General features: G+C 42.6%; 1 protein-coding gene and 3 long non-coding RNA genes across 8 annotated transcripts; all 4 read right to left on the reverse strand.

The window, feature by feature from the left end:
* Positions 1–341: 341 nt before the first annotated feature.
* LOC140701238 (uncharacterized) lies at positions 342–166,506 on the reverse strand. 4 transcript variants are annotated; one of them, XM_072976661.1, is made up of 7 exons: positions 166,268–166,506; positions 158,850–159,009; positions 155,500–155,780; positions 112,491–112,614; positions 87,813–88,150; positions 87,379–87,518; positions 87,070–87,217 (listed from the first exon to the last, which is right to left on the reverse strand). In XM_072976661.1, exons 3-7 carry the CDS (start codon positions 155,748–155,750, stop codon positions 87,213–87,215), a joined length of 858 nt encoding a protein of 285 aa, XP_072832762.1. In that variant the 5' UTR covers positions 155,751–155,780; positions 158,850–159,009; positions 166,268–166,506; the 3' UTR covers positions 87,070–87,212. The 4 variants fall into 4 exon arrangements, 1 of the variants encoding a protein (XP_072832762.1); XR_012080201.1 differs by lacking the exons at positions 87,070–87,217; positions 87,379–87,518; positions 87,813–88,150; ... (2 more) ...; positions 158,850–159,009; positions 166,268–166,506 and adding exons at positions 342–558; positions 1,088–1,148; positions 3,033–3,178; positions 58,156–58,379; XR_012080202.1 differs by lacking the exons at positions 87,070–87,217; positions 87,379–87,518; positions 87,813–88,150; ... (2 more) ...; positions 158,850–159,009; positions 166,268–166,506 and adding exons at positions 342–558; positions 1,088–1,148; positions 3,033–3,178; positions 3,270–3,318.
* On the reverse strand, positions 29,976–32,567 carry LOC140701247 (uncharacterized). The gene is made up of 3 exons (XR_012080232.1): positions 32,422–32,567; positions 31,487–31,536; positions 29,976–30,205 (listed from the first exon to the last, which is right to left on the reverse strand). It is a non-coding gene; the product is annotated as an uncharacterized lncRNA (long non-coding RNA).
* LOC140701243 (uncharacterized) lies at positions 40,077–41,897 on the reverse strand. Its single transcript, XR_012080228.1, has 3 exons — positions 41,692–41,897; positions 41,099–41,153; positions 40,077–40,335 (listed from the first exon to the last, which is right to left on the reverse strand). It is a non-coding gene; the product is annotated as an uncharacterized lncRNA (long non-coding RNA).
* Positions 118,174–125,260, reverse strand: LOC140701242 (uncharacterized). Of its 2 annotated transcripts, XR_012080227.1 has the most exons (5): positions 125,108–125,260; positions 124,448–124,571; positions 119,559–119,652; positions 119,159–119,279; positions 118,174–118,447 (listed from the first exon to the last, which is right to left on the reverse strand). It is a non-coding gene; the product is annotated as an uncharacterized lncRNA (long non-coding RNA). The 2 variants fall into 2 exon arrangements; XR_012080226.1 differs by lacking the exons at positions 124,448–124,571; positions 125,108–125,260 and having other exon boundaries at positions 119,559–119,819.
* Positions 166,507–288,358: the final 121,852 nt, after the last annotated feature.

The raw sequence follows: 288,358 nt of genomic DNA on the forward strand, positions 1-288,358 counted from the left end.
CACAGAATGCTATAATGGTCATTAAAAATCATGCCAGCAGAGATAGAATACTGTAAAAAAAATTGTAATAAGCCGAATGGAAAATGGAGGTCTCCATACAGTAAACAGGCACACAGTGCTCGCTGGTTTTTATGACAGAGTTAATACACACTGATGAAAAGAACAGAAAATAGATTTTAAAGTGTTAATTATTATCTCTGAATACTGGGAACAGGATAGACCCTTTTGACCCTTTTTTCAGACTTTTATATTTAATACACATTATTTTTCATCTGAAAAATGCATTTTTAGATGTCTAGTACCACACATTGGAAAAAATACATGAGTACTTACAGAAACAAATAACTAGGAGACACCGCAACACCATCACACAGTGCAGAATGGGTGATCCTGAATAACACCACGCAGTTACATAAGGACCCAAAAAGTGAAAGCACCCGCTGTAACAGGGTGCGGCCCCCTTCTATTTGTCAGTTGTGCCTTCAGGGCTGAGGCAGTTCTGAGCACGGCCAGTGTCAGTGCTGGTGTCTGGATGGATGCCACTGGAGGTGAAGGCACCTGCAAGCCGAGAGAAAGAACAGAAATCATCCTCTGCTTTTTCTGTCTTGTTCCTTTTTCACTTTTAAAGAGAGGCGGAAATAAGATAAACTGAATCTTCCCTACTGAAATTTCAGTATTGAGACAGTTTTATATTGTTCACAACTTATATTCTGCCTATAACTGTCTTTTCAACAAACCATTATATTTATTAAATGTTAATTAACTCAGTTAATTAACTACCTGTTGAAACCTATTAAAGAACATAACATGCACTACGTGAAAGCACCACACCTGCAGTGACTAGCACAGCTGTCTTGACGACAGTGTAGTCAGCCCCCACCATCCCGTGGCCCTGAGCTCCTGATGCTGGGAAGAGAGCACGCTGCCGCCTCAGGCGGAGAAATATGGTAAAAGCATTTTCTGAAATCTACAGCACTGACAAAACATAACTGATTAATCCCAGGCTCCTTTGAGGCTGTCATTTTCCGTTTCTGGCCAACACAAGTCAATGAGCAGAACCACCCCATTCCCGAGTCATGGGACTCACGTGGGCAGCAGTTTTGGAGAAATTTCCAGGTATAGAATGTAAACCAACTATACATAAAACTCTGAAAAAGAAAAGATGCAATAATCTGATTTTGGAAGACACTCAATATATTCTCCTAAGCCTTAGTAGTTGGAAAGGCTGGGCTTCTCCTAAGCCACTTATTTATTTCACAGACATTGAGCATCTCCCACAAACCCTGCTTCCCTGTGTGTTGGGAGCCTCAGGCACATTGATGCTGTCTATCTTATAAGTCACAAGGCAGAGGCGTGTGTCTCACGCCTGCAAATCTCACACAGGCTCAACTCTGAGCTTCACTGTCTGATATTGGCCCCATTTTCTCACCTGTTTATTTGGTATCTGTTCTTCTGTAAGCTGCCTGAAATGCTTCTTGAAACAAGTCAGAAGAATGAGTGGGTAGAGAAATGGACAGATGGACAGGTGAGAGATGGGCAGACAAACAGGGAGACTCCAAGAGAAGGGGAGCAAACAAAATTTCCTATGCAAAACCCTCTTCTAGTCAAGGAAGAAAACCATCACGAAGAAGTGTGAAGAGGCAGGTGGCTTAGGACTGTTTCCTGGATTCCATCAAAAGTCACACCACGTGATGAGAGGGTAGAAGTATAAATAATAAAAGAAAAAAAGCATGCATGTTTGAAAAATATATCTACATTATGTACTTTCTAAAGAATAGATTTATATCAGCAAGGCTCAATAACACAATCTTTGGGTATTTACAGAAGTGAGAATCCCATCTCCAATCCGCAAGACATCCCTTCGGAGCACTGAGAGTCTACAAGGTGCGATCATAAAGCCGTCACCGCAAAAGCTGTGCTATCCTGCACTTACGAGGAATGAGCAGGTGTGCTCGGGCTGCACACTCGCATCATTTACACCCCACAGCACCTCTACGGGGTAGGGAGGCCTAGCGAGCCCCGTCTCTGCAGGACAGAAAATCAGTCTTGGAGAGGCTAAGCCGATCTACCAGTTCTCCATCTCACAATACTTGTCACTCCAGAGCAGGACTCGAACTCGGACCCACGTTTGTAACCACAGTACTACCGTACTTTATGTGCTTTTTGTGTGTATAATACATTTGTTTCTGGCATGAAAGGGTATTTAATAAATGATTGGTTGTCTTGTCTATCTCATTATCTCACAATCTTTATATTTTTGAATTGTACACTTCCCCTGGAGAAATGAACGGAAAGAGCAGTGGTCAGAATGAGGTGGGGCTCCATTCTTTATCTGTTACCTCATCTCATCCAAGTCCCCAAACATGGAGAAGGAGCAAAGGTTTTCTTCATCATTTAAAGAGAGGGCTCCAGTGATGGTGACTTACTCAACTCCAAAACCGAGTCTGGGGGAAGGGCACATGCAGCAACGAGAACAGTATCAACTGTAGGAAAGCGAAAAGAGCTCAGGGGATGGTCAATGGGTCAGCCTGATTTAATTTCAATCGATAATACAATAACACACTCTAAAAATACTAGCATGCAACGGATTTGATCTTTCTTGGCATCTAGCAAGTTTCCACAGCCCACATGTAACATTATCATGAACTAGTGAAAGGATGAGTCCACAGACAAGAAAAATCAATGCCACAGGCAGGCTGAAACCCAGGCTGGAAGAAAGGAAGGGAAAGGGCATAGTTAAGAAGAGGGGAAAGTCTGGGAAAAAGACATCATCACAAGGACTCTCAAGCATCATCCAGCAATCATATAATCATTCTTTCAAGAGAGAGTTACTTAGGTCCTATTTTGTGCGAGATTTTACAAAGAGCAGAGAGACCCCAGCGTCCATGGTGGCAGCAATTTGCGGGGCTATATTACAATTCAAATCCCGGTAACTTGCAACTTGTACTCAGTATAAAGGGAAAAAATAAAGTAAAATAATACTATGTAAACTCTACACATTGCTGAAAAAAAATTAAAGAAGACCTAAATACCTGGACACACAACGCAGATTCCTGGATCAGATTACAACATTCCTGGGATGGCAATGGTCCCCAGAGCGATGCAAACATACAACGTGGTCTCGATCACAATCCCAGTGGGCTCCTCTGCAGAAACTGACTAGCTGCTGCTACAATTCCTATGGGAATTTGAGGGTCTCAGTAACCAAAACGTACTTGAAATAGAAGAACAACGTGAGAGGACTTGTAATTCTCAATTTCAAACCTTACAGCTGTATCTCCAAGTGAGATTAGAGGCCATTTTTAAGTTATTATTTTGTTTATCCTTATTTTCTAAATTCTGTACAATGAATATACCTGTTAGAATAAGAAAAATAAAAAGTAAGGTATCTTTTAAAACTTGCACACCGATTCATTTATTGGGAAAAAATTATTTTAACTCTAAAGAAGTAAACAAATATCTAGTGAAAAAGGACTACTTAAAAACAAGTGTGCATTTACAATTTTCATAAATTCAAAACTGAAAAGCACAAACACATCAAGTTTCTTGGGAGACTCGTGAAAAATATTAATAATTATTTTCAAAAATTCTAATTGAAAAATGAAAACTCAAGAAAGGGAAATTCGTGATTGATAGGCAACTGCGAACACGTGGAGAGCAAAGGCCTTGAAATCACTGTTCCTTTAACTCTGCTACTAGCTCAATAGGAGAGGAAATTCCTCACTGAGGGGACAGTGGAATCCCATGCATAAGATAGGATACACAGTACAAACTGCAGTAGTATCGGGAGTGAATATGTTAGAAGAATTCTGAAGTTACAACATTGCTGAAAAACTATAAAAACACTGACAGACAGATTAAAACACACAGTCATACATATTATATAGAAACATGAACTCTGCTCCCATGTTGCATAGAAATACAAACATATTTGTTCATTTATGGGCACTGATTACTTTATCCCAGGTAGAATATTTCAACTAAAACAAATAATCAATATTATACTCCTATTGTCAAATGTACTTGATAAGTTACTCTGCTATGTAACCATATGTGTCTAAGATAGATCTAAAATTAGTGAAAAAGAGCTTTGTATGGTTTCTTGAATTCTTCTCAAAATTCCAAGCTTAATTTTAAAATAGATCTGAGCAGTATTTCTATATTATCTTTTCCCTTGTGAAATGAACAACACAGTCTTTTTTCAAAATTCTGTCCTTACAATCATTCACGAGCACAGTATCCTCACAAAACTGCTGGACAGCAGAGCACTATCCAGACACTGTGACCAAATAAATGAAACAGAAGGAAGACAGTGACCCTATTCTGGAGGGCTTATAGTCTGTGTCAACACTGGGGTTTTTACTTGATTGGTTTGATTGGGTAGCAAAATAAAATCAATCAAGTACTTTCTTCTTTGAGCATTCTATAAGTCATGACTGTTTTTAGTGTCATTAGCAGGAAAGACTTAAGCATGACTTGGTTAGGTCAACTAGCAACAATCATCACTGGAGAGTGAGTAATAAAGAAGTTAACTGATAGCAATGCTTCTGCCTACATGAGACCTAAAATAAATCTACACTGACATCCGAAAGGAAAATAAGGAGATGAGGTCCCCAATGAGAAAACAAACTAACAAGAAATCAAAAAAGGAAAGATGTATTCATTAACGATTCCAGGCAGTAGTGGAGCATGGTGGTGAAGATCACAGATTCTGGGGACAAACATGAGGGTCTGAACTCCCACAGCACTGGGTAGCTGTGACACTGATATTTCAGGGAAATTTTCTGCATCTCAGTCTCCTATCCATAGACTGGGGACAACAACCGTACCCATCTCCTAGAATGTTCCTACAAATTTAGATATTTTATACATAAAAGTTTAAATAAAATACTTCAGATTTTAAATAATACCCCAAAAGCAGAAGGAACAAAGAAAACAGAGATAAATTGGAGTTCATCAAAATTTAAAATTTGCTTCAAAGGGAACCATACAGAAAGTGAAAAAACAACACACTGGAGAAAATTTTTTCAGATCATTTATCTAACAAGGAATTTGTATCTCCAAATGAAGAAAAAACAACCCTACAACTCAACAATAAAAAGGCAACTCAATTAAAAGGTTAATAAAGTATCTGAGAAGGTATTTTTCAAGAAAAATATAGAAATGTCAAATAAGCACAATGAAATGATGTTCAATAGCATTAGCTGTAAGCGAAATCAAGTCAAAACCACTAGGAGAAACAACTTCACACTCACAACAATAGGTTATAATAAAAAAAAAAGGGTAACAAGCACTAATGAGGACACAGAGGAAGCGGAGCGCACAGCCATTGCTGGTGGGGACGTAACACAGCGTGGCCACTTTGGAAAACAGCCTGGCAGGGCCTCAGAGACTTGAACATTTGGTTTCTGTCTGACCCAGCAATTCTGCTCTCTGGGCACACACGTAAGAGAACTAAAAACAAATATCCACATAAATAATACCACATGAGTGTTCACGGCGACATTACTCATCACAGACAAAAAGCAGAAACAACCCAAATGCCTATCACCTGGTGAATGGGTAAACAGAGGGGCCCAGCCATACAGTGGAAAGTTATTCAGCAATAGCAAAGAATAGAATAGTGACTCAGGCCACAACATGGACAAACATTGAAAACGTTACTGAGTGTGAAAGAAGTCAGTCACAATAGACGGTTCCACTTATATGAAGTGACTCGATTTACATGAAATGTCCAGCACAGGCAAATCCACAGATAGAAAAGTGGCTCCTTAGGGCTGGGGGAGGATGGGGAAGATGGGAATGTCTGCTTATGCATACGGGGCTTCCTGTTGGGGGGATGAAATTGTTCTAAGATAGACTGCGATGCACAATTCTGGGCATAGAGTAAAAACCGCTGTACATTTTAATGGGTGAATTGTATTAAAACTGTTAAGAACAAAAGCACCTCGGGCCAGTACCTTCCATTGTAAATGCAAATTGCTAACTTTTATTAGAGGAAAAAGAAACTGCCCTCAGCATGAAAGCAGGAGATTAGCAAATGTGAGTTAACCGAAATTGGACAAGAGCATTTCACTTGAAAGAGTTGCTGAGTGTACACGAAATATTCAGAAATAGGAAAATCACCTTGACATCACAAAGAACATTCTGCTTCAAATGCAGATCAAGAATTCGGCAAGCCCAGCTGCCGGAAATGACCAGAGAAGAATCCTGGTTCATAAAACTAGCACCAGAGCCAACAAGGAATTGGTGGTGAGGAAAGTAGGTGGCGAATATCTGGAACAGTTTGCTGCAAATAATTTCTCCACCGAAAATATAAAAATAAAATGAAAGTGATGAAATGGTCTGTTGACATCACGTGAATGGGCTTCCTTCGGTGCTCGACTGTTCTGTAACCCAGATTGAGAGATTCAGGAGAATCAGCATGGCTCCTGGGGGTCCCCAAAGGACTGCCCACCAGCACGCTGACCACCATCACATCTACCAGGGTTGAATTGCAGGGAAGAGACCAAGTTCTGAAAGGTACAGGAAATGTTGACAAGGGAAGAAAAGGCTGAGTTCAGTCCTGGGACAGAGGCCCGCTGAGCAGAGGCCAGAAGGCTGCAGGTGAACTGCTGTAGCCCTGGGGCAGGAAGGGATCACGGGGGAGCATATCTCAATTCTCTTCTCTCTCTCCCTCCAGTAGGAGAGCTAAAGCCTGCATCCTCCTCACCGGGAACTGTGGGTTCTGGCTGGCGGAAGTCTTACAGACACGGAATGATTATTCAAGACTCTGTGGAAAAAGTCAAGAAATCGAGAGGGAGTAGGGAGCCATCTCCATGAGCCTCTCAAATGTTCCCATATTTATTGTGTATAATCAAAGGGAAAATTCGTTAACAGTTGTGAGAGAGTAAGGAGGAAATTCGGGAAAGACAGTATGAGGCAGAGATTGTAGAATACACAATGAGTACAAAGGATTAGTGTATCTTTAGGGAAGTCATGGGGTGAGGGGAACAAGATACATTTTTTATATGTTCATTACAAAGCAGACCACCAGACAAGCCAGGTCCTTGTTTTGGGGATTATAGACTATCTAACAGCACACAAGCCCAGCGTTTATAGCTGAGGGTCTCGGTCCTTTGCAACCAGCAGAGTGCTATCTAAAACCTCAACTACACAAGCAAAGCATTGTCTCTGCTTTTTAAGGCAACGAGACTGGAGTGAGGATGCACCGGCACTTGCTTACAAAGCAGTATCAAAGCATATTTTTTCTTCTTAAAGTTCAGAGGCGACTGGGCTGTGTTATAAATTGTTAACCCAATCATGGGCTCCCACATGGAACCATTATGGAGGACACCCTAGGATGACAAATCCTGGATGTGGGTCTTTTCCTGCCATCTTCAGCCACTCTAGCAGGGTCTAGGCACATCCGAGAATAACGATCCTACGGAACCACCCACTCTCTTAACTCCTGGTGCTTGAAACTTAATTTTAGCTCTACACAACTTAACGTAGAAAAGTTTCAGAAATAAAAGATATAATATTCCTTTTATATCTCATCATATTACTGATTTTTCTGATTGCTCTATGCTGCTTCTACTTGGTAAAACACCTCATTCTGCAGGTGAATTCAGTAATTCCCATTGTGCATTTCTAGCCAGTTTGGGCTCGCTAACTTCTATTGGTCAAATATCGATACACTTAATTGATTTCTTTGTTTATCAATTTCAGCCAGGTGGAGAGGGATTGTCACTCGTTTCCTCAGCTCAACCTCAACTCTTTTCTCATCAACTCAGGCCTCCTGAAAACAAAACAAAGTATTTGTTTCCCTTCTACTCTTTCCACAAACCCAACAGGAAACATCAGCCTGGAGAAAGAATTCAACACAAATGTTAAAACAAAAATCTATAAACCTGAAGCAACTCCATCTCCGAATCATGATACACAATGACATGAGAATAATTGTGTCAGCCACAAAGCATGAGGGAGCCTGACTACTGATTCCTATTCTTCAAAGGAAGGAAGGAAGGTTTTCGTATTTTTTATTATCATTCTTGGTCATTGTTTCTGATTATGCCAAAAAATAGTTTATGAAATAATTATGCACTGCAATAACAGATTTTTAATGTATCAATTTTAGAAGGCATTCAGAGGGAATAGGAAAACCCACCTCTGTAAAACATGCAAAATTTCTTCCCCTGTTAAGAACACGAATACAAATTGCAACAGAGAATTCAAATTCTTGTGGAGAGGAACAAAAGCCACAGAATCAAAGCAAAGTAATTACAATGAGTAAATTTAAAATTCACTGAACAAACATGCTCAATGCATACAAATAATTTCAAAGGCACACTGCAAACCATTCACTTAATGATCTGCAGGCTAGAGGAAGAATTTCCCTCTTTAACAGACAACAGAAATCATTAGGGTGCCCCACCAAACCTGGAGCAGAGAACAATCAGGTTTTTAACAGTTCTGATAAATCAGCATGTTCTAAAGATCAAAATCCAGAAATTTTAAACATTCATTCAAACCACAATGAACCAAGCACTTAAAGAAAAAAAAAACACAAAGAAACTAAGCACAGAGATCATTTAGATAGATCAATGAGAATTTCTTGTACCGCTGGAAGAAAGAACAGGCTATAACCTTTTACTTGAAAAATAAAACTTCTTTTAAAGATAAATGCTAAAACACATTTCATCATTCATGTTGCCTTTAAAAATCTGAGGTACTTGTATCTGATCAGAAAAGCAATTCTGAGTAATAGTATGTTACAATTCAGTGCCAGTTTGCTTTAGAAGAAAAGAGAAAAATTACTGTTTCTCATTCTGCACAAAGTTTAAAGTACCTCCCTGCCTCTATCTCCTCCCATTTCCTAAACTCAATCTCCCTAAACTTTCTGAAACAAGTATGAGAAAGTCTTATTCCCAATATGCCAAATGACAAAAGAATATCAATTTATTTGTGTAAATATATGCCTACACCTTGAAATGGAGGCGAAAGTTATCAGAAGTCTATATGGAACTTCTTTCTACCTTCCTGAAATCACACACACAAACGTTCACACAGACACAGACACATACCCCCTGGGTTACTGGGCACTTCACAAGCTTAGTACTTACCACTTGTAGAAGATAACTTTGTAGTTAATTTAAAATACAAATCTGTAAGCTTTTGAAAGTCTTCATCATCTGCTAAACCATCTAAATATCAAAGAGACCCAATTAGCCTTCTCTGTAGAATGTAATTCCCTATGATGGCAAAACAGACCTTAAGAATTACTGGATTAAAGATTCATGTTTATCACTACCTATGATCGTTTTTAAGCACATTAACAGATTCAGAAATGTATGTCTCATCAACAATTATTCCTATAGAAATAGCATATGTGTTCAATTGTCTATAAAGTGACTAGTTCCCATGATGGTGTTTAAGAGCTATTTTGTGTATAGCAATATTTATATTCAAGTGCAGAAAAGGAGGGTGTGTATTACTCAGTTGTAGAGCACCGGATTAGCATGCACAATGTCCTGGCTTCAGTCCCCAGTACCTCCAAAATATAAATAAACTAAGTGCATATTTAAAAATAAGTATAAACACAGGGAAATATACACAAAATGTTATGATATATCACAGAGAAAAAATGTGACAATGAGTGTGTATATGTCCATGAATGACTGAAAAATTGTGCTGAACACTGGAATTTGACCCAACACTGTAAAATGATTATAAATCAATAAAAATGTTAAAAAAATAAAAATAAAAATAAATAAATAAAGTTGCAAAACAAAAAAAAAATAAGAATAAAGTTATAAAAAAAATGCAGACTAAAAACCACTGCAACCTAGGTGCTACAATTATACTAAAAAAACAAGTGTTTCTATCAAATATTCACTATATGCCAATCACAGAGACAACCACAAGTCACACCTGGAGCATCACGTGTGATTCTCAACAACCTTACTAAGTAGACACGGATGAGAAACCCGGCTCTGCGGATGAGGAGACGGAGCTCGGAGGAGCCGGGGACGCTGACCGTCCTGCTCCGTGTGACACCGCGTCAGCCCAGGGCAAGCACTGACAGTGCTGCACTGAGGGGACACCCAGCTGCATGGACACTTGGGGTACTGGGGAGCTCCAGAAAACACTAAAAATTTTTCAGTGAAAAACCAGCTAAAATATATAACACTGTGCCGCATCCCTTAAACAGGGAACGTGAATGAGACCTTTTTGATGCCTCCGTGTCCTTTCTGTCATCATCAGTTACTTGCCCTCACAGCGCGACCAGTGAGGATCTGGATCCCATATGAAGTGCACTCAGATGGCAGAGCTTTTAAAGCTGTTTTATGAAGTTTGTAAGACTCTGTCTATGCTTCACAGTGGCGGTCATCCATCACTTCTCACCAGTGTGGATGTACCACCTGAAATCATTCCTTTCTGCTTTTTAAAATCCCTTCATCTACTCCAGACTTTTCAACAGCAAAGAAGCAGCTCAACCACAGACACTGGATAGCTTTTCACCAAATGGACTCGAACAGCCCATCTGACTACCTGGAAGCCCTTGTCTTCTATTAAACCCACTTCCAGGTACTTCATCATTTTCTGATTGGTGGACTCGGCCTCTGACTGGCCTACTCAGAGAGCTCCCAACCTCACATCCAGGGGTGGGAGAGGACCCTGCTGTTGGGGGTTATCAGTGAGGAAGGTGGACATCCTTCAGCCACGTCTGCACGGGTAGAAGTGCCACAGCGTGCTCAGAAATTATACCGTCATCACCCCTGGGCTCCCATGGACTGGTTTCACATTAACCAAACTCATGAGACACTGATGCAAGAAAACCAGAAACTTAACTTTTTAATGTAACAGAAGACGTGAATCTATGAACCAGACTGAAATATCAGAGTTCAACCATGAGTACATTTTCTCCTCCACGGCCCAATCACGGGCAGGCAGTCACATGGCAAGCATGGACAGAAACGGAGCAGGAAAGGTTTCTAGATTAACTCAATGGACTAAATTTCTATTATACGAACAGATCTACTGCCCAGAAGTCAAATAACGCCAATCACGGTGCACTCTCCGTGGACAGTGGCAAGACATGACAATGAGCACCCGTGTAACTCTCCTTTCCCTGTCCTTTATTGGCTAACTGATGCACAGAGGTACAAAGATTCAGGGATGCTGATAACGCTAAACACCCAAAGCCCATCTCTGGGAGCATCAAAACCAGACAGCCAGGGTTTAAATACCAGCTCTGCCAATTACTAGTTCTGTGATTTTGCCAACTTACTTACCCTCTGTGTGCCTCAATTTCCACACTGTAAAACTGGGATAATAATCAAACCTTCCTTACTCGCTTGTTGAGAAGATTGAAGGATTCATTTCTGTAAGACACTCAGAAAAGAATGTAGCACATTTTGGGTGTTCAACTAATGTCAACTTAATATCAAAGTGATTTACAAGTCTCCCCTCTAATCATCTTATGTGTTTCCTGGCTAGCCTAAGTCCCAAAGAACATCCTTATTTCTCCTTTTATAAACTCTTGGGGAGCACCCTTATGATCCATCCAACCACCTGTTTAAACTGAGGGAGGGGATGCCTCCTAAACACTCCTCTGGGCCATGGAGTGTGCTTCTCCCTTCACACCCCTGGCCCCTGGCCCACAGTTAGCACTCATCACACTAACAGAGTGAGGTGTGAGTCCGGGGAGACAAGTGGGGCATGTGAAACCCTTCCTTTCACTCCAGTGTTGGTCACCATTGGGAAGCACCTGGGATGCTCAGCTTCATGGCAGGAAAGCCCTATGCATGAAGGGGCATGTCTTCTCAAGGGAAGGCTCGCTGTGGCCCAGAGCTTCATGGGACAGGGTGAGTCTCTACTTCTGGGACACAGTATCATGACACGCATTTTCTCACAGCCTTGAAGTTCATGGAGAACGTGGCTTCATCATTAACAAAGAAGTCATTTATCGCCTGTCTACTCTTTTGTGTCATCTCTCAGTTGGCTGCTGGAGACAACATGTGTATAATTATTGGATCTCCTTAAGCCCCAAAATATATGAAGTAACAAATAATTCTGTGGCTTAACATTGGTTCAGGGTGACTGTGTAACAGTTTTTACTCTGCTGATGCTAAATTATGGGTATAGGAACTATGGAACCTCCTCAAATATCTTTCATCATAAAAACAGCTCTTCTTATTTTCCTGTATATTCCTGTCTTCACCACAAAGAGCAGATACTATAAATTCCTGATGTAGGATGAGGCTGCCGCCACAAACTGACTCAGCTTGAAATTAATATCCAAGATGAAGCAGCGGATACACGTAAATATTCACGATTGTCAAGTCTGCTCACGGGTCTGGGCCCTTCACTGCCTGAACGGGGGTGAAATCCCCACCCGTGTCTGGGAGAGATACACGGCTCTTCCCGGGGTCACCCAGGCTTCACGGGCTATTTCCCCCCACAGACTGGCTTCAACGATTAAAAGCTCTCAAGGTATTTACACCATGCAAAACTAAAAGACATTTCTGCAGATGGAGCACTTCTCAGACTTAAATCTTTTTTTGCCTACAATCACCCAGGGGGAAAAAAGAAACATGACTCTGCAAAGTCTCTGACCCTCACCACTCACAGGAGTAGAACGGCCACAGCAGAAGATGGCTCTTCACATTGCAGGATGAGAACAAAATAAAGACGCCCCAACAGGCACTCCCAGAGACAGCGCTCAGCAGTCTTCTGCACAATCACGGTTGTGCAGCCCTCATCACCTTCTATTTCCAGAACACTTCACCAGCCCAAAAGAATCCCCCTATCACTAGCATTCACTCCCTAATCCCCCTCCACTCAGCCCCTTCCAACCATCACCTGCTCTCTGCCTCTGCATGTGCCTATTCTGGGCATTTCAGATCACTGAAATCAACAATTTGTGACCGTTTGTGTCTGCTTCCTTTCAAGTAACAAGCTGTTATCAAGGCTTGTACATTTTGAAGTGGTATCAGCATCTCTTTCTTTTTTTTTTTTTGAAAACTTTAAAGATTATTAGAAGGTGGTAAGTACTATCAAAAAGAGTAGAGTGGAGCATAAGTGATTGGGTTTCAAACGGAAAAGTGTGGGTTGAATAGTCAGGGTGGACTTCCAAAAACAGGTGGCCTTTTTCATTTTCCTCTTTTTTTTTTTCTTTTTAATTCATTCTTACGTGTGAATAATGTTCCACTACATGGAGATACTACATTCTGTTCATCCATTCAGCAGCTATTTATGGACGAGGTCCAGAAAAATGAGTGTAAGAGGTGACTAGCATGGATGGCATTTAAGCAAAAGCAAAATGTGCTTTCAAAAAAAGCCAACAAACAGAGGCACAAGGAAATTCAGTGCGTTTCTGAGCAAAGTGCTTGCTTGCTTCGGCAGGACTACCATGCAGGACTGTGGCGGATATTGGCAGGAGTCATGGTGTGGGAGTCACCTGAGAAGACACCCTACTGCAAGTAGCTCAGCCAATTCTCCTCCCTCATCCTGTATTGTTAGAGCAATGTTTCTAGGTTACTCTTATTTCAAGTAATAGCACTTTAACTGCATATCTGATCATCTCCATCAGACCACCTTAACTCCAAGCCACAGAAAATCATTCACTGACCGGAGCAGCTCCAGGACATAATGGTGACGGATTAGGGAGTCCTGTAGCATTCCAGCCTGCAGGCACAAACCCCACATGTGCCCTGGTGATGTCCAGAAAATAAAATGCATGGAAATATCTCACTGTTTGTACACGACACCTGCCCTCAAATTGCCCCAAAATCATGCTGGCAAAGCACTACTCAACCCTCTCACTACAAAAAAAAAAAAAAGCTAAGAAGGCAAATTTAGGCTCTTCCATTGAAAACCAGCAACCATCACTGCCAGTATCTGAGCTGGAATGCTCCTGACTTCGAAAACCACTGCGCAGTTACTTTTCAAGCATGAAACTCATAGATGTATTCCATGTAGATGATATTGCAGTAGGATTTTTGTTTTCAAAATTTCCACTTGCAACATTAGCACAAGAAAGTTTATGTTTAGGCTTTAAAAAAAATCAATTATCCTCCACTTTCTTAATTTTGAACTTATTATTATTTTATCAATTGGGCTATGCTACGTATTATAAACCATTTGATTTCTGAAAACAAGACCTTTATGACCTCACTATTTCAGAGAAAACATTAACGATTCTTTGAGAGGTGGGGCCTGGGGCGCCCACTAACAGCTCTTTAAATACTGACAAGGATGTGCTATTAAGTAATGCAAAGGCTCTAACTCCACATTAGCTCAGAAAGCAAAGAAACTACACCAAAGACTTCCTTAAATATTTTATATACTCCTATTCTTTTGAATATTAAATTTCTTAAAAGATATGATTTTTTTGAAAAAGAAAACAGCTGTATTAAATTTCCTCTCACCAAGAAAGCAATCTTTATGAAGAAAAACACCCCTATGTAAATCGAAATGCCAGGACGTTTCTATCTAAGTGAACATCCAGATCTGAACACAAACCTAAATCCAATCAGATCTCACTCGAAGGAGCTCAACAAAGTCCTGGGCAACTCTGGAAATTAGCTCTTTTGTTCCAAATGTTGGCTGAGCTAAGATCATCACACTAGGCAGGGAAGGAGAGAAGAGGACAGTCCAGCTGGCGGCCACCATCCGTTTTCTTCCAGGCACTAAGTGCCTCTAGGGCGGCCCGCTAACAAGCCCCCCATAAGAAAAGCCGGCATCCACACTGCCCCTGCCGTCCTCAAGAAGCCCCGATGCCCATATTCCAGCCTGTGAATGGTCTTCTAATGATCCCCCATTTGGTGGCACCCACCGCCTCTTCGCCGCTACACAAACACACAGAGCCACGGCAGCCTTCCCAAATCACAAATTTGATTACATCAACCCCCACTTCAAATGCTTCAGAGGCTCCCTGTTAGAGTTCTAGCCCCACCCCAGACCCTGCTCACCCAACCTCACCTAAGTACACAGGTCCTCAGTGACCTCAGGGGCCCCCTGACCTGCTCCTACTTCCCACTTGCTCCAGTCTCATTTTGACTGTTTCCCAAGGAAGCCTTCCCTCCCTCCAAACTCCACAATTTGTTCCTCTCTTCCTAGAACATTCTAGGCTAAGTCAACTTCTGACAATGCTAAGCTCTCAAGAAGCAAATACATTTAGCTTACTAATGTGGCTACACTCTGTCTCCCCTAGACTCACAGAAGTGCACGTGTAATGAATAAATGAATGACGGGTTGGGTCTCAAAGGGACAGACATACATGCTCTCTCCTGTCCCGACCCATCTGTCTGTAGAATATCAGAAGCAAAACCAGAAGTTCCTTTCCTGAGGGTCACTTCTGTTGACACCCTTCACTGCTTACTGTGTCAGTACTAGTAAAACTCAACTTATTCCAAAGCCCTACATCCTGGACTCTCTCCAGTGTCCTCCCCAGCAGGGGCTCCCTCCACCCTGAACCACATAGGGCACTCTCCCCGGGTCCCCACGCCAAAAGCTTCCAGGCCTCTGCCCGGGCTGCACCTGCGACCTGAGCCACATTCTTGACTCCTTCTCCTGGCTGACTCTTACTCTGTCCTCACAAATGAATGTAGAGCCCATTTCTTCCAGGAAGTCCTCTCTGATAATGTCCTTTATGTCTTGTCTGGCCTCTATCTATAGCAGCAGTACATGGTGACCAACTGGGTGTTTGCCCGCTCCTTTGAGACCACGAACCCTTGGGGACCACGTGGGAAGGAGTGAGAGATTACAAGACGGTTGAGGGAAGCAAAAAGCAGAAATCACAGTCCAAGTCCCAAATTCAAGGATACTTTCTCATAAAAAAGTATAAACTATTTCACACGTGTGCAATTTGGCTATTATTTTTGTGGCTTGTGGACAGCAAAAACTTGGTGTTCTAGTCCAAAACCCAGGTTACATGCAAAGAAATGTATATATTCATATCCAAAGGAAACCAGAGCTGCTCAACAACAGTTTGCAGTTAGAACTGAAAGGAATTTTGATAAAGGCAATCTCTCTCTCTCTCTCCTTTCTTTTCTGGAATCATATAATTTTAGAAGTATTTGCGTGACTAACAGATGGCTACAGCCCGTGATTCTGCACTGGAGTGTTTGGGGCTGAGGAAGACCAGATTACATTCACTCTGTAAGTGCAATCACACCAACACACTGATAGGTGCCGTGGTCGTGCAGCTGATGTTCCAAAGCAGGCAACCTTATTCGGTAAGAGAACTCTAAATAGAAAGGAAGAAATGCAATGTCCTATACTGAATTTCATTTGCTATATGCTGATAGTATATCTTGACTAATGAAACCCAAAAATAAATTGTCAAGTCGGGTTTCTTCATCTGACCGTTTTATGCTAACATTTGATATTAAACCCTCACTCCATATGGAAAGCTCAGGCCTACGCTGCAGCACGGTTACATCACGTGGAAGAAAGCCGACCAAGGGAGAATTGGAGAGTTCCCTGTAAAAGCTGCGAAGTGTGGTTTTGAACCTATACATCATTTGCAACCACATAATCGACAATGGAGTTAGACGTTACCTTTTTGGGGCGAAAAGCACTGCATGCTTCAGAACCATCAAAGAACGCTGAGCTTTGTGAAACAGTCCTGAGGCACTTAAATCATACTTTTTCTGAAAGGCTCCTAATCTGACCCACTTCACCATTCCAAGTATAAGAGGGAAGTACTGGAAACAGTAGAGAGAACATGACCTTGAAGTCTGACAAGGTCCTGCTTGAATCCTGCTACAGAATTTACCAATCGCTAAGCAGACCAATTCCTTAACCCCTCTGAGAAGGCTTCCCAATCTGCAAAAGGGTGCTGCCACCGCCCACCTGGGAGTCATGGATGTGAATGAAATACGCAAGTAGGGCGGCCGACTGGTACCTGACACGGGGCCTGGCTAGTTTCCCTCCTCTGCCCTTCTCCCCCTTTAAACTTGCACTGATCCCCCTGGTAAGGATCAAGCCCCCGGAACAGACTGCCCCTATCTTCTGTGTATCCCTGGATACATGCCTTACCCTTAGGAGGCCAGAAAAACAACTGCCTCCTCCCAAGTCACTAACAATATTCTTGAGAGTCTGGGTATTTTTAACTCTAGTTTTCAAGGAGACTATTCCAGAACTTTCCAAGCACCATTCTCCAGGTTGGCTCCCCTCCCAGTGCCCATCCTTCTCACCTCAGATCCTCTGTCTGACTGCCTTCTGTTCATGGGAAAGCAAGTCCGGTAGGGTGGGGACTCCCTAGGCCTCCCTCCCTCCCTCACAGGTGACTGTGACTACCTTCTCCCCACTCCAACTCCAGCTTCTGAGGATTCTAACCTCCCGTATCCTGCAGCCTCTACATCTTCCCAAGACGCACAAGTGGCCACGACCCTCCCTTCAGATTTCTTTCTGGCTGGCCCTGCCGACCCCCAGGCCCCTTAAGGATAAATGGCATTGCTCTGAAAATGGCAAACGCCGCTGACTGACACACCAAAGCTACATGGTCTGGGCTTTCCTCCAACCCAGGCACAGCCCTGCCCCCCCCTCAGCCTCAGTCTGCAGCCCTCGAGAAGATCTAATTCACATGCAAGGCTGTGAACACCAGCTAAGAATGACGACTCCCAACGTGTATCTCTAGTCCGGCTCCTTCACTTGAGCCCCAGTCTCATAGAGCCGAGTGCCTCTTTGAAGTCCTAACTTGGATGAAAAATGGCATCTTAAAAATGCCTCATGTCCACCATTTACTCTGGAATTTGATTCCTGGCAGGTACCTCTCAGACTCTTCATTTTAGTTACAGCCCCAGCACCCACCTAGATGTCTGAGGTCACATTCAATTTCCCCTGTTCCCTACCCCCGTCCCTGCCCTGGAATCAGTCCTGTTATTTCCGACAATAAGCCCATCTCAAGTGTGGTTCTGCAGGGACCATGGCCAGAACCCCACAAGCTCACAGCATGGTGCACTGAATAACAGTCCTCCGTAGGGTGCTCCCTGAAGGGGGAGGCATCTCCTGCCGCTGGTCACCTCAGAAGGCATGGATTCTCACACAGGAGGCCCAGGAGAAGGGACTCAAGGTTTTCCCGTGGTCTGAGCTTTGAAGGGCCCGAGGTCTGGGGGAGCTCCTAGTTAGCAGACACACTTGCCAGTGAGCAGATGAGGATGGGGGAACCCAGGCAAGGCTGTCCTCACTCCAACTCCTGGGCTCTCGGGAGCCACGGGAAAGGCCTGTGTCCAGGGTACAGCCCGGCCATCACAGATCCCAGCCTGCAATTGCCAACCCGGACAGCCTAGACTCCATCTACTTGAGACACTTATTTCTGTTCTGTTCCCCACCCAGAATGTGATGGACTCATTCAGATATTCTGACCTGTCTTAAGAGAGACAAATTCAGTGAAAAATGAAGTGTCCACATTTGGACCAGAGCATGAAAGGAGAAACAAGGCCTCATGTTCAGCATGATGGTGGTGGCCAAACCCTTTCACCGGGTGAGATGAACTATGGTGAGGGTGAGAATCCAAGGTCCTAGGTCTGCCAAATCATCTTCCTTCACTGTTGTCTGGGGTGTTGGAGACTGACTAACACAAACTAACGACACCGCTATCAGTGGTGGACGTCAGCTGCAACAGAAACGGATTCAGCTCTTTACTGCCAGCATGGGTTAAAAGTAAATGCCGGGGCAGGGAGGTCTGCACGGCTGCTGGGGCAAACCACAGACCCAGCTCTGAATGCCCACTGACTGGAACAGAGAGGAAGCTACGGCCCTTTAAGCTGTCCCTGTGTCCAACAGATCCAGGTGAGCCAGCTACTTAGGAGAAGGCCATGTATTCCTGATACTCAGAAAAACCAGCCTCGTAAAGGGAACAAATAGTGGCATGGATTTTAGAACCTATTCTGCCCCTTTATGTAGGCAAAGTAAAGTAAATGGCACGGGGAAGTTGAATGCAAAAAAAAAAAAAATTAAAGAACCAAACGGTGACTGCTTCCTCCAACAGCATCCCCTGCAGCTGCTCACTCCCGAGACGGCCACTTCCTCACCAGTGACCGCCGGCCAGGAAGCGAAGTCACGCACTTCACACAGAGACAGCCAGGAATAGCGGGCCGAGCACGTTTCTGTAAAAGCAAGAATCGAGCAAGATGCTGCAGAATTTGACTTAACAAGTTTAAATACTCCATGAAAAGAATACCTCAGCAGCCGCCTAAATCAATTCGCATCTCACTTTTTCAAAACAATCAAATTTAATAAGGACGCATTTGTCACAATATAAAAGTAGGACCAAACAGGTTCCTCAAAGCAAGGATTTTAACAGGTATCAAACACCAGTGGGTAATGTGCTAACAAAGTAAATATTCCAAAATATTAGAAAATAAAAAATTACTAGGATAATACATGGATCAAGACAGCTGTTAAGTTTTTGCTTTTAAAAGCGATTGAGACAGCACGGATGGTAATCTGTCTATTTCCAATGCAGGGTGTGCACAGCCCACATTTCCAGATGCAACAACATGCTCACTGGGCAGTACAAGTGAAAAAGGAATAAAGAAAAAGGAAAAGAGGAACAAGAGAAAATTAGAAACACACAAGAACAAAAATGATTTTGACAGCATGTACAAGAATTTACGTGAGTCTGTGAGGCCAGGAACACGGGGATGGTGAGACTCAACCACACCTCCTGCTCCAGGGAAAGCAGGGGCCTGAGGGGAGCGGCGCTGCCCGTGGACCCCAACGTGTTCAGCGCCCCTAACCAAAATTCCACCTACAAGAGTCTAGGCAGATTTTGAGCTACAATTATGTTCGCATTTCAGTCTGGACCGTTTTACTCACTTCCACCAAGAGTAGCAGGAGAGAATTAGGCTCTGCTCCTGCAACATATCATTGTTTAAAAAATTAATGACTGTGGAATACTAAAAGCAACAATGGGGTAAAAGTGACTGGAGGAGAATGTGCTTGACCCGAGCTCACTGGCCGCATTACCTCACAGACGTTCAGATGCTGGCTGAGCTCTTATGGTACCAGAACAGACAGACCCAAGAGGAGGGAGGTTTAATGCGCTGCTGTATTTTGATGCCGGGAGCCATGCCTGGTACACGAGGTTCTGGGTAATCAATGGTGACAGTGCCAATCACTGTGGGCTAAGTACACATCCGGCTAATCCGCCAAGTCCCAAGGGCAGACTTCAAAAGACAAAAACAAGGTGGCATTCTCTGGTGGGTCTGCAGACTCAGAGACAAGCATTTGTTGAGCAAAAATGTCACCAGTGCCTCCTATGACAACAGAGGAGGCACTGGCGTGGGGGCTGGAGCAGGGTTCCAGGCTTCCACTGCTCACTCACCAGTCTGTCCAGGGGGAGAAGGTGGTCCCTGCTTACGTTGCACCGATGCACCTACCTTGACTAATGCCTGGGGCCTCAGCAGGAGTTGACAGGTGAGGGGAACGGAGCCAGACTCTGTGTACCACGGTGCTGGCAGCTATGCCCTCAGCAGTGCCCAGGCTCCTAAACATGCTAGCTCATCCCCAAGAAGCAGATGGGGAGTGCGGGCATGTAGATCACAGGGCCCTGAGAGGACAAGTACAGATCATGGCCACGACATGCCTCTCCCCTTCCTTAAGCCATTGAGGTATTACTGGGAGGAACAGAAAATTCATCCAGAACCCGCTAGGTTGTCTCTCGCAGGTGGAACTCGTGTCCCCTGTGCTTCTCACTCACAGGGCTGGTCTAGACATTCTTTTTTATCAATTCTCTAGCATCTTCTCCTCCAACTTATCAACAACCAGAAAGTAGGATCTGATCTTAGGTAAGTTCAAGAATCACACAGCACTTCCTTCACGGCGGTCCCAGCAGCATGTGCCAGGTTCTGCGACAGTTACCTGTGGGACCACCATGAGCCCTCTCCAGACTCAAGGACAGAGGCCGTAGGACGGGGGGACACAGCTTCCCTCACTCTCCCCAGCAAATGTGTCCATGTCTCGGCAAAGACATCTCACCCTCTTCTGCCCGAGGTAAAACACGATAGATACACCGGGAAACAGAGCAGAAGGTGGAGGGGTAGGCAGCCCAGAAGAGCTCGTCTGTATTTCCGAGGCAAAGTGGGGCCTTTGACTTAATCACAGGGACAAACTGAGAATGAACATTTCCCTGCTCTGTCCCAAACACCGTGATACGCCTTTCCCTGCATAAGGAGTTCATTCGGAAGTCCCTGGCAGTGTTTCTGATGTCCTAACTTGACATGGTGGCTGTCGGGCAGGAAGAGAGGCCTTGAGCCGAACAGGTGCTGGTCCTGGGAGGCAGGAGACACCGGCTCCAGCCCCAGCTCAACCAGCGCCTCGTTCCGCCTCTCGGGGTTCAGCATCTCATCTATAAGCAAAGGGATGAGACTGTCCCAGGGTAGGCTGCCCAACAGAAATGAAATGAGAGCCATGTAAAGAAAGTTTCCCAGTTGCCACGTTTAAAATGGTAAACAAAGTAACAAACCAACAAACAAAAACCAATACTAGAAACTGATTTTAAGAACAGATCTTACTTAATCTACTGTATGTTAAATACTATCATTTTGACATGTAATCAATATAGGAAGTAAAGAGATATTTTATATACTTTTACTAGACAAGCCTCAGCGTCTGATGTGCATTTGACCTACAGCACATCTCAGCTCAGTCCAGCCTCCTACCCAGTGCTCCTAGCATCCGTGGATTTGGCTACTTTATTGGACAGCAACTCCAGAGTTCTCACCATGGTCCTGGCTGTAAAGCGGGAGTAAGTGTCCACACTAACCCTAAAAGGATCTCTCTGAAACAAAGGCGGATTCACTTTGAAATGTCTGTAAACCGGCGGGCTGCACCTCCCTCCCCCCTTGGCTACAAGACAGACTTCTTCCTTGCTGATCCCTTTCTGGATGTATGGAAGCAATCCGGCACACAGCCAGGGTGGACTGTCCTCCAGGTAAACTTTCCTGCTCTCTGTGTCCAGTCTCATGAATTCCTCCTTCTCAAACGGGATGCAGAGGGGGATCTTGTCCCTAGATTTCTTGGGGCCACCAGCCAGCCACTTGGACTTGAGCAAGATGAAGAGTGACTCAGTGAATTTCTCGATCCTCTTCTCCACCACCCTGCAGTCCTCGTAGTTTGAAGGCAAAGTCGTTACGTGGCTGCTCGACTACCTCCACATGCAGTACAAAGACAAAAAGCTGAGTCAATATCGAGGTGCCATACAGCTCCTCTGCACGTGGAGCTTCTCGAAGGCCTTGGCAGAGAGACAGTCGGTAATGGTGACAAGGCCCACAACATTGCGGTGGGTCTGGAAGATGCTCCACCCAATATCGGGCACATAGTGGTGCCTGTAGTGGATTCAGAGTGTCCACTGGGAGCCAAATGGGCTGATATGGCTCACCAAGGTGAGTAGCTGATAGATGCAAAAGAAATTCTCCTCTGACATGATCTCTAAGTATTGGACCACAATGGGACGAGTCTGGTGGTCCTCAGCACACTGCACGTAGTCAGGGATGCTCATGTTGCAGGCCCTGCCGAGAGGGGAGAGGAGATCGAGGTACATAATCTGCTGTGTGCTAAGGGCCCATCTGGGTTGCTGTGACCTGGTGTGTACCAGCCAGAAGGCAAGGGAAGCCAAAGCAAATCCAACGATACAGTTTGTTCTCAGAGTCTGCACATGGCTACTATAGCTCGGATCACATTACCCAGCTTTTGGTCTAGGCTTCCTGCCTCTGCAGAGAAGGGTCACTTCTTATTTTATATTTTCAAGCACCTAGCAAGGCCCTGATGCAAAGTCACTGCTCAAAAATGCTGAATAAAGAAATGAACAAAGGAAATGCTTTCCCCAACCCCCTTCAGCAGAATATAAAGAAAAGGACCACAGTAGGATCAAAAGATGTGGATTTCTATCCAATTTATTTGAACTCCTAAGCTTCATAATAATGGATAAGAAAACTTGCCTTGGGGAAGAGTGTACAGTTCAGTGGTAGAGCACATGCTTAGCATGTACGACGTCCTGGGTTCAAACCCCGCTACCTCATTAAAAAAAAAATGACACAAATAAATACACCTAATTACCCAGCTGAAAAAGTATTTTTTAATTCAAAACTCAAAAAAAACCTTGCAATTGACACAACATTGTAAACTTGACTATACTTCAATTAAAAAAAATCCTTGCCTTACAAGAATATATCTGGATTACGGATGTTTGAAAATGTAATATGCCTAGGGTACCACCTGCATAAAAGTAGGTGACTGTACAAATGTTCTATCCCTCATTAATGAGATATAATTCCTTTGGGTGGGTTATAACCTCTCAGAGCTAATTTTCTCAGATTAAAAATATAAATATTACCAGATTCTCAGTACTGCTGAAGAATCAGATAACCCTAAGAAAGCATCTGACCCACAGAGATTACTCAATAAATGTTTGTTGAATGAATGAATAAACAATCAAAGTGAATGCTGCTCCCTGCCACAAACCATCATAATGGTACTGCCTGGAATTCCCAAGCCCATGTACACCCGACTCTGCACTAACAATGTGGGTGACCTGGGCAGGCCTGTGTTCTTCTCTAAGCCCCAGTTTAATCATGAATAGAAATAAGGGCAATAACACAAACCCCAAATTGTTAGTGAGCCAGTAATGAATTGTACCCCAACACTGCAAGATGGAACCATTAAGAAACCTGGGCAAAGGGTCCATATGCCCTCTCCATATAATCTCTTACTACCACATGGGAATCTACATTACATCTCAAAATAAGAAGTCTAATATTTTAAAGAGGTCATTGAGGTTAGGTGAGCTCACTGTCTCAAATAAGGAACACACTGTACAAATAGGACAATGCCCAGCCCATGAGATACACTCAGTTAACATTCCCACTGAACCCACTAGTCCCTCCAACTTCAGAGCAAGAGGATGGGTCCTCGTGGCAACAGGCCACAGCACCTGAATCTAACAAAGCTAATGGTGTCCACTTCCAAGAGCCCCTGTCATCAACCTTGTTCTAATTTTCTATTTGTAATTTTTTACTTTTCATTAAATTGAAACTCCCAATTGCATAGAATTCTTACCAGATATCATGATGGCAGCCCTTCAAAGCCTGACCACAGAGATCATGATGGCAGCCCTTCTTGGTGAAACAATAAAATGAAAAGTCATTTCCACAAGACCTCTGTGTAAATCTACTAGGAAACTTCATCCTGGACTGAGGAAGAGGACTGGGGAGTAGCGGGTAAACTGGGGTACGGAGAACTATGGGCCACCTGTCCCACGATGGACTTTAGACTCACCCTCACCCTCCAGGAACTTCAAAATACACACAGACAGAGTGCTATGGACAAGAATTTTTTTTTAATCAAATTCCTGAATCCCTAGCAGATCTTGTTTCTACCGAGACACAAATGTCTTATGTGTATAATGTTTCACAGAAGCCTTAAAATATTATCACCCCAACTTGACCCATCAAGAAACTGAGGTAGAGAAGTTTATCACATTCTACAAGATTAGAGAGGGGCCACGTCAGACACCGTATTTAAATCCAAGTCCCTGCTCCAGTGCTCTCACTAAAAAGTGTCACATACTGCCCCTTTCCTGCCCTCTCCCTGCAATCAATCTCTGAAGAGACTTTTCTGTGTCACCTGGAATCAAAATCACATCAATTTTTCACAAAGATCTATGTAACTCCTTAGAGGACTTATCAAAATCTAAAGGTTTGGGTTGAGAGGAGAGATTTGCAATTTCTGTTTCTCAAAGGAAACATGGCTTTAAAAGAAACTGAAAAGTACTTATCTAGTCTAAGCCCTCATTGTGCAGAGAAAGAAACGGAGGCTTAGAGGAGAAGATGAAACGGTGTTATTAACAAATATTGCCTCAGCGCAGCACCAAGCCAGTCCTGGGCCCTTCTGGGGGAGGATCTGGAAGGCCCAGGAGAATGAGTGTTAGAAAATAGAAAGAGAAGAAGCATATAAGGCCCCGTCTCTACACCACCATACCATGAATTTCCACCAAATTACCCAGTATGGGTGCAGCCAATATTAAGGTTGTCTAAACAGGTTATTGAAACCTGGAATTCTCAACCATAGTGGAAATTCCAGCATTTACTGTGCTTTTTTCCCAGTCCAACCATCAATTCAGTGGACACTCTGTACCAGGGACTACACGAGCCCTGGGGTTCTCACAAATAAAGATCTCTATTACCACGTGTGCAAGCCACATAAAGGCTGCCAGAAGAAAAGCGCCCACAGATAAGATGGAATTACTGAAACCTAAAGCATCCAAAGGGCATATGTTACTAGGAAAAATGGTGCTCCTAGAAATGGACTCATGGACATAGAAAGCAAACTGTGTTTAGCAGGCAGGAAAGGGGGGATTAACAGATACAAATTGGTAAATATAAAATAAATGACAAGGACCTGCTATATAACACAGGGAAATATATTCAATTTCTTGTAATGAGTTATACTAAGAACAATCTAAAACATATGTATACACATATGCATATGTTTATAACTGAATCTCTGCTCTACACCTGAAACTAACATTGTAAATTGACTACACTTAAATAAAAAATAATTTAAAAAATAAGTAAAAATAAAAGCAACGCCGTTAAGAAAAAATAAAAGAACACTCTAATCCCCTTAGCTGTAGGTGGTGAAGAATTCTGGTTGCAAGCACCAAGTCCATTGGATCACTCCAGCCCTGGCTGTCACTCTTTCTGAACATCAGGGAGTCACTTGCTTCACTGAGGTTTCTTTTCTCTTCTGTGAAAGGATACAGTTGCAACTAACGATGTATAGAATCTCATCATTCACAAGTACAAAAAATAGTGAAGACTTCCCATGGGCCAGGCACTGGACAGATGAAAAGATAGGGTCCCAGATATATTCATGGGTAGAAGAAGTTTATGCCATAAAGACATTAAATCTTCCTGTTTTGATAGACAGATTCTTTGCAATTCTGATTAGAATTCCTTCAAGGTTTTTCTTGGAATGTAACAAGTGAATTTATGGTCAGAAATAGCCAAGAAATTTCTTTAGAACCACCACTGGGGAGGGGTGGTTGGGTCATTCATTTCCACTAGTCTTTCTGAAGTGATAAAAACGTTCTGGAATAATAATGGTTGCACCACTGTGAATATGCTAAAAGCTGCTGAATTGTACCATTTAAATGGAAGGACTTCATGGTGTGTGAACTATATCACAATAACGCTGTTACATGAAAAAATATTTCTTGACAAATATTTTTCTGTTTATACCACGAGTGTGTCCCACAATTTAAGAAAAGCAAAAAACCAAAACAAACCAAACTGTGCCAGGAGCTTTTTAGGACTTCAATATCCCTGGGTCTCCAAGGCCTCTGGTGGTGCTGTTCCTGTTAACACACACTAGCTGGGCTGGGCTAGTTAGGGACTGTAACTATCTTTTTAAAATCGACGATCACTCCTTTCATCCTGGTAGAGGGAAGGAAGGAGGATGTCTCAGCCTCATACCTTCAGCTCATTTTTAACAGAACCAAGCCCTGCTTTCACCACTGTAATCCCTCTCACTATAAAAACACGTGACATCAACAAGCACCACCATCATAACTCCTGAAAGTGTTCAAAGTACTTACATGCAGCAGAAATACTGAGGGAGGAGACAGAAGCTCCCTCAGCACTGAGGCTCCCTTTTCCCAACTCCAACTGGAGAAGCAGGGCGTTACAGCCTGAGGCTCTCAGCCCAGGGAGCAGTGCCCACGCCACTGAGCTGGTCCTCCAGGAGCGGGAAAGGGAGAGAAGGGCAGCCCCGGGTGGGAGGGAAAGAGGGGGGGACGCGGGCTGCAGGCCCGCTCAGAGGCCAGCCCGAGACCCAGCCACAGCCGCCCTCCCCGTCCGGGTCCGCAGTCCCCGCCCGCCCAGACACAGCCCTCCCAGCGGCGTGAATAGGCCAGCGGCCAAGGAGAGGAAGCCAGGGAGGAGAGGACTAGCGGGCGGGAGAGGTGAAGGGGACGCCAGCCGCGGACTGAGGGGATCCCGGCTGGGTGAGAGGTGGCAGGTGCACACCTGGCCCTGGACAGCTGTGGCCGGGGCGCCGGGGCAGGTGGCGCTGTGAGAGGGGCTGGCCTGGGCAATTCAGCTGAACACAAGCTGACTGGCGCCCTGGGGGACTGTGACAGGCTGACCGCCCTCCCGCAGCCGCCTGATCCCTTTCCCGGGAGACCCCACCTTGCACTTCCACAGTCAGAGGCCCCAGCCCCAGGCAGGAACCAAAGGCCTAATGGGCCACAGAGTTGAGAAGCCTTTGGGCCCGATCCCCGGCTCTGATATGGAGCTTCCAACCAGCGGACCACCTGGCACTACTGCGCATGCGCAGGAGGGCCAGGGATCCTCTCTGAGTTCTGTGAGAGAAGGTGGGACAGCGAGGGAGGTAGAAGATGGGAGCAGGTGCAGCAGAGGGGAAAAGTGGAGGGATACAGATGGACAGGATGAGCAGAGAGTAGGGAGGGATATGGAGAGGGGAGGGTGGTAGCGGTGTTGGAGAGAAAAAGCTTAAACTCTGGGGCACCCAGAGGTGGCAGACCTGCCTCGGTACCATTCTGTAACCCTTCAAGTCCCGCAGCTCAAGTTTTACCTCCCTCATCCAGCCCTCCAACCGATGCTTCTGCAGAAGCCCTATGGGGATCACACCCATTGCCCCCACGCGGACCTGGGTTTTCTCTTGCTCTGAGAACCAAGCACCCGCAGGTGTTGTCGCTCAGAACTACCTTGGGAAAGGTACATAATCCCCTTTTACACGCTGGGAAACAGGCAGGCAGGATCACTGCCTTAGCTCCACTTTCCCAGGTGTTGGGCTGGCGGGGAGCGGGATGATACAAGATCAGAGCCCCAGACAGAGCAGACTGCCTGAATGTTGGTGCATAGTCCCCATATCTCCTTGGTAAACCATACCCAACCCTAGTGGAAACATCAAGGGCTCACGGTTGTTCCCTGGGTGTGGGAGAGCTGTCCTCATGTGAAGGAAAAGTCCAGCTGGGCTAACAAGCTAAGTCACAAATCTAAGTGTGGTAAGTGTCGGTTTACTGATCTAAATTCTGCTGGGCTATCTCATATATCTGAAGTTTAGTGTCAGTTTATTGGGCTAACAACCTTACTCGTAATTCCAAGCACAACAGGTGTCAGTAATGTGATCTATTACAAATTGATAAGCTCCAGTGTACTGATTCCTTGCTTTTTGTTCTTTGAGCCTTATTGGCTAATTCCCCCTTACTTGTAATTAAGCCTTTAAAACCTCATGTGCACGTCTTGGAGGTGCTCAGAACTTCGGAGCAGGAGCCCCTCTGAGCCCACCGGCATAATATTTCTGAGTACACCAACAACCCGATTGGTGCTTTTCTTGGCTGGCCTGTTTCCATAACACTCAGCTCCAGTGCCCAGCTTTCTAAGTAGATAGGAGTGTTACCAAGTCGAAATTCTTTCTCCTCAGTGCAGGACAGGACAATAAATTGGGAGACCAGATGTTGGGGCATGGAATAGCAGGTTTCTGTAGACCTAGATGGCAAACTAATGTCCTGGAAAACCATCTCCCCAAGTCACAATTCAGGCTCCTTTCCTATGTGCTTGGTTGTTGCAAACTTCTTAGTGTAGGAATTCCTTCTTGTTAGAATCCTTTCTTCTTGCAGCTATCTGCGTGGGTCAGATCCCTGCAATCCTCCAACAAAACAAAAGTTATTTTCTATTATGCAATTTGCTATCTTTTAATGAATGAAAAAGTGTTAAATATCCTTAAAGGTCAGAGCCTTCAGAATAGGATCTCCTGTTTATTTCAGGCTCTAGGCAACATTGTTTTACAAGCCAGATGAAGCCTAGGAAACAGAGCATAGGGTTAAATTCAAAGGAACAGATCTAATATGAGTCAGATTTGTTCTGTTCTATTACCCGGCCAGAAGCCACTTGAGGATTTAAATCCCTTTAAGTTAAAAATAACTAAAATTTTAAAGGAATTTACATACATATGTGGGAATGTGCAAAGCATATCTGGAAAAGCACCCAATGGATAGTAAACAGTGGCATCTCCAGAGAGGGCTGAAAGAACAGAGGATGAGGGAAATCTTCTTTCACTTGTGTATTTTTGTGCTCTGAGTTTTTTTTTTAACCATTTGCTTGTATTTCTTTTTCAGTTAAAAAAAATGTGTAATGGAGCAAATGAGTAACTAGCTTAGCAAATAGAGCAGCCATGAAATCACTGAGTCATCACGTTTGATTTAAGCCAGAAAGCATTTATTGACTCTCTCCAATGTGCTCAGTCCTGTTTTAAGACTTCTTTTAATATTATTATTATTACTACTACTACTACTACTACTAATATCACAAATACTATTATTACTATTATTTTATGAAATAATAACACTGTTTACCTCACCCCTGCCCATGGCTGGTGGAAAATCAACTGAGTTTTTATTGAGTTGTTTTCCAAGGAGTAGAGATGAGTTTATAAACAGAACACATCTTCAGGGTAAAATAGGCAGAGTGCTTTTCCAGCAAGCCAGACAGCTATGAAGGGTTTTCAACAGAGGCGCCCAGAAGCTGAGAGAGAAAGCCTCCAGGACACTACAAAAAGCTGACCAAACTGTCTTCTCCATGGCACTACTGAAATAGGAAAGAACAAATCTGACTCCATATTTGATCTGTACCTTTGACTTTAACAAAGCCAAGTTAATATGCTCCGGTCCTTTCATGGGTTATGATGTCACTTAGGAGATGGACAGGTCAACAAGGAACCACTCTGCCGTGGTTACGGAGCCGGGGAAAGGGATGGGCTGCAAGATGTTTGACGCAGCGGCAACTGTACCCGTGCTTCTACGCAGGTATCCAAAATCGCCTCGACAATGTGTCAAACACTTGTGCCCACGTCGTCATCAACAGACATGTATTAAAGACAAATGGAAACATATAAAAGGCCAATACCCTTGATGGGTACACCGTCCAAAGAGCAAAGTCTCAGTTTGACAACTGGCCATCTCGATTCCCTGGGATTCATTCTTGAAGAACCTTAAAAACCACTCCTCTGTCCTCAAGAAGTGCTGCATATTTGTCCTATCTTTGGCTCAGGGATGGAGCACGTTCAAGTGAACTTTAATGTCTGCACAGATTTGACAGTCTTTCTCCAGGTTCACTTGTCCATTCCAAAGAGGCCTGAGCTAAGTCCATCCTCCGTATGATCTATTCCCTCCAGGGACAGCTCATTGAGCCTGCAATTAAAAGCCAAGTGAACAAGACTGTCCTCAGCTAAAATGTTCACCCACCCTTCACTGATTTCTTAATCTCCTCTCCTGGCTAATTGCAACAGACTAACACCTCCCTCCACCAAGATACCCAACTATGTCATTTTGTCCCCCCAAAGAGAAAGTAAGGTCCATAAAAGAGGAGACAACTACATAGTCACCTCTGAATTCCAAGCATATAGTAATGTCAATAAATAGAACTCAGATTATTGATAGTTTCCTTTAAAACCTTTCTGGTTATTTGAATGAGACCTTGGAAGAGAGGTGTTTGCTGTCCAGTATCTTGATCCACAAGACTCTGGAGGCCTTTTTCAGAATGGCTGTTCACTGATTCATTCAAAACACAACTTATCAATCAAGGAGTGGCTGTGCTTTTCTGCGAGGAGGTTGTGGTCACTCTAATGCCAGAACAGCTTTAAACTATATCCTTACTTTGGATTTGTTATTTTTCCCTACTTCCAACAAAATTGACTTTCCTTACTTTCTTGCCTTGAGGAATTTTTTTTCCTCTTTCACCCTTTAGTAAACCAAGATTCTCAGGATTGGCTAGGCCCATAATATGATCACCCATCCAACTCCTATTTTGAGAGGCCTGGGGCTCATCTCCTCCCCTCCTGTCAAGGCAACTGAAAATAAGTTCAGGAGCCAAGCAGCACCCCACGGCTTCTAACGCTCACGTATCTCCCAGAATCCCTGCTTTCTCGTTTGTCTTGGCTTCTGAGAATTTCCCCTCACTTTCTTGACAATTAGTTGTGCAGCTTGAAAGATGAGGAAGGAAGGTTTTATTTGTTAATCAGCATTTTAAAGCACTTGTCTAATGAAGGTTTCTAAGAGTTTCTAGAACCCTCCATTGCCGAGACAGAAACCACACTAGACATTTTCTAAATTTAGCACTCATGTGCATTTTTTCTTTGCTTTTGTTTTCTTAACTGCTAACAGACATTATTTAATTAAAAAAAAATAAGGCCCCAAAAAGGATATAACACTGAAGGGGCAAACAAAATTAAAGGGCAAAGACAGAAAAATGATAACTACTCTACAAAGTTAATATAATACATACACTATGTATCAGATCAGAAATTCTCAGTAACAGCTAATTGAAACATGACCATGAGGTAAATTTACTCTCCTGTCAGGACATGGCCAACAGAAAATACAATTAAACCAACACACTAATATCCTAATTCTGGCAAGGTACAGAACGCTACAAGCTAAATGTGTCTACTTCTTGAAATGAGGGAGACTCACCAGCTCTTCTCTGTGGAGCCTGAGCCCACGGGAGGACGGTGAAGTGAGCTCTGTAAGTACCCAATTAGCAAAGTGAGTGATGAATAAATAGACGTGAGCTTTGATGACAGAGATGATACTACTCTTCATTTGTCCTTTAAAGTATGACTTCACTTTCAGTGATCAATACTTCGGCGTCTTCAGGATTTGAGATTTTAGGAAAATGCACAGCCTGGGCCAAGACCTCCTATTTAAGCTCGTGACACTGCATGTAGATGTTTCAAGGGCACCTCCAACTCCACCTGCAAAGAGCTGTCTTCACGGTGCCCCTCCCATAGCCGTCCTGCCCAGGGCCTCTGGTAGGGGGGTAAGGTCTCCCTGCGTTTACCAACTCAGGCCCATCACTCACAGATGCGAATGGACCCCTCCTTCAAGGACCAGATATCCTCAGTCACCGAGTCCCACCACCCTAAACTGACCTACCAGATACTCACTGGCACTCACTCAGCACTGAATCTGTGCTGGAGACCATGCTGCATACTGCACAGTGTATCTCACTGGATCTCCACAACACTCCTGGGAATTGGGTACATCACTGCTTCAATTGACTAGATAAACTGTTTCAATTCCTTGCGTGTGTCATTCAAACTGACACGGCTAATAAGCCATAAGCCTGGGCCTGAAAACCACTTGAAAATTGAACACTGCTACACCTCGCAGTCACCCTACACTGACTCATCACATCACCTCCTGCCAAGCCTTCTAAATGTTTCCAAGCATTCTACAAGACAAATGTGAACTACGAGAGCACCCTACTCTCCTACTTAAAATCTGTCAATGATGGTCCACTGCCCTTAGGAGAAAGCCCCACCGGGCTTGAGCACAGCCTAAGGCCCCAGCATCCACGTTCCCTGCGCGGCCGCGTCACCTCACCCACCACGCAGCCCTACACATACCGTGTCCAGGACAGGGATGCTGACTCCGCACAACCCAGGGCTTGTCTCACTCGAACAATGATCACTTTCTTCAGTGTTCATCTTCTTCATTGCTGACTCTCACAAAAATGTTTTCTCATGATGAATCAATATCTTTTTCCTTACAAATTCTCATCATTGATAATGAGCTCCCCCCAAAAGAGAGAAGACATAATTCTCAGTCTCCTTATTTGTAAAGTGAGAATAACAAGGAAATATGAGAGGTTTTAAGAGAAATAATATTCATGTGAGGCTGAGGGACAATTCCATCATACAGTAAGCACTCAATATGTACTTACTTAATATTAATAAGAATATATTGCATTCCAGCAACCTTCAATCAATGTTTTATGACATTGTCTAACAGACTACTGACAAACTGTTGGACGAGCCCCTTAGAGCAGATCACCACAAGCATACTGGGAGAGGTAAGCGCTGATTCAGTTACAGCTGCAGCCACCCAGCACTACGGGGCGGGGGCAGTTTGCTCAAACTCTTACATGTTGCTTGAGCATTTAGTTCTCGTTATTGAATAAAGACAGGTGTTCTTTAGTCAAATCTCCTGAAACATAAATCTTCAAAGATTGATGCAAATTAGGTTTCAAGTACAACACTCTCACTAGAATTTATTTGAAAATTATAGTCTTAGCTACTCCGCACATCAAAAGGGCATAATCTTAATGTATCTGACTAAATACACTGAAAGGGTTGTTTAAAAGAAATTAAGAAGAAGCCATTCTGAATAAGCTCTCAGTATCATCTGCACAAAGCCCCACCCATGGGTCTCTTTTCTCACTTCCACATAGGTGTTTTCAAGTAGCTTACCTTGGGTCTTGGTTTCTTATAACACGGGGCGGGGAATAGTTGTGGATAGATTTATGTAGCAAATATATACCTAGGGTATTTGCTGTGAAGGAATTCTAGAAATAAGAAGATTGATATATAGTCCCACCCATAAGAAACTCAGCCTTTCCATTTACAACAGCATTAAGAATAAAGTGAGAGATACATTTAACAAAAATTTACAAGATTTGTACATTGAACTTTTTGAAGTATCACCAAAATAAATTTTAAAAGATCTACATATATAGAAGACATTCCATTTTCATGGAATGATTGACAATATTATTAAAAATGTTAAGACTCCTCAAAGTGATCTATATATTCAGTGGAATCCCTATCAAAATTCCAGCTAACTTCATTGCAAAAATTGAAAAACTGAACCCAAAATTCATATGGACGTGCAAGGGGCCCAGGACAGCAAAAACAACCTTGAAAAAGAAGAGTAAAGTTGGAGGACTCACTTTAAAGTGTACTAAAATGCTATAGTACTAAGTCAGTATGATACTGGCATAAGTTTGGATAAATAAATTAAAGAGACACAATAAAAACCCACGGGGAAAACTTACATTTACAGACAGTTTTCCACTAGGGGGCCAAAAACACTCCATTGAAAGAATAGTCTATTCAACAAATGGTTCAGGGACAGCTGGGTGTCTGCAGGCAAAAGAATCAATCTGGAATCTGAACACCCATATTTTATATAACAAATAAAATTAATTCAAAATAGATCACAGACAGAAATGTAAAAATTAAACCTATACACTTTCTAAAAGAAAACACAGTATAAATCTTTGTGGGCCTAGGATAGGCTTTTGTTTCATAGATACAAAACCAAGAGCAAAAATGATAGAAGAAAAAAGCAGATAAACTGGACTTCATCAAAATTAAAACCTTTTTCTTACAAAGGACATCATCAAGAAAGTGAAATGAGAGGGAAAATGGGTATCTCAAGTTAGAGAGTGCATGCTTAACAAGAAAAATAAAATAAATCATTACATAACTACCTCCCCTGTAAAGAAATTGTTTTAATGTTAAAAAAAATATAGTGAAAGGACAATGTGCAGAATAGATGAAAAATTTTGCAAAGCATTTATCTAATAAAAGAGTAGTATCCAGGATATATAACGAATGCTTTCAACTGAACAATACAAGGAAATAGGCCCAATTTTTAAATTTACCACGAATTCAAATAGATATACAAATGGCCAATAAGCATATGAAAAGATGCTCAGCATCAGTAGGGAAATCAAAAACAAAATGAGATCTCATTTTACACCCACTAGGATGGTTATAACCAAAACATGGACAATAACAAATGTCATTCAGGAGGCAGAGTAACCTCTTATGCGGCCAGGGGAAAGGGACAATGGTGCAGCTTCTTTGGAGAAGTCTGTTATTTCCTCAAAAGCTTAGAGTTATATGGCTCAGCAATTCCACTCCTATATGTAGAGTCATCCCTCAATACCCTTGGGTGGTTGGTTTCAGGAACCCCACACCCTGGATACCATAATCCAAGGATGTTCGAGTCCCTTTACAATCAGCCATCTGGATCCATGTAGTGGAAACTACAGATATGGCGGGCCAAATGTACAGCCAACAGAATGAAAACATATTCTCATAAAAAATTTCACATCAATATTCATAGCAGTATCATTTAGAGTAGCCAAAAGTTACTAACAATATCCACCCATCAATGAACGGATAAACAAAATTATCAAGAATAGGCCCACAAACTTTTGGTCATTGAAACTTTGACAAAGGAGGCCAGAGCATAGAATGGAGTAAAGACAGCCTCTTCAGCAAATGGTGTAGGGAAAACTGAACAGCTGAATGTAAATCATTGAAGTTAGACTACTTCCTCACAGCATACACAAAAATGAATTCAAAATGTGTTAAAGACTTAAACATGTAGACAAGACAGTATAAACCTCTTAGAAACAACCATAGGCAAAACATCTGACATACATCTCAGCAATGTTTTCCTAGAGCAGTCTACTCAAGCAATAGAAAAACAACCAAAAATATACAAGAGGGATCTAATTAAACTTACAAACTTTTACACAGCTAATAAAACAGTAAGCAAAACAAAAAGACAACCAACCTATGGAATGGGAGAAAATATTTGCAATAAATGAAACTGCTAGGGGCTTAATTCCCAGAATATGTAAACAGCTTTTACACTTAATAAGAAAAACTAACAAACAATTCAATTCAAAAATTTGCGGAAGTCCTAAAGCAACATTTCTCCAATGAAGACGTACAAGTGGCCAGTAGGCACATGAAAAATGTTCAATATCACTATCAGAGAAATGCAAATCAAAACTGCAATCAAGTGTCACCTCTCACCAGTCAGAATAGCCATCTTTCAGAAGTTCACTGACAATAAATACTGGAGAGTCTCTGGAGAATTGGAAACACACCTACACTGTGGTGGGAATTCAGTTTGGTGGAGCCATTGTGGAAAACTGTATAGATGTTCCTCTAAAGACAAAATATTGACCTCCCATATGAACCAGCAATTCCACTCCTGGGCATATATCCAGAAGGAACCCTAATTCAAAAAGACACCTACACCCCAATCTTCACAGCAGCACTATTTACAATAGCAAGACATGGAAACAACCGAAATGTCCACTGACAGATGGCTGGATAAAGAGGTTGTAGCATATTTGTCCAATAGACTACTATTCAGCCATAAAATAATAATAAAATAATGCCATTTGTAGCAACATCAATGGACCTGGAGAATGTCATTCTAAGTGAAGTAAGCCAGAAAGAGAAAGGAAAATACCATATGAGATTGCTCACATGTGGAATCTAAAAAAAAAAGAAAGAAAGAAAAAAAAAACTTATCTACAGAACAGAAACAGACACAGAGACTTAGAAACCAAACTATGGTAACCAGTGGGGAGAGGGTGTGGGAAGGAATAAATTGGGAGTTCAAGATTTGCAGATACTGAGTATGTAAAGAATAAACAGCAAGTTTATACTGTATAGCACATGAGAATATATTTAATATCTTATAGTAACATGTTTAAAAAGAGTATGAAAATGACTACAGGTATGTTCCTATTTAACTGAAATGTTGTGCAGTACACAAGAAACTGACACAACATTATAAACTATCAAGACTTCAATGAAAATATTTTTAAATAGACCAAAAACGAAAAAAAAAATGGAAAATGATGTTATCAAACAAAAAGAATTAAAGTACTGATTCAGGCTACAATATGGATGAACCTTGAAACTTTATGCTAAAATAAGCCAGACACAGAAAGCCAAATAGTGCCCTTTAAAGTGAACTGTATCTAAGCATTTATTTTACTACTCCTGTAAATTTTCCAGAGTTTTGAAATCTATCAATATCAAAATAAAATGTATTATACATTAAAAACTTATAACGCTTCCTCACAGGAGGGCTTTTATTATTAAATGCAGAAACGCATATAAAGCTCTTGGAAAAATACTTTGCACCTCCACACAAAATCACTGCTGTCACTGCCACTCAGAGGGTGGTGCCAGCACTGATGAGAGCTGCCTCCACTCGCTCCCGTGCAGACAGTTGTGAAGGCGTGAGCTCTGACAGGCAGGATGAGCGTGAACCTGGGTCAGACACAGCCACGTCCCAGGCTCTGCGTTACCCAACTTTCTTATACAAACTGCAACATGTAATGTAAACACGCTAGATGGATGTATTTTACAACACAGGGAATACAGACAATGTTTTACAGTAACTATAAATGGAGCATCTATTGTACACCTGAAACTAATATCATATTTTAAATCAGCTATATTTTTATAAAAAATTAAAAAATATTTTTAAAATGCTATCACTTTAATATTCAATTCAGTTTTTAAGTAACTACTAAACAGCTCAGAATGTATAAAAGCATTTAATTGTGCTGTTTGTTTACATATTTATTTACATTCAGCCTCTTGCTAAAAGAGAATTTAAACAATTCTTTTATAAACAGCTTAAGAACCATAACAACAAAAAGGCAAAACTGAGAGTGAAGAGAAAATGGATATTCAATACTTAAATGAAACCAGGGGGAGATAAACTCATAAAAATGGATTCCATGAAGTCAGGGCAAGTGTTAAAGGCTGACTAGAAATTCAGCTGTAGGATTCTTGGCAGCTAAATCAAAAAGAAAAGATGATGGAGCGGCTGGTAGAGCGTGTGCTTAGCGTGCACGGGATCCTGGGTTTAAGCCCCAGGGCTTCCACTAACAGATAAATACATCTAATTACCTGCCCCCCAAAAGAGCCCCAAAGAAAAGAAAAAGAGAAATTTCTTTCCCAAAGAACCCTGATATTAAATTTGGATTAAATATTTAAAAAAAGAAAAAAGAAAATTACAAAAGATAAGTCACACTGTGAAGGAAAACCCCAGCTGGGCTAACAAGCTAAGTCACAAATCTAAGTGTGATAAGTGTCGGTTTAGTGATGTAAGTTTTGCTGGGCTACCTGGTAAATCTGAAGTTTAGTGTCAGTTTACTGGGCTAATAAGCTAACCCGAAAATCCAAGGTCAACATTTGTCACTAACGTGATCTGTTCCAAGTTGATAAGCTTCAGTGTACTGATACCTTGCTTTTTGTTGTTTGAGCCTTATTGGCTAATAGACCCATACTTGTAATTAACCCTATAAAACCTCATGTGCACATCTTGGAGGTGCTCAGAGCTTTGGAAAAGAAACCCTTCTGAGCCTGCCAGCGTAATAAATCTCAGTACTCCAACCCTCTGTGTGATTCTTGTTTCTTGGCTGGCCTGTTGTTTCCATAACAACACAAGCGATAATGCCCGTGAGATAAATCTGGGGAGGCTGCTGGCAGATCCCCATGTCTCACGTGAGAAAATCTGAAACATCCTTCTCACCACTCAGAGTCATCATAAGCCCACCCCACACTTCCCGCCGTTAAATGCAGGAGCACAGTTAGGGCCCAGCCTTTACTGTCTTTGTGTCATCACAGTGATACAGGATGGAAGGGGGAAGAGCACAGCCATTCAAGGAAGGCCGCTGCCATTGACATCAAAATGGTGAAGGATTCAACCCCCAAAAGGCCTTGAGGCACAGGATGAAGAGATTTAACTTCTAGCAGATCTTGAGATTCAGTAAACACCCATTGTAATAGTAACGTGGTGAATAACATGCCCCAGGCAATATGGCAGTCCCATGGCTAGCCACAAAAGATCAAAGGGTGGGATATGGCCAACTCCCTGGGAATCCCAGCCCCTTGCCTTTAGGCTGGTCCTTCTACTTATTAGCATATGAAACCACCAAGCCCAAGAAAACAAGCAACACAGCGCCACCTCGCGGTCACCACTCTCTCTCCCTCTTTGGAGAAGGCCCACACTCTGTCTGTGGAGTGTGTACCTACTTCTAATTTGTGCATCAAACCCCCACACCTCGTGATGTTTCTCTTCCATTTCAATGTATCTCTCTGAATATATATACCTTTACTCAACACTGGCTTGCTCTTGAATTCTTTACTGCATGAAGTCAAAGAACAAAATCTGGTGGGGCACATTCCAGGGGCTAAACGAAAGGGTGGGGCACAGCCCTTCTCATGCCCAACGCTTTTTATTCTTGTATCAACAGGACTGGGCTGTGAAGCGAGGTCTGAGTCCCCAGCTAAGGGACAGAACCAGCCTCCAGGGCTCCAATTTGTGGACAGCCTCTCGCCAGCTTGGGCCTTGGGGTCTGCGAGGATCTCTGTGTTTCTCTGTTGTGCTGACTCCCCAGCCAGACAGCGTAATCCTAGGCCTATCCCCACAAAACCCCTGTCTCCAAAATACAAGCACATCATGTCACAATCCTCTTGTTCAACCAGGAAATGTTCAGCCCACTTTTTTCTCCCCAATAAAGTACCCAACTGTCCTCGCTCCCATCACATCACTTCTTTATTTGTGAGAACTCTGCACTCGCCACACCCCATCCTGAACACAGGTGTCTTGTTGGCTGTGACTGAGATGTTTCTTTCTCAAACAGCCTGCGTCCTTTCACTTTCCCCTTGTTACCTTAAAAAAGCCTTTCCTGAGTCACCCACCCCTCTGATTATGAACTCACAATGTGCTGAGGTTGCAGTCACTGTGCATACATCCCAGTTTTGGTTAGGTTTCCATCGCAAGATCTTCATTAAGGAGCTGCATCAAGAAGTTTAAAGAGGCTATTCTTACAACTGAGTGGAGGAGACTGCAAAAAATCTAAATGGCTTTGAAGAGAGAGTTAACCAGGGACAGAGATGTCGCGGGTCCTAGTCAAAAGTGTCATGAGGAAAAATGTTCTCCCAAGGCTCAGAGTGGCTTCTGAACACGGAGTCAGCAGGGAGGAGGTGACAGGCAGTGATTAGGGTGGGTGATACAGGGTACGCTCCCCCAGCCGGGAAAGAATAGGATTTTTTCTAGTTTTCCAAACAATTTCTTACTGCCTTTTTTCCCTTATTACCACATACCATTTCCTACGAATTAAGCATATCAATGTAAGTCATTTGGGGCACTTGGGAGAAGCTACACGATGCCATTCACAGGGCTGGGGCATGACAGCCACACCAGTCTAGATTGAAAGAACAGTTGCGGTATTTGCAAGGTAATCACGGGCATGCAGCAAACTCCCCAGGTTCAATGACCTCATCTCAAAGCTGGGGTCAATAAAACTACCAAGCAAAGTGCGTGATGATTATGGCCGATGTTTACTAGGTAAGTGCCCGTGAAAGCTGCCGCTTAATGGGGAATGAGTACGATCAATAAGGCCCTGTCTACCTACCCACACGCGCCCTGCCTTCCTACCTTGCTGCAACAGCAGAGCTTGTTTAGCTGAGATGAACGCACCCAGACCAGCCCAGAAGGGAAAGCTCCCAGCTCTGCACGGCGAGACGTGTTCCTTTCCTTCTCAGGGCTGATCACAGTTTGCTGTCGTCTGTTTTTATGTTTATCCCTTTTGTAACTGCCTCTCCTCCGGAGTTTTTGCTCAAGCAGCACAGGGCCAGGTGTGTCTTGCGGCCTGCCGGATATTCTGGGCAGGGAAACAGCCAACTCCATATCTGGCTCTGGTGCTGAACGGAGAGAGCAGAAGGCCCAGGGGCCCATGCTGAACCGAGGCCCCTGCACCCAAAATTATGGTCTGACTTTGGGCAAATTACACAGTCTTCTTTACCCTGAGATTCCTCATCTGTCCATGAAAATAACTGCCCATGTCACACAGAGTTACAAGCATTAAAGGAAATCAGCAAATTCACAACCTAGCCAAGGGGCTACAAGTGCGTCCTCAACAGACAAATGCTGCCTTTACGGCTCTGACACACGCTAAGCGGGGCGGCCCCACACAGTGAACACTGCTAAGTGCCAGTGTGTAAAATGCTTCATGTGTGCTATGATACTCTTTAGATCTTACAACAATCCCAGGATGAAATGAATATTATCATGCCAATTTCACAGATTCACCAACAGGTTAAGAGAGTATGCATTCTATTCCAAGGCCCTATGTTGAAGAAATGGCGATTTAAACCGGAATCTGGGCCCAGGCCTTGGCTCCATCTCTCTCCCATCCACCTGACCACTTGCCTATGAATTCCACCTGTCCATTATACAAGTTTGCAGACCGCCATCTCTTAAATGCAATGTGTGCCACCATTTGTCAATGTTGTTTAATTACCATAAAATGTTCTCAGAAACCACTACAGTAAAGGAAGGTGGACTTAAGGAATTCTGCATTGCGTTCTCCTGTAATGTGCAGAATCCCTTCCCTACACCTCCAAATCCAAGTATATGCTTCCTCCATGTTTATGTTTGCACACGGCTTATTAAAGCAGAAGGTACCTGCAGTAATTCCATCTCGGTTGCTTTCCAAGTTTGCAGATTATCCATAATCGGTCTGTGAACGAAAATACTACAATGTGAATGAGAATACTGCAACCATATCAGTAAACAAAGAATACTGATACCAAGTCATTAAAGGCTGCCGCCACCCCCCAGCAAGGACAGGCCTGGAGCCCAGCCACAGCAGCAAATCACAATGGTGCCCTCTGAGCAGACTCAGAATAAGAAAGGACAGGCTACTGGCCTGAGATAGCTAGGTGCTTGTCTAAAAAATGAATTCAGTGAGTCCTAATATTTGCTTCCTCCCATTCATACAAAATCACTAAATTCGTGAACTTGAGACACCTGGCTTTCTTTAGATAACAAGTAATCTTTTATTGTTCCAACAACCTGGTCTTTGTTGTAAAGCTCCTATGTATCCTAGCTCTTCCTCAACCTCTTGGGAGCAGTCCCTCAGAGATTTCTGAAAGGCTGTCATCCCGGCTCGAGTCCTCCCACCAAATAAAACAAAACTCTTAACTTTTAAGCTGCACATGTATTTCAGTCAACAGTTTTGGACACCATGAAGGGACCCACAGCAGATTTCTCTCCACCTGAACTCTCCAAGTAACCGAAGCCTTGCTACCAGCACTGGCCCTTTGTGCCCATCCGCCTCCTCGGGGAGTCCAGATGAATTTTGCTGAGTCTCTCCTGGTTCTCAGATCTCACATATTGGTTGATGATCCTAAGTTTTATCTGGCGGTGTATCCAGGTGCGTGGCCCTCCAGTTGAAAGAAACTGAGGTGAATTACCCACCCAGTGGAGACATACTGGGTGGGGCCTGTTTGAAAGATAACAGGAAATACCCACCTTGAGGATATGTCCAAAGTGGGGCTGGTGGAAACATATGAGGGAAATACTCACCCAGTGGAGACATCCCGAGTGGGTCCAAGTTGAAAGACACTGGGTTCAGGACTGAGTGGTTAGGTAAGTGGCTGGTCTAATATTTTCCTCAATTTGGTTACCTCCATTGAATTTTTCAGGATAAAAGTAAAACTCTTATGAGGAAATTTTCAACTCAAAAATTCGGACCATCCTCCTGGCTGGTAACAGCATTTTCGGGTGACAGAGAATCTTCCAGGAGTGGTAGAGACAAAGGCTTCATGCCACAGAGTTGTCCCTGTGGGAAATCTTACTAGCAAATTTATTGTGAGAACCCGAACTTACAATGGGGAATAGAACTTTCAAAAAAAATAAAGAACAAAAAAGAAAAGAAAAAGAAATGACAGATTCCCAGTCTCCAACTACTACCCCAGCCAGATTTATGTACATACAAAACTTACAACATTAATCGGGAATAAGAAAAAAAAAAAAAACTCACTCTGAAAATAACCAGGCCTGATAAAAATATTTTTTGGAATTCTGAAATTATAAAAACAAAATCCCCTTTAGGGGGAACTTGGATTTCTCTTCCTGTGTCCTTGAAATGTAAATGTTTTATCTTTCTCTGGGTGTTTTAAGTGTGTGTATGTAAGTATATATATGTTTAGTTTAGTTTTTAAAGGAAACCTTGGACTCTGTTGTACAAAGTTTCAAGTATTGTGTACATATGGTGGCCACACAAATAAATTGGGATTCTAAGCAATTCTTTGATTGTACCAATTTTCAGATATTTTGCCATCTTAAACTTTGCTGCATCAGCCTGGACCACGAAGGCTTTAAGCTTTTGGAGAGTAAACCTTTGAATTTTATTTAGGCAACACCCCGACTCTCATGTGGAAGGGCCTCTTCATCTTATTGGTTTAAAATCACTATATATATATATATAAATTGATGGCCATATGATGGATTTTTTAATTTGGAAAAACTTTTTAATTGGTGAAAGTTTAAAGAGATCTCATTATAAACAGCTGTTTTATTGGTACCTATTAAAATAAAGTTTAAATGCAGAAAAATATATCTAATGGTTAACCTAAGAACTCAGATAAAAAAATATAACTGGTTTGAAAAGCTACATTTGTGTTTTTCCTTTCTGATAAATGTTTCTATAGATGCTAATAAAAACTTAGAATAATTAATGTTAATTAGGTTGAATAACTGGAAAAATGATTGTAAAAATGTCGAAAAAACAGATAAGTAGCTTATCCCAAAACGATAAATATTTTTATATGGTTATTTTGAATGAGATAAATAAAATGGACATTTTTGGATTTACATACAGGGTTTTGATACTACACTACGTAAAGTTAAAAAAAAAAGGGCCAAAGAGATCACCTACTCCCCCCCAAGATTAAAGTTCAAACAAGTCTGTTTTATTTACCACAGTTAAAAATATATTTATATGTAGACTGAAATACTTGATCAATGATTGGGACAACAGACCAATAAATGAAATTAAAAATCGAGAAGGGCCTAAGCTCTTTGGCTGAAACTTGGGCATCCTAGAGACTTCTATAAAATTATATACAATGCAAACACACAAAAAAAAGGTTTCTGGCACTCCTTCTAGAAAAAAGAATTATTGATTAAACTTAATAAATATAAAAATTAAAGGTATAAGATTTAATAAAATTGAGATAAAAGTTTGTGAAATTGGTATATTTAAATGGTCTTTATATAAACCTTTTGCTTATGTTGTCGGATAGATATGTTTCAGAGGAAAAACGCTTCCCCTTCTTGGTATTATAAGGCTGGGCACATATCTGTCCCTCTGAAAATATTAATTGAACAAATTAAAGGAAACCACTATAGTTACATGAGCCATCCAATATAACGTAAAACTAAAAACTAATTTGAGTGGCTAATAAAAAAATATAGGTTTACCCTGGGTTTAACTTATAACTCAAGGAAAAGAGACCTTAATAAATGCCTTATGCAAGCTTTGGAAGACATAATAAAGAAAACCTTAAAGTTTTATTACATGGAATTCTTTGTTTACAGCTCTTCTCACTGATACAAAAATGCCAATTAAGGAGGTAAAATTGGGTCTGGGTGACAGAGCAGTTCTCTGGGGACATGGAAGAGAGTGTCTTTGTCTTGAAGATCAGAAATATAAATACAACAAACAGTGACCTAGGACTGAGCTTAATTAGCTCAACGAAATAAAACTTGAGGCCAAGAAATTTTTGGCATTTTAGAACTCAGAACTCTGACGGGTCCTTCAGACTTTGTGAAGAAATCTTAACTATCTGTTTCATAAATAGTAAGCCTTAGTGATTTGAGCAAGCAAATTCAGCTTACTCCAACTATTATTATAAATATCTTTTAAGTAAGTTTTTAAGTGAATCTATGAGATCTCTAGCTTTTGTCTGTTCATAAGCCTGCATACAGATTATAGAAGTGAGATATTTCTACTGCTAAAAAAAAAATTCAAAGTCAAAGAGCTCTGCTTAATTGACGTAAAAATATACGAGCTTAAAAATTAAGTATTTTTATAATAAAAACTTAACAAATTGACTTTCAGCATCATGTGAATTGGAAAATATTCAATATTAAGATAATATTTGATATTGTTTAGTTTAAGTATGTTCTAATTAATATAGACATCTTTAAAGTCATCAATATTATGTATAATACCTTTACTGTACCTAGGTTTAATGAAAGTCAAATAAGATCCTGTTATATCTGTTGCAGATTTGTCAAAAAAAAATAACAGTAATGTGCTGTGGTAAAATTTTAAGTAAATTAAATGCAAATGAGATGAGAGCTTTGGGTAAATATTTAAAATATATTTTTAAAATGTATGCTTAAAATAATGTCTAAATGTTTGTTATCTTTAAATTCTAGAGTTGTGCTAAATTAAGTTAAATGACAAGATTTTATTAAATATCTATGCCATTGTCAGATAAAATAAGATTGAAATATGAATTACTTAACATTTAACTTCCTCTTACAGTGAAACTAAAGGTGTTTAGAAATATTAATCAATGGTTGGTGCCACACAGAAATGGTCTCTATTAGTAAGGGAATGATCTCAGTATCCTAGGAAAGTAATATAAATGTGTAAAGGAAGATGTAAGAATGGAATTATACTTTGTTAATGAAAAATAGTGACTTTCCCCTGAAGCTGGTTACTTCTGAATGGAAGACAAAATAAGGGACACACTAATATAAGTATAGAAATCTGTGGAAGGCTTGTGGAAAAGGAACCCCGAGGAAAGTTTTGTACGTGGTCAGAATTGGCTAAGTTTAGAATCAAATTGGGCAACGCAAATGAATCTTAGAAGTAAGCTGGTACAAGATTAGATTTGGTTTTCTCTCTGTTAAGAGGAAAAAATTTTCTTAAAATATTAATCCACCTTCAGTAACAGATTGTAAAACTTCTTATACCACTTAGCTGACCTGTTCTGCCTTTACTTTGACATATTTTCTTGTTAATGAATTAGTACTACTTTACAGTGATCTATATGTTTATCTGACCAAGTGTTCTGAAATCTTTCAAAAAGCTCCCCAAATATAAAATTATAATTAATTACATTAAAATTAATTTAATTAATTAAAATTCTTTTAATCTCTAGTTAAGTTTGGGATGCTACAGAAGGCCCCTGAAACATCCCAAAGAGAGATTTTTAACTATAAGGTTTCATTTGGCATTTTAAATAACATGGAATTGTCAAATGAATCATAAAACTTCTAAGGTTATATTGAATGAGAAATATTATTAATATAGGTATTGTAGAAATTATATGGACTCCCTAAAATTCTGGTTTATCTGAAATGTTACCAGTGATAATTATGGGTATAGTGAACAGGTTTCTTTATTGATTATAGTGTAACGGTGTTTAACCATGCTTTTAAATATTTTGTCATTTATAGACAGTTAATTGTTTTCTTCTGATGGTTTTGCAAAATGCTTTCTCTTCAAGGAGATTTACTGATTTCTAATAAATTTCAAACTACAGCACTGAACTAAACTGGGTAAGACATTTTAAAGTTCTAATGAAAACTCTCATTAAAAGAATTAGTTACATGGGACTGATTAACCTGTTGAATATGGTTATAATTTTTGATATTGTTTGAAATACTACTGGCTTTTAACCTGTTTCCCAGACATAAAGAATCTCTTCTCCTTAAGCTAGTTACGGTTCACAGCAATTTGATAAATTATACCTATGTAATCACACTTGGAACAGTTATCTTTTCTCTCTATCTGATCCCTCAAGAGACTAAAACACTTAGGTCCCCAGTGGCTTTATCAAATTAGGGAGATCATCTCCTAACAGATATAGGAGTATAAAGGTATTTTAAGGATTTTAAAGAGAAAAGAATTTACCGAAATCTGTAAGGCAAAAATCCATGAAAAGCCTTGACGTGGCTTTCTTGGTCTTAGAAAACCTTATTAACATTTTACCCTGAGACTCCGTATTAAAACTTCCAACACAGTCAATTTAAAAAGCCTATATGATCAAATAATCAGATTTAACTTGTAAAGAAAGTAATCTTGATTTGGCTATATTTGAGAAAACTGAGGGTAACTTTAGAGAGAAAAAATTATATTTTAGTGGATATTAAATTCTAGTTTTGTTAATTGAGGTCCATATTTACTAAGACACTTCCCAGATCATTCCTTGCTGTTATGTCACTTTACTGTACAGTTTAATTGAATTATGAAAAGAATACTCTAGTTTTGTTTCTGAAGCTCAGTAATCTATCCTTGGGTAAAGTTCCAATGCCCCATGACCTGCAGCCAGGGGATTATACATACTGCAACAGGCATGACTTAAAGAACTGTCTCCAACCTGAATGGAAAGACCCTTTTTCAGGTACTCTTAACTAGACCATACAAACCAAAGCTGAAGGAAACAGAGTCTCGGATTCATTTCCTATCTGAAACATCCCCTGCAGTGCACTGGCCTATAGAGCGCTGCTCACCTTAAAACAATGCCCAAATGGAGAAAAAGCTTCCAGACCAGGATGAGAAGAAGACGACATCTGAGCCAGACAGCTGACCCAAGACACCGGACCAGGCCTGTATAAAAATTACTTTGATAATTTCTCCAACCTTTGATTATGAACTACTCCACTTGTTAAGTTTATGATAAATTACCTATGTCTAGTACTTCTGTGTTACCTTGGTGGGTTTCCCTACTCCAAGGCTCTAACTAGATAGCCCTCAGAAACGTTATTCTAAAAAGAAATTATAGTTCTGTTTAGGCCACTGTTGATCTTACAAGGTGGGAGATTTCACCTGGCCAATTAATACCTGCCCTGACCCTGACCATAATTATGAACTTTCTCTTAGGATCAAACTCAGAAACACAAGCAAAATTTTGACCCAAAAATACAACTTCTCGACTATTAAATTCTTACTCATGACTTTATTAACGTTACTAGCTTTATTACTTATATCCTGTCTATTTTATAAAATTGTTGTCTGTTACATTTCCCAATGTGTAACTAGGCCCACAAGATTGATGATGGCTAAACATCTTGAAGAAACAGATGAAATTTATAACCCTGAATAAAATAAATATAATAGTGTGATTCTAGGTATGGAAATGAGCAAAGAAGGTTAAACACTTCCTGGATCATAATAGACTAGTAAGACAGGTGATCCAGAGAACTTTTAGTATCAACAGGGCCTGATAAAAAAACTAACACCTTGAATGGCATCTCAGAAGATTCTTCACCTGAACTAGGAATGAGCCATCCTAGCACCGTGGGACAAAATTGGTCATGAAATGTCTCTCAAAATATTGGTCGAATTTAGGACCAAGGGGGAACACTGTGAATGAAAATACTACAATGTGCATGAAAATACTGCAACCATGTCAGTAAACAAAGAATGCTGTATCCAAGTCAAAAGCGGCTGCTGCCAACCCCCAGCGAGTACATGCCTGCAGCCCGGCCTGTCAACCACTCACAGTGGTGCCCTCTGAGCAGACTCAGAGCAAGAAAGGACAGGATACTGGCCCTAGATAGCCAGGTGCTTGCCAAAGGAATGAATTCAATGACCCAAATGTTTGCTTCCCACCATACATAGAAAAGCAATAAATACTTGAACTTGAGATATCTGGTTTTCTTTAGATAACAAGCAATATTTTATTGTTCCAATTACCTGGTCTTTGTTGTAAAGATTCTATATATCCTAGCTCCTCCCCTACCTCTTGGGAGCAGTTCCTCAGAGTGATCTGAGATGCTGTCATCCCGGCTCGAGTCCTCCAGCCAAATAAATCAAAGCCCTTAACATTTAGGCTGAACGTTTATTTCAATGACGTTCCAGAATAGACACAACTCATCAATTCTGTAATGGAACACACTGAATCAGGAACCAAAAGCGTGTTTTAGTCCGGAAAATCTCCAGGTTCCTGTTTCTTCCTGTCATTATACAATCCCTCCAGAACTCATTACTTTGCTCTCTGCTCCTCTGGCAACCAAACTCAGAGAAGAGTCAACTCAGCAGAGCACCATGCTGGGGAGAACACCCCGCAGAAGCACTGCAGGCTGCCTTCCCTCCCGCATGCTCTGCTGATCCTTGGTGTCCTCCGTGGAGACCAGGCCAACAGAGCTGTTCCCAACAGCTGCAAAGTCGCACACGTTAAATAAATCATTTTATTTTATATGATATTATACGTATATACCCATCTCTGAAAACAGCTTTGCCAGAAGCCCAAATCTTCAACAATAATCTGCAAAGGCAAATCAGGTCCCCAAGGGAAAACATGTCTTAAGTCGATGCAAAGGCCTCCAAAGTCCTCTCCAAGAATATAAACCAAACTGCCTGCAGGTCTGCAGCTGCAGGCGGTTACATGTCTGCTTTTAAAGCAACCCCTTCCTGCCCTCGGGTGCTACAATGCCCTTTTATGCCCTCCCATCGCAGGGCAAGAGCAGCCGCTGCAGAACCTTGCAGGGCAGCACTGGCAGGACTGGACAAAGGGGATCAGAGCTAAACTAAGCATTCTGATGACACGAGCTTGTCACTGTGTCACTTTACAGATGTAGATATATAGAGAGAGAGGTGGGGTGATAATGCTCAAAGTCACACAGCTAATAAGTGACAAAGTATATAACTCTGCTCCTCCCTCCTGTGTGACGCCCAACTGGGACACCCACAGGGTTCTCTCGTGGCTGCCTGAACAGTCTTTTCCTATCACTCATGACACACCACAGTATCTGAACTTAGCATGCTTTTGCAGCATCTTTTCCCTCCAGTTTCTCAGGAACAAGGCTGTTCGGGCCTGTATGAATTCCGGCTTCCTGAAATCTCCATGCTCAGGCTGGTCTTGCCTGTGCATCTGGCATGCTACTCAGAGGCTTTTCCTCCCCTGCAGGAGGACGTTTCTAATCTTCACAGGGACACAACCTCAGGGGAGCTCTCCTCTCGCCCTCAGCACGGCAGGTGTCCCAGACCTCATCCCGAGCAGCCCCATTAGGACGGTGTCTGCCCAGCTCTGCTAGTCAGAACAGCAGCCTCAATGCCAGGGATTATGCCCAGGTCACACTGCAAACCTACTGCCCGCCTCACAGCCCCCAGCCAGCAGGTCACCTGGAAGTCACAGCAAGTGCCCCACCCAATCCAGAAGTCTCTTCTTTTGCCAGCACCACTGATGACTGGTTTCCAACCTTTGGTCAGTTTCGCACAAAACAGCACCTTCTACAGTGAAGCGGGTGGTTTTTCTTCTGCGCCTCATCCTTATTGGAAACGTAAAGGGAAACCAAAAGGCCTTTTCTCAACCCTTTTCTGATGAAACCCTCCCACCCACAATACTCATATGCTCAAGAGCTTTGGATCCACATGATTTTCTTTCCCTTATGCTAAGTGGCTCAAAAAACTGAGGGATTCTTTCTCCTTTGAGGGTATTAGCACTCAGTTTCTCGGCTTTAATCTGTTTTTGTCTCTCTCTTCAGTGACCCTAGCAGTTGCCACCTCTTACTCCCTTCAGCAGCCTCCCTCCCAACATCTAGTCCAGGAAATCAGCTGTGATGAGGGGCCCGGGGGCATTCACAGAAGATGCAACTAAGGCAGAGAGAGGCTACATAATTTGCCTAAGAAATCACCTTGAACCACCAACAGAGTGTGTCACGTCCCTCTGTTTAACTCTTATGCTAAGCAAGTTAACTTTTTGTAGATTATGTTTATAAACAGATGAGGTATGAAAATACATACAAGGGCACACATCAACTCTAAGATATTCATTAACTCCACTATTTTGTTTCTATTTATTTTATTTCTATTAAAAAATTAAGAACCCCTGCAGTCAATATAGCAAAATGTTACTGGGTTTTAAATCCAGAATATAGAGGGGTTGTGTCATTACTTATTCTTATATGTATATTCACAAGACAAAATGATTTGAAAGTCTCTCTCCCCACCCCCTACTCACTACTGGCTCTCACCAGAGCTCCCAGACCACACATCTAAGAGCCTTTCACTTTACCAACAGCTGAACTCATCAGTTTTCCCCCAGAACTCCCTCTGCAGCTTTCCCTCCTCAGAACACAGCAGGACCATTATTTAACTCATTAATCCACCCAGAAACCTGGGCCTTACTCCATCCTACCTTCACAGAAAGCATTGACCCTTTCCTCTTTACCATCTAAACATGCCTTCAATATGTTCGCTTTTACCCACTGACCGTCCCACCGCTCAAGTGGAAGCCAACAACACTGCCCACCTGGACTCATGAGTCTCCCAAGTGGCCCCACAGCCACTCTCCCCTACTTGAGACAAATGGGATTGTGTCACTCCCACGCTTTTTGGACTCTTTTCAGACCCTCTGTTCTTAGAAGAAACTTCAATTTCTTTACCTGGTGAAGGTCTTTGCCATGAAACTATCAGCTCAGGAAGGGCAGGACATGCCCTCGTTCCTCGGCCCCACCATCTGGCAGAGCATCAGCTTGGGAGGATTGAGTTCTTAGCAAACTAATTCACTTATCCATACAAATCCATGGTACATTAGAAAGATTTTAGATGTTGAGCTCGACTATTAACTTGGGGATTTTGCACTGGCAACCTGCAAGTATATATTCTAATCATTGTGTCTTCTTAAAACCACACCCAGATAAAAGGAGTATTTGTGGAATGTCTTCGGAGTAAAAGGGACTGTACTTTTACAGATTTTATGTTTTATACTATGAACAACCCGGACAGGGTCACAAATGGAACCGCCTCACAAGTGACAGAAGACAGGTGAGACGCATATAGCAAAAGGTCACAAAGATGGTAAGAGCAAAGTTGTTTCTCCAACCCCCGAAAAAATTCCTCCAAGAACTGAAAACTAAGAATATTGAAAGTAAAATGCTATCATATAAAGAAAGAAAATAAATAATCCTCTTCATCAGGGTTTCTAGATCTGACTGCAGACTTATTAGCAGGCCATACAGAATCCTAGCACAGAAAAATCAGATGGACTAGTGGTAAGTTCCAGGAAAACGGCAGTAATTCCTCCACTTGAAAGAGGACACACACTCACTTGTTGAAGGTGATTGTAAACCACATTCTGCAGAAATTCAGAAGATTCAGGCACCGCTTCTAGATGGTGATGACACGGAAGGATGGCTTGGATGCATGCTTCTAACTGAGTCACCGGCATTCTTACACTGCAGGGGGAAATGGAGGCCCTCAGCCAAGAGCAAAGATGTTCCTGTCATGTATCCCAGGCCGTGCCTCGGGGACTCAGTGTCCTGTAGCAGGCCGTCCCCAGGCGAGGACCCGCAGCGTGGCCCAAGCAAGCAGGAGGGGCACTGTGCTTGAGAAATCCCATCCCCCATGGGGGCAAGAGGGGCTGGTGGGGTTGTGTGAACCTATAAATGCTCATAGAAATACACCTGCATACATTCAAGTGATAAAATTAAAAGTAGCAGGCTATTTAACAAAATTTCAATTGTCAGTGTTAATTTTACCATTCCATTCCGCTTGTCCCCTGCACACTGAGACAGGCTTAGGCTCTCTCACACCTGCAGCTCTGATGCAATAGTTGTGAATTTATTTTACTTTGCTGTAAGTGTCTTCGCTCCCAGTGTCACTGTGACTGTCGTCTCTTAACACAGTCAGGTATCTTCCTGGATCTCTCCCTGAGTTCCTTGCTCCTGCTTCTCAGATCCTGAGATAAAGAACAGGTGAAGGCACATGACTGGAAAAGTCAATGTGGACTTGACCAAAGTCCTCAGTGACCCCCTAGGTGAGTGCTGCCCACCCCTTACCTTCGATTCTCAAGGTTCTGCCCAGAGTGACATCCAGACAGGAGAGAGTCCTGGGCCCTATTAAAAGCTGTGTGGCTTGGGTGCAGGGAAAGCAGCAGGAGCTGGTTCCGTAGCCGGTCCCATCCACACCTCTGCTCCTCTCTCTCCCGAGGCCCCGCTGCCAAGCCCCCAGGCTCCCTGAGCTTCTGTCCTCTACTCTACTTCAAGCCCATTTCCTCTTCCTTTATTCCCTGATTATCCCCAACTGGAGTGATTTTTCTATCATAGAATCTGAAAAAATTTCCTGCAGCTGAAAAAGAGATGCCAGAGGTCAACGCCCATATGGTGGTTCCTGAAGAGAGCCCCTGGTTAGGGAGACCCTCACCAACACTCACGGGGCATCAGGCATGTTGCAGGGTCGACCACCCCAATAAGAGTTTGCTGTGACCCCAAGGCACGCACAGCATCCCTGCTCACTAAAATATAGTTGTAGTCCTTTATTAAGAAGCAAAAATAAAAAAATTGCTCATGTTTCTTAGTAAAATTATTTATGAGGGAGAAAAAGAAATTGTAATAGAAAGAACAAATTTCACTCCATGTTAGATGTGTTCGTTTGGCTTTAATCCTGTACCTTGTTTTCTAGGCTCAGACTTGCTGTTTCTGCACCTTTTGTAAAAGAAAGTTGCCTTTAGCCTGAAATATCCAGGAGGGCCTATTCTCCCGGCTCTGATCTTTAAGAATATTTGCTCTTCTACACTTATGTATAGATGGCAAGTTGTAAAATAGTGAATAACCTTTCTTTTTTTTGGAGGTTATACGGGGGCACCATAATTTGACCCACATGGACAGCTGCAGGAACAAAGGTTTTCAAGGACAAACAATTCATACAACAAGAAGATTGCAACAACCAGCCACATCCCTGCCCCTTTTTGGTATAAAAGGAGACTGAATTCTGCCCTGGGGATGAGAGTTCTACTGGATAACAATATGCCATTTCCTGGGCCTGCCAGCTTTTCAAATAAAGTCTCTTTCCCTTACTCCAACATCTCATCTCCCGATTTATTGGCCTGTCATGCAGTAAGCAGAACGAGTTTGGACTTGGTAACAAATTGACTGCCTTAGAGGTAGTATGTCTCCACTGTTTCCTCATTTCCAGTATGTCACAATCTATCAATTTTATATGCTTTTTAACAACACGAACAAAAAACCTATTATAAGGAATTGATTCCACAGAAATAAAATTATTTCTTCTCCTTCAAAACTTTTTTCTATTTTAGTTTGTTTTGCTTATTGAAAAGAAAATAAATTCAAATCATTTTATATCACGTATTTTTATAGCTAGATATTGTAAATACTACAAAGATATTTAAATTGCAATAAAAATTGTTCATATATTAGTATAAAGATATATACACAATCAATGCAGATTAGGAAAGGAGTAGATATTTACTAAAAATCCACTGCACATCCAGTCTTTTACAAGCATATCCTGGAATATAAGCTCTATTATCCAGGGGCCCCCCACCCCCATTCACACTGCCGTGTCCCTTAGTAATCAACTACCAAGGCACCAGCATAGAACCATGCGATCGCTATTTTAGGTGTAAATGAGGGAATTAGCTCATTCAATTCTAAAACAGAAACCTTAAAATAAATACTGAACTTATTTACAGATAAACAAATTTGGACACAAAAAAGTACAGTTTCTCCCCAAATTCACAAAGATAATAACTGGTAAAGGCAAGATTTGAACTCATCTGTCTTGAATATAAAGCTAAGGTGGAAATCCCCTTCGACTGTGGAGGAACAGCAGCACAACCTGTCACCCTATCTTTGTTCGGATCTGGCTTTAGACAGCCTGAGACAGCACCCCATTCCTATGGAACTCGAGGGCAAACAATAACAATAAGGATTTTATATTCAGTAGTTTCTTAGGTCTCAATTATATAAAGTGTCAGCAGGTCAGCAGAAAACTCTGGGAAATATGAGTGGGTCCAGAGCTTTTTGCTGATAAGAAACTCAATCTATCAGGACAGAGTGACCTTCCCATGAGAGGCCTCATGTACATAAACTAAAGGCAGCTGAGTAATGAAAACTAGCAAGAACATGGAACTCAAGCAAGAAGGATCCCTACCATTCCCTGCCCAGTTGCCTCTTCACCCTTGTGGACAAGATGGCAGAAGGTCCAGGTTCTTGTCCAAGTTACAACATCATGGATTCTCACCCATAATATATTACGACTCTATTCTGTCTTAAGTCCTTTCCAACTAAAATATGATGACACCAATATCTCAGCAGAATGTCTATGTCTCCACTTTCTCTCTTCTATTAGGAGACTATATCTATGGCTACAAAGCAGAAATTCAATTAAAAACACCATGCACGAAGCCTGGTGAACGTCTGTGTAAGAGACACTTTTCTCACGCTCAGTGAGTGAAAACTCAGAAAAAGTGGTCCTTCTCCCTCTGCAAGTGGGAGGGAGGCTGATTGTGTGTGTGTGTGTGTGCACGCGTGTGTTTGTAAATCAAATACAATGTATTCTGGGATGTGCACAGATTTTCTTTATGTTACTATCATTTCATGAGGATGAGCCAACCTCTAAATTAATTTGAATCTAGTATTCTGAGAGAGTCTCAGGCTCTTTTGGTGGAGGATGGGAAAGGGGAAAGGAAAGGAGGAAAGAAGTAAATGAAGCAAAGTTGTAAGAATACTGCTAGGGAAAGGCAAGTCATTAATTTTGTTCCTACTTGCATCACACACAAATTAGGGACTGGCTTTCCCCCATGTCTTGTCAAGCACTGATTTGCAGAAGAACAGCCGACAGCCCATTTCTCACTGAGCTTGTGACTGTACGTGGCATCTTATAGACACTAATTATTTAACCTGACCAAACAATCTAGCAGCAGGCTGTAATTCTCCTATTTTGAGAGATAAGAAAACAGGAAGTGAAAGAGGGTATATAGCTTGACAAAAGTCAGAGGACAAGTAAACTAAAGAGGATGAATTCAAACTCAGATCTGAATGCAGAGTCTGATCTTCCCACTCCCAGGGCTGGAAAATCCTTAACACACAGGGTCCCCAGCTCCTCTGCATTGTTCCTGGCACCAAGCATTTCCCATGGTGATATTCTCCAGTTCTCAGACACAGCGCTCTGTGCAGCCAATAACCTCCATTCGACCTTGATCATCTACCTGCCATGCCCACCAGACTTCACCAGGCAGGAAAGCTGGCTTTCAACTGCATACAAAGCCACCCCTGGTTTATCCTGGACTCTTCAGCGGCTTTTCCAGCGTAAAGGCAGCCATGAAAGTGCTCACAGTTTGTACATGAGCCACACTACCTCTCTCCATCTGTCTCCTCATCTATACTACTTTGCTATGACCATTTTGAGAATCTTGGAAACAAATTTTTAAAAACAGAAAAGAAAGGATTCTGTAACTAGTACTTAATACTTACAATTTTAAATGAGAAGTTACAAAGTGAGTATTTACAAACCGAATCTTCCTTCCTAGGTGTCAGTTTTAACAGTTAAAAAATATAATAGCAAAAAATTCTCACTTAAAAAATTAACAAAATCATCAACAATAATCTGGAATAAACTCAAAAACAATGCCCATGTTGTACATGGAGAAAGTACAGGACTGTACTGTGGGGTAAAGTAAGAGGTGTGAAAGTAGAGACATCAACATTTTGTATGGAGGAAAGCAGTTTTGAAAAAATGTACGTTCTCCTAAATATAATTCAAAATTACTAAAAAATCCCATGACAACACTTCTTTTTTTTTTAACTTGAAAAATTATATTAGAATTCTTCAGGAATAATAAAGTCATAATACTAGCCAAGAAAATATTGGATGGTAAAGAGAATCAAAAAAAATCGCACTGTCAGATATTAAATATATTTTTACAATATGTAAGATATAGTGCTAGAGTAAGAAAGTAAGATTGACAGAAATAAACCATGAGCTCAAAAAGAGACTCTAGTGTACATAAGTATTCTTTACAGGTGGGATTTCAAGTTAAAAAGCAAAGTATGAATTCAATAATTGTCTTGGAACAATCAGAGAATCCCCTGGAAAGAACAAATTCTATTCCAGTCATAATGACCGCAAGAAAAATTACAGAAAGTGATGTGAATATTAGAAAGTACTTATAACAGCGAATATAATTCTTTGCTCATATTAATTCAACTTCTCCTCACTATAACAAGTACCATTATCATCTCCATCTTAGAGATTAAAAAAACCTACAGAAGAAATTTATACCATTATAAGAAAGTATTTCTAAGAATAATATCAAGGATAAAACCCAAAAAGAAGACATTTACTATCTTAAGATTATTTTGGGCCACAACAAAAATGAACCTACTGAACAAAATGAAAGGCAAAAAATGACAAGGTAAAGCTCTCTGATACATCTTGATGAAGACAAGGGGTTAATGTTCATAATATACATAGAGCTGTCACAAAGCAACAAGAAGCTCCCTCACTTAAATGTGTTCAACGGACAAAAGAGATCATTCACTTTTTAAAAGTCGGATGGCTAATGAGTGAAAAATGCTCAATACCTCACTGGTCATCAAGTGTAAATTAAAACAATGAAAAAGTACTTTTGCTCATCATATTGGCACATATTTTTAAAAGATATTCTAGCTAGTGTCCATGTTTGAGAGAACAAACTGTGAGCGATCTTCTGGAGGACGACATGTCAATGGATATGTAAACTCTGAAAAACGTGTGTACACACAGGCTGAACTCCACTTTTAGGAATCGTTTCATTTAGAAAAAATCAGTTCAAAAAGATGTACTCATCAGAGCATTTACACAGCACTGTTTAAAATGGTGAGAAGAAAAGCTGAAGTGAAATCATGTCCAGCGATAGAGAATTGGTTACATAAGTTATTCTACATCTTTTCATTCCCCAAAGGAGAAGGAATTTCTAGATTCACTTGAAAGGAGCCTGTGATTTATGTAGTTGTCACATCCAAGGACTAAATTTCCAGAAACCTTAACTAGAGAAATACTTATACAAGATCACAGGAATGTTTGTATAAGAAGGATTCCAGTCAAACACCCTTTCTGACAGTGGAAGATGGAGAAAACTTAAGTGTCTACCATCAAGACAATGATGCGGTAAATCACGGCGAGCTGTGGGCACTAAAGTTCCAGCGTTTCGGCGTGGTCCAAGGCCTTGTCCACAGTACTCTCCCACGAAAGGTGTCCTTACACAAGAGACCAAACCTGCACATCAGGAAAACCCTCTACTCTATCTGAAAGGACCGGGTGAGTCTAGAGGGGGAAGAAGTCAATGATATATACCTGAGTGAATAAACCGAGCTGCAGAAAACATATAGTATGGCCTTATTTTTCAATAAAGCATATATACACTCACATATACATAGATTTCTCATATTCGTGATGTATGTGTATATATATATGACATAGGCATAAAGGTCATGAAATACATACTCCACATTGTCAGCAGTTTTTACTCTCTGGAAATAAGGGGAAGGGAAGTAGGGGACTTTCGGTACCACCACAGTTCTCTTTTCAGAATTTCAGTTAAGTATACTTGGAGTTTAAAAGTTTATTTAAGTCCAAAGTAAAATGGACGATGCCTCCACAAGACAGAATGCTATACTGGTCATTAAAAATCATGCCAGTGGAGATAGAATATTGTAGAAAAATGTGTAATAAGCCGAATGGAAAATGGAGGTCTCCATAGAGTAAACAGGCACACAGTGCTCGCTGGTTTTTATGACAGAGGTAATACACACTGATGAAAAGAACAGAAAATAGATTTTAAAGTGTCAATTATTATCTCTGAGTACTGGGAACAAGATAGACACTTTTGACACTTTTTTCAGACTTTTATATTAAATACACACTATTTTTCACCTGAAAAAAGCATTTTTTGATGTCTAGTACCACACATTGGAAAAAACACACGAGTACTTACATAAACAAATAACTAGGAGACACCGCAGCACCGTCACGCAGTGTAGAAAGGGCGATCCTGAATAACACCACGCAGTTACATAAGGACCCACAAAGTGAGAGCACCCCCTGTAACAGGGCGCCCCCCCTTCTATTTGTCAGTTGTGTCTTCAGGGCTGAGGCAATTCTGAGCACGGCCAGTGTCAGTGCTGGTGTCTGGATGGATGCCACTGGAGGTGAAGGCACCTGCAAGCCGAGAGGAAGAACAGAAATCATCCTCTGCTTTTTCTGTCTTGTTTCTTTGTTACTTTTAAAGAGAGGCGTAAATAAGATAAACTGAATCTTCCCTACTGAAATTTCAGTAATGAAACCGTTTTTAAAGTGTTCACAACTTATATTCTGCCTATGACTGTCTTTTCAAAAAAGCATCTTATTTATTAAATGTTAATTAACTCAGTTAATTAACTACTTGTTGAAACCAATTAAAGAACATGAAATGCACTACGTGAAAGCACCAAGCCTGCAGTGACTAGCTCAGCTGTCTTGACGTCAGTGCAGTCAAACCCCACCATCCCGTGGCCCTGAGCTTCTGATGCTGGTAAGAGAGCACGCTGCTGCCTCAGATGGAGAGAAACGGTGAAAGCATTTTCTGAAATCTACAGCACTGAAAAAACATAACTGATAAATCCCAGGCTCCTTTGAGGCTGTCATTTTCCGTTTCTGGCCAACACCCGTTAATGAGCAGAACCACCCCATTCCCGAGTCATGGGACTCACGTGGGCAGAAGTTTTGGAGAAATTTCCAGGTATAGAATGTAAACCAACTATACATAAGACTCTGAAAAAGAAAAGATGCAATACTTTGATTTTGGAAGACACTAAAATATTCTCCTAATCCTTAGTATTTGGAAAGGCTGGGCTTCTACTAAGCCACTTATTTATTTCACAGCCAATGAGCATCTTCCACAAACCCTGTTTCCCTGTGTCTGCTGGGAACTTCAGGCACATTGATGCTGTCTATCTTATAAGTCACAAGGCAGAGGCGTGTGTCTCACGCCTGCAACTCTCACACAGGCTCAACTCCTAGCCTCACTGTATGAACTTGGCCCCATTTTCTCACCTGTTTATTTGGTATCTGTTCTTCTGTAAGCTGCCTGAAATGCTTCTTGGAACAAGTCAGAAGAATGAGTGGGTAGAGAAATGGACAGATGGACAGGTGAGAGATGGGCAGACAAACAGAGAGTCTCCAAGAGAAGGGGAGCAATCAAAATTACCTATGCAAAACCCTCTTCTAGTCAGGGAATGAAACCACCACGGAGAAGTGTGAAGAGGCAGGTAGCTTAGGACTGTTTCCTGGATTCCATGAAAAGTCACACCAAGAGATGAGAGGGTAGAACTATAAATAATAAAAGAAAAAAAGCATGCATGTTTGAAAAATATATCTACATTATGTACTTTCTAAAGAATAGAGTCAAATCAGCAAGGCCCAATAACACAGTCCTTGGGTATTTACAGAAGTGAGAATCCCATCTCCAATTCGCAAGGCATCCCTTCGGAGCACTGAGAATCTACACGGTGTGGTCATAAAGCCATCACCGCAAAAGCTATGCTATCCTGCACTTACGAGGAAAGAGCAGCTGTGCTCGGTCTGCCTACACGCGTCTTTTACAGCCCTCAGCACCTCTACGGGGGAGGGACGCCTAGCGAGCCCCATCTCTGCAGGACAGAAAACAAGTCCAGGAGAGGCTAAGCCGACCCACCAATTCTCCATCTCACAGGACTTGTCACTCCAGACCCGGACTCGAACTCGGACCCACGTTTGTAACCACAGTACTACCGTATTTTATGTGCTGTTTGTGTGTATAATACATTTGTTTCTGGCATGAAAGGGTATTTAATAAATGATCGGTTGTCTTGTCTATCTCATTAGCTCACAATCTTTATATTTTTGTATTGTACTCTTCCCCTGGAGAAAGGAACGGAAAGAGCGGGGGTCAGAATGAGGTGGGGCTCCATTCTTTATCTGTTACCTCATCTCATCCAAGTCCCCAAACAGGGAGAAAGAGCAAGTGTTCTCTTCATCATTTAAAGAGAGGGCTCCAGTGATGGTGACTTACTCAACTCCAAAACCAAGTCTGGGGGAAGGGCACATGCAGCAACGAGAGCAGTATCACCTGTAGGAAGGCAAAAAGAGCTCAGGGGATGGCTCAATGGGTCAGCCTGATTTAATTTCAGTCGATAAAACAATAACACACTCTAAAAATATTAGCATACAATGGATTTGCTCTTTCTTGACATCTAGCAAGTTTCCACATCTCACATGTAACATTATCATGAACTAGTGAAAGGAAGAGTCCACAGACAAGGAAAATCAATGCCACAGGCAGGCTGAAACCCAGGCTGGAGGAAAGGAAGAGAAAGGGCATAGTTAAGAAGAGTGGAAATTCTGGGAAAAATACATCATCATAAGGACTCTCAAGCATCATCCAGCAATCATATAATCATTCTTTCAAGAGAGAGTTACTTAGGTCCTATTTTGTGCAGCATTGTACAGTGGGCGAAGCAAGAGCACAGCGTCCGGTGGCAGCAAGTTGCGGAGCTCCAATACACTTCTGATCCCGGTACCTTGCACACTTGTCCTCAGTATAAAGGCAAAAAATATAGTAAAATAATCCAATGTAAACTCTATGCAATGCTGAAAAAAAATTAAAGAAGACCTAAATACCTGGACAGACACACCACGCACATTCCTGGATCAAATGACAGCATTCTTGGTATGGCAGTGCTCCCCAGAGCGATCCATATATTCAACGTGGACTCGATCACAATCCCAGCGGGTTGCTCTGCAGAAACTGACTATCTGCTCCTACAATTCATATGGGAATTCGAGGATCTCAGTAACCAAACCGTAGTTGAAATAGTAGAACAATTTGAGAGGACTTGTAATTCTCAATTTCAAACCTTACAACTGTATCTCCAGGTGAGATTAGAGGCCATTTTTAAGTTATAATTGTGTTTATCCTTATTTTCTAAATTCTGTACAATGAATATACCTGTTAGAATAAGAAATATAAAAAGTAAGGTATTTTTTAAAACATGCAAACCGATTCATTCATTGGGAAATAAATATTTTGACTATAAAGATGAAAACAAATATCTAGTGAAAAAGGACTATTTAAAAACAAGAGTGCATTTACATTTTTCGTAAATTGGAACCTGAAATGCACAAACACATCAAGTTTCTAGGGAGAGTGTTGCAACATATTAATTGTTATTTCCAAAATTCTAATTGAACAATGAAAACTCAAGAAAGGGAAAATCTTGATTGACAGCCAACTGCAAACACATGGAGATCAAAGGCCTAGAAATCATAGTTCCTTTAACTCTGCTACTAACTCAATAGGAGAGAAAATTCCTCACAGAGGGGACAGTGGAATCCCATGCATAAGACAGGATACACACTACAAACTGCACTAGAATTTGGGGTGGTTTCCTTAGAAGAATTCTAAAGTTACAACATTGCTGAAAAACTATAAAAACACTGACAGACAGATTAAAACACACAGTCATATATATTATATAGAAAGATATGAAGTCTGCTCCCATGTTGCATAGAAATACGAACATATTTGTTCATTTATGGGCACTGATTACTTTATCCCAGGTAGAATATTTCAACTAAAATAGATAATCAATAATACACTCCTCTTGTCAAGGCTAGTTGATAAGTTACTCTGCTATGTAAGCATAATGTGTCTAAGATAGATTTAAAATTAGTGAAAAAGATTTTTGTATGGTTTCTTGAACCCTTCTCAAAACACCAAGCTTAATTTTAAAATAAATCTGAGCAGTATTTCTATATGATCTTTTCCCTCGTGAAACGAACAACACAGTCTGTTGTCAAAATTCTTTCCTTACAATGATTCACGAGCACCATATCCTCACAAAACTGCTGGACAGCAAGGCACTATCCAGACACTGTGACAAAAGAAATGAAACACAAGGAAGACAGTGACCCTATTCTGCAGGGCTAATAATCTGTTCCAACACCGGGTTTTTATTTGATTGGTTTGATTGGTTAGAAAAATAAAATCACTCAAGTACATTCTTCTTTGAGCATTATGTAAATCATGACTCTCTTTTTAGTGTCATGAGCAGGAAAGACTTGAGCATGAATTGATTAGATCAACTAGGCACAATCATCACTGGAGCCTGAGTAATAAATAAGTACATGAGACCTAAAATAAACCTACACAGATCTCTACAAGGAAAATGAAGAGGTGAGTTCCCCAATGAGAAAACAAACAATCAAGAAATCAAAAAAGGAAAACTTTTTCATTAACGATTCCAGGCAGTAGTGGAGCATGGTGGTGAAGATCACAAATGCTGGGGACAAACATGAGGGTCTGAAATCCCACAGCACTGGGTAGCTGTGACACTGATATTTCAGTGAAATTTTCTGCAACTCAGTCTCCTATCCATAGACTGTGGACAACCACAGCACCCATCTCCTAGAACGGTCTTAAGAATTAAGTTATTTTTTATATAAAAGTTTAAATAAAATACCTCAGATTTTAAATATTACCCCAAAAGCTCAAGGAACAAAGAAAACAGTGATAAATTGGAGTTCATCAAATGTTAAAAATTTGCTTCAAAGGACACCATCCAGAAAGTGAAAAAACAACAGAGAGGAGAAAATTTTTTCAAATTATTTATCTGATTAAGTATTCAGATAAAATAAAAGAAAAAACTCCTACAACTCAACAAGAAAAAGAGAACTCAATTAAAATGTGAATAAAGTATCTGAAAATGTATTTTTCAAAGAAAATATACAAATGGCCAATAAGCACAATCAAACGATGTTCAATATCATTAGCTGTAAAAGAAATCAAGTCAAAACCACTAGGAGAAACCGCTTGACACTCACTACAATAGGTTATAATAAAAAAATGTGTAACAAGCACTAATGAAGACACAGAGGAAGCGGAGCGCGCAGCCCTTACTGGTGAGGATGTAACACAGCGTGGCCACTTTAACAAACAGCCTGGCAGGTCCTCAGAGAGTTGAACATTTGGTTTATGAATGACCCAGCATTTCTGCTCTCTGGTCACACAAGTAAGAGAACTGAAAACAAATGTCCACATAAAAACTCCTACAGGAGTATTCACGGTGCCATTACTCTTCACACCCAAAAAGCAGAAACAACACAAATGACTATCACCTGATGAATGGGTAAACAGTGGGGCCCGGATATACAGTAGAATATAATTCAGCAATAGCAAAGCATAGAGTACTGACCCAGGCCACAACCTGGAAAAACATTGAAAAAGTTACTCAGTGTGAAAGAAGTCAGTCACAATAGACAGTTCCATTTACATGAAATAACTTGTTTTACATGAAATGTCCAGCACAGGCAAATCCACAGAGAGAGAACAGTGGCTGCCTGGGGCTGGGGGAGGATGAGGAAGATGGGAATGACTGCTTGTGCATACAGGGCTTCCTGTTGGGGGATGAAAATATTCTAAGATTGACTGCGATGCACAATTCTGGGCATTGAGTAAAAACCGCTGTACATTTTAATGGGTGAATTGTATTAAAACTGTTAAGGACAAAAGCACCTAGGGCCAGAACCTTCAAATAGTAAATGCAAATTGCTAACTTTTATTACAGGAAGAAGAAACTGCCCTCAGCATGAAAGCAGGAGATCGGCAAATGTGGGTTAACAGAATTGGACAAGAGCATTTCACTTGAAAGAGTTGCTGAGTGTACACGAAATATTCAGAAATAGGAAAATCAGCTTGACATCACGAAGAAGCATTCTGCTTCAAATGCAGATCAAGGATTCGGCAAGCCCAGCTGCTAGAAATAACCAGAGAAGAAACCTGGTTCTTAAAACAAGCACCAGAGCCAACAAGGAAATGGTGGTGAGGAAAGCAGGCAGCCAAAAATCTGGAACAGCTTGCTACAAATAATTTCTCCATTGAAAATTCAAAAATAAAATGAAAGTGATGCAATGCTGAGCTGGCCTCAAGTTAAAGGGCTTCCTCTGTTGCTCGACAGTTCTGTAACCCCGAATATGAGACTCAGGAGAATCAGCATGGCTCCTGGCAGTCCCCAAGTGACTGCCCACCAGCACGCTTACCACCATCACATCTGCCAGGGTTGTATTGCACAGAAGAGACCAACTTCTAAAAGGCACAGGAAATGTTGACAAGGGAAGAAAAGGCTGCTGTCAGTCCTGGGACAGAGGCCCTGTGAGCAGAGGCCAGAAGGCTGCAGGTGAACTGGAGTAGACCTGGGGCAGGAAGGGACCACGGAAGAGCAGATCTCAATTTTCTACTCTCTCTCCCTCGGGTAGGAGAGATAAAGCCTGCATCCTTCTCACCTGGAACTGTGGGTTCTGGCTGGCAGAAGTCTTACGTACAGGGAATGAATACTCAAGACTCTGTGGAAAAAGTCAAGAAAGCGAGAGGGCGTAGGGACCCAACTCCACGATTCTCTCAAATGCTCTCACATTTATTGTGTATAATCAAAGGAAAACGTCATTAACAGTTGTGTGATAGTAAGCAGGAACTTGGGGAAAGAAGGATGAGACAGAGATTGTAGAATCCACCATGAGTACAAAGGCTTAGTGTATCTTTAGGGAAGTCATGGGGTGAGGGGAATAAGATACATTCTTTAGACATGTGAATTACAAAGCAGACCACCAGACCAGCTAGGTCCTTGTTTGGGGGATAATAGAGTATCTAACTGCACACAAGCCCAGCCCTTATAGCTGAGGGCCTGGGTCATTGCTTTGCGATGAGCAGAGTGCTATCTAAAACCTCATCTATGCAAGCAAAGCATTATCTCTGCTTTTTAAGGCAAGGAGACAGGAGTGAGTATGCACAGGGCCCTGCTTGCAAAGCAGTTACTAAGTATATGTTTTCTTCTTAAATTTGACGGGCGGCTGGGGTCTGTTAAAATTTGTTAACCCAATCATGGGCTCCCACATGGAACCATTATGGAGGACAACCTAGGGTGACAAATCCTGGCTCTGGGTCTTTTCCTGCCAGCTTCAGCCACTCTAGCAGAGTCTAGGCACATTCCTGAATAATGATCATACAGAACCACCCACACTGTTAACTCCTGGTGCTTGAAACTTAATTTTAGCTCTACACAACTTAACGTAGAAAAGTTTCAGAAATAAAAGATATTATATTTATTTTATATCTCATCATAGGACTGATTTTTCTGATTGCTCTAAGCTGCTTCTTCTTGGTAAAGCACCTAATTCTGCAGGTGAATTCAGTACTTTCTTTGGGCATAACTAGCCAGTTTGGGCTCGCTAACTTCTATTGGTCAAATACCGATACACTTAATTGATTTCATTGTTAATCAATTTCAGCTGGGAGCAGATGGAGTGTCACTCTGTTCCTCAGCCCACCCTCAACTCTTTATCATCAGCAACTCAGGCCTCCGGAAACCAAAAAAAGCTTTTGTTTCCCTTCTACAGTTTCAACAAACCCAACAGGATACATAAGCCTGGAGAAAGAATTCAAAACAAATGTTAAAACAAAAATCAATAAACCTGAAGCAACTCCATCTCCGAATCATGATACACAATGACATGAGATTAAGTGTGTCAGGCACAAAGCATGGGTGAGCCTGACCACCTGATTTCTATTCTTCAAAGGAAGGAAAATTTTCCTATTTTTTATTATCACTCTGTCATTGTTTCTGATTAAGCCAAAAACTAGTTTATGAAATAATTAAGCATTGAAATAACAGATTTTTGTTGTATCAATTACAGAAGGCATTCAGAGGTGTTAGGAAAAACCACCTCTGTAAAAAATGTCTTCCACTGTGAAGAACACGTATACAAAATGCAACAGAGAATTCAAGCTCTTGTGGAGAGGAGTAAAAGCCACAGAAACAAAGCAAAGTCATTACTATGAGTCAACTCAAAATTCACTGGACAATCATGTTCAATGCATTCAATGAAATTTAAAGGCATACTGCAAACCATACACTTAATGATCTGCAGGCTAGAGGAAGAATTTCTCTCTTTAACAGACAAGATTAATCAACAGGGTGCCCCACCAAACAAGGACCAAAGAACAATCAGGTTTTTAACAGTTCTGATATATCAGCATTTTCTAAAGATCAAAATCCAGAAATTTTAAACATTCATTCACACCACAATGAAACAAGCACTTAAAAAAAAAACCCAAAGAAAATAAGCACGTAGAACATGTACATAGATCAATGAGAATTTCTTGTGGCGCTGGAAGAAACAGGCTATAGTCTTTTGCTTGAGAAATAAAACTACTTTTAAAGATAAATGCTAAAACACATTTCATCATTCATGTTGCCTTGAAAAATCTGAGGCACTTGTATCTGATTAGAAAAGCAATTCTGAGTAATAGTGTGTTACAATTCAGTGCCAGTTTGCTTTAGAAGAAAAGAGAAAAGAAAAGCTACTGTTTCTCATATCCTGCACAAAGTGTGAAGTGTCTCCCTGCCTCTTTCTCCTCCCGTTTTCTAAGCTCATGCTTCCCAACCCTTCTGAAACAACTATGAGAACCTCTTATTCCCGCCAATATGCCAAATGACAAAAGAAAATCAATTTATTTGTGTAAGTATATGCTTATACCTTGAACTGGAAGAGAAAGATATCAGAAGTCTATATGGAACTTATTTCTACATTCCTGAAATCACACACACAAACGTTCACACAGACACAGACACAGACACATACCCCCTGGATTACTGGGAAATTCACAAGGTTATTATTTCCATCTTCTAGAAGATAACTTTGTAGTTAGTTTAAAATACAAAACTGTCAGCTTTGGAAAGCCTTGATCACCTGCTAAACCATCCAAATATCAAAGAGACCCAATTAGCCTTCTCGGTAGAATGTAATTTCCCATGATGGCAAAACATACCCTAAGAAGTACTGGATCCAAGTCTCGTGTTTATCACTAGCTATGATCGTTTTTAAGCACATTAACAGATTCAGAAACGTATGTCTCAACAGCATTTATTCTTATTGAAATAGTATACGTGTTCAATTGCCTATACAGAGACCAGGTCCCATGATGGAGTTTAAGAGCTATTTTGTGTATTGCAATATTTATTTTTAAGTGCAGACAAGGAGGGTGGGTATTAGTCAGTGGTAGAGCACCTGCATAGCATGCACAATGTCCTTGCTTCAGTCCCCAGTACCTCAAAAAAAAAATAAAATAAGGGCATATTTAAAAATGAGTAAAGTTATTAAAAAATGCAGACTAAAAACCACTGCAATCTAGGAGACACAATTACAATAAAAAAACAAGAGTTTCTATCAATTATTGGCTATTTGCCAGTCACAGAGACAACCAGAAATCACACGATGATTCTCAGCAACCCTACTAAGTAGACACGGATGAGAAACCAGGCTCTGCGGATGAGGAGACGGAGCTCAGAGGAGCTGGGGACGCTGACCGTCCTGCTTCCCGTGACACCACATCAGCCCAGGGCAAGCGCTGATGAAGCTGCAATGAGGGGACACCCAGCTGCATGGAACCTTGGGGCACTGGGGAGTCCCAGAAAACACTAAAAACTGTTCAGTGAAAAACCAGCTCAAATATAATACACTGTGCCACATTCTTTAAACAGGGAACATGACTGAGAACTTTTTGATGCCTCCGTGTCCTTTCTGCCATCGTCAGTTACTTGCCCTCACAGCGTGACCAGTGATGAACTGGACCCCATATGAAGTGCACTCAGATGGCAGAGCATTTGAAGCTGTTTTATGAAGTTTGTAAGACTCTGTGCCTCACACAGGCGGTCATCCATCACTTCTCACCGGTGTGGACGTACCACCTGAAATCACTCCTTTCTGCTTTTTAAAATCCCTTCATCTACTCCAGACTTTTCAACAGCAAAGAAGCAGCTAAACCACAGACAGTGGACAGCTTTTCACCAAATTTCTTGAACAGCCCATCGGACTACCTGGAAGCCCTTTACTTTTATTAAACCCACTTCCAGGTACTTCATCATTTTCTGATTGGTGGACTTGGCCTCTGACTGAGCTACTCAGAGAGCTCCCAGCCTCACATCCGTGAGAGGACCCTGCTGTTGGGAGAAATCAGTGAGAAAGGCGTACATCCCCCAGTCAGGTCTGCACAGCTAGAAGTGCCACAACGTGCTAAAAATTTATACCGTCATAACCCCTGGGCTCCCATGGACTGGTTTCACATTAACCAAACTCATGAGACACTGATACAAGAAACCAGAAATTTAACTTTTTAATGTAACAGAAGACGTGAAACTATGAACCAGACTACAATATCAGAGTTCAACCATGAGTATATGTTCTCCTCCACGGCACAATCACGGGCAGGCAGTCACATGGCAAGTGTGGACAGAAGCAGAGCAGGAAGGATTTCTAGATTAATTCAATGGACTAAATTTCTGTTATACCAACAGATCTGCTGCCTGGAAAACAATTAATGCTAATCACGGTGCACTCTTCGTGGACAGTTGCCGAGACACGACTGTGAGCACCTGTGTAACTCTCCTTTCCCTGTCCTTTCTGGGCTAATTGAGGCACAGACGTACAGAAATCGAGAGATGCCGATACATCTAAACACCCAAAGCCCATTCTGGGAGCCACAATACCATACAGCCAGGGTTAAAATACTTGCTCTGCCACTTACTGGTTCTGTGACCTTGGCCAACTTACCCTCTGTGTGCCTCAATTTCCACACTGTAAAACTGGGATAACAATCAAACCTTCCTTACTCGCTTGTTGAGAAGATTGAAGGATTCATTTCTGTAAAACGCTCAGAAAAGAATGTAGCACATTTTTGGTGCTCAACAAATGTCAAATTAATATTACAGTGGTTTACAAGTCTCCTTCCTAATCATCTTCTGTGTTTCCTGGCTAGACTAATACCAAAAGGAAATTTTTATTTCTCCTTTTATAAACTCTTGGGGTGCACCCTTCTGTTCCATCCCACCACCTGTTTAAACTGATGGAAGGGATACCTCCTCCCCACTCCTCTGGGCCATGCAGAGTGCTACTCTCTTCACAGCCCTGACCCCTGGCCCACAGCTAGCCCTCCTCACATTAACAGATTGAGTTGTGATTCCAGGGAGACAAGCAGGGCATGTGAAACCCTTCCTTTCCCTCCAGTGTTGGCCACCCTAGGGAAGCACCCTGGATGCTCAGCTCCATGGCAGAACAGCCCTGTGCATGATGGGGCAGATTCTCTCAAGGGAAGGCTTGTTGTGGCCCAGAGATACCTGGGACAGGGTGAGTCTCTACTTCTGGGACACAGTATCATGACACTCATTTACCCACAGCCCTGAAGTTCATGGAGAACGTGGCTTCATCAGTAACAAAGAAGACATTTAACGCCTGCCTACTCTTTTGTGTCACCTCTCAGTTGGCTGCTGGAGACAACATGTGTATAAGTATTGGTTCCCCTTAGGCCCCAACATATATGAAGTAACAAAAATTTCTGTGGCTTAACGTTGGTCCAGGGCGACTGTGTAACAGTTCTGACTCTGCTGATGCTAAATTATGGGTGTAGGAATTATGGAACCTCCTCAAATATCTTTCATCATAAAATCAGCTTTTCTTATTTTCTTGTTTCTTTGTAATTACCAAAGACTATAAAATGATGGCTTCACACAAAACAGCAGCTAAAGTTTATGAGTTCTCTTGACGTACCCACTGTGTTAAACACGTTACATAATTACTAATTCTCACAATTCTACAAAGCAGATATGAGCGTCCCCTTCTCACAGACGAGGGGAAAACTCAGAACGAGCTGACTCAGGATCATGTGGTTCAGTGGCAGCACGTGCAGGCAAACCCAAGTCAAGAAACTACACCCCTTCATATATGTACCAAATCAACTGCCACCAATTAACACACAGCGGCGGGGTCAATACTCAGGGAACTCAACACACTTTTCAGCTTTATGGTGCTCCAGAGGCAGCTTCTAGCTGTTTTATAAAATCCCGGCTCACTGGTTTCTAACACTAGAAGAAAAGGCTGATTTTGCCATTGTTTGCACAGCAAGTCTGAAATGTTCACAGCGAGATAACAGAATAAAACTATGATATAAGCAGAAAAATTTTTCCAGGTAGAAAGACATAATGGACATTGTGCTATTCTGAAGCATTAAGCAAAGAAATCAAAATAAAATCACATTGTTTAAGCCTTATTTTACAAACAGAAAAATTAAGACTGTAAAAAGTTGCAACAGCGCCACCTATGGCTAAAAAGACCTTCCAGGTTGCCGGGAAACATGCAACACAAAAATTGACTGTAGGATGAGAAACGAGAATCAGATAACTAGAAGCTTATGTAGCATATACTGCACTTTGCTTCGGGGGAATGGACGGGTATTCAGTATTTAATCTGATATTGCTAATACTCCTAAATATAAACAAAAGACATAGGCTCATGAAAATTCATCTTAGAAGTGGAAAGATTCCAGTCCAGCCACTTCATTTTACACGAGGGGAGACTGAGACCTGAGATCTGTCCTCCTGGCAATCAGCAGCAAAGCTCTCCTAGGTCTCATGTCTTGCACTGTAGTAAAAACCAACAGAACTGTACTACACCTATATTCATAAAAGTCACGTCTGTATTTTTCCAACAGTAGGTAATCTAAGTATCTTGCAAAATAGTTCTCAAAGAGCCAGGAAATGATACAAGTTTGTTGAAATACAAAAACATTTATTTACATATTAAAACAGCATGAGCTTTATTCTCTCTATTAAAAAAGTGACATGTCAAATCAAAATTTTGAAATTTTAAAACCTGAAAAGAGTGCAGAAAAAAATCAAAATATTCTTTAATCACAAAAGAGAGAAGCTTATTCCCTGAAAATAATCAATGTGGATTTTTCTAAACTTAATGGTTCTGGTCAGAATCCGGAGAAATTAAATGTCTGATGGATGGTTACACGGCAACATGAATTCTGAGCTGTAACAATACACATTCTGTGTAAATAATCTTCAAGGTCGTCTGCTTAAGGCAATTTAAGTAGTCCCTGTCTCACTAGAATGACACAGATTTCAATAAAGCTTCATACTGCACTTAAAAAAACTGAATCCTAGTTACTTTAAGCCATATTAATGTATATCATATATATACATATTGAATATGCATCAGAAATAAGCTACCCTTTTTAGTATTCAGAGTTGATACTTCTAAACTATCAGTCACTGTGACAGCACATTTTTATTAAGCACCTATACGGTGCTTTGTATACAAGGCGTCCAGCTCTCACAGTCAGACAAGGTAAACCATATTACTCAAATTTCACAAATGACGAAATATACTTAAGCCAGGTAAACAACTAAGATATTCATCATCAGGAAAGAAAAGAGTAAGGATTTTACTTACAATACTCACTGACAAAGTTTTCTTTCATACTAAGACTATATAAAACAAATTCAGTGTTTGGAAATTTTTCAGTAAATAAATACCACTGGAAAAAAAAAGTAACATCATTAGCAACAGTTGGACTTTCAAAGACCACTTCTCTCTTGCACAATAGTTATTTTAAATGTTTTGTTTTTAGTTCTCACAAAGCACTAAATTAAAAAAATATTACCTTTAAAGTCATTACCTGAGAATAAAACATTTGTGAAAATGTACAATTTTAATTTATGTCACTCTGCCTCACATTCTCACTGGTGTCTCTCCTTTGAAGACCTCATCAGGCTGAGATAGCTAAAATCGGTCATTTATGGACTCACAGGAGTTCGGGAAAACACTCAACAGGAGGCTGATTAGAGGAGCAATTGAGAATTCATCCTGTGCAGCCTGGATTCCAGCATCGAGCTAGCCACCGCCAGCTGCGTGTGATTTGGGGCAAGCTGACCCATCTCTCAATCCCTCAGCTACAAAAAAGGAGACACTGATACCTACAATCAAACACCTGCTATGAAGTAAAATATGAGCAAAGCATTTTAGCCTCAGTTAGGCGTCCACTCACAGCGAGTTTGGTCATTATGATGATGAGGATGGCAGTTAATAAATTAAGCTCGACCAAACAGGAGATATCACCTTAAAGGAGAAACATTCTAAGTCCATGAGAATTTCCTTTTGGATGGATTGCAGAATATTCTATAGATTTTTTTTTTTAATAAAACAAATTTTGTCCATTAATTGTAGATTTACAGGTTCATGGACAAGTCTCCAGAAAAAGAATTAGAGGCCTCTATCCTCTGAAAACTAAGATGTAAATTTAAAAAAAAATCAGGGAAGAGATTATACCTCATTTGGGAGAGTATGTGCTTAGCATGCATGAGGCCCTCAGTTCAGTCCCCAGTAACTCCATCTAAAAACTTTGTTTTTTAAGAAATAGAGAATTAAAGCAAAAAGATGGAGGAATAGGGAATTTTTTAGAGACTCATCTCAGATTTAAGATGGGGAAGAAACCATCCAATTCTCAGAAGAAATCTTGAGGACTATGTAAACTGGATCTGAGATGTCTAGTCTTTTAACATTATTCATGAAATCATATTACCAAGTCTTAAAACTACCTGATAACCCACAGTGGTGATACTGATCATAACAGCTACCATCACGTATTGAGCTCCGGCTAGGACTGCTCTGTTCTGACATCTCTGCCCCTGAGGCCTCACCAGGCGGAGAGCACTAAATTCGGTCATTTATGAGCATCTCGTGTAAGTCCTCAATTTGTGCTTCTCACTCTCCCCTCACCAGCTCCTCTGAGGGAAGCACTGTTATCATCTTCCCCACCCACAGATAAGGCCACTGAGGCACAGAGACTAAACCTGTTCCAGGCCACATTGGCATTAAAGGACGTCTGTATTTCTGCTGTTTTGCTTTTCACAAAGGAATCTGATATATCAATTCAAGGCAGACTGTTAAATAATCAAGTCTGTCAGGTCTTCACCTCAAAGAGCAGATACTATAAATTCCTGATGTAGGATGAGGCTGCCGCCACAAACTGACTCAGCTTGAAATTAATATCCAAGATGAAGCAGCGGATACACGTAAATATTCACGATTGTCAACTCTGCTCACGGGTCTGGGCCCTTCACTGCCTGAAAGGGGGTGAAATCCCCACCCGTGTCTGGGAGGGAAGCCCGGCTCTTCCCGGGCTCACCCAGGCTTCATGGGCTATTTACCCCCACAGACTAGCCTCAACGGTTAAAAGCTCTCAAGATTTTTACACCAGGCAAAACTGAAAGACATTTCTGCAGATGGAGCACTTTCTCAGGCTTAAATTTTTTTGCCTACACTCAGCCAGAGGGAGAAAAGGAACAGAACTCTACAAAGTCTCTGACCCTCACCACTCACAGGAGTAGAATGACCACAGCAGAAGATGGCACTTCACATTGCAGGATGAGAACAAAATAAAGATGCCCCAACAACAGGCACTCCCAGACACAGCGCTCAGCAGTCTTCTGCACAATCACGGTTGTGCAGCCCTCATCACCTTCTATTTCCAGAACACTTCATCAGCCCAAAAGAATCCCCCTATCACTAGCATTCACTCCTTAATCCCCCTCCACTCAGCCCCTTCCAACCATCACCTGCTCTCTGCCTCTGCATGTGCCTATTCTGGGCATTTCAGATCACTGAAATCAACAATTTGTGACCGTTTGTGTCTGCTTCCTTTCAAGTAACAAGCTGTTATCAAGGCTTGTATATTTTGAAGTGGTATCAGCATCTCTTTCTTTTTTTTTTTGGAAACGTTAAAGATTATTAGAAGGTGGTATGTACTATCAAAAAGAGTAGAGTGGAGCATAAGTGATTGGGTTTCAAACGGAAAAGTGTGGGTTGAACAGTCAGGGTGGAATTCCCAAAACAGGTGGCTTTTTCATTCTCCTCTTTTTTTTTTCTTTTTTACTCACTCTTAAGTGTGAATAATGTTCCACTACATGGAGATACTACATTCTGTTCATCCATTCAGCAGCTATTTATGGACGAGGTCCAGAAAAATGAGTGTAAGAGGTGACTAGCATGGATGGCATTTAAGCAAAAGGCAAAATGTGCTTTCAAAAAAAAGCCAACAAACAGAGGCACAAGGAAATTCAGGGCGTTTCTGAGCAAAGTGCTTGCTTGCTTCGGCAGGACTACCGTGCAGGGCTGGGGCGGATATTGGCAGGAATCACGGTGAGGGAGTCAACTGAGAAGACACCCCACCGCAAGCAGCTCAGCCAATCCTCCTCCCTCATCCTGTATTGTTAGAGCAATGTGTCTAGGTTACTCTTATTTCAATTAATAGCAATTTAACTGCACATCTGATCATCTCCATCAGACCACATTACCTCCAAGTCACAGAAAATCATTCACTGACTGGAGCAGCACCAGGACATAACGGTGATGGATCAGGGAGTCCTACAGCATTCCAGCCTGCAGGCACAAACCCCACATGTGCCCTGGTGATGTCCAGAAAATAAAATGCATGGAAATATCTCACTGCTGGTACACGACATCTGACCTCAAATTGCCCGAAAATCATGCTGGCAAAGCACTACTCAACCTTCTCAGTACAAAAAAAAAAAAAGCTAAGAAGGCAAATTTAGGCTCTTCCATTGAAAACCAGCAGCCACCACTGCCAGTATTTCAGCTGGAATGCTCCTGACTTTGAAAACCACTGCGCAGTTACTTTTCAAACGTGAAACTCATATATATATATACCACGTAGATGATATTGCAGTAGGATTTTTCTTTTCAAAATTTCCAGTTGCAAGATTAGCACAAGAAAGTTTATGTTTAGGCTTTAAAAAAAATCAATTATCCTCCACTTTCTTAATTATGAACTTATTATTATTTTATAAATGGAGCTATGGTGCGTATTTAAAACCTTTTGATTTCTGAAAACAAGACCTTTATGACCTCACTATTTCAGAGCAAACTTTAACGATTCTGAGAGGTGGGGCCTGGGGCGCTCACTAACAGCGCTTTAAATACTGGCAAGGATGTGCTATTAAGTAATGCAATGGCTCTAACTCCACATTAGCTCAGAAAGCAAAGAAACCACACCAATGTCTTCCTTAAATATTTTTATATTCCTATTCTTTTGAATATTAAAGTTCTTAAAATATATGATTTTTTTTTGAAAAAGACAACAGCTGTATTAATTTTCCTCTCACCAAGAAAGCAGTCTTTATCAGGAATAAAAACCCCTATGGAAATCGAAATGACAGGACTTTTCTAGCTAAGTGAACATCCAGATGTGAACACAAACCTAAATCCTACCAGATCTCACTCGAAGGAGCTCAACAAAGGCCTGGGCAACCCGGGAGATTAGCTCTTTTGTTCCAAATGTTGGCTGAGCTAAGATCATCACACTAGGCATGGAAGGAGAGAAGAGGAATGTCCACCTGGCGGCCTCCATCAGTTTTCTTCCAGCCACAAGGTGGCTCTAGGGCAGCCCTGCTAACAAGCCCCACATAAGGAAAGCCGGCATCCACACTGCCCCTGCCATCCCGAAGTAGCCCTGATGCCCATATTCCAGCCTGTGAATGGTCTTCTAATGATCCCCCAGTTGGTGGCACCCTCCCCCTCTTCCCCGCTACACACAGATAAACAGAGCCACGACAGCCTTCCCAAAGCACAAATTTGATTACATCAACCCCACTTCAAACACTTCAGAGGCTCCCTGGTAGAGTTCTAGCCCCACCCCAGACCCTTCTTGCCCAGTCTCATCTCAGTACATAGGTCCCCAGTGACCTCAGGAGCCCCCTGACCTGCTCCTGCTTCCCACTTGCCTCCAGGCTCATTTTGACTGTTTCCCAAGGAAGCCTTCCCTCCCTCCAACCTCCACAATTTGTTCCTCTCTTCCTAAAACATTCTAGGCTAAGTCAACTTCTGACAATGCTAAGTTCTCAAGAAGCAAATACATTTTGCTTACTAATGTGGCTACACTCTGTCTCCCCTAGACTCACTGAAGTGCACGTGTTATGAATAAATGAATGACGGGTTGGGTCTCAAAGGGACCGACATACCTGCTCTCGCCCGTCCCGACCCTTTTGTCTGTAGTATATCAGAAGCAAAACCAGAAGTACCTTTCCTGAGGGTCACTTTCTGTTGACACCCTTCACTGCCTACTGTGTCAGTTCTAGTAAAACTCAACTTCTTCCAAAGCCCTACACCACGGACTCTCTCCAGTGTCCTCCCCAGCAGGGGCTCCCTCCACCCTGGACCGCACAGGGCACTCTCCCCGGGTCCCCACGCCAAAAGCTTCCAGGCCTCTGCCCGGGCTGCACCTGCGACCTGAGCCACATTCTTGACTCCTTCTCCTGGCTGACTCTTACTCTGTCCTCACAACTGAATGTAGAGCCCATTTCTTCCAGGAAGTCCTCTCTGATAATGTCCTTTATGTCTTGTCTGGCCTCTATCTATAGCAGCAGTACATGGTGACCAACTGGGTGTTTGCCTGCTCCTTTGAGTCCACGAACCCTTGGGGGCCACGTGGGAAGGAGTGAGAGATTGCAAGACGGGTGGGGGAAGCAAAAAGCAAAAATCACAGCCCAAGTCCCAAATTCAAGGATACTTTCTCAGAAAAAAGTATAAACTATTTCACACGGGTCCAATTTGGCTACTATTTTTGTGGCTTGTGGACAGCAAAAACTTGGTGTTCTAGTCCAAAACCCAGGTTACATGCAAAGAAATGTATATATTCATATCCAAAGGAAACCAGAGCTGCTCAACAACAGTTTGCAGTTAGAACTGAAAGGAAATTTGATAAAATCAATCTCTCTCTCTCTCTTCTTCCTTTTCTAGCATCATATAATTTTAGAAGTATTTGCGTGACTAACAGATGGCTACAGCCCGTGATTCTGCACTGAAGTGTTTGGGTCTGAGGAAGCCCAGATTACATTCACTCTGTAAATGCAATCACACCAACACACTGATAGGTGCCGTGAGTGGTGCAGCTGATGTTCCAAAGCAGGCAACATTATTCTGTAAGAGAACTCTAAATAGAAAGGAAGAAATGCAATGTCCTGTACTCAATTTCATTTGTAATATGGGCCATTAACTGATAGTATATCTTGACAAATGAAACCCAAAAATAAATTGTCAACGTCGATTTTCTTCATCTGACTGTTTTATGCTAACATCGGATATTAAACCCTCACTCCATACGGAAAGCTCAGGCCTATGCTGCAGCACAGTTACATCCCGTGGAAGAAAGCCGACCAAGGGAGAATTGGAGAGTTTCCCTTCAGAAGCTGCGAAGTGTGGTTTTGAACCTGTCCATCATTTGCAACCACGACATCGACAAAGGAGTTAGACGTTACCTCTGTGGGGCGAAAATCACTGCGTGCTTCAGAACCATCAAACAACGCTGAGCTTTGTAAAACAGTCCTGAGGCGCTTAAATCATACTTTTTCTGAAAGGCTCCAAAACTGACCCACTTCACCATTCCAGGTATAACAGGGAAGTACTGGAAACAGTAGAGAGAACATGCCCTTGAAGTCTGACAAGGCCCTGCTTGAATCCTGCTACAGCATTTACTAGCCGCTAAATGGACCAATTCCTTAACCCCTCTGAGAAGGCTTCCCAAACCGCAAAAGGGGGCTGCCACCGCCCACCTGGGAGGCATGGATGTGAATGCAACACGCAAGTAGGGCGGCCGACTGGTACCTGACACGGGGCCTGGCTAGTTTCCCTCCTCTGCCCTTCTCCCCCTTTAAACTTGCACTGTTCCCCCGGTAACGATCAAGCCCCTGAAACAGACTACCCGTATCTTCTGTGTATCCCTGGATACATGCCTTACCCTTAGGAGGCCAGAAAAACAACTGCCTCCTCCCAAGTCACTAACAATGTTCTTAAGAGTCTGGGTATTTTTAACTCTATTTTTCAGGGAGACTATTCCAGAACTTTCCAAGCACCATTCTCCAGGTTGGCTCCCCTCCCAGTGCCCATCCCTTCTCACCTCAGATCCTCTGTCTAACTGCCTTCTGTTCATGGGAAAACCAGTCCAGTAGGGTGGGGCTCCCAAGGCCTCCCTCCCTCCCTCACAGGTGATTGTGACAAACTTCTCCCCACTCCTCACTCCAACTCTAGCTTCTGAGGAGTCGACCCTCCCGGACCCTGCAGACTCTGCACCTTCCCAAGACGCACACGTGGCCACGACCCTCCCTTCAGATTTCTTCCTGGCTGGTCCTGCCCAGCCCCCGGCCCCATAAGGATAACTGGCATTGCTTTGACAATGGCAAACGCCACTGACTGACACACCAAAGCTGCATGGTCTGGGCTTTCCTCCAATCCAGACACAGCCCTGCCCCACCTCAGCCTCAGTCTGCAACCCTCAAGATGATCTAATTCAGATGCAAGGCTGTGAACAGTAGCTAAGAGTGTATCTCTAGTATGGCTCCTTCACCTGAGCCCCAGGCTCATCGACCCGAGTGCCTCTTTGAAGTCCTAACTTGGATGACAAATGGCATCTTAAAAATGCCTCATGTCCACCATTTACTCTGGAATTCCATTCCTGGCAGGTATCTCCCAGACTCCCCATTTTAGTAACAGCCCCAGCACCCACCGAGGTGTCTGAGGTCACATTCAATTTCCACTGTTCCCTCCCCCCAGCCCTGCCCTGGAATCAGTCCTGTTATTTCCGTCAATAAGCCCATCTCAAGTGTAGTTCTGCAGGGACCATGGCCGGAAACACACAAACTCACAGCATGGTGCACTAACAGTCCTCCGTAGGGTGCTCCCTGGAGGGGGAGGCATCTCCTGCCGCTGTTCACCTCAGAAGGCACTGGATTCTCACACAGGAGGCCCAGGAGGAGGGACTCAAGGTTCTCCCGTGGTCTGAGCTTTGAAGGGCCCGAGGTCTGGGGGAGCTCCTAATTAGCAGACACACTTGCCAATGAGCAGATGAGGATGAGGGAACCCATGCAAGGCTGTTATCACTTCAACTCATGGGCTCTCAGGGGCCACGGGAAAGGCCTGTGTCCAAGGTACAGCCCGGCCTTCACAGATCCCAGCCTGCATTTGCCAACCTGGACAGCCTAGACTCCATCTACTTGTGACACTTACTTCTGTTCTGTTCCCCACCCAGAATGTGATGGACTCATTCAGATATTCTGGCTTGTCTCAAGCGAGACAAATTCAGTGAAAAATGAAGTGTCCACATTTGGACCAGAGCATGAAAGGAGAAACAAGGCCTCATGGTCAGCATGATGGTGGTGACCAAACAATTCCGCCAGGTGAGATGAACCAGGGTAGGGGTGAGAATCCAAGGTCCTAGGTCGGCCAAATCATCTTCTTTCACGGTTGTCTGGGGTGTTGGGGACTGACTAACACAAACTAACGACACGGCCGTCAGTGGTGGACGTCAGCTGCAACAGAAACGGATTCAGCTCTTTACTGCCAACATGGGTTAAAAGTAAAGGCCGAGGCAGGGAGGTCTGCACGGCTGCTGAGGCAAACCACAGACCCAGCTCTGAATGCCCACTGGCTGGAGCAGAGAGGAAGCTACGGCCCTTTTAGCAGTCCCTGTGTCCAACAGATCCAGGTGAGCTAGCTACTTAGGAGAAGGCCATGTTGTCCTGATACTGAGAAAAACCAGCCTCGTAAAGGGAACAAAATAGTGGCATGGATTTTAGACCCAATTCTGCCCCTTTATGAAGGCAAAGTAATGTAAATGGCACGGGGAAGTTGAATGCAAAAAAAAAAATATTAAAGAACCAAACGTTGACCGCTTCCTCCAACAGCGTCCCCTGCAGCTGTCACCTCCGTGGCGGCCACTTCCTCACCAGTGACCGCCGGCCAGGAAGCGCCGTCACGCACGTCACACAGCGACAGCCAGGAACCGCGTGCCGAGCACGTTTGTGTAAAAGCAGGAATCGAGCAAAATGCTGCAGAATTAGACCTTACAAGTTTAAATACTCCATGAAAAGAATCCCTCAGCAGCCGCCTAAATCAAATCGCATCTTACTTCTACAAAACAATCAAACAAATTTAATAAGAGCGCATTTGTCACCAAATAAAAGGACAACCAAACATGTTCCTCAAAAGCAAGGATTTCAACAGGTATCAAACACCAGTGGGTGATGAGCTAACAAAGAAAATATTCCAAAAAATTAGAAAATTAAAAAATGACTAAGATAATAGATGGATCAAAACAGCTGTTAAGTTGTTGCTTTTTAAAGCAATGGAGACGTACGGAGGGCAATCTGGCTATTTCCAATGCAGGGTGTGCACAGCCCACATTTTCAGAAGCAACAACATGCTCACTGGGCAGTACAAGTGAAAAAGGAATAAAGAAAAAGGAAAAGAGGAACAAGAGAAAATTAGAAACACACAAGAACAAAAATGATTTTGACTGCATGTACAAGAATTTACGTGAGTGTGTGAGGTCAGGGATGCGGGGATGGTGAGACCCACCCTCACCTCCTGCTCCAGGGAAAGCAGGGGCCTGAGGGGAGCGGCGCTGCCAAGGGACCACAACGTGTTCAGCGCCCCTAACCAAAATTCCACCTACAAGCGTCGAGGCAGCTTTTGAGCTACAAATTGTGGTCGCATTTCATTCTGGACAGATTTAGTCACTGCCACCAAGAGTAGCAGGAGAGAATGAGGCTCTGCTCCTGCACCAAGGCATTGTTTAAAAAATTAATGACTGTGGAATAGTAAAAGCAACAATGGAGTAGAAGTGACTGGAGGAGAATGTGCTTGACCCTCGCTCACTGGCCGCGTTATCTCACTGACGTTCAGATGCTGGCTGAGCCCTTATGGTACCAGAACAGACAGACCCACAAGGAGGGAAGATTAATGCGCTGAACCACTGTGGGCTAAGTACACATCCGGCTACTACGCTAAGTCCCAAGGGCAGACTTCAAAAGGCAAAAACAAGCTGGCATTCTCTGGTGGGTCTGCAGACTCAGAGACAAGCATTTGTTGAGCAAAAATGTCACCAGTGCCTCCTATGGCAAAAGAAGTGGCACTGGCGTGGGGTCTGGGGCAGGGCTCCAGGCTTCCACTGCTCACTCACCAGTCTGTCCAGGGGGAGAAGAAGGTCCCTGCTTAGGTTTCGCTGATGAACCTACCTTGACTAATGTCTGGGGCCTCAGCAGGAGTTGACAGATGAGGTGAACGGAGCCAGACTCTGTGTAGCACGGTGCTGGCAGCTATGCCCTCAGCAGTGCCCAGGCTCCTAAACATGTCAGCTCATCTCCAAGAAGTAGATGGGGATTGCGGGCATGTAGATCATAGGGCCCTGTGAGGACAAGTACAGATCATGGCCACGACATGCCTCTCCTCTTCCTTAAGCCATAGAGGTATGTCCTGGGAGGAACAGAATATTCATCCAGAGCCTGCTAGGAGGGCTCTCGCAGGTGGGACTCGGGTCCCCCGTGCTTTTCACTCACAGGGCTGGTCTAGACATTCTATTTATCAATTCTCTAGCATCTTCTCCTCCAACTTACCAACAACCAGAAAGTAGGATCTGATCTTACGTAAGTTCAAGAATCACAGAGCACCTCCTCCAAAGTGGGCCTGGTAGCACATGCCAGGTCCTCCGACCGTCACCTGTGGGACCACCATGAGCCCTCTCCAGACCCAAGGACAGAGGCCGTAGACTGGGGGGACACAGCTTCCCTCACTCACCCCAGAAAAGGGGGACCACGTCTCGGCAAAGGCATCTCACCCTCTTCTGCCCGAGGGACAGCACGATAGATACACCGGGAAACAGAGCAGAAGGTGGGGGGGAAGGCAGCCCAGAAGAGCTCGTCTGTACTTCGGAGGCAAAGTGGGGCCTTTGACTTAATCACAGGGACAAACTGAGAATGAATATTTCCCTGCTCTGTCCCAAACACCGTGATACGCCTTTCCCTGCATAAGGAGTTCATTCAGAAGTCCCTGACGGTGTTTCTGATGTCCTAACATGGCATGGTGGCTGTCGGGCAGGAAGAGACTGCCTGAGCTGAAAAGGTGCTGGGCCTGGGAGGCAGGTGATAGCGGATCCAGCAGCAGCTCAACCAGCGCCTCGTTTTGCCTCTCGGGGTTCAGCATCTCATCTAAAAGCAAAGGGATGAGCATGTCCCAGGACAGGCTGCCCAACAGAAATGAAATGAGAGCCATGTAAAGAAAGTTTCCCAGTTGCCACGTTTAAAATTTTAAACAAAGGAACAAACCAATAAACAAAAAACAAATACTAGAATGTGATTTTAAGAACAGATTTTACTTTATCTACTGTATGTTCAATACTATCATTTTGACATGTAATCAATATAGGAAGTAAAGAGATAGTTTATGTACTTTTACTAGACAAGCCTCAGCGTCTGATATGCATTTGACCTACAGCACATCTCAGCTCAGTCCAGCCTCCTCCCCAGTGCTCCTAGCATCAGTGGCTTTGGCTACTTTCTTGGACAGCAACTCCAGGGTTCCCACCATGGTCCTGGCTGTAAAGCGGGAGTAAGTGTCCACACTAACCCTAAAAGGATCTCTCTGAAACAAAGGCAGATTCTCTTTGAAATGTCTGTAAAGCGGCGGGCTGCACCTCCCCTTCCCTTGGCTACAAGACAGACTTCTTCCTTGCTGATCCCTTTCTGGATGTAGGGAAGCAATCCGGCACACAGCCAGGGTGGACTGTCCTCCAGGTAAACTTACCTGCTCTCTGTGTCCAGTCTCATGAATTCCTCCTTCTCAAACGGGATGCAGAGGAGGGGGATCTTGTCCCCAGAATTCTTGGGGCCACCATCCAGCCACTTGGACTTGAGCAAGATGAAGAGTGAGTCAGTGAAGTCCTCGATCCTCTTCTCCACCACCCTGCAGTCCTCTTAGTTTGAAGGCAACGTCGGTGCGTGGCTGCTCGGCTACCTCCCCATGCTGCACAAAGACAAAAAGCTAAGAGTCATTAAACGAGGTGCCATACAGCTCCTCTGCACGTGGAGCTTCTCGAAGGCCTTGGCAGAGAGACAGTCGGTAATGGTGACAAGGCCCACGACCTTGCGGAGGGTCTGGAAGATGCTCCACCCATTGTCGGGCACATAGTGGTGCCTGTAGTGGATACAGTGTGTCCACTGTGAGCCGCATGGGCTGATATGGCTCACCAAGGTGAGTAGCTGATAGATGCAAAGAAATTCTCCTCTGAGATGATCTCTATGGATTGGACCACAACGGGACGAGTCTGGTGGTCCTCAGCACACTGCACGTAGTCAGGGATGCTCATGTTGCAGGCCCTGCCGAGAGGGGAGAGGAGATCGTGGTACATACTCTGCTGTGTGCTACGGGCCCATCTGGGTTGCGGTGACCTGGTGTGTACCAGCCAGAATGCAAAGGAAGCCAAAGCAAATCCAACGGTACAGTTTGTCCTCAGAGTCTGCACATGGCCACTGTAGCTCGGATCACATTACCCAGCTTTTGGTCTAGGCTTCCTGCCTCTGCAGAGAAGGGTCACTTCTTATTTTATATTTCCAAGCACCTAGCAAGGCCCTGATGCAAAGTCACTGCTCAAAAATGCTGAATAAAAAATGAACAAAGGAAATGCTTTCCCCAACCCCCTTCAGCAGAATATAAAGAAAAGGACCACAGTAGGATCAAAAGATGTGGATTTCTATCCAATTTATTTGAACTCCTAAGCTTCATAATAATGGATAAGAAAACTTGCCTTGGGGAAGAGTGTACAGTTCAGTGGTAGAGCACATGCTTAGCATGTACGACATCCTGGGTTCAAACCCCAGTACCTCATTTTAAAAATGAAACAAATAAATACACCTAATTACCCAGCTGAAAATGTATTTTTTAATTCAAAAGTCTAAAAACACCTTGCAATTGACACAACATTGTAAACTTGACTATACTTCATTTAAAAAAAAAATCTTTGCCTTACAAGAATATATCTGGATTACGGATGTTTTCAAATGTAAAATGCCTAGGGTACCACCTGCATAAAAGGAGGTGACTGTACAAATGTTCTATCCCTCCTTTATGAGATATACTTCCTTTGGGTGGGTTATAAACTCTCAGAGCTAATTTTCTCAGATTAAAAATATAAATATTACCAGATTCTCAGTACTGCTGAAGAATCAGATAACCCTAAGAAAGCATCTGACACACAGAGATTACTCAATAAATGTTTGTTGAATGAATGAATAAACAGTCAAAGTGAATGCTGCTCCCTGCCACAAGCCATCATAATGGTACTGCCTGGAAATCCCAAGCCCACGTTCACCCGACTCTGCACTAACAATGTGGGATACCTGGGCAGGCCTGTGTGCTTCTCTAAGCCCCAGTTTAATCATGAATAGAAATAAGGGCAATAACACAAACCTCAAATTGTTAGTGAGTCAGTAATTAATTGTACCCCAACACTGCAAGATGGAACCATTAAGAAAACTGGGCAAAGTGTCCACATGCCCTCTCCATATAATCTTTTACTACCACATGGGAATCTACATTACATCTCAAAATAAGAAGTCTAATATTTTAAAGAGGTCATTGAGGTTAGGTGAGCTCACTGTCTCAAATAAGGAACACACAGTACAAATAGGACAATGCCCAGCCCATGAGATACACTCAGTTAAAATTCCCACTGAACCCACTAGTCCCTCCAACTTCAGAGCAAGAGGATGGGTCCTCGTGGCAACAGGCCGCAGCACCTGAAGCTAACAAAGCTAATGGTGTCCACTTAAAAGAGCCCCTGTCACCACCCTTGTTCTAATTTTCTATTTGTAATCTTTTTCTATGCATTAAATTGAAACTCCCAATTGCATAGAATTCTTACCAGATATCATGATGGCAGCCCTTCAAAACCTGACCACAGAGATCATGATGGCAGCCCTTCTTGGTGAAACAATAAAATGAAGAGCCATTTCCACAAGACCTCTGTGTAAATCTACTAGGGAACTTCATCCTGGACTGAGGAAGAGGACTGGGGAGTAGCGGGTAAACTGGGGCACAGAGAAATAGGGGCCACCTGTCCCACGATGGACTTTAGACTCACCCTCACCCTCCAGGAACTTCAAAATACACACAGACAGAGTGCTATGGACAAGAATTTTTTTTACACAAATCCCTGAATCCCTAGCAGATCTTGTTTCTACCGAGACACAAATGTCTTATGTGTATAATGTTTCACAGAAGCCTTAAAATATTATCACCCCAACTTGACCCATCAAGAAACTGAGGTAGAGAAGTTTATCACATTCTACAAGATTAGAGAGAGGCCACGTCAGACACCGTATTTAAATCCAAGTCCCTGCTCCAGTGCTCACACTAGAAAATGTCACATACTGCCTCTTTCCTGCCCTCTCCCTGCAATAAATCCCTGAAGAGTCATTTCTGTGTCACCTGGAATCAAACTCACATCAATTTTTCACAAAGAGCTATGTAACTCCTTAGAGGATTTATCAAAATCTAAAGGGTTGGGTTGATAGGAGAAATTTGCATTTTCTGTTTCTCAAAGGAAACATGGCTTTAAAAGAAACTGAAAAGTACTTATCTAGTCTAAGCCCTCATTGTGCAGAGAAAGAAACGGAGGCTCAGAGGAGAAGAGGAAAGGGCGTTATTAAGAAATATTGCCTCAGCGCGGCACCAAGCCAGCCCTGGGCCCTTCTGGGGGAGGATCTGGAAGGCCCAGGAGAATGAGTGTTAGAAAATAGAAAGAGAAGAAGCATATAAGGCCCCGTCTCTACACCACCATACCATGAATTTCCACCAATTACCCAGTATGTGTGCAGCCAATATTAAGGTTGTCTGAACAGGTTATTGAAACCTGGAATTCTCAACCATAGTGGAAATTCCAGCATTTACTGTGCTTTTTTCCCAGTTCAACCATCAATTCAGTGGGCACTCTGTACCAGGGACTACACGAGGCCTGGAGTTCTCCCAATTACAGATCTCTATTACCACGTGTGCAAAGCACATAAAGGCCAGCAGAAGAAAAGTGCCCACAGATAAGATGGAATTACTGAAACCGAAAGCAGCCAAAGAGCATATATTACTAGGAAAAACGGTGCTCCTAGAAATGGACTCATGGACATAGAAAGCAAACTGTGTTTAGCAGGCAGGAAAGGGGGGATTAACAGATACAAATTAGTAAATATAAAATAAATGACAAGGACCTGCTATATAACACAGGGAACTATATTCAATTTCTTGTAATGAGTTATACTAAAAACAATCTAAAACATATGTATATACATATGCATATGTTTATAACTGAATCTCTGCTCTACACCTGAAACTAACATTGTAAATTGACTACACTTAAATAAAAAATAATTTAAAAAATAAGTAAAAATAAAAGCAACGCCGTTAAGAAAAAATAAAAGAACACTCTAATCCCCTTAGCTGTATGTGGTGGAGAATTCTGGTTGCAAGCACCAAGTCCACTGGATCACTCCAGCACTGGCTGTCACTCTTTCTGACCATCAGAGAGTCCCTTGCTTCACTGAGGTTACTTTTCTCTTCTGTGAAAGAAAGGCTACAGCTGCAACTAACGATGTATAGAATCTCATCATTCACAAGCCCAACAAGTAGTGAGGACTTCCCATGGGCCCGGCTCTGGACAGAGGAAAAGATAGAGTCCGAGATATATTCATGGGTAGAAGAAGTTTATGCCTTAAAGACATTAATTCTTCCTGTTTTGATAGACAGATTCATTGCAATTCTGATTAGAATTCCTACCAGATTTTTCTTGGAATGTAACAAGTGAATTTATGGTCAAGAATAGCCAAGAAATTTCTTTAGAACCACCACTGGGGAGGGGTGGATAGGTCATTAATTTCCACTGCTCTTTCTGAAGTGATAAAAACGTTCTGGAATAATAATGGTTGCACAACTGTGAATATGCTAAAAGCTGCTGAATTTTACCATTTAAATGGATGGACTTCATGGTGTGTGAACTATATCACAATAACGCTGTTATATGAAAAAATATTTCTTGAGAAATATTTTTCTTTTTATACCACTACTCTGTCCCACAATTTAAGAAAAACAAGAAACCAATACAAACCAAACTCTGCCAGGAGCTCTTTAGGACTGCAATATCCCTGGGTCTCCAAGGCCTCTGGTGGTGCTGTTCCTGTTAACACACACTAGCTGGGCTGGGCAAGTTAGGGACTGTAACGATCTTTTAAAAATCGACGGTCACACGTTTCACCCTTGGAGAGGGAAGGAAGGAGGATATTACAGCTTAATGCCTTCAGCTCATTTTTAACAGAACCAAACCCTGCTTGCACCACTGTAATCCCTCTCACTATAAAAACACGTGACATCAACAAACATCGCCATCATAACACCTGAAAGTGTTCAAGGTACTTACCTGCGGCAGAAACACTGAGGGAGGAGACAGAAGCTTGCTCAGCACTCATGCTCCGTTTTCCCGACTCCACCAGGTGAAGCTGGGCGATACAGCCAGAGGCTCTCAGCCCGGGGAGCAGCACACACGCCACTGAGCTGGTCCTGAGGGAGGGTGAAAGGGAAAGGAGGGCAGCCCCTGGGGGGAGGGAAAGCGGGGGGGGGACGCGGGTTGCAGCCCCGCTCGGAGGCCAGCCCCAGCCCCACCATAAGCAGCCCGCTCCCGTCCGGGTCCGTAGACCACGCCAGCCCGGGACACAGCCCGCCCATTGGTGGGGACGGGCAGGCGGCCAAGGAGAGGAAGCCCGGGAGGAGAGGACTCGCGGGCGGGAGAGGGGAAGGGGACGCCAGCCTTGGACTGAGGGGATCCCGGCTGGGTGAGAGGTGGCAGGTGCACACCTGGACCTGGACAGCTGTGCCAGGGGCGCCGGGGCAGGTGGTGCTGTCACAGGGGTCTGGCCGGAGCAATTCAGCTGAACACGGGCTGACTGGCGCCCTTGGGGGCTGTGAAAGGCGGACCACCCTCCCGCAGCCGCCTGACCCCTTTCCCGGGAGCCCCCCACCTTGCACTTCCACAGCCAGAAGCCCCGGCCGCAGGCAGGAACCAAAGGCCTACCGGGCGACAGAGTTGAGAAGCATTTGGGGCCAATCCCCGGCTCGGACATGGAGCTTTCAACCAGCGGACCACCTGGCACTGACTGCGCATGCGCAGGAGGGCCATCGATCCTCTCTGGGTTCTGCAAGAGAAGGTGGGACAGCGAGGGAGGGAGAAGATGGGAGCGGGTGGAGAGGAGGGGAAAAGTGGAGGGATACAGATGGACAGGAAGAGCAGAGAAGGGATGGATCTGGATAGGGGAGTGTCGTAGCGGAGTTGGAGAGATAAAGCTTTACCTCTGGGGCACCCCGAGACGGCAGACCTGCCTCTGTACCATTCTGTAACCATTGAAGTCCCGCAGCTCATGTTTTACCTCCCTGATCCAGCCCTCTATCAGATGCTTCTGCAGAAACCCTATGGGGATAACACCCGTTGCCCCCAAGCGGAGCTGGGTTTTCTGTTGCTCTGAGAACCAAGCACCCGCAGGTGTTGTCGCTCAGAACTTCCTTGGGAAGAGTACATATTCCACTTTTACACGCTGGGGAACAGGCAGGAAGGATCTCTGCCTTAGCTCCACTGTCCCAGGTGTTGGGCTGGCAGGGAGCGGTGTGGTACAAGATCAGAGCTCCAGACAGAGCAGACTGCCTGAGTGTTGGTGCATAGTCCCCATCCCTCCTGGGTAAACCATACCTCATCCTAGTGGAAACATCAAGGGCTCACAGTAGTTCCCTGGGTGTGGGAGAGCTGTCCTCATGTGAAGGAAAAGTCCAGCTGGGCTAACAAGCTAAGTCACAAATCTAAGTGTGATTAGTGTCGGTTTAATGATCTGAATTCTGCTGGGCTATCTCATATATCTGAAGTTTAGTGTCAGTTTATTGGGCTAACAACCTAACTCGCAATTCCTTGCTCAACAAGTGTCAGTAACGTGATCTATTACAAATTTATAAGCTCCAGTGTACTGATTCCTTGCTTTTTGTTCTTTGAACTTTATTGGCTAATACCCCCTTACTTGTATTTAAGCCTTTAAAACCTCATGTGCACGTCTTGAAGGTGCTCAGAATTTCGGAGCAGGAGCCCCTCTGAGCCCACCGGCATAATAATTCTGAGTACTCCATCACTCAGATTGGTGCTTGTTTCTTGGCTGGCCTGTTTCCATAACACTCAGCTCCAGTGCCCAGCTTTCTAGGTAGATAGGAGTGTTACCAAGTACAAATTCATTCTCTTCAGTGCAGGACAGGCCAATAAGTTTGGAAACAAGATGTTGGGGCATGGATTTGCAAGTTTCTGTAGACCTAGTTGGCAAACTAATGTCCTGGAAAACCATCTCCCCAAGTCACAATTCAGGCTCCTTTCCTACGTGCTTGGTTGTTACAAACTTCTTAGTGTAAAAATTCCTTATTGTTAGAATCATTTCTTCTTGCAGCTATCTGCGTGGGTCAGATCCCTGTAAACCTCCAACAAAAGAAACGTTATTGTCTATTCTGCAATTTGCTATCTTTAAATGAATGAAAAAGTGTTAAATATCCTTAAAGGTCAGAGCCTTCAGAATAAGCTCTCCTGTGTATTTCAGGCTCTAGGCAACGATTTTTTACAAGCAAGATGAAGCCTAGGAGACAGAGCATATGGTTAAAGTCAAAGGAACAGATCTAATATGGAGTCAGATTTTTTCTGTTCTATTAACCGGGCAGAAGCCACTTGAGGATTTAAATCTCTTTAAGTTAAAAATAACTAAAATTTTAAAGGAATTTACATACATAGGTGGGAATGTGCAAAGCATATCTGGAGAAGCACCCAAAGGATAGTAAACAGTGGCATCTCCAGACAGGGCTGAAAGAACAGAGGATGAGGGAAAACTTCTTTCAATTGTGTATTCTTGTGCTCTATATGAGTTTATTTTTTTTAACCATTTGCTTGCATTTCTTTTTCAGTTAAAAATTGTGTAATGGAGCAAAGGAGTAACTAGCTTAGCAAATACAGCAGCCATGGAATCACTAAGTCATCACTTTTGATTTAAGCCAGAAAGCATTTATTGACTCTCTCCAATGTGCTCAGTCCTGTTTTAAGACTTCTTTTATTATTATTATTATTATTATTATTATTATTATTATTATTTCTAGTACTATTACTATTACTATTATTTTATGAAATAATAACATGGTATACCTCACCCCTGCCCATGGCTGGTGGAAAACCAACTGAGTTTTTATTGAGTTGTTTTCCAAGGAGTAGAGATAAGTTTATAAACAGAACACATCTTCAGGGCAAAACAGGCAGTGTGCTTTACCAGCAGGCCAGACAGCAATGAAGGGTTTTCAACAGAGGCGCCCAGAAGCTGAGAGAGAAAGCCTCCAGGACACTACAAAAAGCTGACCAAACTGCCTTCTCCATGGCACTACTGAAATAGGAAAGAACAAATCTGACTCCATATTTGATCTGTTCCTTTGACTTTAACAAAGCCAAGTTAATATGCTCCGGTCTTTTCATGTGTTATGATGTCACAGAGGAAACGGACAGGTCAACAAGGAACCACTCTGCCGTGGTTACGGAGCCGGGGAAAGGGATGGGCTGCAAGATGTATGAAGCAGCCGCATCTGTGCCCGTGCTTCTAGGCAGGTATCCAAAATCGCCTCGACAAGGTGTCAAACATTTGTGCCCACGTCCTCGTCAACAGACATGTATTAAAGACAAATGGAAACATATAAAAGGCCAATACCCTTGCTGGGTACACCGTCCAAAGTGCAAAGTCTCAGTTTGACAACTGGCCATCTCAGATCCCTGGGATTCATTCTTGGAGAACCTTAAAAACCACTTTTCTGTCTTCAAGAACTGCTGCATATTTGTCCTATCTTTGGCTCAGTGATGCAGCACGTTCAAGTGAACTTTAATGTCTGCACAGATTTGACTGTCTTTCTCCAGGTTCATTTGTCCATTCCAATGAGGCCTGAGCTAAGTTCATCCTCTGTGAGATCTATTCCCTCCAGGGACAGCTCATTGAGCCTGCAATTAAAAGCCAAGTGAACAAGACTGTCCTCAGCTAAAAAGTTCACCCACCCTTCAGTGTTTCTTAATCTCCTCTCCTGACTAATTGCAACAGACTAACACCTCCCTCACCAAGATAACCAACTATGTCATTTTGTCTCCCCAAAGAGAAAGTAAGGTCCATAAAAGAGGAGACAACTACATAGTCACCTCTGAATTCGTAGCATATAGAAATGTCAATAAATAGAACTATGATTATGGCTTCTTTCCTTTAAAACCTTTCAGGTTATTTGAATGAGACCTTGGAAGAGAGGTGTTTGCTGTCCAGTATCTTGATCCACAAGACTCTGGAGGCCTTTTTCGGAACGGCTGTTCACTGATTCATTCAAAACACAACTTATCAATCAAGGAGTAGCTGTGGTTTTCTGCCAGGAGTTTGTGGTCACTCTCATGCCAGAACAGCTTCAAACTATATCCTTACTTTGGATTTGTTATTTTTCCCCTCTTCCAACAAAATTGACTTTCCTTACTTTCTTGTCTTGAGGAATTTTTTTTTTCCTATTTCACCCTTTAGTAAACCAAGATCCTCAGGATGGGCTTGGCCCATAATATGAACCCCCATCCAACTCCTAGTGTGAGAGGCCTGGGGCTCACATCTTGCCCTCCTGTCAAGGCAACTGAAAATCCGTTCAGGAGCGAACTAGCACCCGAGGGATTCTAAGGCTCGCATATCTCCCAGAAACCCTGCTTTCTCATTTTTCTTGGCTTCTGAGAATTTCCCCTCACTTTCTTGACAATTAGTTGTGCAGCTTGAAAGATGAGGAAGGAAGGTTTTATTTCTTAATCAGCATTTTAAGGAACTTGTGTAATGAAACTTTTCACGAGTTTCTAGAACCCTCCATTGCCAAGATAGAAAACACACTAGACATTTTCTAAATTTAGCTCTCATGTGCATTTTTTCTTTGCTTTTGTTTTCTTAACTGTTAACAGACATTTTTTAATTAAAAAAATATAAGGCCCCAAAAAGGATAGAACACTGAAGGGGCAAACAAAATTAAAGGGCAAAGACAGAAAAATGATAACTACTCTAAAAATTTAATATAATACATACACTATGTATCAGATCAGCACTTCTCAGTAACAGCTAATTGAAACATGACCATGAGGTAAAATTACTCTCCTGTCAGGACATGGCCAACAGAAAAAACAATTAAACCAACAAACTAATATCCTAAGTCTGGCAAGGTACAGAAGGCTACAAGCTAAATGTGTCTTCTTCTGGAAAAGAGGGAGATACACCGGCTCTTTTCTGTGGAGCCTGAGCCCACGGGAGGACGGTGAAGTGAGCTCTGTAAGTACCCAATTAGCAAAGTGAGTGATGAATAAATAGACGTGAGCTTTGATGACAGAGCTGATACTAATATTCATTTGTCCTGTAAAGTATGACTTCCGTTCAGTGATCAATACTTCGGAATCCTCAGGAGTTGACATTATGGGAAAATGCACAGCCTGGGCCCAGACCTCCTCTTTCAGCTCGTGACACTGCACTTAGATGTCACAAGGACACCTCCAACTCCACCTGCAAAGAGCTGACTTCATGGTGCTCCTCCCATAGCCGTCCTGCCCAGGGCCTCTGGTAGGGGGGTAAGGTCTCCATGCCTCTCCCAACTCAGGCCCATCACTCACAGATGTGAATGGACCCCTTCTTCAGGGCCCAGATATCCTCAGTCACCGAGTCCCACCACCCACACCTGAGCTACCAGATACTCACTGACACTCACTCAGCACTGACTCTGTGCTGGGGACCACGCTGCACACTGCAAACGTTATCTCACTGGATCTCCACAACAGTCCTGGGAATTGGGTACATCACTGCTCCAATTGATTAGATAAATTGTTTCACTTCCTTGCGTGCGTCATTCAAACTGACAGGGCTACTGAGCCACAAGCCTGGGCCTGAAAACAACTTGAAACTTGAACACTGCTACACCTCGCAGCCACCCTACTCTGACTCATCACATCACCTCCTGCCAAGCCTTCTAAATGTTTCTAAGCATTCTACAAGACAAAAGTGAACTACGAGATCACCCCACTCTCCTACTTAAAATCTGTCAATGATGGTCCACTGCCCTTAGGAGAAAGCCCCACCGGGCCTGAGCAAAGCCCAACGGCCCAGCATCCGCGTTCCCTGCGCGGCCGCGCCGCCTCACCCACTACGCAGCTCTACACGTGCCTTGTCTAGGACAGGGATGCTGACTCCGCACAACCCAGGGCTTGTCTCACTAAAACAATGATCATCTTCTTCAGTGTTCATCTTCTTCTTTGCTGACCCTCAGAAAAATGTTTTCTCATGATGAATCAATATCTTTTTCCTTATAACTTCCCATCATTGATAATGAGCTCCCCCCAAAAGAGAGAAGACCTAATTGTCAGTCTCCTTATCTGTAAAGTGAGAATAACAAGGAAATATGTGAGGTTTTATGAGAAATAATATTCATGTGAGGCTGAGGGACAATTCCATCATACAATAAGCACTCAATATGTGCTTAATTAATATTAATAAGAATATATTGCATCTAGCAACCTTCAATCAATGTTTTATGACATTGTCCAACAGACTACTGACAAACATTTGGACGATCCTCTTTGAGCAGATCAGCAGAAGCGTACTGGGAGAAGTAAGCGCTGACTCCAGTTGCAGCTGCAGCCACCCAGCACTATGGGGCGGGGGCAGTTTGCTCAAGCTCTTACATGTTGCTTGAGCATTTAGTTGTCGTTATTGATTAAAGACAGGTGTTCTTTAGTCAAAGCTCCTGAAACTTAAATCTTCAATGATTGATGCAAATTAGGTTTCAAGAACAATACTCTCACTAGAAATTATTTGAAAATCATAGTCTTAGCTACTCCGCACATCAAAAGGGCATGTTCTTAATGTATCTGACTAAATACACCGAAAGGGTTGTTTAAAAGAATTTACGATGAAGCCATCCTGAATAAGCTCCAGTATCATCTGCACAAAGCCCCACCCAAGGGTCTCATTTCACATTTCCACATAGGTGTTCAGGTAGCTTAACTTGGGTCTTGGTTTCTTATAACACGGGGCGGGGAATAGTTGTGGATAGATTTATGTAGCAAATATATACCTAGGGTATTTGCTGTGAAGGAATTCTAGAAATAAGAAGATTGATATATAGTCCCACCCATAAGAAACTCAGCATTTCCAATTACAGCAGCATTAAAAATAAAATGAGAGATACATTTAACAAAAATTTACAAGATTTGTACATCGAAATATTTGAAGTATCACCAAAATAAATTTTAAAAGATCTACATATATGGAAGACATCCCATTTTCATGGAATGATAGACAATATTATTAAAAATGTTAAGACTCCTCAAAATGATCTACATATACAGTGGAATCCCTAGCAAAATTCCAGCTGACTTCTTTGCAAAAATTGAAAAACTGATCCCAAAATTCATATGGACGTGCAAGGGGCCCAGGATAGCCAAAACAAGCTTGCAAAAGAAGAGTAAAGTTGGAGGACTCACTTTGAAGGGTACTAAAATTCTATAGTAATATGTCACTATGATACTGGCATAAGTTTGGATAAATAAATCTATGAGACACAATAAAAACCCAAGGGGAAAAACTTACACTTACAGACAGTTTTCCACAAGGGGGCCAAAAACACCCCATTGAAAGAATAGTCTATTCAACAAATGGTGCAGGGACAGCTGGGTATCTGCAGGCAAAAGAATCAATCTGGAATCTGAACACCCATATTTTATATAACAAATAAAAATTAAAACAAAATAGATCACAGACAGAAATGTAAAAATTAAACCTATAAACTTTCTAAAAGAAGACACAGTATAAATCTTTGTGGTCCTAGGATAGGCTTTGGTTTCCTGGATGCAATACCAAGAGCACAATTGATAGAAGAAAAAAGCAGATAAACTGGACTTCATCAAAATTAAAAGCTTTTTCTTACAAAGGATATCATCAAGAAAGTGAAATGACGGGGGAAAAGGGTGTCTCAAGTCAGAGAGTGCGTGCTTAGCAAGAAAAATAAAATAAATCATTACATCTAACTACATCCCCTGTAAAGAAATTGTTTTAATGTTTAAAAATATATAGTGAAAGACAATGTGCAGAATGGAAGAAAAATTTTGCAAAGCATGTATCTAATAAGAGAGTAGCATCCAGGATATATAATGAATGCTTACAAATGAACAATACAATAAAATAGACCCAATTTTTAAATTTACCACGAATTTAGATACATATACAAATGGCCAATAAGCATATGAAAAGATGCTCAGCATCACTAGCCAAATCAAAATCAAAATGAGATCTCATTTTACACCCAATAGGATGGTTATAACCAAAACATGGACAATAACAAATGTCATTCAGGAGGCAGAGAAACCTCATATGCGGCCAGGGGAAAGGGACAATGGTGCAGCTTCTTTGGAGAAGTCTGGTATTTCCTCAAAAGCTTAGAGTTATATGGCTCAGCAATTCCACTCCTATATGTAGAGTCATCCCTCAATACCCTTGGGTGGTTGGTTTCAGGAACCCCACACCCTGGATACCATAATCCAAGGATGTTCGAGTCCCTTTACAATCAGCCATCTGGATCCATGTAGTGGAAACTACAGATATGGCAGGCCAAATGTACAGCCAAGAGAATGAAAACATATTCTCATAAAAAATTTCACATCAATATTCATAGCAGTATCATTCAGAGTAGCCAAAAGTTACTAACAATATCCATCCATCAATGAACGGATAAACAAATTTACCAAGAATAGGCCCACAAACTTTTGGTCATTGAAACTTTGACAAAGGAGGTGAGAACATACAATGGAGTAAAGACAGCCTCTTCAGCAAATGGTGTAGGGAAAACTGAACAGCTGCATGTAAATCATTGAAGTTAGACTACTCCCTCACAGCATACACAAAAATGAATTCAAAATGTGTTAAAGAATTAAACATGTAGACAAGACACTATAAACCTCTTAGAAACAACCATAGGCAAAACATCTGACATATATCTCAGCAATGATTTCCTAGAGCAGTCTACTCAAGCAATAGAAAAACAACCAAAAATATACAAGAGGGATCTAATTAAACTTACAAACTTTTACACAGCTAAGAAAACCGTAAGCAAAACAAAAAGACAACCAACCTATGGAATGGGACAAAATATTTGCAATAAATGAAACGGCTAGGGGCTTAATTCCCAGAATATGTAAACCGCTTTTACACTTAATAAGAAAGAATAACAAACAATTCAATTCAAAAATTAGCAGAAGTCCTAAAGAAACATTTCTCCAATGAAGACGCACAAATGGCCAGTAGGCACATGAAAAAATGTTCAATATCATTATCAGAGAAATGCAAATCAAAACTGCTATCAAGTATCACCTCTCACCAGTCAGAATAGCCATCATTCAGAAGTTCACAGACAATAAATACTGGAGAGGCTGCGGAGAATTGGGAACCCTCCTACACTGTGGTGGGAATGCAGTTTGGTGGAGCCATTGTGGAAAAATGTATAGAGGTTCATCAAAAGACAAAACCTTGACCTCCCAGGTGACCCAGCAATCCCACTCCTGGGCATATATCCAGAAGGAACCCTAATTCAAAAAGACACCTACGCCCCAATCTTCACAGCAGCACTATTTACAATAGCAAGACATGGAAACAACCGAAATGTCCACTGACAGATGGCTGGATAAAGAGGTTGTAGCATATTTGTCCAATAGACTACTATTCAGCCATAAAATAATAATAAAATAATGCCATTTGCAGCAACATCAATGGACATGGAGAATGTCATTCTAAGTGAAGTAAGCCAGAAAGAGAAAGGAAAATACCATATGAGATTGCTCACATGTGGAATCTAAAAAAAAAAAAAAAAAAAGAAACAAAAAGATAAATTTATCTACAGAACAGAAACAGACACAGAGTCACAGAAACCAAACTATGTTTACCAGAGGGGGGAGGGTGTGGGAAGGAATAAATTGGGAGTTCAAGATTTGCAGATACTGAGTATGTAAAGAATAAACAGCAAGTTTATACTGTATAGCACAGGGGAATATATTTAATATCTTAAAATAACTTATGTTTAAAAACAGTATGAAAATGAATGCAGGTATGTTCCTATTTAACTGAAGTGTTGTGCTGTAGACAAGCAACTGACACAACATTATAAACTGACTAGACTTCAATGAAAATATTTTTAAATAGACTAAAACCAAAAAAAATGGAAAAGGATATTATCAAACAAAAAGAATAAAGTACTGATGCAGGGTACAATATGGATGAACCTTGAAATTTTATGCTAAAATAAGCCAGACACAAAAAGCCAAATAGTGCCCTTTAAGGTGAACTGTATCTAAGCGTTTACTGTACTACTCCTGTAAATTTTCCGGAGATTTGAAATCTATCAATATCTAAATAAATTGTATTATGCATTAAAAATTTAAACGCTTCCTCACAGGAGGGCTTTAATTATTAAATTCAGAAACGCATATAAAGCTCTTGGAACAACAATTTGCAAGTCCACACACAGTCACTGCTGTCACTGCCACTCAGAGGGTGGTGCCAGCGCTGATGAGAGCTGCCTCCACTGGCTCCCCTGCAGAAAGGAGTGAAGGCCTGAGCTCTGACAGGCAGGGTGAGCGTGAACCTGAGTCAGACACAGCCACGTCCCAGACTCTGCGTTACCCAACTTTCTTAAACAAACTGCAACATGTAATGTAAACACGCTAGAGGGATGTATCTTACAACACAGGGAATACAGACAATGTTTTACAGTAACTATAAATGGAGCATTTTTGTACACCTGAAACTAATATCATATTTTAAATCAGCTATATCTCTATAAAAAATTAAAAAATATTTTTAAAATGTTATCACTTTAATATTCAATTCGGTTTTTATGTAACTACTAAACAGCTTAGAATATATAAAAGCATTTATTTGTGCTGTTTGTTTACATATTTATTTACATTCAGACTCTTGCTAAAAGAGAATTTAAACATTTTTTTAAACACAGCTTAACAACCATAACAACAAAAATGCAAAACGGAGAGTGAAGAGAAAATGGACATTCAATACTTAAGTGAAACCAGGGGGAGATAAACTCGTAAAAATGGATTCCATGAAGTCAGGGCAAGTGTTAAAGGCCGACTAGAAATTCAGCTGTAAGATTCTTGGCAGCTAAAGCAAAAAGATGATGGGGCGGGTGGTAGAGCGTGTGCTTAGCATGCACGGGGTCCTGGGTTCAAGCCCCAGGGCCTCCACTAACAGATAAATACATCTAATTACCTGCCCCCCAAAAGAGCCCCAAAGAAAAGATAAAGAGAAATTTCTTTCCCAAAAAACTCTGATATTAAATTTGGATTAAATACTTAAATAAAAGATAAAAAGAAAAAAAAAAAGATAAGTGACACTGTGAAGGAAAACCCCAGCTCGGCTAACAAGCTAAGTCACAAATCTAAGTGTGATAAGTGTCGGTTTACTGATCTAAGTTTTGCTGGGCTACCTGGTAAATCTGAAGTTTAGTGTCAGTTTACTGGGCTAATAAGCTAACACGTAAATCCAAGGACAACAATTGTCAGTAACGGGATCTGTTCCAAATTGATAAGCTTAAGTGTACTGATTCCTTGCTTTTTGTTGTTTGAGCCTTATTGGCTAATAACCCCATACTTGTAATTAACCCTATAAAACCTCATGTGCACGTCTTGGAGGTGCTCAGAGCTTTGGAAAAGAAGCCCCTCTGAGCGCGCCAGCGTAATAAATCTCAGTACTCCAACCCTCTGAGTTATTCTTGTTTCTTGGCTGGCCTGTTGTTTCCATAACAACACAAGCGGTAATGCCCATGAGATAAATCTGCGGAGGCTGCTGTCAGGTCCCCATGTCTCACGTAGGAAAATCTGAAACATCTTTCTCACCAATCAGAGTCATCATAAGCCCACCCCACACCTCCCGCCGTTAAATGCAGGAGCACAGGTAGAGCCCGACCTTTGCTGTCTTTGTGTCATCACAGTGAGACAGGATGGAAGGGGAAGAGCACAGCCATTCAAGGAAGGCCACAGCAATTAACATCAAAATGTTAAAGGATTCAAACCCCAATAGGCCTTGAGGCTCAGGATGAAGAGATTTAACTTCTAGCAGATCTTGAGATTCAGTAAACATCCATTGTAATAGTAACGTGGTGAATAACATGCCCCAGGCACATGGCAGTCCCAATGATAGCCACAAAAGGTCAAAGGGTGGGAAATTGCCAACTCCCTGGGAATCCCAGCCCCTTGCCCTAGGGCTGGTCCTTCTACTTATTAGCATATGAAACCACCAAGCCCAAGAAAACAAGCAACACAGCGCCACCTCGCGGTCATCACTCTCTCTCCCTCTTTGGGGAAGGCCCAAAATCTGTGGAGTGTGTACCTACTTCTAATATGAGCATCAAACCCCCACACATCTTGACGTTTCTCTTGCATTTCAATGTATCTCTCTGAATAAATCTACCTTTACTCAACACTGGCTTGCTCTTGAATTCTTTACTGCATGAAGTTAAGGAACAAAATCTGGTGGGGCACATCCCAGGGGCTCAACGAAAGCCTGGGACACACCCCATCTCATGCCCAACGTTTTTTATTCTTGTATCAACAGGACTGGGCTGTGAAGGGAGGTCTGAGGCCACAGCTAAGGGACAGGATCAGCCTCCAGGGCTCCAGTTGGTGGGCAGTCTCTCCCCCAGCATGGGTCTTGGGGTCTGCCCAGTTCTCTGTGTTTCTCTGTTGTGCTGACTCCCCAGCCATACAGCGTACTCCTAGGCCTGTCCCCACAAAACCCCTGTCTCCAAAATACAAGCACATCTTGTCACAATCCTCTTGTTCAACAAGGAAATGTACAGCCCACTTTTTTTCCTCCCCAATAAAGTACCCAACTGTCCTCGCTCCCATCACACCACTCTTTTCTTAGTGAGAACTCTGCACTCGCCACACCCCATCCTGAACACAGGTGCCTTGCTGGCTGTGACCGAGATGTTTCTTTCTCACACAGCCTGCGTCCTTTCACTTTCCCCTTGTTACTTTAAAAAAGCCTTTCCTGAGTCACTCACCCCTCTGATTCTGAACTAACAAAGTGCTGAGTTTGCAGTCACTATGTGCATAACTCCCAGGTTTTGGCTATGTTTCCTTCGCAAGATCTTCATTACGGAGCTGCATCAAGAAGTTTAAAGAGGCTATTCTTACATCTGAGTGGAGGAGCCTGCAAAAAATTTAAATGGCTTTGAAGAGAGAGTTAACCAGGGACAGAGATGTCGCGGGTCCTAGTCAAAAGTGTCATGAGGCAAAATGTTCTCCCAAGGCTCAGAGTGGCTTCTGAACACGGAGTCGGCAGGGAGGAGGTGACAGGCAGTGAGTAGGGTGAATGATACAGGTTACGCTCCCCCAGCTGGGGAAGAATAGGTTTTTTCCAGTTTTCCAAACAATTTCTTACCACCTTTTTCTATTATTGTCACATACCATTTCCAACGAATTAAGCATATCAATGTCAGTCATTTGGGCCACTTGGGAGAAGCTACACGATGCCATTCACAGGGCTGGGGCATGACAGCCACACCAGTCTAGATTGAAAGAACAGTTGGGGTATTTGCAAGGTAATCACGGGCATGCAGCAAACTCCCCAGCTTCAATGACCTCATCTCAAAGCTGGGGCAAATAAAACTACCAAGCAAAGTGCGTGATGATTATGGCCCACATCTGTTTACTAGGTAAGTGCCTGTGAAAGCTGCCGCTTAATGGGGAATGAGTACGATCAATGAGGCCCTGTCTACCTGGCCACAGGCGCCCTGCCTTCCTGCCTTGGTGCAGCAGCAGAACTTGTTTAGCTGAGATGAACACCCCCAGAGCAGCCCCGACGGGAAAGCTCCCAGCTCTGCACGGCGAGACGTGTTCCTTTCCTTCTCAGAGCTGATCACAATTTGCTGTCGTCTGTTTTTATGTTTATCCCTTTTGTAACTGTCTCTCCTCGGAGTTTTTGCTCAAGCAGCACAGGGCCAGATGTGTTTGCGGCCTGCCGGATACCCTGGGCAGGGAAACAGCCGACTCCATATCTGGCTCTGGTGCTGAACAGAGAGGGGAGAAGGCCCAGGGGCCCATGCTGAACCGAGGCCACTGAACCCAAAATTATGGTCTGATTTTGGGCAAATTATACAGTCTTTTTACCATGAGATTCCTCATCTGTCCATGAAAATAACTGTCCATGGCACATAGAGTTACAAGGATTAAAGGAAATCACCAAATTCATAACCTAGCCAAGGGGCTACAAGTGCATCCTCAACAGATAAATGCTGCCTTTACGGCTCTGACACATGCTAAGCGGGGCGGCCCCACACAGTGAACGCTGCTAACTGTCAGTGGGTTAAGTGCTTCATGTGTGCTATAATACTCTTTAGATCTTACAACAATCCCAGGAAGAAACGAATATTTTCATGCCCATTTCACAGATTCACCAACAGGTTAAGAGAGTTTGCATTCTATTCCAAGGCCCTGTGGTGAAGAAATGGCGATTTAAACCGGAATTTGGGCCCAGGCCTTGGCTCCATCTCTCTCCCATCCACCTGACCACTTGCCTATGAATTCCACCTGTCCAATATACAAGTTTGCAGCCAGCCAGCTCTTAAATGCAATGTGTGCCACCGTTTGTCAATGTTGGTTAAATATCATAAACTGTTCTCAGAAACCACTACAGTAAAGAAAGCTGGACTTAAGGAATTCTGCATTGCGTTCTCCTGTAATGTGCAGAAACCCTTCCCTACACCTCCAAATCCAAGTGTATGCTTCCTCCATGTTTATGTTTGCACACGGCTTATTAAAGCAGAAGGTACCTGCAGTAATTCCATCTCAGTTGCTTTCCAAGGTTGCAGATTATCCATAATCAGTCTGTGAACGAAAATACTACAATGTGAATGAGAATACTGCAACCATGACAGTAAACAAAGAATACTGAAACCAAGTCATTAAAGGCTGCCACCACCCCCCAGCTAGGACAGGCCTGCAGCCCAGCTGCTACAGCAACTCACAATGGTGTCATCTGAGCAGACTCAGAATAAGAAAGGACAGGCTACTGGCCCGAGATAGCTAGGTGCTTGTCTAAAAAATGAATTCAGTGAGTCCAAATATATGCTTCCTCTCATACATACAAAAGTACTAAATCCTTGAACTTGAGATACCTGGCTTTCTTTAGATAACAAGCAATCTTTTATTGTTCCAACAACCTGGTCTTTGTTGTAAAGCTCCTATATATCCTAGCTCTTCCTCAACCTCTTGGGAACAGTCCCTCATAGAGTTCTGTGTGACTGTCTGCTCAGCTCGAGTCCTCCCGCCAAATAAAACATAACTCTTAACTTTTAGACTGCACATGTATTTCAGTCAACAGTTTTGGACACCATGAAGCACCACAGCAGATTTCTCTCCACCTGAACTCTCCGAGTAACCGGAGCCTTGGTACCAGCAGTGGCCCTTTGTGCCCATCCGCCTCCTCGGGGAGTCCAGATGAATTTGGGTGAGTCTCTCCTGGTTCTCGGATCTCACACATTGGTTGATGATCCTAAGTTTTATCTGGCGGTGTATCCAGGTACGTGGCCCTCCAGTTGAAAGAAACTGAGGTGAATTACCCACCCAGTGGAGACATACTGGGTGGGGCCTGGTTGAAAGGTAATAGGAAATACCCACCTTGAGGATATGTCCAAAGGGGGGCTGGTGGAAACATATGAGGAAAATATTCATCCAGTGGAGACATCCCGAGTGAGTCCAAGTTGAAAGACACTGGGTTCAGGACTGAGTGGTTAGGTAAGAGTCTGGTCTAATATTTTCCTCAATTTGGTTACCTCCATTGAATTTTTCAGGATAAAAGTAAAACTCTTATGAGGAAACTTTCAACTCCAAAATTCGGAACATCCTCCTGGCTGGTGACAGCTTTCTCGGGTGACAGAGAGTCTTCCAGGAGTGGTAGAGACAAAGGCTTCATGCCACAGAGTTGTCCCTGTGGGAAATCTTACTAGCAAATTTATTTTGAGAACCCGACCTTACAATGGGGAATAGAACTTTCAAAAAAAAATAAAGAACAGAAACGAAAAGAAAAGAAAAAGAAATGACAGATTGCCAGTCTCCAACTATTACCCCAGCCAGGTTTATGTACATACAAAACTTACAACATTAATTGGGAATAAGGAAAAAAAAAACTTACTCTGAAAATAACTAACCAGGACTGATAAAAGCATTTTTTGGAATTCTGAACTTATAAAAACAAAATCCCCTTTAGGGGGAACTTGGATTTCTCTTCCTGTGTCCTTGAAATGTAAATGTTTTATCTTTCTCTGTGTGTTTTAAGTGTGTGTATGTATGTATATGTATGTTTAGTTTATTTTTTAAAGGAAACCTTGGACTCCGCCATACAAAAGTTTCAAGTATTGTGTACATATGGTGGCCACGCAAATAAATTGGGATTCTAAGCAATTCTTTGATTGTACCAATTTTCAGATATTTTGTCATCTTAAACTTTGTTGCATCAGCTTGGACCACAAAGTCTTTTAGCTTTTGGAGAGTAAACCTTTGAATTTCATTTAGGCAACACCCCGACTCTCATGTGGAAGGGCCTCTTCATCTTATTGGTTTAAAATCACTATATATATATATATATATATATATATATATATATATATATATATTTGTATAAATATATATATTTAATATATATATATATTTAATATATATATAAATATATATATATTAATATATATATATATTATATATATATAATATATATATAATATATATAAATATATATATATATATATATTTGTATATAATTTGATGGCCATATGATGGATTTTTTAATTTGGAAAAACATTTTAATTGGTGAAAGTTTAAAGAGATCTCATTATAAACAGCTGTTTTATTGGTATCTATTAAAATCAAGTTTAAATATAGAAAAATATATCTAATGGTTAACCTAAGAACTTAGTTAAAAAAATAAAACTGGTTTGAAAAGCTACATTTGTGTTTTTCCTTCCCGATAAATGTTTCTAGATATGTTAATAAAAATTTAGGATAATTAATGTTAATTATGTTGAATAACTGGAAAAATGATTGTAAAAATGTCGAAAAAAATAAGTGGCTTATCCCAAAAGGATAAATATTTTTATATGGTTATTTTGAATCAAATAAATAAAATGAACATTTTTGGATTTACAAACAAGGTTTTGATACTACACAACGTAAAGTTAAAAAAAAAAGGGCCAAAGAGATCACCTACTCCCCCCCAAGATTAAAGTTCAAACAAGTCCATTTTATTTACCACAGTTTAAAATATATGTATATATAGACTGAAATACTTGATCAATAATTGGGATAACAGACCAATTAATGAAATTAAAAACTGAGAAGTGCCTAAGCTCTTTGGCTGAAACTTGGGCATCCTAGAGACTTCTATAAAATTATATACAATGCACAAAAAAAAAAAAAAAAAGGTTTCTTGCACTCCTTCTAGAAATAAGAATTATTGATTAAACTTAATAAATATAAAAATTAAAGGTATAAGATTTAATAAAATTGAGATAAAAGTTTGTGAAATTGGTATATTTAAATGGTCTTTATACAAAACTTTTGCTTATGTTGTGGGATACATATGTTTCAGAGGAAAAACGCTTCCCCTTCTTGGTATTATAAGGCTGGGCACATATCTGTCCCTCTGAAAATATTAATTGAACAAATTAAAATAAACCAATATAGTTACATAAGCCTTCCAATATAATGTAAAACTAAAAACTAATTTAAGTGGCTAATAAAAAAATACAGGTTTACCCTGCGTTTAACTTATAACACAAGGAAAAGGGACCTTACTAAATGCATTATGCAAGTTTTGGAAGACATAATTAAGTAAACCTTAAAGTTTTAAAACATGGAATTCTTTGTTTACAGCTCTTCTCACTGATACAAAAATGCCAATTAAGGAGGTAAAATTGGGTCTGGGTGACAGAGCAGTTATCTGGGGACCTGGAAGTCAGTGTCTTTGTCTTGCAGATCAGAAATATAAATACAACAAACAGTGACCTAGAACTGAGCCTAAATAGCTCAACGAAATAAAACTTAAGGCCAAGAAATTTTTGGCATATTAGAACTCAGAACTCTGACGGGTCCTTCAGACTTTGTGAAGAAATTTTAACTGTCTGTTTCATAAATAGTAAGCCTTAGTGATTTGAGCAAGCAAATTCAGCTTACTCCAACTATTATTATACCTATCTTATAAGTAAGTTTTAAAGTGAAGCTATGAGATCTCTAGCTTTTGTCTGTTCATAAGCCTGTGTACACATTATAGAAGTGAGATATTTCTACTGCTAAAGAAAAAAAATCAAAGTCAAAGAGCTCTGCTTAATTGACATAAAAATATAAGAGCTTAAACATTAAGAATTTTTATAATAAAAACTGAACAAATTGACTTTCAGCGTCATGTGAATTGGAAAATATTCAATATTAAGATAATATTTGATATTGTTTAGTTTAAGTATGTTCTAATTAATATAGACATCTTTAAAGTCATCAATATTATGTATAATACCTTTACTGTACCTAGGTTTAATGAAAGTCAAATAAGATCCTGTTATATCTGTTGCAGATTTGTCAAAAAAAAATAAAAGTAATGTGCTGTGGTAACATTTTAAGTAAATTAAATGCAAATGAGATGAGAGCTTTGGGTAAATATTTAAAATATATTTTTAAAATGTATGCTTAAGATAATCTCTAAATGTTTGGTATCTTTAGATTCTAGTGTTGTGCTAAATTAAGTTAAATTACAAGATTTTATTAAATAGCTATGCCATTTTCAGATAAAATAACATTGAAATACGAATTACTTAACATTTAACTTCCTCTTACAGTGAAACTAAAGGTGTATAGAAATATTAATATATGATTGGTGCCACACGGAAATAGTCTCTATTAGTAAGGGAATGATCTCAGTATCTTAGGAAAGTAATATAAATATGTAAAGGAAGATATAAGAATGGAATTATATTTTGTTAATGAAAAATAGTGACTTTCTCCTGAACCTGGTTACTTCTGAATGGAAGAAAAATAAGGGACACACTAATATTAACTATAGAAAGCTGTGGAAGGCTTGTGGAAAAGGAACCCCGAGGAAAGAGTTTTGTACATGGTCAGAATTGGCTAAGTTTAGAAACAAATTGGGCAACGTAAATGAATCTTAGAAGTAAGCTGGTACAAGATTAGAATTGATTTTCTCTCTGTTAAGAGGAAAAAATTTTCTTAAAATGTTAATCCACCTTCAGTAACAGATTGTAAAACTTCTTATACCACTTAGCTGATCTGTTCTGCCTTTACATTTGACGTATTTTCTTGTTAATGAATTAGTACTACTTTACAGTGATCTATATGTTTATCTGACCAAGTGTTCTGAAATCTTTCAAAAAGCTCCCCAAATATAAAATTCTAATTAATTAAATAAAAATTAATTTAATTAATTAAAATTCTTTTAATCTCCAGTTAAGTTTGGGATGCTACAGAAGGCCCCTGAAATATCCCAAAGAGAGATTTTAAACTATAAATTTTCATTTGGCATTTTAAATAACATGGAATTGTCAAATGAATCATAAAACTTCTAAGGTTATATTGAATGAGACAATATTATTAATATAGATATTGTAGAAATTATATGGACTCCCTAAAATTCTGGTATATCTGAAATGTTACCAGTGATAATTATGGGTATAGTGAACATGTTTCTTTATTGATTATAGTGTAATGGTGTTTAACCATGCTTTTAAATCTTTTGTCATTTATAGACAGTTAATTGTTTTCTTCTGATGGTTTTGCAAAATGCTTTCTCTTCAAGGAGATTTACTGATTTCTAATAAATTTCACACTATAGCAGTGAACTAAACTGGGTAAGACATTTTAAAGTTCTAATGAAAACTCTCATTAAAAGAATTAGTTACATGGGACTGATTAACCTGTTGAATATGGTTATAATTTTTGATATTGTTTGAAATACTACTGGCTTTTAACCTGTTTCCCAGACATAAAGAATCTCTTCTCCTTAAGCTAGTTACGGTTCACAGCAATTTGATAAATTATACCTATGTAATCACACTTGGAACAGTTATCTTTTCTCTCTATCTGATCCCTCAAGAGACTAAAACACTTAGGTCCCCAGTGGCTTTATCAAATTAGGGAGATCATCTCCTAACAGATATAGGAGTATAAAGGTATTTTAAGGATTTTAAAGAGAAAAGAATTTACCTAAATCTGTAAGGCAGAAACCCATGAAAAGCCTTGACGTGGCTTTCTTGGCCTTAGCAAACCTTAACATTCTACCCTGAGACTCCGTATTAAAACTTCCAACACAGCCAATTTAAAAAAGCCTATATGATCAAATAATCAGACTTAACTTGGAAAAACTTAATCTTGATTTGGCTATATTTGAGAAAACTGAGGGTAACTTAAGAGAGAAAAAAATTATATTTTAGTGGATATTAAATTCTAGTTTTGTTAATTGAGGTCCATATTTACTAAGACACTTCCCAGATCATTCCTTGCTGTTATGTCACATTACTGTACAGTTTAATTGAATTATGAAAAGGATACTCTAGGTTTGTTCTGAAGCTCAGTAATCTATCCTTGGGTAAAGTTCCAATGCCTCATGACCTGCAGCCAGGGGATTATACATACTGCAACAGGCATGACTTAAAGAACTGTCTCCAACCTGAATGGAAGGATCCTTTTTCAGGTACTCTTAACTAGACCATACAAACCAAAGCTGAAGGAAACGGAGTCTTGGATTCATTTCCTATCAGAAACATCCCCTGCAGTGCACTGGCCTATCGAGCGCTGCTCACCTTAAAACAATGCCCAAATGGAGAAAAAGCTACCAGACCAGGATGAGAAGAAGACGTCATCTGAGCTAGACAGCTGACCCAAGACACCGGACCAGGACTGTATACCAACTACTTTGATAATTTATCCAACCTTTGATTATGAACTACTCCACTTGTTAAGTTTATGATAAATTACCTATGTCTAGTACTTCTGTGTTACCTTGGTGGGTTTCCCTACTCCAAGGCTCTAACTAGATAGCCCTCAGAAACGTTATTCTAAAAAGAAATTATAGTTCTGTTTAGGCCACTGTTGATCTTACAAAGTGGGAGATTTCACCTGGCCAATTAATACCTGCTCTGACCCTGACCATAAATATGAACTTTCTCATAGGAGCAAACTCAGAAACACAAGCAAAATTTTAACCCAAAAATACAACTTCTCGACTATTAAATTCTTACTCGTGACTTTATTAACATTACTAGCTGTATTATTTATATTCTGTCTATTTTATAAAATTGTTGTCTGTTACATTTCCCAATGTGTAACTAGGCCCACAAGATTGATGATGGCTAAACATCTTGAAGAAACAGATGAAATTTATAACCCTGAATAAAATAAATATAATAGTGTGATTCTAGGTATGGAAATGAGCAAAGAAGGGTTAACACTTTCTGGATCATAATAGACTAGTAAGACAGGTGATCCAGATAACTTTTAGTATCAACAGGGCCTGATAAAAAAACTAACACCTTGAATCGCAACTCAGAAGATTCTTCACCTGAACTAGGAATGAGCCATCCTAGCACCGTGGGACAAAATTGGTCATGAAATGTCTCTCAAAATATTGGTCGAATTTAGGACCAAACGGGAGCACTGTGAATGAAAATACTACAATGTGCATGAAAATACTGCATCCATGACAGTAAACAAAGAATGCTGAATCCAAGTCATCAGCGGCTGCTGCCAACCCCCAGCGAGTACATGCCTGCAGCCCGGCCTGTCAGCCACTCACAGTGGTGCCATCTGAGCAGACTCAGAGTAAGAAAGGACAGGATACTGGCCCTAGATAGCCAGGTGCTTGCCAAAAGAATGAATTCAATGACCCAGATGTTTGCTTCTCACCATACATAGAAAAGCAGTAAATACTTGAACTTGAGATATCTGGTTTTCTTTAGATAACAAGCAATATTTTATTGTTCCAATTACCTGGTCCTTGTTGTATGCTTCTATATATCCTAGCTCCTCCCCTACCTCTTGGGAGCAGTCCCTCAGAGTGATCTGAGAGGCTGTCATCCCGGCTCGAGTCCTCCAGCCAAATAAAAAAAGCCCTTAACATTTAGGCTGAACGTTTATTTCAATGACGTTCCAGAATAGACACAACTCATCAATTCTGAAATGGAACACACTGAATCAGGAACCAAAAGCGTGTTTTAGTCCGGAAAATCTCCAGGTTCCTATTTCTTCCTGTCATTATACAATCCCTCCAGAACTCATTAATTTGCTGTCTGCTCCTCTGGCAACCAAACTCATAGAAGACTCAACTCAGCAGAGCGCCCTGCTGGGGAGAACACCCCACAGAAGCACTGCAGGCTGCCTGCCCTCCTGCACGCTCTGCTCACCCTTGGTGTCCACCGTGGAGACCAGGCCAACAGAGCTGTTCCTAACAGCTACAAAGTCAGACACGTTAAATAAATCATTTTATTTTATATGATATTTTACGTATATACACATCTCTGAAAACAGCTTTGCAGAAGCTCAAATCTTCAACATCAATCCCCAAAGGCAAATCCGGTCCCCAAGGGGAAACAAGACTTAAGACGACGCTAAGGCCTCCAAAGTCCTCTCAAGGACCGTCAACCAAACTGCCTGCAGGTCTGCAGCTGCAGGCGGTTACATGTCTGCTTTTAAAGCAACCCCTTCCTGCCCTCGGGTATTACAATGTCCCTCTAAGCCCTCCCGTCTCAGGGTAAAAGCAGCCGTTGCAGAACCTTGCAGGGAAGCACTGACAGGACTGGACAAAGAGGATCAGAGCTAAGCTAATACTTCTGATGACACGACCTTGTCACTGTGTCACTTTACAGATGAATATATATAGAGAGAGATGTGGGGTGATATTGCTCAAAGTCACACAGCTAATAAGTGGCAAAGTCTATAACTCTGTTCTTCCCTTTGGCGTGACACCCCAGCTGGGACGCCCACAGGGTTCTCTCATGCCTGCCTGAACAGTCCTCTCCTGTCACTCATAACCCACCACAGGGTCTGACCCTAGCCTGCCTTTTCAGCATCTATTCCCTCCAGTCTCTCAGGAACAAGGCCGTTTGGGCCACTGTATGACTTCCGGCTCCCGGAAACCTCTTTGCTCAGGCTGGTCTTGCCTGTGCATCCGGCCCGCTGCTCAGAGGCTCTTCCTCCCCTGCAGGTGTAGGTTTCCAATCTCCGCAGGGACACCCCCTCAGGGGAGCCCTCTTCTCGCTCTCAGCACGACAGGTGTCCCAGGCCACATCCCGAGCTGCCCCATTAGGACAGTGTGCGCCCAGATCTGTTAATCAGACCAGCAGCATCAGAGCCAGGGATTATGCCCGGGCCACCCTGCAAAACTACTGCCCGCCTCACAGCCCCCAGCCAGCAGGTCACCTGGAAGTCACAGCAAGTGCCCCACCCAATCCAGAAGCCTCTTCATTTGCCAGCATCGCTGATGACTGGTTTCCAAACTTTGGTCAGTTTTGCACAAAACAGCACCTTCAACTGTGAAGCAGAGGGTTTCGCTTCTGCTCCCCATCCTTACTGGTTATGTCAAGGAAAACAAAGAGGCCTTTTCTCAACACTTTTATAAAGACACCCTCCCACCCACAATACTCATATGCTCAAGAGCTTTGGATCCACGTGATTTTTTTTCTCTTATGATAAGCGGCTCAAAACACTGCAGGATTCCTTCTATTTAGATGGTATTTGTACTCAGTTTATTGGCTTTAATCTGTTTTTGTCTCTCTTTTCAATATCCCTAGCAGTTGCCACCTCTTAATCCCTTCAGCAGCCTCCCTCCCAACATCTACTCTAGGAAATCAGCTGTGATGAAGGGCCCTGGGGCAGTCACAGATGATGCAACTAAGGCAAAGAGAGGGTCCATAATTTGCCCGAGAAGATCAGCTTCAACCCCCAACAATGTGTGTCACGTCCCTGTGTTTAACTCTTATGCTAAGCAAGATAACTTTTCGTAGATTATGGTTATAAACAGATGAGGTATAAAAATACATACAAGGACACATATCTACTCTAAGATGCTCACTAACTCCACTATTTTGTTTCTACTTATTTCTATTAAAAAATATTAAGAGCCTCTGCAGTCAGTATAGCAAAATGTTACTGGGCTTTAAATCCAGAATATAGAGGTGTTAATTGTGTCCTTACTCATACTTATTTGTATGTTCACAAGACAGAATTATTTGAAAGTCCCTCTCACCTCCCCCTATTCACTACTGGCTCTCACCTGAGCTCCCAGACCACACATCTAACAACCTTTCACTTTACCCACAGCTGAACTCATCAGTTTTCCGCAGAACTCCCTCTGCAGCTTTCCCTCCTCAGAGCACAGAAGGACCATCATTTAACTCATTAATCCACCCAGAAACCTGGGCCTTACTCCATCCTGCATTCACAGACAGCCTTCATCCTTTCCTTTTTACCATCTAAACATGCCTTCAATATGTTCGCTTTTAAACACTGACCGTCCCACCGCTCAAGTGGAAGCCACCAACACTGCCCACCTGGACTCATGAGTCTCCTAAGTGGCCCCACAGCCGCTCTCCCTTACTTGAGACAAATGGGACTGTGTCACTCCCGCGCTTTTTGGACTCTTTTCAGACCCACTCTTCTTAGAAGAAACTCCAAGTTCTTCACCAGGTGAAAGTCTTTGCCATGAAATTGTCACCTCAGGGAGGGCAGGACCCGCCCTCTCCCCTCGGCCCCGCCCTCTGGCAGAGCATCAGCTTGGGAGGACCTGCTGAGCTACACCAGCCTGTATTCTAAACCTGGTCTGAGTTCTTAGCAAACTGCTTCACTTATCCATACAATTCCAAGGTAAATTAGAAAGATTTTAGATGTTGAGCTAGACTATTGATTTTGGGATTTTGCACTAGCAACCTGCAAGGACATATTCTAAAGATTCTGTCTTCTTAAAACCACACCCAGGTTAAAGGAGTATTTGTGGAATGTCTTCGGAGGAAAAGGGACTGTACTTTTACAGGCTTTATGTTTTATAACATGAACAACCCGGACAGGGTCACAAATGGAACCGCCTCACAAGTGACAGAAGACAGGTGAGAGGCACAAAGCAACAGGTCGCAAAGTTGACTCTCCAGCCCCCCCAAAAAATTCCTGAAACAACCAAAAATTCTGAATTTTAAAAGTAAAAGAGTATCATATAGAGAAATGAAATAAATAATGCTCTTCATCAGGGTTTCAAGATCTCACTCCAGAGTTTTTAGCAGGCCATACTGAATCCTAGCACAGAAAAATCAAATGGACTTGTAGTGAGAAAGTTCCAGGAAAACTGCAGTAATTCCTCCACTTGTGTAAAGACATACACTCACCTGCTGAAGGTGAATGTAGACCGCATTCTGGATAAATTCTGAAGCTTCCAGTCTCCGCTTCTGGATGCCAAGGACATGGACAGCTTGGAAGCATGCTTCTAACTCAGTCACCGGCATTTTTACACTGCAGGGGAAACAGAGGCACCCAGTCAAGGGCAGAGATGTTCCTGTCGTGTCTCACAGGCCGTGCCTCGGGGATTCAGTGCCCTGCAGCAGCCCGGCCCCAGGCAAGGACCAGCAGCGTTTTCCACCCAAGCAGGAGGGGCACTGTGCTTGAGAAAGCCCTTCTCCGATGGGGGCAAGAGGGGCTGGTGGGGTTGAGTGAACCTATAAATGCCCACAGAAATATGCCTGCATTCATTCAAGTGATGCAAACAACTGTAGCAGGCTATTTAACAAAATTTCAACTGTCAGTGGAAATTTTGCCATTCCTTTCCGCATGTCCACTGCACTCTGAGACAGGCTTAGGCTCTCTTACACCTGCAGCTCTGTGCAATAGTTGTGAAGTCATTTTACTTTACAGATACCACGGTTCTGCCCAGGGTGATATCCAGCCCAGAGAGGTGGCCCAGGCCAATTTAAAGCTATGTGGCTTGGGCGCGGGGACAATTACAGGAGCTGGTTCTGGAGCCAGGCCCCTCCCCACCTCTGCTACCCTCTCTCCCGAGGCCCCGCTGCCAAGCACTCAGGCTCCATGAACTTATGTCCTACTCTTCTACTCTACTCCAAACCCTTTTCCTTTTCTTTTTTTCCCTAATTATTCCCAGCTGGAGTGATTTTTCAATCTCAATATCTGAAAAAAATTCCTGCAGCCGAAAAAGAGGTCTCCAGAGGTCAATGCCCATATGCTGGTTCCTGAAGAGAGCCCCTGGCTACAGGGACCCTCACCAACACTCACGGGGCATCAGAGATGTTGCAGGGTCGGCCACCCCCAACAAGAGTTTGCTGTCACCCCAATGCCTGCACAGCATCCCTGCTCACAAAATATAGTTGGTCCACTTATCGGTTATTAAGAAGCAAAAATACAAAATTGCTCATGTTTCTTACTAAAATTATCTATGAAGCTGGAGAGGGAATTGTAATAAAATATAACTGTTTTTACCCTATGTTAGATCTGTTCCTTTGGGTTTAAACCTGTGCCCTGTTTCCTAGGCTCAGACTTGGTAGCTCTGCACCATTTGAAAAAGAAAGTTGCCTTTAGCCTGAAATCTACAGGAAAGCCTATTCTCCTGGCCCTGATCTTTAAAAATGTTAGCTCATCTGCACTTCTGTAGAGATGGCAAGTTGCATACTAGAGAATAGCCTTTGTTTTTTTGGAGGTTTTACAGGGGTACCATGATTTGATCCACATGGACAGCTGCAAGAACAGCGGATTCAAAGGACAAACAATTCATAAAGCAAGAAGTATGCAACAACCAACCACAACCCCGCCCCTTTTTAGTATAAAAGGAGACTGAATTCTTACTTGGGGAAGATAGTTCTCCAGGACATCAGTGTGCCGTCTTCTGGGTCTGCCAGCGTTGCAAGTGAAGTCACTATTCCTTGCTCCAACACCTCATCTCCCGGTTTATTGGCCTGTCATGCGGCTAGCAGAACGAGTTTGGACTCGGTAACAAAATGACTGCATTGGAGGTAGTATGTCTCCCATGTTTCCTTGTTTCCAATATGTAACATGTACATCATTTATGATCTAGTGCAAATAATTCATCAAAGACAACCACAAAAAGAAACTATACTCACCTAGCTATCAACATTCAAGTCACAACCTGTCAATTTTATATGCTGTTGAACAACACAATGGAAAAACTTAACATAGGGAGTTGATTCCACGGAAATAAAATTATTTCTACTCCTTCAATACTTTTTCTTTTCTTTTCTATTTTATTTTGTTTTGCTTATTGAAAGGAAAATAAAAGTCAAGTCATTTTATTTCACGTATTTTTGTTATAGCTACATTCTTTAAATACTACAAAGAGATTTAAATTGCAAAAAAATTTTTCATATATTAGTATAAAGATATATACACAATCAATGGGGATTAGGAAAGGAATGGACATTTACTAAAAATCCACTGCAATCCTGTCTTTTACAAGCATATCCTGGAATATAAGCTGTATGATCCAGGGGCCCCACCCCCATTCTCACTGTTGTGTCCCTTAGTAATCAACTACTAAGGCACCAGCATAGAACCATGTGATCAGTATTTTAGGAATAAATTAGGGAATTAGCTCATTCAATTCTAAAACAAAAACCCTAAAATAAATACTGAACTTATTTACAGATAAAGAAAATTGGAACCAAAAAAGTAGTTATTTCCCCAAGGTCACAAAGCTAATAACTGATAAAGACAAGATTTGAACTCATCTGCCTGATTCTAAAAACTAAGGTGGAAATCCCATTTGACTGGGGAGGGTCCAGCAGCACAGCCTATCACCCTATCTTTGTTCAGATCTAGCCTTAGACAGCCTGAGACAGCACCCCATTCCTATTGAACTTGAGGGCAAATGATAACAATAAGGATTTTATATCTAGTAGTTTGTTAGATCTCATTTATATAAAGTGTCAGCAGGTCAGCAGAGAAACTCTGGAAAATATGAGTGGGTCCAGAGCTTTCTGCTGATTAGTAACTCAGTCTCTCAGGACATAGTGACCTTCCCATGAGAGGCCTCATGGACATAAACTAAAGGCAGCTGAGCAATGAAAACTAACAAGAACCTGGAACTCAAGCAAGAAGGTTCCCTGCCATCCCCCACCCAGTTGCCTCTTCACCCGCGTGGACACGATGGCAGGAGACCCAGGTTCTTGTCCAAGGTACATCATCATGGATTCTCATCCATAAAAATTTATGACTCTATGCTGTCTTATGTCCATTAAAACTCAAATATGATAACACCAATATCTCAGCAGACTATCTATGTCTCCACTTCCTGTCTTCTAATAGGAGAATATTTTTATGGATAAAAAGCAGAAATCCAATTTAAAAAACCATGCATGAAGCCAGGTGAAATTCTGCTTAAGAGACTGCTCTCACGCTCAGTAAATGAAAACTCAGTAAAAGTGGTGCTTCTCCCTCAGCAAATGGGAGGTAGCCTGATGTGTGTGTGTGTGTGCACGTGTGTGTGTGTAAATCAAATACAATGAATTCTGGGATGTGTACAGTTTTTTTTTAAGTCACTGTCATTTCATGGGAATGAGCCAACATTTAAATAATTTGAATCTAGTGTTCTGAGAGAGTCTCAGGCTCTTGGTGGAGGAGGTGAAAGGGGAGAGTGAAGGAGAAAAGAGGTACATGAAGCAAAGAAGTAAGAATACTGCCAGGGAAAGGCAAGACGTTAGTTTTGTTCTTCCTTGCACCACATACAATTTAGGGACTCGCTTTCCGCTGATGACTTATCGAGCATTGAGTTGCAGGAGAAGAGGGGACAGCTCATTGCTCACTGAGCTTGTGACTGTATGTGGCATCTTATAGACACAAATCATTTACCCTGATCAAACACTCTAGCAGCAGGCTGTAATTCTCCTGTTTTGAGAGACAACAAAGCAGGAGTTCAAACAGGTTGCATAACTTGACAAAAGTCAGAGGTCCAGTAAATTAAAGAGGATTAATTCAAACTCACATCTGAATGCAGAGTCTGATCTTCCCACTCCCAGGACTGGAAAATCCTTAACACAGGCTCCCCAGCTCCCCTGCTTTGTTCCTGGCACCAAGCATTTCCCAAGGCAATGGTCACCATTTCTCACAGACACAGCGCTCTGTGCAGCAAATGACCTTGATCAGACCTTGATCATCTACCTGCCACGCCCACCAGGCTTCACCATACAGGTAGGAAAGCTGGCTTTCAAGTGCATACAAAGCCATTCCTTGTCTAACCTGGGCTCTTCTGTGGTTTCTCTAGCCTAAAGGCAGCCATGACACTGCTCACAGTTTGTACATGAGCCACACTACCTCTCTCCATCTGACTCCCCACCTATACTACTTAGCTATGACCATTTTGAGAATCTTTGACACAAATTTTTAAAAACAAAAAAGAAAGGATTCTGGAACAACTACTTAATACTTACAATTTTAAATGACAAATTACAAAGTGAGTATTTACAAACCGAATCTTCCTTTCTAAATTTCAGTTTTAAGCGTTTAAAAATATAATAGCAAAAAATTTTCACTTACAAAATTGACAAAAACAGAAACAATAATCTGGAATAAGTTAAAAAATAATGCCCATGTTCTAAATGGAGAAACTTCAGGACTGTACTGAGGGGTAACGTAAGAGGTGAGAATGTAGAGACATAAACAAATTGCATGGAGGAAAGCAGTTTTGTAAAGATGCAAGTTCTCATCAGAATAATTCAAAACTTACTAAAAAATCCCATGACAACTCCAATCTGATTTTTTTTAACTTGAACAAAATATTTTGGAATTCTTCAGGAATAATAAAATCATAATACTAGACAAGAAAATTTGGGATGGAAGAAAAGAATCAAAAAAAATTCAGACTGCCAATTATTAAATAAATTTTTACAATATGTAAGTTATGGTGCTGGAGTAAGAAAGACAGATTGACAGAAGGGAACCATGAGCTCAAAAAGAGACTCTAGTGTATATAAGTATTTTGTAAAGGTGGGATTTCAAATCAAAGAGAAAAGTATGACTTCAATAATTGTCCTGAGACAATCTGAGAATCACCTGGAAAGAATAAATACTATTCCTCTCATAAGGACCACAAGATAAATTACAGACAGTGATGTAAATATTAAAAAGTACTAATAACAGCAAATACAACACTTTGCTCTTATTAACTCAACTTACCCTTACATTAACAAGCACTATTATCATCTCCATCTTAGAGATTAAAAAAAACCTACAGAGGAGATTTAGTCCAGTATAAGAAATTATTTTTAAGAATAATGTCAAAGATAAAACCCATAAGGAATACATTTATTATCATAAGAATATTTTGAGACACTACCAAAATAAAAATCCTCCTAAACAAAATGAAAGGCAAGAAATGACAAGAAAAAGCTCTGTGATACATGTTGTTGAAGACAAGAAGTTAATGTTCATAACATACAAAGAGCTTCACAAAGCAACAAGAAGCTCCCCCACTTAAATGTGTGCAAAGGATAAAAGGAATCATTCATTTTAAAAAAGTCAAATGGCTGATGAGTGAAAAATGCTCAATACCTCACTGGTCATCAAATGCAAACTAAAACAATGAAAAAGCACTTTTGCTCATCATATTGGCAAATATTTTTAAAAGATATTCTAGCTAGTGTCCATCTGTGGGAGAAGAAACCATGAGCGACATTTTCAGAGGACGACATGTCAATGGATATGTAAACTCTGAAAAACGTACGTACACACTGACTCAACACCACTTCTACGAATCGTTTCCTTTAGGAAAAAACAAATTTAGTCCAAAAAGATGTACCCATCAGGGCATTTACACAGCACTGTTTACAATGGTGGGAAGAAAAACTGAAGTGAAATCATATCCAGCAATAGAGAATTCGTTACATAAGTAACTGTGCATCTTTTCATTCCCCTATGGAAGGAATTTCTAGAGTCACTTGAAAGGAGTCTGTGATGAATGTAAATGTCACATCCAGGGACTGAATTTCCAGAAGCCTTAACTAAAGGAATACTCATAAAAGATCACAGGAATGTCTGTACAAGAAGGATGCCAGTCAAATATCCTTTCTGACAGTGGAAAACGGAGAAAACTTAACTGTCCACCATCAAGACAATGATGCGGTAAATCACAACGAGCTGCGAGCAATGAGGGAGCCGGCGTTTTGCCGTGGTCCAGGGCCTTGTCCACAGCATTCTCTCACCAAAGGTGTGCGTGGGAAAGAGACCACACCCGCAAATCAGGAGACCCCTCCACTCTATCTGAAAGGACCGGGTGAGTCTGGAGTGGGAGGACGTCTATGATATACACCTGAGTGATTAAAGCGAGCTGCAGAAAAACATATAGTATGGTCTCATTTTTAAATAAAGCATATATACACACACGTATACATGGAATTCTCATATGTGTGTATATATGTATGTCATAGGCATAAAGGTCATGAAATATATATACCAAATTTTCAACAGCTTTTAATCTTCGGAAATAAGGGGAAGGGAGGTAGGGCCTTCCTGTACCACCACAGTTCTCTTTTCAGTATTTCAGTTAAGTATACTTGGAATTTAAAAGTTTATTTAAGTCCGAAGTAAAATGGACGATGCCTCCACAAGACAGAATGCTATACTGGTCATCAAAAATCATCCCAGAGGAGATAGAATATTGTAGAAAAACATATAAAAAGCCGAATGGAAAATGGAGGTGTCCACACAGTAAACAGTCACAGAGTGCTCTCTGGTTTTTTATGACAGAGGTGATACACACTGACGAAAATATACGTTAACGTGTTAATTATTATCTTTGAATAGCGGGACAAGGAAAGCCTCTTTTGCCCACTTTTTCAGACTTATTATTTTAAATGCACATTCTTTTTCATCTGAAAAAAAGCATTTTTAGGTGTGTAGTACTACGCATTGGAGAATAATACAAGAATACTTAGAGAAACAAGTAACTAGGAGATAAGGCAGCAGCATCACAAAATGTAGGACGGGCGATCCTGATTAACACCATGCAGTTACATAAGGACCCACAAATTGAGAGCACCTGCTGTAACAGGGCATGATCCCCTTCTATTTGTCAGCAGTGTCTTCAGGCCTGAGGCAGTTCTGAGCACGGCCAGTGTCAGTGCTGGTGTCTGGATTGATGCTACTGGGGGTGAGGGCACCTGCAAGCCGAGAGGAAGAACAGAAATCATCCTCTGCCTTTTCTGTCTTGTTTCTTTGTTACTTTAAAAGAGAGGCATATATAAGATAAACTGTGTATCTACCCAAATGAAATTTCAGTAATGAAACCGTTTTTAAAGACTTCACAGCTTATATTCTGCCTATAACTGTCTTTTCAACAAAGCATCATATTTATTAAATGTTAATTAACTCAGTTAATTAACTCCCTGTTGAAACATTCTAGTAAAGAACATGAAATGCAGTATGTAAAAGAACCACACCTGCAGTGACTAGCTCAGCTGTCTTGACGGCAGTGCAGTCAACCCCCACCATCTTGTGGCCCTGAGCTCCTGATGCTGGTAAGACATCACGCTGCTGCCTCAGATGGAGAGAAATGGTGAAAGCATTTCTTGAACCCTACAGCACTGACAAAACATAACTGACAAATCCCAGGCTCCTTTGAGGCTCTCATTTTCTGTTTCTGGCCAACCCCCGTCAATGAGCAGAACCACCGAATTCCCGAGCCATGGGACTCACGTGGGAAGGAGTTTTGGAGAAATTTCCAGGTATAGAATGTAACCAACTATACATAGAACTCTGAAAAAAGAAAAGATGCCATACTCTGATTTTGGAAGACACTCAAAATATTCTCCTGAGCCTTAGTAGCTGGAAAGGCTGAGCTTCTCCTAAGCCACTTATTTATTTCACAGCCAGTAAGCATCTCCCACAAACCCTGCTTCCCTGTGTCTGCTGGGAGCTTGAAGCACACTGCTGCTGTCGATCTTATAAGTCACAGGGCAGAGGCGTGTGTCTCACGCCTGCAACCCTCACACAGGCTCGCCTCCTAGCCTCACTGTCTGAACTTGGCTCCATTTTCTCACCTGTTTATTTAGTATCTGTTCTTCTGTAAGCTGCCTGAAATGCGTTTTGGAACATGTCAGAAGAATCAGTGGGTTGAGAAATGGACAGATTGAGAGGTGAGAGATGGGCAGACAGAGAGAGAGACTCCAAGAAAAGGGGAAAAAATAAAATTTCCTATGCAAAACCCTCTTCTAATCAGGGAAGGAAACCACCACGGAAAAGTGTGAAGAGGCAGGTAGCTTAGGACTGTTTCCTGGATTCCATGAAAAGTAACACCAAGAGATGAGAGGGTAGAACTTTAAATAGTAAAAGAAAAAAAGTATGCATGCTTGAAAAATATATCTACAATATGTACTTTCTAAAGAATAGACTCAAATCAGCAAGGCCCAATAACACTATACTTGGGTATTTACAGAAGTGAGAATCCCATCTCCAAACCACAAGGCATCCCTTCGGAACACTGACAGTCTACATGGGGCGGTCATAAAGCCGTCACTGCAAAAGCTATGCTACCCTGCACTTACGAGGAACGAGCAGCTGTGCTCAGGCTGCCCACACGCGTCACTTACACCCCACAGCACCTCTACGGGGGGGGACGCCTAGCGAGCCCCGTCTCTGCAGGACAGAAAATCAGTTCTGGAGAGGCTAAGCCAACCTACCAGTTCTCCATCACACAGGACTTGTCACTCCAGAGCAGGAATCGAACTCGGTCCCACGAATGTAACCATGGTACTACCGTGCTTTGTGTGCTGTTTGTGTGTATAATACATTTGTTTCTATCATGAAAGGGTATTTAATAAATGATCGGTTGTCTTGTCTGTCTCATTAGCTTACAATTAATCTTTATACTGTTGAATAGTACTCTTTTCCCGTGAAGAAATGAACGGAAAGAGCGGAGGTCAGAATGAGGTGGGGCTCCATTCTTTATCTGGGATCTCATCTCATCGAAGTCCCCAAACAGGGAGAAGGAGCAAATGTTCTCTTTATCTTTTAAAGAGAGGGCTCCAGTGATGGTGACTTATTCAATTCCAAAACCAAAGCTGGGGAAAGGGCACATGCAGCAATTAGAGCAGTATCAGCTGTAGGAAGGCGAAAAGAGCTCACGGGAGGGCTCAGGGGGCAGCCTCATTTAATTTCAATCGATAAAACAATAACACACTCTAAAAATATTAGCATACAATGGATTTGCTCTTTCTTGACATCTAGCAAGTTTCCACAGCCCACATGTAACATTATCGTGAACTAGTGAAAGGAAGAGTCCACAAACAGGGAAAATCAATGCCACAGGCAGGCTGAAACCCAGGCTGGAGTTTAGGAAGGGAAAGGGCATAGTTAAGGACTGAGGAAAGGCTGGGGGAAAGAATCATCACAATGACTCTCAAGCATCATCCAACAATCATATAATCATTCATTCAAGAGAGAGTTACTGAGGTCGTATTCTGTGCAAGATTGTACAGCGGGCGAAGCAAGAGTGCAGCATCCATGGTGGCAGCAAGTTGCGGGGCTCAAATACATTTCTGATCCCGGTAACTTGCACACTTGTCCTCAGTATAAAGGCAAAGATAAAAAAAGTAAAATAGTACTCTGTAAACTCAAAGCATTGTTGAAAAAAAAGTTAAGAAGACCTAAATACAAGGACAGACACTCCACACACATTCCTCTATCAAAAGACAGTGCTCTTGGAATGGCAGTGCTTCCCAGAGCGATTCGTATATTCAACGTGGTCTCGATCACAATCCCAGCGGGCTCCTCTGCAGAAACTGACTACCTGCTGCTACAATTCATTTGGAAATTCGAGGATCTCAGTAAACAAAACGTACTTGAAAAAGAACAATTTGAGAGGACTTGTAATTCTCAATTTCAAACCTTACAACTGTACCTCCAGGTGAGATTAGAGGCCATTGTGAAGTTATTACTGTGTTTATCCTTATTTACTAAATTCTCTACAATGAATATTACTGTTACAATAAGAAAAATAAAAAATAAGTTATCCTTTAAAACATGCACACAGATTCATTCATTGGGAAAACATTATTTTATCAATAAAGAGATAAACAAATATCTAGTGAAAAAGGACAACTTAAAAACAAGAGTGCATTTGCATTTTTCATAAATTGAAAACTGAAAAGCACTAAGACGTCAAGTTTCTAGGGAGACCAATGCAACATATTAATAGTTATTTTCAGAAATCCTAATATAACAATGAAAACTCAGGAAAGGGAAAATCGTGACTGACAGCCAACTGCAAACACATGGAGAGCAAAGGCCTAGAAATCACAGTTCCTTTAACTCTGCTACTAACACAATAGGAGAGAAATTCCTCACTGAGGGGACAGTGGAATCCCATGCATAAGACAGGATACACAGTACAAACTGCACTAGAATCGGGGGTGATTTTCTTAGAAGAATTCTAAAGTTACAAAATTGCTGAAAAACTATTAAAACACTGACAGAAAGATTAAAACACACAGTCATATATATTATATAGAAACATATGAAGTCTGCTCCCATGTTGCATAGAAATACAAACATATTTGTTCATTTATAGGCACTGATTACTTTATCCCAGGTAGAATATTTCAATTAAAACAAATAATCAATATTACACTCCTCTTGTCAAATCTACTTGATAAGTTACTCTGCTATGTAAACATAATGTGTCTAAGATAGATCTAAAATTAGTGAAAAAAATCTTTTTATGGTTTCTTGAACTATTCTCAAAATTCAAAGCTTAATTTTAAAACAGATCTGAGAAGTAATTCTATACTACCTTTTCCCTCATGAAATAAACAACAGTCTATTGTCAAAATTCTGTCCTTAAAATGATTCACGAGCACCGTATCCTCACAAAACTGCTGGACAGCAAGGCACTATCCAGACACTGTGACCCAACAAATGAAACACAAGGAAGACAGTGACCCTATTCTGGAGGGCTTATAGTCTGTGTCAACACTGGGGTTTTTATTTGATTGATTCGATTGGGTAGCAAAATAAAATCAGTCAAGTACTTTCTTCTTTGAGCATTCTATAAGTCATGACTCTGCTGTTAGTGTCATGAGCAGGAAAGACTTAAGCATGACTTGATTAGGTCAACTAGTAACAATCATCACTGGAGAGTGAGTAATAAAGAAGTTAACTGATAGCAATGCTTCTCCATATATGAGACCTAAAATAAATCTACACTGATATCCAAAAGTAAAATGAGGAGATGAGGTCCCCAATGAGAAAAAAATCTAACAAGAAATCAAAAAAGTAAAGACTTTTTCTTTAACGATTCCTGGAAAGAGTGGAGCATAGTGGTGAAGAGCTCAGATGCTAGGGGAAAATATGAGGGTCTGAATTCCCACAGCACTGGGAAGCTTTGACACTGATATGTCAGTGAAATTCTCTGCATCTCAGTCTCCGATGCATAGACTGGGGACAACAACAGTACCCATCTCCTAGAACGGTCTAAGAATTAAGTTATTTTAAATATACAAGTTTAAATAAAATACATCAGATATTTAATATTACCCCAAAAGCACAAGGAAAAATGAAAACAGAGATAAATTGGAGTTCATTAAAATTTAAAACTTTGCTTCAAAAGACACCATCCAGAAAGTGAAAAAACAACACTCAGGAGAAAATTTTTTCAAATCATTTATCTGATTAGGAATTTGTGTATCAAAAATAAAATTCCACAGCTCAACAATAAAAAGACAACTCAATTAAAAAATGAATAAAGGATCTGAAAATATATTTTTCAAGGAAAATATACAAATGGCCAATAAGCACAATGAAACGATGTTGAATAACATTAGCTCTAAAGGAAATCAAGTCAAAACAACTAGGAGAAACCGCTTCACACTCACTACAATAGATTATAATCAAAAAAAGATTAACAAGCATTAATGAGGACACAGAGGAAGTGGAGCTCGCAGCCCTTGCTCGTGAGAACATAACACAGCGTGGCCTCTTTGGAAAACATCCTGGCATGTCCTCAGAGAATTGAATATTTGGTTTCTGAATGATCCAGCAATTCTGCTTCCTGGGCACAGAAGTAAGAGAACTGAAAACAAATATTCACATAAAAACTCCTACAGAAATTTTCACCATTACTTTTCTCCATTACTTTTCAGAGCCAAAAAACAGAAACAACCCAAATGTCTATCACGTGATGAATGGGTAAACAGAGGGGCCCAGCCATACAGTGGAATATTATTCAGCAATAGCGAAGCATAGAGTACTGACCCAGGGCCACAAGGTGGACAAATATTGAAAACGTTACTCAGTGTGAAAGAAGTCAGTCAAAATAGACGGTTCCACTTACATGAAGTGACTCGATTTGCATGAAATGTTCAGCACACGCAAATCCACAGAGACAGAAGAGTGGCTCCCTGGGGCTTGGGGAGAATGGGGAAGTTGATAATGTCTGCTTATGCGTACTGGGTTTCCTGTTGGGGGGATGAAAATGTTCTAAGATTGACTGGGATGCACATTTCTGGGCATAGAGTAAAATCCACTGTACATTTTAATGGGTGATTTGTATTAAAACTGTTAAGAACAAAAGCACCTTGGGCTAGTACCTTCCATAGTAAATGCAAATTGCTAACATTTATTACAGGAAGAAGAAACTGCCCTCAGCATGAAAGCAGGAGATCAGCAAATATTAGTTAACTGAAATTGGACAAGAGCATTTCACTTGAAACTGTTACTGAGTGTACACGAAATATTCAGACATGACAAGGAAAATCAGTTTGACATCACGAAGAAGCATTCTGCTTCAAATGCAATTCAAGGATTCGGCAAGCCCAGCTGCTACAAATGACCAGAGAAGAAACCTGGTTCTTAAAACAAGCACCAGAGCCAACAAGGAAATGGTGGTGAGGAAAGCAGGCGGCCTAAAATCTGGAACAGTGTGCTACAAATAATTTCTCCACTGAAAATTCAAAAATAAAATGAAAGTGATGTAATGCTGTGTTGAACTCACGTGAATGGCCTTCCTGCAGTGCTTGACAGTTCTGTAACCCCGAATGACTCAGGAGAATCAGCATGGCTCCTGGGATTCCCCAAGTAACTGCCCACAAGCACACTGACCACCATCATATCTGCCAGGGTTGAATTGCAGAGAAGAGACCAACCTCTGAAAGGCACAGGGAATGTTGACAAGGGAATAAAAGGCTGCAGTCAATCCTGGGACAGAGGCCCTGTGAGCAGAGGCCAAAAGGCTGCAGGTGAACTGGAGTGGCCCTGGGGCAGGAAGGGACCACAGGGAAGCATATCTCAATTATCTACTCTCTCTCCCTCGGGTAGGAGGGATAAAGCCTGCATCCTTCTCACCTGGAACTGTGGGTTCTGGCTGGTGGAAGTCTTACCGACAAGGAATGAATTACTCAAGACTGCGGAAAAAGGAAAGAAAGCGAGAGGGATTAGGGAGCCAACTCCACGAGTCTCTCAAATGCTCCCATATTTATTGTGTATAATCAAAGGAAAAAGTCATTAACAGTTGTGAGATAGTAGGCAGGAACTTGGGGAAAGAAGGGATGAGACAGAGATTGTAGACTCCACGATGAGTACTAAGGCTTAGTTTACCTTTAGGGAAGTCATAGGGTGAGGGGAACAAGATACATTTTTTAGACATGTTTATTACAAAGCAGACCATCAGACCAGCCTGGTCCCTGTTTTGGGGATAATAGACTATCTAACACCACGCAGGCCCGGCGTTTATAGCTGAGGGCCTGGGTCATTGCTGTGCAATAAGCAGAGTGCTATCTATACCCTCAAATATGTAAGCAAGGCATTGTCTCTCCTTTTTATGGCAAGGAGACAGAAGTGAGGATGCACAGGTGCTTGCTTTAAAGCAGTTACTAAGCACATTTTTTCTTCTTAAAGTTGACAGTCGGCTGGGATGTGTTACAATTTGTTAACCCAATCATGGGCTCCCACATGGAACCATTATGGAGGACATCCTAGGATGACAAATCCTGGCTCTGGGTCTTTTCCTGCCAGCTTCGGCCACTCCAGCAGGGTCTAGACACATCCCTGAATAACGATCCCACAGAACCACCTAAACTCTTAACTCCTGGTGCTTGAAAATTAATTTTAGCTCTACACAACTTTCCGTAGAAAAGTTTCAGAAATAAAAGATATTGTATTCTTTTTATATCTCATCATAAGACTGATTTTTCTGATTGCTCTAAGCTGCTTCTACATGGAAAAGCACCTAATTCTGCAGGTGAATTCAGTACTTTCCTTTGGGCATAACTAGACAGTCTGGGCTGTCTGACTTCTATTAGTCAAATACCGATACACTTAATTGATTTCTTTGTTCATCAATTTCAGCCTGGAGGTGAGGGTCTGTCACTATTTTCCTCAGCCCACCCTCTACTCTTTTCTCATCAACATCTCAGGCCTCCTGAAAACAAAACAAAGCATTTGTTTCCCTTCATCTACACTTTCCACAAAGGCAACAGGAATCATCATGCCTAGAGAATGAATTCAACACAAATGTTACAACAAAAATCTATAAACCTGAAGCAACTCCATCTCCAAATCATGATACACAATGACATGAGAGTAAGTGTGTCAGGTACAAAGCACGTGTGAGCCTGAACACCTCATTTCTATTCTTCAAAGGAAGGAAGGTTTTCATATTTTTTCTTATCATTCTTTGTCATTGTTTCTGATTAAGCCAAAAATTTTTTTATGAAATAATTAAGCACTGCAATAACAGATTTTCGCTGTATCAATTACAGAAGGAATTCAGAGGGGATAGGAAAACCCACCTCTGTAAAATATGCAAAATTCCTTCCCCTGTTAAGAACACGAATACAAAATTCAACAGAGAATTCAAATTCTTGTGGAGAGGACAAAAGCCACAGAATCAAAGCAAAGTCATTATTATGACTCAATCCAAAATTCACTGGACAAACATGCTCAATGCATTCAAATAATTTTTAAGGCACACTGCAAACCATTCACTTAATTATCTACAGGCTAGAGGAAGAATTTCCCTCTATAACAGACAACATAAATCAATAGGTTGCCCCACCAAACAAGGAACAAACATCAGGTTTTTAGCAGTTCTGATAAATCAGCAAGTTTTAAAGATCAAAATCCAGAAATTTTAAACATTCATTCACACCAGAATGAATCAAGCACTTTAAAAAAAAATAACCCAAAGAAACTAAACACATTGATCACGTACCTGGATCAATGAGAAATTCTTGTACAGCTGGAACAAAAAAAAAAACAGGCTATAGCCTTTTACTTGAAAAATAAAGCTACTTTTAAAGATAACTGCTAAAACACATTTCATCATTCATGTTGCCTTGAAAAATCTGAGGAACTTGTCTCTGATCAGAAAAGCAATTCTGAGTATTAGTATTTTACAATTCAGTGCCAGTTTGCTTTAGAAGAAAAAAGAAAAGCTACTGTTTCTCATCTTGCACAAAGTTTAAAGAACCTCCCTGCCTCTATCTCCTCTCATTTTCTAAGCTCATGCTCCCCAACCCTTCTGAAACAATTATGAGAACCTCTTATTCCCACCAATATGCCAAATCACAAAAGAGTATCAATTTATTTGTGTAAATATATATTTACACCTTGAACTGGAGGAGAAAGGTTTCAGAAGGCTATATGGAACTTATTGCTACATTCCTGAAATCACACACATACACGTTCACAGAGACACAGACATATACAAACTGAATTACTGGGCACTTCACAAGCTAAGGACTTACAACTTCTAGAAGATAACTTTGTAGTTAGTTTAAAATACAAAACGGTCAGCTTTTGAAAGCCTTGAACATTGCAAAATCATCCAAATATCAATGAGATCCAATTAGCCTTCTCTGTAGAATATAATTCCCCATGATGGCAAAGCAGACACTAAGAAGTAGTGGATCCAAGACTCGTGTTTTTCACTAGCTATGATCGTTTTAAAACACGTTAACAGATTTAGAAAGGTATGTCCCTACGACATTTATTCGTATTGAGATGGCATATGTATTCAATTGTCTATGCAGAAAATAGGACCCATGATGGTGTTTAAGAAATATTTTGTGTATTGAAATATTTATTTTAAAGTGCAGACAAGGAGGGTGGGTATTACTCCGTTGTAGAGCACCTGTTGAGCATGCATATGTTCCTGGCTTCAATCCCCAGTACCTTCATGAAAATAAATAAATACAAGTGTTTATTTAAAAATAAGAATAAATTTATATAAAAAAATAAATGCAGACTAAAAACCACTGCAATCTAGGAGCCACAATTATAATAAAAAACAAGTGTTTCTATCAAATATTGACTAAATGCCAATCACAGAGACAACCACAAATCACACCTGACAAGCATCACGTGTGATTCTCAGCAACCCTACTAAGTAGACACGGATGAGAAACCAGGCTCTGCGGATGAGGAGACGGAGCTCAGAGGAGCTGGGGACGCTGACCGTCCTGCTTCCCGTGACACCACATCAGCCCAGGGAAAGCGCTGACAGAGATGCACTGAGGGGACACCCAGCTGCATGGAACCTTGGGGGATTGGGGAGTCCTAGAAAATACTCTAAAGTGTTCAGTGAAAAACCAGCTCAAATATATTACACTGTGCTCCATCCTCTAAACACGGAACATGACTGAGACCTTTTTGATGCCTCCGTGTCCTTTCTGCCATCATCAGTTACGTGCCCTCTCAGCACGACCAGTCATGAACTGGACCCCGTACGAAGTGCACCCCATATGCAGAGCTTTTAAAGCTGTTTTATGAAGTTTGTAAGACTCCGTCTATTCCTCACAAAGGCGGTCATCCAGCACTAGTCACCGGTGCAGATGTACCACCTGAAATCACACCTTTCTGCTTTTTAAAATCCCTTCATGTAATACAGAGTTTTAAACAGCAAAGAAGCAGCTCAACCACAGACAGTGGACAGCTTTTCACCAAACGGACTCGAACAGCCCATCGGAATACCTGGAAGCCCTTTTCTTCTATTAAACCCACTTCCAGGTACTTCATCTGATTGGTGGACTCGGCCTCTGACTGACCTACTCAGAGAGATCCCATCCTCACATCCGGGGGTGGGAGAGGACCCTGCTGCTGGGAGAAATCAGTGAGGAAGGTGGACATCGTCCAGCCACATCTGCACGGGTAGAAATGCCACATGCTCAGAAATTATACCGTCAGCACCCCTGGGCTCCCATGGACTGGTTTCACATTAACTAAACTTATGACACACTGATGCAAGAAAACCAGAAATTCAATTTATTAATGTAACAGGAGATGTGAAACTACAAAAGAGATTGAAATATCAGAGTTCAACCATGAGTACAGATTCTCCTCCATGGCCCAATCTCGGGCAGGCAGTCACATGGCAAGCTTGGACAGAAGCAGAGCAGGAAGAGTTTCTAGATTAACTCAATGGACTAAATTTCTGTTATAAGAACAGATCTACTGCCTGGAAAACAATTAACGCCAATCACGGGGCACACTTCATGGGCAATGGCTGAGACACGACTGTGAGCCCCTGTATAACTCCCCTTTCCCTGTCCTTTCTGGTCTAACTGATGCAGAGGTACAGAGATCCAGGGATGCAGATACCTCTAAACTCCCAAAGCTCATCCCTGGGAGCCTGGAAACCAGATAGCCAGGGTTTAAACCCCAGCTCTGCCACTTACTAGCTCTGTTACCTTGGCCAAATTACTTACCCTCTGTGTGCCTCAATTTCCACACTGTAAACCTGGGATAACAATCAAATCTTTCTTACTCACTTGTTGTGAAGATTGAAGGATTCACTTCTGTAAAACTCTCAGAAAAGAATGTAGCATATTTTTGGTGCCCAACAAATGTCAATTTAATAAGAAAGTGATTTACAAGTCTCCCATCTAATCATCTTCTGTGTTTCATGGCTAGTCTGAGTCCCAAAGGAAATCCTTATTTCCCCTCTTATAAACTCTTGAGGAGCACCCTTCTCTTTCTAGCCACCACCTGTTTAAACTGAGGGAGGGGATCCCTCCTCCCCACTCCTCTGGTCCATGGGAGACTGCTTCTCCCTTCACACCCCTGACCACTGGCCCACAGCTAGCCCTCCTCACACTAACAGATTGAGGTGTGAGTCCGGGGAGACAAGCAGGGCATATGAAACCTTTCCTTTCCCTCCAGTGTTGGCCACCATTAGGAAGCAGCTGGGATGCTCAGCTCCATGGCAAGACACTCCTGTGCATTATGGGCCAGATCCTCTCAAGGGAATGCTCGCTGTGGCCCAGAGTTACCTGGGACTGCGTGAGTCTCTAATTCTGGGACATAGTGTCATGACACTCACTCTCCCACAGCCCTGAATTTCATGGAGAATGTGGCTTCATCAGTAATAATGGAGACATTTATCGCCTGCCTGTTCTTCTTTGTCATCTCTCAGTTGGCTGCTGGACACAACATGTGTATAAGTATTGGGTCCCCTTAAGCCCCAACATATATGAAGTAACAAAAAATTCTGTGGCTTAACATTGGTTCAGGGCGACTGTGTAACGGTCCTGACTCTGCTGATGCTAAATTATGTGTTTAGGAACTATGGAACTTCCTCAAATATCTTTCATCATAAAACCAGCTTTCCTTATTTTCCTGTTTCTCAGTAATTGCCAAAGACTATCAAATGATGGCTTCACACCAAACAGCAGTTAAGTTTATGAGCCCTCTTGACATACACACTGTGCTAAACATTTTACATAATTTCTTATTCTCACAATTCTACAAAGCAGAAATGAGTGTCCCCATCTCACAGACGAGGGAAAAACTCCGAACGAACTGACTCAGGATCACTTAGCTCAGTGGCAGCGCGTGCACGCAAACCCAAGTCAAAACACTACACCCCTTCGTATATGTACCAAATCTCCTACCACCCATTGACACACAGTGGTGGGGATAATACTTAGGGAACTCAGTACACTTTTCAGCTTTAAGGTGCTCCAGAGGCCTCTTCTAGCTCTTTTATAAAATCCCGGCTCACTGGTTTCTAACACTGCAAGAGAAGTCCGATGTTCGGAGCGCCGGCCAGGGCGGAGCGCCGGCGCAGAGCACGCAGCCGCACAGAGCAGCGGAGCTACCGGCGGCGCAGGCAGGGGGAGAGCGGCCCCCCGCCTGTCGGGCAGGAACACAACCCCTGACCGAGGTGCTGGGAGGGGCACGACCCGCCATCATGCCTGTCCAGCCTGCAACATCTGACTGCGGCATCCGGAGGGGCAGTGACCCGCCCGCCCGCAGCAAAAGAGAGCTGCATCTGACCCCGTGTTAGGAGGAGGCGCGATCTGCTTGCCGACAAGTGCTGGGAGCAGCACAGAAGAGGGCGCCAACGGAGGGCCTATGAAAACAAGCTGAGCTTCCAAAACAGGATGAAGACAGAAGGACTTCACATTAAAAGCACACAGACTCCAGGAGAACAACGACAACAACCTTTTTTTTTTGTTTGTTTTGTTTTGTTTTTTGTTTTTTGGTTTTCGTTTTTGTTTTGTTTTGTTTTTAATCTGTTTTTACCTGTTCTATTTTCAATTACTCTCTTAATTTTTACTTCTTAATTCATTTCTATTTCTCTTGGATTTTGATGTCCTGTTATTGATTAGACACAGGCTTCAAACACATATATTCATCTCCCCACCCCCCTTTTTTATTTTTTAAAGGTTTTAAAAGGACGTCTCCACCCGATTAATACTCTACTTCAACCCGCTCTTCTATTATTCATTATACAATGTTTTCAAACCCTCTTTCTCCCTTCTTTTAAAAATCTTTCTCTCTCTCTCTTATTTTTTTCTCTTTTTTCTCTTTATTTTCTTTTTTCTTTTTTTTTCTTTTTTTTTTCTAAGTTCTATTCCTAAATAGGCATTAGATAGATAAAATTCTTAAGATCCAAAATAGAGAACTGATACTCCATAAACCACAATGCCAGAGAGGTATGAGCAAGATGAAGAAGCAGAGAAACCTTTCCCAATTAAAAGAACAAGAGGAATCCCCTGAAAGAAAGCTCAATGAAATAGACTTAAATAGCCAACTAGATCAAGATTTCAAAAAAGGAGTGGTCAAATTGCTGAAGGAATTAAAAGAGATAGTGCTTAGAGAAATAAAATATGTCAAAGATGAAATTGAAGCTATAAAGAAGAGCCAAGCAAAATGGGAAAACTCATTGACAGAGATGAGGAATGATCTAACAGCTGTGCAAAGCCGACTAGTTAATGCAGAGGAACGAATTAGTGATCTAGAAGACAGGGCAACAGAAAGCACCCATTCAGAAGAACTACAAGATAAGCAAATAAAAAATAATGATAATAGCATAAGGGACCTATGGGATAATATAAAGCATCCCAATCTTCGCATAATAGGGGTCCCAGAAGGGGAAGAAGGATCAAAGGGGATTGAAAAGGTTTTTGAAGAAATCATGACTGAAAACTTCCCAAACTTAAAGAAGGAATCAGATATCCAAGTACAGGAAGCTCAGAGGGTCCCAAACAGGAAGAACCCAAATACACCCACACCAAGACATATCATAATCAAGATGGCCAGAGTCAAGGATAAAGAAATGATTATAAAGGCAGCAAGAGCAAAGCAAAGAGTGAATTACAAGGGAACCCCCATAAGGCTCTCAGCTGATTTCTCTACACAAACACTACAGGCCAGAAGGGAGTGGCAAGATATATTCAAAGCCCTGAATGAAAAAAAGATGCAGCCTATGATACTTTATCCAGCAAGGCTACCCTTTAGGATAGAAGGAGAAATAAAGAGTTTCACAGACAAAAAAAAAAAAGAAGCTGCAGGAGTTTAGCAACACTAAACCCATGCTAAAAGAAATATTGAAATGGCTATTCTAAATTGAAAAGCAGCAGGATGCTACAGAAATGAGAAACGTACAGCTGGAAAGGTGATAACCCATGAATTACAAATAAAGAAAACACGAAATTATAAAAGAAGACATACAAATCACTGAGAGTGGGAGAGGGAGGCAGGGAAATATAGAATCTTTTTTTCTTTCTTTTTTAAATTTTTTTAACAGAAGGATGGGTTTGAGATCATGTTATTATCAGTTTAATAAAACCGGGTATAGGTTAATAGATTTACAAAAAAGGGTAACCACAAGTCAAAAATTTACAAGGGAGTCACAAAAATTAAATAAAATCCATGATAATAGAAAGGAAAATTACCAAACCACAAAAGGAAGAAGAAAGGAACAAAGAGGATATATCAATTCAACTGCAAAGATAAGTTCAAAATGGCAATAAACACACATCTATCATTAATTACTGTAAATGTTAATGGACTAAATGCTCCAGTCAAAAGACATAGAGTGGCAGAGTGGATAATAAAGCAAGAACCTTCAATATGCTGCATAAAAGAGACCCACTTTAGGGAGGACACATATAGATTGAGAGTGAAAGGATGGAAAAGGATATTCCATGCAAATGGAAAAGCCAAAAAAGCAGGTGTTGCAGTACTGATTTCAGACAAAATAGACTTTAAAACAAAGGCCATAAATAAAGATAAAGAGGGACATTTTATAATGATTAAAGGAGTGATACAAGATGAAGGCATTACACTCGTTAATATATATGCACCCAATATAGGAGCACCTAAGTACATACAAGAATTACTAACAGAGATAAAGGGGGATATTGATGGGGATACAATCATAGTTGGAGATTTTAACACTGCATTAACATCACTAGACAGATCTTCCAGACAGAAAATAAACAAGGCAACAGAGAAATTAAATACTACAATAGAAAAACTAGATTTGGTGGATATTTTCAGAGCTTTACACCCCCCAAAAATAGAATATACATTCTTTTCAAGTGCACATGGAACATTTTCCAGGATCAATCATGTACTTGGGCACAAAAGAAACCTCAACAATATTAAGAAGATAGAAATTATCTCAAGCATCTTTACTGACCACAATGCCATGAAACTGGAAATCAACAACAGAGAAACAAAAGAGAAAAAAAGAAAAGCATGGACATTAAACAATATGTTATTGAAAAAAAAATGGATCAATGAGGAAATCAAAGCTGAAATTAAAAAATGCCTTGAGAAAAATGATAATGAAAGCACAACCACTCAAAACCTATGGGACAGCAAAGGCAGTGCTAAGAGGGAAGCTTATACCAATACAGGCCTTCCTCAAAAAAGAACAATCTCAAATAAACAAGTTAACCCAACACCTGAATGAATTAGAAAAAGAACAAAAAGCCCCAAAAAGCAGCAGAAGGAAGGAAATAATAAAGATCAGAGAGGAATTAAATACAATGGAGATTAACAAGACCATAGGAAAAATCAACAGAATCAAAAGCTGTTTTTTTGGAAAAGTAAATAAAGTCCACAAACCTCTGGCCAAGCTCACAAAGAAGAAAAAAGAGAGAGCACAAATTAGCAAAATAAGAAAGGAAAATGGAGAAATTACAACAAACAAAATAGAAATATAGAATATCATATGAAAATATTATGAAAAAGTATATGGAACCAAACTGGATAACCTAGAGGAGATGGACAAATTTCTGGAAACATACTGTCCACCAAAACTGAATCAAGAAGAAACTGAACACTTAAACAATCCGATCACTAGAAAGGAAATAGAAATAGAAATTAAAAACCTCCCTACAAATAAAAGTCCAGGACCGGATGGCTTCACCAGGGAATTCTACCAAACATAAAAGAAGAACTCACACCAGCCCTTCTCAAACTCTTCCAGATGATTGAAAAGGAGGGAATTCTCCCAAACTCATTCTATGAAGCCACCATCACCCTGATACAAAACCAGGCAAAGACACTACAAAAAAAAAGAGAATTATAGGCCAATGTCACTGATGAACATAAACGCCAAAATCCTCACCAAAATTTTAGCAAATAGAATTCAACAACACATAAAAAAGATTATACATCATGACCAAGTGAGGTTCATCGCAGGGACACAAGGCTGGTTCAACATACGCAAATCAATCAATGTAATACATCACATCAACAAGAGAAAGGACAAAAACCACATGATCATCTCAATCGATGCAGAAAAAGCATTTTATAAAATCCAACATCCATTTATGATAAAAAATCTCGCCAAAGTGGGTATAGAGGGAACATATCTCAACATAATAAAAGCTATATATGACAAACCTACAGCCAGCATAGTACTCAACGGTGAAAATCTCAAAAGCTTCCCACTAAAATCTGGACAAGACAAGGATGCCCACTATCACCACTCCTATTCAAAATAGTCCTGGAAGTCCTAGCCACAGCAGTCAGGCAAGAGAAAGAAATAAAAGGGATCCAAATTGGAAAAGAAGAGTTAAAAGTGTCATTATATGCTGATGACATGTTACTATATATAGAAAACCCTAAAAGGTCCACACAAAAGTTTCTAGAGCTGATTGAAGAATTCAGCAAGGTAGCAGGTTACACAATTAACGTTCAAAAACCAGTTGCCTTTCTTTACACTAACGATAAATCAACTGAAAAAGAAAGTAAAGAAACACTCCCCTTTAAAATAGCACCCAAAGTAATAAAATATCTGGGAATAAATCTAACCAAGGAGGTGAAAGAATTATACACAGAAAACTATAAACCACTGATGAAGGAAATTAAAGAAGACTTTAAAAAATGGAAAGATATTCCATGCTCCTGGATTGGAAGAATCAATATTGTTAAAATGGTCACACGGCCCAAGGCAATCTACAGATTTAATGCAATCCCTATCCAATTACCCAGGACATATTTCACAGAACTAGAACAAATCATAATAAAATTTATATGGAATCATCAAAGACCTAGAATTGCCAAAGAATTACTGAAGAGAAAGAAAGAGGCTGAAGGAATAACTCTCCCAGACTTCAGACAATACTATAGAGCTACAGTCATCAAGACAGCATGGTATTGGTACCAAAACAGACATATAGACCAATGGAACAGAATAGAGAGCCCAGAAATGAACCCACAAACTTTTGGTCAACACATCTCGACAAAGGAGGCAAGAATATACAATGGAATAAAGACAGTCTCTTCAGCAAATGGTGTTGGGAAACCTGGACAGCAGCATGTAAAACAATGAAGCTAGAACACTCCCTTACACCATATACAAAAATCAACTCAAAATGGATTAAAGACTTTAACATAAGAAAAGATACAATGAACCTCCTAGAGGAATACATAGGCAAAACATTATCTGACATACATTTCAAAAATTTTCTCCTAGAAGAAATTAAAGCAAGAATAAACAAATGGGACCTAATGAAACTTACAAGCTTCTGCAGAGCAAAGGAAACCAGAAGTAATGGAAGAAGAAAACCTATGGAATGGGAGAAAATTTTTGCAAATGTAACCGACAAAGGCTTGATCTCCAGAATATATAAGCAGCTCATACATCTCAATAAGAAAAAAATAAACAACCCAATCCAAAAATGGGCAGAAGACCTAAACAAGCAATTCTCCAAGAAAGACCTACAAATGATCAAAAAGCACATGAAAAAATGCTCAATATCACTAATTATCAGAGAAATGCAAATCAAAACTACAATGAGGTATCACCTCACACCAGGCAGAATGGCCGTCATTCAAAAATCCACAAATGACAAATGCTGGAGAGGCTGTGGAGAAAGGGGAACCCTCCTGCACTGCTGGTGGGAATGCAGTTTGGTGCAGCCACTGTGGAAAACAGTGTGGATATTCCTCAAAAGACTAGGAATAGACTTACCATATGGCCCAGGAATCCCACTCCTGTGCTTGTATCCAGAAGGAAATCTACTTCAGGATGACACCTGCACTCCAATGTTCATAGCAGCACTATTTACAATAGCCAAAACATGGAAACAGCCTAAATGTCCAACAACAGGTGACTGGATAAAGAAGATATGGTATGTTTTTACAATGGAATACTACTCAGCCATAAAAACCGACAACATAACACCATTTGCAGCAACATAGATGCTCTTTGAGAATGTCATTCTAAGTGAAGTAAGCCAGAAAGAGAAAGAAAAATACCATATGAGATCGCTATTGTGTGGAATCTAAAAAACCAAAACAAACAAACAAACAAAAACAAAGCATAAATACAGGACAGAAATAGACTCACAGACAGAGAATACAGACTTGTGGTTACCGGGGAGGGGGTAGAGGGTGGGAAGGGATAGACTGGTATTTCAAAGTTGTAGAATAGATAAACAAGATTACACTTTATAGCACAGGGAAATATACACAAAATGTTATGATAAATCACAGAGAAAAAAATGTGACAATGAGTGTGTATATGTCCATGAATGACTGAAAAATTGTGCTGAACACTGGAATTTGACACAACACTGTAAAATGATTATGAATCAATAAAAAATGTAAAAAAAAAAAAAAGAAAAGTCCGATGTTGCCACTGTTTGCACAGGAAGTCTGAAATGTTCACAGCGAGATCACAGAATAAAACTAAGACGTAAGAAGAATAATATTTCCAGGTAGTCAGACATAATGGACAATTTGCTACCCTGAAGCACTAAGCAAAGGAATAAAAAAAAATAACGTTGTTTAAGACTTCCTTTACAAACAGGAAAGTTAAGACTGTAAGAAAGTGCAACAGCGCCACCTATGGCTTAAAAGGCCTTCCAGGTTGCCTGGAAAGATGCAACACAAAAATTGTCTGTGGATCAGAAACAAGAATCAGATAACTAAATGCTTATGTAGCACATACTGCACTTCGCTTCAGGAAAGGGAGGGGTATTCAGTACTTAATCAGATATTGCTAATACTCCTGAATATATACAAAAGACACAGGCTCATGGAAACTCATCTTTGAAGAGGAAAGAATCCAGTCCAGCCACTTCATTTTACAGGAGGGGAGACTGAGATCTGGGATCTGTCCTCCTGGCCATCAGCAGCAAAGCTCTCCTAGTCCTCATGTCTTGCACTGTAGCAAAAACCAACAGACCTGTATTAGCCCTATATTCATAAATGTCATGTCTGTATTTTTTCCAACAGTAGGTAATCTAAGTATCTTGCAAAATACTTCTCAAAGAGCCAGGAAGTCATAGAAGTGTATTGAAATACAAAAACATTTATTTACATATTAAAACAGCATGAGCTTTTTTCTATTAAAAAAGCTGACATGTCAAATCAATATTTTGATATTTTAAAACCTATTAAGAGTGCAGAAAAATAAATCAAAATTTTCTTTAATCACAAAAGAGAGAAGCTTATTCCCTGAAAATGATCAATGTGGATTTTTCTAAACTTAATGCTTCTGGTCAGATTCCTACGAATTTAAATGTCTGAGTGTATAGTTACACGGCAGCATGTACACTGAGTTGTAACAATACACATTCTGTGTAAATAATCTTCAAGGTCGTCTGCTTAAGTCAATTTAACTAGTCCCTGTCTCAATAGAATGATACAGATTTCATTAAAACTTCATACTGCACGCACACACACACACAAAACCCTGAATCCTTGTTACTTTAAGCCATATTCATATATATCCATATTGAATATGCATCAGAAACAAGCCACCCTCTTTAGTATTCACAGTTGATCCTTCTAAACTATCTGTCATTGTGACAGCACATTTTTACTAAGCAGCTCTTGGATGCTTTGTATACAAGGCATCTACCTCTCACAGTCAGACACGGTAAACGGCATCACTCAAATTTCACAAATGAGGAAATATACTTAAGCCATGGAAACAACGTACATATTTATCATCAAGAAAGAAAAGAGTAAAGATTTTACTTTCAATATTCACTGACAAACTTTTCCTCCATACTAAGACTACATACATAAAATAAATTCAGTCACTGTAAATTATTCTGTCAAAAAGCACCACTAGAGAAAAACAAGCAACATCATTAGCAATGATTGGACTTTCAAAGCCCACTCCTATTTTGCACTATAATCATTTTTAACGTTTTGTTTTTAGTGCTTACATAGCACTAAAATAAAGAAAACATAAACTATTTAAGTCATTACCTGAGAATGCAACATTTGTGAAAATGTACAATTTTAATTTATGCCACTCTGTCTCACATTCTCAATGGTGTCTCTCCTCTGAAGGCCTCATCAGGCTGAGATCGCCAAAATCGGTCATTTATGGACTCACAGGTGTTCTGGAAACCACTCAACGGGAGGCTGATCAGAGGAGAAATTGAGAATGCATCCTGTGCAGCCTGGGTTCCAGCACCGAGCTAGGCACCGCCAGCTGCGTTTGATTTGGGACAAGCTGCCCACCTCTCAATCCCTCAGCTGCAAAAAGGAGACATTTATACCTATCGTCAAATACCTGCTTTGAAGTAAAACATGAGAAAAACAGTTTAGCTTTTGGTAGGTGTCCACTCACAGCAAGCTTGGTCATTATGATGATGAGGATTACTTTTAATAAGTTAAGCTAGACCAAAAATTAGAAATCACCATAAAGGAGAAACATTTTATCTCAATAAGCATTTCCTTTTGAATGGATTCAAGAAAGTTCTAATGATTTTTTTAATAAACCAAATTTTGTCCATTAATTTTAGATTTACAGGTTTATAGACAAGTCTCCAAAAAAAGAATTAGAGGCCTCTAACCTCTGCATACTAAGAAAGTAAAGTTTAAAAAAAATATGGGTGAGAGTATACCTCAGTTGAGATAGTATGTGCTCAGCACGCGTGAGGCCCTCAGTTCAGTCCCCAGTAACTCCATTTAAAAACTTTTTTTTTAAAAAAAGGAGAATTAAAGGAAAAAGATGGAGGACTACGGAATTTTTTTAGAGAATCCACTCAGATTTAAGATGGGGAAAAAATATCCATTTCTCACAGGAAATCTTGAGAACTATGTAAACCGGATCTGAGTTGTCTAGTCTGTAACACTATTCATGAATTCATATTACCAAGTCTTAAAACTACCTGATAACCCACAGTGGTGATAGTGATCATAAAACCTGCCAATGCGGATCGAACTCCGGCTAGGGCTGCTCTGTTCTGACATCTCTGTCCCTGAGGCCTCACCAGGCTGACAGCACTAAATTTTGTCATTCATGAGCATCTCGTGTAAGTCTTCCATTTGTGCTTCTCAGTCTCCTCTCACCAGCCCCTCTGAGGGAAGCACTGTTATAAACTTCCCCACCCACAGATAAGGCCACTGAGGCACAGAAACTAAACCTGCTCCAGGTCGCATCGGCATTAAAGGACGTCTGTATTTCTGCTGTTTTGCGATTGACAAGGGAATTTGAGATATCAATACAAGATAGACTGTTAAATAATCAAGTCTGTCAGGTCTTCACCTCAAAGAGCAGATACTATAAATTCCTGATGTAGGAAGAGTCTGCCGCCACAAAATGACTCAGCTAGAAATTAATATCCAAGATGAAGCAGCGGATACACATAAATATTCACGACTGTCAACTTCACTCATGGGTCTTGGCCCTTCACTGCCTGAACGGGGGTGAAATCCCCACCCGTGTCTGGGAGGGAAGAGTGGCTCTTCCAGGTCTCACCCAGGCTTCACGGGCTGTTTCCCCCTACAGACTGTCCTAAACGATTAAAAAGCTCTCAAGATTTTTACACCAGGCAAAACTGAAAGACATTTCTGCATATGGAGCACTTTCTCAGGCTTAAACCATTTTTGCCTACACTCAGCAAGGGGGAAAAAAGAAACATGACTCTGCAAAGTCTCTTAGCCTTACCACTCACAGGAGTTGAATGATCTCAGCACAAGATGACCCTTCACATTACAGGATGAGAACAAATAAAGCCGCCCCAACAACAGGCACTCCCAGAGACAGCGCTCAGTAGTCTTCTGCACTCTCACGGTTGTGCAGCCCTCACCACCATCTATTTCCAGAACACTTCATCACCCCAATAGAACACCCCTGTCACTAGCAGTCACTCCACAACCCTCCTCCACCCAGCCCCTTGCAACCATCATCTGCTCTCTGCCACTGCATGAGCCTATTCTGGGCATTTCAGATCACTGAAATCAACAATATGCGGCCGTTTGTGTCTGGTTCCTTTCAATTAACGTGCTGTTATCAAGGCTTTCCCATGTTGAAGTGGTATCAGCATGTCTCTTTTCTTTTGAAAATGTTAAACTTTATTAGAAGGTGGTAAATACTATCAAAAATAGTAGAGAGGGGTATAAGGGATGGGATTTCAAAGGGAAAAGGCCGGGTTGAGCAGTCAGGGTGGACTTCCCAGAGCAGATGGATTTTTCATATTCCCCTTTATTTATTTTTTCTTTTTTATTCACTCTTATGTCTGAATAATGTTCCGCTAAATGGAGATACTACATTTTGTTCATCCATTCAGCAGCTATATATGGACGAGGTCCAGAAGAATGAGTGTAAGTGGTGGCTAGCAAGGCCGGCATTTAAGCAAAGGGCAAGATGTGCTTTCAAAAAAAAAAAAAGCGAACAATCAGAGGCACAAGGAAATTCAGCGCGTTTCTGAGAAAGTGCATGGTTGCTTCAGTAGGACTGCCGTGCAGGGCTGTGGGGGAGAGTGACAGGAGACACAGTGAGGGAGTCACCTGAGAATATTCCCCTCTGCAAGCAGCTCAGCCAATTCTCCTCCCTCATCCTGTATTTTAGAGACATTTTTGCTAGCTTTTCTCTTATTTCAAGTAACAGTACTTTAGTTACACATCTGATCATCTGCATCAGACCACATTAGCTCCAAGCCACAGAAAATCATTCACTGACCGGAGCAGCTCCAAGACATAACATTGATGGACCAGGGAGTCCTGCAGCATCGCATCCTGCAGGCACAAACCACACATGTTCCCTGGTGATGTCCAGAAAGTAAAAGGCATGGAAATATCTCACTGCTGCTGCACGACATCTGCCCCCAAATTGCCCCCAAATCATGCTGGCACAGCACTACTCAACCCTCGCACTACCCAAAAAAAAAAAAGAGAGAGAGAGAAAAGGAAAGAAAAGAAAAGAAAAGAAAAGAAAAGAAAAGAAAAGAAAAGAAAAGAAAAAGAAAAGAATAAAGCTAAGAAAGCAAATTTAGGTTCTTCCATTGAAAACCAGCAAACATCACTGCCAGTATCTGAGCTGGAATGATCCTGACTTCAAAAACCACTGTGCAGTTACTATTCAAACGTGACAGACATATATGTATTTCACGTAGATGATATTACAGTGGGATTTTTCTTTTCGAAATTTCCAGTTGCAACATTAGCACAAGAAAGTTTATGTTTCAGTTTTTAAAAAAATCAATTATTCTCCACTTTCTTAATTTTGAACCTATTATTATTTTATAAAGGGAGCTATGCTGCAGATTATAAACCAAATATCTGGCTTCTGCAAAAAAGTCCTATATGACTTCACTATTTCAGAGCAAGCTTTAATGATGCTTTCAAAAGTGGGGTCTAGGGCGCTCACTAACAGCTCTTTAAATACTGACAAAGATGTGCTATTATGTAATGCAAAGGGTCTACCTACACATCAACTCAGAAACCAAAGAAACTACACGAAAGCCTTAGTTTATCATTTTAAAATATTCCTATTATTTTGAATATTAAATTTCTTAAAAGATAAGATTTTTTTTTTGAGAAAGACATCAGTTGTATTAAATTTCCTCTCACCAAGAAAGCAATCTTTATCAAGAATTAATACCCCTATGGAAATCCAAATGACGGGACGTTTCTAGCTAAGTTAACCTACAGATCTCAACACAAGACTAAATCCTATCAAATCTCACTTGAACGAGCTCAGCAAAGTCCTGGGCTACTCTGGAACTTAGCTCTTCTTTTCCATATGTTGGCAGAGCTAAGATCATCACACAAGGCAGGGAAGGAGAGAAGAGGTAAGTCCACCTGGCGGCCTCCATCTGTTTACTTCCAGCCACAAGGTGTCGCTAGAGCGACCCCGCTAACAAGCCCTCCCCATAAGGAAATCCGGCATCCACACTGCCCCTGTGGTCCCCAAGCAGCCCCGACGCCCCTCTCCCACTGGTGACCTCCGAGCCTGTGAATGGTCTTCTAATGACCCTCCCAGTTGGTGACACCCTCCCCCTCTTCCCTGTTACACACACACACACACACACACACACACACACAGCCAAGGCAGCCTTCCCAAAGCACAAATTTGATTACATCTCCCCCACTTCAAACCCTTCAGAGTCTCCCTGGTAGAGTTCTAGCCCCACCCCCAACCCTGCTTGCCTATCCTCACCTCAGTACCAGGTCCCCAGTTACCTCAGGGGCCCTGTGACCTGCTGCTACTTCCCACTAGCCTCCAGGCTCATTTTGACTGTTTGTCAAGGAAGCCTTCCTTCCCTCCAACCTCCGCACTTTGGATTAGGTGCCCTGCTGTGTTAATAGAACATTTTAATCTAAGTCAACTTCTGACACTGCTAAGCTCTCAAGAAGCAAGTACATTTTGCTTACTACTGTGGGTCCACCCCCTCTCCCCTAGGCACTCAGAATTGCGTGTGTTATGAATAAAAGAATGAAGGGGTGGGACTCAAAAGGACAGGTAGAGCTGCTCTCCTAAGGGTCACTTCCTGCTGACACCATTCACTGCCTCCTCTGTGTCAGTTCTAGTAAAAACCAAGCTCCTCCAAAGCCCTCCACCCCTAGGCCCTCTCCAGTGTCCTTCAAAGCAGGGTCACCCACCACCCTGGACCACACAGGGCAGTCTCCCCGAGTCCCCACTCCACAAGCCTCCAGGCCTCTACCCGGGCTGCTCCTGCCTCCTGAGTCACCCTCTTGATTCCTTCTCATGGCTGACTCTTACTCTGTCCTCAGAACTGAATGTAGAGCCAATTTCTTCCAGGAAGTCCTCCCTGATGATGTCCTTTAGCTCTTGGCTGGGCTCCGTCTACAGCAGCACTTCTTGGCGACCAACTGGTATTTGTCCACCTGCTCCTTTGAGACCATGAACTCTTGGAGGCCATGTGGGAAAAAGGAGTGAGGTGACAAGAGGGGTGGGAAGAGCAAACAGCAAAATCACAGCTCAAGTCCCAAATTCAAGGATTCTGTCTCAGATAAAAAGAATAAAATGTTTCATAGGTGTGTCATTTGGCTATGATTTTTGTGGCTCATGGAAAACAAGAGCTTGGTGTTCAAGCCTAAAATCCAAGTTACATGCAAAGAAATGTATATATTCATAGCCAAAGGAAACCAGAGCTGCTCAACAACACTTTGCAGTTAAAATCCAAAGGAACTTTGATAAAGGCAATCTCCCTCTCTCTCTTTATTTTTATTTATTTTCTTTTGGTATCATATAGTTTTAGAAGTATTTGTATAACTAAGTGATGGCTGCAGCCTATGATTCTGCACTGGAGTGTTTGGGGCTAAGGAAGCCCAGATTACATGCACTGTGTAAATGCAATCACACCAACACAATGACAGGCGCCCTAGTGGCAGAGCTGAATTTCCAAAGCAGAGAATCTTATGTTGGAAGACATCTCTCAGTAGAAAGTAAGAAATGCAATGTTCTGTACTCAATTTCATTTGCTTTATGGGCCATTAACAGATAGTATATCTTGTCTAATGAAACCCGAAAATATATTGTCATCTTCGATTTTCTCCATCTGACTGTTTTATGTTAAATTTGGATATCAAACCCTCACTCCATACGGAAAGCTCAGGCCTACGCTGCAGCACAGTTACATCCCGTGGAAGAAAGCGGATCAAGGGAGAACTGGAGAGTTTCCCTTCAGAAGCTGCTAAGTGTGGTTTTGCACCTGTACGTCATTTACAACCACACCATCGTCAAAAGAGTAAGACCTTACATCTGTGGAGCAAAAAGCACTGCGGTGCTTCCGAACCACCAAAGAACACTGAGCTTTGTGCAACAGTCCTGAGGCACTTAAAGCGTACTTTCTCTGAAAGGCTCCGAAACTGACTCACTTCACCATTTCAGGTACAACGGGGAGGTACCGGAATTAGTAGAGAGAACATGCCCTTGAAGTCTGACAAGGCCCTGCTTGAATCCTGCTACAGCATTTACTAGCCGCTAAACGGACCAATTCCTTAACCCCTCTGAGAAGGCTTCCCAATCTTCAAAACAGGGCTGCCACCGCCCATTTGGGAGGCATGGATGTGAATGCAACACGCAAGTAGGGCGGCCGACTGGTACATGACACGGGGCCTGGCTAGTTTCCCTCAGCTGCCCTTCTCCCCCTTTAAACTTACACTTTTCCCCCTGGTACGGGTGAAGCCCCCGGAACAGACTGCCCGATTCTTCTGTGTAACCCTGGATACATACCTTACCCTTAGGAGGCCAGAAAAACAACTGCCTCCTCCCCAGTCACTATCAATATTCTTAAGAGTCTGGGTTTTTTTAACTCTATGTTTCAGGGAGACTATTCCAGAATTGTTCAACCACCTTTCTCCAGGTTGGCTCCTCTCCCAGCGCCCATCCCTTCTCACTTCAAATCTTCTGTCTGATTGCCTTTTGTTCGTGGGAAAGAGTCCGCTAGGGTGCGGACTCCCGAGGCCTCCCTCCCTTCCTCACAGGAGAGTGTGACTACATTCTCCCAACTCCCCACTGCGACTCCAGCTTCTGAGGAGTTTCCCCTTGTGGACCCTGCAGCCTCTGGATCGTCCCAAGATGTGCACACGTGGCCAAAACCCTCCCTTCAGATTTCTTCCTGGGTGGCCCTGCCCACCCCCCAGAACCTTAAGGATAAATGCCATTGCTCTGAAAATCACAAACGCCGCTGACTGACACACCAAAGCTGCATGGTCTGGGCTTTCCTCCAAACCAGGCACAGCCCTGCCCCCACCAGCCACAGTCTGCACCTCTTGAGATGAGCTGATCCACTTGCACGGCTGTGAACACCAGCTAAGAATGACAAATCCTAACGTGTATCTCTAGTCCGGCTCCTTCACCTGAGCCCCAGGCTCATAGACCCGAGTGCCTCTTGGAAGTCCTAACTTGGATGACAAATGGCAACTTAAAAATGCCTTATGTCAAAAAAAAAAAAAAAAAAGCCTTATGACCACCATTTACTCTAGACTTCGATTCCTGGCAGGTACCTCCCAGGCTCCCCATTTTAGTAACAGCCCCATCACCCACCTAGGTTTTTGAGGTCACATTCAATTTCCACTGTTCCCTCCACCTGGCCCTGCCCTGGAATCAGTCTTGTCATTTCTGTCACTAAGCCAGTCTCAAGTCTGGTTCTGCGGGGAGCACGGATGGAAACCGTTAAGCTCACAGCAAGGTGCACTGAGTCACAGTCCTCCGATGGGAGTTCCCTGGAGGGATAGGCATCTCCTGCTGCCGGTCACCTCAGAAGGCACTGGATTCTCACAAAGAAGGACCAGGAGAAGGGACTCAAGGATCTCCCGTGGTCTGAGCTTTGAAGGGCCCGAGGTTTGGGGGAGCTCCTCGTTAGCTGACACTCATGTCAGTGAGTAGATGAGGATGGTAGGAACCCAGGCAAGTCTGTTCTCGCTCCGACCCCCTTTCTCTCGGGAGCCACGGGAAAGGCCTGTTTCCAGGGCACAGACCAGACATCACAGATCCCAGCCTGCATTTGCCAACCCAGACAGCCTAGACTCCTTAAGAGTCTAGTAAGTACTTGTGACTCTTACTTTTGTTCTGTTCCCCCCCCCCCAGAATGTGATGGACTCTTTCAGAAAGTCTGGACTGTCTCAAGCAAGACCAAGTCAGTGAAGGATGAAGTGTCCACATTTGGACCAGAGCATGAAAGGAGAAACAAGGCCTCATGTCCAGCATGACGGTGGTGGCCAAACCCTTCCCCTGGGTGAGATGAAACAGGGTCGGGGTGAGAATGCAAGGTCCCTTCACGGCTGACAGGGGTGTTGGAGACTCACTACCGCAAAATAACGACATGGCCGTCAGTGGTGGACATCAGCTGCAACAGACACAGAGTCAGCTATTAACTGCCAAAAAGGGGTAAAAGTAAAGGCCGGTGCAGGGAGGCCTGCACGGCTGCTGAGGCAAACCACAGACCCGGCTCTGAATACCCACTGGCTGAAGAAGAGAGGAAGCTACGGTCCCCTTTAGCGGTCCCTGTGTCCACCAGATCCAAGTGAACCAGCTCCTTAGGACAAGGCAATGTTTTCCTGATACTTAGAAAAACCAGCCTCATAAAGGGAACAAAAGAGTGGCATGGTTTTAGACCCGCTCCTGCCCCTCTATGAATGCAAAATAAAGTAAATGGCTCTGGGAAGGTGAATGCAAAAATAAAACGAAAAAAACAAAAAACTGGTGACTGCTTCCTCCAACAGAGTCCACTGCAGCTGCTCACCCCCGAGCCGGCCACTTCCTCACCAGTGACCGCCGGCCAGGAAGTGCCGTCACGCACGTCACACAGCGACAGCCAGGAACCGTGTGCCGAGCACGTTTGTGTAAAAGCCAGAATCAAGCAAGGTGCTGCAGATTTTGACTTTCCAAGTTTAAATACTCCATGAAAAAAATCCCTCAGCAGCCGCCTAAATCAATTCGCATCTCTCTTCTTCAAAACAAATAAACAAAATTAGTGAGAGAGCATTTGTTACCAAATATAAGGAGGAACAAACAGGTTCCTCAAAGCAAGGACTTTAACAGGTATCAAACTCCAGTGGGTGATGTGCTAACAGAGCAAAAATTCCAAAAAACTAGAAAATAAGAAGATGACTAGGATAATATATGAATCATGGCAACTGTTAAGTTTTTGCTTTTTAAAGTGATGGAGACAGCACAGAGGGCGATCTGGCTATTCCAATGCAGGGTGTGCACAGCCCACATTTTCAGACCCAACAACATGCTCACAGGGTGGTATAAGAGAAAAAGGAAAATAGAAACAGGAAAAGAGGAAAAGCGAAAATAAGAAACACACAAGAACAAAAATAACTGACAGCATTTGCAAGAAATTACGTGAGTGTGATGAGGACAGGGACGCGGGGACGGTGAGACCCACCCTCACCTCCTGATCCAGGGAAGGCAGGGGCCTGAGGGGAGCGGTGCTGCCGGGGGACCCCAACGTGGTCAGCGCCCCAAACCAAAACTTCACCTAGTTGCGTGTAGACAGCTTTTGGGCTACAAAATGTGTTCACATTTCAAGCTGGACAATGTTACTCACTCCCACCAAGAGGAACAGGGGAGAATTAGGTTCTGCTCCTGAACCAAAGCATTGTTTAAAAAATTAATGACTGTGGAATAGTAAAAGCAACTATGGAGTAAAAGTGACTGGAGGAGAACGTGCTTGACCTGAGCTCACTGGCCGCGTTATCTCACTGACGTTCAGATGCTGGCTGAGCCCTTGTGGTACCAAAACAGACAGACCCACAAGGAGGGAGGTTTAATGCGCTGCTGTATTTTGATGCCTGGAGCCATGCCTGGTACACGAGGTTCTGGGTAAACAATGGTGACAGTGTCAACCACTATGGGCTAAGCACACATCCAGCTACTCCACCAAATCCCAAGGGCAGACTTCAAAAGGCAAAAACAATCTGGCATTCTCTGGTGGGTCTGCAGACTCAAAGCCAAGCAGTTGCTGAGCAAAAATGTCACCAGTGCCTCCTTTGACAAAAGAGGAGGCACTGGCCTGGGGGCTGGTGCAGGGCTCCGGGCTTCCACTGCTCACCCACCAGTCTGTCCAGGGCGAGAAGGTGGTCCCTGCTTACATTGCACCGATGCACCTACCTTGAATGACGCCTTGGGACTCAACAGGAGGTGACAGGTGAGGTGAACGGAGCCAGCCTTGGTGTAGCACGGTTCTGGCAGCTATGCCCTCAGCAGTGCCCAGTTTCCTAAACCTGACACCTCATCTCCAAGGAGCAGAAGGGTAGTGTGGGCATGTAGATCACAGGACCATGTGAGGACAAGTACAGATCATGGCCACGACATGCCTCTCCCCTTCCTTAAGCCATAGAGGAATGTCCGGGGAGGAAGTGAAAATTAATCCAGAGCCCGCCAGGCACCACACGCAGGTGGGACACGGATCCCCTGTGTCTGTCATTCACAGGACTGGTGTGGATTTTCTTTTTATCAATTCTCTGGCATCTTCTCCTCCATCTTACCAACAACAAGAAAGGAGAATCTGACCTTAGAATCAGGCAATCACAGAGCCCCTCCTGCACAGCGGGCCCGGCAGCACGTGTCATGTCCTCCGACCGTCACCTGTGGGACCGTCATGAACGCTCTCGAGACTCAAGGCCCGAGACCACAGGCCAGGGGGGACACAGCTCCCCTCAATCTCCCCAGTAAAGGGGGACCACCTCTCGGCAAAGACATCTCACCCTCTTCTGCCCGAGGGACAGCTTGAAAGATACACAGGGAAACATAGTAGAGGGTGAGGGGGTAGGCAGCCCAGAAGAGCTCGTCTGCCCTTCCAAGGCAGAGTGGGGCCTTTGACATAATCACAGGGACAAAGTGAGGACGAATTTTTCCCTGCTCTGTTCCATTCTCCGTGACACGCCTTTCCCTGCATAAGGAGCTCATTCGGATGCCCCTGGCAGTGTTTCTGATGTCCTAAATTGGCATGGTGGCTGTCAGGCAGGGGAGAGGGCCTGAGCCGTGCTGGTGCTGGGCCTGGGATGCAGGAGACACCGGCTCCACCCCGAGCTCAACCAGCACCTCGTTCTGCGTCTCGGGAATCAGAGTCTCATCTATAAGCAAAGGGATGAAACTGTCCCAGGACAGGCTGTCCAACAGGAATGAAATGAGAGTCATGTAAATAACGTTTCCCAGTTGCCACGTTTAAAATGTAAAAAAAAAAAAAAAAAAACAAGTAACTGATTTTAAGAACAGACATTACTTATACTACTGTATGTAAAATACTATCATTTTGACATGTAATCAATATAGAAAATAGCAAGATAGTTTATATTCTTTTTACTAGACAAGTTTCAGCGTCTGATGTGCATTTGACCTACAGCACATCTCAGCTCAGACCAGCCTCCTCCCCAGCACTCCTAACATGAGTGGCTGTGGCTACTCTATTGGACAGCAACTCCAGGGGTCCCACCAAGTTTCCTGGCTGAAAAGGGGGAGTAAGTGTCCACACTAACCCTAAAAGTATCTCTCTGAAACAAAAGCAGATTTACTTTTAAACGTCTGAAAACCGGCGGGCTGCACCTCCTTCCCGCCTTGGCTACAAGACATCCCTCCTCCTTGCTGATCCCATTCTGGATGTAGGGAAGCAGTCTTTCACACAGCCAGGGTGGCCCGGCCTTCAGGTTGACTTGCCTGCTGTCTGTGTCCAGTCCCACGATGTCCTCCTACTCAAATAGGATGTAGAGGAGGGGGGTCTTCTCCCCAGAATTTTCGGGGGCCCCATCCAGCCACTTGGACTTGGGCAAGATGAAGAGTGACTCAGTGAAGTCGTCGATCCTCTTCTCCACCACCCTGCAGTCCTCGTAGATTGAAGGCCACGTCGGTGCGCGGCTGCTCGGCCACCTCCCCATACAGCACAAAGACAAAGAGCTGAGAGTCGTAGAGCGTGGTGCCATACAGCTCCTCTGTGCGTGGAGCTTCTAGAAGGTCTTGGCCAAGAGGCAGTTGGTAATGGTGACAAGGCCCACGACATTGCGGTGGGTCTGGGAGTCACTCCATCCATTCTCGGGCACATAGTGATACCTATAGTAGATACAGAGTGCCCACTGGGAGCCGCACGGTCTGATTTGGCTCACCAAGGAGATTCCATTATAGATGCAAAAGAAATTCTCTAAGATGATCCCCACGGGTTGGACCACAACGGGGAGAGTCTGGTGGTCCTCAGCACACTGCACGTAGTCAGGGGCGCTCATGTTGCAGTCCCTGCCGAGAAGGGAGGGTAAATCGATGTACATACTGTGCTGTGGGCTGCGGGCCTCACTGGGTTGCAGCGACCTGGTGTGCACCAGCCAGAAGGCAAGGGAAGTCCAAGCAAATCATGGATAAGTTTGTCCTCAGCGTCTGCACATGGCTACTGAAGCTCAGATCACATTACCCAGCTTTTGGTCTAGGCTTCCATCCCCTGCAGAAAAGGGTCATTTCTTGTTTTCTGTTTCCAACCACCTAGGCAGGCCCTGATGCAGTCGGTGCTCAAAACTGCTGAATAAAGGAATGAAAAAAGGAACTGCTTCCCCACCCCTCAGCAGGATATAATGCAAAGAACCATAGTAGGATCAAAATATCTGGATTTCAACTCCAATTTATTTGAACTCCTAAGGTGCAGAATAATGGGTAAGAAAACTTGCTTTGGGGAGGAGGGTACAGTTCAGTGGTAGAGCATGTGCTTAGCATGTTCAAGGACCTAGGCTCAATCCTCAGTACCTCATTTTAGAACAATGAAACAAATAAATAAACTTAATTAACCCCCTCAAAAAATATTTTCTCAATTCAAAATTCAAAAAAAAACCCACCTTGCAATTGACACAACATTGTAAACTTGACTATAATTCAATTAAAAAAAAACTCCTTGCCTTACAAGAATATATCTGGATTATGGAATTATGCAGATGTAAAATGCCTAGGGTACCACCTGCATAAGAAGAAGGAACTGTACAAGTGTACTATCCCTCATTTATGAGCTATTTTTCCTTTGGGGAGGTTATAACCTCTCAGAGATATTTTTCTCATATTAAAAAATAAAAAGAAAATATTACCTGATTCTCCATACTGCTGAAGAATCAGATAACCCTATGAAAGCATCTGAACCACAGAGTTTATTCAATAAATGTTTGTTGAATGAATGAATAAACAAGCAAAGTGAATGCTGCTCCCTGCCACAGACCATCATAATGGTACTGCTTGGAAATGCCAAGCCCACGTTCCACCCAAATCTATACTAACCACGTGGTTGACCTGGGCAGACCTGTGTGCTTCTCTAAACACCAGTTTATTCATAAATAGAAATGAGGGCAATAACACAAACCTAAAAGGGTTAGTGAGTCACGAATGAATAGTACCCCAACTTTGCAAGATGGAACCATTAAAGAAAATTGGGCAAAGAGTCCATAGGCCCTCTCCATATTATCTCTTACAACTACATGGGAATCTACATTACATCTAAAAATAAAAAGTCTAATATTTTAAAGAGGCTATTGTGTTTAAATGAGCTCACTGTCTCAAATAAGGAACACACAGTACAATTAAGACAATGCACAGCCCATGAGATGCACTCAGTAAATATTCCCACTGAACCCACTGGTCCCTCCAACTTCAGAGCATGAGGATGTGTCCTCGTGGCCAGAGGCCACTGCACCTGAAGCTAACAAAGCTAATGGTCCTCACTTTCAAAAGCCCCTGCCACCAACCTAGGTCTAATTTTGTATTTGTAATTTTTTTTCTTTTTATTAAATAGAAATCCCCAATTGCATAGCCTTCAGGTCACCAAAACCTGACCACAGAGATCATGATGGCAACCCTCCTTGGTGAAACAATACAATGAAGAGCCATTTCCACAAGACCTCTGTGTAAATCTACTAGGGAACTTCATCCTGGACTGAGAGGAAGAGGACTGGGGAGGAGGGGGAAATCTGAGGCACACAGACCCATGGGCCACCTGTCCCACGATGGACATTACACTCAACCCTCACCCTCCAGGAACTTCAAAATACACACAGACAGAGTGCTGTGGACAATATATATGTATTTTTAAAGAAATTCCGACTCTCTAGCAGGTCTTGTATCTACAGAGACACAAATGGCTTATGTGTATAATGTTTCACAAAAGCCTTAAAATATTACCACCCCAACTTGACACATTAAGAAACTAGGGATAGAGGTTTATCACATTGTGCAAGATTAGAGAGATGCCACATCAGACACCGTATTTAAACCCAAGCCTTTGCTCCAGTGCTCACACAAGAAAGTGTTACATACTGCCCCTTTCCTGCCCTCTCCCTGCAATCAATCTCTGAAGAGTCTTTTCTGTGCCACGTGGAATCACAATCACATCAATTTACCACAAAGAGCTATGTGACTCCTTGGAGGACGCGTCAAAATCTAAAGGGTTGGGATGGGAGGAGAGATTTGCATTTTCTGTTTCTCAAAGGAAACATGGCTTTAAAAGAAACTGAAAAGCACTTATCTAGTCTAAGCCCTCATTGTGCAGAGAAGGAAATGGAGGCTCAGAAGAGATGAGGAAAGGGCCTTATTAACAAATATTGCCTAAGTGCAGCACCAAGCCAGCCCTGGGCCCTTCTGGGGGAGTACCTGGAAGGCCCAGGAGAATGACTGTTAGAAAAAGGAAAGAGAAGAAGCATACAAGGCCCTGTCTCTATACCACCATACCATGAAGTTCCACCAAATTATCCAGTATGGGTGCAGCCAAAATTTAGGTGGGCTAAACAGGTTATAGAAACCTGGAAGTCTCAACCATAGTGGAAATTCCAACTTTTACTGTTTTCTTCCAAGTTCAAGCATCAGTTCAGTGGGCGCTCCATACGAGGGACTACACAAGGCCTGGAGTCCTCCCAAATACAGATCTCTATTATCACGTGTGCACACCACACACAGGCCCACCAGAAGAAAAACGCCCACACATAAGATGGAATTACTGAAACAGAAAAGAGCCAACCAGCATATATTGCTAGCAAAAACGGTGCTGCTAGAAATAGACTCATGGACATAGAAAGCAAACTGTTGTTAGCAGGCAGGAAAGGGAGGATTAACAGATACACATTAATAAATATAAAATAAATGACAAGGACCTACTATATAGCACAGGGTACTATTTTCAATTACTTGTAATGAGTTGTACTAAAAACAATCTGAAAAACATTTATATACATATTCATAAGCTTATAACTGAATCTCTGCTGTACATCTGAAGCTAACATGGTAAATTGACTACACTTCAATAAAAAATAATTTTATATAATAAGTAAAAATAAAAGTAATGCCATAAAAAAAAAGTAAAAGAACACGGTAATCCCCTTAGCTGTAGGTGGTGGAGAACTCTGCAAGCACCAAGTCCACTCGAACACTCCAGCACTGGCGGTCACTCATTCTAACCATCAGAGAATCACTTGGCTTCTACGAGGTTACTTTTCTCTTCAGTGAAAGGCTACAGTTGCATCTAATGATGTATTGAACCTCATCATTCACAAACCCAAGAATTAATGAGGATTTCCCATAGGCCTGGCTCTGGATAGATGAAAAGATAGGGTCCCAGATATATTCATGTGTAGAAGAAGTTTATGCCATAAAGACATTAATTCTTCCTGCTTTGATAGACAGATTCATTGCAATTCTGATTAGAATTCCTCCTAGATATTTCATGGAATGTAACAAGTTAATTTATGGTCAGGAACAGCCAAGAAACTTCTTTAGAACCACCACTGGGAAGGGGTGGATAGGTCATGCATTTCAACTGCTCTTTCTGATGTGATGAAAACGTTCTGGAATAATAATGGTTGCACAAATGTGAATATGCTAAAAGCTGCTGAATTGTAACATTTAAGTGGGTGGACTTCATGGTGTGTGAACAATATCACAATAAAGCTGTTATATGAAAAAATCCTTCTTGCCAATTATTTTTCCCTCTATACTACTAGTCTGTCCCACAATTTAAGAAAAACAAAGAAAAACAAAACAAAACAAAACAAACCAGATTTTGCCAGGAGCTCTTTAGGAGTGCAGTGTCACTGGGTCTCCAACGCCTCGGGTTGTGTTGTTCCTGATAACACACAATAGCTGGGCTGGACTAGTTAGGGACTATAAGTATCTTTTTAAGATCAACGGTCTCACGTTTCACCCTGGGAGAGTGAAGGATGGAGGATGAGACAGCCTCATGCCTTCAGCTCATTTTTAACTGAACCAAGCCCTGCTTTCACCACTGTAATTCCACTCAGTATAAAAACACGTGACATCAACAAGCACCGCCATCATAACACCTGAAAGAGTTCAAGGTACTTACCTGGGGCGGAAATACTGATCAAGGAGACAGAAGCTCCCTCAGCACTGCTGCTCCATTTTCCCGACTCCACCAGGAGAAGCTGGGCGTTACAGCCGCGGGCTGTCAGCCCAGGGAGCAGCGCCCACGCCGCTAATCTTGACCTCAGGGATCGGGAAAGGGAGAGGAAGGCAGCCCCGGTGTCGCGGGGCAGGGAGAGCGGGGTGGGGGACGCGGGCTGCAGCCCCGCGCTCGGAGGCCAGCCCCAGCCCCAGCCCAAGCCGCCCGCCCCGTCCGGGTGTGCAGACCCCGCCCGCCCGGGACACAGCCCGCCCAGTGGTGGGGACGGGTCGGCGGCCAAGGAGAGGAAGCCCGGGAGGAGAGGACTCGAGGGAGGGAGAGGGGAAGGGGACGCCAGCCGCGGACTGAGGGGAGCCCGGCTGGGCCAAGAGGCGGCAGGGGCACACCTGGCCCTGGAAAGCTGTGGCCGGGGCGCCGGGGCAGGTGGCGCGGGCAGAGGGGCCTGGCCCGAGCAATCCAGCTGAACACACGCTGACTGGCGCCCTGGGGGGCTGTGACACGCCGACCGCCCTCCCGCAGCCGCCTCACCCCTTTCCCGATATCCCCTCACCTTGCACTTCCACAGTCAGAGGCCCCGGCCCCAGGCAGGAGCCAAAGGCCTACAGGGCGACAGAGCTGAGAAGCCATTGGGGCAGATCCCCGGCTCGGAGCTGGAGCTTCCAAACCGCGGTCCAGCTGGCAGCGACTGCGCATGCGCAGGAGGGCCATCGATCTGCTCTGGGTCCTGAGAGAGAAGGGGAACCGAGGGAGGGAGAAGAGGGGAGGAGGAGGGGAGGAGGGGAAAAGTGGAGGGAGACACATGGACAGGAGGAGCAGAGAGAAGGCAGTTATCTGGAATTGGGAGGGGAGTAGCAGAGATGGGGAGAAAGCGTTTTACCTCTTGGGGCATCCCGAAGGAGGCAGCAGTCCTGCCTATACACCCTTCTCTAACCCGTCATTGCCCACAGCTCATATTTTACGTCCCTGGCCCAGCCCTCCAGCTAAGGTCTCTGCAGAAACCCTACGGGTATCACACCTGTTGCCCCCACAAGGAGCTAGGTTTACTGTTGCTCCGGGAACCAAGCACCCGCAGGTGTTGTTTCTCAGAACTACCTTGGGAAGAGTACATATTCCCCTTTTACACACTGGGAAACAGGCAGGCACGATCTCTGCCTTAGCTCCACTGTCCCAAGTGTTGGGCTGGCAGGGAGCGGGAGGTAAAATGTCAGAGCCCCAGAAGGAGCAGACTGCCTGAGTGTTGGTGTATAGTCCCCATCCCTCCTGGGTAAACCACACCCCAACCTCTGGGAATAATCAAGGGCTCACGGTAGGCCCCTGTGTGTGGGAGAGCTGCCCTCAGTCCCAGTACCCAGCTTGCTAGGTAGGTAGAAGTGTTATTGAGTCCAAATTCATTCTCCTCAGTGCAGGACAGGCCAGTAAGTTGGGAGACCAAGTGTTGGGGCATGGAATAGCAAGTTTCTGTAGACCTAGATGGCAAACTAATGTCCTAAAAAACCATCTCCCCAAGTCAGAATTCAGGCTGCTTTCCTATGTGCTTGGTTTTTGCAAACTTCTTGGTGTAGGAATTCCTTCTTGTTAGAATCCTTTGTTCTTGCAGCTATCTCCCGGGGTCAGATCCTGTAAACCTCCAACAAAACAAACGTTATTTTCTATTCTGCAACTTGTTATCTTTATATGATTGGAAAAGTGTTAAATACCCTTAAAGGTCAGAGCCTTCCGAATAGGCTCTCCTGTATATTTTAGGCTCTAGGCAACATTGTTTTACAAGCAAGATGAAGCCTAGGAGACAGAGCACAGGGTTAAAGTCAAAGGAACAGATCTAATATGGAGTCAGATTTCTTCTTTTCTATTACTGTGGCAGAAGCCACTTGAGGATTTAAGTCCCTTTAAGTTAAAAATAAGTAAAACTTTAAAGGAATTTACATACATTGGTGGGAACGTGCATAGCATATCTGGAAAAGCACACAAAGGATTGTAAACATTGGCATCTCCAGGGAGGCGTGTAAGAACAGAGGATGAGGGAAAACTTCTTTCACTTGAGTATTTTTTGCTCTGTTTGAATTTTTTTATCCATATGCATATATTTCTTTTTCAGTTAAAATAAATGTGTAATGGAGCAAAGGAGAAACTAGCTCAGCAAATACAGCAGCCATAGACTCACTGAGTTATCACTTTTGATTTAAGCCAGGAAGCATTGTTTGTCTCTCTCCTATGTGTCCAGTGTTGTTTTAAAACTTCTTTTATATTTTTTTTTATAAAATAATAACATGCTATCCCTCACCCCTGCCCAGGGCTGGTGGAAAACCAACTGAGTCTTTACTGAGTTGTTTTCCAAAGAGTAGAGATGAGTTATAAACAGAACACAATTTCAGGGCAAAACAGGCTGAGTGGTTTTCCAGCAGGCCAATAGCGATGACCGGTTTTCAATAGAGGTGCACAGAGGCTGAGAGAGAAAGCCTCCAGGACCCTACAGAAAGCTGCCCAAAGTGCCTTCCCCATGGCACTACTGAAATAGGAAAGAAGAAATCTGACTCCATATTAGATCTGTTCCTTTGACTTTAACCCTGTGCCCTGTGTCCTAGGCTTAGTCTTGTTGTTTCTGCACCTTTTGTGAAACAATGTAGCCTAGATCCTGAAATATACAGGAGACCCTATTCTCAAGGCTCTGACTTTGAAGGATATTAACACTTCCATTCGTATAAAGATAACAAGATACAGAATAGAAAATAACATTTGCTTGTTGGAGGTTTACACGGATCTGACCCAGGTGAAGAGCTGCAAGAACAAAGGATTCTAACAACAAAGAATTCATACACCAAGTTTGCAACAACCAAGCATTCCCGCTTCCCCTTTTTAATATAAGAGCCTGAATTCAGATTTGGGATGATGGTTCTCCAGGACATTGGTCTACCATCTTCTCCGCTGGCTTTACAAATTTAAGCCGCTCTTTCTTGCCCCAAATCCTTGTCTCCTGATGTGTTGGCCTGTAATACACGAGTAGAACAAGCCTGGACTCGGAAACACAAACATACATTGAAAGTACGCATTTGGTATATTAAATGACATGCTTCCACTCGTATTCCTGAGGTTTTCTTCTCTTGACCACTCCTACTATATTTTTGAAAAACCTGTCATGTGGACACATTTCCATCTCTAGCCACTACCCTTCCAGGTAAGAACTGATGCCAAGAAGGTAATGAAAGTTGCTAGAAGGTATTACCTCGCCAAAAAAGAGCAGAAGTGGGTTCTGGCTGATGTTCAGGAGCAGGCCGGGGCACCTGACAAGATGTCGTAAGTACGGATAGACATCTGGGCACCAAAGGAGAAGCTTCTAAACTTCCATGAGGGACTTGTTGGATAGGAAGGAACAGTCCCAGACTATAGTTCTGATCCCACCACGAGCTTCCTGGGCAAGGCTGGGCAAGTTATTTAAATTCTCTAGACCCGTGCTGTCCAACACGGGAGCCACCAGCCACATGCAGGATTATGATGTTATTCTGTAGCCAGACAGAATTATAAATAAACACTTTATTGCAAAGGGTCAGCAGGTATAATATTTAAAAACATTATTGGTTATCTTGCCCTAACAAGTTATTTTTGTATGTCTAGCTTTCTGTGGTTTGTAATGCCTGCAACTAATGATTCCCTTACAGTGAGGTATTTTGAAATTATAAGTTACTGGACACAGTACACTCATATCACAGTTGAAAAAAACTGATCCAAATAAGCAAGGTGATCTGACTTATTAGTTATGAGCATGGGCTCTGGGGCCAGCCTGCATAAGTACTAATTCTCACTCTACCTCCAGGGAGTTCTGTGTGAATCTTGGACAAATTATTGTTGTTGTTGTTGTTGTTGTTGTCATTGTCTTTGTTATTATTTGTGCCTCTTTTTCCTTACCTTTTAAATAGCGAGGAATATGTTGACTCTATCCCCTACAGTGTTGGCAGGATTAAATGAGTAAACGTCTGTGCTGCCCACTTCCCTGGGTTTCAGCATTCTCCAGGCAATCAGTGCCAAACGCAGTGGCATTCTCCACTGTCTTCGTCAGTCTGGGATTCTGTAACAAATTACAGTCGGTAGGGTGGCTTAAACAACCAGCATATTCCTTACGGTTTGGAGGCTGAGGCTTTCAAGGTCAATGTATCTGGGAGAGGATTGCCAGCTCGAAGATGGCTGTCTTCCCACTATCTTCATGGCCCAGAGAGGAGAGAGAAGCAAGCACTTTGGGGCCCTGTATAAGAACACTAATACCATTCATGAGGGCTCTATTCTCATGACCTCATTTTATCCTACTAATCACCTCCCAAAGGCCCCGCCTCCCTGTACCATCACCCTGGGAGATGAGGTTTCGACAGATGGATTTTGAGGGGATGCATTCAGTCCACACATCGGCTAACTCTCCCAAACATGCAGTCATCAAACCTGTAGCTAATTTCAAAATAATGTTTATATCTCTCTACCCATTTCCATTCCTACATCTACTAACACTGAAGCCCTGTTACATTTTATTTCTTATTTTCCTTGTAGAGGTTTAATTGATTCCTCTAATTCCAAGGCTTCGCTCGCTCCAGTCTGCTTGACAGCCCTGCCAGGTAGGTCTTCCTTAAATCACCTTCCCACTTCACCTGGTTGTTTTTTAGGTGTAAATGTCAGAATTCTCTCCACACCCGATCCTACACCTTTAATCCCTTACACTACCGCTCACTATGTTATTTTTCTATTACCACTGTAACAAATTCCCATAAGCTTAATAGCTTAAACTAGCACAGAATTTTCAGCTTATGGCTGTGTAGGTCAGAGATCCAACACAGATCTCATTGGGCTAAATTCAAGGTACCAGCAGGTTTCCTTCCTTCTAGAGGGTCTAGAAGAGACTGTTTCCTTTTTTTTTCCCCAGTTTACAGAGGTCACCCACCTTCCATAGCTTGTGCCCCTCAACTTCCTCCATTTTCATGGTCAGCAGCCTTTCTGAACATTGCTCCATCGCTACACCTCCCTCTGATTTTAAACTCAGCTGGGAAATATCCTCCATTTTAAGGACACCTGTGATTACATTGGGCCCACCTGGACAATCCGGGCTACTCACCCTATTGTCTCATCTCAGGATCCCCTTGTCCCATCCCACTCAGTCAGTATGTATGTGGCTGTGACATTCACCTTGTGTAACATTTTCTCTCATGAGCAATTTATGGTTCAAGGCACTTATAAGTGCCTTTTTGTTTTTCTTCCTTATCCTTTCTACATTCAGTATGTCTGGTGAGATTATATGAATCCTTTTTATTTGTGCCCCTGCACTAATCTTTAATAATGTATCATGGGTTTAAAAGGCTAACTAATAGACAATTTAGGAGACAGAAATCCTCTAAGATTTTTATCCTAAAATATCTGTCATCCCTTTTGCCATGTACAGTAACATGTCACAGGTGGCTACCCTGTGGCCGGGGAGGGACATGATTCTGCCATCACACTCCTCTCATTCTCACCAATGTGCTGATCAACTAACCAAGGACCTATGCTCTCAACTTCACTCACTTCCTCCTCCTTTCCATTGACTATCCTGTTCCCACCGCTTCCTTCATTCACCACATCAGGATTTCATGACCACATTCTTCTCTAAATGAAATGGGTATCTTGCATCTAATGTCTGACAGCTGTTCTTATTGTATATGCACACACTGTCCTACACATAATCCCGTCCATCTCTTTATTTTCCTAGAATCATCCAGAAGAATCAGTTCCATGATGATGATGACGATAGTGACAATGATGACAGGGGCCTCTCAAGGATTCTGATAAAGAGGGAATCGATAAAGGGAGGGAATCATTGCAAAATTGCCCCAGAAACAGGCTTAAAGGTAAATAACTCTTATAGTGTTTAATGAAATTGACTAATATTTAACTATTTTTAAGACTTTATATCACTGAATTTAAAATTTTAACGGGAATTTTCATCCACCACTAACCAAGATTCAACTCTAGGACCAAAATCTAGGGATTTCTGTCTTCTAAAAAATTGCCCACTAGCCTTTTAAACACGTGATCCTTTTAAAAAGTTTAGTGCTGGGCTGACAATAAGCAGGATTCATATAATCTCACGAGACACAGTGAATGTGGAAAGACTAAGAAATAAAAACAAAAAGCCATTCATAACGTCTTGAACTTTACGTTGCTCATAGGAGAAAATGTTTGCCAATGTGAGTGTCACATCAACATGATGACTGAGTGGGATGGGGAAGCTGATCTTCCTCATCAGTCATTTATGCTGATTTGTTAGATGCCAAAACAGTTTCCTCATTGAAATTGCTTCTAACAAATATGGAAGAATTTAGGTTCTACCAAAAGCAGGCTAAACATTTTCCCCTGCTTTCAGGTCTCTGGACTGAATGTCCCCACAAGAAGGACATGATTATGTTTCATAGGGAAGTCTTCCTGAGAAGCAACAGGCTTTCCTAGGGCAGAACTGCAGGGCCCCCCATGGAGGGCTGGAGGAGGGCTAGAGGGGACACTGGAAAAACAGCAGGAGTGAGTTCAGATACTGCTGCTCAGGTCGCCAAAGTCAGCATTGCTATCTCTAAGGGTATGACATTCTCCCAAATGTTCCATGAGTGAAGGAGCCTGTGAACACTAAGCAGGTTGTTAAGACACAGCAGCACATAACTTGCGTGACAACACAATTAGAGTATGATTTGATATTTGGAAAATAATTAGCCCATTGTTCTTTGAAACTGCAGCAGTAGCAATAGAAATAAAAAAGACTGAGCCGTCTTGGAGACAACAATCAATAAACAATTCTAAATCTGCAGAATTCCTTGACAATATTCAAGCAATGAGCTAGATGTGTGCTGCAGATACCTCTTACTGCAGGGCTCACTCCTGCAAAGCATAGAACTAGTTTCTCAGCACACAGAGGGAACCAAGTCAAGATTCCTAATCCTTTGAGATTTACTATATGGCTGGAAAGATCAGACAAGTACATACAGCCAAATATGATTAAATGTAATCAAATATTATCAAATATGATTTGAGCACAGACAAAAGTGAAATTCCTTTCACCTGGGATGTAGAGAGACTTCTTCAGAAAATGTGGCTTTGGAGACGGCCAAAGACATGGGTGGAATTTTGGCGGAACAGGATGTAAGGAATTTAAAAGCTTATTCTAAAATTCATATAAAAATTCAAAGGATCCAAATATCCAAAACAACTTTGAACAAGAAAAACAAAGTTGGAAGACTTGCACTATCTGATTTTCAGACTTTATTTTATAAAGCTACAGTAATCAGAAATTATGGTGTTGGTGTAAAACAGGAAAATAGAATAATGGAACACAATAGAATGTTCAAAACTAAACCAACACTTATACAGACAATTGATTCTCAAAAAGGATGCTGTGGAGAAAGGGTCTTTTCAACATGTAGTGCTGGAACAATTAGATAGTGATACACAAAAAAAAAAAATGAACTTTGATCCACACCTCACAAAATATACAAAATTTACCTCAAAATGGATCATAGATCTTAATAGGAAATCTAAAACTATAAAACAGCTAGGAGAACAAGCATAGGCTTAAGCTTTATGGCCTTGGGTTTGGCAAATATTTCTTTGCTATGACACCAAAAGTATCATCTATTTTAAAAAGAAACTGATAGAGTGAACTTTGTCAACATGAAGACTCTTCAAAGCTCTTCTAAACACTGCTAAGCAAATGAAAAGACAAGCCATAGACAGAAGCTATTTGCAGATCATAAATCTGATAAAGGTCTCTCTTTCTATCTGATCCAGAATAAAGAGGTCTCAAAATTCAATAATAATTCAAACACCTGAATGAATGAATGAGGCCAGAAAACACACTTCAGTAAAGATATCCAGATGGATAATAAGCATATGAAAAGATGCTGATTAAAGATGTCATTAGTCATTAGAGAAATACTTTTAAAAGCCACAGTAAGATACTAGTTCACATACATACTAGAAAGAATACGATTAGAAAGACTGACCTTACAAGGTGCTGGCAAGGAAGTAGAGCAACCAGAACTCATACACACCACGAGGAATTTACAATAGTACAACCATTTTAGAAAAGTCTTTAACAGATTCTTTTAAAAAGGTAAACACCTATGTATCATATAACCCAGACATTCCTCATCTGGTGCTTTAGAAAGGAAACTCATATGTCCATACAAAGACTTGTAACCAAATATTCACTGCTATTTTATTTATAACAGCTCAAGTTGTAAATAACCCATGCATCCATCAAGAAGTAAATGCAGAAAGAAATGATTGTCTATACAAACACTGCTCACAATAAACTCTTCAGTAAAAACTCAGCACTAAACAATACTCTACTATAAGACAAATAAGCTATTAATACAGCAACACAGATGATTCTCAAAATAATTACACTGAATGAAAGAAGTCAGACAACATAGAGTAGATAATGCATGAATCCATTCATATAAGGATCTTGAAAATGCAAACCAATATGTTGTGATAGAAAGCAGATCAATGGTTCCCAGGGGAAGAGACGGGGAGGGAGGGAGGGACAACAAAAGGCAGGAGAGAAGCTTTGTGGGTGATGGGTATGTTCACTGTCTTGAGTGTGGTCATGGTTTCTTGGGGATATTCTTATGTCAAAACGTATTAAGCTGTACACTTTAAACGTGTGAAAATTATTTTGCCAAGTATACCTCAAAGCTGTTTTAAAAAAAAAGGCACTTTAGTCCTGATCCACCTCAGCGCCTGATTGGAGTGACATGATCAGTCCCTCACACTGTCTGCCTAACGGGAAGGTAGAAAAGCTCTCACGGAAGATAACATGGATTTTTCATTTGCAATGTCTGCCATGTTATTACATGCAACATGTCCAGACTATATGACAGATAACATGAGAATAAGGAGCATTAGACAAAGGATGCAAACCCCCAGGTGATGTAGGCATCAGAGCTACCAATAGAGGCTATAAAATACTTTTAATATATTCAAGAAAATAAGGAAATGATGGGAGAATAGATAACAGGGTAGAGACTTTCACCAGAGAAATATACTGGAATGTATTTTTAAGAAAAATCAAACAGATACTCTAGAACTGAAGCTTTCAGCTCTGGAAACAGGTAAACAGAGCTAATTAGGATCTCTTTTAAGTAAAACTTTCAGTAATTCCGGGTAAAATATAACAACAATGTAACACAGAGCTAACTATGGAGAGAGAAGTTCCCTGATGACAAAACAAAGAGGACACTTAAAGCCCAGAGTGGTCATCTTGTGAGCTGATGCCACCGCACCCTGGAGGGAAGGGGTTTTCATCTGCACATAAATAGGGATACAATGTCCATTTAGGAAAAAGGGTCCATACCAGATGTAGAAGACTCTTCCTCTATATCTATATAGTCAGAGACAGAGATGTAAAGTGGCAGCAGAGGTCACAGTGACACAGGGCCCTGGGCCAAGGAGTGTGAGCACCTCTGCAAGCTGGGAAAGGTAGGAAGACGAATCCCTCCCAAGAGCCTCGGTGTGGAACTTAGCCTTGGCCACTCGTTGGTTTTAGCAACTGACATTGACCTTGCACTTCTGCACCCTAGAACAGTGGGAAGATGAATGTGTATTGCTTTAAGCCACTGAGTCTGTGGTCCTTTGTTACAACAGCAATAGGAAAGGAACTCAGGAACCAATATGAACTTGAACCACAGGCTGCCTGCTGTGCTGGCTGGAAGTCCTTTGTCTCTGATCCTGGGGGAGTGTCCTGTCCTCTGGCAGCATCCACAAACTACCTCATGCTAACTTGGCAGTTTGCAGAGGGTTAAATCTTAACCCTGCACAGTTCTTGATATTTAGTTAATAAAAATGATGGTGTCATCATGGGTATTTTTCCATCTTTTAAATAACCTTCAGTCTTCTAATAAAGCTACTTCTAATTAAGAGACTGTGTAAATAGTTTTCAATCTTCATAATAAATAACTGTGGTTTTATCTGGTTACTTAAATTATGAATAATAATGTTCACATTTGTAAAAGTTATTAAAATCAACATTGTTTAATGAAAATATCATTTTTTTGCATGAACATGTATTAACTACAAGAAATGTTCCATGCTTTGTTCTACGATTTACTGTTAGAGCCTTAAAGAATAATATTTTCCTCAAAAGATATTACGACAAAGGGATTTCTTTTGGTGGAACAGTTCCGGCATCAAATCTGGTGCATGTCTCAGGCCACTGGCAACACAGAGATGATAGAAATTAGGAGGCATTATAAACACAGAATCATTTTTAAAGGAATTAAAAAAACTGGATGTGTGTAAACAAAGAATCAGAGGATATTCTGGTGAAACAAATGTATTTTTCAGCTTAAGCAAGACACGGGGTGAATAAGTCTGAAATGAAAAAAACACCCAGAGATTAGCAGCGAGTCATGCATGCAGTGTGAATGATCAAAACCAAGTTGTTTCCAAACCAGTGTGCAGGCTTGATGCCTTCATGAATCAAATCTGTGTGGCAACAGGCCACCTCAAATACATGTTGATGAGGTATTTATAAGCCCTTCACCATCCCAAATCAAAGCCCACGCACGAGCCACAAGACCATCACCTACACATTTGGAAAACACACAACATGGTGAATAGCACTTTTCTTGTTCAGTAGCCGGTGGCCGCGAACTGTGAGCAGACAGAGATACAGGGACACAGAGGCACCTCCCCTCACTCAGCTGATAAACTTCCGTGCATTCCTGGGGACAGGATTGTCATAAAATGCACCATGGATTGATCCTCCTCCTAGGAAAGGAACCGTAGGGCTGTCATTAGGTTTGAGCAGGGGTGGGTGGAGGATCTCAGAAGAGTTGTTTCAGCACAACCAATAGAATTCTTGGCCACCGTGACCACGAAAGACAAGTCCCCTGCCATCCCAGTAGGCACTTGGGCTCCTGACAAAAGCTGGGCTCAGTAAAGGGTTGAGTAGAAGGCACAGGCCTGAGGGATGCCCCAGCAATAGGCAGGAGGTAGGGCCTGGTTTATACTGCTCTAGGTGTATCCCAGCCTCATCTGAATACGAAATCAGAAATTTGCAAAACAGCAGAGTTGGGGTGGATCATCCACTCCAGACTCCTCACCTTACAGTTAAAAGGGTGGCAGCCCTGACAGGCAAAGCAACGTGCTAAAGGCAAAGCGTGGAAGTGGCAGCACCAGATGAAACGCAGCGTGAAACCCCCGTTCAAGGCCGCTGACTCTGACGACGGGGCCAAGGTTTGCAACGAGGAGAATAAGACAGTGTAAATACTTTGTTCCCCCTAAAACCCCAAATGTTTTTTAAAGGCACAAAAACTCACCTTAACTAGCTCTCTTCTGAGGGGGCTCTCTTCTGCTTCTTCGTCTTTCTGTCTCCATTTCCCTCTCTCAGACACAAACACATTCAGTTTTGTGAAAGGGGACTTCCTGCCATACAAAGACAGACTTCACATCTTCAGAAAGATACCTGACAAAGCACGTTTCTCAATTCAAGTCTTTGTGTGAGTTCTGGGCAACTGGCTTATTTTCTAGAACAATCGGTAGTTACAAAATCAGGAAATCATTTTCCACAAAGGAAGAGTTCTGGTCCGTGTTGATAAAGTTGGGGATGTCACATTTCATGAGTCTGTTCGGCTCCTCCTCTGGCCACCTGCTGCTTCTGATGGCTTCCTGGAGCAGAATATCACTGTAAAGGGCTATGGTAGGGATACCAGCTTTGGCCTTGTCCAAGTGGTCCACTCCATTGATGTAGCAGTGAAAGAGGGACCTAGATTCGTGATTGCACTGCCAGAGAACACCTTGGGCAGCAGCCATCTTCCAAAGTCTGACACAAAGCTGTTCAGTCTGAATCTCTTCTCGGGAGACTCTGCATTGCTATAAAGAAAACCAAAATAAAATATCGTTCACACTTTAGCTCGGTGACCTGAAGAATCAGTTTTTGCCATCTACTGAGAGCAAATCCCTGCACAGAGCATACTGACATGCACTGGAAGTGAAAGACATCACTTCTGAACACATACAATTAAACCCAAGGCAAAAGTCTAAAGTGAGGGCCCTTGGACCAACCTGAAAAGACATCGTTCCCTGAGAATCCTCAATATTGGTGTCTCGCACACCAGTGTTTCTCCGTGGGACACTCAGATCTCTTCATCAGGATTCGTTAAAGTGCTTCTTAAAATGCAGAATTCTGGGGTGCACACCCTCAGAGTCTCCAGAGGTAGCGACTGGTAGTCTGTATTTTCATAGCCACCAGGATCACTAAACATGCTCAGGTTTAGCACCGCGGTCTACATCGGGTCACCTGAGCATCGACAATTCTGCCTCACGGGGTGGGGGGTGCCATGTGTGTCAGGGTGCTGTCCTACCCACGTGTCTCCCCTGATCCTCAGAACTGACAGTGCTGCCCCATTGGGCACGAAATACCACCATTTCACAATGCATACGCAGGGCGCCCGACTGACAGATACAATCAGTGATAGGACAGGGGACAAAACTCAGCTTCCTGATACCTACTTTCACTTACTGTGGGACGAGTGATCAATTCAAGGGTAATAAATCAGTGAATGAGTGAATAACATGACTCTCGTTAGTCCCACGAGTGCCTGGAAGAGCAAGCCTGGGCACACTGAGAACCATAACAGCCCATCTACTTAAATGTCATCCTCCACAGATCTATGTAAAGGTTACTTCCATCCAGGCAGTGACTCCAGAAGGGCAAGAATCATGTATGAACACACTCTCAAATCCAGAACAGAACCTGACAACAATTAGGCTCTGGAGTCTGTGTTTAGCGAGTGTGGAATCTCAGTGATTCCAGCTCTTACACATTGTCTTCCCATCCCACCCCTCACGATATGGCCCCTATGACCAGTTCTCCCAGGGCTGGGGCCACGGAACCCATTTATAGGACTGGAAGAATCTGATCATATAAACCATCCCCCAGATTATCATCAAGAGTCACCTGCATTTCAGGGATCAGTAATCCCAGAAGCTTTGCAGTTCAGGCAGCTGAGGGATTTTTATATCAGCTCTGTCTTCTACTGTGACTGCCTGGGTGACATCAGACAAGGAATTCTGAAAAGCCTGAACTTTTCCTTTCAGGAATAATCTAATTAACAAATCTCGTTGACCACTCAAGAAATGTGATGTGAAGATCAATGATTTACACAGGAGTACAACATTCACTAGGTCGTGGATTTAGAATCAGAGAAAAATCATTTGAGAAAGATTGACAGAATGTAGCTTTAATGCGAATTTAAGTAGTCTTACCTTTCAGTAAATCATCTTCCCCTACTTATCACTTCACCCAAGTTTAAAAATATTTGAGAACAGGGATGAGTGTGCCAGCAATCTGAGACCCAATAACCTAAAATGTCACCTAGGAAAAAGAGGGGAGTAACATATTTTTAAAAAGCATGGTGAGGATGGCGGGGCCATCACCAACCCCAGACTAAGAAGCTCTGAGTAATAGCTTTCCTGCCTGCCTGGGACATCAGCTGATATGAAAATCCACCCAGAAAACTCACTGTCCAGCAGCTCTTCCGTAACACAGGATACACTTTCTCAGAATTAAGAATTGCGTCCAGTAACCACTTTGCTGAAGAATAAAGACAAAGGAGAACAAGAGATTTCTGCCCCTCCCAAGGGAGAGCCCAGACCTCGGGCTGCATGCACTGCGCCCACCTCCCTGGAGAAGAATAAACTGGACAAGGGCGTTCTGCGAAACTGGGGCAGCAAATGTTGAGATGGGAACAAATTGATCAGCTGGCCAGGGACAGCCCCCTCCGTCGCTGCCTTGGCGGCTGCCTCAGCGCTCTCAGCCCATCCTGCCCACCTCTGGTGGCTAAGCTGTCAGGGAAACTGCTTTGCGACCTGGAGCAAGAGAGGCTGCCCTCAGGCCAAGCTGTGGAAAAGATGGGAGCTAAACCCCCTGCTCCCAAGCGGCAGGCTCCATACCCCCGCCAACACCCCGCGGCCCCCGCACCCTACTGCAACCCCAGGGAAATATGACCCAAAGAAGTGTGACCTGGGAACGAGGGGCAGCAGAGGCCGCCCCCACGTCAGGCCTCCAGAGAGATTGGTGCTTATCCTCCAGCTCTCCAGGGGCAGCCCCCTGTCCTCTCCACCTCCTGATCTCACTGCGCCCACCTCCCAGGAGCAATCAGACCGGGTGTGGGGTGTCAGGCGAATCTTGCGCCGGAGAGGACGTCCCCAGGCCAGGTCAGGGGAGAGGAGAAGAAGTGGCCCCATTAGGCGGGGCAGCCGGCCGTCGCAACTGCCTCTGCCCCTCGACCGAATCGGGCCCGTCTCCCAGGAGCAAGCTGACCTGGAGACGGGCATCCGGCTTCTTGGGCAGCAGAGGACGCCCCCAGGATTGGTCGTGGGGAAGAGGAGAGCAAATTGACAGGCTCCGCGCTGCAGGTCTTCTACCTCCGCCATCGCCACCCCGGCACCTTAAAGGCACCGCCCAGGGCGCCCCTCCCCCAGCAGGCTGAGTGGGACAGGTGCGTCTGGTGATCTGGGGCAGGAGTGGCCACTCCCACTCTAGGCCATCGGGGAGACGGGAGCCAATCCACCAGCTCCCCAAGGCAGCCCCTACCCCCGCAGCAGCCACCACTCTTGCCCATGACCTCACAGTGGCCTCCTCTAGGGAGCAGGCTGACCTGGAGATGGACGTCCGGCGAACTTGGGACAACAGAGACCGCCCCCAGGGCAAACCATGGGGGGAAGTGGGAGCAAATGGATAAGCTCCATTGGAAAACCTGCCGCTGCTGCCACCACCCCCAAAGTACCAAGTCCAACTCCCGGGGTCAGGCCGACTAGGATACACGCTTCTCGTAACACAGGGCAACAGCGACCGCCCCCAGGACAAGACGCGGGGAAGATGGGAGCAAATGGGCCGCTCCCCCGCTGCAGGCCGCCGACCACCGCCACCCCTGCACCCTGACTACCCTGCCTCCCGCCCCCAGCAGGCAAAGTGGGACAGGGGTGTCCCGGGACCTGGAGCAGCAGAGGCCGCCTTCAGGCCACGCAGTGCAGACATGGAGCTAATCCACAAGCTCCTCCGGGGCAGCCTCCCTATGCCCGCAGCCACCACCTTACCAGCCCCCTGACCGCACCGCACCCATCTCCCAGGAGCAAGCTCACCTGGAGTCGGACCTCAGGCAAATCTCCGGCGGCAGAGGTCGCCCCCAAGCCAGGCCGCGGGGGAGAGAAGAAATGGAGCAGCTCCCTGGAACACATCCCCTGCCCCTGCCGCCTCCGCCGCCGCCTCCCAGGAGCAAGCTCATCTGGAGAACCGCGTCCCGCCTCTAGGGCAGCAGAAGCCGCCCCTCGCTCCGCCGCTGGGGAGAGCGGAGCGAATTGACTGGCTCCCCCGCGGCAGCCCCCCTCCCCCCGTGGGCCCCGCACCTTAACGGCCCCGCCCCCACTCCGCACTCAGCAAGCTGAGTGGGACAGGAGTGTCCGGCGACCTGGGGAAGCAGAGGCCGCTCCCAGGCCCAGCAGCCGGGAAATGGCAGCTATTCCACCCGTTCGCCAGGGGTAGCCCCGCTCCGCCCCTCTACCGCTGCCGCCGCCCGCTGACCTAACCGCCCCACCTCCCAGGAGCAAGCTTACCTGGAGTCCAACATCTGGCGAATCTCCGCCGGCCAAGCCCCACCCCAGGCCAGGCTGGAGGGAAGAGAAGAAATCGACCGGCTTGCCCGGGCAGCCTCCCAACCGCCACCGCCGCCGCCGCCGCCGCCGCCGCCCCAAAGCATTGCAATAGCCTCCCGGGGTCAGGCTGACTGCAAGGATGTGCACTTGCCTTCTAATCCTGGCCACGTCCCTGAGCACCTCCCTGCATCCCTACACTCCCTGCACCTCTGAACCCCTGCTACACTCTGCAATTCTGCATCCCTCCACCCCCACATCCCCTGAAATGCCTGCGCCCTCCACAGCCCCTGCACCCCTGTCACCAGTTACACTTTTGCACTGCTTACAATCCTGCACCCCTGCATGTCCCACACACCACCTCTTGGGCCTTTGGCAGAGTCTCTGCTGTTAGACCAATGCACAGGGACTCACTCTTTGCCAGTACATGATGCATCAGTGGACGTCAGGGGTTGCCTGCAGGAAGGTACATGTTCCCGGTCACTAGCCTGGGCCACTAGGGTGATCTCTGTGAGGTCACCCAGGATGGGTTCAGAGATGCTGTTCTCTGGGAAGAGAGGAGTTGAAACCGGTCTTGAGGGCAGAGCTGTGCTCACCAGGCCGTCCACGCTTCATGTTTTACACAGGGCTTCGGAGAAGTGAAATGGATCCAGCCAAGTAAGACCGGCCTGCTGTGCGCCCACCTCAGTCCTGGGCTCTGTGTCAGACCGACAGGCTCCCACACTCAGGGCCCAGTTTGGGCACCTGAATTGTCCCTTTGAGGCATCCCATCAGTTCTCAGGATGAAGTCTGGCTGCTTCCACCCCATGGCCCTCCCTCCTACTGTGCTGGCCTCAGGAAGGTTCCTTATTTGGGGAAGAAGGCAGCCCACACCCTACCCCACCCCTCACGTTTCTCTAACCCAGGCTGGTGCTCTCTCTGCCCCTCAGAGTCTGGGAAGCCATCCCTCTTCAGTTATGTCCCTTCTGAGATGGACTTGCTTCCACTCAATTCTAGGCGAGGATGCACCATGGAATGCACTGGGTAAGAGAACCAAAATAAATAATTTCTTCTGTGAGGTTGTCTGTTTATCTACTGGGGCTGGGCTGTGTGTAGTTTGCTACAGCTATTGGTGTGAGAGGCTAAAACAGCCTGTGTGTCCTTGTTTTCATCTCCCCGCTGTCTTTGGGTTTTCCCTAGACACTCCTGAGACATTTACTTCTTTTAGTTTTACTCCTGTTATTACACACGGGCCCTACTGACATGGAGGTAAGGTGTTGGGGGAGCGGGACAGAGCAGGGCATCTGCAGTCCTGTGATTAGTTCTCATTGAGCCTGTGCCCTGAGCTGTGACCTCCACAAGTGTGTCTCTTTCCCCCACCCCAATTTGGGTGACACAGAAGGGATTTCCCTTCTCCCAGGTTGGTTAGGTTCTGGTAAAATTATTTCTCATTAAAAAAACAAACAAACAAAAAACAACTTCCCCCAATGAAACGGAATGTTCTGGGTGTATTTCAATACAGTTATTTTCTCCTTTCCAAGCAGGAAGAATGAGGAGTTATCCTCTGACCTTCATTCTGAGAACAGGACACGGTCCTGGATGTAAAATACATGAAAAAGAGCATGGGGCCCCTCTGACTGGCCCCCTGGAGTTGTCACACTCTGATTTCCCCACACTGAGCCTCCTGCTGGCCTCAGGGACCTGTTAAATCTACCTGCCCCCGGGATTCTTATAAAAGCAGGTTCTGCCTTGGGAGCTGTGACTCTCCAAGCCTGCCCGCTGTTCCCTTTGCAATCTCTCTGGGTTGGGAGCAGCTTTCCCCCTCAGTTTTCTGGGATCTAAGAAGAGCAGTGGGTTTGCAGCTCCCTCAGATCTGGTGTTATTTTCAGGACAGGAGGAAGAACTTCTGAGCTGCACACGAGCTGGACCAGAGGCTGGAATCCTCCCTTCCTCTGCCACTGTGCAATCAGTGGCTGTGGTTCTAGCCGAGTTTCTGAAGATGTGGACTTAAACACACATATCCCAGCCCCCACAGGAGCACACAGTCCCATAAATCCACTTAGTTTCCACTGGTAACTATGGAGCCGATGGGGACACGGGTTTCGGGACCACAGAGGCCTGACGGCATGACTTGCTCCGTGGCCTATTTACGTGGTTGCTCTGGGCCTTGTCTGAAGTGGCTTGCTTACCACACCTGGTACGTGGGAAACACAAAATAAGTACTAGAACCTTCACTTTTTCTCCCTCCAGGGCCTTCAAACATAGAAAGTAATAAGTGAACTCAGACAGCCTAGTCACCACAATGAGGTCCGTCCAGCCTGGCTCTCCTGAGTGATGGGCACTGACTTGCACCTTAACTTGGAACAGTAGAGGAACCGCCTTCCTCTAACTGGGCCTCTCCCCACACCAGGCACACCCGCAGCTCAGACGGGGCCAGCTGCCCCACTGAGGTGTGTGCTGGTGGCTTCAGTGTGACCTGGCCCTGCCGGGACATGAACCTGCAGTGAGTGAGGTGGAGGGTCGGGTGGAGGGGGGTCCCTTCTGGGGTGGCAGGGGCCCGGTAGCACCCCTCCCAGCCTGGTGCCTGGGGCTCCCTAACACCTCCTACAACTCCTGGGTTGGCTCCGGTCCTGGCCACTCCACACACCCTCCCAGTATCTTTTCATTATGTCCCTTTTCTGCTTTTATCAGCGAGAAGTGGCTTCTGTTGCTTGTTCAGTGAAACAGTACATCGGTAAACCAGACTACTTCTAATATCAGTAAAATACCAACCTCGGTCAGCTCGCCGGGCAGACCGTGCAGCACAAAGGCCTGAACAGGGCTGTGCGAACGGCTTACGTGAAGGGTCCTCATCATCTGTCTTCAGAGATACAGAAGCTGATGGTTCAGGTAAAACCTCAGGGTGGGATTGAGGAATCCAAAGCTGGTTGGTTTCAAAGGCTAACTGGTCAGACCAGACCCCTGAGCTGTGGTCAGAAGTCTGGCTCAAAATCACGCAGACTCAGCGTCCTAAGTGCTGGGTGCTGTTCCCTTTGCAGGCTCTCGTTGGGGATTCACTGTAGCCCCTTAAATACAGCAGAAATTCCAGCCCCATTAGCCCCCACCCTGAGTGTTCCATGACACAAATCCCGGGAGTGTTTAATTTTCATCTTTGTTTAGGAGGATGAAGGTGGTTCAAGAGAAGACATAAATTCACACTTAGTGACACAAGGTCACAGCCAGTACTTCCTCCACGGAGAGCTATGTGCTCCCACAGTGGTGGCTGGGGGCTGGGCAGAGACTATCTGCTGGTCCCAGAGGGACTCGCTCCTCTGGCCACAACTCATGGGTTGGACAACAGATCCAGAGGGTGACAGAGCATCTTTCCTGGGAATTTGAAACTGACACATAGAAATCAAGTTCACTCATCTGGGGATTGGTGGAGGGGAGGGGCGGTGGTTGGAAATCAAATGAAACCAGAGCATGAGAGAAAGTTAGAAGTGAAAGAGCGAGAGACAGAGAGACTGAGCTTGTGAGAGCAAAGAGTCAGAAAGAAGGCAAACAATCAGGGGACAGAGGAATTCCAGCTCCTGACTGTCTAGTCTGTCCCAGCCCATCAACGACCCCGTGAGATGTTTAAAAACATTCCAGTTTTGCAGATTAGGAAACAGGCTGAAAGAGGTGGGGGCTGGGTTTGGGTGCACAGTTAATTCAATTGCCGCTGGACCCCACACTTCCCATTGCCTGAAGGCCCCCTAATCCTCACTGGGACCCCTGTGGTCCCCTGACAGCCCAGCACCCTGATCAAAGGGCCCCTGCGGGAGTGGGAACCCCTCTTGAGTGTGGAGAGTTCCCTGACCCAAGATGCCATGCATCAGCAGGCTCCCGCTCACCCCAGGTTAACATCAGCCCAGCTGTACAGTCTCCCGACCCGCTTCCCTCCCTGCCAGGCACCCCCATCCTTACCACCGAGTGTACTGCAGGAATTCAGGCACAGGGATGCCCAAATCAACTCGAGCCCACCGGCTATAGAAACAGCAGACTCCCAGCCCCACCTGGGTTGCGAGGGGACAGAAGGTGTCCTCAACTTTCATGTGTCTAAGACAATCTTCTTCAGCTGGAGGTTCTAGAGAAAAATAAAAGGTCCAAAACATAGTTCAGTGAGGAATTCCTCCAAGGACCTGACTCCAGTGTCTACAACCATGTGTACCTACCCCCAGACTTGGGGTGAAGGTGGATTATTGATCAGCACAACCCCTGGTGGCCCAGCTCCTTGGCTTGGCTGCCCAGAGGGGGCTGGGGGAATGGGTAAGGCCAGGGCAATCAGGAAAAGCACAGAGGACCTGACCTCTCCCTTCTGCACTCGTAAACCCTTCCCCAAATCTCAAGGCATTGGACAGAGAGCCGCCACAATAATGAGATGCTCCCATCTCTTCACTCACTCCTGTCGGTTCACTTACATGCTGAGCATCCACTGGGTCCCAGGACATGACACATAGGATGGCTGATGGGACAGGCTTGGTCCTTCCCCCTGGAACCTGTTCAATCTGATCAAAGAATGATCACTCATAAAGAGTTTCTCAAAATTATACAGAGACCAAAGACCAACTGCAGAGTGAACCAAATTTAAAAATATATATGAAGATACCCCAGTCTCCCCGCCTAAGGTTAACAGCATAAAGCAAAAAATTCTTGCCTTTAATCACCAAGGAAGTTGTCACCCCCTCTCAGGTGGAAAGGAGAGTTATTCTTTGAGCACGTCACAGAAGTGCTCCATCGGATTGGACCAGGGCACCTACATTCATTCAGCAAATGTGTATAAGCTCCTACTATGTACGGGAATCTCCTAACTAGACCGTTCCCAAGGCTCTCGGGCTTTATCAGTCAACAAAATAGACATGACTCCCCATCACTGGGGGCTCAGAATTTTAGCAGAGGAAACAGGCAGCATGTTGGGGTAGCAAGAGTTTGGAAAAATTTTTAAAAAAGAGTGATATGAGCAAACTCGGGTGATGGCGGTGGGGTGGGAGGCAGGCAGGAGGGAATAAGGCAATCCTGGCAGATCTCACGGAGTAATGAACTTGAAGCAGAATAGATCCGGAGGAAGAAGGAAGAGCCGGAGCCAGAGGCCCCCAGAGTGAGGGGGAGAGTGTGGGCAGAGAGGCAGAACACGCCGGGTCCTGAGGCCTTTGTGACGACTTTGGCTCCTAATGACATGGTGACCCGTTTAGTGAGTTTTGAGGGGAGGGGTGATGTAGTCCAACTTATGCTTTTGTGTTTGTGTTTTTTGGGGGGAGGTAATTTATTTATTTTAATGAATGTGCTGGGGATTGAACCCAGGATCTCAAGCATGCTAAGCATGCGGCCTACCACTGAGCTACACCCACCACCCCCAATTTATGTTTTTACAGGCTCCCTCTGACTCTGTGTGGATGAGAGATTGTAGGAAAGCAAAGATGGAAACAGGAGGCTATTGGTATCCAGGAAGGGCTGAAGGTGGCTCTTAGGAGGGCGGGGAGCAGAGAGCAGGTATTTAGTTAAGACAGAATATCCAGAATTTTCTAACAAGCTGGATTTGCTGTCTGTGAGTGTAAAAGAAAGAGAGAGAAAGGACATGGTTCCAACATCTGGGCCTGGACAATGGGAGGGATGTCCTCTCCGGATGGGAAAGGGGATGGGAAAAGGTGGGGCTGAGCAGGTGGAAAGGGGCTGGTATCAGCTCAGTTCTTCAATGTCATGGTTAAGGGGTGTATTACATATTGCAACAGAAGTGCCTAATAGGTAGAGGAATCTGTTTTTCTTTTTAACATTTAAAACATATAATTTAAACGTATTAATTGTATTATGTGAATGATTTGGGAATTTTGTTTCATGCCAAGGTATATGTTATATATAGCCAAATGGAACATATATCAAAAAAGGGGAGAAATGAGGGCTTTCACATAAACTGACTGTCCGTAACGTAGGTAAAATTTCAATAAAACCAGTCTTCAGGGCAAAAACCTCATCTCGGTGTTACATAAAAATAAATGAAAAACGACTATGTTGATGTACCATTATTTCATGTTACATAATAGCCCCAAACTAACACAGTGTTTAACTATGAGGCTTGTAGAAATACTATTCACTTTATTCACATAAATACAGAAGTGCAGAAATGTTCTAAGGTAGAATTAGCATCTTAGTGGAAATAATACATATTTGAGCATTTTACATGATATATATGTACTGATTCAAAATTTGGAAAAGTAATTACATAGTAGAACATATGTATGAATGTGAAAGCAAGATGAATGAAAGGAAAAGAATGTGATGTGAGTCTCAGGGATAAAGGTTCAGATGGAAAAGGGAAATCAGGGAATTTTGGAGAAATCGAGAAATTGATGGCATGCCAATTTCCAAGGCTGGGTTGCTTCCACCAAAGGAATAGCAGAGAGAGAGAGAGGAGAGGCCCAGGAACCCACCCTGGGGAACACCCACAGTATATGTTTGGAAAAAACAGGAGACATTGGCAAAGGACCAGCCAGCAGGCCAAAAGCAGAAACAGACAGAGCGATGGGCTGGAGGTTGAATGAAGCAGGAACACGGGGTAGGAGGGATGGAAGAGCTGGGTCAAATGCTGCCAAGTGGCCACGCATGATGAGGAGTCAAAATTGACCACTATATTTAGCAACATGTGGTCACTGATGGCCTTGACAGGGCAGTTTCCATAGAGCGAGGGTTCAGGAGAAAAGCCAGAGTGGGTGTAAAAGGGGATGGCTCAAGACAAGATGCAGACAGTGAGTTTAAACAACTCCTTAAAGATTTGCTGCAAAGACACAGGGTGGCAATTGGTGGGGGTGAATTAGTTTCAAGGAGAGCTGTATGTTTAAGAGGATGGACGTTTATATACTGATGGGTGCCAACTAGCAGGAGAACAAAATAGATGAGGCAGTGAAAGAGAGGATGGCTTTGGGAGTGACAACCCAGAGAAGATGGGAGGATGGGGCCTCGGGGACTTTTGGAGGAACTGGCTTTCGATGCCACTTGTAATAAGCGGTGGAGCACCGAGAGTGAGGTCACAGACATCAGAAGGTGAGCGGATGTGCTGGGAGTTGCTTTTGAAATTTCTCTTCTGTTGGCTTGTTTGCTTGTTCAAAGTAGAAAAGTAACCTTACCAGCTGAGGAACAAGGAGGAAGAAAGTGTTACTGGAGCCATGAGCAGAAGATAAGAAAGAGCCTTCCAGGGAGAATGGGACAGTAAAAAGGGCAGGGGGAGGCGGGGGAGTGAGCTCCCAGAAAGTTACATTTTCTCTTTGACGTCCCCAAATGTGTGATGTGTTATTACCCTTCCTGCTGTCTACAAAATAAAAATTAATTATGGTTCAGAGGAAATGCTATTTCATTCTAAGAGGCTGCCTGTTTCTCAGGAATGGTCATCTTAAACTGCAAATATTACAAACAATGTTGAAAAGATGAACCTGTGTACCTAAAATCCCCTATTTTCTTTTAATCTGTTTACTACTTAGTTCCTCTATCAATAACACATAACAAATACTGCCATGATGGAGGTACATCGATGCTTAAAAGGAAATGAGATCTGTATCCTTTTGCTAAATTTCATGGCTTCCTTAATATGCAGTTCCACTTGGAATTTAAGAATGTCTGGTATAAGAAGTGAGAAACAGTTTGAGAAAATCCCGGCTCAGAATTACACATCACAACCACATCTCACAAGTATATACAGCCGTAAAAAAGTTTAAAAGCAAAACTCCGTAACTACTCTTAAAGACCTTTGCAAACCTGGGCCTGCCAAGATGTTTCCAAACTGGAAAGGAACTCCAATCACTTGCCTGGTACCGGACCAGAGGCTGGCCATCCTTTTCTGTAAAAGCGGGAGAGTAAATATTTTCAGTTTTGCAGATCATTTTGTTGTAACCATGCAGGTCGGCAATAAGAAAGCTAAGAGCACTGGGAGACAGGAAACAAACGGGCATGCCCACACTCTCCCTTCCACTCAGGGCAGCTTCTCTGTGGTGGGGAGCTTTGCCACAATCACTTGCTTCTTTGTTTCCATTGGTTTCTTTGTTTCCACCTTACTGCTCAAGCTCAGAACTTCAGGTGGGCCTGGTCCTTCAGCATCCATGCAGAGAAGGCTGAGCGGGGTTGGGAACCCCACCTGATGGAGAAGAGAGATTACTGGGAGGGACATTGTGGAGGCCACCATGACACGAGACAATCACACCTTCCTCAGTGAAAGGGAACGAAGACAAGGGAAGGACACAGTAGTGGGACCCCTAGGTCGCCTGCCAGGCTTGTTCTCCCTCCACGGCAACCATGGGGGCCTGGGGAGTGTTGGGCTTCAGCTACGGTGATTAGGATGAAGGGACTCAATATAAAGGACCCTCCACTTTCTCACTAGGTTCCAAACGCAGCCCCTCTAAGTCCACCCTCTGAGTTTCTGGAACTCTGCTGGAAGAATACATGAGCAGGCCAGAGCCAGAGCCCAAGCCAAACACGACAGGGGTCTCGTGGGGCTGTAACCCCGTGCTCAATGGTCGGGGACTCCTTGCAAATCTGCAGAAATCCCTGTTCCACCTCATTCCTGGGAGAAACCCCAGATCTCCTCCTGCTCTGTCTGTTCTTCTCTTGAGGCTATTGTCCTGGAGGGATGCAGAGTCCTTGAACCTGGCCCTCCAAACTTACATAAGCAGCCTGTTCAATAAAACAAATTATGCACTTTTTCACATTTGCCAGTTTTTTGATTCCAGAAAGGCTGTGGGACTCATTCTCACAGTCCCCTGTGCCCCCACCACATGGTGGCCCTCTGCTTATGGAAACACGATTTCCCACAACTGCACCCTGCCTCCCAGCTTGTCAGAGGGGAGTGTCCCACAAAGACACAGGTGTTTGTGAGGATCCTGTCCCCCAGCAGAAAGCCTACTCCTGGAGCCACGGACAGGGATCTGGCCTCCTGAGCCGCTCAGCTCTAATTCAAAGCCTAAAGTGGGGGCCCCGAACATTGCTGAATGACTTTCTGAATCACCTGGACTGGAGGGGACTGATTTTCTTTCTAGGAATGGAGGTAGTGCAGCCTCCATTTTCAGGGCTGACCTTGACGATGGATCTAGTTCCCCCGACTGCACCGCAGGAAGGAGAGTCCCTTCCATCCCACAGCTTGGAAACCCAACCCAAGGGAGTACTGAAGCAGTGCATTGCTGCCAGGTCCAGCATCCCTGCAGAGTGGCCTCTGCCCTTGAATGAGCCCCTTCCCAGGGCCTTTCTTGCCCGGACACGACCACAACCCAGGCTGTGCCAGAGCTCTGGGGCTCTGCGTGTCCAGGGCACACAGGTGGGACCTGAGCCAGGTGTCCCCTGGGCCTCAAGGGAGAGAGGTCTGCTTCTGCATCAGGGGAAGGTGACCCCACAAGGCTGGCAGGACACTCTCAATATGGACCTCCAGGAGCCCTGGGAGCAGTTTCCCTGCAGGTGTTAAGAGCCATCATCAGGAGGGAAGGTCCCTCTTTGTGCAGACCATCCAGCAGTGCTGGGCCCACGTGCTGACCTCAGAAATCTACATGCCCCCAGGATACCCCAGGCAACCTCACAAATTTGTCACTTGGTGACCTGGGTACCACGAGCTCCTTGGCCATCCCATGAGGGTGGTCCTTGCAGGCATGGTCTCCAGGTTCTCCCGTTGAGAAATCTCCCTGGGTTTCTGTGGTCACAGAGCACACACCAGAAGATTCTAGTCCTGCAGTGACCCCCACAGCAGTCAGCTCCCCTGTGCATGTCCAGGGACAAATGACAGCAATTTATTGCCAGGAACCGTGATGAACAAGGGGGTGGGATTCCATACTAAGTTCAGGATCCTGGTAACTCACTCTGCACCCCAAAAAGCTTCCATGAGAAATGTGTGTATGGGGATGTCTGTGCCCCTAGAAGAGCTGTTCCTGAGGGCTCCTGGGACCCTCCGGCCCCTCTCAAGTTTCTCAGATCCTGGGTCTAAATTTCTATCTGCCTCTTTTGGTGTACGGCCACCTGTGTCTCGTGGTCACGGGTCACTTTATTGCATGACTTGGCATGTTCTTAATGCTCGTCCTCCACCCCTGCACTAGATTCCCAAGATGTTCCCACTGACCCTTGGCTACATGGGTGGGTCAGGGGGCCCTAAGTCTGCACCCTTCACTCACCTCCTCTACCCCCACCTCCGGGGCCACCCCTAGGTGGACTGGGAGGTGTTTGTAAATGAGTCTTACACAAGGACATGTCTGGACAAAGCAGGACCCCACCCCCGGAAAACACACCTGCTCCCTTCTCTGAAGAGGACCCCACAGCCCCACATTGCCTCCCAGGGGTCTACCCAGGACACAGCCCCCCAGTTCTGGGCAAGGTGTCTCCCTGGAATCCTTGCTTCCAGGAAGAGTCTCTCTGTCCTTCTTCAGAGTTTAGAGGTGTTCCCATGTCCCTGACCACCAAGATGCCCAGCACAGTCCCTTCAGTGACCTGGAGAGACAAGGAACTTATGTGGCCACAGGTCTCACAGGACGCACCTGCTGGGACCCCAGGCCAAAGGGCTGTCCTTCTGCCTTCTCAGGTGTGGCTCCCGTGGTACCTTTTTGCAGGGGGCCCAAACGGGGAGTGTGGCCCAAAGCAGTTCATGGGGCTCTCTGGGCAGGGAAGTCTTGGGCCAGGTGGCCTTGCCTGGTTTCCCTGCTGGGCCACTCTGAAAACCCCCGCTCCTCTGGCTGTGGCTGGAGGCCCCCCAAACCTCAGGGCGGGGCCCTTTCTCTCAGCCTCCACTGACTCCAAAGCCACGCTGGTGCTGGCGAGGGGAAAGAGCTTTCTTGCCTTCTTTTGGCCAAGTTGCCACAGGTGGATGCTGCGGGGAGCTGGAGAGAGAGGTAGCACTTGCTCAGATGTGAGTGGTTAAGCAATTTGACACCCTGTCAACTAGCCTTAAACATTGGAATGAGGACTTTCCCGGTAAAGCTGGAAGTTACTTTCAGTAACTTGTCTAAAGATCTCTTTCTTTTTTTCCACTTAAAGACTCATAAAACCTCTCCCAGGTCATTCCTGGTATGGACCATTATCCAGGGATCAATCAGGAAATGCAGGAGGAGAGGGGTGGGGGTGGGGGAGAGGGGAGGTTAGATCAGAGCCCACAGAGAGGAGATGCCCCTCCCAGGAGCCACACACTGGGCAAGTGGCTTCTGGCATCCAGCTCTCCTGTTCTCAGGCCCATTCCATCTGCGGAGTTTTCCAAAAAAAAAAAAAAACAATGGTGGAAGGGCCATGGAGGACACCTAGATCTTCCAGAATAGACAGGGGGAGCAGAGTCACCATGCTGGCCCTGGGTTTGGAGACAGACCTGCAGTGGAGACCACAGGCTTCTGAGAAGCCATTTTCGAAATAAAGGCAGTATGCACTGGAATACCCAGTTCTAGCGAGTTCTTCATCATAGACATGTAATTTACATAGTTCTCACCACGAAATTCTGTGTTCCCAACACGCTACATGAATGACGGCTTCAACACACATTCATTTCTGAGATGTGAACAAGTGTAGAGCCGCTCTTTCATCCAGCATAATGGGCATGGCTACACCTAAGAACACTTACCAAGATTTCTCAGCAAGAGCCAATTTTGAAATAAAGGCAGTTTGTGCAGGAAAAGCCTGTTGGAGTGAGGGCTTCCCCATACACATGTAAGTTATATAGTTCCCCTATCCATGAAACGCTGTTCCCAACATGCTACATGCATGAAGGCTTCGACACACATTCAGTTCTAAGATGTAAGCATGTGGAGAGCCGCTCTTTCATTCAGCACAAAAGGCATGGTTACACCCAGGAAGATTTACCCAGATTTCTCAGCTGCTTCCTTCAGCCAGATTCAAAATAAAGGCAGTTTGTGCTGGGAAAGCCTGTTGGAGCGTGTTCAGAGCTGTTTCGGGCTCTGTCCCAGCTGGAGGGTGCAAAGCCCAACCTCCAGAAAGAGGGACCAGGACCCCACCCGCCAGGTGGTGTTGCCTTTGTTGGGGAACAGTGATCTTTGGGTAAGATATTTTGCGGCTCTCTCTAAAAACTGATTTGACTTAAGTTTGCATCCTAGCCACCAGTTCCAGGACAACAGAAAAGGCATACCCTACATCCCTTTGCACTCAACTCTTCCCAAAAGAGCAAATATTTGTCCATGAAAATACCAGCTGCTCTTCTAAGGCCCACTAAATACCCAGCAGTGTGGGGGGCGCACTCTTGATCAGGGACAGGAGGAGAGGGAACAGCGGTCCTCCGGCAGGCTTGGCCTGGTGTGGCAGCTGCGCTGTGGGTGCGTGGTGGGGAGGGAATGCAGGGAATCCTGTTTGAGGGGCCTCTGTGCACGCCTGCATTATAGTCTGAGGTTTCATACAAAGGCTCCAGGCATCCTAACTGATCAGATACAGCCCCCACCCTTGGGCTGGAACCACCAGGAGATAAGTACCTGTAACAGGGACAGTGCCTGGTGTGGGGAGAGGTCATGGGACACTCCGGGGGCAGGGGCGGTGGTGCTGGGGAAGGCAGGGTATGCAGTGAAGGGTGGAGGGAGCAGGGTCCTTTGCTTGGGGGTGCGAGTTCTTTGGGAGACCACAGGGCATGGCACACATCATCCCCACCCCATACCCCAAATTCCTAGCCCCGCCAACACAGGGGCTGCTCTGCACCCTCTCAACGTGGCTCTCCTGTAAGACCGCACCCAACCTGGCATCTGGCAACCTGCCCTACCTCCCCTCTTGGGACAGATCCCATCTTCTTGGAAACTGCCTAGCAGCGCGTATTCAAGGCCGGCAGCTGGCCTGGCGGATCTGCACTTCAGGTGCCCTACCTAGCCAGCCGTGCGTGCCTGGGCTCAGTCCTCTATCTTGCCCACCGGTAGCCTGGGTCCACTTCCGGTGCAAGCGGAGGCCGCGGAGCCCAGGCTGAGCCCCGCACACAGACAGGTGATGGTGCCCCCGCCCCGCTGCCCCACCGCCCCGCCCACTGGTGGCAGCACTGCCCCAGACTCCGGCCGGCGCCACCTGCAGGTGAGGACGTCCGCGCGGCCCCGCCCGCCCCGGCCCCACCCAGCTGTCCCATAAGCCTCCCCCCACCCCCATCCTGGCCGCGCCCTGGCTCCCATTGGCCCGAAAGTTCTGCCCTCGCACGTCTAGCCTCGGGAGGACGCAGACGCAAGCGCTAGGGGAGGGCCCCGCGGCGTTGCCATGGCTACAGACGCCGCGCTCCGCGCGGGCCGGCGTGCGCTTCTGGGGCAGGCAGCGGGCTCCGGAAGTGTGCAGCTGCCCGGGACCATGGAGGTGTTTGCTGCTGCGGATGGCGGCTTGCTTGGCCGGGCCACTAGTTCTGGCCGCGTCAGTCGGCGGCTGACATCCTTTTTGGGGCGGCGTCTCACAGATGGTGAATGTACCCCGCGCCGTTGGCAGGGCCAGTGGACATGGACCGGGGTGGGATCCGGGTTGGTGTGGCGGCCGGGGAGGGCTGTGGTGCCGGGGAGCGGGTTGGGGCGGGGGGGACCGGGCTGGGGCACAGCCTCCGGCTTTCCTCCCCCTCGGGCTCTGGGGCTTGGACCGCGAGTCCGGGTAGCCCTGCGTGGCCGCGGCCTCCCAGAACCCCTGGGAAGGGCAGGTGGAGGACCTGTCTTTTATGAAGCGGGGCCTTACCCGGGTTTTGAAGAGCCCCAGAATCAGATGTTGGAATAGGGTGGTTTATCAGCCTTGTATATCTGCAGGTAAATTTCAGTTCCATCCAGATGTTGGCTCCTTCGATAAAACTCAGGAATAAGACAAGGGTCAGTGTCAATTAGCAGTTATCTAGGGCTTGACTCAAAATAGACTGTGCGGGGTGTAGAGATGGTAGATGGGCCCTCCCTTTCAAGGTTGGTAGTCTTCTGGGATTAGAGGCCTCAGTTGAGGATTACATCCTCATCTGCAGTAATGGAGGTTGTGGGAAACATTAACACAGAGAAGGGAGGGGTGTTGCTGCGGTTACTCATTCAGAAGCCAGGACACTTGCCTGGCTCTTGTGTAGGAGAGTCTCGCCTAGGGTAGGGCAGCAGTTATCAAAGTGAGTCCGAGGCCCCTGAGATGCAAGACTATTTTCGTAGAAACGCCGGGAAGTCACCTGCCTTTTGCACACTCTTGCACTCCCGAGTTTCCTGTGGGGTTTTCCAGGGAAAACCTGGTCTGTGATATCACAAAACAGGTAATGTAGAGGCAGATAGAATTAAGCTCTCACCAGTCCAAAAGAGATTTTCAGAAATTAAAATCACTGCTATTCCTCTCATTAATGATTTTTGTTTAGAAAAATATACTTATTTTTTGCTTAAGAGTATTAATGGTATCATGTAGTAGGTTGTTATTATTTTTAAGTGAACTCATAAGCATTTTTTAAAGTTCTTATTTAACTTCTAACACAGGAACTATTGATAGATTTAACCTACATAAACAGCAGCCTTTTGAAGTCCTCAGTAATTAAGAGTGTACAGGGGTCTTTAGGCCAAGAAGTTTGAGAGCCCCTGGAGAACGGGTGCTCAGGTACTAGTCAGGTGCTTAGCATTGATAGACAGATGCCAAGATGTCTTCTGCATGTGCTCCCGGACTCGAAATAATTGGCCACACAGAGATCAGTGGGCAGTGCCTCCACTATACAAACCAGAAGCTGCTGAACGTGTCTTGAGTCTAGGCCATGTGCTGTGCAGAGATTCCCATTGTATCTGTTCTATCTAAGCCGGGATTCCTGTGCAGAGACCTGGCCCTGAAGACCCGCTCTCCTTTGCTCCCTGCCAGGTACCTTCTGTGTTATGTCAACCCTCCGGAGGGCTTCAGCCTCCGTAGGGGCGTCTGTATCCACATCGCCTTCCTCCTGAAGACCCTGCTGAAAATGGAGGAGTCGGTGCTGGTGATACCCCCTTGGGGCCACCTCTACCACTGGCAGAGCCTGGACATCCACCAGGTCCGGATTCCCTGGCCTGACTTTTTTGATCTCTCAAGTCTCAACAGAAACATCCCTGACACTGAGTATGAACAGTTCATTGCAGGTGAGATGGTGATCGTTTAACTGGGGCCAGACGGTTTTTGTTCTGGTTCCGATGTGAACATCGGGCCGTCTTGCTTCGGGCTTGTCAGTCTGCTTAGGGGCCGTGCTCATGTTTCCTGCACTGCAGGTGAATTTGGTCTTTCCACAGTTTTTCTCAGGAAATATATCTGAAGTGTATGAGCTCTGTGTTCCCTCCCCTCTGAAAACCCTGGCCTTCTGGTGAGATGGAGCGGTGACAAGGAGGCCACTGCCACAGAGGCCTTGTCCCAGCAGGACTCACTCCCTGGGCAGTAAGGGCCATTCTTACCTGAAGGAAAACACGATGTATGTGTACCATGGGCCACGTGCTGGAGAAGGTATGTAACCTCTCATTCAGTATAATTTGGTCCTGCTCAAGCTTCCCATTTTACTTTTTGTAGGAGGTAAGAGTTGAAGATTTTCTTTGAATACAGCTATTTAGAGCTTATCTTTTTTTTTAAATTGAAATGTGGTTGATTTAAATGTTTAGTTAGTTTCAGATATACAGCTGTTTTGTTAGTTTCAGGTATACAGCATAGTGATTCAGTTGTACATATACATAGTCTATTCTTTTTCAGGTTCTTTTCCATTATAGGTTGCAAGATACTGAACATTTTCCCCTGTGTTCTACAGTGAATCCTTGCTGTTTGTCTGTTTTACATATAGTAGTTTGTAATTGTTAATCCCAAACTCCTAAGTTTGTTTTCTAAGTCTGTGAGTCTGTTTTTGTTTTGTAAATAAGTTTATTTGTATCTTTTTTAAAAATTCCACATATAAGTGATATCATTATGTTACTTGTCTTTCTCTGTCTGAGTTATTTCACTTTAGTGTGATAATCTCCAAGTCCATCCATGTTGCTGTAAATGGCATTATTTCCTTCTTTGTTACAACTGAGTAATATTCTTTTATATCTAAATACTACATCTGTATCCAGTCATTTGTCAGTGGGCGTTTAGGTTGCTTCTATCTCTTGGTCATTGAAAACAATGCTGCTGTGAACATTGGGGTGCAGGTATATTTTGAAATTAAGGTTCCCTCTGGATATATGCCCAGGAGTGGGATTGCTGGATCAAATGATGTCTTTTTTTAGTCTTTTGAGGAATCTCCATACTGTTTTCCACATTGGCTTCACCAAACTACATTCCCAGCAATAATGTAGGAGGGTTCCCTTTTCTCCAAGCCTCTCCAGCATTTATGGTGAGTGGATGTTTGAATGGTGGCCATTCTGAGAAGTGTGAGATGATAGCTTATTGTAGTTTTGATTTGCATTTCTCAGATAATTAACGATATTGTGCCTTTTTTTCATATGCCTATTGGCCATTTGTATATCTTCATTGGAGAATTGCTTGTTTAGTTGTTCTGCCCATTTTTGGATTGGGTTCTTTATTTTTTTTTCTTATAAAGTTGTATGAACTATTTTTATAGTCTACAAGTTAAGCCATGTTCAGTCTCATCTTTTGCAAATATTTTCTCACATTCCATAGGTTGTCTTTTCGTTTTGCTTATGGTTTCTATTGCTTTGAAATAGCTGATAGGTGTAACTAGGTCCCATTTGTTTATTTTGGCTTTTATTTTCTGTTGCTTGGGTGGATTGCCCTAGGAAAACACTGCTGATATATATGTCAAATAATGTTTTGCCTATGTTTTCTTCTGAGAGTTTTTTAGCGTCTTGTCTAATGTTTAAGTCTTTAAGCCATTTAGAGTTTGTTTCTTTTTTGGGTTTTTTTTTTCAACTCTATTATATTCTTTCTATTTGTGGTTACCCTATTTTTCAAGTATATCAACCCATTATCATATCTATTTCCTTTAGACTGATAATCACGTAGGCTCCAACACATCCTAAGAATAATGAGAAAAAGGAAAAAGAAAGAGAAAAAAAATCTATCTTTTCTTGCTACCGTCTCCCTTTCCCACCTTTTTGTATTTTGATGTACTTTTTCTTTTTTACATCTTCATGTTTATTGTCTTGTAACTCGTTATTTCATTTCCAATGATGGTTTTCCCATTTCTATAGCATCCTGCTTCCTTTCTGTTTAGAGTAGAACCTTTTAATGTCTCTGTTTGGTTCCATAATGCTGAATTATCTCCCTAACCCCCTCCCTCCTGAGCCTCTGAATACTCAGTACAGGGAAGCCAAACCATCCTAGCCTTCATCGGTCTTGGGATGCAATCTTCAGAGTGGGAAAGAAGAATCATTGAAAAATAATATTCTGTTTGTTGCTTTCTACCCTTGCCCAGAGAGTGAGAATCACCTCTGAAGGCGGAGGAAGAAAGATGGGGGCACGGGGCACAAAGTCTTTTCTCCTTTTGCTACTGAAAAAATGATTTCTTTTGTAATTAGTGATGATGCACTTTAAATTGGTAAGATCGAGATTCCACAGCTTCAGCGCCTGTGAATAACCAGCTGGGAGAAAGCTCTCCAGGGCCCCTGCAGTGGGAAAGGCAGCCCCTCTGAGCACCTGTTGTTCTGTATTCTTCCTGCCTCCACACAGGTTCACTAGGCACTGTGCAGGATGATGCAGTTCCCCAAGGTGGAGGACTGGGAGACCCCTGCTTGGTGGCGAGCCACAGGAGCCCACACTTGAAGGACAAAGTGAAGAGTAGTGGGGCGGGCATAGGAACAGAGGATGGTTGAGACCCAGGATAGTTTCCTGGAGGCCAGCAGGTGAGACTGGTGGGGCAGATGGGGCCCTGGTGCATGGGCAGTCCTTGAGGGATCTGAAGCAAAGATATGAACCAAGATACTGGATTCGTGTGGGGGTAAATCTCCCCCTGGAGGCTACGTGGCAGTGCAGCGAGCCCAGGAGGAGCGGGCATTTCCCCAAAGTTGGGTTGACAGATCACAACCAACTCACTGGGAACCGAGAGGTACAGAGATATTGTTAACTTTTTGTCCCTCTTCCTGGAAAAAAATTGCTTCCTGTTGAATAGCCTGTGTAGTTAGTGAGAATTAAAGACATGAAGTAACATTTCCTGAAAAGTCATCCATTGTGTAGTTGTTAATAAGGGTCAAATGCAAACTTGAATAGATTAAATCAAACAGTCATCATCATATTTTAAAATCTTTTAAAATAAAAAATCTTGCTGTCTTTGTTCTTCATTTCAGGGTTCACTTGGTGATAATAGTAACAAAAGCAACAGCAAACCTTTAAAGAATTCTGTCCTGCTGTTCCAGGAACTCTGTGTTCATGACAAACCAATGAGGTGGCACTTTACAGGAAGGACAGTCATTAATCACACAGCTAGTAAATGGCAGGGGTGGGACTTGAACCCAAGCTGTCTGGCCCCAGAGCCCCCTCTCAGGCCCTTCAGTGCAGCTCATCACTTGGTATGCCCAACAGAGGCCAGCATTAAAGAGCAGTGTGACCTTGGCCAAGGCTGCTTCACTGCTTGGCCTCTGTTTCTTCATCTGTAGAATGGGGGTGTGGGCAGTGAACTCTGTGAGCTCAGTGGTCACTTCCTCCAGCTCTGCTATTCTACTGCTTTGAGTTAATTTAAGAAGTATCCGAGCCCCTGAATGGCCCACCCATAGGCTGGCGCTTTGCTAGGCCGTGGCTTACGGAGAAAAATAAGATCAGCCTGCTTCTCCGAGGAGCCTGTGTCCCTCCACGGCAAACGGCTGTGAGGCCCAGGCTCCCTCGCTGGCAGTCGGGGACTGGGCAGGAATGTCTGATAGAAGATGGAGGCAGAGCCCCTCCGGGAACAGTGGTGGCCACAGAGCTATCAGGAGCGGGAGCATCTGTCCAGGCTGCTGAGAGGGGGGCCCTCATGAGGCCAGTAGCCCCCTCAAACTAAGCCCTCAGGACAAAGATCCAGCCATTCCTGCAGTGTCACAACAGAGCCAGTCCATCCTCATCACTGTGCCCCTGTGCTCCTTTGTCCTGGGGCCTCTCTTCCCCCTACACCCAGAAGACTCTTCTCCCTCTCTTCTCTGAGTGTCCCCTCACTTCACCCATGGTCCCTGCTTCCTGGGCCACCATCTATGGAGTTGACGATTTGCCCCCTCACACCCTCCGTTTGATCAGGAGCCTGGGTTGACCTTCTTATGCTCACTTTCCCCCATGAGGTGATTTCTCCTCCTCTCTTGGGAACACCTGGAAAACCCAGTCCATTCCTAGCAGTGCCTGCCACCCTGGCCTCCCTGCTCATCTGCCTCAGTCAGGAGCAGCTGGACCACCAACTCTGTATTGCCTCACCGCCTACCATCAAGACGTCAATGTTGATTCTCCCTCCACCACCCAGTATGGTCTTGTAGGGTCTTCTTCTCCGTCAGACTGAGCCAGACACCTCCCATTCACCCTACCCCCGGGCTCATACCCGGGCGTGTCTCCACCCCAGGTCCAGCCTCTCTCCTTTTTGTGCCCAACTCTAGCCATCCAGCTGCTTCTCCACCAGCCTCCTTGGCCCTCCTTCACCCTCACTGGGGCATCATGCACTGATTCCTCTGCTTTCCTACCTGTCCATGTTCCTCTTACTTCCACTTCCCCACCTTCCAGCTCTGCATCCACAGTCAGCACTCTCTTTATGACAAACAAAACTCCCTTGACCCTTGATCTTTTCATTTCCTCACCAGGACGACTTCCATCTCGGTTCACCCAGCTCTATTTGTTCTGAGCCTGCAGGCAGCAGGCTCTCCCAGCACAGATTTCTAAGACTACAAATCAAAGCCCAGCATGTTGCCACTGCCAGGCAATCCTCCAGGATTTCTCTAGTGAGCACATTTCCCCACTTGCCACACAGTGGTGTCAACATTCTATGCTCTCTGCACACCTCTAAGCTTCCCTCTGTCTCTTCCCTGACTCCCAGCAGATGGCCTTGCCTCCTGCTTCAGAGAGAATGACATGTTACTGGAAAGGAACTCGCTCACCTGCAGCAAATCTGCTCACCTCACCTTTTATCTGTCCCTCTCCCACCTGGACTCTAGCTGTAGTTGTTCTTAATTTAGTGAGTTTAGTTGACATATATATTATACACAGTTAAAAGCTTAGCACACTATAGGCTACCTTCTTGGGCTTACTTTTTCAATTTAACATAGAGTGTATGATGCATCCACTTCGTTGCATGTACCTGCAGTTCATTTGTTTTAACTGATCTTAAATGTTGTGTGTGTGAAAGTAACACAAGGCATGTGTAAGCCAGGATTCAGGATGCTGGTTACTTCCTGTGAGAAGAGGCCTAGGGCAGGATAGGACACAGTATGTCACTGTCAATAGTCCTGTTCTGGTGCTGGGTGATAGGTTCACAACTGTTTCTTATAATATTAATTTTAATACATAAATACTTCTGACAGGCACCTAAGGTGAGAATGTGTCATGAGCCAAGATATACAATGGATAATATTACATCATTATTGTTATGTAATCTTGTTATAAAATATATTAATCATAATCCTACATTGTTATGTGTTATATATTATATAGATGCATGAATTATATATTATGTATATAAATAACTACATATGTATTATATACTATCTGATAATAAATAAACAGAACATAACATGCTAGTATATCTACTATTATGTATTATTTAATAAATAATATACAATATCCTGTTATATGACATGGCACCTAATCTTTAATCAAATAAAAATATGTCACTATATGTAATGGTAATTAATAAAATTAAATGAAAATGCCCTCAGCTTTTAACGCCAACACCGCTCCAGCTGTCACTGTCTATCTTCTTCCCTTTCATGGTCGAGGTCCTCACGGTGCTATCTGTTCCCCTTTTCATCTCGTTATCCTGAACCTTCCTCCCCCTCCCATCCCATGCTGCCTTCTTCCCCGTGGTCCCTCTAGTCACCAGCGGCCTCTGGGGCACTGATTTCCAGGCAGTGTCTCAGGCCCAAACTCACCAGCCTGTCCTCCGCCTCTGCCACCGCTGGTGGGGACGGGTCAGGGGGCAGAGTGCACCTGTTGTCCTGGAAGAGAATGCAGCACAGACTCCGTGACCAGCAGGAGGTGTGGCCGGGACCTGCAGGACTGGGGGAGAGCCAGACTGTCTGCATCCAGACTGGGGGCACTTGGAGTGTGAAGAAGCCCAGTCCTCACTGCCCCTGAAGTGAGGAAAACACCCTCAGGTGAGTTAAAGTGCTTATGACCTAGGTCTGTTGGCTGCAAAGGACAAAGGGGTCTCTAAGGGGAGGTTAGTTGATGTTCCAGGCCCCACCAAGGCCCTAAGGGCTGGCGGGGAAGCAGGCTGGATGCTCCACTGGACCCAGTGTCCCCTCGGGGGTGGGACCTTCTGGAACAAGCAGAAAGCCCTCAGTCTCTGGGGGAACGCGGCAGTGTGGGAGCATCCCTGCAGTGAGTCAAGTGACGTCAGGGCCTGTAGGATCCGTTTTTATGGCCACATTGAGCCACAGCAGGAGTGGATTCCTGTCTCTCCAGCTGACATCCTCGTGTCTGAGTGCCAGGTTTCAGACCCGATCCCCTGGGGCGCTAGGACAGTTATACACAGAGGCGGCTCGGGGAGGCCTCAAGAGGGCTGTACTGGCCTTGCTGCCAACACCATTACACAAAGATCAAACAATCCATTGATGGGAAGAAAATAAGAACCATGGTCACATCTGGACCGCAAGCTCAGATGTGGTATATGGGTGATATTTATCGACAATCTGGCGAGGATCTGGTCAAAGCTAGAGGCCAAGGCAGCAAACCGGTAGTGACACTAAGGAACATCGTGGTGCAGAGGCTGGACTGGGGGTCTGCAGGCTCCTCCCAGGAGGAGCCTCAGTGTTTGGGAGGTGGCTAACGTGCCTGCTTCATGTCACTAGCAAGTGATGCCACCTGCGGAAAATCAGCTATAATCCTGAGCCGGGTCAGCCCTGGGTGATGTGATAAAGGCTCCTACAAGAGGAGGCGCCAGACGGATAGTGAACCAACCAACAGGCTGATGAGTTTCTGGCCTGTGTTTACCGTGCTTTCGCAGCCAAGAATGAGGAGAGAGTTGAGTGGCTCACCATGAAGATTTTAACAACTTAAGAGAGTTCCGTGTCTCACTGCATTTCAGTGTCACCCGGAGGAATTCAGGAGGTGTTTAGACCCAGAGGGGACTAACGGCCTCTTGGTTCCTCATCAACCTGACAAACCCACCAGCCCTCTATGGCCAGACCTTGGCAAGTGCCTTCCCTTGTTCTAACAAATCCCTTTCCACTCACGCCTGTGGTATGCTTTTATTTTTGTTTAATTAATGAGAATGAAGATACCTTACAGCCTCTTCAGACCTTTCCTTAGGCCTTCTGCTCTTAGACCCCGGCAAGGGGGCCCGCTGCCCTGGGTCCTGCACTGCAGAGGGTCCCTCTGGCCCTGACACTTCCTCTGGCCACGCCCTCCATGGGGTGGAGTCAGCAGGGCCAAGGGGACAGGGTCATTGGCTCCATCCCGTGCTCTAGAAACCCAGGACCCCAGATGCCCTGTCTCAGCAGCCCCTGACCCATTCCTATTGCCTGCACCGGCTCTCCCGGAAGCTCAGATTCCCAGGACTCACAGAGAGGCCAAAGGGCAGCTGTATGCATGGAGGGTATGAGCAGATCCCGGATGTGAGTTCTGAGTGTCCCCCTGTGCACATCCAAGACTCCTTGTGGCAAGGGATGGACCCAGTATTGGGAAGAAAAGGATCAGGCTAGTGGTCAGAGACTGGGAATCAGCTCTCCCCACACGCTCACTTTCTTTGCCAGACTCCCTTTGTCTTGGAATTCTAAATTTGAACCTGGCCTTCCCCCTTATAATGAACGTATATTTGTAAAGGCAGGACTTTAGAACCTACTGCACTTAACATGTTTACATGTATAGGATGTGAGTTCCCAGGTATGCTCTGGCCCTGCACTTCCAAAGGTCCAGAGCAGTTATGTTGGCTCTACTGAGACTGTAATTGGTAAAGACCATCTCCAGAGAGGAGGGCTCCTGCTTCACGCTCCAAAGTCAGGATCTTCTGAGTGGATAAAACAATGGACACTGGACCCTCAATTGTAAATTGATTTAGAATAACGCCAAAGTGTGTAAGACGTGTGTGTGTGCACGCACGCACCTGGGGACGTGTGTTGTACATGACTGTGTGTTTGTGTGTGCTCACGTGCACCTGGGGATGTATGTGGTTCTGTATGTTATGTGTGTGTGTGCGCCTGAGGACGTGTGTGGTTGTGTGTATGTTATGGGTGTGTGGGTGGTACATGACTCCATGTGTGTGTGCCCGTGGGGATGTATGTGGACCAGAGCAAGTGTGTCTGCACGTGTGTTTGTGTGTATGTGCATGCATTACTTTTAATAGTAGAAGCTGTCCTTTAGAAATACGATGTAGTAAAAATTGTATGATGTCCTTTGCTGTATAAATCAAAATTAAAATTATCTTCAATCACCAGAAATTTAGTCCCCCTCAGATTCTGTTTTTTTTTCCATATTGATTATGTCCTCATTTTACTGATGAGGAAACTGTAGCTTAGAGATGTTAACTGACTCAACCAAGTGCATGGAGCTCGCGCGCCCAGGGCCCGGACCCAGTCCAAGCCGCGCTGCTCCAGAGGCCTGGAGCCCTGCTCACGATCATGCGTGGCCTCTTGGTGGGGGAACAGATTCTGATGAGCTGTGGCCAGCGTGCAGGCTGCCCGTGCCAGGGACTCGGGAAGCCGAGTGGAGAGTACCAGACAGCAGACAAGAGTGAAGGGCTGCTCAGAAGTCAGATAGTTTCCTAGGTCTTGGATGAGGAAGGAGGCTCACTGCTCATCCTTGATCCCTTTGCTGGTGGCCAAAAGGGACCAAGGCCCACGAGAGCACTTCTGGGAGCTGCCTGCCAACACCTGGAAAATGACTGCTCAGGACTGGCTCTGCAGTAGGAGCAGAGGAAGGAAATGTTGCCTCCTGGTGGACATCCTTTGTGATGGCAGTAGGAGGCCTAGGAGCCTTGGTATCGAGGTGGCAAGGCAAGGTCCTAGTGGATGATCGTTTCCACGTGTCTTAAAAATCATTGCTTCATATATTTTATCCATTTTGTTGTTTATTTTAGGGTGGTAAATATGGTCAGTGTTACTCCATATTACCTAGATTAATTAATTTTTTATTGTTAATTTTCTCTTCAGTGATTTGGAAGCTATATTGCCTCTTAAAGAAAATTCTCTCTAAATCTTTATAAATCATCTCTAAGTTCATATATTTATATGCAATTGGACCAGTATTCCTTTAAGTGTCTCAAAAATGAAATAATCTATTAGATCCTGTTCCTCAATAATGATAAATTTAGCATATTTTATCTCTCTGTTGTTCTAAATTGTGTGTGTGTGTGTTTGTGTGCTCCAGTTACTACTTTTTAGACAGTTGCTTTAAGTTTGTTACATTAACAAAGAAAATATAGGTATATACATCTTGGATTTCATTGCTCACTACCACTATTTAATCCCATGTCTTTCCCACTTTTGAGTTATTTACTTATTGGGATTTCCCAATCAACTGGACACATGATTGACTAATTGTTTTTGAGTGGTGGACTTGGAACACTTACATATCTATATGCAGATTTATGTTCTCCTCATCAACAACTCTCAGAGTGTTGTTGATGGCCCAAGCCTTGTTTTAAATTAAGGCATTGTTTTTCATCACCAAAAAAAAAAAAAATTATTAATTTAAGGTGCTGTCTTTTTATGGCTGGCTAGTCTTTTATGGAGAATGGATATTAATAGAGATTTCCTTAACCTTCCTCCTTCTTTTTGCCATAACTCGAATTCATTGAGAAACATGTTTTTACCATTTCTCAGATTGGCTTCAACTTTGACTTCTGCTTTAAACCATCACCCAACTCTTTTTCTCCATGCTTATTCCTGAAAAAGTGAGCTCTCTATTGGTTTATAGGTGGTTCCCGTCAAAGATGTGTGACTCCCTGTCCAAAGTTCCAAAGGAAGAGAAAAGGAAAGATTCCTGTTTCTGGTGGTTACATTTTGTCAGGTTAGAGATCTAGTTATCCGTGTGGCTGCGGTGGAATCTGCAATATCTTGGCTCAGAGTTTCCTTTTTCTGGCTTACTGGGGGAACCGCATTAGCTGGGGTCACGTCGCTGTGGCCGTTGTCAGGATCCTGGGACTGAGGCAGCCCCTTTCCCTCCTTGTTATTTTGATCTTGCAAACTGGGTCCCAGCTATGTGATCCCTGCACCTGGTGGCCAGGATCGCCCCACACGTGACGTGTACCCAGTTCCTTGGCGTTCCTCACTGCTATCAGCTAGTTCCAGTAAGTGTACGTGATGGCTTCCACTACTGTCCTTCCTCCATCCTCTCCAGGCAGGCCCTCCTTTCCCACTAGTTGGCCCTAAGCCTTCTCTCCTGCGCTACATACGCTGACGGAATTCCTCAGGGTTTCCAGCAGGTAGATGGGTCTCTTCTATGTTTGGACCCCTTCAGTGCTTGCAGTGAAAATATAGGATGTGGGAAGGAGGAGCTTGGGGCTTCTCCGTATCTAGGGGCTCCCTATCCAGCAGATTCAACTAATGGTGGATTGAAAATATTGTTGAAAAAACAGAAAGTTTCAAAAAGCAACACTTGAATTTGCCATACACTGGCAACTACTTACATAGCATTCATGTTGTATTAGATACCATGAGTAATCTAGAGATAATTTAAAGTACACAGGAGGACACAGTGAAAGAGAAAGTGACAACAAATATATGTGTATATTCATGTATAACTGAAAACTTGTGCTGTATGCTGGAATTTGATACAACTTTGCAAAATGACTATAACTCAATAAAAAAAGTTTGTATATATATATAAAAGTAGATGGGAGGATGTACATGAGTCCCATGCAAGTCCTATGTCATTTTATACAAGAGGCGTCAGCATCCATGGATGTTGACTTCAGGGTGAGTCCTGGAACCAGTGCCCCATGGTTACCAAGGGATTACTGGAAGTCCAGGCTCCTTATCCCAGCCTGCCATGTCCCCACATGGTCTGACTCCTACCTGTACCACACTTCCCTTGTCACTCTCCTCCAGCCCTGGCAGACTGCCCTCTGATTCTTGAACAGGCCACACTCACTGCACATCATGTCTGGCCTTTAGAAATACCCGTTACTTTCTGAGCATGGCTCTGCTTTCACAAGATGGGCTGCATTGTCACTAGAGAAGTCAGTGTGGAGGTTCCTTTAAAAACTGAAAATGGACTTAACTCATGATCCAGCCTTCCCACTCCTGGGCATATGTCAGAAGAAAACTCTAATTCAAAAAGTCACATGCACCTCAATGCTCACAGAAGCAGTATTTATAATAGCCAGGACATGGCAACAACCCAAATGTCCATTGACAGGTGACTGGATAAAGAAGTAGTAGTATATTTATACAATGGAATACTACTGAGCCATGAAAAAACAAATAATGTCATTTGCAGCAACATGGATGGACGTAGAGATAGTCATTCTAAGTGAAGTAAACCAGAAAAAGAGAAAAATGCCATATGATATCACTTATATGTGGAATCAAAAAAAGACACAAATGAACTTAAATACAGAAGAGAAACAGACCCACAGACATAGAGAAACAAACTTACGGTTCACAGGGAGAGAAGGGGATGGGAAGGGATAAATATGGGGATTCGAAAAGTGCCCCTCTTGGGGAGTGATGGAAATGTTAGCTATCTTGATAATGGTTTTGGTTTTCTGGGTGTAGACATTTATCAAATTCACCAAGTAGTACATGTGAAATATGTGAATTTTATTGTACAGGTATCATACCACAATAAAGGTGCCCTTAAAAAAACCAGGAAAACACTGGCAGCATTTTGTCCTACGTTTTTATGTGTCTTAAGTGAGTGGGTCTTCAAGATTCTGGTCTGCCATATTTTCTGAACCAGAAGTGCCCTCCTTCCCTTTTCTTTGTTAAACTGTCAGTGGGTGGCATTTATTCCCGTGGCTTCAACTGCTCTCTGTCCAATGATTAACTGTCAAATCTTTTCCAGCATGGACATCTCAGTTCAGTCCCAGAAATATACTTCTAATTGACAAGTAGACATTCACATTTGATTAGCCCATAAAAATCTCAAGCTCTGTTTGTCTGGATTTACACTCGCTCAGAACTAGTTTTACTTTTTCAAACAATGGCATCACTATCCCATCTCTTTTCTGTGCCAAACATCTGGGAGTTTTCCTTTACTTTTCCACTCCCTCACCCCCGTCAGTACTATAATTCTATTCCTTAATGTCCCCCAACTAAGTCCCTGCTCCTCGCTCCCCACTGCATTAATTCCCCCCCTTGCTAGTCTCCCCAGTGCTGTACTTTAGAGTGAACAATCCACTTTGCTCACTTTTAATGACTAATCTGTGTCACTCTCCTCTTATAACCCCAAAGAATTCCACGCTGCGTGTGTGAGGAAGTCCACGCTCCCTGATTTAACGTCACACCTTCTCATCACCTAGTTGCTGCTTTTTTTCAGCCTCAGCTTCCGTTAGTTCCTCACAGCCTCTAGCCTCACTGACGTTCCTTCCCTAAGTGCAAAGTGCTCTTAGACATGACCAGGGGTCTGCACGAGACACGCAAGCTGCTGAGAATCCCGTCCCCACCATGCACTCTCCTGGTCTAGAGATTTGCTGGAATCCGCCAGATGTCAGTGCAGAAAGCATTTCCTCTCTGACACCTTCCCTATCTTCTAGAACACAGCCCCAGGCAGTGCAAGAGCCCCTCTGAACATATAGTATATATGATGCAAAGTGACTCTTACCACATTGTTTTGAAAATCTATTTAAATTTGTATCTTCCACGACACACTGTGATCTCCTTGAGGGATGGGGGGCTGTGTGGTATTTGTCTAGACAGCTAATGTCTGGCATAGACCCCGGGCCATCGGAAACAGTGTGCTGACTCATCAAGAAGACTTGTCGTCTTTGCGATGTACGAAAGACTACATGCTCTCTGATCTTACACCATCCGGCAAGGGTCAAAATAATTTCACATAGAACTACAGAGGCAAAATATGTGTATTCTTTTCCTCTTTGTGAGCCCGAGATCATAGGCATCCTGGAACGGAGGTGTCACTCAAAGCTGTCTGTCCCCTAGGCTGTTACGCCCAGCTTCAACATATTTTTTGAAGTTGTAGGGATATGTGTACATCACTCCGTCTTAGAGCAAATGGTGCTTCAGCCTGACCAAGTTTAATGTCCATATAAAAATCAGAAATCTTCCAAACTGAAGCCTGAAGAAACATTTCCCTTTTCTCCTTCCAGTCTGTGTGTCATCTGCACCCCACATCCCCACTGCTCATCTGCGTCAGGCCACGTTCTATCTAGAAACATTTCCGGTGGGACACTTGGACAAGAACTAATTACAGCAGTAATGAAACTGGTCCCATGAACGTAGGCTCTGCACAACAAGGATGTTTGACGGGAGGCCTCAGCCGCGGCCTGCAGGGTCTGTTCACGTTTTCTGCCTGGCTTCCCTGCAGATGTTGTGCAGAAAATGAAGCCTGCAGTTAAAGTCATAGAAGGCCCAAGAAATCCAGAAAAAATGGAGTGAGATTCATCTCCTTGGGAATATTTTTGAAAACCATCCACTAATAAGAAGAAGAGATTTAAGAGGTACGTTTCAGACCAGATGATGTCCAACTGCAGGTGGGTCAGTTTTGTCATTGTTGCTCGCTAGTTGGCTTTCTGCTGCTTCTAACATGCCGCTTGTAAGAGAAGTGGCCTGAGTCGGCCCTCAGAGCAGAAAGGTGAGCTGGGCCTGGAGACAGCCAAGCTCCTCTGCTGTGTAGTGACCCGCTGAGAAGGAAGGGTTGGCCCAGGGCTTCCTCTGACTCTCTCCCTCAGTTATAAACTCTATGAAGGGAAAATGGAACAAAAATCTTAATTCAATATGGTATTGTCAAAGTATAAAAATAATTGTCTTTGGAGGGGATGGTATAGTTCAAGGGGTAGATTACATGCTGGATTCAATTTGCGGTACCTCAATGTAAAAAAATAATTAAAAAAATCTTTAAAAAAAGAAAAATAATGAAGAAGAAAAGAGATCTCAAACAACCCCAGTTTAAAAAGAAAAAATTCCTTTAAAAATAGTAGTCAGCTAGGTCTTTTGCTAGACTAGGAGTTTGGGATTAACAGGTACACACTACTATGTATAAAATAAATAACCAACTCTCAGGTCCTTAATAAATTATTTCAACCTGAATCCTTTTTCTTTTTTCCCCTAAGCAACCCATGGAAGCCTCTGAAATTCTCATCTTATAAAAGAATTCATTTAAAGGTGGTTTGAAAGTTACTGGTTAAAACAGTTATTTGTGGTTCCATGAATATAGGTCTAGTAAGAAAGACAGACAGTAAACCAGTAAGCAAATAAATATATGATGTACTGCCAGGTACTAATAATTGCCACAAAGAAACATAAAGCATATTAGGAGTGAAAATGTTTGAATAGGAAATATGTGTGTGCTATTTTAAATAATCTGGTCAGATAAGTCCTCTCTGAGGGTAAATAATTTGAACAAAGTCCTGAATAAAGCAAAAGAATAAGCCACGTAGGTAACAGACAAGAAAAGCCTCCCAGGCCGGAAGAAGTGTAAGTACTAGACTTGGAGTTAGAAATGCAGCTCTCCTGGTGGGGACCATCAGGGCGGTGAAGATGGGCTGGAGCAGAACGGTGAGAGCTAAGGCTGCAGAGATCGGTGAGGACCCGGATCACATAGGGCCTTGGTAGGGACTCTGGATATCCTTCTGAATACAATGGAAAATCACGAAAGTATTTTGCAATGCGGAACAACTTGATCTGATTCATACTTTAATAAGACCGTTGTGGGTAACGTATGGGGAATAAGCAATGGAAACAGGGCAAGGTAAGCTGATGGGAAGCCAGTGGGAAGAGTGCTGCTGACCTGGAGAGAGACACCGAGGTTGGACTGGGATGATGGCGGGAGACGGGCAGAAAGGGGGACACGATTTAACAGTAACGGTCACAGGCCTTAATGCTCGAGTTGGACACAGACACAGAGTGGTACAGGGTGATGGGTATGTGATATTTGGGGATGAGCCACAGTTTTTGTGCAGAGACCTGACAGGAGAATAAAGTGGGGACGTTGACGTCGGTAAGAAAGGTTGGTGGGTTTTGAATTCCCCCTAGAGTCGCGTCTGTTTCTCTGTACATGACGTCAGCAGAGCAGGGATGGGTGTTCCTACTTCTGCAGAGAATTGCGTGTCCTCCTCATCGACTAATTCGAGAGGCCGACCTGCCCATCCAATTGCAACATCTTGAATCTGCTTCTTTCTATCCAGGAGGAGATTTCCAACTAAGATGCCAATCAAAAATTCCCGTGTCCAGAGTTAGAGATTTGTGCCCTTGGGGGGGTCTCAGAGATGCCTCCACAGAGGCTCGGTGTGCTCTCTCTCCCTCAGAGAACACAGTTACCTTCAGTCCGCTGGGTCTCAGCAGAGAAGATTTCACACATAGCCCCTCTCAGGCCCTGGGGACCAACCTCCCGCTTGGCCGAGCTCTGAAAATGAGAACGAGTTCCGGGCAAAGGGCCTTCTCCAGGGGGCCATCTGGCAGATTACATGAGGACAGTGTACAAAAGGGTGGGAGGGTTGATGGTATAAATGCATTTTAATTTTTGCTCTGATCTGAAACTGATTCTGTCCTTCCGTTTTGTTAAGCAAGTGTTCTTAGGCCAGACATGATTCTCCTTTTTTCTTTATATTTGATCATCCAAGAGGTTTAGATAGGGGATTTGTTTTAGGGTAAGAATCTTTAAAAAAAAACCCTTGCAAATAGCGTCTTGTTAGGCATTTTGACAAGTGAATTCTCCAGGCAGTATTGAACCCCCTTGTTCCTCCAGGGGGTCTCCAAAGGTATACATGTTCCAAATCTGACCCAAAACCAATGAGACTTTTCTTTTTTTTAAGAACTTCACCATGGACAAAAGATGTCACTAAAGAAGGTGAGAAAAGAGCAGGTCCCCATAATCCAGAGTCCCTCCCAAAGAGCCCACAGAAGTAAAGAGGAGATGAACGAGAGAAACGTTTTATTTATGCACACGCAGGAGCCAACCAGAAAAGTAACTACCATGTTAAATGGTGAAAGTTAAAGGCTTTTTTATCAACCTAACTTAATAGGGAAAAGGGAAAGGAGAGAATTGGCTTCCATGACAGGTTTTCTTCTGCATCTTTTGAATCTCACTTATCTTCAGCTTAAAGAGGTTTTGTATTAACCGTGGGTTCCATCTGACTTTCCATTCCTCGAACTTTGTTCTTCTTTTTCAAGATTCACTCATGTATTCTGACCTCCTGGATTTTCCACGTGAATTTTAGATTGATTGTCAATTCCTGCAAAATACCACCTGGGATTTGGGTAGGCATTCTTTGAATCCTTAGATCTATTCGTGGACCTTTGTCATCTTAGTAGAATGAAGCCTTCTGCTCCATGAATATGGGATTATTCTCTTTGAATATAGGTCTTAATTTCTCTCAATACACTCTCTCATCTATTGTAGTCTTCAGTGTCCAAGTCGGGTACTTCTTGCTCACCTGTATTGGATGCTGATTCAGAAGAGACACGACCTCCTGGAGAACCTCTGCTTCCACTGAGCTGACATGGAACTGAGTCCTGAGAAGGCTTTAAATTCTTTTAAAAATAGGATTAATGTACTTTAATTACTCCATAGATGAGTAATGAATGGGTCACATTAGCATAGGATTTTAATCCTTTTAGAATTAGTAGAGTAATACAGACACAGTACAAAAAATTGAAATATTGCCTAAAAAAGAAGTGATTTGTAATTCCCACCCACAGCGGTGTCTGTCATGAATGATTTGGTGCTTATGTCTCAGTCTCTGTGTCTCTCAGTATGTCTCTCTCCATCTCTGTCTCTCACACACTCACAATCAGATCAATTTCCATCTGTATTGATTTCACACACATGTGGTCGTGCAGATGGGACCCTGGATGCAGAGAGTGGGTCTGCATACTTCCACCCTGAGGCCTCCCTTGACATTGGGTTGAGACCAGGCACCCACTTTTCCAACTGAACAACATTCATTCATCCACATGAACCAGAACGAATGGACCCCATCCCCTCTCCATCAATATTAGTGTTGCCTTAATTCCGACTGTTTCAACCAGTGCTGTGATGGACACCCTTGAAAAGGCATCTTTGAATAGGTGTGTAAGGATTTTAATGGGATGAACTGTAAGTATCAGATCTTCTGAGGAAGAGATGCATCTGTGGCCCTTTGATGCGTCCTGCACCCTGTTCTCCTGAAGAGGAGCGTCCCTTCACTCTTCCCTCCAGGGGATCTGCTGGAGCCTCTGCCTGCTTACATTGTCACCAGGGCTGGTTGTCACCTGACTAAAGAACTGCCAGTGTGATGGTGACCGATGCTGTCTCTGCAGTGTTTCTCTCTGCCTCTGTTCTCACCTGAGAGGTCAAGCATCTCTAACACACACTGGCCACCTGCATTGCCTCTCATTGGAACTGCCCATGCCTGTTCTGTTTCTGTTTAGAACACTGAGTTTCAAAAGGATTTTGGACTACAGGGATGGGAAAAATTTCTCCAACTTTGGGTTATGAGGAATGAATTTTCCAGGTTGTGGTTTGCCTTTCAAGCAATTTTTCTGGGCTTTTACTAATTTTTTTGATTCGTTTGGTTTTGTTTTTGCCACAGGAAGAGCTAAGCATCTCCCTTGTGTCTTCTGGCTGTGGTGTCACAGGGGGAACAGCAGTGTCTACCCTGAGATTATGCACAGAGTTACCAAAAGGGCTTCATTTTGTGCATCACAACTTTAATCCCCCTGGATATCCCCTGAAAATAATAAAAATGCTGTTTCAAGTGAAAACAAACAAAAATCCTCAGCCCCAGGTGAAAACATGTGGGCAGGAAGGAAAAAATCCTTTTTTAAAATTTCATTGGCAGGGAACAACCAGTAGAGGTAAAGACACGCAAAGAGAAAGAGGACTTGGGGTTGTCAGGGGCTGGGTGAGGAGGGAGGGGAGTGCATGCTCTGGATCCAAGGTTTCACTTTGAGGAAAGAAATAGTGTGAAACTAGATGGTAGTGATGGTCGCACAACATTGTGAATGCCCCTAATGCTCCTGAATTGCACAATTTAAAAGGGGAAAAGTCTATATTTTATTACATGAAACTCTAAAAAGAAAAATAAAGGATGTCATAAATGATGTGAAACAAGCAAAGGAAACTAAAGAAAATGAAACAAAAACATCTCCAGCGGAAGGGACGTCAAGTTTGTGGGGGGACTGACGGTGGGATTTTGGAAAACATTTTGGAGAAGAAGGTGTGGGTGGGTGCAGAGGGGGCTCTACCCCAGGTGGTGGTGATGCCTGAACTGGTTCTCCGTTGCCCAGCAGTCCAGCTGCAGATGCAGGTTCAGGAAGAGCTGCAGGAGCGGCAGGAGGTAGCTCGAGGTCTCCTGCAGGATCCAGTTCGTCCCATTTTTGGTCTCTGACATCTTCCCCTGCCCCTGCCTCCTCTGTAACTATTGGAAGTGGAGAGAGTTTTAAGTCTTGTGGAAGACCTCATGCTGTGAGAGAGGAAAATTTTACGCACCTGCCTCCCTTTCCATGTGCCTCTACAAGGACAGAAATCTTCCCAGAGCTTTCCAGACAGCTCCCACCCAGAAAGTGCCCACAGGATGTGTTCTGTGACTGAATTTTTCCAGACAGGTGGTCTGAGGCCATTCTTTTTTCTGGTCCCAACAGTAGCCTCTAGGGACACCTCCCTGTGTGGCCCAGCCTACTCCCCACCCTCACCTACACACATACACCAGCCCTGCCTTTTTGACCTTTGGTCTCTGCTTCGGGGGCTCCTGGTCCTCCACCTGACTTGCAGCGAAGTGGGCACGGTGCTCCAGGTCAGACCAGGGTGTGCTGAGCTACCCGTCAGCCCCGGGTAGGTCCCTGGGAGAGCCCTGGGTGATGTCTGGGTCGGAGGCCTGCCCCACTGATTTGTGGGCCATGGTGGTGGGGACCCCTCCATATCCAGACCCACCAGGAGTCTGCACTGGCCCTCAGAAGAGTGACACACCAGCCCTTCACTTGGGGAGGGGGCGTTGGTGTTCTTATTCATCAGCTTCTTTTCAATATGTGGTATCTGGCTCTGCAATGATAGTGACCAGCAGCTGACCCAGCATGGAAGTCTCAGAGTCCTTCCCGGCCAGGAACACTCCTGATTCTGTAGACTCTACCCTCTGCTGCTAGATCAGACCAGAACCTTGTTCAGCTCAGACATCCGGGAGGGAAAATACATACCCAGAGAGCATGGGCTCCACCTCGGGCAGCAGGACCCTTCCCGGGCTCTCCACATCTCAGCCAGCCAGCTTTGTCCTGGGCTGTCTATGTGACCGGGCCCCCCAGGCCTCTGTCCTGCTCTTTCTTGAGGCAGATACCCATCCCCAACATGACTGCTCCACCTCCACCAGGCAGGATGGGGCCGTGTGGCTACCTGGATGGGATCTGAGTGGTGGCCCAGCCTGGAGGGGCCTGCCCTGGGCCTCCCTGTGTTACCTTTGGGTCTCTCTGGCCAAAAGGCCAGAGGTGCCTTGGGTGAGACCTGACCCAGTGCCGGCAGCGTTGGTAGAGACCCTCACTGCGGGCTTTCCGGGGCCTGCGGCCTCAGGATAATGGAATGCAGCAGAACATGCCTCTGTCTCCAACCAGGTGAGCTGAGTAGGGACTTCTCTACAGAGTGGGTGCCTGGTGACTTCGGTTCCAAGTTCTGTTGGGCTCTATTGCCAGGGAAGTGAGGTCACTTCCTGGGGTCCACTTCTCCAAGCTTCCTCCTGACACAAAGCTCCTCAAGGGCCTTTCTGGGCTTCCAATCTCTCACTTCTCACTCCATGCCATGTCCACACACAGTGACACCAACTCAGCCCCCCCCCATAGCCCTGGGGAGGCCTGGATGCAACCAGTGCCGCAGCTCTGAAGACACAGCTGGGTTCAGACCTGGCTCCCCCTACTCAGCAGTCTTATCATCCTGGACAAGCCATGTGCCTCTCAGGGTCTCCCCAATCCCCCATCAGCACAGTGGGGATCATTCTGGCCCCTGCTTCCTAGAGAAGCCATCCTGTCTCTAGACCTAGAAACACCTATTGCATCTGTCACCCCCATGGGCTGGCATCACAGGGAGATCGTGCACAGACTCAGCAAAGGAAGGACCCCACAGAGGGCTGGCAGAGTGCAAAGCACACCCCACACAGGCCGGGGTCTGCCCTGGGGTCTGGAGAAAGTCACTTTCCTTGCTGCTTGCTTCCCCGCTCCCAGTCGTGAGACTGAAATTAAATACAACTCTGACATCGTCCGCTCTGGCATACAACCTCCTAGGACATTCTGTCATGTTGACATACAGGCCCAGTGTCCCATCTCGGCCTCTGTGGTGGGCTGCCCCACAATGGCTTCCTATTTTTTGCCTTCTGTTCCCACACCCTTGTGGGATCCCCACACCCTCCCCTGGAGGGTGGATCGACTTTGGGACCAGGTGCTGACACATAGACTGACTTGTGAAAATGTATGTGAGTTCCACTCATTACCAGCTCCAGTGTTCTTTCTCTCGGTCTCTGTCTCTCAGTGCCTCTCTGAGTTGTCTCTCTCTCTGTTTCTCTGCCTCCCCCTGCTTCTCTGTGTTTCAGTCTGTCTGTCTCTTTTCCTGTATGTATGTGTGTATATATTTATGTGTATATGTGTGTATTTATGTGTGTGTATTGTACGGGTCCAGGGCAGGTCACTTCTGAAAATCCCTTGATGACATATTGATTATTTTGAATTCATGTTACTGAAGAAACATTATCTTTGAAAATTGTGCAAGCACTTTGGTGGGATCTTCTCTAAGGCTCAGCACTGCTAGGGAAGGGATGCACCTGTGGCACTTTGATGTATCCTACACCTTGTTCTGCTGGAGAGGAGCGTCCATTTGCTCTTCCTTCCAGGGTACCTCCTGGGGCCTCTGCCTGCTCACGTTGTCACCAGGGCTGGTAGTCACTGGGCTAAAGACCTGCCAGGGTGATGGTGGCCAATGCTGTCTCTGCAGTCTGTCTGTCTGCCTGTGTCCTCACCTGAGAGGTCGAGCATCTCCAGCACAAACCGGCCACCTGCACTGCCTCTCGTTGGAACTGACTCTGTGTGTTTTGTTTCTTTTCAGAACACTGGGCTTCAAGAGCTTTTTGGACCACAGGGATGTGAAGCTTTTTTCCGACCTTGGGTCATGAGGAAAGGTTTTTCCAGGCTGTGGTTTGTCTTTCCAGCTGTCTTTCTTGGCCTTTGTTTTCTGCTTTTGTTTGGTTTTATTTTGCCACTGTTTGGTTTTATTTTACCACAAGAAGAGCTAAGCATCTCCCTTCTGGCTCTGATTTCACACTTAGAACAGCAGTGCCTACCCCGAGATTATACACAGAGTTACTAAAAGGGCTTCATATGGTACGTCTCATCTTTAATCCATCTGGACTTTCCTCTCAAAATACAAAAATGCTAATTCATGTGAAAAAAAAATAATTCACCCGTCCCTACTTAAGATATGTGGGCAGACAAACCAAAAAAAAAAGCCACCTTTTATACGATTTCATTGATAGGGAACCTCCAGGATAGGTAAAGACATAGAGAGAGAAAGGAGATTAGGGCTTGTCATGGGCTGGGGGAGGTAGGACGTGGGGTGCTCTTTGTATACAAGCTTTTACTTTGAGGAAGGAAATAGTCTGAAACAAGTGGTGCTTGTCTCACAGCACTGTGAATGCAATTAATGCTCCTTAAAATTGCACAATTTAAAATGGGAAAAGGCTAAACTTTATTCTTATATACTTAAAACAAAAATAGAATATAGTATAATAGAAAAGAAAAAAATCTGACTCCATAGAAGATCTGTCCTTTTGGCTTTAACCCTTTGCCCTCTTTTCTAGGCTTAGTTTTACTAGCTCTGCACCTTTTGTAAAACAATGTTGCCTTTAGCCTTAAATATACAGGAGAGCCTACTTTCAAGGCTCTGATTTTTAAGGATATTAACACTTTTGCACTTATATAAAGACAACAGGTTGTAGACTAGAAAACTACTTTTGTTTTGTTAGAGGATTTACAGAGGCACTATGACCTGGTCTACATAAACAGCTGTAAACCAAGATAATGGCGGACTAATATCTTGGAGAACCATCTTCCACATGTCAACTTCAGGCTCCTATTCTGCTAAAAAGTGGAGGGGCTGTGGTTGGTTGTTGCAAACTTGTTGGTGTAGAAATTCCTTGTTCTTGGAATCCTTTGCAGCTGTCCACGTGGGTCAGATCATGGTGTTCCTGCAAAACCTGCAACAAAACTAACTTTTTCTATTCTGCAACTTGTTATCTTTATAGGAGTGCAAAGTGTTAATATCCTTAAAGCTCAGACTTTTGAGAATAGGCTCTTCTGTTTATTTCAGGCTAAAGGCAACACTGTTTTACAAAAAGTGCAGAGCTAGCAAGTCTAAGCCTAGAAAACACTGCAGAGGGTTAAAGAAAAGGAACAGATCCAATATGGAGTCAGATTTGTTCTTCTCTATTACAGTGACTTTTGGTGAGAGCTAAGTGGATGATTCCTGGGTGGGTCCTCCACTGTCCCAGGCTGGATTTCAGGCAGGATCCCTGCCAGATTCACCATGATTTTGGACCTAATCTACCGCAGAGAATCTGACAATTATTGGATTAAAATTACCTTTCAAAGTCCCTTCAATTGCCTGTAAACTATACCACAGCAGGGGATGTCTCATTGGCCAGTCAACTGCCAGTCTCCCCTGATGCAAGGGACAAGCGTCGCGGCGAGATCCATGGTGGCCTGGCCAGTGCACCTTCCTACTTTGCTCTAAAGCTTTGGATTCCTCACTTTGACACTTTAAAAACTCCCTTTCCTCTTCCCTCTGGCCTGGTGTGAATGAACAAGGTTCCTGCACCCAACTGTGCTGAGTCCATGCCATGCACACAGCCCCATGCACACAGCCCACCATCTGCTGTGTAACCCTGGGATCAAGTGCAAACTCTGAACTCCCCCACACCAAAGGTCCGCGTGCCCAGTGCCTCCGCCCTAGGGGTCCAAATCACCATCAGTACCATCAACCACCCAAAGCCCAAGGCCAGTGGCTGGCAGCCTGGGATCAACCTGACCCATCGGGTCAGTTGAGGCACAGGCTGCGGGGATCAGGGTGCCAAGGCGGGAATTGGAACCACCTTCAGCCCAGCCTGCCTTACCCTGTAGTCTCAGACATTAACTATGAAGGTGCACACTAGGCTCGATCCCCCACTGGTGGCAGTAGTCATCATTACTGGAGCACGGATTTCCCCACCCCAGCCACAAGGTGAGGGGTGAGTGAGTGAGCTCAGAGTAGGGGTGCACTCAGATTGAAGGGGATCCCATGGTGTGGGGGTACAGGTTGAGAGGTGTGGGGCCCGATCAGAGTGGAAATGACCTGGCTGAGAGGTGAGGGCGATAATTTCAGGTTGTTGGGTGTCCTGTGTTGAGGCATGAGGGGTAAGCTTGTGGGTGTAGGGGCCATAGGTTAGGACCTAGCAGGATGGAGTGTCAGGGCAGGGACAATGGTGTGAGGAGAAGGAGCCCTGTCTTCAAGGTCTGGTGGGAGACTGGGCCTGGCCAGTGGTGGGAGGGTAGTAACAGGGAGGGGAAGTTGATCAGGGGAAGTGGGGCTGGGTGGGTGAGGCCTGGCCTAGGGCAGTCGTGGTTCTAGTTCTGTGCCAGGACACAGTCGGTGGCTGGGTGAAGGCTCTGGGGATGGAGACCCGGCGGGACAAGCAGGAGGGGTCCCACCTGGCTCCTCCCGGCCCCAGCGGTCAGGGCCGGTAAAGCAGGAGACCCACCCGAGCAGTTTGCGCTGCGGGCGGGAGGAGGAGGGGCGCGCATGCGCAGACGGACAGACGCGCGGACGCCGGAACCCACCCAGAACGCATGGAAGCTGGCGGCAGCCGGTTGCTCCTGGACCAGCTCCTGGAAGAGGAACACGGCCTGGGGTCTGGGCCGCCGCTTGCCCGCGGCTCGGCTGCCGCTGCCGGACAGTTAAGAGGGCGCTGGTAGGGGCCCGCTTCTCGGGGACCCGGCGGGTGACGCCTGGGCTGTGCAGCTGAGGATGCGCCCAGGGAGGGGTGCGGAGGTGAGGTCCCGGCCGCGCGTCCCGTTAGGACCCTGAGGCGGGTCCCAGCCGCCGCTGTGGTTCGTGGTAACCCCGGTATTAGTAGTTCCTGAACACCGCGTTTTTGCCGCCGCTTCTACCCGGGTTTAGGAGAGCAGGTACAGCCCCGGGAGTTGGGAGGGCGCGTGGACGGTTCCAGAGCATCTCCGACTGGCCCTCAGACGATGGCCTGCTCCTGGCAGGCGGGTGCGGTGCTGTCGCGGGGCCTCGGATGAAATGGGGACTGCCCCATGAGAGCCCCTGGATTTGCTCCCATCTTACCCGCGGCCTGACCTTGGGGGCGGCCTCTAAAGACCCAGGTTAGTGGGACTCAGGTTACAGGTCAGTCTGCTCCTGGGAGATGGGCTCGGTGCGATCAGTGTGCTGGGATGGCTGCAGCAGCAGCGGGAAATTGTTGCAACCCCCGCGCTCTCACAGGGCAGCCCCAATCCCGCCATCGCAGCTGCCGCCTTTCCCTGACAGCACAGCACCCGCCTTCCAGGAGCAGGCTGACCTGTAACCTGAGTTCCACGAACCTGAGGCAGCAGAGGCCAAGCTTAGGCCATGCGCTGGGGAGTTTGAAGCAAATCCAAGGGCTCCCATGGGCAGACCCCATAACCCGCCACTGCCTTTGACCACACCGTGCCCTCCTCCCGAGAGCAGGCTGACCTGCGGACCGTGCCTGGAGCAGCAGAGGCCGAGCCCTTGACAGGCCGTGGGGGAGATGGGGGCAAATCTACCAGCTTGCCAGGTCGCTGCCCATCTCCCTGCCGCTGCCCCAGGTTCGTGGACCACTTGTTTTCAAGTCAGTGGTTTCCTGAGAGGCAGGCGTGGTGCAGTCAGGTGGCGGGGGCTGCAGGGAGGGGTGCTGCCCCAAGGGGAGCAGGTGGACTTGCTCCCATCTCCCCTAGGGCCAGACCTGGGGACGGCCTCTGCTGCCCCAGGTTTGCAGGACGCATGTCATGTCAGCCTGTCCCTGGGAGGAAAGCTCAGTGTACTCGGGGCAGCCTCAGTGGCTGACAAGGATTTTAGAAGTGGGCTCTAGCCCAGCATAACTAACTCTCCTTTCTTCTCTTGCTTCCTCAGTTGGTGGCTGTATCGGCTTTTTCATTACAGGTTATTGCTAGATAATGAACATAGGTTTCTGTGCTATATAGAAGAAACTTAACTTAAAATCTCTTTTTATATATAGTGGCTGACATTTATAAATCTCGAACTCCCAAATTTATCCCTTCCTATCCCCTTTCCCTGGTAACCTTGACTGTTTACTAAGTCTGCAAGTCTGTTTCTGTTCTGTAGATGAGTTCACAGTGTCTTTTTCTCTTTTTTTACATTGCACATATGAGTGGTATCATTTGGTATTTTTCTGTTTCTGGCTGCTTTCACTTAGAATGACGATCTCTAGCTCCATCCATGTTGCTGCAAATGGTTTTATTTTGTCCTATTCATGGTAGAGTAGTATTCCAGTGTATAAATATGCCACAACTTCTTTATCCAGTCATCTGTTGCTACATTTAGCTTTCCTCCATGTCTCGGCTATTGTATACAGTGGTGCTGTGAATACTGGTGTGCAGGTATCTTTTCACATTGGAGTTCTTTCCAGTTATATACCCAGATGTGGGATTGCTGGGTCATAGGGTAAGTCTACTTTTAGTTTTTTCAGGGATTTCCATGCTTTCCATAATGACTACACCAAACTAGATTCCCACCAGCAGTGTAAGAGGGTACCCTTCACTCTACAGCCTCTCTAGCATTTATCATTCATGAACTTCTGAGCGATGGCCATTCTGACTGATGGGAGCTGATACTTCATTATAGTTTTGATTTGAATTTCTCAGTTTATTAGTGATATCGAGCATTCTTTCATGTGCCTATTGGCCATTTGTGTCTTCATTGGAGAAATGCTTCTTTAGGTCTTCTGCCTATTTTAAGATTGAGTTGTTTTTTTTTTGTTATTAAGTTGTATGAGCTGTTTATATATTCTGAAAATTAAGCCTCTGTTAGTCGTATCATTTGCAAATATTTTCTCCCATTCGTAGGTTGTTGTTTCCTTTTGTTTTACTTATGGTTGTCTTTGCTGTGAAGAAATTTATGAGTTTAATTACGTCCCTTTTGTTTATTTTTTTCTCTTATTTCCATTGCCTGGGTAGATTACCCTAGGAGAATGTTGCTAAGATTTATGTCAGATAATGTTTTGCCTATGTTTTCTTTTAGGAGATTTATCATGTCTTGTCCATCTGCATCTTAAGTCTGTACTCAACATCTGTGCTTCAGTTTTGAATTTTGAGCTTCTTAGAGAAAACCTACTCTTAGCTCATACGTCAGATTCAACATGTCTAAAGCTGATTTCATAATCTTTTTTCTTGCAGCGTCTCCACTTATTCAGTGGGATAATCATTCTTCCGGTCTTGAATACACAAAGGCTTGGAGTGGTCTTTGATTTATCTTTCTCTCACCACCCTCCACATTTTGTCAGCTTCTTGAACTGTATGTTGTTGGTTTCAAGTGTCTATTCTGATTGCTGATACTCTGATGAAGAGCTTTCATCCCTGATACATGAATTTTTCCTTCTGCTGAATTCTTGGATATTCTCTCCCCCCCTTTCAGTCAACCTAGAGTTTTGGTGCTCCAACATCTACAGTCAAGTCAAAGACTTAACACAACCAGATCTCAGCTAGGGAGTCTCGACCCTTCATCATTTTGGACTTACCTTATTTGTTCCAATCATTATGTAACTTAGCCTCCTAGGGTAACCTGTGCCTTATTAAAAACCAGGAGTCACCAGCCTTTTCCTATCCAGTCCTCAGTTAAAAGAGCTTAGAATTGCCCTGAGAACTAGTTGGAGCCCCATCCCCTTCATAGAGTCTTCCCTATTTATTCCAAACACTTCTAGCTCCTCTTTGTATTCCTGTACTGTTTATGATCAGTAGCCTGTAATCTTGGATTTGAGTACTGACTTCCTACCATTCCCGGGTGATTTCCAATGTGTCTCCTCACTTAGCTGGTAACTGGAGAAGACTCACTTGTTCAGCCTCCTTTATAACCCTCACACTGCTTAGCATCGGGCAATAACAGGCATCCAGGCAGTGCTTGCCTTCTTTATTTATTCGCAGTGGTGGTGGTGTGGATTATAGCTAATAACTATTAATTCAGTGTTGCAGTTAAAAAAGAAAGCCAAGAAAATCCAAAAAACTTTATCTCCATGTTCAGTTTAGTGCTTTACCTCAATAGTTTTCTTAAGACAGTGTTTACATTCACATAGTGTTCAGTGCTTGTACAGTTCCCTGAGGCAAGCAGGTGAGATGTCATTATGTTTGACTTTCACGTTACATTTCATATTGGATATATTTGTGTAATGACAAAACCTTATTTTATAAGTAAACAGCCGGAAGCCCAGAGAGACTAAGAGCTTAACCCAGGATCACCTGGTTAGTGTTTGGCACAGGCCAGGACCGCAGTGCACATCTTCCAGCTGATCCTCTTCCAGTGCCTTTTCATTCCACTGCTGGGAAATGTAGCCCCATCAGCCAAACGGCCAAGTCACATTGCTGCCCCTTTACCTGCCAGTGATGGCAGTGCTACAAAAAGTGGCAAAGGAAAGGTCAGAAATAGGAGTGATAAAAGACATGGAAGTGCTGGAAATGGATCCTCAACCTCCTCTTCCCTACTTGAGTGCCTCACAAGTGTCCCACTCTGAGAGTGCTGTTCATTGTTTATAACATAGCCTTAAAATCAGACTGATCTTTTATAGGACATGCTTTTATCCTGGTCCCTTTCCTGCTAGTAGTCACCGTCATGGGCAGAAAGTGCCTGGCTGTGCTCTGTTGGTCACGTAGGTGGGAGGGAAAGTGGGAGAGGGAGTTGGTTGAACTGAAGCCGAGGTTTTTACAGCTCTGTTGTTCTAGGACCAGAGCAGTTCCACTCTTTCTTTCATCACCTCTCCACCTCCGAGTCCCAGCCACCCATTCCTGCCTGCTTCCCCACATGCCACGTCCTGGGGGAGGACAGAGTGGTGAGCAATGCCCCCTCTGCCCTCTGTTCTGGGAGGTGCAGGAGTCTGCTTTAACTTTTGAGCTGTTTTGGTAATTGGGCTTTTCCAGCTTTTCTAGACATCTCCTTTCCAGCTCTGAGAAATTGGAGATGTAACTTAACCATACATGGACTATACTAATGTATTCAGTGACATTAGTGTCATGTTGTCTGTAATTGTGTTCTGTGACTGGATAGGAGGTTTTTTATCTCACAGGATGCTTCACATCCAATTCTAAAGGCCTAGAGGCTGCAGGTGTAATCCAAGTCCTTACATGTCTGTAAGGTAGACATGAACATTATTTGATAATATGACCATATGTTCATAGATTACGGTTAGTCCACCGGCTCTGTATCTAATGAAAGTTTAAATATCAAACGCTTGAAGAAAATTTGCGGGCCATGTCTTTTTGCCTGTAAGTAGTTGCAAAAACTGAAATCACAACTCTACCACAAGCCACAGTATTTCCCAGTAGAGAAAGCCCTCTAATTTTACAACCTCTAAGTAATGCAGTGGTTCTTTGAGTGAGATGAGGGATGCCAGAGTATTTTTTGGGACACTAGAGTGGCATGACAAGTATTCTGGGACTGGTTACAGTTGAATCTCTACTTCCTATATCCTGGACTGATTACAGAGGCAATGTTAGTGCGGTAACCATCTTGTGGATGCAAGTGTAGCTAGGAAGACAACAGAGAAAATAGAAGGGATATAAAGTAATGGAGGGACTTCATAGCAGTACAAATGGTGACTTTGACACCACCAGCTGCTGATGTGAACTTGGCAAGAATTTGTGAGAAGTGGTGGGTGTCATTGCAAGCAGGAGAGTTCTGCAGCTTTTGGGGAGAACAGGCAAAGGGGAGAGCAGATATGGTGGCTATCCAGGGGCTGTTTTTGTCCTGACTGTGAAAATGTCCAGTCCCCTGTTCAATTTTGCAGCCACAACTTCACATGACTCAGGGCATTATTTCCACCAGAATACCATAAAAATATAAACAACCTGTTTCCCAAAGTGTTTGTTCTCGATCTGAGATGATTGTCCTGTGGTGGTAGGTAAGTGGGCGATGGGGCCTAGTACATCACCCCCTTTCACTAGAAGTCTACCTCGCTACTTTTCACCTTACTCCTAGAGGTCCTGTCATTCTGTTACACCTAGGCCTGTAAGACGGGCTTGCCTGAATCCTCACGTGAAAAGGTATGGTTATGTGCAGTTTTAAAAAATTGCTTGGGTCATGTGGTCCTTTGTTCCTTCCAATGGAAATCACTATTCCAGAGCAAATAGTATGCCTCTATAGAAAGTATATTGTTTGTAAGTTGTCTTCAGAGGCTTTGCAGTTGGTTTAAATATTTGCTTGGTGATGGCATCTTGATTGATTGAAGGAGGCAACCCTCACTAGGGGCATTGTGTGCTTTCTGTCTGAGAGTTCCTTTACTGGCAGCAGAGTGTTCGTAGGCAGAGTTAGAAAGTTACCTGGTCTGAGAAGCCGAATTTGCCCGCAGCTGGGAATTGGCAGAAGAGTCTGTTATGGAAGGAAAGCTTTAGGATTATCTGGTAGCAGAGTTCTGGGATCCAAACCCTGGGAAACCTCAGCTTTTGTAGAGTATGTTCTGTAACAATAGGCTATAGGATAATTTTTACACTTGTTATAGGATGTAGAGTTGGGGAAAGGCTTAAAAGTGAAAGAACCTTAAAAGAGAATCTCCGAATATTTTAAAGAAGACAGTTTTCAGAATGAGAGCTTTTCTGGAAAAGACTAGCTCTTCACTTCACAGGGGAAGCAGGGAGCAGGTGTAACTGCACTTACGGTAACTTAAAAGGTAAACCTTACCCTCCCACTTAGCTGTTTCCTGGTGTAGGTTCATCTCCCACATCTGTAGTTTTAGACCTGATGTGTCATTTTCTGGTACTCCGTTCTGCTTCTTAGTGAGAGACTGACCCAAAGTCACATAGCAATTGAAAAATTGCACAAAGGTCTTTATTGTTAAAAATGTAGACCTGTGGCAGGGTGCTGCATTTGCAATTGACTTTCAGTACAGAGAACACTGAAAAGAATGCAGTGTTATTTCTTTTTTTATTCCTTTAAGCCTTTGAATAGAAGGTTTTCTTTGCAGAGTTTCTGGAGTACATCAGAACAAGCAGGAACTAAAATAGCTTTAAGAAAGCTCCCGTATAGACTTTGCTTATAGTGTGGTATCTGTCTTATGTTAATTCTTTAAAGCAGGAAGTTGTAACTCTCAATTTCTTAAGCAAATATAAACATTCTTGACTCTTATTGACATTCTTTGTGGGGTGAAGCTGCTTTTGCTTCCATTCTGAGCATTGAAAGGCCTTCTATGATACTTCTACCAGTCCTCAGTATTTTATTTTCCCTCTGTTGTGAACTTGTTATTAAACTTGAAGCAGATATAAATATCATTAACTTGCTACATATGTAGATATTCAGTGTTACATAGTCAGAAAGTTTGTGTACATCACACGTATCTACATAATTCCCCCCTTTCCAACTGTGTTCCTGATGAAAGGATGGTGGGAAATGGCATTATGGGGATATGTCTTACAGTACACAGTGTTTCCCCTGTTCCCTCTACCATATCTGGATGTTCTTTCATCTTTCAGCTTCTAGACTTACTTGCTCTTTTTCTTAAGCCAGGTGTATCTCATCCCCCTGCGCACACACACATGTGTACACACACACACATTCTACCGTAGGGAGTAGCGTGCACCATCCAATTCTCCCACTCCAGCTCTGGACCCACCCACTGGAGGCAGTGTCTTGCATGAATTCATTTGTAAGTTGCTTTTTAAAACTCGAGTGGTCAGGAATTAGGACTGATATCCACACCTACTAGGCAGGCCCTCAAGGACAACTTCTATGGTTAATGCCAGGTTATCTTAATGTTTGACTACCTGGGTTTCATGTCTTCCTGTGCCACCTGTGTGACCCATGATTCCCACATTTCTGTCTCCTGCTAGAATTTTTCTCTCCAACTCTGGACTCTTACAATCTTCTACTGATTTGACATCTTCAATTGAAACTCTGATATCTTAAAAGCAACATGTGTAAAAACTGAGCTCTTTGTTCTCCTACCCCCCAAACTGGTTCTTCCTGCAACCTCCCCCATTCAGTTAGTGGAAACTTAATCCATCCAGCTGCTTGGGTTAAAAAGCTTAGAGTTACTCTGACTTTCACTGACATACCACATGAATTCTGTCAATAGATCTGGTTTAACACTGCCTTTAAACCATATGCAGAACCCAGCCACTTCTCACCATGGCTCCTGCCTCCACTGCTGCTTCCCTGCCCTGAGCCACTGTCCTCTCCTCCTGCACAGCCCTTTTCAGAGGCTTCCCACCTTTCATCTCTGACCCGTTTCGACTATTCTCACCCGGCAGTCAAGTGAGCCTCGAAAACCTAAGTTAGATAGTGTCGTCCTTTGGCAGTGCCTCCCCATTTCACTCTGGGTAAAAGCCACAGTCCTTACAACGTCCTCCAAGGCCATACAGGACCTGCACTGACCCTTCTCCGCAGCTCCAGCCGTGCCCCCATTCTGGAACATGCGAGGTGCGCGCTGCCCTTGGTGATGGTTATTCCGTCCACCTGGGACTTCTTACCTCCAAGTCTTAGTTCTAACCTCAGTCCTCAGTGTGGCCTGCTCTGGTATTTAATACAACATCACCCTCATCCCATACCCTCAACTCTCTTTACCTTGCCCTTTTTTGATTTTTCCATGGTTCCTCTTTCCTAACATGCCACCTCCTCTGCTGCTCTGTTGTGTGAATTGTCATCTCCACCCCCATCCCAGCTAGACTCCAACCAAGCTCCGTGAGGACAGGAATTTTGTTTTGTTTATTGATCTATTCCAAGTGCCTAGACTAGTCCTGGGTACATAGTAGGCAGTCAAAAATTATTTGCTGAATAAAGTTAAAGACTATTTTAAAAATGAATCATCCTTTCAGGAACGGGTGAGGATCGGAAGCTGCATGAAGGAAAATGGTGCAGTAAATAATGATATTTGCCTGTTGTTCTTTGTGTGATATATATATGTGTTTTAGTCTTAATTTGGTATCCCAGTTTCTTAATTTAATAGCTGTATTAAGGTGTAATTTACAGGCCATAAAATTCACACATTATAATTGTACAAGTCAGCCATTTATCTATTTCTAGATTTGTGCAACTTTGTCCTCATAAAGTCCCCTTGTGTCCGTCCATATGCAGTTTGCCCTCCCCTCAGTGGCACCCTGATTTTATTTCTTTTTTTTTTTTTGGCAATCACATCTCAAATGGATAATTTACACAGCAGTACTAATATAGCTTTGCACTTTTTGAAATGACACACTTAAATATGAAATTAGCGGTCATTGCTGAATGTAGGTAGCATATCCGACATTGGTGAGAAGAATGGACTTGAGTGTCAGACTGGCTGCAGTCTTACTCAGCTCCACCATTTACCAAGTTACCCAAATTATTTTCTGCCTCAAGCTCTTTATCTGTTATATGGGGGTAATAATAGCAGCTTACAGAGTTGTTGTGAGGATTAAGCAAACAGGGAAAAAAAATTTAGTATAGTGGCCTGCTTATGTTATTACCTAAGAAATAGCCTTGCAGGTAAAGGGCAAAATTCAAATCAGTTTCTAAAGTATATGTAAAATATAATCCAGTTCCTGCCTGGTTTGTAAACACGTATGCCTACTGAAGAATTTAAAAGCAGGCTAATTTCCAACAGAAAAGATCATTTCTCAGCATTTCTTTCAAAGATAGCTGCAAAATCACTTTTACTAAATGTTCCATGCCCAACTCTTACAGAAATTTGACACCATGGACGTAATTATCTACATTTTTGTTAAAATGATTCTGACCATCAGGAAGTGTTCTCAATTATATTTTAGCCTTTATGTTGAGAAATACTGTGAGACTTCTTCTAAATTAATGGGTGGGGGCATTCATCGTAGCTCTTGTAGCCTGATAAGCCTGCACTAAATTATCTTTTTTTAACTTTTAATTAAAGTAATAAATTAATTTTTTGCTGGGGGGTGGTAATTAGGTTTTTATTTATTTATTTTATTTTTAGAAGAAGTACTGGGAATTGAACCCAGGACCTTGGGCATGCTAAGAACATGATCGTCCACTTGAGCTATACCCTCCCCCCTAAATTATCTTAAATAAGGTCTTTTTCTCTGTTTTGTTAATTTATGTACAGATGCGCAAAGCAGGGTCATCAGAAGCCTCTCAATCACGAAGATGATAATAGTGAAAAACATTGCACAGTGACAGTGAATCCTTGGCATATGAAGAAAGATTGTAAAGTCCTGAATGAATTAAGAAGGTACTGTTACATTAACATACGTGTAAGCATGGCTCTCTTACCTTTATTTTTCACTTTATAATGAAGATAATCCCCACCCGTCAAGGTTGCTTTGTTTGATAGAGGGCATATCTAAACCCTTTTCTGCAAGTTTTTTAAATAAGAAAGAGCAGCTAATTTATCAGAAGTGTGAATGGTGTAATCTGGTCTGTCTAGTATGGTAGCCACGAGCCACATGTGGCTATTGTGAATTGAGATGTTCTATAAGTGGAAAATACATAATAGATTTTCAAGACTTTGTACAACAAAAATAATGTAAAATATTATTAATAAGTTTTAAAAGTGTCAATCACACTTTTGAAATGATAGTGTATTGGATATTTTGGGATAAATGTAATTATTACTGGAATTAATTTCACTTATTCCTTTTTATTTTCTAAATGGAATTACTGGAAAATTGTGACTTGCACTATGTTTCTATTGACAGTGCTGGCTTCTAACTTATTGCAAATAATATGAAAAGAAAACTTTGATTAAAATTTTTGTAATTGAGTCGTTGATTTACATCATATTAGTTTCAGGTGTACAAAATAGAGGCTCAACATTTTCATAGATTATATTCCATTTAAAGTCACCATAAAATAATGGCTATATTTCCCTGTGCTGTATGATACAGCCCTGTAACCTATCCATTTTATACATAGTACTTTTTACCTCTCAATCCCCTAACCCCTTCCTGCCTCCCCTCTTCTCCTTCTCCCCATTGGTAACCACCAGTCTGTTCTGTGTACCTGTGAGTCGATTTCTGTTTTATTATAGTCATTAATTTGTTTTATTTTTTAGATATACATATAAGTTAATACATAGAATATTTGTTTATCTTTCTCTGACTTATTTCACTTAGCATAATACCCTGTAGGTCCATCCATGTTATTGAAAATGGCATTATTTTATTTTTTAATGGCTGAACAGTATTCCATTTGTGTGTGTGTTCATGGTATGTATATATGTGTGTGTATATATATGTATACATGTATATATACATATATATATATTTATAATATACCACAACTTCTTTATCCAGTCATCTGTCAGTGAACATTTGGGTTGTTTCAGTGTCTTGGCTATTTTAAATAGTGCTGCTGTGAACATTGGGGTGCATGTGTCTTTTTGAATTAAATTTTTCTCCAAACATATACCCATGAATGGGATTGCTGGATCACACGGAAGTCTATTTTCATTTTTTTATGGAATCTCTCTTCTGTCCTCCATAGAGGCTGCACCAATTTACATTCCCACCAATCGAGTAGGAGGGTTCCTTTTTCCTTAAAAGGTAAAAAATTCTCTACATTTACCTACCTTCCTTTCAGTTTAGGACACAGTTTGGCAAAAACCAGATAGAATTTAATAGGAGTAAATACAGTATTTATTTTGAATGTCCATGCATTATGGATAGATATGTTATTGATGAGTTGGTTCCCTATTTTTGTAGGTGCAGATGTTTTTATAGCTTCACAGACATTTCAGTCTTGCAGAGAGGAAAATTTCTTTTTATTTTGCTGAACTTGTCCGGGTGTCTTTATCGGACTTGGTCCAGGCCTGCAGAGGTGAATACACATCCAAACCTGAACCATTTGAATGTCTGCAAGATTTTAAGAGTCTAGAATATCAGATCTGGACTGTAACTCTGGTAAATGACATCAGTGACTGGACTCAAGAAAACTCCATTTGAGGACAAAACCTTTCATAAGCCAAAAAGGCTTTGAAATTGTGGCAAAGCCAGAGACTTTTGTGCACCACTTATGGCCACAAACCCATGAGGACAACCACAGGCCTTCTGGAGTGCCAAGGGAATTCCATGTGAGGAGTCCAGCACTCACAGGAATCCAACAAGTCCCTGTCTGCCAGAGCACTTTCATTGCTACTGTGCTGTTTTGAGTAAATGTCTTTTCATCAGGTTCAAATTGGTTTGTTGTTATTTTTTTGCATAAAAAAAAACTTCTTGTTCCCTGGTGAAAGTAAAAGCCTAACATTTTCTGATTTCTTTTGACAGAGAAAACATGAGCCTGTGGATCTAACATCATCTGTGATGGTCTGCAGCTGGGAGCAACCAGATCAGTGTCAGTCCCCTTGCAGCCATTGGCTGGGAGCCTGCATGTTCCTTGGAATGGTATTTGAAACATGTCACACTAGCCGTGCCTTCGCTGTGGGCTGGGAGGTGAGTCAGTCAGAATCTGCATTATGGAATGTATGTTTCAGATCTACAGTTAGGAGATCTTTTTTAATAGCCAGAGAATATAGTCATAAATATATCTATTAATGTATTTATGCAAGAACCTTTTTAAAGATTTTTTTATTATAAAAAGTTACCCCCCAGAATTGAAAATGAAAGAACAGTGGAATTAAAAATCATCTGTACCTTAATTATACATAAAGAATCGTAAAATCCTTCTAAACTTTTTTTGTTCAAATGAAGATATTTTTCCCTTCCAAAAAGGAAAATTATTATTTCACATTTTTTTGCTTTCTCCTTTTATTATATATTCCATATCAATAAATATAAATCTTTTAAATCCCTTTTAATGGCTGTTTAACACTATATTGAACAGATATGTAAATAGTCCTAGGTTTCAGAAATTTAAAAAATTGTCATTACAATACCACTGCAAAGAATATTTTGGTGTTTCTATTTTTAGTTACTAATTTGGACTAAAAATTAACAAGTTTGCTTTTCTTCATCTAAAACATTGGTTATTTGATGAAGGAACTGTAAGGATTTTAAATAACTTTTCAGTAATTTCAACAAAGAAATTATCTTTAAGGCAAAAATGTATGATGGATTGCAAATCTATTTTTATTATATCTTCACTTTTACCAGTGTGACATATGTGTGTGTTTACACAAGTGCTTTAACTACCAGCAACGTAAGAAAAATCTGTGTACTAAAAATGTGAAAATACTTTCCCAGTTTGTGTTTTAATTCTCCCAATATAGGTTTTGGATGACAAGCTTGTATTTGCAAAAGTACACCCCCTGTGGGAGGTGTTCTGTACATACGCTGAGATACTGCACATAATATTGCCTCTGAAGCCCAATGATCTGAAAACCCGGTCCTCAGCCTTTGATAACTTCAGATGTTTTATGAAAGTCCTCCAAGTGGATGAAAGTATCAACAACCGGAACAAGAGCTTTTCTTTGCCCTATTTGAGAAGAGCTCAGTGAATGACTTTTATATTCAGCATAGAGATACATCCTCCAATCCAACCACCAGAAACTGCATTGTAAGTCTAAACCGAGTTTAGCTGCTGTCTTGGGGGTGATTTAGAACCTGCTGTTGAATTATCAGTGGTTTGGTTTGGTTGGTTTGATTTGGTTTTTAAAAGCTGCCCATAAAAAGGAAAAAAGAGAAAGAAAAGAAATATGCCTACAGATTCCTGTTAGGATACTAAACAGTGGCTGGTTAGTTACCTTGTATAAACCACAAGCTCTCTTAGAACATTTTTAGGTTTACTTCATCCTTTCTCAGATCAAGTATCAAGTAAGGGACAGTGTTAAAAAAAAATTCAGGATTAACAGGTTTGTGAGCTCCAGGATTTGCAAGGCAGCTTTCCCTCCCCATGGTGTAAGTCAAATGGCAGAATTGAAATAAAGCACCTCATGTATCCTCCAGTGTTAACAGGAAAAGGCTAATCTTCTTGACCTTGTTTCTTCCTGGGTAAAATGAAGATAATATATCAGGAGGCGGCAAGCTCATTTAAGGCAGGAAGCATGTTGTCTTGTTCACTGCTGAATCACAGGCACCGGGAAGGCTGAGTTTAATGAGCGAATGAATGAACTGTACTTCCCCCACAGTTACCATGTGGGACAGTGAGGATTAGAAGCTAAGAGCATAGACTCTAGAGGGTAGGGCACAGCTCAAGTGATGGGGTGCATGCTTAGCAAGCATAAGGTCCTGGGTTCAGCCCCCATCACGTCCTCTAAAATAGACATATAACCCTAATTACCTCCCCACCCCCCACCAGAATTACCTTATTATCTCCCCACCACCAAAAAAAAAAAAAGAGAAGTGGCCAAGAGCGTAGACTCAAGCTGGAACACCTGTGTTGGCTTCTCGCTGTCAACCTTGTGAATGTCATTTACCCTCTGTGTCTATCAAGTTCCTCACCAATAAAATGGGGATAATTGTAGTACCAACCTCGTAGAGATGCTATGGGGATTAATGAATCTGTGTCAGTGATACAACAGCCCTGGCTTATATTAAGTACTATGCATCTGTCAGCTCTTTTCATAATTACTGACAGATGTTATTATCGACAAAAGACGTATTAGTTCTTTGAAAGAGAAATGCATGTTAGACCATTTCATTTATCACTTTCTGTAATTCAGGCTTTTCCCTCTGAAATACCATTTTATGTCTGTGCACTAGAAAGCCACAGGGCTTTCCAAATTTCATCTGTCTGGGTTCTTGTCATGACGGCAATACTGCAGATTGCTGACATGTTTTGGGACTCCATCTGAGATGACAGCAACCCCTCAAATTTAGGAGCGCTTCTCTAACTGATAGCATCTCGCTAGAAATGAAGTTTTTATAATGTAACAGCTTCAGACGATTAATGATGCCATAAATGCAAGGATGTTATATCTAAGCTCTTTAAATAAATCCTGTCATTGAAATAAAGGAAATACTATATTATAGCCCTCTATGACTTTGTTATCTTTGCTATCTGTTTATCTGACTCTCTAAGACCAAAGAAAGCAAATACTAAGATTGATCATTACTACTGTGTGGTACACGTATTTGTGGATGAAGACAATATTGAAATGCACTGTTTAAGATATTAAAATGGACACTAAACAGCTTCTTGATGCACATGCATGAACAGAACAGGGATCTGGGTGCAGGGAGCAGACACTGAGCTTCCTGGATTAGAGACCCAGCTTAGCAGTCCAGCCCAGCAGTCCACATGTTTCATATTTATGTTCCAGCAAAATTAGCAGTGAGAGTCTGAAATGAACTTTGGGGACACTTGCAAACAGCTGTCATGATTACTAATGTGGGACACCAGGATTCTACAGTGTTTATTTGGCATCTGTGCATAACCAGTTCTTTTCCACTAAAGCTTCTTGTAATTGCTGGTCCCACATCCAGGTTGAGGAATCATCTCATGTGGTGTTTGGGAGGGAGGTAAGTGGAGTCAGGACCCATGTTAAGGCTGAGTGGGTAATAATCTGGTGCTAGTACAAGAGAAAGGAAAGTAGGTCAGGTGGGAAGGAGAATGACTGGATTTAAACTTTGTTTCTTGAGTAAGCTAAATATATGACATCATGTCAAGTTACTTTGTTGTTTATATTCCATGTGCTGTCACCGAATAACTACTGAATTGTGGGGACAAAAATGCCTGGGTTTTAGAATTGACCCTGCCTCTAACCTGCCAGAGTCCAGGTTCCTCTGGGTGCCCAAAGAGGGGGCTGGACCATCAGGTGTCCCTCCACTGCAGCAGTTTGGGCACTTGGGTGGCCTAGATTTTTGCTGTGGAAGACTGGCCCGGTTGTAGGACATTAAGCATCTGCAAGGCTCTCACTAGGTACCCACGGTGGTCCCAGGACTGTGACATCCAAGTGTTCCTTTCCACCCACGTTTGCAAATGACCCTCAAGGGGTTAATATTAATCCTGGGTGAGAATTATGAAAAATTATATGGTACCTCCATCGCTCCTGGCAAGTGAGGGCCCCTTATTTACAAATGACCACAGAGTGTTAGCACCAGATTTTATCAACAGAACATGTGAACATTTTGTGACAGTGACACTCACCTGTTTGCTTCTGATTCCCAGTGCCACTTCAGCCTCTGTCAGAGGACTTCAGCTGCCCCAGCGATCAGAGCCTTCTGTACAGGGAATGGGCTCCTCCTCGAAGCACAGACAAGCAGCAGCCCTTAGGTCTCATCAGGTGAGCTCTTGTGGAGAGCACTCCAGTGGGAAGGGCTCAGGGTTGTCCTCATGGCATCTGAGTGTGACAGTCCTCCAAGAGTGTTAACAACCAGGAAGCTCACAGGAGCTCTGAGCTTCGTTGCCCCAAGTTTTTACTGCAGGCTTTATTACAAAGCCATGATTTATTGGGTCACTACCGACATGGCTAACCCAAACCCTAACTGTAAGTCAAACCTTTCCTTAGCCCTAAACTTTGAGCCCCTTCCTCTCCTGGTGGCCACTCACTTGTCACAAAGCTTAAAGCCCCACTCCTCTAATCACATGGTTGGTGTCTCTGGCTGGCCAGCCCCATCCTGAGTCATCTCATGAACACAAGCCATCCAAGGTTCCACCATGAATAGCATAGACACTCCTATCTTGGGAAATTTCGAGGCTTTAGCGGTTGTTGCCTAGGAACTGGGAAAAAAGACCTACCAAATCCTTCATTAAATAGGAGTAAATGTTATATTTCATTTAAATTATAAAATAAGAGAGAAATTCTCACTGCTTTTCTGTATCTGCTGTTCGACACCGTTTCACTACACCACGTGATTGTAATGTCGCGCTCAGCATGTGTCTTCTCAGAGCACCAGCGCCAGCTGCTCCCCGGGAGCTTATGCTGTTTGGGCAAGGCTGCTGGGGGGATGGAGGCCAAGGACAACCGAGAAAACAAAAATAATCGGGCAAATAAGGAAACAATGTCAGATTGAAATGAAGAAATAACACAGTGTTGAGATGGGAGACTTGGGGGGAAGTGAGTTAAGAAAGCTATCTTTGTGTAGGTTACATGTGAGCTGAGATGGCGATAAGGAGGCTGGAATTTGAAGATCTGGGAAAAGTCACCCATGGAATAGAGGCAGCTTGTCCATTGGCCCTGAGGCACAAATGTGCTCAGCAGGTTTGAGGAGATACTGGAGCCAGAGCTGGTGAGAGTGATGAGACGCGAGGTTTAGAAGGGCATCAGGAGCACGGAAAGGAGTGTAGGCTCTAAGCGCAGTGAGAAGCAGTCATGATTGCTTAAGCACTAAAGTAATTTTCTCTCACTCACATTTTGCAAAGATAATGTGGAGAATGTATGGCAGTGACCCAGGAAGCAGGGAGGCCAGGTAGGAGGCTCTTGGATTGGGCCAGATGAGAGGTGGTGGGAGCCAATGAGGAATGCGTTTGGGGAGTGGGGCTGACAGGATGCAGTTATGGGCTGGCTTTGGATGGTTAGGAGAAGAGGAGGGTCAAGGTAGCCCCAGGCCGGTCTGGAGGCAGGTGTCTGTTCTTTCTTTTCTCAGTGCCCCATGCAGTTGCCCACCTACTTGGGCAAACCTCTTAACCTTCAAAGTGAGGGTTTTAAAACACTGAAGTCTATTTGTTGTTTCACATTTTATGGAAAGATTCAAACATGTACAGAAATAGAGAGAACAGTACAGCCAGCCTGCCTGTATCAGTCACCCAGCTCCAGAATTATAAACTCAGAGTCACTGTTGTTGCATCTTTCATCTCCATCTCCTCCCCTCCCCCACTACGGGGTCATTTTGAAGACAATCCTACATAGCTTAACCTTTCATTAGTGAAATGACAAGGTCTCTTTCAAATAAAATTGGAATATTCCTTTTTTTTAGGGTTACAAAATAATTCCCTGCTTGTCACAAAAATACACTTTTAAGTAGTTTTGGGGTTGAAATCAAGATCCATACAAGATTCAGACATTGCAGCTAGCATATCGCTCAAGTGCGTTCTAATCTATAATTTTCCTGTTTCTCATTTTCCTTGAAATTGCTGAGGGGTTTCTCTATTTCCTGTTTGGCTGATTTCATTCTCCCCTATGGTGTTAGACTTGTTTCTCCATCCTATGTATTGGCTTTAGCTAAGTGATTTAATCCTCCCCTAAAAGCTTGGTCTGATTGAGGTTCAACTTTGTGCAAAAATATTTGTTATGTGAAGTTTTGTACTCCTGTCATAAGGTACATAATATTACAGTTGACTCTCTTTTTTGTGATGACAGCAGCCAAAAATGATTGTCACCCGGGATCATTATTTCATATGGAATTTTATTTCATGTGGTCATACTCTAATTTCCTCCCTCAATTATCAGCAGGATCAGTCACGAAGAGGCACTTTCTCCTTAACCCGGGTTATCCTTTAGAACACAGTTTTAAAGGAGGATATTTGTTAATATGTAAATATTTAAAATTGATAATTTTTTTTCTTTTTAATTTTTTTTTCTAATGGAGGTACTGAAGATTGAATCTAGGACCTTATGCATGCTGAGCACACACTCTGCCACTGAGTGTACCCAATCCCACTTGAGATTCATATTGATTTGATATCTTCCTTCTGTTATTTTTGTTTTGTGTTATACAGAATTTGAAGGCAGGGCAATGGGTTTGACTGCTCTTTAATCATTCTTTATGGTCTTTTGGGGTTTGTGTGTGTGTTTGTGTTTGTAAAGAAAACAATTTTCCCACTATTTTAAGTATGTATTGCTAAGGCAATTATGTTGATTTTTTCCCTGCTCCTGGTCCATGTATTCCCTTGTTACTTCCCACTAGTGGCCCCTTGAGCTCTGTGACAAGACTAGCATGTCGTTAATCCATGTGGAAGGAAATCTGAAGAGATTTAATCAAGGAGATGAAATTTGTAGACAATGTATTGGAAAGTATTGTGAAAGTTGTTCGTTAAGAGAAGGTCTGAGGTTGAATTGTTAAGTGCACAGAAATCTAAGCTATGAACCACCAAGACAATTATTAACTCCAGGAAAACAAAGTAGGGAAGAAAAGGTAAGACTAGCACAAATTGCTACATCTTTGAATAGTCTGTACAGAGTAATAATAATTTAAAGCAAGGATACTGAGGTGATGAAAATTATAATGTAATTGTATTAAAAGGTTGGAAGAAAGAAGGTTTGGGTATGTAGATGAGATGGGGTTTGAAAGAGATCTGAATCCTCATTTTCCAAAATAGAAAGTTAAATAGGTGATACATAAAGCTGAAAAAGTCAGTAGGCTGTGTTACAAGGATATTAGTCAGAGAAAGGGAGTAAGTATTCCAAGAGTCAGCAGTAGGAGCTGAACGTGGTTGTTTCTGGCCAGGAAATGGGGCAGTTGTTGGGAACTGCTCCTTTTTACAATCAGTGTTCGAGAACTGTTTGACTCTTTATTGAATGTATGGCATTAGTTTGATGAAAAGAAATCAAAGCTGAATTTTGAAAAATTTATGTTAAGAATTGGGATGCTTTTGCAGAGAGAGATAACAATCAGCAAAACTACATTTGAAGGGATCCTCATTATTCCTTGCATTTCAGCAAGGACTAGGAGGCAGACATCTGTTTAAGGTTCAAAAATTCTGTCTGACCTTCCTGCCGACTTGTAACCTTTGGAAGTAATGAACTCCCCGTCATTGTAAATATCTAGGCAGAGGCTGCCTGACCAGCTCTCTAACTGTAGCAGGGTGTGTTTACCATTGGGCAGTTAGAGCAGGCAACTTCTAACATTCTTTCAGTTTTGAATTTGGCATTTTCAGGATGGATAGTTGATAAGAATACAAAAAGCTTAACAAGAGAGTCCAAGACATCTCAAACCCATTGCCAGGGTTTTCTCTGCCAGACACCATCCTGAGCCTGCCACCCGTGAGCCAGGCCACAAAGCCCAGTCACATAAGAATGAACACACTTTGTCGCTCCTATCTGATTTGGCATCGGGCTCAGCCCTTTTCCCCATGGAATGGTCCACGCCCATGTCTCTGACGATGGAGCTGGTCTCACAGCAGCCCTGTGAGCGCTGGTCCAGCCCAAGGGATTCCTGCGTGAAGTTTTCCAGGATTCCAGGCTATTCTCAGAGCTGAGTCCCCCTTAGGCTAAGCCCACGGAACTCATCTCAGCTCCAGACTGAGCCGGAAGCCTCAGAGAGAACTCAGAGCTGAGGAAATCCACAGGTTTTACCCAGCACTGCCGAGTCAGCAGTGAGCCAGTTGAGGGAAGGATCAGCAACAGCAAGACACACCTGAGCCGCCGTCTCATTGTTCCGCCTCATCCCTAAACCCTCTGTGTCTGCCTGTCTGTGTCGGTCTCCCTTTTAGGATCAGCCTGGCACCACTTCATGCCCTGCCTCCTTCCTTCTAATCTTGCCTCCCTGGCCTGTTCCATCTACTCCAGTTTAACTGAGAAGAGGTTTTAAAACCTAGGAACAACAGACGTGCTAGATACAAAGAATACAGGGCAGTGTCTTCCTCAGTCACATCCCTCCTGCCCTCTCCCATTCCCACAATGAGTTTTATAAATATTTTGTCAGACAGACATTGCACTCCCAGTTGTTATCATTATCAGCCATTTCCTTATTATCTGTGGTTTACGATGCATTTGCTCCAGGGTCTTCCCCGAGATAAGGCAGGAGCAGATGACTGAGCCACTTGTTGATGTCCACTTGTGTCAAGCCTGTTAAGAATGATTTTTGGGGGGATTTGTTGAATGTGCCAGACTGTCCAGTGAGTGGTGATGATCCCCTGCATCTGCTCTGGAGTCGGCCTCGTCCCCTCATTTGCTCTGTTCTCATTTACCTCTCTTCAGCAGGTGAGCCAGTGATCTGTACTTCTATGATACATAAAACACTTCTTATTTCACGGTAGATTATGGGGCTGCTATGAAAACGCATATGTTTTAAGAGTGAATTGAGTCGGAGGTTTAAGCTTAAAGCCCCCTTGATTTAGAATCAGAAATTAATATGATGGAGGGAGGGTAGAGCTCAGTGGTAGAGTGCATGTCTAGCATGCATGAGGTCCTGGGTTCAATCCCCAATGCCTCCATTTAAAAACAAATAAATAAACCTAATTATGCCCCCCAAAAAAGAAAAAATAAATTAACATGAGGATGAAGCTACTGAGTGATTATTTGTGTCTTCTGAAACTTCCTTCTGTCTTTCTGCAGGAAATTCTAAGGAGAGAAGTTCGGAATCTACATTGCTTGGCTGGGCTATTACACTCAGATGCTCCTCCTGGCAGCAGTCGTGAGGGTGACTTGCTTACTGTGTGGATATTTTAATCAAAATAACTGTACCTGTGGGTAACTTGTCTTTATTCCTTGTTACCGTGCTTACTTAACTTAGAATGACATTCTCCAGGAGCATCCATGTTGCTGCAAATGGCCCTATATTGTCAGTTTATATGGCCGAGTAGTATTCCATTGTATAAATATACCACTTCTTTAGCCAGTCATCCGCTGATGGACATTTAGGCTGTATCCATGTCTTGGCTACTGTAAATAGTGCTTCTATGAACATTGGGATGCAGGTGTCATCCTGAAGTAGGGTTCCTTCAGGATACATGCCCAGGAGCAGGATTCCTGGGTCATATGGCAAGTCTATTCCTAGACATTTGAGGGAACTCAATACTGTTTTCCACAGTGGCTGCACCAAACTGCATTCCCACCAGAAGTGTAGGAGGTTCCCCTTTCTCCACAGCCTCTCTAGCATTTGTCATTTGTGGATATTTGAATGATGGCCATTATGACTGGCTTGAGGTGATACCTCATTGTAGTTTTGATTTGCATTTCTCTGATAATTAGTGACATTGAGCATTTTTTCATGTGCCCATTGATCATTTGTATGTCTTCCTTGGAGAATTGCTTGTTTAGGTCTTCTGCCCATTTTTGGTTTAGGTTATTTGGTTGTTTCTTATTAAGTCATTTGAGCTGCTTATATATTCTGGAGATCAAGCCTTTGTCAGTTTCATTTGCAAAAATATTCTCCCATTCTGTAGGTTGTCTTTTTTTTTACTTATGGTGTCCTTTGCTGTGCAGAAGCTTGTAAGTTTCTTTAGGTCCCATTTGTTTATTCTTGCTTTTATTTCTATTGCTTGGGTAGACTGACCTAAGGGAACATTTCTGAGATGTATGTCAGATATTTTGCCTGTATTTTCTTCTAGGAGGTTTATTGTATCTTGTCTTATGTTTATCTTGCTGAAGAGACTGTCTTTATTCCATTGTATATTCTTGCCTCCTTTGTCGAAGATTAGTTGACCAAAAGTTTGTGGGTTCATTTCTGGGCTCTCTATTCTGTTCCATTGGTCTATATGTATGTTTTTGTACCAATACCATGCTGTTTTGATGACTGTAACTCTATAGTATTGTCTGAAGTCTGGGAGAGTTATTCCTCCAGGCTCTTTCTTTTTTTTCTTCAGTAATACCCTGGAATTTCTATGTCTTTGATGGTTCCATATAAATTTTATTGTGATTTGTTCTAGTTCAATGAAATATGTCTTGGGTAATTTTACAGGGATTGCATTAAATCTGTATATTGCCCTGGGCAGTGTGACCATTTTAACAATATTGATTCTTGCAATCCAAGAGCATGAGATACCTTTCCATTTTTTAAAGTCTTCTTCAATTACCTTCACCAATGGTTTATAGTTTTCTGTGTATAATTCTCTCACCTCTGTGGTTAGATTTATTCCTAGAAATTTTATTACTTTGGGTGCTATTTTAAAGTGTTTTATTTCTTTACTTCTTTTTTCTGTTGATTCATCATTAGTGTAAAGAAATGCAACTGATTTTTGAACATTAATCTTGTAACCTGCTACCTTGTTAAATTCTTCGATCAGCTCTAGTAGTTTTGGTGTGGACCTTTTAGGGTTTTCTATAAATAGTGTCGTGTCATCTGCATGTAGTGACACTTTTACCTCTTCTTTTCCAATTTAGACCCCTTTTACTTCTCTTACTTGCCTGATTGCTATGGTCAGGACTTCCAAGCCTATGTTGAATAGGAGTGGTGATAGTGGCATCCTTGTATTGTCCCAGAATTTAGTGAGAAGCTTTTGAGGTTTTCACCATTTAGTGCTATGCTGGCTGTAGGTTTGTCTTATATAGCTTTCATGATGTTGAGTTATGTTCCCTCAATACCCACTTTGGTGAGAATTTTTATCATAAATGGGTGTTGAATTTTATCAAAAGCTTTTATGCATCTATTGAGATGATCATGTGGTTTTAGTCCTTTCTCTTGTTGATGTGAAGTATTACATTGATTGATTTGCATATGTTGAACCACCTTTGTGTCCCTGAGATGAACCCCATTTGAGCATGTTGTATAATCTTTTTTATGTGCTGTGGAATTCTATTTGCTAGTATTTTGGTAAGGACTTTTTTGCATCTGTGTTCATCAGTGATATTGGTCTGTAATTCTCTTTTTTGGTGGTGTCTTTGCCTGGTTTTGGTATCAGGGTGATTGTGGCTTCATAGAATGAGTTTGGGAATATTCCTTCATTTCAGTCTTCTGGAAGAGTTTGAGAAGGACTGGTATGAGTACTTCTTTGTATGTGTGGCAGAATTCCCTGGTGAAGCTGTCCAGTTCTGGATTTTACTTGTAGGGATTCTTTTTTAATTGTTAATTCGATTTCATTCCTAGTGATCGGTTTGTTCAAGTGGTCAGTTTCTTCTTGATTCAGTTTTAGTGGACTGTATGTTTCCAGAAACTTGTCCATCTCCTCTAGGTTATCCCTGTTTTTATGTAGTTTTTCATGATATTCTCATATGATATTCTATATTTCTATGTTATTTGTTGTAATTTCTCCATTTTCCTTTCTTATTTTGCAAATTTGTGCTCTCTCTTTTTTCTTCTTTGTGAGTTTGGCCAGAGGTTCTCGATTTTATTTACTCTTTCAAAAAATTGCTTTTGGTTTGATTGATTATTTTCTCTATTTCTTTTAATCTCTATTTTATTTATTTCCTCCCAGATCTTAATTATTTCCTTTCTTCTGCTGACTTTTGGGTGTTTTTACTCTTCAGTTTCTAGTTCTTTTAACTGGTGGGTTAGATTGTTTTTTTTTTGATATTGTTCTTCTTTTTTGAGGAAGGCCTGTATCACTCTAAACTTTCCTCTTAGCACTGCTTTTGCTTTGTCCCATAAGTTTTTGTGGTTGTTTTCATTTTCATTTGTCTCAAGGTATTCCTTAATTTCAACTTTGATTTCATCATTGACCCATTTTTTTTTTAATAGCATGTTGTTTAATCTCTATGCTTTCCTTTTTTTTATGCTTTGTTTCTCTGAAGTTGTTTTCTAGTTTCAATGGCATTGTGGTCAGTAAGGATGCTTGAGATAATTTCTATCTTCTTAAAATTTTGAGGCTTCTTTTGTGACCAAGTACATGATGAATCCTAGAAAATGTTCCACGCACACTTGAAAAGAATGTATATCCTATTTTGGGGGGTTGTAATGCTCTGCAAATATCCATTAAATCTAATTTTTCTATTGTATCATTTAATTTCTCTGTTGCATTATTTATTTTTTGTGTGGAAGATCTGTCTAGTGATGTTAATGTGGTGTTAAAACTTCTGACAATGATTGTATTCCCATCAATTTCCCCGTTTATCTCTGTTAGTAGTTGTTTTATGTACTTAGGTGCTCATGTTGGATGCATATATATTAATGATTGTAATATCCTCATCTTGTATTGCTCCTTTAATCATTATAAAATGCCTTTATTTATCTTTCTTTATGGCCCTTGTTTTAAAGTCTATTTAGTCTGAAATCAGAACTGCTACACCTGCTTTTTTGGAGTTTCCATTTGCATGGAATATCCTTTTCCGTCCATTCACTCTCAATCTCTATGTGTCCTTCTCCCTAAAGTGTGTCTCTTGTATGCAGTTTATTGAAGTTTCTTGCTTTATTATCCAGTCTGCCACTCTGTCTTTTGACTGGAGCATTTAGTCCATTATCATTTAGAGTAATTAATGATAAATGAGTGTTTATTGCTATTTGAACTTATATTTGCAGTTGATTTCATATTTCTTCTTTGTTCCTTTCTTCTTCCTTTTGTGGTATGGTAATTTTCCTTTGTGTTATCTTGGATTGTATTTAGTTTTTGTTACTCACTTGTAAGTTTTTGGCTTGTGGTTACACTTTTTTGTAAGTCTGTTAACCAATTACTGTAACTGTGTGTACTAAACAGATAGTAATGTAATCTCAAACCCATCCTACCGAGAACAAAAAATTTAAGAAAAAAGAAGAAAGAAAAAATACTCTGTATTTTCTTGCTTCCCTCTCCCACTCAATGATTTAGATGTCTTCTTTTACAATTTCATGTTTATTCTATTTGTAATTCATGGTAGTTATCACCTTTCCAGTTATAAGCTCTCATTTCTGTATCATCCTGCTTCTTTTTTATTTAGAGTGTACCTTACAATATTTCTTTTAGCATGGATTTAGTGTTGCTAAAGTCTTTTAGTTTTTCTTCTCTGTGAAATTCATTACCTCTCCCTCTGTTCTAAAGGATAGCCTTGCTGCAGAAAGTATCCTAGGCTGCATCTGTTTTTTCGTTCAGGACTTTGAATATATCTTTCCACTCCCTTCTGGCCTGTTGTGTTTCTGTAGAGAAATCAGCTGAGAGCCATCTCTTGTAACTCACTCTTTGTTTTTCTCTTGCTGCCTTTAGGATCATTTCTTTATCCTTCAGTCTGGCCATCTTGATTTTGTTGTCTTGGTGTGAGTCTCTTTAGGCTGTTCCTGTTTGGGAACCTCTGAGCCTCCTGTACTTGGGTGTCTGATTCTTTCTTTATGTTTGGGAATTTTTCAGTTATGATTTCTTTAAATACCTTCTCCATCCCCTTTGTTCTTTCTTCCCCTTCTGGAACTCTTATGATGCATAGATTGGCATGCTTTATATTATCCCATAGGTCCCTTATATTGTTTTCATTGTTTTTTATTTTTTTCTCTCAACTGTTCTGATTGTGTGCTTTCTGTTTTCCTGTCTTCTAGGTCACTTATTCGTTCCTCTGCATTATCTAGCCTGCATTGTACTGCCTTTAGGTCAGATCTCATTTCAGCCAATGAAATTACCAATTTTACTTGGCTCTTCTTTATAGCTACTATTTTGTTTTTGACATATTTTATGTCTCTAAACACTATCTCTTTTAATTCCTTCAGTAATTCGACCACTTCTTTTTAGAAATCTTGATCTAATAGGCCATTAATATCTATTTCATTGATCGTTCTTTCAGGGGATTTCTCTTTCTCTTTTAATTGGGAATACTTCCTCTGCTTCTTCAACTGCTCATATCTCTCTGACACTGTGGCTTAAGGAGTATCAGTTATCTATTGTGACCCTTAAAGGGGTTTATTTCTTTATCTATCTAAGGCCTATGCTGGAATAAAACTTAAAAACGAGAGAGAGAAATAGAATTTTAAAAGAATGGAGAAAAAGAAGGTTTGAAAACAGTGCATAATCAATAATAGAAGAGCAAGTTGAAGAAGAATAGGAATCGAGTTGAGATGTCTTTTTAAAACCTTAACAAAAAGAAGAAAAAAATCAAAACACAGTATTTAAAACCTGTGAATAATCAATAACAGATCAAATCCAAGAGAATTAAAAATGAAATGAGAATTGTAAACATATAGAACTGTTTAAAAAGTAAAGATTAAAAAGCTAATAGAAAATAAAACAGGTATAAAAAGATTTTAAAAACAAAGATGTGTTCTCCTAGAGACTGAATGCTCTTAATGGTTTTATTGAGAGGTCTTTGTGTCTTCGCCCTGTTTCATGAACTCAGCCTGCTCTGTTGGCCCCCTCGTCTGTGCTGCTCACAGTGTCCATTGGCAAGAAGATTGCACCCCTCCAACACTGGGTCAGGTGCTGCTCTCCTTCGCGGTGGGCGGGTGGATCACTCCCCATCCGGATGCCACAGTCAGTGCTGTGTCAGTTGCTCCAAAGGTAGGCTCAGCTTCAAGAATAACAGGTTTATGGAGATATAATTCACATACCATAAAATGCAGCCTTTGAAAGTGTGCATTAGGGTTTTATGTACATTTCAGGGTTGTGTAGCCATCACCCCCAAAAGGAACCAGTACCCTTTAGTAAGTCAGTCCCTAACCTTCCTTTCCCTTAGCCCTCAACAGCCACCACTCTACTTTCTGCCTCTATGGGTTTGCCTGTTCTAGGCATTTCATATAAATAGAACCATACAGTATGCTGCCTTTTTTGATTATCGTCTTTCATTTAGTGTGACGTTGTCAAGGCTCATCCATCGTGTAGCATATATCAATACCCAAATTCCTTTTTGTATTCATATAATATGCCATATTTATAAATACACCACATTGCTTATCCATCCATCAGTTGATGATGAATAATTCTGCTGTAAATGCTCATGGACAAGTTTTTGTGTGAACACATATTTTCACTTCTCTTCAGGATATATCAAAAAATGGAATTGCTGGGATGTATTCTACTTTTAAATTTTTGAGGAATTGCTAATATAGCTTTTAAAGTGACTGAAGCATTGTATATTTCCAGAAATAATGTATGAGGAGTCCAGTTTCTCCACATCCTCATCTACACTTTTTATTACTGGGTTTATAGATTCATATTTATATATCATATATCATATATATATGTCATCCTAGTTGGTATGAAGTGGTATGTCATTGTGATTTTGATTTCTGTTTCCCTAATGCCTACTGATGTTGAACATCTTTTTATGTGCTTAGTTCCCATTCGTATGTCTTCTTTGGAGAAACACCTATTCAAATTCTTTGCCCATTTTAATTATATTTGTCTTTGTATTGTCATGTTTTAAGTCTTCTTTGTCTATTCTGGATAAAAGTCCCTTATCAGGGAAAATTTTGGAAATATTTTCATCCATCCTGTGGATTGTCTTCTTACTTTCTTGATGAAGTCCTTTGAAGCACAGAAGTTTTTAATTTTACTGAAGTCCAGTTTACTTGATTGTTTTTCTTTTGTTGTTTGTGCTTTTGGTGTCATATATTACAAGTATTTGTAATCCAAAGTCCTGAAGATTTTCTCATTGTTCATTTTCTAAATGTTTCATAGTTCCAGGTCTGTGATTTATTTTGAGTTAATTTCCATAAATGGTGTTAAGATAAAAGTTCAGTTTTCTTTCTTTCCAGGTGTATGTACAGGTGTCCCAGCATCACTTTTGTAAAGATTATTTTTTCCCCATTGGATTGTCATGGCACCTTTGTCAAAAATTAAATGGCTGTGTGTAAGACTTTGTTTATGGTCTCTTAGTTCTTTTCTCTCAATCTATTTTTCTGTCCTTTCTGCAAGTATCACACTGTATGGATCACAGTTTTGTTAGTGAGTTTTGAATTTGGAAACTTCAAAACTTTGTGTTCTTTTTCAAGATTGTTTTGACTATATTGGGTATCTTGCATTTCCATATTAGTTTTAGGATCAGCTTGTTCATTTCTGCCAAAAAGCCAGAGCTGCATTGAATGTATAGGTCATTTTGAGGACAATGGCCATCCTAACAATAATAAGGCTTCTGATCCATGAACACAGAAGAGCTTTCCATTTATTTTAGGTCATTTTTAACTTCTATCACTAGTATTTTAGTTTTCAATATACAAGTTTCAGATATTTTTCTCAGTATTCCACATATTTTTCTTAATATTATAATTATTTTATTCTTTTTGATGCTATTGTAAATGAAAAGGTTTCCTTCATTTTATTTTTAGATTATTCACTGCTGTTGAATAGAAATGTAATTAATTTTTGTATATTCATTTGTGTCTTACAATTTTGGTCAGACTGGGTTATTAATTCTAAGAGGATTTTTTTTCTTTTCTCTCTATTTTTCCTTTGTGGATTCCTTGTGATTTCAATATATAATATCATATCATCTGGAATCAAAACAGTTTTGTTTCTTTCTTTCTAATCTAGAGGCTTTATTTTCTTTGTCTGATTGATTTGACTAGAACTTCTAGTACAATGTTGATTTTGGGAGGGAATAATTCAGTGCTTCTGCATTATGTATGATCTTTGCTTCAGGTTTTTCATAGATGTTCTCTGTCAAGTTGAGGAAGTTCTCTTCTATTCCTAGTTTTTATCCATTATTCTATTAATATGGTGTATTACATGAATTGACTTTTGTATGTTGTACTGCCTTTGCATACCTGGATACATCCCACTTAATTGTGGTCTATTTTATATGTTACTGTTTTGGATTTGCTTGTATTCTGTTGAGGATTTTTGCATTTATATTCATAAAAGATAGTCTTTAGTTTTCTTGTGATGCCTTTGTCTGGTTTTCCTATCAGTGTGATACTAGTCTCATTGAATGAATTGGGAAGTGTGCCCACCTCTTTATTTTCAGACGAATTTGTGAAGCATTTTTTGTTTGTTTTTGTTTTTGTTTTTTCTTTAAGTAGTTGATGGAATTCACCAGCAAAGCCATACGGGCCTAGCATTTCTTTGTGTGAATGTTTTGGATTGCTATTTCAGTCACTAATTACTGTAGGATTATTTGAGTTTTCTATTTCTCCTTGAATTAGCTTCAGTCATTTATGTCCTTCTAGGAATTTATCCATTTCATCTAGATTATCTCATTTATTGGCTATATAATTATCCATGGTATTCCCTTATATTCCTTGTTATTTTTGTAAGGGCAGTAGTGACATCCTTTCATTTCTCATTTTAGTAATTTGAATCTTCTCTCTCTTTTTTTCAGTACTAGATAAAATTTGTCAATTTTATTGATCTTTTCAAAGAACCAACTATTCCTTTTGTTGATTATTCTCTGTTGTTCATCTATTGTCTATTCCATTTATTTCTGCCTTTAGTATTTTGATTAGAATGTTTAATTCATTTATATTAATGTAATTTCTTATCAGATTGAAGTTACAACTGCTGTCTACTTTCTATATGTCTTTTTTTCCCATTCCTCTATTACTACACATTTTTGTACAAAGTAAGCATTTTCAAGTGTGCCATTTTAATTTGTTTATTTTATCTTTTTCTTCTCCTCCTCCTACTCTTCCTCCTCCTCCTTCTCTTCCATTGCCCTGGAGATTATAATTAACATCTTGTTTTAAAGCAATCTAGTTCACATGAATACCAACTTAATTTCAACAGTACACAAAAACTTTGCTTTGGTATCAGTCTTTTCCCTCCCCCTCCTCATGCTGTCACTGTCATACAAATTGCACCTTTATGCATTTATAAGCTCATCTACACAGTTTCATAAGTATTGTTTTATGCAGTTGTCCTTTACATCAAATAGAGCAAAACATTTACATGTAATACCCGATTTATACTGTTTTATTTTTTTACTCATGTAGTAGTGCTTTTTATTTTTCAAGCGAGTGTCCTTTCATTTACACCTGTTGGACTATCCTTAGTATTTCTTGTAGGGCAGGCCTGCTAGCAATGGATTCTTTCAGATTTTGTTTTTGTAGGAGTGTCTTAATTTTTCCTTTAATTTTTTTGAAGAATCATTTTGCTGGCTATAAAATACTTGGTGACAGTCTTTTCCTTTTATTTCTTTGACGATACCATCCACTGCCTTCTGGTCTTCATGGTTTTTGATGAGAAATCAACTGTCTTACTGAGGAGCCTTTCTATATGTTGAGCCACTTTTGTCTTTCGGCTGTCAAGATACTTTATTCTTGTCTTTTGACACACTGAATCTGATGTGCCTATTTTAGATGTCTCTACGTTTATACCACGTGGAGTTTGTTGAGCTGCTGGGATGTACAAATTAATGTTTTCATCAAATTTGGAAAGTTTTCAGCCATTATTTCTTTATATATTCTTTCTGCCCCTTTTTTCTCTCCCTCCTTCTGGCGCTCCCATTATGTGTGTATTGGTATTGTTGATGGTGTCCCACCTATCTCTGACACAGTGTTCATTTTTTTTTTCATTCCTTTTTCTTTCTGTTCCACAGACAGGATAATCTCAGTAGTTTTAATTTAACTGACTTTTTCTTCAACAAGTTCATATCTACAGAGAAACCACTTATTGAAGTTTTTATTTTAGTCATTATATTTGTATCTCTAAAATTTCTAGTTGGTTTTTATTATAAATTTTATTTATTGTTATTCTCTGTACAATGAGATGAGCACATAATTTAATCCTTTAGGCATGGTTTCTGTTAGTATTTTGAACATATGTGTAATTGCTTATTTATGTCTTTGTCTAGTATGTCCAGTGTCTGGGCTACCTCAGGGAGTTTCTGTTGACTACTTTTTCCCCGTCTGTTATGACCAAACTTTTCTGTTTCTTTGTACATCTTCTAATTTTCTGTTGAAAACTGGACATTTAAAATATTACAATGTGGCAGATCTGAAAGCCTGATTTTCCTCATCTCCAGGGTTTATCATTGCTTTCATTGTCATTGCTGCTGCTGCTATTTATTTAGTTACTTTCCTGAACAAATTCTGTAAAGTCTGTTTTCTTTATCATGCATGACCATGAGATCAGTGTGTGTGAAGAAAGCCTAGTTGTCATCACTGTAGTAATGATTGGACAGTGATTTCTTTCAATGCCTGGAGCCAATCGTTTGAGCTGTTGCCAGGTGGCTGTGTGTCCACGTGCTGAGGGATGCCCTCAGCACCGGCATGCAGTCAGCAGCTCTTCCGTAGCCTTTAGTTCTTGCTTATGCAGAACCTCAAGTTCAGCCAGAGTTGAAGGCTTAGGATTTTCTCAGATCTTTCCTTGCCATGTGCCACACATGTATATTGCCTTCTACAATTCTCAGAATTTTTTGGAGCTTTTTAACCCTACCTTCACCCCCAGAAAGTCTCATTACTCAATTTTGCCTTCTAAGTTTCCTAGTCAGCACCTAGTTAGCCTCTACTGGTCCCACTGCCTCAGACAGTTGTAATGTTAGATACTCACTGCTGTTTCCCACACACACTCTGGGGACAGGCTGTTTGCACAGCATGAGTCTGTGATAGGTCACATAGTGACAGCTCTCTGGGGGCGGATTTTTTGGGTAACTTTAAATCACTTCTGCCCCTACCTTGATTGTGAGACTATTGCTTATAAAGGCCACCATTTAGGTGAGGATACAGGGATGGGGTAGATCAAGTTACAATGCCTCAAAACTCACTATCTTTATGGAGATTTAGCTGGGGTTTTTTTCTCAAATAAAGACTCCCCGGATTGCTGGAAGTCTTGGTTTAATTTCCAGAGTTCTACAGAGGTTAATTTTGACAAATTTTGCCATTGTCATTGCTTCATAGAGGAGTAAGTTTTCCAAGATGTTTACTCAGATAGTCTAGAAGTGTATCCCATTTGCATTTGTGTTCAACTGAGTTACTTGCAAGACTAACTAATTCTACAGCTCCAGCTCCATTCACGTAAGAGTCCATCTGCATGGATTCTCCTACAGCAGTGTACAACCTGTTGTCAGATTGTTGTTTTTCTTATTAAAGTGTAGGGGTTTTTAAAAATATGCTCATTAATAGCCTTTTGTCATTTTTACACATTACAAAACTTCCACTAGTCTGTAGCTATTTTTTCCCCTCACTTATTGTTGCTTTAATGAAGTTCTCACTTTTAAGGATTTTCAGTATAGCAGTTTGTGAATGCTGATCACACGGGTGAGGCATTTAACTACTGTCTAAACCTCAGTCTTTGCTCTGATTCACTGTCTGGAACATCTGAACACATCTACTGAACCCCGTATACCAATGGATGCTGACAGACCTAATTAAAAAAATGCTTTTTAAGTAAAGCAAAGAATATTAACTTTGACACTGGAAACGACAAATCTCAAATTTCCTAGCTGATCTTGCTTTCTGTGATCATGAGCTACATCATGTTTTTAGAGCCGACAGGCATATTGAACTACTGATTTTACTTCATCGGATTTTAGAATGCAGAACACATTTCAGGCCCACTTATAGCAACATATGTGTATCTTAAAGGATATGTACATATGATGATGTCTTTATTATAAGTACCTTATTTTATTTTAGGTACCTACTGCTGTGCACCTCATTAAGGAAAGCTTGAAACTGCACTACTGAAATTTTTCATACCACCATCATCCCATAGCATCACTTTTGCACTTAGATGTTGTGTGGCAGAGTATTTTTCTGCTCCCTAGAAATGATCAATGTTGAAGGGGGAAAAAAAAACCCTCCTCAAATAAATATACTCCAAATCACACACTTATCTGAACAATGGCCACCATTTTAGTCCATAGTCCACACCAATCCATCTACTCATACTGACTCAGAGTACTCAACATAGACAATCCACCCCTGAATTCAGGGTCCTCAACACACGTTCTATCCCCTCCCCATTCCTTGTTGATTCTGACCTACTTTTGTCCAACGCGTCCTGCCAGTCTCTTTGCTACCTGACTGCACTTTTTAATTTTTACCTTTGAGTTCCAGGCTGCGCCTAGTGATTCCCAGAGAAACGCCAGACACTTGGCTCAACAGGAGGGGCGGTGAGGATTTCAGAAAGCTGTTAACCTAACTCACTTTCAGATCAGTGAGTGGCTGTTGTGAGCATTCCTTCTAGATCTCTGCCATACCGGCTGCATCCACCCCAGCAAAATAACGTAGCTCCTCCAACCACCTCTGCCTCCATTCATCTGGGTTTCTGCTTTCAGTGACACTCAGAAGCTGCTGATGGGCATTATATATATATATTTTTTTTTAATTAAAGTATAGTCAGTTAAAATGTGTCAATTTCTGATGTACAGCACAATGTTCCAGTCCTTCATATTCACATATATATGTATGAATTCCTTTTCATATTTTTTTACTAAAGTTTATTCCAAGATATTAAATATTGTTCCATGTGCTATACAGAAGAAATTTAGTTTTTTAGCTATTTTTAAATATAGTAGTTAATATTTGCAAATCTCAATCTCTGATGGAAATATTTAAAGCCACATCTGGAACCCTTGTTGTGGAAGTGTCTGAGAAATATATTTTCGACCTCATAGACTTTTGGTTAGGAAGTTGGAATAAAGGCTGACCTGGCTCACCTAACTTGTCTGCCTTTGTGAGTAAAGAGGTCTGGAGTTTCAAGTCCCAATGAAATGTCCCAGCCCTTCAGTAGCAATCTCTTAAAGCAACCAAAATGCTCCCATCTACCAGAGCATGACTTGTCCTTAGACACTGCTGGACATAACCACCGACGCTGTCTAAGGCGTCGTCTTCATCTGGTGCACACTTTCTTTAGATGTGTAATATCCTGATTAACAGGACAAGTTAGTTTGGATTCCCAAGGCCACAGGCAGCCTTCTGCCTGACTTTGGAGTATATATGTTCATTGAAGAGTCCTCTTTCAGATCAGCTAGAGCTGTCTGGTGTGTGGTGTCCCAGAGAATGTGGGTGCAGTGCTCCCCACCAGAGTCCTACCAGTTGTTTTATTGCAGGAAGAGAGAGAGCAAAAGAGACAGAACAGGAAGTTCTTGTCCAGCCTCAAACACAGTCACCCCCTCCCAGGGCTCTTGCTCTGGGACAGACAGCAGTGCAGGTCAGCAACGATGTGGCCCCGGTGTACTCCAAAACATGGTGTGGTTTTACTGGGCTATCTGTGTCTTTCATGGGCCCTGCAAAGTTCTCGGCTTTGTGAAATGGGGAACTAAGGAACTCCCACCCATGGCTGTAACTCCCAGGGTTTGCACCCTTATGGGTTTTGAGGATTTGCTGGCAACTCTTTCTTTTTCACTGGGTCATGTCTCGGTTACACCTGCAGTCCTGTGACTTCCTTATCAGAACTGCTCCTTACGTTCGGGATTTAGTGAAAGATGCCATTTTAGCCTGTAAGTTCATGTTCAGGGAGGAGGAGGAAGAAGCACAGATCAGAATTGCTCTTTTGCTTTTTTTTATTATTGTTTTCATAAGCCATCTCCTGTTGTCGAATGGACACTGAGCCAATGAATGACTGTTACACCCCCATTTGAATGATGAGAAAAATGACACTCAGGGAGAGGAGGCAAACTTCCTGAGGTTCCAAAGACCAAAAGGGATGAGCACAGAATAAGATCCCTGCAAATTTCTTGTCTGTCATTCGCCTTTAGGTCAATGACAGAGTGCCGTGTGTAGTAGTAAAGTTGTAACATGCTTTTAAAAGGGTGCAGATGTTCTTGTTTTGTTTATAAAATCACAGTGTTTTGTCTGAGACTCTGAAAAAGAGAAATGGGTTAGTAAATGTTGGTTTCTCATCCTTGGTCCTTCCTCCCCTTCACAGATATGGACCCTTCCATCTGTAGCAGGAATAAGACAGCCCCAGCCTTCCCGTCTCATGAGATCAGTACTCATTCATTTCATTCCTGCCCACCAGTAGGTGATAAAGCACAGCGAGATTTTCATGTCCTGCTTCACTGATTCTTGTGAAATTAGGTGTTTGAAGATAGAAACTCATGAAAGGAAGCTGCTTTTTTTTATATAAAGTGCAGTAATTTTCCTAGCAGAGAAGGAAATTGAGGATTTTCTTCATTGAAAATTAATAGAGATTTCAAGAGCATCTGTATTTCTGATGCATAGATTAAAATGACAAAATCTAGAGGGATTACAGAAACACAAGGAAGATACCAAAAGTGCCTTTAAAGAGCTTTTCTAAGACTGGGCTTGTAAAGAGACTGTTAGTTGACAGAGACCCTCTTCTCACCCATAGTCCCTCTCCTTAGGTTGGAAAGGGCCAGCGCTTCCCATGTGTGCAGTCCTGGTGCTTCAAGTGAGTTGTAGGGTAGGGCAGTGCTTATGGTGCTCCCTTCAGTTTGTCCATCCTAAGTAACCCCTGGCAGTCAGGGCGAGTGTGTTGCAACTACGTGAACCATTCACCATGCTCTCCGTGGTGTGTGCTCATCTCAGCTCATCCAGCCTCAGGTGATGGCCGAGCAGAGAGTGGTGGCAATAGGTCAGCCATGAGTAAGAGGGAGCCACTGGAGTCAGCTGGGGCCCAAGTGGCTAGGAGTTCCAGGTTGAATTCCCAGGACTTCCCACAGCTTATTCATTCAGCTAATACTTCTCCAGCACCTGTCATGTGCTGGTGCTTCCATTGTGAACAGAACCAAATCCCTGTCCTCATGAAGATGACGTTCTAGTGGACATAAGAAATGATAAACGCAGAAGCAGATCCAGGTCAGGACACATGAGTGCTGTCTACTTTGGAGTGCACAAGGTGAGATCCTTTGGGAAGGAATGAATGATACAGGAAAATGTGGGGAAGAGGATGGCCGTATCCCAGGTCTTATTTGGGTCCCTGAGATGCACCTCGTGATGTGTGGGTCCTTGGTTTGCACAGGAACGAATCCAAGAGAGAGCCACAATTCAGTAAATGTAGATTTATTCAGAGAGATATATACTCCACAGACAGAGTGGGCTGTTTCAGAAGGCAAGAGAAAGGCCATGAGGCGTGAGGGTTGGGTGCTCCAGTTTAAAGTAAAAGTAGATACACACTCCACAGACATAGTGTGGGCTGTCTCCCTCAGCAGAGAGAGCAGCCACGAGGTGTGGTTGTTAGTTTTTATGCACTCAGTATCTTCATATGCTAATAAGTGGGAGGAATATTCCAACCGCTTTGGGGAAGGTGTTGCGATTACCAGAAATTGGGCCACCACTCACCCTTTGACCTTTCATGGTCAGCCTTGAACCTGTCCTGGCACCTGTGGGAGTGCCAGTTAGCATCCTGCTGTATTTCAGTGAGTGTGTATTGAAGCTCAAGATCTACTGGGAGTTGACTTTTCCACCGTCACGGTGCTAATGGCTGTGCCATGCTATTAATGGCTGTGCCCGGCCCCCTTCCCTCCTGTCTCATGAAGGAGCTCTGGACTGATTGCACAATTGCAGAGCAGGGGATAGAGTGGAAAGAACTTCCTAAGTGGAAGGTGGAAGGCAGTTTTTGTAGTAGAATTCTCAAGTCAATTATAAAGTAAGGGTCTTCTGTTTGCTGGGATTACCTGGTGTCACATTAGGGAGCTGTGAGCCTTGGGGACTTCAGTGAGTGGGTGGCTCACTGTATATACTGTGTTGCTTCTTAGGCGGCTCGAGAACAGTTGGCTTATATGTGACCCATTCACTCAAGCAGGGGTCTTTTTGGGGATTTTCTGCACTTGAGGCTAACATGGGTCACATGGGGGGGCAGGACCGGCCAGTCACAGCTTGGTCCACAGTCACCTAGTGCCCTCGTGGCTTTCATCCCATGGATGTGTCACCTCCCCCTCAATGGGGACAAGGTCAAAAGTGGTGGGGCAGCTTCTCAGTGGCGAAGGCATTGCTCTCCAGACCCAACACACAACAGCATGGACCCCTGGTGTTGGCCACAGTCTTAGCTAGATGAGGCTGTTGAGTAGCTGAGCTCATGAGACGTGGGTGCCATGCTTCCACTCTCACCAAGAGCTCTACTTTTGAAGGTTCTGATCAGACAGCCACAAATACTCCCTAGCCCATAAACAAGGAACAGTCCCTTTCACCCGGGGAAGGGCACACAGAAGGAGAACGGATCATCCCGAGAGCAGGAGAGGCCAAATCAGTCCTGCCCTCAGGGGTCTGACAGACGAGCCAGCTCAGTTCCTCTTACTAGTTGTTTACTTGGATGATGTAGAGTATTTTGGTGACCTGCAAGTGTCAGGAAATAGTACACGAGGGCTTTGTAGATTTTCTGGTCCGGTGTTAACTCACCCCATTGTAGCTGTTGTGCAAGGAAACAAAACTTGGTGGACAACAGGCCATGGCCTCTGCTCCCTGGTGGAGCCAGGAGATTACAATGTTAAGAACGACTGCAGGGGCATCATTTCTATGTTGAGAGGCCAGATGGCCTTACATATCTCTCATGCTGGATGCCTAAGTTGCAAAGGGAAACTGGAATTCATCCAGCTCTCCAGCCAAGGAGGAGACCACAAGTGGCCTCCCCCACCAACTGTGAGCTCTTTGCCTCCACTGACAGCAGCATGTATAGCAAAAAGCTGGGCTGCCACCTGCGTTTCCGTGTAAACATCCGAGTAGCCACAACAATGGCCTCGTGAGCGATGGTGTGCCCAAGGAAGCGCTGTGTGGGACAGAGGGAGGAGTGCCGGGGTCAGACACCGGGAGGGCAGGCAGGCAGTGAGGACATCTGTGCAGCGCAGGTGCCATGGAACTGAGCCAAAGGGAGGCTGGTTTTGGAGCAGGGAGCCTGGGCAGTGCCGTGTTGTTCGTAAGAAGATCCTGGGCTCTGGATCCAAGAAGTCATTGGCTTGATTCCTGACCTCAACCCTCATCTTGGGCAAATGTTTGAAGCTTTCTGTGCCTCTGTTTCTTGGTGTCCCAGTTGGGGACAATAGTAGCAATTACTTCTGAGAGTCAGGAGCGCCTTTATAGATGTCATTTCATTACGCTCACATCAGCCCATGAGCACGGTGCTAGGTCCCCCATTTTACACGTGGCAGACAAGTAACTTTTAATCAGTAATCACGCAGCTAATAATGGTCATAATCAGCATTTGAATTTGATCCCTGTGTCCAGATAATTTCTATTCTCACTCAGTATTACTGGAAAACTAGTAAAGTCAGAACAAACACTGCTGAGAAGTGGGTGCTTGAAACATGTTTGTCATCTTTGCCATTGGGGAGTGTTGAGTTCACATTCCTCACAGCACTTCTGAGGCTCCCTGCATCTCCGGCTGCCCCTGGTGGGGTCTACAGGGCTCTGGGCAGCTTCTCCTTGTTTTCTAACCCCAAGGCTCTCTGCTCTCTGCAGGTTGATTCTCAACCCTGACTGCTCGGTAGAGCTAGTGTCTAAAAACAAAAAAATGTGGGGAGGGTACGGCTCAGTGGTAGAGCACGTGCTTAGCATGCAAGAGGTCCTGGGTTCAATTCCCAGTACCTCCATTAAAATAAATAATGCTCAATACTCCCCACAAAAAGAAAAGAAGTATTTAAAAAATAATAAACAGTACAAAGGCCCCACTCCAGGCTGTGGTGCACTATTGTTTAAAGGCTCCCAAATGCATCCCATATGCAGGAGGGTGAGAGCTATCCCTATACACTTCTTGTGAGCTTGTCCACTCACACCCATTAGCCTCTTGAAACAGTAAAACTACTTGGCTCAGCCTAGAACTTTCTCCCGATTTCTAGAGTTTTATTTTACTACTGCACATCTCTCCTGGAGCCCACAGGAACTCAGCCAGAACTGAATCAGTTGTCTCCTCTCATGACTTGCCCCTCTTCCTGCCCTTCTTTTTTTTTTAACATTTTTATTCATTTATAATCATTTTACAATGTTGTGTCAAATTCCAGTGTTCAGCACAATTTTTCAGTCATTCATGGACATATACACCCTCATTGGCACAATTTTTCTCTGTGATTTATCATAATACTTTGTGTATATTTCCCTGTGCTATACAGTGTAATCTCGTTTATCTAGTCTACAATTTTGAAATCCCAGTCTATCCCTTCCCACCGTCTACCCCCCTGGTAAACACAAGTCTGTATTCTCTGTCCATGAGTCTATTTCTGTCCTGTATTTATGCTTTGTTTTTGTTTGTTTGTTTGTTTTTGTTTTTTAGATTCCACATAATAGCAATCTCATATGGTATTTTTCTTTCTCTTTCTGGCTTACTTCACTTAGAATGACATTCTCCAGGAGCATCCATGTTGCTGCAAATGACATTATGTTGTCGGTTTTTATGGCTGAGTAGTATTCCATTGTATAAATATACCACATCTTCTTTATCCAGTCACCTGTTGATGGACATTTAGGCTGTTTCCATGTTTTGGCTATTGTAAATAGTGCTGCTATGAACATTGGAGTGCAGGTGTCATCCTGAAGTAGATTTCCTTCTGGATTCAAGCCCAGGAGTGGAATTCCTGGGTCATATGGTAAGTCTATTCCTAGTCTTTTGAGGAATCTCCACACTGTTTTCCATAGTGGCTGCACCAAACTGCATTCCCACCAGCAGTGTAGGAGGGTTCCCCTTTCTCCACAGCCTCTCCAGCATTTGTCATTTGTGGATTTTTGAATGACGGCCATTCTGACTGGTGTGAGGTGATACCTCATTGTAGTTTTGATTTGCATTTCTCTGATGATTAGTGATATTGAACATTTTTTCATGTGCTTTTTGATCATTTGAATGTCTTCCTTGGAGAATTGCTTGTTTAGGTCTTCTGCCCATTTTTGGATTGGGTTGTTTATTTTTCTCTTATTGAGTTGTATGAGCTGCTTATATATTTTGGAGATCAAGCCTTTGTCGGTTTCACTTGCAAAAATTTTCTCCCATTCCGTAGGTTTTCTTCTTGTTTTATTTCTGGTTTCCTTTGCTCTGAAGAAGCTTGTAAGTTTCATTAGGTCCCATTTGTTTATTCTTGCTTTTATTTCTTCTAGGAGAAAATTTTTGAAATGTATGTCAGATAATGTTTTGCCTATGTTTTCCTCTAGGAGGTTCTTGCCCTTCTTATTTCAGGGAATGGCACTATAATTTAGACACTGCCAAAGCCAGAAAGCTGGCCGGCATCTTTGACCTCTTCCTGCCCTTCCATCACACCTGTGGCCAATCCGTCCACCTGCTGAAATGTTTTCTTCTCTCTCCTCCTGGCAGGGCCTCAGCAGGACTTCACATGAACCTGCCAATTGTCCTCCCTGACACTATCTTGTCTCTTTCTAGATCACTTTGCATGTCTCCTCTACCTTGGAGGCACACAGAGTCCTTTGTGATGTACACCTGTGATCTCCCCACCTGGTTGTCTCATCTGCCTCCCACACCCTGTGCTCGCTGGTAGACTATTTGCAGTTCCTGGAAGGGACCTGGCTCTCTTTGGCCTCCCTCCTTTGCATGCGCAGCTCCCCAGGGAGAAATGGCCTTAACACTATAAGTTCACCTGATCAATTCTAGGGCATCTCAGAGCTCACCACAGTGGTTCTCTCCTCTGGGAGAGCCTTGGCTACAGTTCCGGCTCCCTGCCCCGAGCACCCTCTGCTGACTGTTATCCAAGCCCTCTTAACATGCCTCCTCAGCCATCATTTCACGATGAGTCCTGTGCACCTAGGAGCTCCCAGAAGCAGGGACTGTGTCTTTTTCCTCTTTATTCTCAGAGCATTGTAGAGACTCAGGTATAACGGTGGAGGGCACAGTGGTTATTCTGCAATTTCTCTAGAGTTGGGGCCTAGGGGTAACAGTCTGGTGGGAAGAAGGGCTTAGGGGATTTACCCTGAAGCCACATTTTCAATTAACATTTCATGTTGTTTTTGTCTACTATTTAAAGTTATGAGTCTTAAAACACAATGACGATTTCTAAAAATTACATTACCGATGATTGAGAAAAATGGCAGTTTTCCATATTTAAGAATATTATTTTAAGTTTGTGTGACTGGGGTGGTGGAAAATAGAAATGCAGGGGCTACTAAAGCATTCTCATCCCCTTCCCCACCCTCAGGTCCTTTGGACAGAAGAGACAGAGGGATGTGAGGAGAAGGCTTGGAGGGTGAACCGTGCAGTGCTTTTAAATTGTGACAGTTGCTTGTGCTTTTTTTTTACTTTTTTTTTAATGGAGGTAATGGGGCTTGAACCCAGGACCTTGTACATGCTTAGCACGTGCTCTATCACTGAGCTATACCCACCCTTCCCCCCGATATTTGTGTTTTTAGTGGGCATAGTGTGCTGGTAGCAGGTACTTTAGCATCAGACACAGTCACCTGCCTCTGACCATCACGTTAATACCTTTCCCTTGAGCTAGAGAGCTAGTCTGTTTCCAAAAGTTCAATAAATTATCTACATTTTCTTTTTTCTTAAACAAAAGGTATTAACTCATTTTTTTCTTTAGTATTGCCTATAAATAAAATGTGATTTTATTAACCATTTACCAAAGTGTTAAGTGTAATAAATATTAAGTACAGATTTCTGAAGCATCAGGCATCACTGAAGATCCACATTGTGCTGTTCTGTCTCTCTGTTAGTCACCTTGCTTTTGGAGTTCTGGAAGCGGTGCCAGGCAGAAATTGAGTACAAATGGGAGACGGTTGGGCCGGAAGAACAAGTCCGGCCAGAATAGGAGGCGAGTTGTCCCCACGGGGAGATAGATGAGATTACCCAGGAAAAGCGGGCGCTGTTTAGATGCACTTTATTCTGTTTACTTCTGGACTTGTCAGCCTTGGCTGCATGTTGGAATCACCAGGGGACATTAAAAAATGTTGGTGCCTGGGTTCCATCACTGCAAACTCTGATTGTACTTAGTGGCCTGGGGTGCATTCTGGCATAGGGAAGTTTTTAAAGCTCCTCTGGTTATTCTAATGTGCAGCCAAGTTGAAGGAGCACTGCCTGGAATGGTGGACACAGAAGAGAAGTGAGGTCCTTCCTTCATAATAACAGTAAAAAGGGGGAAAAGAAAAAGACTGGTATAAGTGTATATGAAAAGAGGCATTGATTTGTATCCTTTCATGACACCAATAAAAAATGCAAAATATAAATTAGCTGCAATGACATAGATGTAGAAGGAAAGACAAATTGGTTTTTATAGTTGACTCCCATTTTTTTAAATGCGCCTTCATTATTGTGGCCTCCTTTTCATCATAGACTAGGTGCCCCTTTGTCTTGAACTAAGTCCCGGTCACTGCTCCCCCTTCCTACTGGGATGTGCACAAAGCAGCATGGCTCTCATCCTAAAGTCAGAGAAAGGGTAGAAGAAGCAGGGAAACATTTGTTGAGGTGCCATCAGTGTTTGAGCAGTGTTTGAGCTAGTCATTTTACATAACTGGAAATGTAAATTTATTGCTGCCACTCCTGCTGCAAAATTAAAAAAATAAAACTGTATATCTCTGTATCAACATTCCAGAGCTATGAAAAGATGATTTTTGAGTCATTTGTATTATTGCTTCTTTCCATCAGCTGAGATAATTTAGAGCTGATGGTGCTTGCAGTCAGCAGCAGCAGGACAGTAGGTTGTGAGAATGAATAACTCTTGGGAAAAAAAGGCTTTTACTAGGAGTATCTGAAAATGTCTCCAAATATAGATTTAATAAATTGAATCACAGATCTACAGAATGTTGGCACTGAAAAGATATGGAGGGAGCAGGTCAAACTCCTCTTTTTATAAATGGAAAAAAATGAGGTTCAGCTACCAATAGAAAGTGACATTTGTCTTTTACAATGTAATAAGCTTCTAATAATCCCCATTATGAATAGTTCCCATTGTTTACAACTGAAGATGGGGGTAAAAGCATATGTTGGTGAAAGACTGTACATTCAGAGATGAAAGCTGAATCTTAGACAAAATTAGATGTTCATAATGCTTTTGAGTCATGAAAAACAAAAACTTATTATATTGGCAGCATACAAAAAATACTGAAGAGAAGTTTTTTGGTCATTTAAACTGCCAAGTTTAAATTTAAATTTGCAAGCTAATAAGTTTAAATTTTCATTGGAACATGCTTGTTGAAAAATTGAAGATGAAGACTCATTTAACTTTATCATTCTTCCTTATTTAAAAAATTGCCTTATTATATTTTTAGTTTTTTATTTGAAGTATTTTACTTTACTTGAGAAAGCATGCTCCATTGTTTAGAGAGGCCAGCATTGTGGTAGTGAGATCTTGCGAATGAAGTTGCCTAAATTCATATTTGAACACAGCAGCTTGCTTCCTGAGTGATCTTGGACAACTTAACTTCTCTGTGCCATAGTTTCCTATAAAATAAGAATAAGAGAGTTGCTTCTTCATGACAGTGGTAAGGACGGGTCGAAGTAATGTATAGAATCTACTTGGAAGGCTTCCTGGCACAGAGGAAGGGCCATGTACTTAATTACAGCTATTATTATACTATATCTGGTTTTATAATCCAGTTAAATCTTGATTCTTGCTGATTTCATCTCTTAAAAAATTCTAAATATAAACTCTAAAATGGAAACTCTTAAACTTCATAGTTGTAGCTAATTAACACATAAAGCTCAACCAAGAAACACACAGTGGACACCAGTTAGCTGCAGACAACTGTGATTCTTTCTGTCCTGCACAGACCCTAAGCTGTCACTACCTTCACTTCTGAAATCAAAGGCAAGCTAAGGAATAGAGCTTTAAATCTTGGCCTCGTCAGGTGCTCAGACCATGGCAGGGAAACAGTTTACTGTTCACATGTGCATTTTCAAAAAATAGTATTAAAACGAACACTGTACATATTTTGTTGTGTGTTTGACATCGTTAACAGAAAAGAAAAGAAAAAAAAACAGGAAAAAACCCATGCATTTACAAACAAGGAGGCTATGTCTGAAATTTTTTTTTATATTATGTTTAGGATTTACTGACCAGTTAGGAGAAATATCATTTCATTGGTGTAATCCCTTGATTGACTAAACTTGTTTTTTTAATTAGGAAGAAGAGCGTGTTCCCTTTACCACCTGGGGAAAGTGTATACATATAACCCTTTGTGCAAGTGCTCTTTTTCTGGGTAAGAACCTGCCACAGACTTTTAAAATCTAATGTGAAATGCTGAGAAAACTGAAAGTCAAGCTGGGAACTATGTAGTCTCATAGAGGAAACTTTTTCCAGAGAACATCTGAGCCAATGCAGGGCGCCGCTCTGGAGGTTCCACAGTCTCTTCTGCTCACAGTGCTTCCCCCAATTCTTTTCACCTCATTTGTTCAAATCAGATCAGTGGTTTAGGATTCTCCAGGGTCTGATTAAGAGACCAGATGGAGGCATTAAATTTCTAAAATTTTCCAAGTGTAACAACCTAGGTAAAATGTCTAAGAATAGCCTAACAAAAGGATAGTAGGAACTATCAAAAAATAAAAGTAAAAACTACTGAAAGATATAAAAGGTGCTTTAATCACATGATTCTAGATTAAAAGATCATATCTCCAAAATATCAGAAGTTATAAAATTGATTTGGGTTTATTGTGAATAAAATCATATTAGTAATATAAAAATTAATAAGATAATGAGAGTTTTACTAGTTCAAGAATAGCCAGATTATAAAATAAGGCAGGAAGTCCAGATATGGGCTCTGATATCAATAATAATTGAATATAAGAGATGGAAGGCATTACAAATCAGGGAGATAAATAAAGGTTATTCAGTGAATGGAACACTTGTTAGCTACTTGGGGGAAACGAAAAGATTGAAATCATACAGTGAACCATATATTGTGATAAATTCCAGAAACATTTAAAAAGTAACACAATTAGAAAAAAACTACAAATAAATATGGATGAGTATACAACCTCTAGATGGACAGTAAGTATCAGAGGAAATTATACAAAGATTTCCATGCATCAGAACATCCTAATTTTAAACAAAACACCAGAGAATGTTATTTGCTTACAAATCCGACAAGGGGCTAATTCCTTCAATACATAGAGAGTTCAGATCACTTCAAAGGTAACATCAAAATATCTCAGAAGCGTAGAAGGCAGAGAAGATGAACACACATTCACAAAAGAAAAAATAGATGTCACACTTCAATGGTAATTCACTCAGTGCACATCAAAATGAAATAGTTTTCCACCTCTCAAGTGACACAGCTCTGTTTATGAGGATGAATTGCCAGTGATCACCAATCCCATGCCTAGGTTCCCGGATAATTTTTGTGAAGTATGGTTGATTTACAATGCTGTGTTAATTTCTGGTGTACTCCTCAAGCCTTCTTAGAAAGCAGTCTGGCAGTTGATATCAAGAGTCAAATATACTCATATGTTTTAATCCACTAATTCAGCTTTGAAAAACTTTTAATCAGGAATTATTTCAAAATGGCAGGGAAAAGTCAGTATGGATGCAAGTCACAGACATACTTTTATATGTGTATATATATATATAAAATCTCAGCCAAAATATTCTTCCAACGCTTCACAAAGTAGAATAGTATGCAGTCATGAAAAAGTGTGTCCATGAAAATATTTTATGACATGTCAAAGTGTTATGCTTATGATAGATTGGAGAATTAAATTAATATAAAAAATGATTTGTAATATACAAACAATGCACCATTCTGAAGGAATTATGTCTATAGGTTGAAGCATTATTCTTATTTTATTTTTTATTCATTTTCAGAGTTGGAGTCTTTTGATTGTAGGTGACAAAATCAATCTCCAATGTGTTTAAACAACAACCAAAAAATGGGGATCCATGGGATTTATTGGTTCCTGTAAATGAAAACCTCAGGTCTGAGGTCTGGCTTCAGTCAAGGAGAGATACTCTAGCCCAGATGATGTCAAGGGCTGCTTTTGTCCTGTCTTCATTCTGTGTCCAAAGATGTCTCAGCATGATGCTTCTAGGCACGCAGCATCCCAGATCATCCATCCAAACCAAGACAGGTCTCTTTTGGCAGCTTCCTCTCTTGATAGAGGAAGCTTATGATTCACATGGGCACCAGCATGTATCTCCTCGCATAATAGTGGCTCTTCCTGGGTTATTTGCCAATTCTCCAATCATGTGCGAGGCCAATACAATGAGGGGTATTATTTGTCTTAAACCAACTGAGATCTACTTCTGGTGCTTCAGAAAGAGTGGGTCAATTGAGGTTAAATCACAGGACTAAAAACAAAAGGGAGGTTATTTATCCTAAAGCAAGTTCTGCGTCCTCTTCTAAGACTGGGGACAGATCCAGGACAGCAGTTCTGTCCACTACTGAGTACTTTCAAATTTTCTTTAATGAGCAAATGTTAAATTTATGATCAGAAAAGATGATAAATAAGAAACTTGAGGAAGGAGAACGGAAAGCTTTCCTGTTTCTTAAGAAATAGTGAACCCATTAAGTGCTTGGAAGAAAAATGGAAATGTGTCAAGTTTGTAAAAGTTCTGAAATGAATTAGAATTGATTTTACAGACCATGTAGGAGACAGTGCTATACAGTTAGTGTGTCTTTGGGCTCTTTGAGTATTTCAGTACTTTCACTTAATAGTTGCTTCATTTGTGGCAAATTGCAACATCTCCACGTGGCTCTATTTCCACATCTGTAAAAGAGATATAATATTACCTTCCCCACAGGGTGATTGTGAGGATTTTGAAAAATAGATGTGTGCTGAAGCAATAGTAAGTATTTAAGCATTCTTAACTATTATGTTTACTTAATACATAATTAAAAAATTACTATGCAGACTTTTAAAAAATGCATACTATTTAAATGGCCTATATGAGCTGTACAAGAGAGGAAGGCTTAATATACCTTCTATAATACATTTTTCTCAGCCTTAACTAATTTTCACATTTAATCACACACACACCAAAAAGTTATTCCTTTCACAAGCATGAAGACTTAACTGTGAAGAAAAGGATGATGAAAGAGAGTAGAGGAGAAAATAAAATGCTTTCTCTACAAACTGATGGCTTAAAAACTAAGAAAAAACACCTTTTTAAGACTTTGGTCACCATATTCATAGCTTATACTTAGGTAGAGTTTTTCACATGCCTGCGGTTAATGTTCCAATTGTTTTCACAATTAGTAAATAATCGACTCATCACAATAGTCCTATAAATTGCTATTATTATCCCCCCATTATATGGGTGAGGAGATTGGAGCCCCTAGAGGTTAAGAAATTTGCACAAGGCCCCACAGCTAGCATCAGAGCTGGGATCCAGATGCAGGAGTGTGGCTCCAGGAGGGACTTGTAAACACTCCCTCTGCTTTCCCATGCAGGTGCAAGCCAGCCACCTGCTATTACTGTAAATAACATGATGTGGTTCACTTAGTCCTGAAATTCACATTCTTTGTAGCTTTCTCTCTGGGGCACCCATCAGGAGCAGCCAGGGACACTGAGTACATGCTTCTGGACTATGACCAAGAAGGTAGATGGAAGGAAAACTGTTTAAAAATGGGATCTTTAATGTTCATTCTTAAGTGGCCAGAAAAAAAACCTGCCTAGTGAGGAACTGAAACCCTATTAGCCACGTGCAAATTATGCTTCAGACACCCCCGCTGCCCTTGGGTCCACACAGTCAAAACTACAGTGGATTAGGGACATGAATCTTGTGCAAATGCAGGGAGTAGGAATACCTGCCATTTTAAGATCTCAAGGAGTATGAAAAGCATGTGAAGCTTTCATCATCAGAGACCTGCTGTCACTTCCACTGTTTCCCTCAGGGCATGTCCACAGCTTCACTGGTCCTATTCAGAATGAAGACGACAGCTAGCACCTGCTGACCCCTGAATCAGTGATAGGTTCTCCCTTGAAAGGAAGCATATCCCCTTCATGGGTTACAACTAGTTCATAACCTAAGTAATTCTACAGATGTAGAAGGGATACTTTCATTGGTTCTGCTATCACAGACTTCCCTCCAAAAGATCATGCCACCAGTTACCCCATTTTCACCCATTAAAATATAGTTAACAGGCTTCCTTCTTTAGTGCAGTTTTAGGTTTACAGAAAAATTCACAGAAAGTGGAGTTCCCATATATTCCCTATGCCCTGCACACAGCTGCTCCTGCTGCCAGCGTGTTACATTAGTGGATGCACTCATTCTTTTTGACATCTTTCATTCCTCCTCCCCTAAAATTTAACATGACTGATATTCACGTCTCTTATGGCATTTACGTGCGATTTATATCACTTCTCACGTTTATGTGAAGTTTACAACACATGCATGTTTTCTGTTTAAGCTGGGTTGGGGGCAAGTTTTCTGTGTAAAAATACGATCATTAGTGAGTCTCATGCTGCTGGGTTTTTGGGTTGCCAGGTCCTGTTAACCATTGTTTCAGTTATTGGGATCATTGTCTACGGACTTTCAGTGTTCATTGTATTTCCTGCAAAACTTCCCAAGAACCTGAATGGAACAGACCCAATCCAAAAGTAACTGACTGTGCAGGTGGGCCACGCCCATCACTGCTTCCCTTATCAGTTTTATCATCATGGTGACCCTGAACGCCATATATGAGAAAGTGGCAATCATGATGACTGACTCTGGTAAGCTCCTCCTGCAGCTGAGATAATTTCTACACCAGTTTTAGAACCAGGTCAAAACAGAGACTATCTTTTAGGCACTTCAATTGCAGTACATTACAGTCTTTAGTTAACTTCAACTGCAAACCTATTTTCTCTAGCCTATATGAGAAGTGAATTAGCTCCATTTTTGCATTAGTAAAAGGGACAAAGGAAGCTTTAGAATGTCCAAGCTCTGTGTAAATATGTCAGTGCTTAATAATAATTTCAATTACATTAGATAATGTACCCTGTTGTTGAAAGTAAATAGTCTCTGTATTGCAAATAAGTGGAAGAGGGTCGTGGTTCCAGTGGCAGATTTGCTTGCGCGTTACGGAGAGGACAAGTAATCACACTGTTATGTGTCTTCCCCCCATGCTGTTCCTGTTAGTGTAGCTCCATTCTCATCAGCTGCGGCTTCTATAATAAATGTTTCTTCTCTCTGGCTTGTATCCCACCCAGCGGCTTAGCGGCCTAAGTTAAGTGCTTCCCACACATTGCATGTGGCTGGGTGATCCTCCCAGTGGTCTGCTCAGTGGTCATCTTCTGAAAACACTAAGACCAATTCAAATTCTGAACTAGGAGGATGACCCGTTTTATGTTCCCCAAATGCTTCTAGCAAGTTGCCCCGTGTTTTGTTTGTCTTCTTCAATAGTCCTACCTTACTGCCTTTCAGGGAGACAAGAGAATATTATCTAGCAGGATGTTTAGAAGTAGCTTTCTTTCAAATTACACCTGACAGAGGACAGTTCTTGCCCATTGGATACTGTTGTGCTTATAAATTTTAAGGAACAGGTGACTTTTTTTTTTGCCTTGTGGGATATCACTTTCTTAGTGGGAGAAACTCTTACAACAGTGTGTACAGTTGGAATTAACATAGTGGATATGTGAAGAAATTCAAAACAGCTGGTATGAAAACAGTGTGAATTGTGTGTGTGTGTGTGTGTGTATATATATATATATATATATATATATATATATATATATTAAATGTGTTAACTCATGTGTCCGTGGCTTTGATTAGGGTCTCAAAGCCGTTCACAGTTTTACAGACTTACCTTTTCTTTATTCTAGCTGGAGAGCTCCCAAGGACCAGACTGACTATGAGAACAACCCAGCCATGAAGGTGTTCTTGTTCCATTTTGTCAACTACTACTCCTCGTGTTTCTACATCACATTCTTTAAGGGCAGATTTGTGACTTATCCATGAGATCTGGTGTATTGGCTGTAAAAATACAGAAATGAAGAGGTGTGAATACAGCTTTGTGTTCTGACAGTCTAACCTGTTTCAGGTTTTCTCTTAGTTGCCCAATGGAGAGTGTCTTTACTCTCTGCTCCTTAGATTTTTTTAGGCATAAAATAATGACTTTATTTCATGTTAGAGCTATCTAAAATTTAAATGAGATTTTCTTTCTAATATTCCAGTGTGACCCAAGTGGTTGTCTCCTTGAACTGATGACACAGCTGACAATAATCATGGGAGGACAGCCCATCTGTAATAACATACAAGAGGTGTTAATTCCGTGAGTACTCAGTCATGTGATCTTGGGTGGGTGAGAATGGCCCACCCACCCACATCATTTTCCTGCGTGCCCATCTCTAGAACAGTGGAGACTCTCTGCTTATTAAAGCTCTCCAGATAAGATGATCCAGCCAACAGTATAAACGTACCTGATGTTTAATAATTATGTTTAAATACCTTCCTTTTTATGTTTAACATAAATCCTCAAGTGCTATAGTCTCTGCTTACTAGCCCACCACTGGGGACTGACTGATCAGAGCCCATTGAGAGATGGCCCTTTTTGGGGCCATGAACTTAGTTTTCCCACAATTTCCTGCAAATTTCTCCTCCTTTTATATATGCATTTAAAAATCCATAACAGGAATTTGTTGAGTGCCTAGTATGTGCTATTCACTGTATTAAATGTTGTACATATATGTGTGTGTGTGTGTGTGTGTGTGTGTGTGTGTGTACAAGTTAATCACCCAAACAATCCTTATTCTTATCTTCCTTTTGCAAATGAAGATCCTGTGGCTTAAAGAGGGTAACTGATATGCCCAAGCTCTCATTGCCAATAAGAGACCACTGTGGGACTCAGATGTAAGACACTATCTCTCTGAATCCATGTTCTTCTAAGAAGAGACTCTCTTAGGGTCCTAAGGCACAGGGTTACATAAAGTTTTAAGAGACACTTGTCTAAAATAATAACAACAGAGGTTTTGACTTACTGTTCTCTTCCTAAAAATGAGAAAAGCAGAAGTTAGCAAAGGTCACACTGTCCTTTTGATTTTCACATAAGCCCAATCTCACAGCAAAGTGGACAGTCCAGTGTTATCTGCAATTTCTGAACATTTCAAGGAGCTTACTCTAGTCACTTTCTGTTGCTGTTGTAACAAGTATCCCCAAACGTCATGGTAGTAGGAAGAGAAAAGAAAAAGTCTCTACTAAACAACACAAATTTAAACTTGTAGTTTTCTTGAACGCAGAAGCCTGCTGAAGTCAAAGTGTTGGCACGGCTCTTTCTGAAGGCCTCAGGGGAACCTGTATCTGACTTTTCTGGATTCCAGAGACCACCTGCGTCTCTTGGCCTGTGACCACTTTTCTCATTCTCAAGGTCAGCATGGTTGAGTGCCTCTGACTCTGAAACTGTGTTCAGATTTCCTCTCCTCTCTCCCCTCTTCTGCCTCTTTCTTCCTCCTTTAACGACCCTGGTGATTACACTGGGCCCAAATCTATAATCCAGCTGGTCTCTCTTAGAGTCGACTGGTTAGCAACCTTAACCACATCTGCAAACATAGGCCCCCTTTGCCAGGGAATCTGACCTCTTCCTATGTTCTGGGGATAAGGACATAGACATATTGGGGGGGAACATTTTTCTGCCTACCACACTAACCATTTTAAGATAATTTCTGGCTTTGAGTTTCTGTTTTCATGAAACTGTTGAACTCTCTTCTGTCTTGCCTTCCACACCAGCATTCTGCTCCTGGCCAACCTAACTGCAGAGCTCGCCCCTCTCTGTGGTGTCCCCCAAAACCACTTACACAAGCAGGTCTTACTGTTGTTTGGAGAATGGGGGAGAAACTCAAACAACTTGAATTTTGAAATAAAAAACCTCCATCATTTTAAAATCTTCCATGCCACTATAAAAATATTTATTTTTTTAACTTTGCTTTTTAATTTTTAAGCTATTTTAAACTTTGTAACTTTTTTAAACTTTAATTTTTTCTTATCATCCTTCATTGTAGGCTCCAGAAACCTGCTCTTCTGCCCACCGCATCCAAGTTCCCTTTCATTGTTTCTCCTCCCTTCACTAACCTTCCTTCTCTCTCGCTTATTACCAAGTTTCTGTCCATTCTCTTTATAGGGCAGTTAAATTATTTTTTCTTTCTTTCTTTCTTTCTTTCTTTCTTTCTTTCTTTCTTTCTTTCTTTCTTTCTTTCTTTCTTTCTTTCTTTCTTTCTTTCTTTCTTTCTTTCTTTCTGTTTTTGCAGAGTGAACACTTTTGCGTGTCAGTGTGTCATTCCACATTTCTTCATAATGGCTTCATCTTTCAGCTTCAGTATGGATTACTGGGGTCTGTCTCAAAACAAAGACATTTCCCTTGTCCCCCAGCTCACCACGCCCCTCAAAAAAAGATTCTGATCTTCGCTGTGAAATGAATCTTCTTTTTCCCTACTGTGCAGTAGACAATCCGTACCCTGAGCTCACAGTCAGATATTTCCAGAGAAGTAAAAGTAGGTCATGTGCAAATAATACTACTTTTCTCTGTGAAAAGAAATACAGCAGGTAGAGGAAATACTTAACTCAGATTACTCAAAAGCATTTCCTGAAGGAAATAAGTAAATTATTTAACAATAAATTTTGTTGAATCTGGTTATCTGTGAGCTATTTTTACCAATCAAGGAGGATATATTTCCTAAACTGGTACTGAGCAATTCATGTGAAATGAAACTTGCTCACATGAACTAGTTTAAAGTAAAGGATGGATTATAGTATCTGTGGTCTGTTTATACCTTCGCTTAAGTAAGCACATTGTTCTAGGTTCCAGTGAGCTGAACTTTGCCTCCATGTATTTCTACTATGGGCTAAAATATTTAGGGAATTTATTTTGAATTTTGTTTCCCTTTTTTGAAAACCAGGAATTCTGAATTGTAGCCAAGTTCAAGGGTGGCTTGTTTTTTCCTCACTGCCTCTTCTCTTTGTATAAGTGCAGTTTCCTTCTTAATTTTTCATATAAAATCCTAACATACCAAAGATCTATCAATTACTCTTGCTGCACCAAAACTATACCCATCCTCAAAAATACATAGGAAGGGAAAAGAAAACTTATCAAAATTAGCTACTATTTTCATGCTATTTAAATATGTCTAAAGGAACATAATGAAATGAATTTCACCATATCTCACCTGCCTCCACCCCCCCAATCCCATGTGGGGTTCTTGAGTAGGATTCTGGGAGCAAATGAAGGAAAGAGATGCCATGATCCAGGCTCCCTCTGGGGTCTCCCCAGCACTTGGATTGGCACTGGTATAAAGTAGGTCTCAGTCCGAGCCAGCTGAGTGAGTGAGTGACTCACAGGCATCGAATGCGTAAAATCAGTGAATTAACAGCATTCTTTGTAGGACTCAGAGTATAAGCTGAGAGCCCTGTGGCCTTCCCAGCCTCACATACTATTTTGATGTTGGGGTCATTTCTGGGAATGTTATTCTGTACTGGACAAAAGGCTAGTACAATTCCAGGGTTAAGCAACTTTCCTAGGGAAATTTTATGATAAAATATTAAGAAAAATAGTTAAATGCCCCAAATGACATAGCATTGTCCTTTGGTGTTTAGATAATGTATGGCTGTAATTTTCTTACTTTATATGTTTTCTACATTTTCCACTGTGTGTATGCACTACTATATAATAAGAAAAACAAATGTTTAAAAGAGAAAATCTCTCTTCTCCAGATATGATTTGGTTAGAGGATGAGTCACATACATATAATAAGAGAATCTTAATTACATGTGTCCATAATTCACTCTTTAAATTCAGGAACAGGAAACTCAGGAATGAAATAGATTAAGAGAATCAAAGATACTTGTATTCAAGATTAGCAAGTAGTAGTGTCCTCAACAGAAAAGGTGATAATCAATAATGCAGTGATTAAATGTGATAATGAAGGTACAAAGACAACATGAAGTAGAAAATGCCACGTGGCAAGCACAGAGTAAAGGGCAATTTACTATGATTATGCCAATATGTGTGGTCAATTCCCAAGCAAATGATTGTGTAACCCCTGCTAGAGGGAGAAAGCTTCCAGCCTTGGCTGGAGAGGGGGGAGGATCCAGTGTCTGTATTTTTTAAAATGTCTACAGTTGCTTCTCATGTGCAAATTGATATCCCTGCACGAGAACCTTAAACCAACAGAAAACCCAAAAGACCGTGGACAATGATGGGTAGAGGACAGCCCAAGCTTTTCTGCCACAGATGAGTGGTTCCACTCAGGAACACTGAGCAAGAGACTCAGAGTCTTAACTAAGGACAAGCAAGTTGGGACTTCTAATATTACCTAATGCCACCGACGTGGGAGGGCAATTCAGCACAAGAAGGAAGCGACAGGTGAGTTAACATGGAAGTTTCATCATGGATCCAAACCGTGATGGATTTGGGTCACGGAGGGTAAAAGCCCTTCTTCCCTGGGGCATGGACCGGATTCCACAAGTGGCTGAGACAGGAAGTATGAGGCAGAGAAAAATTCCCCCAGGAGAATCCCGAGTCTGGGTGCCAGGGAGGGTGATGGACGAGTGCGTTCCCAGCGCCATCCGCACCGCAGGGCTCCGAGGGTCTGTGGAGTTGCACGCCCCCGGCCGGACCTCAGACCTGCCTGCAGCGCTCCGGGCTGCGGCCTGGGGAGCGGCTTCAGCAGCAGGCTGGCCCCGTCATTCTTGTAGGTGCTGCAGTGACCCCCACCCCTGTGGCCACGGTGATCCCAAGCCAAGGGTCTAAGTGACTTCAACCCTATTTACAGGTGACCACAGCCAGATAGCCAGTGCTGCTCAAAAGGAAGATCCCACATGGGGTCTAGCTGTGTCAGGGGGGTTGCTAATACCTGGCCTGCTTTGAATCGTTTCATCGTGACAGCAGTCTGGGCAGTGGAAGTTTCATCTCTCAATTTTATTTCAACTTTTTTTGTTGAAAGTATAGTTGGTTTACAATATTGTGTTAATTCTTTATGTACAGCATAGTGGCTCATATATATATATATATATTCCTTGTCATATACTTTTCCACTAATGGCTATTAAAAGTTATTGAGTGTAGTTCCCTGTGCTATACAGAGGGATCTTGTTGTTTGAAACAAAAATTACTAAACGAAGTAACAAAGTAAGCAGACTAAACCTAGCCATGTATATGACACAGCTGAGTTTATCTAAGGATTTAAATGTGGTTTTGATCTCCAGGATCTCTTTATCCAAGTATCATATGTAAAGTGCCTGTGGAACACTTCTCAGAAAAATGTTTTAAAATCATAATATATAGAGAATAAAGAAGAAAGATAATTATACTGAAAAGCAGATATCAAAATATAGAAATGGGCATTTGTGATACAGTAATATCTGAAATATTGGAAGAACGTGTTGAATAAGAGGATCCAGTGGTGAGTCTACTAACCTCAACATTCTGCCATAGCAGTGAGTGTAAATCATCTTCTGAGATCTGCAACAATTGCATTTTGAATGTAAATAAAGTTAAATAACAAATAAGCCATGAAGTGTGGATTCAGATTCAGGGGTATCTCGAGTCCATATCCCCAGCATTTCCCAGGGCTCCCTGCTCTTCCCCTAATGTCATTGAAAGAAGTGGGGAACGTTTGTGAAGCGAAGGGCATGTTCCATTGCAAAGAAATCTCGTAGCAAACCTGGGAGCATGGCCAGTGAAAGGTTAATGCTGAAATTAGAGGCCGTGGGAAACCAAGCAGAGGCAGCTCTTTACAAGTCACATCATATGCTCTGTGTGTGTCTACGTGTGTATGCATACAGACGTGTGGGCATGTATGATGTATACACCTGCCTTTCGTGTGAAGCCGCCTCACTGTCCAAATTTGAAATCCGTCCAAACGTGCAGTGCAGTCAGCCGAAACTCAGCCAGATGCTAAGTTGTCTGTTGTTGCTCTGTCTCTTCTGCTGAACTCCACGAGTAAACCACGCGCCAGCTGTTGCTTTCAGGGACAACAGCTCTGTAGGCTACAGGTCCATGCCTTGTTTCACTGCCAACTCTGATTTCCTTTCAGGATAAATTGCCATTTGAAAAGGGGGAAGCATTCAGTTGGCCCACAAGCCTCTGAGTGAGGAAAAAACATAACTTTAGAGACAGCTCTGTGGGACAGCATCCAGAAGGGGACAGAGCATTGGGCTGGGAGTCGAGGCTGTGTTTCTTTCAAGCTCTGCACTGAATTTGAGGTGGCATGTCACTTCTTTGTCCCTTGATTTGTTCAGCTTATATTAGGGTCTTGGACCTGTTCTATCCAACATTAGAGTATCACATTTTTGCTCGGTGACCCTCCATGGCTCTGCAATTCCTTCAAAGGGAAAAATGCCCACATCCTCACGGCAGCCTCTAAGGCTCCACCCCCATAACCACCACTTATTTCCTATTCACTGTGGCCCACACCAGTCTCCATGCTGTCTGTCCAGCGTGAGGGACCTCCAGGCCTGTGATCACTGTTTCCTCTGCCCCTCCTCTGCCCCCCTTTGCTTCAGTCTTTGCCTTATTCAAAGGTCACTGCCCCATCCCTACTCCTCCCTAGCACACATTCTTCGCTCTCCTTTATTTTCCTCCACAGCACTTATCACCAGCTCACAGAACCTGTATTTCTTTCTTTTACTTATTTTCTCTGACGACTTTCAGACTGGAAAGGCCATGGTGGATAATAGGAGAGAAGTGGGGGTAAAAAAGACAAATGAGGGAAGGCATCTTCTAAAAGCTAAAATGCATACCTGAAAAGGAGGTAGGAGATAAAGTAGTAGTAGTCGTTACACTTTTGGTAAACCCAAGGCACGTAGTCAGGACTAGTTTCACAATATTTGAGGGTAGGGAGGCAGCAATAAAAAGAAATTTATCCTGAAAACAAGAAATTAAATTCTTGGGAAGATGATGTGTTCAGCTTGAGATATCAGTAATACCTTTATGACCTTGGTCTGATAATATCCTGCCTTATAATTTGATCTGTTTGACAGCTGGATCATGAATCTAATGATGCCACAGTTTTGGGAGCAGAACAGACCAACCCACGATGGGAACGGGAAAACCATCTGTATCCCATGGGCAAACTGGGGTTATTTTATGAATACCCTGAACTGAGTAAGTCATCAATGGAGATTTCTGTGCTGTCGGTTATACTAGAGTATGCTTTGGGTCTCAGAAGCATTGGTTACCGAGCCAAACAATGTCCTAGCATACCGAAACGGAGCCCGCTTTTCTCCATTAGATGCAATTATGCAGTCAGGCTTTCAAATAGGGTGCCTGTGTGTATCTTTGTCAATATTTATGTTGCACAAAGCTGAAGATTTACTGCCAAGGAATGAAATGGAATACTCATTCAGATACGTCTCCTCCATTGATTTTCAGATCCTTCTGGTCATGTCGTCTAAGGATGAACTCAGAACCGTTACTAGATGTGACTCAGCTCAGGCTGTAGCCCGTGTGGCACAGCTGTTGGCTGATATCCTTCTAAATAGAGTCATGTGAGCCAGCCAGCCTGTGCAGAAAGCCCGCAAGCACATCCTGCCTCATTGCAGCAAGGTTCACAGGGTCACCCCTTCCACATCTCACACCTGCCTTTGATATTGTTCCTATTTCTTCTGGCTGATGGTTTCTGCCTGATTCCTTGAGTGACATCATGTCACATCACTGGCTTGAATTCAGGATGAATTTGCTGATCTGGAGTATCGGTAGAACACAGATCCCCTCCTTCTCCAATGACTTTGTCCATTTCTGTACATTTGCTTGGGCTCTGTTCCTCTTTGGTTGAACTTGGTTTTGAGCTCTCAGTTGCCTTTAAATTGTTGAATCTCAAAATAGATTTCCATAGGAAACGTTATCTTTTCTATTATGCATGGCGCACTTTTATCTACTAGAAGGCTGATGATGTGCACGTTTTGTATCTGAGCCCTTTCAGCTCACCACTGCCTTGAAGTAGTTTGTTTTTTTTTTTAAGCTTAGGAGAGAGGAAAGGATTTTTGTCAGTGCGCTTTGCATTTATGCATGCAGGTTCTTGTTGGCAAAGGCACCCCTTTGTGCTTCCTGTTTATAAGTCTACAGATGGAGTTTTCTTTTTCCTAAATTACATTCTATATATAAAATAATTGATTTTAACAATATACATTATACATAGAAACGCATCTGGTTCCCTCGGTGAATGAAAGGTCATCTTGTGGCATCTTCAGTCAGCTATGCTTTGTGGCCTGGTGTCTGATTTGAGTTTCATCTTTGCTTTTGTTGTGTTTAGTGACCAGGTTCCATTAAGGGTGCAGCTGCTGTCCCTGGTGTAGAAATTATGTTCGTTTATTCTTCTTATTTTCAAAAGGACTTTAAACCAATGACCTGTTATTCCAAAATGAGTCATAATTGTAAATATGTCTTATTGGGGCTATTATCAGTATGAATAATAACAACAACATTCTGGGGGCAGCATATCATTAGGTATTTTAACACACACAAAAAAAGCCTTGGAAAAAAGTTATTCTAATTAAGTCAAATAAATGTCATGAAAGGAAAAGTTGTACGCTTTTGGGAGAAATTGATAAGGCTTTTAGAAATTTATAGTCTCATTAAAATATCAATTAAATAATTCAGCCTAACTCTACCCTACATAACAGGATGGAGTAACAGCTATTCTAGAGAGATTGTTCAGATTTATTCGTTTTCCTATTATCTAAATAATCCCTGATGAATTAGAAAATTCAATCCATTTCTGAGAGTAGGCAGTCTGTTATTCTGTATTCAACGCTGGAGTGAAACTTATTTTGTGTTCTTTTCGTTCATGGGAGATAGAATTTCCAAGTGCTTTTTGAATTATTTTTGTTCCTCTAAAATAAATTGCCTTTGGTGGTGATCTCCTGACCTCAATTTCCTCCTCCCAGTTTTCCCCATGATCATTAATGACACCCCACCTGCCTTTTTAGTTATGCCTCTTAGCTGCTGAAGGGGAACAGCTACTGACAGATGACCCTGGAGCCCTCCACCCGTGCTTCGTTAGGCCTTGCACCCAGCCACCAACCCTAGTCTCCTTCGCCTGAATTATATTTCTCTGCTTTTGTGCCTGGAAGGACACTTGCCAAGCCTTGGCAGGGACCCCTCCACTATTTAGAGATTATCTGCTCTCCTGTCTAGGCATGAATTGCACTTGATTCTTGTCTTGATGGTGTGTGATCGTGTCCATGTCCATTGTACTCCCCGACTGGACTGATCCTGTTGGAGGCAGTAGTCAGGCTTTTCATCTTCCCGTCCATGTCTGGAGCACCACAGCCTGGACCCTGGTTCTCCTACTTGTTTAAGTGACTTGAGCTTGGAGTTTCAACACACTCAAATAAAACTGTTAGATGAGGTGGCGGTAACATTGCCCCCAATGCCCCCACAAAGTTCTATATGACATATGGTTTTTTCTGAGTGAAATTTCTCTTTTATTTGTTTTCATGAATTCCCCACTGTCCTTTGAGATTATTAGAGTAACCCTGAGTTGTTAACCACAATATCTCTCCCCCCACCAGCGAATGATCCTGCTGCCTGAGAACTCAGACATGGGACATAAGAGAAATTATCTATCAGTCTTAAAATCTGGAAGCCATAAGATACCGTTTTGTACTTAGAGCACCCACAGCACAAACACCAGTCTCTCAAGAATTTGACACTGCCTTCACAGAGGGCAGGTGCCATAAGTGAAATGCTGTGAGGGATGAAGTGGGAGCTCTTCATCTCTGGTACTGCCTTTTCCACCCTTGCTTTGTTAACTTGATTTTCCCTTCATATATTATGTTCTCCATTTAATTTACTGCATTTAATATCAGTTGTTCTTCAACATCTCCTTGCACCCGCCCCCTCCATTCCCTCTCTCTCCAGTGCTCTCCCACCCACGCCTATCCTGCACTCTCCAGGACCAGGCATGTCTCCCCCATGCCCTCACCACTGTTCTGTCTGCCCACCACCTGCACCCACATTTCCTTAACTCCGCAGAATGAACTTCCCAAAATGGCAGCTGAGTAACTGGGGGCGATTGTAGACCTCTCATCTCTTTACTGATTCATTCATTTATCCAACCAACAAACATTGAGCACTGCTATGCCAAACACTGTATCAACTGCTGGGGAGACCAAAACAGGTAAGACTTGGTGTCTGCACTCCCCAGGCTAGGCGAGGCATGGCGAGTAGTTGATGGATTGCTAAGCAGGTGAAGACAAATTGGACTTCCTAGAGCTGGAAATATTTGAACTGAATCTTGAAAGGTGAAAGGAAGTTAGCTCTCTATTTTGTGGTAGAGGGAGTGGACACTTCATGCAGAGAGGTGGGGACATATATGTGTACACAGCATGAAGCGGCTTGGCCAGACTGAAGAACAACAAGTAGGGCTAGAACAAAGGATCCATAGGTGGGAATGTCAGGTGCACAAGGCCTCTGTCACGATGGGCCTTGTGTGCTTAGACTTCAATGTATCCTTAAGGAAGCAGGGATATATTGGATTATTTGTAAGTAAGAGAATTGCATAATGTTTATGTTGCAGAATACCTGGTTATTCTGGCAGCAGAATGGAAGATACTATTTTAGGGGGAGAGGCCCATATTTTGGGGGAAAGGATATTTCGGGGACCAACGCAGGTAACCCAGACAACAAGTGGCACACGCCTGCTGAGAGGCCGTGGGCAGAAAGAGAGAGACATGGGCAGCAGAAGTGGTGACTGCTGCAGTGGGGATTGGAGGGCCGGGGCGGCGGGCCACAGAGCTGCTGAGGTGACTTTCCAGTGACCCATCCGGAGAGCAGATCTGCAGGGGGAGTGTAAGGAGAGGAGCTGGTTTCGAGGAGATGGTTCTGTGTGTGACATTTTGAGTGCGAAGTGTCTATGGGACATATAAGGAGTGATGTCCGTTGTTAAGTTGGATTCACCAGTCAGGAGCTCAGAGGAGCTGTGGGTGAGGCCGTGGGGGCGATTCAGTCCTGCCAGGTGGAGGACTGAAGACGAGGCCCTGGGGAAAAGGGCTATGTACATGGCAAATGGGAGAAGAGAGGTCCACCAAGAGAAAGAAGAATAGCAGTGCAGTTGAGAGAAAACGATTTGAGGCAACACAGAGAAGGCTGTAACCTGGCTTAAGAGGAATTTGAACACTGACTAAAAGGAGCGAAGTGAGAAAGGGGGGTGTGTGGGGCATAAAAGCAAGGGCTAAAGCCCACCTTTAATTGTCTAAACTGAGGAAAAGGCGGAGTTGGACTACACTAATGTAGCCTTTAAAAAACAGATCTGTGTGTATCTGTGTGTGTGCATATGTGCACACACACTTTTCTGCCTGGGCTTTTAAAATTTATTTAAGTAAAACAAAAATGAAGGGGGGAAAATATTCCACTGAAAGGAAAATATTTGTCCACGGCAAAAGCTACCTGGTAATCAAATAAACAGGAGCTGAGAATGCCCACTGGTTTGAAACACGCAGCCACCGGCAGTGCAACTCCTGTATCAGTGCCGTGGTGGGGCTGTGGGGGATGCAGGGCTCTGAGCACTGGAGGAGTCATCAGCGCAGACACTTCTCCAAGAAACTGGACTTTAAAGGGAAGAAGAAAGTATAGAAAGTATCAGAGAGCAATACAGGTCCGTGAGAGAGGGTTGGGCGAGGGTCAGCTTTGTTTTACAGGGGGCGTTTCTGGCCTTGCTGAGTTGCTAGGCCTTTGCTCTTGTTGGTCTTTGTTCCAAAAGCTTTTTTGAAAGTTCTTCTCGCTTGAATATCTGAACAGATTAAATCATGTTGGGTTATTTCTAGTGTTTTATTTTTAATTAAAAATTTTCTGGAATTTATTTTAATGTCAAAATTGAGGACAGTGTACCAGGCCTTCTAATGATTTAGCTAATTACACCAGTACCTGAATCCACTGATTTTAAGTGTCAGTTTTATAATATTTCTAAAATCTCTTAAATATCCACGTCTATTCTTGAAATGTATTCTATTTCATTCATTCTCTCAGTGCACTATTTCTATACTGTTTCCATGACCATAGATTAATACCTCCTACAGTTGGTCCTATTTTATCCTTTTCCAGAATGTCCCTAATATTACAAATTCAAACATCCCTCCTCATTATTTTATTTGTATATTTGTGTATATTTCTGGAAGAAATTTAGGATCACCTTTCAGAATTTTTTCTTAAATCCATTCAGGATTATTAACTAAATTTGCATTCAGATACTAAATTTATTTTGGAGAAAAAATGTTCAAGTCCCCCAAATTTGAGTCTGCCAACTGAAGAGGATGGTGCATTCTACTGTTCATTCAATTATCATTTTTTTCTTTTTTTAAGTCATTTATCAGAATCATTTTAACATTTTTCATTAATTTATTTCTGAATAGTCTGTGCCTTTGTTGTCATTATAAATGATATCTTTTCTGGGTTTGAAGAGGGATGATTGCTTATGAAGTCTTAATTTCTAGTTTCTCTTGAATAAGAAAGGGATCTGACAGTGTGGGGCCCTCTTTCCAATATGGTGACTGTGAGCAGTGCATTTCATTAAGATGTCCACTTGCCAATTTGCCAGTGGCTGCACCCACTCCACATATTTCTGCTACTTACCTGCCCCCTGTAGGCAGATGTGCTCATGTAGGGTTAGGTGGGTTATGGAAACATATGCTGATATCACTGCTGCCACGCTGCTGACCCTGTGGCATCACTAACTCTGGTTCTTTCTCTGTGACCTCCCTGAATATGACAGCTCCTTTTAGGCTGTGGACATGAGGCTTCTTTCCAGCACTGTCGGTTTTTCTGCAACACACCCCTGCCTCTCAGGTCAGAAGCAAATGTCAGCTCCTCCTACCCATCCACCCAATCCACTGTCTTGCCATTCCTGGCCAGAGTGGTCCCTATCCCTTGACTGAGCAGTAACACTGAAGGGACTACAAACTTGCCTCTCATCCACTGTCTTAGTTACATACCTGTGCTAGTTTACTTAAAAGTCTGCCAGTTAGGGTCTAAAAGTCTTTTAGATCTCTGGCCTTATCATTTCTAACTGCTCCCCCACCCCATGGAACAGCTTACCGCAGATCTCTGCTGCCCCATCTATAGCAATGTCCTGTAAATTACAGACAGAGAGAAAAGAACTTCTAAGCCACCACCATAACTTTGACTTCCTGTGACCACACAGACCATAGAAATATCAAGATAAAAATTCCTGAAGAAGGATATTTTGCTTAGGAAGACACTTTATTTGCATACCTTTCTGTGACTTGTAATAACTTGATAGACTCTCTGAATGTGCTGCACTCACCTTCCCAGACTCAAGGGAGCTTACTCACTTGCCTATTTTCAGTGCATTTCCTCTAACATTCTCTATGCAGAGCTTTCCCAAAAGTACATTCCTTATTCCTTTTTAAATTCTTATATACAACCACAGTATTCTTTTTCTTAATCCTCAATGACAAATCATCTTCCAAGATTGTATTATCAACACTGAGAGTGAATAATATGCTTCAAGATTCCCAAGTTTATTACCAGCAAATAACTATGATTGGTTGAAGATTTTTAAGTATGTTATTCCTACTAAGGTTATATACGTGAAAGAAACAGTTTGTAATGAGTCTTCTTCCAAGAGATTTTATATTTGCCTTTTGTTTGGATTCTTTCACTGTTGAATATTATTATTACCATGAATGTCTTTTCTCTTTGGGATTTAGTTCACCATTTGCCCCTCTCTCTTTACAGGAGTAGAGGAATTGTTGTTGTCCTTCCATCCATCCACCACTCCATGTTGTGTGTCCATTCCTTCAACAGGTATTCAGTTTGGGTTCACCACCTTATCTGTGGCCTCTTTCCAGTGGCCCCTCCGTTGGCTCTGGAGAACAATATATTGCAAATCAGAGTGGGTATGTGGAAACTTGACTACCCAGTATAGATGCATGGTGCCAGAAAAAGCCCAGGACATCGCAGCGTGGCAGCCCACCATGCAAGGAACAGCAATTCTGGCTGTGGTGGACCAATGTGAGTAAAAAGGCTTCATGGGCTGAAGACTTTGAAAAGTCCAAACATGCATTGGCATTGCTTCCTAAGGAATCCAGTGTTGGGTATTGTTTAATATGAGAGGGAGATGCTAACACTATCATCGCTATAAACAACATATTTGTTGTAACTGTAATTGTTATTATTTTAATATATTTTCTTTATAATTTTTATTTGTGACTTACAAGAGCTCTTACAGAGGCAGTTGTTAAGAAGCGTGGCCATTATACTGTTGCTGAAGTGTTAATTCAGTAGAAGCATGGTAATAGTATTAATAAGTACTCACTCGTTTGATCCTCACATGGCTCTAAAGGTTACCCAGCAGTGCTTGTATAATGGAGATAGAAATCCATCCGTTTAAGTGTTTGCAGAACCTAAAATAAGAGCAGTCATTCCACCGTATTTTACCATATATTCCAGACTATCATTTTAAAGTAGGAACTACCTGATGAGGCCATATAAACCCTTTGTGAATCCCCAATCATTCATTACATTCCTGGACCCTGGGGCAGAGGTTCTTCTAGAAGGTGGTCCCATCTCTCCTCCCCACCCCACTCTTGGGCTTTGCTACCCACTGTTGGTCATTAGCTAAGCATCCTCATGTCCTGCATGTGTCTGAGCTGTGAGGGAACAGACCTCAGCTCTTTACAAACTGTAGTGACTTTGACCAGTCTGAACAGTCTCTCTCCTTCCCTGCCCACTCCCACACAGGGCAACAGGGGGCTCACAACCACAGCGATTCCCATGCCAGCCCATTAGGGAGCCTTCTTCCCTAGAAATGTTCTTACAACCAGGGCTGTTTCCTCCCTTACTTCACTGACAGTTTCACTCCCAGCTTACAGTCCCCAACAAAAGTCTATCCCAGTTTGAATTCCTTAATCAAGTCATATTTACGCTAAGTCCATGGCACTTTCCCATGAGCACTCATAGAAACAGAACAGGGCCTGGCAGTGGCTGTGGGCCAGGTTCCTGAGTGAGGGGACTTGCTGGGCCCTTCAGGTTCTGTAGTCTGGCCCGAGCTTAGCTCCCAGCATGGCATCTTCCCATCTGCATGATTTCGGGCAAGGTTTCAACACTTTAGAGCTTCATTTTATCTCTGCTTCATATTTTAAGACTGTTATGTACCAAAAAGTGTGCTTAGGGAATTCAGTGAGTCAATGAATGGATGTCACATAAGATGGTCCTCAGGGAAGGTTAGTTATTTTCATTATGCACCATCAATAAAATTGGCTGCACAGACTTGGCCAGGTATCACAGCTACAGGCACAAGAATTTGACAATGTGTCACTGTGGATCATAGTCACTATTTTACACAGTAAAACAGCTACCTGAGACCACCCAGCTGTCAGCCCACCTGACTCCCCACCCCACGATCCCTGAATTTATCTGATTTGCTTGCTACCCCTACTTTTTGGAGAAAGTTGGCAAATCACACACAGTCAATGACTGCTAGGTTATGTCGATTCCCATTCACTCAATTTGCCCCATTTTCAGTATCCACTGTGCTGCAAAACATAGACTAATATTCAGAATATGACAGCAAGGCCTTTCCCATTCCACAGTCAGAGAAGCATAAATCTGTCATGTTTAATATGGCATATGACACTAAGCAAGGCAGGAAAACAGGCTCCTGTGCTTTAAGAACATTTTTAATAATGACGTTTGAAACTAAAAGTGTTTTTGTTTGACCTTCAGCAAACCAGAAAATTCAATTGACTCCTATTACCCATTCCTCAGATTTCCTGATTTGATTGTATTAGGCACTTTTTCCTCATCTCCCCAGCATGATTTTGCTCCATCAGCACAGATGGAGTGTCTCCAAGGCTGCTCCGTGTGCATGGGCATGTGTGTGCACACATGTGCCCCCACTGGTTGGTGCCACTGATTCATATCCAGGGGTTGTTCTGTCTTATAACTCAGGCATTGCTTTATTATATCCTAGAAAACTGCTTTTAGATCTTTGATTGAACTATAGACCATCCTCTTGCCCACATTAGGAAGTGACGTCTTCCAAGACACAGGTCCTCTGTGCTTGTATTTATGTATAAATAAGAATTAAATATGCATGTCATCCCCTCATATATTTAATTTGTGCCTTCCCAATTGAATGTGCACAGTAAGGGCTAACTCCATAACAGGAGAACTTTTAGGAAGAAAGAAGAAGGAATTAGCCACAAGGGAGAAGACAGGACATCAAGCAGGAGTTTGGTATAAAATCATTTACTCTAAAGCTGCTCTGGCTCAAAAAATAAGTGGAATTGACATTGTTGTATCATGCCAGAGCATCTGCTGTTGAAGACCGATTTTAATTTACTTTGATATAACTGGAAAATTGTGTTGGAACAACATGGGAAATGAAGCACACTGCATCAATCTGTACTCCTGAAGTGTGTCTCACAGCTACTTAGTTTTGAAGAAAAGTATCTTGTCTGGAGACAATACAATTATTTTCATTGTTGGAATTTTTCTGGCTTCCAGAAGCACATCTGCAGGTGATTCTGTAAAAGTCTAGATTTGACTTAAATAGCAGGAAATTTTAGCCTATTGAAATCAGGAGAAGTGAAATATTTTTGCCTACCACCACCACCACCACCAGGCAAGCACGTGTACACCCAGAGAGATTTCACATCAGATGGAACGACAAAGCTGGTTCTGTTACCGAGGCCAAACTTGTTCTGCTCACTACACAACAGTGATACAAAAATAAATCAGGAGACAAGGTTTTGGAGCAAGGTATAGTAACTTTATTCAGAAAGCTGGCAGACCAAGAAGATGGGGGACTAATGTCCTGGAGAATCATCTTGCCCAAGTCAGAATTCAGGCCCCTTTTAAGCTAAAAAGGGGAGGGAGTGTGGTTGGCTGTGCAAACTTCTTGCTGCAGGCATTCTTTGTTCTTGCAGTCATCCATGTGGGTCAGGCTCTGGTGTCCTTTTAAACCTCCAACAAAACAAAGGTTATTCTCTATTTTGCAACTTGCCATCCTTGCATAAGTGCAGAAGTGCTAACATCATTAAAGGTCAGAGCCCAGAGAATAGGCTTTCCTGTAAGTTTTAGGCTAAAGGCAACGTTGTTTTACAAAAGGTGCAGAGCCAGCAAGTTTAAGCCTGGAAAACAGGGCACAGTGCTTCAAACTAAAGGAACAGATCCAATGTGGTGTCAGATTTGTTCTCTATTACAGTTCGATTTAGGGGAAATTTTGCAGTAGAAAGTCCCCTCAGTTTTTTTTCTTGCTTTACCTGACATCTTGTTTGTTGGCTTGTGGTCTCATGGTGTCTAAACCGTATGTTCAGATGAATAATATTAAAATCATATGGTGCAGAAAACATATCTGTTCCACTTCAAAAAATGACTGAAACATTTAGCTTTGTTTATTCCCATAGAATTTGGATTGAATCATTTCTCGACTTTCTTCTTCCTTCAAACCAGTATTTTATTGGAGGGTTTAAAGCTCAAATTAAAGAATTTTGCAGGGAGTATATACACAAAATGTTATGATAACTCACAGAGAAAAAATGTGATAATGAGTGTGTATATGTCCATGAATGACTGAAAAATTGTGCTGAACACTGGAATTAGACACAACATTGTAAAATGATTATAAATCAATAAAAAATGTTTAAAAAAAGAATTTTGGAGAAGACTCATGTAATTCATAACAGCTTTACATCCGAATTTAAGGCTGACCCATATTTATACTTTTAATCAAGGAACACAATAAACTTTCTTAGTGGATCATTTATGGCGTTTTTAACTTTGTCCATGTAATCGTTTGGAAGTTAAGAGGCCTAGACAGCTGATCTAACAAAACAGGAATCATTGCTTGACTCTGTGAATGAAAGAATCCCAGTATAGTTTCCTGCAAGTATATTTTATTAAAAATAATAAGGAATTCTTGCTCTCTAATAAAGCAACAGACAGAAGAACATTCTGAGTGTTTAAAATAAATCAGACTATGGGTTAACTTATCTAAACAAGTCAAGATAGTTTAGGGAAAAAAGTATGAACTTGAAGGAAAATACATATTGTGTAATTAATATCCTATTTTTAAGAAGCAAATGATAAAAAAACCCAAAATTTAATCATTTATTTAAAAAGTAGTTATATAAAGCCAACTTATTTTCATAAGTTACATAAATAAGAGGGCTATCAAAATCTACATTATTAAAGATTAAATTATATCAAATATATCACCAAGGTTGATTGATTTTCATGATATAAATAATTTTTGAAAATATAACTTACATATAACATATCCAAGCAGCCCTTCAGTTATCCACAGTACCCTAGTCTACAGTTGTTCTTACTGTACTTAAAACAATTAATAGGCAAGGTTCAGGCCCTTTCATTTGAACTGCCACTGGAATTCTGGATATTCCCTTAGTTTAAAGACCAAAAGCAAAGTAACAATTCTAGTTTAAAGCAGTTGCTAAAAGACTATAAAACATTCACTATCTATATCCAGTTACAGGAAAGAATTAAGTTTTCTGAACCATAAAAAAAGAAATCTGCTGAAAATGAAATTCTGTCATGTATGCTGACCATAACTATACAGGCTCTTAATTAATGTTCCCTTTACTGTTTTAATACCAACATAGGTCATTATAATCGCTTTCAAATTCCACTTATGCTAGATGAACGAACGCCTCTCCACATGCTCAATTCTGACAGCTGAGTGTGTGTGAAAGCCGTCAATCACCTAGCTAGTTGGGAACACACAGTTTCTTTTCAGTGGGAAAACACACGACATAAATATATATGGGGAGGTACTAGCTCCAACTCGGTTTAACAGAGAAAAGTGCATGAACTTGAAACTGACACTAAGAAGCATACTGAGAAATCACATTAAGTGTTTCTATGGCTCCTCAATCCCTTTATGCTACATTAACGAACGCGTCTCCACATGCTCAATTCTGAGATTTGAATGTGCGTGTAATCGGTCAATGACCTATCTTGTTGTGAACACACAGTTTCTTTAGAGTGTGGAACTAAAGTACATATATATATATATATATGGATAGGTAGTAGCTCCAAAATGGTTTTACACTGAAAACTGCATGAACTTTAAACCGGCACTAGAAAACATACGTACAAATCGCAGTAAGTGTTTCTAAAGTTACAAAATCCATTTATGCTACATGAACGAAAGCCTCTACACATGTTCAATTCTGAGAGTTGAATGTGTGTGAAAGCCATCAAACAACTAGCTTGTTGGGAAAACACAGTTTCTTTTCTATTGGAAACTACACAATATCTATATGGTGAGATACTAGCAACAACCTGGTTTTACAGAGGAAATTGCATGAAATTCAAACCGGACTTTGGAAAAATAATGAGAAACCAGACTAAGTGTTTCTACTGCAACCCATTGCCCTCATCCTAGATGAATGAACGCCTCTCTCCATGCTCAGTTCTGAGAGATGAATGTGTTCAAAAGCCTTCTAACGGTTAGCTTGTAGGGAACACACAGATTCTTTTGAGTGGGGAAAAACAATACATACATATATATGGGAGGTAATATTTCCAAGTCGACTTTACAGTGAAAAGTGCATGAAATTCAAACCAGCACTAGGAACGAAACTGAGAAACCAGAGTAAGTGTTTCTAATGCAACCCATTCCCTTTATGGTAGATGAATGAACGTATCTTAAAATGCTCTATTCTGAGACTTAAGTGTGCGTGAAAGCCATCAATCACCTAGCTTTTTGGGAACACACAGTTTCTTTTGAGTTGGGAATAACACTATATAAATATATATGGGGAGGTACTAGCTCCAACTCTGTTTCACAGTGAAAAATGCATAAAATTCAAACTGGCACGAGGAAATATACTGAGAAACCATAGTAAGTGTTTCTACGGCAAATCATTCCCTTCATCCTAGATGAACGAACGTCTCTCCACAGGCTCAGTTCTGAGGGTTGAATGTGTGCAAAATCATCTATCACTAGTCTTGTAGGGAACACACAGTTTCTTTTGACTGGGGAACTACACTACATACATATATATGGGGAGGTACTAGCTCCAAGTCGATTTTACAGTGAAAACTGCATGAAATTCAAACCGGCACTAGGAAATATACTGAGAAATCAGAGTAAGTGTTTCTTATGCTACCCATTCTCTTTATGCTAGATGAACGAACCAGACTCCGCATGCTCAATTCTGAGAGTTAAGTGTGTGTGAAAGCCGACAGTCAACTAGCTTGTTGGAAACAAACATATTCTTTTGAGTGGAAAACTACAATACATTCGTATATATGGAGAGGTACTAGGTCCAACTGTACTAGGTCCAACTGTTTCACCGTGAAACCTGCAGCAAATTTACCGACACTAGGAAACATACTAAGAAACAAGAGTAATTATTTCTAGTGCAAACCATTCCCTTTATACTAGATGAACGAAAGCCTGTCCACATGCTCTGTTCTGAGTTTAATGCTAGCGAATACCATCTATCACTTAGCTTGTAGGGAACACAGTTTCTTTTGAGTGCCGAACTAACTACATACATATATATGGGGAGGTACTAGCCCGAAGTCAGTTTTACAATGAAAACTGAATGAACTTCAAACTGGCACTAGGAAACATAACTGAAAATCCAGATAAGTGTTTCAACTGCAACCCATTCCCTTCATCCTAGATGAACTAACGCTTCACCCCATGCTCAGTTCTGAGAGCTAACTCTGTGTGAAAGCCATCTATCACTTAGCTTGTAGGGAACACACAGTTACTTTTGATTGGGGAAATACACTACATACGTATAAATGAGGAGGTACTAGTTCCAAGTCGGTTCAAAAGTGCAAAATGCATGAAGTTCTGACCGGCACTAGTTAATATACTGAGAAACCAGAGTAAGTGTTTCTATTGCTAACTATTCCCTTTATGCTATATGAATGAATGTCTCTACACATGCTCAATTCTGAGAGTTAAATGAGTATAAAACCCGTTAGTAAGCTAAATTTTTGGGAACACACAAATTCTTTTCAGTGGGAAACAACACTAAATACCTATATATGGGGAGGTACTAGTTCCAAATCGGTTTTACAGTTAAAACTGCATGAACTTCAAACCCAAAATAGGAAACATACTGAGAAAACAGAGAAAGTGTTTCTACTGCAAATCATTCCCTTTAAGCTAGTTGAAAGAATGCCTCTCCACATGCTCAGTTCTGAGTGTTGAATATGTTCGAATGTAAACTGTAACTTAGCTTGTAGGGAAAACATAGTTTCCTTTGAGTGGGGAAATAAACTACATATATCTATATTGGAAGGTAATAGCTCCAAGTCGTTTTTACACTGAAAACTGCATGAATTTCAAACCGCCACTAGGAAACATACTGAGAAACCAGAGTAGTTATTTCAAGTGTTACCTCTTCTCTTTATGCTAGATGAAAGAACGTATCTTAACATGCTCAATTCTGAGAGTAAGTGAGTGTGAAAGCCATCAAACACCTAGCTTGTTGGGGAAACACAATCTTTTTCATGGGGAAAATACATGACATGATTTTATATGGGGAGGTACTAGCCTCAACACGGTTTTACGGTGAGAACTGCATGAACTTCAAACCGGCACGATGAAACAGACTGAGAAACCCGTGTAAGTGTTTCAACAGCAAACAATTCCCTTTATCCTAATTGAACGAAAGCCTCTACACATGCTCAGTTTTGAGGGATGAATGTGTGCATATGTAAAACATAACTTAGCTTGTAGGGAAAACATAGTTTCTAAAGAGTGCAGAACAACACTACATATATATATATATAGGGGTAATACCTCCAACTCGGGTTTACAGTGAAAAATACATGAACTTTAAACGGAAACTAAGAAACATCCTGACAAACCAGGGTAGTTCTTTCTACTGCAAACCATTATCTTTTGGCTAAAAGAACGAACGTCTCTCCACATGCTCAATTCTGAGAATTAATTGTGTGTGAAAGCCGTCAATCATCTAGCAACTTGGGGACACACACATTCTATCCAGTGGGAAACTACTCTCTTTCTATATATATATATATATATAAGGAGGTACAAGCTCCAACTCGTGTCTAAAGTGAAAAGTGTATGAACTTCAAAACGGCAATAGGAAACATACTGAGAAACCAGAGTAAATGTTTCAACTGCAACACATTCCCTTCATGTTAGATGAAAAAACGTCACAACTCAAGCTCAATTCTGAGATTTAAGAGTGTGTGAAAGCCGTCAACCAACTATCTTGTTTGGAACACACACTTCCTTTACACTGGAAAACTACACCATATAAATATATATGGGGAGGTAATATTTCCAACTCGGTTTTACAGTGAATACTGCATGAAATTCAAACCGTCACTAGGAAACATACTGAGAAACCAAGTTAGCGTTTCTACTACAAACCATTCCCTTTAGGTTAGATGAACTAAACTCTCTCCACATGCTAAATTCTGAGATTTAGGTCAGTGTAAAAGTCATCAATTACCTAACTTTTTGGGAAAACAAAGTTTTATTGAGTGGGAAACTACACTGTATGTATATATATATATATATATGGGATCATACTAGCTCCAACTCGGTTTTACAGTGAAAAATGCATCAATTTGAAACCAGAATAAGGAAACATACTCAGACCCCACAGTAAGTGTATATACAGCAATCCATTCTGTTTAGTGTAGATGAACGAATCCCTCCACATATAGTCAGTTTCAAAAATTGAATGTGTGTGAAAGCCGAAAATCAAAAATCTTATCGGGATCAATAGTTTGTTTACAGTGAGGAACACACTACATAAATATACATCGGCAGGTACATTTTCCAACTAGGTTTTACAGTGAAAACTTCATGAAGTTCAAACCAAAAATATTAAAAATACAGCGAAACCAGAGTATGAGTTTCTAGTGGCACCTACTCTTTTTATGCTATATGAACAAATGTCTCTCCACTTGCTAAGTACTGAGAGTTCAGACGGTGTGGAAGCCATCAAAAAAATAGCATGAAGGGAACACAGACTTTCATTCAGTGGGAAAACAGTCTACATACATAAATAGGGGGGTAATAGCTCAACTCGGTTTTACAGTGAAAACTGCATGAACTTCAAGCTGACACTAAAAAACATACTGAGAAAACAGAGTAAGTGAATCTACTGCAACCCATTCACTTTCAGTTAGATGAATGGACGACTGTTCACATACTGAACTCTGACAATAAAGTTTGTGTGAAATCCGTGATAACCTAGCTTGTTGGGAACACATAGTTCTTTCTACTGGAAAAAAACTATATACATATATATGGGGAGGTAATAGCTCAAACTCGATTTAACACTGAAAACTGCATGAACGTCTAAGCAGCTCTAGGAAACATAATGAGAAACAAGAGTAAGTGTTATAACTGACACCCATTCACTTAATGATAGATAGACGAACGACACTACACATGCTCAAATATGACAGAGAAGTGTGTGTGAAAACCAACAATCACCAAGCATTTTGGGAACACAAAGATTCTTTTCATTTGGAAACCACATTACAATCATATATATGGGGAGGACTATGCTACAACTCTGTTTATATTCAAAATTGCAGGAAATTAAAATCAGAAATAGGAAACAGACTGAGAAACCAGGTTGAGGGTTCTAACAGAAACGAGTTTCAATTGTGCTAGATGAAAAAAAGTCTCTCCAAATGTGAAACTTTAAACTGAAAAGAAAGTTTGTGTTCCCAAAAAGCTAGTTGAAGGACGGATTTCACACACACTTATCTCTCAGAACTGAGCATGTGGAGAGACGTTCGCTCTCCAAGAACAAAGGAAATGGGTTAGGAGAAACACTTACTCTGGTTTCTTAGTCTGTTTCCTAGTGCCAGTTAGAAATACCTGAACATTTCACTGTAAACCAGAGTTGGAACATGTACTTCCCCATAAATATATATGTAGTGGAGTTTGCAACTGAAAATGAATATGGCGTTCCCACAAGCTAGGTGAAGGACCGCATACACACATTATCTCTCAGAAATGAGCACGTGGATAGACGTTCATTCATCAAGAACCAAGGGAAAGGGTTGCAGGAGAAACACATACTCAGGTTTCTCAGTCAGTTTCCTACTGCCGTTTATAAGTTCCTGCAATATTCAGTGTAAAAAAGGGTTAGAGATTGTACCTAGCCATATATATGTATGCAGTGGGGTTTGATAGTGAAAAGAAACCCTGTGTTCCCAACAAGCTGGATGAAGGATGAGTTTCATATACACTTATCTCTCAGAATTGAGTATGAGGAGAGATGTTCGTTCAACTAGCACAAGGGAACGGGTTACAGGAGAAACAATTACTCTGGTTTCCCAGTATGTTTCCAGTGCCAATTTGAACTTGCTGAAGGTTTCACTGTAAAATAGAGTTAGAGCTTGAACCTCCGTATATATAAGTATGCATTGGGGTATGCATCTAAAAAGAAACTTTGTGTTCCCAACAAGCTAGATGAAGGAAGGCTTTAACACACACTTATCTCTCAAAACTAAGCATGTGGAGAGACGTTTGTTCATCTAGCACAAAGGGAACGGGTTGCAGGAGAAACACTTACTCTGGTTTCTCAGTCTGTTTCCTAGTGCTGGTTTGAAGATTCTGCAGTTTTCACTGTAAAACCGAGTTGGAATTTGAGCCTCCCCATATATATGTATGTAGTGGAATTAGCAAATGATATGAATTTTTGTGTTCCCAACAAGCTAGGCGAAGGACAGATTTCACACACCGTTTTCTCTCAGAACCGAGCATGTGGAGAAACAATCTTTCATCTAGCATAAAAGGAACGGGGGGCAGTAAAACACTTACTGTGTTTTCTCAGTGTGTTTCCTAGTGCCTGTTTGAAGATCCTAGAGTTTTCACTGTAAAACCGTGTTGGAGAGTGTACCTCCGGATATATATGTATGAATTGCAGTTTGCAACAGATAAGAATCTTTGTGTTCCCAACCAGTTAGCTGAAGGTCTGCTTACATGCCCTCTTATCTCTCAGAATTGAGCATGAGGAGAGACGTTCTTTCGTCTACCAGAAATGGAACGGTTTGCAGGAGAAATAATTAATCTAGATTCTGAGTTTCTTTCCTGGTGCTGGTTGGAAATTCCCGCAGATTTCACTGTAAAACCGAGATGGATCTTATACCTCCAAATATATATGTATGCAGTTGAATTTGCAACTGCAAAGAAACTTTGTGTTCCAAACAAACTAAGTGAAGGATGTCATTTACACGCACTAATTTCGGAGAACTGAGCATGTGGAGAGGTTATCGTTCAAATTGCACAAAGGGGAAGGTTTGAAGGAGAAACACATACTTTAGATTCTCGGTCTGTTTCTTAGTACCGGTTTCAAGTTCCTGCAATTTTCACTGAAAGTCCAATTTGGAGCTTGTAAACTCTCTCTATATATGTATGCATTGGAGTTTATAACTGAAAGGAAACTGTGTTCAAAAAGCTAGGTGAAGGACGGCTTTCGCACACAATTATCTCTAAGAACACAGTTTGTGGAGAGACGTTCATTTATCTAGCAAAAAGGGACACGGTTGCAGAGGAAACACTCTGGTTTCTCAGGCTTTTTTCTACACCTGGTCTGAAGTTCCTGCAATTTTCACTGTAAAACCGATTTCGAGCTTTTACCTCCCCATATATATGTATGTAGTGGAGTTTGCAACTGAAAAGAAACATTGTGTTACCAACAAGCTTGGTTAAGGGCGGCTTTCACACACACAACTCTCAGAAATGAGCATATGGAGAAACTTAAGTTCATCTAGCCTAAAGGGAAAGGGTAGAAGGAGAAAAATAATTTCGATTTCACAGTATGTTTCTAAGTGTCAGTATGAAATTCCTGCATATTTCACTGTAATACCGAATTTGAAATTGTACCTATCCATATAAATGCATGTAGTGGTCTTGGCAAATGAAAAAAAACTAAGTGTTTCCAACAAGCTAGGTGAAGGACGGCTTTCACACACACATATCCCTCAGACCTGAGACTGTGTAGAGACGTTCGTTCATCTAGCACAAGGGAAAGGTTTGCAGGAGAAAATCTTACTCAGGTTTATCAGTCTGATTCTTAGTGCCGGTTTTAAATTTATGCAGATTTCACTGAAAAACACATTTGGATTTTATCCCCCCATATATATCTATGCAGTGGTGAATGAAACTGAAATGAATCTTTGCGTTCCCAAAAGTAAAGTGAAGGGCAGCTTTCACACACAAATATCTCCCAGAAATTAGCATGTGGACAGACGTTCGTTCATATAGCATAACGGGAAATGTTTGCAGGAGAAACAAATACTCTGCTTTCTCAGTCTATTTCCTAGTGCCAGTTTGAAATTCCTGCAGTTATAACTGAATAAAAGTTTTGGAATTTTACCTACCCATATATATTTTTGTATTGGAGTTTGCAACTGAAAAGAAACTCGCTGTTCCCAACAAGCTAGGTGAAGGACGGCTTTCAAACACACTTACCTCTAAGAACTGAGCATGTGGTGATACGATCCTTCATCCAGAACAAAGGGAACGGGTTGAAGGAGAAACAATTACTCTGGTCTCTCAGTCTGTTCCCTAGTGCCAGTTTGAAGTTCCTGCTGTCTTCATTGTAAAACTGAGTTGGAGCTTGTAACCCGGATGTATATGTATGTAGTGGAATTTGCAAAAGAAAAGAAACATTGTGTTCCATTCAAGCTAGGTGAAGGACGGCTTCACACACACTTATCTCTCAGAACTCAGCATTTGGAGAGATGTTCCTTCATCCAGCACAAAGGGAACGGTTTGCAGGTGAAAACCTTTCTCTGGATTCTCAGTCTGTTTCCTAGTGCCGGTTTAAAGTTCCTAACGTTTCCACTATAAAACCTATTTGGAGCTTGCACCTCCCCATTTATATGTATGTAGTGGAGATTGCAACTGAAAAGAATCTTTTTGTTCCCTTCAACCTACCTGAAGGACGGCTTTAACACATTTATCTGTAAGAATTGAGCATGTGGAGAGACATTCGTTCATCCAGCAAAAATGGAAAGGGTTGCAGGAGAAATACTTAATCTTGTTTCTCAGTCTGATTCTAAGTGCAGGTTTGAAGTTCCTGCCGTTTTCACTGTAAAACCGAGTTGGAACTTTGATCTCCCCATGTATATGTATGTAGTGTATAATTGCAACTGAAAAGAAACTTTGTGTTCCCATCAAGCTAGGTGAAGGACGGCTTTCCCACACACTTATCTCTCAGAACTGAGCATGTGGAGACATTTTCGCTGATCCAGCACTAAGGGAAAAGTTTGTAGGAGAAACAAATACTCCGGTTTCTCAAGCTGTTTCCATGTGCCGGTTTGAAGTTCCTGTCGTCTTCTCTGTAAAACCGACTTGGAGCTTTTACCTACCCACGTATATATATGTAGTGGATATTTGCACCTGAAAAGAAACTTTGTGTTCCCTTCAAGCTAGGTGAAGGACGGCTTTCACACACACTTATCTCTCAGAACTGAGCATTTGGAGAGACGTTCGTTCATCCAGCACCAAGGGAACGGGTTGCAGGAGAAACATTTACTATGGTTTCTCAGTCTGTTTCCTAGTGCTGGTTTAAAGTGCCTGACTTTTTCACTGTAAAACCGAGTTGGAGCTTGTACCTCCCCATATATATGTATGGAGTGGAGTTGGCAACTGAAAAGAAACTTTGTGTTCCCTTCAAGCTAGGTGAAGGACGGCTTTCACACACACTTATCTCTCAGAACTGAGCATGTGGGACACGTTCGTTGATCCAGCACTAAGGGAAAGTTTTGTAGGAGAAACAATTACTCCGGTTTCTCAAGCTGTTTCCATGTGCCGGTTGGAAGTTCCTGCCGTCTTCTCTTTAACACCGAACTGGAAATTTTACCTACCCATGTATATATATGTAGTGGATATTTGCACCTGAAAAGAAACTTTGTGTTCCCTTCAAGCTAGGTGAAGGACTGCTTTCACACACACTTATCTCTCAGAACAGAGCATGTGGAGAGACTTTTTTCATCCAAAACCAAGGGAACGGGTTGCAGGTGAAACACTTACTCTGGTTTCTCAGTCTGTTTCCTAGTGCCGGTTTGAAGTGCCTGCCGTTTTCACTGTAAAACCGAGTTGGAGCTTGTACCTCCACATATATATGTATGGAGTGGAGTTGGCAACTGAAAAGAAACTTTGTGTTCCCTTCAAGCTAGGTGAAGGACGGCTTTCACACACACTTGTCTCTCAGAACTGAGCATGTGGAGAGACGTTCGTTCATCCAGTATAAAGGAAAGGGTTGCAGGAGAAACAATTACACAAGTTTCTCAGTCTGTTTCCTAGTGCCGGTTTGAAGTACCTTCGTTTATCACTGAAAAATCGATTTGGAGCTTCTAACACCCCATATATTTTTATGGAGTGGAGTTGGCAACTGAAAAGAAACTTTGTGTTCCCTTCAAGCTAGGTGAAGGACGGCTTTCACACACACTTATCTCTCAGAACTGAGCATGTGGAGAGACGTTCGTTCATCCAGCACCAAGGGAACTGGTTTCAGGAGAAACACTTACTCTGGTTTCTCAGTCTGTTTCCTAGTGCCGGTTTGAAGTGCCTACCGTTTTCACTGTAAAACCGAGTTGGTGCTTGTACATCCCCATATACATGTATGGAGTGGAGGTGGCAACTGAAAAGAAACTGTGTGTTCCCTTCAAACTAGGTGAAGGACGGCTTTCACACACACTTATCTCTCAGAACTGAGCATGTGGAGAGACGTTTGTTCATCCAGCAACAAGGGAACGGGTTTCAGGAGAAACACTTACTATTGTTTCTCAGACTGTTTCCAAGTGCCGGTTTGTAGTGCCTGCCTTTTTCACAGTATAAGCGAGTTGGAGCTTGTACCTCCCCATATATATGTATAGTTTGGAGTTGGCAACTGAAAAGAAACTTTGTGTTCCCTTCAAGCTAGGTGAAGGACGGCTTTCACACACAAATATCTCCCAGAAATTAGCATGGGGACAGACGTTCTTTCATGTAGCATAACGGGAAATGTTTGCAGGAGAAACAAATACTCTGCTTTCTCAGTCTATTTCCTAGTGCCAGTTTGAAATTCCTGCAGTTATAACTGAATAAAAGTTTTGGAATTTTACCTACCCATATATATTTTTGTATTGGAGTTTGCAACTGAAAAGAAACTCGCTGTTCCCAACAAGCTAGGTGAAGGACGGCTTTCAAACACACTTACCTCTAAGAACTGAGCATGTGGTGATACGATCCTTCATCCAGAACAAAGGGAACGGGTTGAAGGAGAAACAATTACTCTGGTCTCTAAGTCTGTTCCCTAGTGCCAGTTTGAAGTTCCTGCTGTCTTCATTGTAAAACTGAGTTGGAGCTTGTAACCCGGATGTATATGTATGTAGTGGAATTTGCAAAAGAAAAGAAACTTAGTTTTCCCTTAGAGCTAGGTGAAGGACGGCTTTCACACACAATTCTCTCTCAGAACTCAGCATGTGGAGAGACGTTCTTTCATCCAGCACAAAGGGAACGGGTTGCTGGAGAAACACTTACTATTGTTTCTCAGTCTGTTTCCCAGTGCCGGTTTGAAGTGCCTGCCGTTATCACTGTAAAACCGCG

The sequence above is a fragment of the Vicugna pacos genome, chromosome 14, assembly GCF_048564905.1.
Source record: "Vicugna pacos chromosome 14, VicPac4, whole genome shotgun sequence".
Taxonomy (NCBI): domain Eukaryota; kingdom Metazoa; phylum Chordata; class Mammalia; order Artiodactyla; family Camelidae; genus Vicugna; species Vicugna pacos.

Excerpts from the sequence above, each read along its gene's own strand:
- LOC140701238 (XM_072976661.1), bottom strand. The coding sequence starts at position 155,750 with ATGTGTCTCCCTCCACTTTTCCCCTCCTCCCCTCCTCCTCCCCTCTTC. Across the intron at positions 88,151-112,490 it reads TCTACATTCACCTTCAGCAG|AACCCAGAGAGGATCGATGG; the intron begins GTGAGTGTATGT and ends CTTCTCTTGCAG. Across the intron at positions 87,519-87,812 it reads GCACAGCTGTCCAGGTCCAG|GACCAGCTCAGTGGCGTGTG; the intron begins GTGTGCACCTGC and ends ACCCTCCCTCAG.